This window comes from Pleurodeles waltl, chromosome 2_2, assembly GCF_031143425.1.
Source record: "Pleurodeles waltl isolate 20211129_DDA chromosome 2_2, aPleWal1.hap1.20221129, whole genome shotgun sequence".
In the NCBI taxonomy this organism is placed as follows: Eukaryota; Metazoa; Chordata; class Amphibia; order Caudata; family Salamandridae; genus Pleurodeles; species Pleurodeles waltl.
In genome coordinates this window covers 926,594,100-926,816,708 of record NC_090439.1, presented here as the reverse complement: position 1 = coordinate 926,816,708, position 222,609 = coordinate 926,594,100, and the positions used below count along the sequence as shown (strand labels likewise).

Genomic DNA, 222,609 nt, shown 5'->3' with positions numbered 1-222,609 from the left:
ACCAACGCACAAGGTAAGTTGATCGTCCGTGAGGGGAGGGGGTGGGGGGGTGTTGTGTGATGTGGGCGTGCATGGGGGTGTGCGTGTGAGTGTGTAGAGGGGGTGTGTGAGTGCGTGTATGCGGGCGGGGGGTGCTGCTGTGTCTATGGGTAATGTGTGCTGTTCGGCAGGTGCGCATGTCGGCATGTATGTGTGCGGGTATGTGTCCCTGTTGTGTATGTGTGTGTAGGGGGTGTGTATATGTGCATGTTGGGGGTGTGTGCATGTCGGGGTACATGTATGTGCATGTCGGGGTGGGGGTGGGGAGGGGGTTCGTACCACCTCTGGGGGGTGGCAGGGGGGTGGAGGGTGTGGGGGGAGGACTCGGGTGGGTAGTGGGGGGTGGGGGAGACCCCTATCAGTGCCAGGGAAGGAATTCCCTGGCCCCGATAGTGCTTACCGCCATGGTTCGCACGGCGGTTCCCGCCCGCAAGAAACCGCGGCGGTAGGCAGGGTCATAATACCCTTGGCGGTCTTGGGACGACCGCCGGGCCGGAGTGCGCAAACTCCAGCCCCGCGGTCATGACCGCCGCGGCGGCCGGAGTGGAGAAGTAGCGGTCGGTCGCGGCGGGGACCGCCGCGGTCAGAATGCCATTTTTAATACCGCCGGTCTGTTCGCGGTCCGACCGCCGTCTCTCCGCCGACCGCCAGGGTCAGAATGAGGGCCTATATGTGTTAACTACAACTGGTGTTTGTGTAATATAACGTGTGAGAAAGAGTAATCATTTTATTTATGTCTGATTCAGACATGTTCATTTGGAATTGCCAATAATTGAGCATGGTCACATTGGCTGTTGGTATAGAAGGTTTCTTTAAGTCCTTCATTCCTTATTAATTTCCTTCCTAAGTCCAGAGCTGGTGCAGCTCCATGCTTCATTTTATACTTGCTGAAGTACATCAGGGAGGATTGCAAATGAAGGCATACCATGTGTACTGGTATAGTGCATGAAAATATGCTTCCCAGGGTGTCGCATTTCCCTATGGGAAGCACCATTCCAAGAGGGAGACACATAGTCAGTATTCTGTGTTTATCCTTGTGGGTAGTGTATGGATACACTGCTTCTAACTGATTGGTCTTACAAGCAATCCAGATAGCCATTTCATCATGCTTTGTAGGTGTTTTTCCCATGACAGCTTTAATAGTCTGTGGACGTATAGTTTGTATTTGTGCAGGAGCTGCAGGTCTGCAGCTCAAAGTGCATTGTACAAATTGTACCAGCCTCCTGTATAGGGTGATTGTGTATTTTAACACATCCACCACTTCAGCCTGTTGTAAAGTGCCAGGGTGAGGAACAGGTGTGTAGCAAGCCAAAACTGCCCACGTAGTTCCTTCAATACACAAAGGTCCTAAACCAATATTTTTGTTCATATATGGTAATTGACCACATAACCCATTGCTGGTATGCTTGGTAAGTTAAAGGGTTTTTCAAATCATGGTAAGCCCTGTAATGTACAGCGGATCTACCACTATGTACTCCTGAGGCAGCATTAATAGACTCATATTCCCACCTATGAGTAAAACGTCTCAAAGGAAGACCTGGATGTGCAGCATTAAAAAAGTAACGGCCCCATCCCCAGTGGGGACACCTCAAGCTTTGAGATGCTGAGTGACTGCTTCCCTGTAATTGACACCTGTCACAATAGTTGCTGCCATAATGAAGGGATTCAATTGAAAATTGGAATCTAACAATTAGAAAACCCACAGAGTGGGAAATAACCTTTAATGAGTCACTCTTGACAAACCTATGGAAATAAGTGCTCCCTTATCCCCTGGTAGGAAGTAAGCATGATTACTACAGAGTACAGACTTCTCCTTACTAATGGTTGACAACATGTGTGTAAATAGTGAAAAACTATTCAAGGTGTAATCGTAAGATACTTGGTTCTATGCTAGGCACCAACTGTTCCATAAGTTACAACTTCAGCATAACTGAACAAGGTGTGCTTTCCTGCCCACAGATAACACAGATGTACTAGGTTCAATACACCAGTGATGAATGTGAAAGACAGGTTTTTGTAGCTCTACAAGACACTATTCAATGTGTAATTGACAGAAATATTGCTCTTGGGTTACTAACAATCCGGTAAAAGGATCAGGGACACAGTGATACCAGTCACAAACCTCATTTTGTTATTCACATTGTCTCATACACAAACACACACACTATACTAAGAAGAATTTTAAGTAAAAAGTATTTATTACTACAAGAGTAATCTGCTTCTCAGTGCATCTAAAACAACTACACAGAAAACAGCAAGCAGACACGTTATAAATAACAAGAATAAAATGAACTTTTCTAGCATGTTTTAAATGTCATCTAAAACCTAACGTCTACTTCTATGGCGACACTAAGAGAGCATAGAAGGCAGTGCAACTGGCAACCTAGAGTTTCTTAGGAAGAAGAAATGTACTGCATACCTATTAGCAGAGGTGTTAAGAAGTGAGAGGCAACCAGGCACGGTGGGATCAGTCAGTCAATCTTCCTCTGGGACTCCGCTTTATCAGCTTCAAACAATCAATCAATGAGCGGATTTGTATAGCGCACTTATCACATGACGGTATCCAGGCTTTTGATGATGCTGAGCTCTAGTCAAGCATGCAGATCCTGAGTCCCTTCCTGAAGTTCCGGAGGAATGAGGTGTTCTCAGGTGGTTATGGAGGCTGTTTCAGGCTTTGGCTGTGATGAAGAAGGCGCATCCTCTAGGAGCTGCAACAGATGTGGTGGGTGTGAGTGAGGGCGAATGCAGCGAAGCGGAGGTGTCTGAAGAGTTGGTGGAATTCCAGTCAGTGGTTAAGGCAGGTGGGTCCCAGATTGAGCAGGGCCTTGTACACGTCAATAAGGATTTTGAATTATCAGTAGCTGTGTATAGTCAGCCAGTATAGGTTCCTTAGATGGGAGAGATGTGGGTTTGTCTAGGAAGGTCTAGGATAGGTCTGTCTGTTTAATTCTGGATGACTTGGAAACGGTTTGTGAGGTGTAATGAGATTCCTGCTGAAAGTGCATTGCTGTAGTCCAGGCAGCTTGTGATGAGCGCCTGCATGACTGTTGCTTCAGGCATGATGTAGCATCTACAAAGTGCGAAGTGTGCAAGCAGTAGGAGAGACCGTCTCTGGTAGAATCTTGGGCAATAAACTGGGTGAAGGACCTCTCCTGACAAGTGGTCAAGTGGTAGCACTTATATTCTAAATCTTACCACAAATTGGAATTTCTGACAAATTTAGGAATGTCTGACATAGATTATGTGCATCAAGTTGTTCATCCATGATGTTCCCTTATGAACATATGAGGCAAAAGGCAGTCACTTCAGACCACGCTATTTTGATTATATGTCTGTATGTGTTCTTATTTAACCTTGACATGTTGAAGAATAGACATTTGACCCAGACAAATGTTGCATCAAGTGTTGCATTGATGTCATTAATCGAATGGTTTGACGCTTTCACAGTTCTGAAAAAGATACGGTCTGGTGACATTTGCGTCTAAGGGCAGACATGATACTGATTCTGTATAAATCGGGAAAGATTGCGACTTCCATGGTTTAAGAATAAGTATATGGTGACCTCCATTAGCCAAGTTGGAGTTGGGCCTGTATAAGATGGAGTTGTTATGGACTTTATCTCAAGGTTAAATTAGGTATGTGAGGTGGGGTTTCTAATTGCTGGATGTCTAGAGGTTTCACTTGCCCAGATAGAGTACCTATAGCAGGAACGGTAGCAAGGAGAGGATGAGGAGGAGAGGTAGGAAGGCAGTATAAGTTTACACAGGCTAATTTTACCATTTTTATCCTGTGGGAAACAATAGCGCAGATGCAAGCAACACAATCTACAGTTTTGCCAATGGAATGCATGGATTTTAGCGTTTTCTAGCAAGATAACATTTTGGCTTGGCCATAGAGGCAATGTAATACCTGTGATGGCAGCATAAGCCCAGTCTCAAAAGCCAACAGTTGTTTCTGTTAGCTCCCAAAGGAATCACCACTCATGTACCACTGCAGACATCCAACACTAGACAAAAATGGCTGTCTTGTTTGTGTATATGTTTGGGCCTTGCCAAGAGTGTCTTATATCACCAGTGGCAACACCTATAGTTACAAGCAAGGAAAGTGATTGTCTAATCACATTGATTACAAAGAAGGAAGTAGGAAATGGACAAACAACCTAGTATGTGCCCAGAAGGTTGATCAAATGCAGATTGATGTCTTCTGGTACAATTGTAAACATCACTTTGTAGCACCAAATGAATTATTAGTCACCCTGAGGAAATCAGTATCTCATTGTATTTGTCCTACATCTGAAGCACATCCCCTTCCTATATATGCAACCCATTGAGCAAACATACTGCTCGTCCTTCGAAATCCAAGAATACAAGTGATATTCTTGTTGCCCATGTTAGCAGTCCCACTTTTGAGCCAGACATGTTTGTCTACTGACATATTTTAATTAATTCATATGGAATTGTAAAAGATTGATTTACTCAAACTGACCACAATTTGCTCTTCAAAAATCATCAGCATGTTTCTTACAAAAATATCCCAAATTCAGCCTGAATCAATGGTCAACCAGCAGCCTCATTACGAGCTATAGTAAATAAACTGTACCCAAATTTCCACCAAATAGGTATTTGGATCACCCAAAGATCAAACACATTCCACTGTAGTACAATTAAGGGATTGATGGGTAGTTTCTATAAAGGAAGGAGATGAAGGAAAAAGTCCAGGATCACCATGGAGGCAATTTACTGTGGAACCTGGCCCTCTTTTAAGTTACTGTTTGTATGCTGCAAAAATACTTTACACATTGCCTCTAAGCTATGCCTAGCTGCTTTTGTGCCAAGCTGCCAGAGGGTTAGGTACATGTTAATTTAATGCTTTTTGTGGCTTACTCCGAGAAGGATTGTGGCTGTTGCTTGAGTAGGGTTTTACCCCTTCAACCAACAACCCTATTTCTCACAATTCCCTACTGCTGAAAAGCAGGATGTGTCCAACCAGGTAACCAACAAGCAAATTGCCTGGCTGAAGGTTACATTTCTACTAGAAGATGTCTCCAGGCCGTAACATTTACAAAATGAATGGATAGTGGCCCATGCAACTGCCATACAAATTTCTTCAATGGAACCCGGCCATTGTAATGCCTAGTCTCTACTTTTGTTCTGGTATAATGAACAGTACGTTTCTTGGAAATCTGAACTCTCTGAAATGTTGTTTTGAAATGCATGAGACAGCAGTAGCTTTCATTTTTATAATTGCTTGATTAATGTGATAGAATAATAATTAATATGCTTAAACTTGCATTATCCAGTATTCACCACAAGGTCTGCTCTTTTCAAAATAATCAGAAAAGTGATTTTAATCATGGTCTAGACATATGTTAGACGGAGAGGAATCTTCAACTTCCTGGGAGATTGGTTCTTGTGAGCTCAGCTGCAAACATTCCTAGCATCGGCCAGTAGCTCCTCCGGACCAGAGCGAGCTTCTTTAGGTTTTGAGGCTACCCAAACAAAAAACCTGTATAGCTAAGCAATTGGGGCCTTGAGGCCAACTAAAGAAACTCAGGAGGGCACTTGTAGTGCTAATAAAGCTTATTTAAGTGTTATAAAGGAGGTATTGGTTACCAAAGACTTGACTTATGATGAAGCAGAAAAAGAAAGACTAACAAACATTCATATATCATGTAACAAAATTGTATAGAAAATTGTGATTTTAGCAAAGAAAAGTAATGTATGTAGAAAATGTGCCCACGAAGTATGTCGCCATTATTATAAACGAGCTTAATTAATCATAAAAACTGATCAATGTATCAATGTGTCATGATTGCAGATATATTCTATGATTTTCTCGTTAGAACTGTTATATGCTTAGCTTAAATTTAGCAGAGACTTTGGCCTAGTTGCCTGGTCTCAATTTTAACTGCATAGTTTTCACTTGTATAACAAATACGTGTTTTAAACCTTTAAAGCTGTATTTTTCCAGTAGAATGACTAATACACTTATCTCAAAAGTTGCATGCTTGGCAAGTTTCATCCCCTTTGAAGCAAGGTCAGTTTCTGCAGGTGCAGACAATAAAGACAGTGATGCAGAATTAATTGGCAACTTTGTTGCTACTTGCGTTCCAAAACTCCAATGACACCTTATGCGTAGATGAGTATTAAGAGAAAAGACACTATTCATTGGTTAAAGAGAAATCACCCCATGGACCCTCCAATGGAAGACCCTGAAGAATTTGGAACGTTTCTTATTTAATCCCACCGGACGGAGAGAAGTCAGCCATTTTTCTTTGATGCCATCTTGAAGCCATTTTGATGACCCTTTGATGCTTTTTCTCTATCCCAGAAAGAGAGAGACTTTAAAGAATTCTCACCCTAGAGACTTTAATTTTAGCTTTACTTTGCCTTGCCCATTCCATAACTTTTGTTCCCCCATTTTCCTTGCTGCTGCAAGGAAAACTTGCCTTAAAACTTTGCCCCTTGAAGTTTGCCCCATGCTGATCGAACCGGTACCTGAAGGACGAAGACTTTCCTTGAATGCTGATTGTATTTGGTAATTATAAAAGGATAAATGTATTATTCATTGTATTTTCCTTCTTAGGTACCAACTGCTTATTTTTGACAGAGCCGAAGCTAGAAGTTTTCTAAATTTATGTGGATTAAATTCATTTTGCATGGAGCCCCACATGCCAATGCTAATCAGAGGTTAGTTGAGGTATTCATTTGATGCACCGTGCTGAATTGAAATCTTGTTATGCTGACCGATGTATGCAATTAGTCAAATTCAGTTACTCTTATTATTGATTTGCATTGCTATAACTGAGTGCATTATAATCCAAATTTTGTGTAGATTGCATTTCTTCCGTCGTTATGGACAGCTAGTAATGTTCGTATATGTGTATCATTTGATTTTAAGACTTACTTACATTGTGTTAGCTTTGTTAATATAGGGAAATAAACTCATTAACTTTTAATGAACAGGTGTGGTTATTCATGACTGAAAGGTCATGGTGTGTCTAATTACTGTTTTTCTGTGTAACTAATTTGTTGATTGATTACTAATCGAGTATTAGTTATTGATTATAAATGATTATTGATTATTGATTTGAGGATTCGACAATTCTTTGGATGAGGAGAACTCAACCCGGTCAAAAGGTTCACCGCCCTCCGGCGTGTCCAAGTATAGGTAATTTATAAGGACTGGACGTGCAATCACTTATCACTTCATGAAAGTAATTATTAAAATACCATCCCAATGTTGCAATTCCATTTGATATTTTGCTTATCAATAGCTTTTATTGCCACTGTTGCATTTATCGATATAGTTACATCTATACACATATGAATTAGGTTAGGACATACATTTTAAAAAAAAGAAATTAAATATATAGGATGGATTCTTGTGTGTGTGTTCATCCATGGTGAAAGGAGTCTCAGAACTCACTAAAGCTAACAAATAATCCTGCAGCCTTACAGGACTGATCGTTACCCAGGTTGTTCGTGGTTTATAATATGCCGGATTCTCTGCCTCAGGTCACTAATTTGTCTCAGCCTGCACTTTGTCAGAAGGTTTAGGGTTTCTAAAACTGTGTTGTATTTTGCAAAAGTGCAAACAACTTACTAAAGCCTGTACCCAGTAGACATTTCCTGTCTCTTCTAGTCTCCCTAATGGGTAGCTGACTTAAATACATTAACCAAAGTGGACCCATAGCATCTACATTATACTGAACACCTGTAGTAAAATGAGTTTGTTAAATGGTGGGGTACAACCTATAATAATGCCACTCCACTATTGACAGGTCCAATAAGTTTTGTCACAGTAAACCTGTTCATCCTGGTTTGCTGTGACACTAAAGCAGCCCAGCTTACCAACAGTAACATAAGTAAAGCATTTACCAAAACGACAACAACTCAACACCGTAAAGGAGAAAGCACAATAAAAGGATGACAACAATTTATATTTTTAGACACCTTTAACTTAAAGTAATTGGATGGTTCAGTAGTTGCAGAATTTAGAACATTTAGAATATGTTTGGATGCAATTAAAGGATTTGAGTTATCTGGTCGCATAGAGTCTCACTGTCACTGGAAGAAACTGGTACCCCGCTGAGCATGGCCATTGCATACACTTTTCAGCTACAACAAAAGGCGAGGGCCAGTCGGGGGACCTGACAAAGTGGTCCCAGTCAGTTGCCTTGAATGAAATGTTTATTCAGGACCAAGTCCTGTATCTTTTTGGTTGTGTGGTACTAGAGTGGTCCTGATGCTATAGTGAGAAGCAGGACTAGTGAGGGTTGTGACCGTTATTGCTGAGGATGCCTGGGGAGTTTTCCAGTGCCCACTCCTCTCGATGTGCAGGTGGGTCCTGGGCAATGAGTCCCAACATTCCTCGGTGTTCTCAACTATGTCTGGCTGGAGACCAGTTCCAACTGGTCTTATGGTGCTGGTGGCATTTGTTTTATGTACCTAGAGGAAACCCTCCTCTCTGTCTGCTTTTTAGGGTTGGTGCAAGTAGGACAAAGTGTGACCCTCTTTATGGGTCAGGACTACATCTCAGTTGATGGTCATGTGCAAGTGAGTCCACTGAACCTGTTGTAGGCCTGTGGTTCGGACAGGGAGCTAGGATTACTTGCCATTGGGAGACTCATTCCCAGGTTTACTTGTCTTGGCAATTCTGGGAATGCACCAAAATACATGTGTGGATGCGTGGGAGCAGCTGCTCTCCAGCCATGTAATGCCAACCCAGGGTAGAATAACACTAGTCAGTGATGTGTGTTACTCCAGATTTACCACCAAGCCGCGCAATGCCATGCAAGGTGGGCTTGCATGGCTTGGTAAATCTGACTTAAAAATTGCATTGCTCTTGTGTCACCCTGCGTGATGCAAGGACAACACAATATTTTGATAAATCTGGGCCTAAGTTTCTATCATCCCATTTTTTAAGTGGAGGGGGAAATGTCTGCTGTAGTTTCATTCAATTTATACAATTCTGTTGCACATGTGACTATTTTAGTTTCAGCAGTATTTGGAGGGCTGTGGTATTTTCAATATAATCTAATGCATCCCCCATAATATCTCCCAACTGCCTTGGGTTCTTCATCCATGAGACAGTTATGGGTTCAGTCCGAGACCCTTTTTTGGTTATAAATGTTATTTTTCATTTAGTTTTTTAAATCTCTCTAATGGTTTTTAAAACAAAGGTCTCTATCCAAAGTGAGGAAATCACAAATAAGTTCATTTACTAGGACATTCTCTGCATTGTCTATCTCCTTGTACTGGGTCACAATGTTCTTTGCTTCTGTTATATTCTTTCTCACTGTAGGTACTTTCTTTCTACGATCACGTATCTTTCTACAATCACATCATTTTGTATTGAAATGGTACTCCTTCAGTACAACACCTGCACTTGATATCACTATAGTGCAAGCATGTGTGTTTTGGGGAGAGAGAAAGTGTGCCCTCTCATAGTAGAAATGGCATGGGTATGCTCCTTTCCTTTCATGCAATACAGCACAACAACTTTGGTTTATTCTTCCAGGCCTCTATTCCAGACTACTGAATGGGAGTTTCTTTGCTTCCATCAATTAATCCATCTAACAAACCCTCTGAGGGTTCTTTATCTTTTAGTCCACTATGGAATGTTAGCTGGTCCCATCTGCCATTCATTCCAATGTTACTATGAAATTCCTTTACAGCGGCTATAACATTGCCTTTTTTTCTGTTCACATCACGTCAATCTCACTGATACGGTTTCTTCACAGAATATCAGAGTGAAAATGATTTAAATTTCTAAGCGCTCCTTTCATCATCTCGTTATATGATGGTCATATTCAGGATCTTAAACGCTCCTCTTTTCAACAAACACATTATTTAGGTCCTTTTCTGAGTGAGGAGCAACAGATTGTAAGAGCATATTAAGAACCTCTCTATCCTCCTCATAGTTAATCATAAGTATTTCTAAAAGAGATACATTGATTCCAGAATTGTTTTTATTGAGGTTGACATCGATGACCCCAGAACTGGATCAATTAACTGCTGAGTATTTTCATGCCTCACCAGGGTACCCCCTCTAAATCAGATATTAATGACAATATATTCTCCACATGTGTGATAGATGTACACAAGTTTGCTAAATTGGGTCAATGTAGCGAAAACCGACAGTTAGGATTAATATAATTCTCCTTTTTAAAATCCCTGCAAGCTATCTTAAGGAGCATGCTATTTTGAAAATAGTCAAGTTGAGCTGACCACACGGAGCATAATAGCATATCTTTGTAGTCCTTTACATGTGTGACCACATCCAGGAAAAAGCCATCTATCGTGAGAAAATCCAGTTTCACCCTTTTAACTCAATTGAGTTGTCCTTTTGATGGTTCATTAACCAGAATTTGGAGGACTCTTCTGACCATTCACCACCAGTTCTTCTCACGCGTATAAGTTTTACATGTTGCTAATAGATTTTTGTGGTCACTAATATTTTTTATCTACCTTTGAAGATTCTATGTGATTATAGCCTTGAATCTGAGTCACTTTAGCTTCATGTTTACAATAATCTATTTGTTGATATCAGACAATGACGATGTCCTTTGCACTTCTCTGTAAATAAGTATTATTTTAAACCTTTAAATTTTTTACACCTGACAATGATGCTAGAGCTATGGGGATGTAAGGGTTTGGTTAGTTACAATTAGGACAGCCCTACTCCTGCTTTTAAAAGCACATAATAGCTGTTTTTGTGTTAGTACAGGACCTTGGTTTAGTTGCTCATGCTGTTCATTCATCATTCCAGTGTGGATTAATATATTTTGTGACATTATATTTAAGTGTGTATATAAGGAGTATTTTGAAGGCATTCATTCACTAATGCTCAACTTCAGGGATATAAAGACAGTATCATTCTTTATGACCCCATGCATACTCTAAGGCCCATATTTATACTTTTTTAGCGCTGCAATTGCGGCGTTTTTTGACGCACAATCGGCACACACTTACAAAATACAGTTGTATTCTGTATGTTTACACCACTTTCGTGTCAAAAAGCGGCGCAAATGCAGCGCTAAAAAAGTATAAATACGGGCCTAAGTATCTATCCTTTTCTCAGTTAGAGCTTTCATCTAGATTAGGAGCAAGCCTGAACTGGCTTCAATAAATTGGTGAGATGTGGTCTTCCGCTATCTTCTCTAGACATAGACTAGAGCTATTAAGTTACTAGATTACAGAAACTTCCCAATTTTTATAAACTCAATAGACTATTGTTTTCCAGGAATATTCATGGGCTTTCTTTGTTAGAGGGACAGCAGGCACATAGGGCCAGATTTGAAACGGATGCACTGTATTTACTAGAATACAGCACACCCCTGTGTTCCCACTGCGCCAGCGCTTAATTTGCTGCTGTGCGCCAACGCAGCAACCCTTGCACCATAGTGCAAGGATGGCTGTGTTGAGGGGGAGATTGTTTTTGTGCAGGAAGTATCACCTTACCGTTTGTCACCACTGCTGTCCTCGCCTGCCGCCCTGCTCATCCTCCCTTCCTGTTCTGGTGTCCCAGCTTTTGCTGGGACACCAGAAGAGGCTCCCCAGCAATCCTGGCGCTGCTTACATGCTAAACATAGCATGTAAGCAACGTCAGGGTTAGAGTGAGCTGCAGTGACTGCCGCTCCGACATAACCCTGGGGCCTGTTCAGTTTCTCCAGTCCGGGCTGGGGAAACCTTAGTTCGCATCTGTGTTTCAACAGCTGTCTTAGGCCATCCAAACACACTTGTGCACTTAGTGCACACAATTCCTCATTCTCCCTCCCACCTCCCGTGGCCCAACCCCACCCTTCCCTGCACCTGCTAGCTCAGCCAGCAACAGAAAAATAAAACGATATTCAAATAGCGTTTTATTTTTCTGCTGATGGCTCTTAGCCAGTGGGGTGACGCTCCTCCGCCATTGCAGTGGAGCCGCTCCTGACTTTTCTTTTTTGTAACATATGGTACCTAACATGCTGGCATTGGGAACAAATATCTCTTAGCAAGAGATGCAGAATACATTTGCCACAAGTGCATTTCTGAAAGCCAGGCAGGGACAGGGCAGAGTCAAAACATGCCAGAAATTAACTCTGCTGTGGCAACATACCAGGATGGCCTTCGGCGGGGCATCTGAAGAATTAAGTAATAATTTTTCACACCCCAAGATCCCCTACGAAATCCTGATGAGCTGGATAAAGGCAGCTCTGTGCCAGAATTTCCTCTATAATGTTGATAGGGTTGGTTCAGACTCAGTAACGTAACATAATCAGACCTTTGACTCTCGAAGAATAACAAAGTCTGAAGCACAATACCACAGTGGAAAAGTATCAGTCAAATGTCAGTCTTTCCTGTTTCTGATAGGACAGTAGAGATCAGGCAGTCACTCTCATGCCAGGCGCCAGAACAGTTGATTGATTCTTCTGTAACACTGCTGTGCATTACGTGCTGAAACTTAAGTATGCAATGATTTTTTAAAATTAAAATACTCATGCTATGACTTTCATAAAAGTGCACTTTCCTCCTTCTCTAAAACCACAAGGTGGAGTGAGGATGTTGTATGACTAGCCTCCTCATTATGTTGTTAATCTGTAAGATATAATAGTTATTTGTTGATTTCTTATTTACTTTCCCTCCCACCCCCTCTCTCGTTGACCCACTCTTCCAGATCCCCCTGTATTAAAACATTGACAAGAGGGAGATATTTAGTCAGAAAGGGGGCAGGTTTTAGCTGCACGTGTTGAGCAGAAATTACTTTCAAGCCATATCAGAAAATAAATGAGAAGTGATGAATTCTAGAAGAACTCTATGCTCTACAAGATCTCTCAAATGATCACACTTTATCCATCGAGTTTCTATAGCTCTGCATTTCTCACATTCTAGCTTTACCATATCTAGACAACATACTTCTGTTGCCTCCTTCCTACCTTCCACTTTCAGTGCTTCTCTTTCTCTCCCTTTTCCGAGCCCTAGCCATCCTGGTCATGTGAGAGAGAGTAAAGATATCAGTATGACTGAGGGGACAGGTCTTTAAGGTGTCATATCACGTCATTTTACTGAACTCCTACTGATTTCTGGATTTCCTTGAGATGTAGTGAACATACTGTTTTGCTCAGGAGACTTGTCAGTGTTGTTCTATTAAAACACATAGGGGCATATTTATACTCCGTCTGCGCTGAATGTGTGTCAAAATTTTTGACGCACATTCAGCGCAAACGTTGCCCCGTATTTAAACTTTGACGCCCGAGCCCGCGGACGACAAAATTCCGCTGTGTGCGTCAATTTTTGGATGCAGCAACCCGCCTTGCGTTAATGGTAGGTAGGCAAGGTAGGCGTTCCCATCCAAAAAATGACTTAAACAGCCGTGCGCCGTATTTATGCTTTCGGGCAAAAATGACGCACGACCGGGAGGCGCAGCCAGAAAATGACGCACAGCCCGATTTGCATCAAAATTTAACGCCTGGGTCAGTGCAGGCGTTCAAATGGGGCAAACACACCTGTATTTAATCAGAACACACAGAAGCAACATCAGAGCAGCAGAGCAGCAAAAGGGAGACATGGAGGTGATTCTTATCCAGCGTGCACGCAGACGCAGAGCCCAGCAGCAACAACAGCAGCTACAACAACTCCAGCAGGGACCCCAAAGGCAGCGCAGAAGGCAGGAGAGGATATTCCACCCCAGAACAACCCTTCATGGCCTCAGGGAACACAACATCATCCAGAGGTACAGGTTGAACTGGCAGGCCATTCAGCAGCTGCTGCGCAACATTGAGCCGCAGTTGGCACCCACTTTGCTGACACCCCGCACCATCCCAACAGAAACCAAGCTGCTTGCCGTACTTTACATGCTGGCAAGTGGCTCTTTTCAAACAACTGGTGCCCTGGTTGCCGGAATACCACAACCATCATTCTCTGCCTTTTTGCCCAAAGTACTGGATGCCATCATTGGAATTACACCCCGCCACATCTGCTTCCCAAACACAATGCAGAAGCAGCAGGAAAACAGGGGTTCTTCCCTATTAGTGGCTTCCCACACGTCCTTGGTGCAATCAACTGCACACATGTACGCCATGTGCCACCTGCTGCAACTGAACACCTCTACCGCAACAGGAAGCACACACATTCCATCAATGTGCAGCCCATTGTCGATCACCAGGGATTGATCACCAACATCATGGCTAAATATCCTGGGAGTGTCCATGACTCCTTCATCTTCCGTCACTGCACCATCAATGAACACTTCCAGGATGGACGGTATGGCAATGGACTACTTGTTGGTAAGTACAAAAATCTACTTATATATACACTGCACAGCAACCCTCTAGGACACACAACACATACACCACAACACCAACATGTGAACAGGAACACACTGAGGTCGTGACATCGCTAGCCATGTTTCATAGGTCTGCAGTGAACCTGTCACACATCTGAAATTAGTGTACAGTCTAATGTTAAGATGTCAATGATTACAACGTGTGGAGTGGGTTGCCTAAATGTCACCTTGCAAATTGTAAGTGTCCCAATGACGTTTACATTAATCCATTGCATAAGTCTTAAGGTATGGGATGTCCAGGGTACATTGATATGAACGTGTTAACAACACTGTCAATTTTAACCTGTGTATGGAACTATCATCTCACCCCCAGTGAAGACACACGGACACCTGTATCACAAGTCACAATGCTAGGGAGGGCACACTGTACTGCAAATCCCAAAACATACTGCTGACAAACGGTCAGCAGACAAACACTCGTTCAGCCAAGGAAACAACACAATGCAGATGGTACATCCTAGAAGCCTAGGATGCGACATTATAACACAAAAGAGTCACAGACAACACAAGACAACTACTGCCCTGAAAGGTCATTTCAAAAGGGCCAGCTACATCAACATGATCCCATTCATTTTCTCTTGCAGCTGATCAGGGGTATGGCATCCAGCCATGGATAATGGCACCTATTGGCAACCCGAGTACTGCTGCAGAGCGTGCCTACAACGACGCACATAGGAGGACACGCACCATAGTCGAGAGGACCTTCGGCATCCTCAAGTCAAGGTTCCGGTGCCTCAACATCACTGGTAGTAGCCTCCTATATTCCCCGGAGATGGTCTGTAAGATCATCCTAACATGGGGAACTATAGAACACGGCCACTGGTATACGCAGGCGGCAACATATTGTCAACAATTTCTTTTAAATATAATCACCATCACCACTTTAATGAACTAATTTAAATAAACACCTATAATAATCACCATATCAGGGTCTGGCTAATCATTTTTGCACACCTTCATCTCTATTTATCAGAATAAGAGTGTTGCCTCATGGAGCATTGCTGATATACTGATTAGAACACTGAAAATCCCAGAGCTAAAATGATGCGTAACATACAATGGTCACATACACACACACTGTAAATGACATATATCATGTACATTTCTCCTTTGAAGGCCAATAACAGAGGACCACACCTATTTCACACATACATGTTGAAATCAAGGTTCAACGCAGCATATGGCACACAACTAAGACACCATCACTCAATAAGGGGAAAACAAGCCTCATACATGAGGCAGTCGATGTGCTTTTGCATCAGTAACAGGAATGTCTGACCAGACCCTTGACAGCAGTAAGTCCAACTGCAACCAATATTGCAAGGACTATCTGTAACCAGAGTTCCATAGAAGCAGAACATAGACAGCACAAGTGCCACTCATATGAGCAGCATTGCGCACATGACATTCCATGTACATGTCAGCCCATTTCCTAACTCCTGACACACCCATGCACCTGATCACAGCCCACCTGACTGAAGAGGTCCCTGGAATACTAAGATGTGTACCCTGATATTCCCTCCTCTACACACACAGACTAACAATAGCAATCCAGTGTGCTACACCCTTTCCTATGGTATGCCATTGTCATAGAACATCTGACTGCATGGACGTCAGGTCAATTAATACACTGGCTTCTAGTTTCTCAGCCCTGTTAGCAACTGTAGATTGCTTCCCGTGTGAAAAAGTCTGTTGGCCGTTAGAATGCAAATCTCACCTACAGGATTTGTGAGAAACAGATGCAGCCCACACCTGTGATCACCTCCATGCACACCACCCATTTCAACAAGCACTGCCCCTGCTGATGCCTGGAACAGCATAGGAGTTGCCATTATGTCAAATACACCGTTAAGCATTGATACTAATTAAGCCGTGTAACACAGCCCTTGGGTTCATTTGTCACCTTCAAAAACACAGGACATACACAGTTTGACATGTCAACTGTCTAGTTCGTCCTTCAAACAGTCTGAGTCAGACCACTGATTATGTAACTTGTCAAATTGCTGGATCCTGAATCACCCTGCACTCTGTCAGCCTGACTGGCATCTGTCTGTGCGTCACACTAAAGTATCCCTGTGTCTACATATGTACCACACTTGCGTTAGCAAACCTCTCATTCATCAGGGGGTATTGGGCATGGGCTTCTTCAATGCATACCCAAATACATTGTATAGCATCATCTGCCTTTTAACTGTACCATTTGAGTTAAATCCTCTGTGAAAAGCAAAATTCATGGCCCATCCCTTGTCTAGGTCTCATTTATGCATGAATGACAAAGTGTGACAGTGTCCCAGGGCTGTATGCAGGGATTGGGTATGGGGCCGTCAGCAGAACCAGCAACCTCCGATAATGTCCATGAAAAATCCACACGTCAGGACCCTGACAGTTCACACACAGAATCACAGTGCTCACAACATATTGATGGGCCGTGTGTGGTTAATAGCTGCGAGAATAATCAGCACAGAGGCTATGATGTTCCCAGATGCAGTGGGAATTGCAGAGGCTAACCTGTGTACAAATGTTGTAATGACACCTGCCGGAACATGACACCTGAGACATTATCTCACTCAGCACACCAAGGTTGCCCTGTTGACTGTCTCATTAAACGTCTTTAGTGACAGGGTGGGACCATCCCCATGTAGGTTCTCATGTCCTCATCCACTTTACTCACATTCATCAACCAAGGATACTCAGTAGATACAGGAATAGCTGCCGCTGACTCATGATGAGTCCTGGACCGAACTGTGACAAATTACACCCCAAACAATATACAGGATCATCATTGGGCCACACACATGAACAAGACTCCTATGTGCAATTGATCACTGTAAATATGTGAACACGTGCTGCCTCGTCTGCTGGTCCACTTGAGAGTTGTGGCTCACTTCTATGACCTCAACTGTGGTGTCATCATACATTTGTGATTCACCTTTGTCCGTCTGGGCAAACAACATGGTACCCACTTCCTCAATGCATGTGTATGACTCACTGTGGGATTCACCAACTAGTGCCTAGGAAACTGTTACCAAAACTCTAGGACATAGGATGTTGAAAATGTGGACCATTGACATGAACAAGCGCCTGCCATCTATCTGGTGCATGCTTTGTCACATGTGGTGTCTACGTTACCCTAAATCTTGGAAGTCCACATTACGGATGTTGCTACATGTATGACTAACACATGTCCTCTCTCAGTTCCACAATGACTTGCATCTAAGGATTTGACACATGGACGTCACATTCATACAAACATATGTGCAATAATGCTTCATGTGATACACACACACTTGGTCAACAAATACATTAGTTGCCAAAGCACACACATTGAGCCAAAGGCATTTAGGTATTTGTGATGCTATTAATTGTGTTTGACTAATGACTTTGTGTTTCACCACTGCGCATATTAGTTGCTCAATGTTCACCAGTAGCACATTATGGCCAATATTTATAGTTTTTTAGTGCCGCATTTGCGCCGCTTTATGGCGCACAAGCGGGCCAAACTTACAAAATACAATTGGATTTTGTAAGTTTGCAACGCTTTTGCGTTAAAAAGCGGCGCAAATGCGGCGCTAAAAAACTATAAATATGGGCCTATGTTTTGTTCAGTGTAGCTGCCTATTGGCTTTAACATGGAGTTAGCCGTTACATTCTGTATTCAGTTTAGCCGCCTATTGGCTTTGGCATGGCATTAGCCATTACATTCTGTATTCAGCTTAGCTGCCTATTGGCTTTGAAATGACATTAGACATTACATTTGATATTTAGGTTAGCTGCCTATTGGCTTTAACATGGGGTTAGACATTGCAGATGAGCTGTGTTTTTCCAAGCTGTGTTTTTCCACAAGATGGACCAAGCTGTTTTCTTCACACCAGACCTTAGAGCACGTAGATTTTGTGTTTACCTCGCAATCCAGTCTGAGAGCGAGTGAGCTCAGGAGAATTGGCCTCTCTCCACGGTTCCTCGGCTCTCACACTGAGGCCCATATTTATACTTTTTTAGCACCACATTTGCGCCGCTTTTTGATGCACAAACGGCGCAAACTTACAAAATACAATTGTATTATGCAAGTTTGCGCCGTTTCTGCGTCAAAAAATGATGCAAATACGGCGCTAAAAAAGTATAAATATGGGCCTGAGTTTGCTTTTAAGGATGACTCTGGGCTACAGAGAGGTAGATTGAATTTGCTTGACTTCAGACAGGAACTAGACGTCAGTTGCCTGTCTCCCGTTTGGGTAGAGAATCTCTTTCTCGCAGTTGACCGGAGTCATCAACTTGCAGACCCCAGAAAGATGAAGCTGAATATAGGCCCTACCTCCTAGCCCATACGGCGATGAATTTTGACTTTTATGCTTTGCTTTGAAGTTATGCTATGATATAATCACCTATATTTGCTGTGTACATTGCAACTGAGAAGTACTTTGATATATTTAGCTTTCATTGCTGCGACTACTTTTGAACGTGTGCTTCCAATCTACTAATTTTGTCTCTCAGGAACTTGTGGGTGGGGAATTAATAACAATAAATGTCTTCTTTAAACTCAGAAGTGCATTCCAGAGAGGTTCTGTAAGCTCGGTTATGAGATAAGAGGGAAAGCAGGACAGTATTGTACATATGTGCGTCACATTTCTATCCTCTCCTTATGCTAAACATCCCCAATTTGTGCAACACATATATGTAGGACACACATATGACCATCTATTGCGTCAGCCAACCCTAAAAATACTGTGAAGGAAGTAGCGGATCATGGTCCGCTGCAATACGATGTCACACATGTGAACATACACCATCAACACCATAGTGGGTGCAATCAGCCTATCTCTGATGTGTTCCAAATGTAACATAACATAAAAACAGAAAAAATGCCCAAAACCAGTTCATGCACTGAAATTTTGACGTTCCTAGCGTTATGCGTAATTTTTTGCCCACCAATACTGTATTTGCGTCATTTTTTTTGACGCACAGGAGTGAACATTAGGCCGCATCCAGATATTTGTACAGGCCATGTACTATTATTTGGATGCGGGCTAATTTTCACGCCTGTGCGTAAAAAAAAATGACGCAAATACAGTATTGGTGGACAAAAAATTACGCATAACGCGAAAAAGGGCAGACATTTCATACAGGATGTGATGTAATAGGATATCCTGTTTACAGATCATGTACAGTGGGTGTACTTTCACTTTGCAGTCTATGATTCTTCTAGACTGTGTGGCTGTGTAGAGAGTGGTGTCCTAAGATTTTGTGCTTTTTTGTCCTGTGTGCTGTCTCTATTGTCAATTTGTGAAATAAATATTGCTGGTGTATACTGTCCTACTGTGTTTTGTGTACATTTGTCCATTTACCTAGTGTTTTTGTTGTTTGTGGGAGTCTGTTGTGGGTAGTGGTAGTTTGGGGATAGTTGGGCTCTTTTAGTGGTTAAGTTTACTTTTCTTCTGTATTTGTACCCCTACTTTCCCCCATTTCCCCTTTCTATTTCTTTAACCCCTATTCCCTTTCACATTTCTACTATGTCTGGTAGACCACCTGGGAATCGTGATTGGTGGCCCTGTTGGTGAGTACTAATCATGTAAATGTGCACGATTAAATGCTCTGTAGTGACATCAGATGATTTGTACTATGTCTGCCAGCTAACTTGCTGACTGTGTGTAATGCTGGGGAAACATACAGGGATAATTGATGCACTATGGTAAGGATCACAATTGCTAGCTGTCAGGTAGCACGTGCTCAGCAAACTTACAGGATACTTTTCCATGAAGTAAATTGGTGCGGCCTTTGTGTCAGACAACCAAACAAAATAGGAGACAATCATCTCTATATAGGGCACTTTTGCCAGAGAAGTAAAGATGTACCAACATATTGGCTAACTTTGTTGACGCAATAGCTAGACTGACTTTAGAATCACTACATGATGCAGAAAATGAGTGCTGGCTTCACGTCAATTGATTATAGCAAAGTGGCTCAGACATATGTCCCATGTGAGTCTGGTGAGTGTGGAAGGAAAGCGTTCACGGAAGTACTATGAATGTTTGGGATTATGGTGGTCCTTTATCTTTTTGGATACATGTCAGATCTGGATTTGGAAACATCGTGAAAAGGTGTAAGGTGCCCTCAGCTAACATCTCAGACAGAATGTTTGTTGGAGTTAGTTGTGCCACATTCCAAATAGGGATGGCAGTCCAAAGGTATGCACATGGGTTCACATCTCCATGGTTGGTGCAAATCACCATAGCTGGGCCACATCAATTGAATAAACTGTAACAACAGGAGGGCTTACAAAAGTCCCTGCCCCTCCCTCTGTACATTGTACCTATGTGTCATAAATGTGTCATGGCCACATAGCATGTTTGACTGGTAATGCAGTCCTCAAGTAACCAGGCTTTGGATGTCTCTCTTGGATGCACATGATGAGACGATTACACTCCATATTTTTTTCAGGTCACCAATGACGGGGCATGTTTGCCACCACATGATAGTTAGGGCAAATGCATGTGTGCAGATATGTGTGTAACTGTCACAGGAGACCCATGCTATGTACAAGTTGGCTGTGATATATCAGATGCAGTATCATCATGTCTGAATGGCTGCCATTTCCTTATTCAGCCTACTCATTGTATATGTTAATGAAATTGTTGCTCTGTGAACAGATTTTGAGCACATTTCTTCCTTCCATGCCTTACAGGTGGACCGGCACCCTACACTGTGGGAGAGGTGGCGACATTTGAGGACCCCGACCACTCCAGTAAGTGTTGATATGTCAGTTATGTGTTGTGTTTGCTGGTTATGGACTCGTGTGTGTTGAACGCATAGCAAGGTGTGATGCGTTGGGCAATCATTTCTCTTGTTACATGAGTGGGATTTCAGTTTCTCAAATGTTTTGAGTTGACCAATGCGTATCCTATGGTATTATCTAGGGATTGTAGGCCATTCCTGTAGGCCCCACAGTGAGTACTGGGGTGAGTCATGTGGATGACACTTGTATCAACAAGAGTCGCACTGAAAGTCAGCTCAGATTTAGTCAGCCTGTCAGACCCACATTCTCCAAGATTGGTACAGCAAATTGCTTTCCAATAGACTTCTGCTTCCCTATTTACCAAGGTACTTATTGAACTGTAGGTAGAACCTCCTAGCAGCATGTACTTCCACATGTAGTGCTACAAGTATGTGGAACTTGAGTGCAATGGCCTAGGTGTGCATGCTAATCATGATCATGGGTGTTCTTGCAACTCTGTGTCTGATGTAAGTCAGGCCTTACTGGAAGTATATGTTGTGTACCAAGTTCTGCATTTCCTGACATGTGTGGCCCAATGATTGGTCCAGGGTTTGCTGACTCCTAATTGTTGATAGACCTTACCTGTGGTGTGTGTGTAGAGCCAAACACGTGTGGAGTTTTCTATACACTCCTCGGTGTACATGTTGTTGGAAATTGATAGTTGTTTATCCACTCCCCCAACCTCAAACACAGGCATGGGTTTGTGAATGGGTTACCTAGTACTGATGCTACCAGTATGTTAAACATACATGTGAATAAGTGACTGTTTGGTTGGAACCTAGTATACACACTCAGGTTTGACACTTGGTACTATACTGGCAAGTCCTGTTACAACTTGCAGACCATGTGGCTTTAGTTTTGCATTCCGTACACTGACATTTGTAGCCCAGGTCTTGGCGGAGGATATGCAGCATGATTGTTAGCTGATAACTGGCAGAACTCAGATGGCTAGTCAAAGCCAGTTGATACCCATCTTGTAGGTTATGGATGTGCTATGTGTGATGTGACCTTTGTAGGCTGGCCTGCCATGTACTTCCTCAGGGACATTCAATGATCTGTATTGTGATATGAGCTGTTACAAGTACAGTAGATGTATTGTCTGATTAACTTCTTGTGCCATTTCACACAATGCAGTTACTAATGTAGAATATTTGCATTTGTCTTCACAGCTGCAAACATGACTCCAGGCCAGGTCTGTGAATTCCAGCGCCGGGCCATGAGATACCAGCACATCCTGCTGGTGGAGTCGGGGTTCAGGAGGATGGCCCGTCGACATCGCCATGAATGGGCCTCCGGGGCATGGAGGGCTTTCCCACAGGGTGGCCCTACTTTGCCCAACACAGCCACCACCAGCACAACCACCACTTCAAGCCAGGTGGCCCCACCCACAGCTGGGACTGTTGTGCCTACATCTGCTGGACTTCCAGGTCCCAGCATTGGTACAGGTGCAGGACAGCCCACTGGCCTTGGCTCCACACACACACAGACCTCCTCCACCGGTACCCATACTGCCCCAGTTCCATCTGTTGACCCTGCAGCCTTCCACAACATGGAACGGAAGATGGACCGTGTGCTGCGCAAGTTAAGCCACCTGAGCCGGGATGTGCGCCACATTAACCGGCGTGTGAAGTCAATCAAGAGGACCCTCTGCAGGGCCAACCTCTAGACTGTTTTTGAAATGGACATGATTCCCTCCCCTCCCTCCTCTTTCCTTGTTCTTATAGTTAGTGGGCTTAGAGGGCTTAGGGTTAGGTTAGTATAGGCTGTTAGTTTAGTTAGTGTTAGTGGGTGGGGGGGTCCTCATTCTTTCTATTTTTACTTATTAAGTGTGTGGGTGGGTGGGGGGCTATGTTGGGGTTCTTGTGTGTTTAATAAAAAGAAAAACCAAAAAATATTTTAAAAAATATTTAAAAAATACTAAAAAATATATATTTGTTTAGGATAGTATAGTATGTGTTTAGGTTAGTATGTGTTGTCCTCCATGTGTCCCGTCTCATAAGGGGGGCGGGGGTGGATGTTTAGAACGTTTCGTTACATGTGATAAGTAAGTGTAGCTTAGGCTAGTTAGGGACAGTTATGGGTAATGAGTAGTCAGGGTAGATTAGGGTAAGAATTTTCCCTCAGTTTCCTCTTCTGTGATTAGCATTTAATAAATATTTGGTTAATCCTTAACAGTATGTGTTAAATGGTACTTGATCCTGGGTTTGGAATCAGTGTACATGAATTTTGTACTATTACATTTGGGTCCAATGCTACAAACAAATCCCAACTGAGCCGTACGATTGGCAGCTACCCCAGAGCTACCTTGCAAAGTTTCCACCGTTCGTTGCAACCACCAATCACAGTTAATATGGATGACAATGTGTTTCTGTTGATAAGTGTGTTTTCTACGTCACAAACAGTGCTTCCAGACTTGGTATTGGGGGAACAGTTTTAGGTCTGACTGCAGTATGATGATCAAGTACACCCTTATAATATGAGTTCTCGTAGGCACTCCTGTATTCTTGTCTTCATGACTCTCATACGTCATTTGTGACACAGTTCAGCATGATTACCTATTTGTATGTAAACTCAGACACCTTCATTTATGCAGTTTTTGAAGTGTTTGCTTAGATTAGTGTGCACTGTTATATGTGTTAGTATTGCATGGTGACAACATTTTGCGGCCACTATTTGATGACTTAGATATCCCTTGAGGAAGCATTCTTCTGTCCAACACAGCATGATGGTGTATGGTTTCTCACTTCATTAGATATGTCCCTCAGGATGGGCAGAGTATGATGTAATCATGGGCACTGTGCAGCTTTATCTGACTACTTAATACCAGGACAGTTGTATTGACAAGCTACGTAATTTGACAGTAGGCACATTTCAGTTATCTACTGCACAGTTGATATATCACATTACACAGAGACAAAGTGGTTGTGGAAGTGCTATTTATTGAAAAGTGCTGTAGTGCTATCTGTACATTGCCCATGATTGAGAGTCCATTATAGTGACATCTTACATTGTGATCGTACACAAGGGGTTAGGGAAATGCTTTTGACATGCTGGGGTTGATGTTTCAGACAGTGCAGAGATACAGGATTTACCAATGAGTAGGAGAGAGACAATCACTGGGCAGGCTGACAAGATATACAGTGGTAAGCAGAACAGTCATTAAGTAGAGTTGTTGCAAGACTGGCATGTTACAAAGCGCAGGACCTTGGTAATAGTTGGCCATGTGGCAGGGACTAGTGCTTCCAGGTACTTTTCCTTGTGAATGTGATCTGTTCCATGTCTTCTTCTTCTGATGTGTGTTGCCTCCTCTGTCCTTGTTGTTGGTGGTAGTGAAGGGGCAAAACACACTTCAGTGTTAGAAGATGTGGAGTCAGACATCCCGGCGCTGCTCCCTGTGAAGGTCTTAAGGGCAGTACTGCAGCAAGGAGGATCTGCTGGTTTTTGAGAATAGCAGCCACATCACGATGGTAGTCAGCCAGGTCGGCCCTGAGGGGTTCAATGTTGCATTCGTGCACAAGTTGACAAGATTGCTGTTGTAGGTGTTGGGTCAACTGTATTACAGCTGTGCGGATTTCCTTCTGTTTTTTTTGCTGTTCCTGCAAGATAGATGTTAGGGCTTGCATAGCTGCTGCCTGATCTGCAGATGTCATCATGCACGAATGCACCCCCTCTAGGCTGGCTGCCATAGTTTTCATCCCCACCCGCACCTCCTTGGCCAGCTCCCGCTGTGCTCCAACTACAGTTCTCTCAAAGCTGGTGCCAGTGTCGTCAGAGTCCTCAGCTGTATTGGAGCTGGCAGGTCTTACAATGGGGGTGGTGGGTGGATCCTCTGCGATGGCTGCTTGTTCTGTGCTCCTCCTTGTGACTGAAGGTGGGGTCTGGAGGGTTTCAAGGACCTTTTGGATAGTCTCCTGGGGAATGTTTATCGGCTCGTCATCCATGTCATCAGGGTAATCTGGGACAGGCATATCCGCAGGAGATCCATCTTCCTCTGCAATGACACAGGGTACAATTAGTGTGTCTGTGTTGTGGCATGAGTGATGTGACATGCCTGCCTTGTGATAAATTCACATTGTGATCTTGTTTCGTGTTCATTGCTCCAGTCCTTCAGATGGGCATTCTCCCAGGCCTATGGCCCACCTGCATGTCACATGTATGTTATTGAGTTATTAGACTTGTTGGCATAATCTCTTCTAGGTGTTGGTTTTGGCCAAATAGAGAATTGCCACCTTCTTGTCCTACTCAACCCTGCGTCTACATCCATTCTCATGGTGAGACCTTTCACTGGCTGTGGGTGCTCTGATGGCACTGGCAGCACACTTAACAATCTGGACCTGCCCCAATCTCTGATCTTTCACATCCACTTAAATGTATTTGACATGTGGCATATCCTATGCATAGCAATGTTATGACACGATATGGATGTTGGCATTGGTAATGTGTAATGCTGATATTGGGGAATGTGTGGTACATTAGATTGCCCTGATAGTCGTAGCAGTGTCCTATTTCCTATTCTGACTGTGCAGGTGTATTTCAGTGACCAGTTACATGTGCCCCCCCCCCCCCCAATGCTGTTGTCTGAGCAGTATGACATTTGGGATGTTACATTGTGACCCAGGCACAGGATGGACCCTGACATATGCAGCATGGGTTTGTCCTTAGTGCTGTGTAGCTCCTATTGTTGTTTACATTGGCTGCTGTTTGCAACAACTATGTGCATTGACATTTGACAGTACTGGGGCCTTTGTCTTGTTTCAGGGGATTGTTGAAGTTGTCATCCTCAACCCCCTAATTTAGGTGTGTATGATCCATGGGGAGGTTACTGCCATTGGCTACTTGAGCTGCACACAGAGCGGAAGTGGTAGTGGCAACAGTTGTCGCAGTTACATTCCAGTTGTCGGTATGGCTAGAGGTTGCTAAGAGGGCCCTAGTTAATGTAGGGGGTATGGTGGCTGACGTGTGCCGGGTTGTCAGTTTGACGTTGTGCCCTTCCCTCCTGGCGTGGATTTCCCTTTGCTCCATCGTTGGCATGGCAGCATGCCCCCATGGGACTGTTGTTGGTGTAGTGTAATGGTGTGCCCCAGCTTCTGTTTGTGCAGGCCATGCCCCCATGCCATCCCCCTTTACCCATGCCACTCCATGTATATGATGACTTCCATGCATTTTGTGGTCCGTATCCCCCCCCTGCTTACGGTTAACAGTGCATTTTAATTCCCCATGTGACTTATCCTGCATGTGCGTTGTCTCCTGGTAGTCTGCGCTGTCCTGTCCTTGAATCCCTGTTACGATCTCCTCAGGGATGACGGCTGTGACCATCTCCTCCATGTGGTCCAGGGCCTCTTGGTGTGCTGGACTCGCACCTCCAGTCTGCAGTGCTGCCTTCCTGTTCCTGGCCATCTTTTCCTTGGTCCTGCGCTTGCAGTCATGCCAGCGTTTCTTGCACTTGATGACTGTTCTACGTACTTCAGCCACACTGTTAACCTTGTAAACAATTTGTTGCCATATAGCCTCTCTCCTACTGATTGGCAACTTTGAGGTGACAAACAATTGGTGCTGGTGTTCCGTCACCTCTTTCACCAGAATTTCCTGCTCCTCTGCACTGAAGCGACACTTTCTTTTCTTCTTATAAGTGTCCTGGTTCTTGTGTGGGTCCTCCTGGCTGGTTCCTGGATTGTTGTAATCTTCCTGGGGTCTGTAGTGGCATCTGGGATCCATTTTGGCTCTCCTCTGGTGAAATGGCAGTGTTCGCTGGGTTTTTTGACGCTATTGCGTCAAAAAACTGCGCATATCCGGTTTGTGGGGTCGTAAATCGACCCACAGTCATTTCCGCCGCGTTACCATCGTTTTGCTTTACGACTTGACGATGCGGTGTGCGTCAAAAATAATGACTTCCACCTGTGGTTTGCGCCGCCGTGCGTCAAAGTATAAATTTGACGCCTGCACGGCGCACCAAAATGGCATTAGCCGGCGATAATATTTTTTACGCATAACTGCGCCGGCGCAGTTTTGCGTCAAAAAGTATAAATATGGCCCTTAATAGTGCTTGAACATTTGAGTCAACTGTAGCATTTCTGTAACTGATTTGAAGAATTACTGAATTAACACCATACAACTAATCTCACATTAAATTGAAGTAATCTTTACAGTTGCTGAGGTTTCCTTGTCATAGTCATTTTTTCACTAGACTGCTGTAGTGAGAAATGTGATATATTTCTTTTCCCTTACATCACCTGGATACTGGACAACACATGACGAGCCCTCCACAAAGCACGTCCTCATTACAAACCACTGCCGCACACGGAGAAAAACAGCAACACTGCTCAGGACGTCCAACGCAGACCTAACAGTCATCTTCAAGAACTTCTTGCAGACCAAAAGCGTCCACAACCTCATCATGGCTACTGATTCCTACTACACTGCTTGCTTTCAAGTATCTGCTTTGCTCATATCTGCTGGTACCTACAATAAAACAGTACCTTTGTTGATTGCTTCCCAGATGCAACTTCGGAGATCCCATTAATCAATTACAATCTCTGTATGCTGTCTGACCTTAATAAGTAGTTTGATAGCTTGGACCCTCCCCAAATATATCCCTCAACACAAATCTAGGGACTCTCTTCCACTTCTCACAATTTGTGTCTTGATCTACACATATAGCGGGCCACTACGTGGATACAATTTTGTCTCCACCTTTGTCCAATTACAATAGCAGGAAACCTCCTTGTCATCACCAGTGACCTTCAGCTCATATATTTTCTGGTCAACTATGCAACTTGAGCAACCACCCTCAGACAAAGGAACAAACTCAATAGCTTGGCACTCTAAGCACACCTCTGGTCTTTCTCACCTCCAAACTAAATAATAGAGGGGTACAGCTCTTGGCTTTGCCAAGGCATTGACTAAAACATTCCATTCAAGACATTCATACATCCAAAACACTGACCTAGGATTCTGTGGCTCAAAAAAGAGATAAAACAGTTAAATCCAAAAAACACTGCATTTCATTGTAAATGGAAGAAGTCTAATGATCAACATGACAAAACAAGCCTCAAACTGGTGGATCCAAAAATCGTCCATCAAGAAGGTAAAATGCAAAAACACCCCAATATTCCCAATAGATTTCTAGCAATAAGCTACCTACCAATGACTTCATAGGTGTTAGAAATTGAGTTTCTGGCTGGCAGAAGTATGCACCTTGTCCAAGCAAAACCTTAGTCCTAGTAAGTCAGATACACACCCTAAATTAACCTGTGCTCACCATCTGATAGCTGGCATACAGCAGTAAGGTTTAACTTAAGGGGTGTCATAAGGCCCATCTATGGACTCACTATAGTTATGCCTCATTTCTTAGCACTCTAGTAATTATGATGTTTCTGCTCCGCACAGTCGAACATTGCTCATTTTTCTTTTGTGTCATTGTTTTAAAACACACTGTAATGTCACTTGTTGTGCAGCCACTTTCCAGAGATTCTGTCTGTACATTCTTCACCTGCTCAGGGGGCTCAACAAAGTCCAAGTGCTTTTTTCTGTCGATCCAGCAATCGTTGCCAGGTTCCTATAGACATAACCCAGTAGTTTTTCACTGTATCAAGCTAATGTTATAAAACAAGCCCCGTAGTGTTTAGCTTTAGAGAGGAGGATTCTAGCAGAGCAGACCCATCTGTGGAACAGATGCCCTCCGGGGCAGCAGCCTGTGTAAAGTGGGTTTACATTTCCCTATGAGGACCACTTGACTACCAGAGGTATGGGGTTTGCTGCTCCCAGAGATCTCTAATAATAACAATAATAGTCTTCCTGCACACAACATAACAGGATAGCCTTAGGCCACTAGATTTGCATTATGGTGGCACTATTTGTATTATTCGGTTTTCTAACTGCTATTCAGATTTTTATAAATATTGGCAGTATTGTAATGGCATGCAATTTGCTTCATAATAGGCTACCTTAGTTGCAATAAATATATTGTGTACTTTCACTGTTACTTTTTACTGTTGCTATGGATATGTATAACTGAGATAATGTATGAAAAGGACCGACCTGTTTCTCCACAGTTTCCATGAGAGGGGGCTAGAGTGTCGTCCTTTTTGGGTTGCAAAATTGCTTGCCACTCTGTGACGTTAGGAGTGCAAGTAAGGCACTATGAGTTTGTTGGAATTTTGGTATGACAGTACAGATTTGCCGTAGGAGGCACGCCCCTGCATACTGACGTTCTGTTGTCCCATGACACAGTTCTGCAATTGCAGAATCCCTGCGACATGGCACTACCAACGATGTGTCTGGTACTTATATAATGGGTCACTGGTGTAGAACTCCTCAGTATTCATAGTGCCCTCACACCCTCAATGGAGAAATCTGTGGTGTGTGGAATTTATCCTCCATGGTATTATTTTTTTTAAAACAGGTGGTTGTTTGAGCTCAGCTTACCCATTTTTTTAATTTTATCGTTTTGTTACCACTTCTGTTTTTAAGATGTATATCAACATGACACGTTTCAATGCCTCACTAATGAGGGCGCACACAATCGACCGGTTGATGATGTCTGCATCTGCTGGAATCAAGGAGAAACCAGAGCCTTCCGGATGGATCCCACACATCGGGGACCTTGTGAGAGAGAAGGTCATGGTGAAGGAGGAGTTTGGTCCTGTATACTGTTCTCCTGTGCCAGTCCTTGGCACACAAGGTACAAGAACTGTAATTTTGCCCCTCCTTGCTAGTTCCAAAGACAATCTCAATTGAACATGCCAAATTACATCATGTGGCGGATACGGACCAGTAGGCCTCAATAAGTCTTTGGTAGTTCCCTAACTCCCCTCACTACCATACAGGAAATTCCTCTATAGCATGTGAGCACCACGGACACTGTTTATTCCCAGCTGCGTGGGGGGTGGAGGGTGTGGGGGGTCTGGGGTGATGCTCCCAGAATCACATTTATTACTTCCAATTTCCTCTGCAAATACCAGCCACAATACAGTCATGAATACTGTACTTCCTGCAACATCCTTTGGTGGTAATTTGGTTTCTACAGACCCACCCCTCTGTGACTCTACCAGTTCTCTGATACCATCAGTAGCTCCTAATTTTCAACAGACTACTTCTGGTTACTTTGTGGGTACGGACGATTTTTCATGACACTCTTTTGACTCTTCCACCATCTCAGACACTCCACCTATGAAAGTTTGTGTTTTCTTTTCATGGCTAAAACGTAAGTATTTGGTTCCAAATTGGATATATGTTTGGATGATCCCAGCCTCAATTTTTTTTTCTTTCGATTGGACTTGTGACTGTCTTTTTTTTGTTAATCAATGGCCACTATCGCCCAGAAAGTTCAGCTGCAGAACTGGTCAAGGAGGTGCTGACGCCCCATTCTTCTTTCCATAGACTGACAAGAGACTTGTTATGTTCGAATATTTCAGCTGTGCAGCTAACAGATGGAATTGTTTGTGATAAAGTTGCCTTCGATGTCTTTGGCCCCACCGAGATTCTGCAGATTCCATATGTGTTCAAAATAGCCATGGGTGATGTCACTGTCCCTGGGTTACATTCTGATGATTGGGATATTGATACTGTTAATGCAATGTTGTCCGAGCTAGGATACTATACTGTCTTCCAAGATGAGGATCTTCTAAAATCAGCCATTAAGGACATCACTATTTCCAGAGAGCCAACATTAAGCGTACAGTTTTTAACTATACACAGTCAGAACATTATCCAACCCCCCAACAGGGCAGTTCTAAAAAATACAAAGCTAAATTTGCAAATGTTTCCACTTGCAATATAACTGACCCGACTTCCTTCTATTTTAAGTTAGTCCCCACAACAGCAAAGAAATACATATTGATACAACATATGAAATCTATTTGGGGAACCAAACCTTGGCAGATTCAGGGAACATAAACTTTGTTTAGAGCCTGTTTAATCCCTACACAAATTATTTTTTCAGAATAATACAGTTCAAAAGACTACATGTTTGGGATTCACAAAAATTAAGGACATGACTGGCCCCAATAGTCTCTCTATTGCCCATTTTGACAACTGGCAGAATATATTAAATTACACTGAAGAACAGCTCAATGAAATAGTCCAAAATGGTACATTTAACTCTACAATTGCAAGTCCCCACGGGTGGTTATTGTGGCCAGAGGACACAAATGGTTGACATACTCGTTATTTGAATTCCTCACAGGGGTTCAAGGTAAGCAGACCAGACCCTCGTTATTCCCCATCTCAACACTTAGACATAGCTTGCCCACTGAATATGCAGCGACTATGTCAACAATGGTTACAGCATTCCATGCTGACTGCAGTAAAACAACGTCTTTCTCTCCTATCGCAGGACATGGATCTCTCAGATTTCTGGTTGGGTCCTAGATCTCCAAGTTAAAAAAATATGTATTTAAGCAACCTATAATGAAATTTGAAAATTGATGCAAATAGAATCCGCTGCACATTTAACACAAATTGATCAAGATAATTTGGATAAAGTACTTGCTGTTGTTGATATTAGCATTAACACACTGTCTTCTCAAATTTACAGTTTGAATAACATTGTATCATTTTTTATTAATATTATGCACAATGATATGTCTGTACTGTACCATGGGCAAAGTCAGCTTAGGTCTATAATGCAGTTTAGCGGGACATTACAAGTACTTAAAATGGCAGAGTACTTTAGCAATACAAGCCACCTATTTATGCTATTTAATCTGACCCGTAAACAACAACTCATGGCTCAGAAAGACGCCAAATGCATAATATTACATATCGAGAAGTTGGACAAGCTACCCTTTACCATTTCAGAAACACCGTTTGCAGTTTGACTAATACATGGAGCAATATCCCTTCCTATTTCAACATTTCAGTTCACTTTCTGCATGAAACATTTCCCCATGGGTAGAGACGAAGCCCTAGGTGGGAGCTTCTTTCACGAAATATGGTCATTCCACTTCTTTCACAAGATATGGTCATTCCACTTTGAATTTCATTGTGAATGGCTAGGTCGGGAGGTGTTCCTTACTGGAAAGGTGTGTGAATCCTCTGTAGCCACTCACTTGTGTGCAACAGTTCCTGTAATGTGTCTGTTCCAAATTTGGCCTTTTTTTTAATCTTTTTTTTTTTTTAAAGGAATTTCAGTTTCTGCAATTTGATCCCCTATATTCTTTTGGTTTCCCAAATAGTAAAATATTGTAATAATGTCCTTTTCCCTCCTACACATGCGGTTCTTGATAACTCGTTATGGCCTTCATTCCAACTTTAAAGGCAGATTTCAATAAGCTAAGCAGGCTCAAAGCCTTATTGTTTCAAAAAGAAGTAGTGTTAACGTTTGAACTTCAAGTCGCAAGGACGTCTAGTGAAATACAGTAATTCTTATCTACAAACCTCCCATTATATTTTGGCGAGTTAGTAAAATGCATCTTTAATGCGTCTAATGCTGTCAGCAAAGCACATTTCTTTAAAACTATAGGCACTGGCTTGGGCAGTACCTTCCAGAATATTTCTGAAATTATACCAGTTTTCATTCATTCATTCATTATTTTCCTATATTTTGGGAGGCATTCCCTTGGTGTTATTCCTCATCTGGGGCATTTTGGTCCTATTTTTGTTACTCCATAATGGATGTGTCTGCCCAAAGCCTGCTAATACTGGACCTGCCAACAATCCAGCTGTGCCGTATGCGCATGATCTAGTGGCTTGGAGCCCCATTACTCCAGGAACTAGAATTTGACTGGTCACTGTCATTCTAACTGGCCTGGTTTAACTGTGTTCAACCTGTGCTCTGCAGCCTATGGTGTCCCCTTGAATGGGCACCAGATATCTGCCTTGCTCTGCAACCTCCTGTTCCTATGGACATAAATTGGTTGATTAGTCCAATTAAAACCCATTTCCGGAGTTGCCTGGGATTCACAATAATTAAGGACATGAAAGGCCCCAATATTCTCTCTATCGCCCATTTCAAGAACTGGCAGAATATATTAAATTACACTGAAGAACAGCTCAATGAAATGGTTGCTTGCTTGCTTCAAGATGCTTGGTATGGCTTTCTTCCCACTGGGGAGACGGGTGCATAAGCATCATAATTACTCACCTCTGACTTAGATAACACGGAGGTAGCACAACCGGCATTTCCTCAGCATTGGCTGATAATGAGGATCATATCTGTTCTCTTGAGATATGGACTGGGGGTGTTCAATAATCATCTGCAGAGTTAGAATCTGTCCTGGATTTAGTAACCATTGACGTGGTGGAAGAGTTCTTGGGTGCCTCCAACCCTAACTAATTTGGCCTGTTTTTCGAAATTCTCACCAGCCCTTATATAAATATTTTTTGTATATTATGCATTCTAGTATTGGATTGAGTTTGCTTGGCTTTTCATTTTATTTGTTTGCTATATTGCTGTCCCGTTCATGGGAAAGGGGTGGGGAGTCATGAGGCTCATTCATGGACTTATTATATTTATGCCTCATTTCTTAGCACTCCAGGAATTTTGATGTTTCTGCACTGTCGTACATTGCACATTTTTCTTTTGTGTCATTGTTTTGAAACATAATGTAATGTCACTTGTTGTGCAGCCACTTTCCTTGGATTCTGTCTGTACATTCTCCAACTGCTCAGCAGGCATAAGTGCCAGGTGTTGTTTTCTGTCCATCCGACAATCATTCCCAGGCTCCTATACACATAACACAGTAGTTTTTCACTGTAACAGCTAATGTTATAAATCAGGTCCCGTAGTGTTTAGCTTTAGAGAGAAGGATTTTAGCTGAACTGACCCATCTGTGGAACCATGATCCTTGCAGTAGAGGGGATGCATCAATGTGATGCACCAGTTCCAATCGCCACTGCAGTGTTGATGCGCAGGTTCTGGATTTTGCAGCATTTTATACCCACTTCCAAGGGCTCAGCACAAGATTTGCACCACTTGGCAGGTCAAGACTTGTTGCAAACAAGCAGAGTCCAGGGTGTGTTGCAGGATGAAGAGATGTATTTCATGTCCCTAAGACTTTAGAACAGAAAGCAAGCCAGTGGAGTCACTTTGGTTATGGGTTGGAGAGATTCAGGTCCAGTCCTTCTCACTACCAGGCAAGGAGGGCAGCAGGCCACCACGGCAGAGCAGGAGCCCAGCAGAGTGACAGTCCTTTCAGCAGCACAGCAGTCTTCCTTCCTCGCAGAGTATCCAGTTACGGAAGTGCACTGACTTGGTGGTGTCTGAGCCTCAGTTCTTATACCCAGTTGTGCCTGTGAAGTGGGAGAGACTTCAGAGAAAGGCCTTCAAAGTGCACAGAGTCCCTGATATTCCTGCCCTGTCTCCAGACTACTATAGAAGGTTATGCAGCAATTTGTTTGGGACTAGGTTTTGTGTGGGATCAGAACACGGCCCATTCAGGGGTCAGCTCCTCCCCCCCAATCCTGCCTAGGATGGCCCATCAGGCTGTGAATAGTTCATTAGTCACACTTAAGCTCCCTTTGTGTGTGGCTGTCTGGAAGAAATGCACAACGGCCCAACTATATCCCACCCGGACGTATATTTAAAGACAGGCTGAAGGCACCAGATGGTTAAAGTAAGAAAATGGCAACTTTCTAAAAGTGACATATTCAGAATTGCAATTTAAAATCCAACTTCACTTTCAAATGTGATTTTAAATTGTGACTCCAAAGACACCAAACTTGGGGGTCCCATCCCTTTCCATTGAAAACTACACTTACAAAGAACTTATCACTACTAGGACATGTAAAACTTTAAGGTACACTTACTACTTGTTTTAATACACTGCACCTCGCCCTTGGACTGTCTAAAGCCTACTTTAGGGGTGAAATATGTATTACAAAGGAAAGGTTGGGTCTGGCAAGAGAGTTAACTTGCCAGGTCGACATGGCAGTTTAAAACTGCACACACAGGCGCTACAATAGTAGGCCTGAGTCATTTCGTAAGGACTGCTGTAGTGGGTGGCACAATCAGTGCTGCAGGCCCACCAGTAGCATTTAATTTACAGGCCATTCTGACAGATGTTATCTCTTAACTATGACCTGCAACACCAGAGTATAGAACTAAAGGGAACCCCCATGTTAACCTATCAGAGGGATAGGCCTTGCAACATTGAAAACCGAATTTGGCAGTATTTCACTGTTAGGACATGTCAAAAACATCAGTACATGTCCCATCATTAGCATACACTGTACCCTGCCCTTGGGGCTACCTAGGGCCTGCCGTAGGGGTGCCTTACATGTATAAAAAGGGAAGGTTAAAACTGCCCACACAGATGCTGCAGTGGCAGGTCTGTGTCATCTTTATAGGGCTACTAATGTGGGTGGCACAACCAGTGCGTCAGGCCTAATAATAGCATTTGATTTACAGACACTGGGCACCTCTAGTGCACTTTACTAGGGACTTACTAGAAATAAAATATGCCAGTCATGGAAAAGCCAATTACACATACACTTTACACAGGAGCACTTGCACTTTAGCCCTGGTCAGCAGTGGCAAATTCCCCAGAGTACAAAAACAGCTAAAACAGAGTCCAGCACACAGTCAAAACATGGGAAGCAGAGGCAAAAAGACTGGAGAGAGCACGCCAAGGATGCAAGGTCTATCACTAATACATCATTAAATATACATGTTTATCCATGTGACTGTGCTGTGCTTTGCCTCACCTAAAGACATTGCCACTAACGCACTGCTCCCACAAATTCCCTAGTTCCTTCCATGTACTTTTTCATCGCTGCCCAAGCAGCTCCCTGGGCAGAGTCACACTAGCTGCTTTTGTGTTCCACAGCAAGGCTCTTCTCTTCATTTTGTGAGGGGGCACTTACTTTTCCCTGTGACCGAGAACAGGGTCTCAACTATCTGCCCTGCTCTAGTTGTTTCTGAAGATTTATACACATTTGTTATCAAATCATTGTTCTGAAGGTTAACTCCTGGCTCTTACCGCCACACAACATTTCAGTTCAGTCTGTAGAGATACTATTTCCATGAAGGATCAACCACGGGATGCACAGCATCCCACAAATGTGCAGCACTAACCATTTGTAGGAAAAGAGTATCTCATTGTTCTGCATAGAGCGCCGGCACATGCAGCACCACATATGTATATTGCAACCAGATTAATCACATATGTAATTGCATGAGTAACAATAATAATATATTGCTTTTAAGGAGCGCTCAACAACACACCTATTTCTAAGCCTTGTAAAATACAGGTGTTAATAGTGCTACTAGCCAGTCTGATGGTACTTAATGCACAGACTTTCGAACACAGATTGAGTTAGCATCGGTGGGATTCATACTTATGCCACAAATCACAGCGGTTATCTCTGTTCTCACTTAACTCGGTCACCAAGAAGGCTGTGAGATAAGTGCTCACTGCTTACACGTGTTGTGATCAGACTTGTACTCTCAAACTGTCTGTAAGCTGAAAGCTTTTAGGTTAGATAATAATTGTGATTTATAGCTCCTGGAAATAACAGAAGTGTTCATAAAGCACTATAAAATAGGTGTTAATCTCATGAGTCAGTAGATCAGAGAGCCTTGTACCTGGACCCTGTCTAGCGCAGTACTCATGTGAAGGCGCCATTACATGGACGCATGCTGCAGCACCACCTTAATGCTGACATGACCATCACACCAATCATTGTCCACTAAACAGAAACACATAAGTTGCCAAAAAGCAATGGTCGTTTAGGGCTGAAATCACACAATCATTGTGTTGTCAAAGGCGTCAAATATCAGACAAAAAAAACAGGGTGACACCGAACCGAGTCCGCACAGGGGAGCAGGTGCAACTGTAAGGGAGATACTGCAAGATACCATGCACAAGACAGACGAGAGAGCTGAAACTGGTTCATGAAGGTGAGCAGCGGCGAGAGCAGAAGGAAGGAAGACAGAAAAGCCATATGAAGACGGGGAGAAAAGGAGCAAAGTTCGAGCAGTTTGAGAAACAGCAGAATAAAGGACGAGAGGCCAAGGGAAGAACGGAAGAAGAACAAAGAAGTACGCGGTTCTCACAAATGTCCAGGCGTGAGTCCAGTCCGGGTTTCCTTTTTTTGTATCTGGGACGTGTAGGCATGATTTGTAGAGAGCAACAGGATGCACGCAAAAATGGGCCTAGAGACACCTGAAAATAAAATGTACAGGTGGAGAAGACGCGGTCAAATACTTGCTGCGACACTAGTACATAGGCACACGCTGGTCTGAGTGCAGCCGTGATGGTTCATCCGTCCGGTCCCACTCTGGGTTGGCTGCTTAGCCAAGGATGGTGGGGAGATCTCCCTGCTGTGCGCCAATTCAGATTGTGGAAAATGTGTTGATCTGCTAGACATGAGGAAAACGTTGTTGCAGTCATCTTCCTGCGGCTGTGCACACTGGACTTGCTCTAATTTCTCATGTGCATTGCATCCCAAATCTACATCTACAATAGAGAGAGGGTCCTGCAGAGCCACGCTGGGTGCAGGTCCTGCTCTGTGCCATACCCATGACGACTTAAGCAGCATCTGCCCTGACTAGGCCTCTCACCCGAGCCTCTCCTGATGTTCTCCTCAAACTTAATGATTGTCTAGTTGTGGTTCGTGAGGATTGCGTTACGTTCTGACCTAATGAAAGAACTATATGCGGCTGGACGAGAGAATTTAAAAAAAAAAAAAAAAAAAAGCAATACATTAAACCACAAAACTTGTGATTGTTATTTAAGGGGGTGTAAGCTTGCCCTGCTTGATACCACTTCCCCTCTATGTATCTAATAATTCCTATCACAATGCAATATATAACTACACCGCGCAAGCCGCTGCGTTACATTATATTTATTTACTAAGTCATGCAATGTGTCCTTGTGTAATGTAATTGGTGCTCATGTAAAGCATTCAAATACCATCAGGTCAAGTCAGGCTATATAAAACTGCAAATCAAAGACAAAATTATAGACTTGATCTATGTGCCCCCAATTCAGCTAAGACACCATTTTTTTCAAGCATCTCTAGACCGCTGAAAGAATTTTGTTGCATCTGATTTGTTATCTGGAGCATAGCTGCGGATCCCATACTAGACAGAATGACTTGCGACTGATAATGACAAAGCCATCGTGAAAGATGTTATCTCTTAGTATGGCCCACAACACCAGAGGCACATCTCCAACCCTAGCGCTAAAGAGTCTAAATATGGGTCTTGTGCCCATGGTTCTTGTTAATGGATTGATTATTTGCTGCCGTGAATGCTGTCATGCAAATCCTTTAAAAATGTGGAATATTAGAGGGAAGGATCTCAGACCATGCAACAGTAACTTTGAAGTTAGGTCTCGGCCTTGCGGCTCCGAGCTCCAAAGAAATGAGTATCTTGAGATGTAACATACCCGCAGGAAAGGAAATATTGAGACCTGCAGTCAGAGAAACCAACAAAGCTTGAACGTCGTACGAATTCACCAGAAGGCCAGGGTTGGTGGAAGTGACATCAGACACTATTTGACCTTAATGTTCACTCACACACATACTTGCACATACACAAAGAATCACACACACACTCTCTCTCTCTCTCTCACAAACACAGGGTCTCACCTGAACGCATGTATACAACATACATTTAAAAGCAATCCCAACTTACCTCTACTGCCAGGGAGGGTTCATATTCTAGCTAATTGTACTGAATTATTATTCACTGTTACTGTAATTAAAAATAACAAAAATAAGGAGATTAGAGCCCTAACCAATGTCTACAAGGACAAGCTACTCGTGTTCCTGGCACTGATTTTGCTACCTCTGAGGCCAGAGGTCGCAAATGCAGTGTCCGGCGTTGCAAAGGGAAAATCAGGGGCCACAGCTGCGACCCTGGAGACTCCTGAATGATGTCCATGCAGCAAAGGTTCCATCTTTTGACACAGATCCTTTGGCTATGATGATATATGGCTACACTATAGGTCAATGTAAATGGACAGAAGAATCATCCTGATCACAAAGAAATAGTTTTTACTGAAATGAGAAAAGCATGATGTATGAAACGTGACCACATTGTTAGTTGTACTGTAAACACGAAACCTTTTCGATTCCGGGTACACATTCAAAGCAGAATCTACCCAGACCCAAATAAAACTTGCTATGAACAGAGCATGAAAATGGGGTGCCTACTGGCCGCCCAACTAAAATGCAGAATCGACGATCGCAATACTAGCTACCCGCGATGGGAACAGCTCCCTCCTTATCCTTCCGGTCAGTTTCATTAATGTGCTGGTGGCATTCTTTCGGAGGCTGTATACAATGGAATGCCCAGGCTACATAGCAGCTGAAGAGTCAATCTTGGAAGATGCTAATATGCCAGCATTAATAAAGCAAGGCAGAACTAATTCCAATTAATGTAATTATTTTTAATAACATTTCTTGTTACATTATTTTTGCAATTCAAAATAAGTTTTTAAAATGGTATCAATAAATAATATATGTTTAACATTAATTTATATTTTTCATTATTTCAATTAATTTAATTAAAGCTAGCATTATTTTGTAAGGAACATAATGTTAATGATCCTATTAAGTACATTCCTCCATTATTTTCTATGGGAGGGTGTTGCAGCATCAGGGGTTGGCCAAAAGCATGTGCATAATTCTAATTATGCCAGAGTAATTCGGTCATTCCGCGTTGCTCTTGTGAGGTGGAATTACAGATTCTAACGCCTTGAGCAAAACCGATTCTACTGTTCAGGGAATATCGGACCACAAGAAGCACTGAACAATGCGAAAGCACAAATGCTCGCATTCGTCTTTTGGCGTACATGATCAGAACGTTCAACGGTCATGCGAGCGGCAGGGCTTTAATGTTGTCAGGCAGAATTTAGAGTAGATTTTGTTTTTTTACCACTGCACACACGCAACAACCCGATCGCTGCAACAAAGTTCACAGATCTCTTCACAGTGGCCTTCCTCTGGCATACAGGGGCCACAGACTTTAACCTGCACACGGGCAAAGACCAGATTGGTGCAGCCATCTCCCGACAGTGATTCAATCGCCAGGACACCCAACTTTGACCTTGCTCCCTCCATCGTCATCCTCTTCCTCACATGGAACACTGGTCTTGGCAAGAAGGCAGGCACTGTGCTCCAGGCTCACTGGCAAGTGATCTTTAGTTTCCTGGGTGATGTCCCCCACATAGCTGGGAGACTGGCAGGCTGTGGTCACAGTCTTGGTCACAGGCAGAAGTTTTGCAGAGCTTCTTCGCCTCCCAAAACCTAACAGGGTGCTTGGAAGTTGACAATTTTGTTTGGGGGGGGAGGAGAAGCTGGGAGCTCCTCTTCTTAAGGTCCATTTCCAGACACCAAATGTGATTTAGAGTCTGAGATTGGGATCTGCTTCCTTTTGAAGTGCCATCTCCTTCCTCCAGAAAGCAATCTGTCACAGCAGGAGGGACTCCAAATCACAGCACAGGTCATGGGAGTGACTAGAGGTTGACCTTACACCCCAAACATGTTTTTAACAAGGACGCACTAATTAGCACTGCACATCACTCCAATGTAGGCTAAGGGAGATTTAAGCACACAGCAGCTGAGTTTTCAAAGATTGAGCCTGTAAGCTTCACTCCAGTGACACAGGTAAAAATTTGGTTATCCCTACTAATCACTACACAGTATGGTGCCACAATCAATTTTTCCCTATTTTAAATTCTTAAGTAAATGTATGAGCTGTCAAGACACCACACAAACATAACACAACTATAAGTACCTATTACTAATCTACTAACTATTACCTCTAACCTTGGGTTCCAGAGGAGCATGCAGGTCATCACAAACGCCTCGTCAGGGTGGATTGTGATACATAATGAAAATATCACTTACCCAGTGTACATCTGTTCGTGGCATCAGTCGCAGTAGATTCGCATGTTTTGCAATAGCTCGCCATCTGGTGTTGGGCCGGAGTGTTACAAGTTGTTTTTCTTCGAAGAAGTCTTTCGAGTCACGGGACTGAGTGACTCCTCCTTTTGTCTCCATTGCGCATGGGCGTCGACTCCATCTTCGATTGTTTTTCCCCGCAGAGGGTGAGGTAGGAGTTGAATTGTAGTAATAGTGCCCATGCAATGGAGTGACTAAGTATGCACCTATTTAAGGTTTAGATGATACATATATAAATAATTGAAGGTAACTTCCAAACTGCTACAGGCTCCCGGGGAGGCGGGTGGGCACATGCGAATCTACTGCGACTGATGCCACGAACAGATGTACACTGGGTAAGTGACATTTTCAGTTCGATGGCATCTGTCGCTGTAGATACGCATGTTTTGCATAGACTAGTAAGCAGTTATCTCCCCAAAAGCGGTGGATCAGCCTGTAGGAGTGGAAGTAGTCTGAAATAATGTTCTTAATACGGCTTGACCTACTGTGGCTTGTTGTGCGGATAACACGTCTACACAGTAGTGCTTGGTGAATGTGTGAGGCGTAGACCATGTGGCTGCCTTACATATTTCTTGCATTGGGATGTTTCCTAGAAAGGCCATGGTAGCACCCTTCTTTCTGGTTGAGTGTGCCCTTGGTGTAATGGGCAGCTGTCGTTTAGCTTTAAGGTAGCAGATTTGGATGCATTTAACTATCCATCTGGCTCTACCTTGTTTTGATATTGGGTTTCCTGCATGAGGTTTTTGAAATGCAATAAATAGTTGTTTAGTCTTTCTGATGTTTTTTGTTCTGTCAATGTAATACATCAATGCTCTTTTGACATCTAATGTATGTAGTGCCCTTTCAGCTACGGTATCTCGCTGTGGAAAGAACACTGGAAGTTCCAGTTTGATTTAGATGGAACGGTGAAATAACCTTTGGCAAAAATTTAGGATTGGTCCTTAGGACGACCTTATTCTTGTGTAGTTGTATAAAAGGTTCCTGTATTGTAAACGCCTGAATCTCGCTTACTCTTCTTAGGGAAGTAATGGCGATGAGAAATGCCACCTTCCAGGTTAGAAACTGTATGTCGCAGGAGTGCATGGGTTCAAAAGGTGGACCCATAAGTCTAGTTAGGACAACATTTAGGTTCCATGAAGGAACAGGTGGTGTTCTTGGTGGTATAATTCTCCTAAGGCCCTCCATGAATGCTTTAATGACTGGTATCTTATATAGGGAAGTTGAATAGGTAGTCTGCAGGTATGCAGATATTGCTGCAAGGTGTATTTTAATGGAAGAGAAAGCCAGGTTAGATTTTTGTAAGTGAAGCAAGTAACCCACTACATGTTCTGGAGTTGTGTGTAATGGTTGTATTTGATTAATATGGCAGTAGCAAACAAACCTCTTCCATTTACTTGCATAGCAGTGCCTGGTGGATGGCCTTCTGGCTTGTTTTATGACTTCCATACATTCTTGGGTAAGTTGTAAGTGCCCGAATTCTAGGATTTCAGGAGCCAGATTGCTAGATTCAGCGATGCTGGATCTGGGTGTCTGATCTTTTGGTTGTGCTGTGTCAACAGATCTGGCCTGTTGGGCAATTTGATGCAGGGTACTACTGATAGGTCTAGCAGCGTTGTGTACCAGGGTTGCCTTGCCCAAGTTGGTGCTATCAATATGAGTTTGAGTTTGTTTTGACTGAGTTTGTTTACCAGGTAAGGAAGGAGAGGGAGAGGAGGAAAAGCGTAAGCAAATATCCCTGACCAGTTCATCCATAGGGCATTGCCTTGGGACTGTTTGTGTGGGTATCTGGATGCGAAGTTTTGGCATTTTGCGTTCTCCCTTGTCGCAAACAAGTCTATCTGAGGTGTTCCCCAGAGTTTGAAATAAGTGTTCAGAATTTGGGGGTGAATTTCCCATTCGTGGACCTGTTGGTGATCTCGAGAGAGATTGTCTGCGAGTTGATTTTGGATCCCTGGTATAAATTGTGCTATTAGGCGAATTTGGTTGTGAATTGCCCAACGCCAAATCTTTTGTGCTAGCAGGCTTAACTGCATGGAGTGCGTCCCCCCTTGCTTGTTTAGATAATACATTGTTGTCATGTTGTCTGTTTTGACGAGAATGTATTTGTGAACTATTATTGGTTGGAAAGCTTTTAGTGCTTGAAAAACTGCTAGAAGTTCTAGGTGATTTATATGCAGTTTTGTTTGATGTATGTTCCATTGTCCTTGTATGCTGTGTTGATCGAGGTGTGCTCCCCACCCTGTCATGGAAGCATCTGTTGTTATTACGTATTGTGGCACTGGGTCTTGGAAAGGCCGCCCTTTGTTTAAATTTATGTTGTTCCACCATAGAAGCGAGAGGTAAGTTTGGCGGTCTATTAACACCAGATCTAGAAGGTGACCCTGTGCTTGTGACCATTGTGATGCTAGGCACTGTTGTAAGGGCCTCATGTGCAGTCTTGCGTTTGGGACAATGGCTATGCATGAAGACATCATGCCTAGGAGTTGTAGTACCATCTTTGCGTGTATCCTTTGTGTTGGATACATGCGTTGTATGATGGTGTTGAAATTTCGAATTCTTTGTGGACTTGGAGTGGCTACTCCTTTTGATGTGTCTATTATGGCTCCCAGGTATTGTTGTACCTTGCGCAGCAGAATTTTGGATTTTGTGAAATTGACGGTGAACCCTAGTTTGAAGAGGGTTTGTATGATATGATTTGTGTGATTTGAGCACTGTATTAACGAATGGGCCTTGATTAGCCAGTCGTCTAGATATGGAAACACATGTATTTGCTGCCTTCTTTTGTGTGCAGCGACTACTGCTAGACATTTGGTAAAGACTCTTGGTGCGGTTGTTAATCCGAAAGGCAGTACCTTGAATTGGTAATGTATTCCCTTGAATACAAACCTTAGGTATTTCCTGTGCGATGGGTGTATTGGTATATGGAAATAAGCATCCTTGAGGTCTAAAGTTGCCATGTAGTCGTGTAGTTTTAGCAATGGCAATACTTCTTGTAGTGTGACCATGTGAAAGTGGTCTGATTTGATGAAAGTGTTCACTACTCTGAGGTCTAGGATTGGTCTCAGCGTTTTGTCCTTCTTTGGTATCAGAAAGTACAGTGAGTAAACTCCTGTGTTTATTTGTGTGTTTGGCACTAATTCGATTGCATTCTTTTGCAATAGTGCCTGCACTTCTATCTCCAGGAGATTGGAATGGTGTGTTGTCAAATTTTGTGCTTTTGGTGGTATGTTTGGAGGGAATTGTAGAAATTCTATGCAATAACCATGTTGGATAATTGCTAGAACCCAAGTGTCTGTAGTGATTTCCTCCCATGCTTTGTAATAATGACTTATTCTTACCCCCACTGGTGTTGTGTGGAGGGGGTGAGTGACATGTGAGTCACTGTTTAGTAGTAGGGGTTTTGGGGCTCTGAAATCTTCCTCTATTTCTAGGGAATTGCCCTCCTCTATATTGTCCCCTAAAACCTCCTCTATACTGTCCCTGGTAACTGGACGGTGTTGCTTGTGAGGTGCTGGCTTGTGTGCTCTGACCCCGAAACCCCCCTCGAAAGGGTGTTTTACGGAATGTGCTGTAATTCCCTCTGCTCTGCGGGGAGTAGAGTGCGCCCATGGCTTTGGCAGTGTCCGTATCTTTTTTGAGTTTCTCAATCGCTGTGTCCACTTCTGGACCGAACAGTTCTTTTTCATTAAAAGGCATATTGAGAACTGCTTGCTGAATCTCTGGTTTAAATCCAGACGTTCGGAGCCATGCATGCCTTCTGATAGTTACAGATGTATTAATTGTCCGTGCAGCTGTATCTGCAGCGTCCATGGAGGAGCGGATCTGGTTGTTGGAAATGGTCTGTCCCTCCTCAACCACTTGTTTTGCCCTATTTTGTAAGTCCTTGGGCAGATGTTCAATGAGATGTTGCATCTCGTCCCAGTGGGCTCTGTCATAGCGCGCAAGTAGTGCCTGGGAGTTCGCGATGCGCCACTGGTTTGCAGCTTGTGCTGCGACTCTTTTACCAGCTGCATCGAACTTGCGGCTTTCTTTATCTGGGGGTGGTGCATCTCCAGATGTGTGAGAGTTGGCCCTTTTCCTAGCTGCTCCTACAACGACAGAGTCTGGTGGCAGCTGTGTAGTGATGAAAACCGGGTCTGTAGGAGGCGCCTTGTACTTTTTTTCCACCCTTGGTGTGATTGCCCTACTTTTGACCGGCTCCTTAAAGATTTCTTTCGCATGCCGGAGCATACCAGGGAGCATAGGCAGGCTTTGGTATGAGCTGTGGGTGGAGGAGAGTGTGTTGAATAAAAAATCATCCTCGACCTGTTCTGAGTGGAGGCTTACGTTGTGAAATTGTGCTGCTCTAGCCACCACTTGAGAATACGCGGTGCTGTCTTCTGGTGGAGATGGCTTCGTAGGGTATGCCTCCGGACTGTTATCTGACACTGGGGCGTCGTATAGGTCTCATGCGTCTTGATCTTGGTCACCCTGGCTTATGGTGGTATGAGCTGGGGAGTGTGATGGAGTTCGTGCTGGTGAGACGTTAATCACGGGCGGAGGAGAGGGTGGTGGGGTAACTCTTTTCACCACTTTTGGTTGTGGTGTCTGTTCAGTTTGGAACTCCAACCTTCTCTTTCTTCTAATGGGGGGAAGGGTGCTTATTTTTCCTGTCCCCTGCTGTATGAAGATACGCTTTTGCGTATGGTCCACATCAGTTGATTGTAGCTCTTCCTCAAACCTATGCTTTTGCATTTGGGAGGTTAGCGAGTGCTCTTCTGTATAAGAGCCTGAAGCTGGGTCGCTTGCAGTTTGTTTTGGCACCGAAACCCTGTCTGCGTGTTTTTTCGGCTCCGAGGTGACTTTTTTCTTTTTCGGGGCCGAAACCTCTCAGCGTCGATCTTCTTCGGTGCCGCTGTCTCGGCGTCGAGCCGTGTCCACACCGGCATCTCGGTGTCGAGGCTTGTCTCCAGCACTTTCTCGGTCCCGAGAAGGCTGCGTGCCGGTGTCTCGACCGGAGTCGGACGATCTCGGCACTGTTTGGGCCTTTTTCGGTGCCGACGGTCGGTCACCGAATTTATGGGTGGAGCCATGGCCTGATGGCAGTGGCGTCCCCTGGGCCTTGTAAATTTTCCTCTGTGTGGTTTTCGACGTCTTACTCACGGTTTGTGTATCGTCGAATCCTTCGGAGTCCGAATCTTGGATCGAGAAGGTACCTTCCTCTTCTTGTTCCTCGAACTCTCGGTGGGCTGTCGGCGCGGACGCCATCTGAAGTCTTCTGGCTCGACGGTCTCGGAGTGTCTTTCGGGACCGGAACGCACGACAGGCCTCACAGGTGTCTTCACTGTGCTCAGGTGACAGGCACAGGTTACAGACCAAGTGTTGGTCTGTATAGGGGTATTTATTGTGGCATTTGGGGCAGAAACGGAACGGGGTCCGTTCCATCGGCGTTCTTCAGCACGCGGTCGGGCCGACCAGGCCCCGACAGGGGATCGAAAAACTACCCCGAAGGGCACCGGAGCTCTTCGATCTTCGATGCGGTGTTGAATCTAAGTACGCCGATCCCGAACGCAACAATACCGACGAAAATCTTCCGAAATTAGCTAATTTTCCGTTCCGAAACTCAGAGCGACAGGAACACGTCCGAACCCCATGGCGGAAAAAAAACAATCGAAGATGGAGTCGACGCCCATGCGCAATGGAGACAAAAGGAGGAGTCACTCGGTCCCGTGACTCGAAAGACTTCTTCGAAGAAAAACAACTTGTAACACTCCGGCCCAACACCAGATGGCGAGCTATTGCAAAACATGCGTATCTACAGCGACAGATGCCATCGAACATACAATTTACAATTACAATGTAAATGTAAGTATACGCATATTTATCTGGAGAGGTATGAGGCAAGGCTGACTTATACGTAAAATCTTTGGCATCACTGTTACACAGGAAACCCAATATCCTAGCATTATTTGCTGATGACTTGGTAGAAGTGCGTTCAGATTTTGGTGCTGCTACTGGAGTGATTAAAACTTTAGAGAACTTTGAAACATTTGGGAGATATAAAGTCATGTTACCAAAAATGAACAAACTTTGGCAAAAAATAATAATAAATCAATTTACTGAATCATAGCGGTTTTATTTATTTTTACTTTCAGAAGTGCTGCACAGCAGTGGCATAGCTGGACAACATGACTAAAAAACATAAGCGAGACCTACTAGCTTTGTCAATGCTTATTTTGCACTTGGGCTGCTCTTCCTGTACTCGTATAGGAAATGAGTCATTATAAACAATGACCAATCGTAACCCAGGGTTTAGACTCCAGCTAAGTCCACTCTCTACAAACAGCATCACATACTAACTACAGCTACCAGTGCTACACAATCCTGGTACTCAGCAGCGCTGCCACCAAAAAGTCTTGAATCTTTATTTCGTCGACCTCGGAAGGACGAACAAATGAGTAGGCCTTGACGGTAATGACATACATGACCTACAAGTTATGCACTGCTAGATGTATCCAGCGGCTGCATTAATCCATTGTGGGATGTTAGCGGGAATTAGAGCTCCTTTGCTCCTATAAATCCCTTTACACACACGACCTATAGGCTGAAGACAGACAGTTCTTCCCACTTTTAATTTTCTTTAACAAAAAACCCTACTTTCATGCTAGTCTGAAAATGACTAGTACTTCTTGCTAAGATACACCTTTTGCTGCACAGGGCGCGGGTCACTAATGGGATATAACTCCTTATAAAAATGCAACAAAAAGCCTATTTAACTCAGCTGAGCTCCTCGCAGTTTCTATCTTCCTCCGTATCCCTTTAGGTCACGCTCCGGAAGTTTTCACTTCCTAAGAGATAGAAAGCTTAGTGGGTTAATGCACCTGCTGCCTGTGTTCTGCGTTTAATAACAAGGTAGAGTCCAGGAAAAAGGACTGGCCGGGGTCTGAGCGAGGGATAGAGGGTGGAGAGAGACCTGGTCAATAATGTGTATGGCTTCTGTGTGAATGTCTACTTTTTGATTTGCATAAGGGGGCGGAGGGGGTGAGAAGGGCTCTAGGAGAGAGGGTCTGGGGGAAGCGAAAGCAGCCTCAACCCATACGCAGCGTGCAAAGCAGGTGCTCACTGATAGCAACCACGACCGATGACAGGAGAAGGAAGGGGGGGCAGGAGGGAGCAAGCGACGCCATCGCAGCAGGAGGGGGAGACGGCAAAAAATGGCGGGGAAACGTCCTGCAACCACATGCTCTCTTATGGAATAGCTAGCAGCAAAGCAAAAAAAAAAAAAAAAAACACAAAAAAGTACCTCCAGAAGCACATTGCCAGAGGACGGACCCTGGCCAAGGACTGGAGGCTGCCTTTGGTCCATGCTACGTGGCATGGATAGACGCATGAAGATAACGTGAAACTAGGAAGTGCCCGAGAGGTGCTGAAGAATGAGAAGCTAAGTGAGTTAACCAATGTTAAAGGACGGATGGGCTCTAAGCCCATTTCAATGTAATTTTTAAGAACAGACTTGCAAGCAACAGCGCATGCACAGCCTCCGGCGAGACTATGATAAAGTGAGCAGAAGTTTCATAACGAAAAGCTGTCCGTATCATTAGTGGAAAATCTCTTGCACTCTATCGTTTTTAGCAACTCACATTATATGCTGCTCAAAGCTACTTTGACAAGAGAGATTTATTTGAAACAATAAATCTCGAAGAACAGCTGGAACACATTACTCCATAGAATAAATGAAGCAGGATGAGTGTGCCCCGAATTTTCTAAAATATTATTGGGCAGCTAGATTGCAAGGCATGCAAAACTTATTATCACCAGAGGTGTGAGAATTCAGGCCTAGATTTATAGTTTTTGGTGAAAGAACTGCACTAGCGCAGTTTTGTGTGAAAAACTTTCCCACTGGCTTGCCTCATTCTCAGATGCATGCCGGGCGTCATAATGGTGTAAGCAGACGGTAAGGCCTGCCTAGCGTCCTGAAAAACAACGATAGCCAGGTAGGGGTGGCAGTAGGGAAGGAGGAGGTTGTGCCTCAAAAAACGACGCTAGCCTGTTTAGAGGGAAAAAAAATGCCTCTAACCAGACTAGCACCATTTCCTGTCTCACAACCACCAAAAACATGACTCCTGTCGTAGGAAATACAGAAGTCATGACCACCACCCCAATGGCCAGCACAGGGGACAAGTGTCCCCTGGGCATGGTCATTGCACCCTGTACCATGCTGGGGACCCCAAGTGAGGGCCCCCGATTGGCACTGTAAAAAATAATTAAAGCATACTTACCTATACTTCCCCTACTTACCTGGGATGGGGTCCCTCCATCTGTGGTGTCCCTCTGGTGTGGGTGGGGGTGTTCCTGGGGCAGGCACCTGTGGACCCATTCCATGGTGTCTGACCATGGAAATGTTTCCACAGGTCCCCCAATGCCTGGTCAGACCCAGGCATTAAATAATGGTGCAACATTTTAGCACGAGGGGGATGAATATGGAGCTATGGGGATAGCACCATTTTTTGGATGGGATCACCTACCTTGCATCTCATTGACGCAAGGTAGGTTCATGCATCCAAAAAATGGTGCAAACTGCTATATTTTGGCACTGGACTTGTCTAACGTCAAAATATGGAGTTAAGTTTACGCTGAATATGCGTAAAAAAATAATGCAAATTTGGTGCAGAGTATAAATATGCCCGTAGTGTTTAAATATTTACACAAGCTGTATTAATACAGCCAAACATCAAGATTTCGAATTAATTATACCCCTCCGAAATACTTCAAGAAAATCGGATTAAAAACCATTTAAGGCACTGTTCATATATGCCAGGTTATACAGAAAAATATAAAATACTAATCACACAGTACTACAGGACAATGACCATTTTCCAGCTTTAATAAATTCTAACTATTCTTACTAAAAAATCAAATCTATAATCCATGCATAAAGGATGTACTGCACTGACAAAGAGAACTGAATAAAGTTGGTGTATTGAAAGAAGAAAGAAATTCTAAAATGTCCCAGCTACAATGCCTACAAATTAGACAGATTTTGTAAGAAAATTGATTATTATTTGGGGTGGACGACTGCCCACATCAAGAAATAATTACAACTCTGACAACAGTCAGAGTGAACCCTCAAAGTCACAAAATTAACCTAAGCTCAACCCCTGAGAGCTATTGTACAGCGTAGACGGGATTAATTTAGTGCAATTGTATGCAGTACCATAACACTAATAAAGTGAACACACAAAGCAATAAAAATCCAAACTGAATAAGAAAAGTAAGAGTAACATATAATAAACAAAATTAAAGCAAAACAACAAACTCCCAATAAGCAGAACCAGGTGTGAATTTTGTAAGTTTTAAGTAGAAATAGCATCAAAAGCCACCAACGATAGTCCAGGAAAGTGGTAGACCAGGACCAAGGTGCAACTTGAGGAAGACCATGACGGAGCCCTGGTGGGATAAAGTGGTCCCTGTGAAAGTCTGGAAGTCAAAAAGTTCAAAAGTATTTCTAAGTTTCAATGCAGAAAGGGCTTTGCCATTTTCCTGAAGAATAACATTGACATGTCTTCTACGTTCCAAATAACCACAGGAGTAGGAGTACACTTATAAGGCCCCAGGACCTCCGGGTAAAGCCCTTACAGACTCTCAAGGTATTAGACAGAGAACAGCAGCAAATCGGGTCGCCAATGGTCAGCTGGGCACTTTAGGAAAAAGGCCTCTTGAAGCTTGTTTTGTCCCTGTAGCCATATAAGGGGTCAGCTAACTAATCCTTAAAGTCAATTTTATTGTCCTAGGTATAAGGGGGTGCAAGTCCAATCCTTCAGGGCTCCTCTCAGGCCACAGGCAGAATGTCCTCTTCTCTTCATTTGCAGGTCTAGAAAATATTCTGTGGATGGTACCTTTGAGTGCCACATTTATGGTTGTGGCCAGCTACTGGGTGGAGGTAACTTTAGGTGGACAAACATACAGCATTATTATTTTAATCTGTATTCTGGTTTTCTACATACGACATATAGGCCTGTCACAGTGAGAATAGCTTTTTGTGCCTTTGTCACTGTAGGCAAATGGTAATATCAGTTTTCTACATGGCTCACTTTTAAGTACCATGCACCCTGCCTTTTAGGATAAAAGGTCTAAACAGTGGTGACATACTAAAGTTTAAAAGGGAGATTTCGGTCAAAAAGGGATACTGTAATAGGTCACACTGCAGGTTCTATACTGCAGCAGTCTGACTACACACGCCGTCACAGCAGTTCCAGTCAATGCATCATAAGTTTAACGGACGGCTCCGTAAAAAAGACAGAGCCATACTAAAAACTTACAATTGTTTTTTTTCAAAAAGAAAATCACAAAGCAGGATTTTCTTCTTGAAAATAATAAACAAATAAAACAATGAAATAGTGAAATCTCCAATTGTGTAGACAAAGGTAGCACAGTGCAAATCAAAAAGTCAGATTTAGGGGCAGGTTTGGGACTGTCTAGCATGGGTCTACCAGTACAGGTCTGAACAAGCTCACATGTAAACACTTGTGGATAATCCCATACCTCTAGATTGTAGTTTCCCTCTCTATAAACCAACTCTATTTTACTACTGTCCTGCCAATTGTAGGAGCAACTGTGATTCTTAGGTGGAATAATTTATTTGTGGTAAACCCTAAAAGGTGTTAAATGATCAGATGTACATGTTCTATTTTTGGATGTGGAATATTCTGCATGCTTAAATGATACACAAAGAAATTAAAAATGCCATAGATTTCCTAAAGTACTTGAGGGAATACTTTGAAAATCCCAAGACAGTTGAAAATGTGCTCCCTACAAAGTTAGATATTCAAACATAACCCTTTGTAATACTCGTGAAAATGTAACTGTCTTTAAGCAAAAATATAAAACATTTTGGAAAACTGAAAGGAAAGTACACTTTATAGAAAACACTCATTTCCAATGCAGTACAAAACATTTGAGATAAACTGGACATCAATGTTGCTTCTTAGAACACAACTTGTTCCTAAAATTATATCATACTGAAATGGGCAGTGGTTAACAGGTTTGTGTGTTTGGTGTGGTGGCGAAATGTTTGATGGACTGAACAAAGAACAAAACAACTAGTCAAGCCTTTTTTGATAAACCAGGAACCCAGTTAAAATTACAGTGGTCAACCACCTACTAAAATTTAAAGCCATCCAATTACTTTTTATTTTGTGTTTAAGTTTTTAGGCAAGATAGAAGCAAGATTACTTTTTTTGTCTTTATTTAAGTATTCCACTTATTTCTGGAAAGCATAATAGACAGAACAGTAGATTTCCACCAAATAAATATTTACATCCACATCGTTTATGAGTTCCAAATACTATTCTGCAGAGCTAATTAGCCATAACAGCAGTCTCTGTAGTAGTCTTTTTTTGTAACATGGCGGGAGAGGATAAAACCGGAACGCCGTCCTAGAATATGATTTCAGAAAGTCTCATAATCCCAGCTATCACTTTTCCAAGATATTTTCAGAGATATCTCTGGATGTGTATGCAACCTGAGGCTCAATGTTCTAAAAACACTTTTCAATCAATACAAAATGATGCTTTTTCTTTTTGAAGTAAAATTGTGTCCTCCTCTGAGTGACTAAGTTGCAGCAGTGCAGTTCATGTTACGATAGTTTCACACCAATTTTGCTCTGATCTTTTTTCATTAACCTCTGGGCTTCTTTTTCCATTTTCTTTCTTTGTTGCTCTGCTGTTCGCTTTTCTCGCTCAGCTATTTTCTGCTGGCTAAAATTCAGAACACATGAAATGTGTATTCAGTATGTACTCATAATAAAACAAGTAACTGCAACAGTTCAAAAATACAACAGGAAATATGTAAGTGAAAATCACAAGGAACACTTCTTGTAAACTACAAACTCAAGGATGACCTAAAGAAAAGCTGTCTCACATTTACAAAAAAGTGTAATGATCATGTAGAATAAAGCAGATTTTTCTTTATTTATGGGCTATTTTAAGAGTTATTGCATAGTATAGCCTCTTACTTTGTATACACCTCCTTCATTTGAAACCTGTAGGTCTCCATGAAAACAGTCCTGCTTAATTTATAATGTGGCTGTAGCAGGATGATTTATTTTTTCCAGAAATATTCCAACTACACCTTCTTACCGTGAATTATTTAAATCAGATTGTCTAGAAGCTCTCTATAAAGCAGATACTACTGAACAAACAAAAAATTGAATATGGCCTAATTTAAGCATGGTTCATATTTAGTTATGATATTGACTGTGGCATGCAGATCATAAAGTAAATAGAGATAGTAATGAATGCAGTATGTGAATAGGAAAGAGCACTGGCGTCTGTACTCAGAGTGCATGTCAAAAGGCCTTAACACTAATCATAGCAAACTGGACTTCCACATAAATTAAGAAATTAAAACTACCCGACAGAGATTTGTTTGATATTCCAAAGAGGCTGGAATGTACATGCACATATAAGTTCAGGGCAGCAAAGTTCAGAATTTCTGGAAGGATGTATATTCGAAAATAAAATTGGTTATTGGAAATAAAATCAAGGAAAAAGAGAAATTACTCTGAATAGATTACAAGAAGGCAGAGACACTCAAAGTCACATGATGCATTATTCTACAGAAATGGAAAAGTAAATCATCCTAAACTACCTGAATGGATTATTAAAATGTCTAAACTTGCAACACTGTAACCGTCATGTTGATGACCAGAAATAGGCTGCATTTCCACAATCAAGTGAGTTAAAAAATTATCCTGGAAAACGCATTAACTGGAGAACACAGCTGCACAATGAGTGATATTTTTCCCTTACTCTAAAGGCCCTTTAACAATTTTGACTTTGATATGTACATAGATACCTCCGAAAGGGTAATGTGACATAAGAATTAGGTAAAAATATCACTCAATTTGCTTTGTTTTAATCTTAAAATACCAATTCAGCAGTTATACTTAACTAGCTAGCTAAGTACAACTTGCACCTTCGCCAAACATTGCTTATGACCTCAAATATTACATCACCCATTCATTACATGTTCAACGACATTACTGATGACATCTCAAACGAGTGAATGGCAGGGTCGCAAGTTATAGTTATCTCAGTTAACTGTAACTGCTGAATTTCACATATTTTCTTAAGTTTAAAAGAAAGCAAAGTGAGTAGTATTTTACCCCACTAGAACATCACTTCAACCTTTAGCATTTTTCAGTGGATTTCCAAGTTGTTTTTTTATAATTGTGAGTTACATATTTTTTTCCTTTACCTTCCCATAATGCCCCTTTAAACTTTGGTTTTCAGTTTATCGTGAAATCTAGCATTATGTTGAAAGTTAATAATTTATTTTAATTTAACAATTTTCAACCTATTTACAATACTACTGGAAAGTAATGAACAAATTACTCACCTTTGGTAACGCATTACCTGGTAGAGACCCTATCTAGCTGCAGATTCCTAACCTTTGATTTTTCCCAGGTGTCAGACTGGATCCGTATAATTTGCCTGAGCAATATCCCTGCATGTGCCATCAGGTGGCTCCATTCAGCTCTGTGTGGCGGCGGAGCGGGGAGTGACGCTGTGGTCACCTATATAGGCACCACTCAGGCATGCAGGCATCAGTTACTTTAATCACAATTTTGCACACCTCTTTTTAGGTCCAAACTTTGAAGTTCCTACTCTTCCTTATGTGGAAGCGGGGGAGCAAAGAAGGTGGGCAGAGTGACAGTTTGACGCAGGCGAAATGGGGTCACCACTTTTGGAAGGAAAGAGGCACGGCTGCGCAGCAATACCATGTCTGGAATTAGCGTGAGATATGGTGTCCTGGATGACAAGGCCTATATCTCACTCACCTTCCAAGCAAATGTTATTGCCACTAAGAAGGCTGTCTTGATGGTAAGCAGCAAGAGGGGACAATTGTGCAGTGGCTCGAAGGGAGCACACATAAGGTGAGTGAGAACTAGATTAAGATACCACTGAGGCACGATGAAGGACGTAGTGGGAAACATATGTACAAGCCCTCTCAGAAACCTATTTACAATAGAGGACTTAAAGAGAGAGGGTTCATCACGCAGCCACAGAAAGTAGACTGAGCAGAGCCATTCAGAGTGACCAGGGCAGAACCCTGGTGGGCAAGAGAAAGAAGGAAAAGAAGAATGTCAGGTCTGGGTGGAGAACCCTCGCTTGCTGCTGCAACAGAAGATCCTCCCAAAACGGCAGCCTCACTGGAGGATCGATGCTCCATTTCAGAAGCTTGGGACACCAGACCTTCCTTTCCCAGTCTGGAGCCACAAGTATTACGTGGCCCCAGTGTAGGAAGTTGGCTCTGTATATACTATTTCAAAGTAAGAAATAGTGTGCACACAGTCCAAGGGTTCCCCTTAGAGGTAAGATAGCGGAAAAATTAGATAATTCCAATGCTCTATTTTGTGGTAGTGTGGTCGAGCAGTAGGCTTATCAGAGGGTAATGTTAAGCATTTGTTGTACACACACAAGCAATAAATGAGGAACACACACTCAAAGACTTACTCCAGGCCAATAGGTTTTTATATTGAAAAATATCTCTTCTTAGTTTATTTTAAGAACCACAGGTTCAAGATTTGCAGTAAACACTTTAAATGCATTGTACTTCACTTAGATACTTTAGGAACTTTGAATAAAAGCAATATCATATACAGTCTTTGTAAAAATGGCAACAAGCTATTTTCAAAGTGGACATAGTGCAAAAATCAACAGTTCCAGGGGGAGGTAAGTAAAGGTTAGATTAGGAGGTAAGTAAAACACTTACAAGTCTCAGTCCTGGGGCATAGGCAGCCCACCGTTGGGGGTTCAGGGCAACCCCAAAGTTACCACACCAGCAGCTCAGGGCCGGTCAGGTGCAGAAGTCAAAGAGGTGCCCAAAACACATAGGCGCCTATGGAGAACAGGGGTGCTCCGGTTCCAGTCTGCCAGCCGGTAAGTACCCGCGTCCTCGGGGGGCAAACCAGGGGGGTTTTGTAGAGCACTGGGGGGGGACACACACAAGTAGGCACACAAAACACACCCTCAGCGGCACAGGGGCGGCCGGGTGCAGTGTGCAAAGCAGGCATCAGGTTTTGTATTGGTTTTAATGGAGGGACCCGGGGGTCACTCTAGTGGTGCAGGCAGGCACAGGGGGTGCTTCTCGGGACAGCCACCACCTGGGCCGGGCAGAGGGTCGCCTGGAGGTAACTCCTAGCTGAGGTTCGGTTCCTTCAGGTCCTGGGGGCTGCGGGTGCAGTGCTGGTTCCAGGTGTCGGGTCCCTTGTTATAGGCAGTTGCAGTCAGGGGGAGCCTCTGGATTCTCTCTGCAGGCGTCGCTGTGGGAGTTCAGGGGGGTCGTCTCCGACTACTCACAGGCTCGCAGTCGCCAGGGAGTCCTCCCTGTGGTGTTTGTTCTCTGGATCTCGAGCTGGGGGCGGCGGGTGCAGAGTGAAGTCTCACGCTTCCGGCGGGAAACGTGCAGTCCTTGAAAGTTGCTTCTTTGTTGCAAAGAAGTAGCTGGTTTTGAGCAGGGTCGCTGCTCACAGGAGTTTCTTGGTCCTTTAGTCCAGGGCAGTTCTCTGAGGCTTCAGAGGTCGCTGGTCCCTGTCGGCTGCATCGCTGGTTGCAGGTTTTCAAAGTTGGAGACAGGCCGGTAGGGCTGGGGCCAAAGCAGTTGTTGTCTTCCTCCTCCTCTGCAGGCTTGTAGGTCAGCAGTTCTCCTTGTTTCTTCAGGTTGCAGGAATCTGATTTCCTAGGGTCTGGGGTGCCCCTAAATACTGAATTTAGGGGTGTGTTTAGGTCTGGGAGGGCAGTAGCCAATGGCTACTGTCCTTGAGGGTGGCTACACCCTCTTTGTGCCTCCTCCTTGTGGGGAGGGGGGCACATCCCTAATCCTATTGGGGGAATCCTCCCAACTCGAGATGGAGGATTTCTAAAGGCAGGGGTCACCTCAGCTCAGGACACCTTAGGGGCTGTCCTGACTGGTGGGTGACTCCTCCTTGTTTTTTTCATTATCTCCTCCAGCCTTGCCGCCAAAAGTGGGGGCAGTGGCCTAAGGGGCGGGCATCTCCACTAGCTGGGATGCCCTGGGGCGCTGTAACAAAAGGGGTGAGCCTTTTGAGGCTCACCACCAGGTGTTACAGTTCCTGCAGGGGGAGGTGAGAAGCACCTCCACCCAGTACAGGCTTTGTTCCTGGCCACAGAGTGACAAAGGCACTCTCCCTATGTGGCCAGCAACATGTCTGGTGGGTGGCAGGTTGGCAGAAACTGGTCAGCCTACACTAGAAGTCGGATTGGTATTCAGGGGGCATCTCTAAGATGCCCTCTTGGTGTATGTTACAATACATTGCACACTGGCATCAGTGTGCATTTATTGTGCTGAGAAGTTTGATACCAAACTTCCCAGTTTTTAGTGCAGCCATTATGGAACTGTGGAGTTCGTGTTTGACAAACTTCCAGACCATATACTCTTATGGCTACCCTGCACTTACAATGTCTAAGGTTTCGCTTAGACACTGTAGGGGTATAGTGCTCTTGCACATATGCCCTCACCTGTGGTATACTGCACCCTGCCTTAGGGCTGTAAGGCCTGTTAGAGGGGTGACTTACCTATGCCACAGGTAGTGTGAGGTTGGCATGGCACTCTGAGGGGAGTGCCATGTCGACTTAGTCTTTTTCTCCCCACCAGCACACACAATTTGTGAGGCAGTGTGCATGTGGTGAGTGAGGGATCCCCAGGGTGGCATAAGACATGCTGCAGCCCCTAGAGACCTTCCCTGGCATCAGGGCCCTTGGTACCAGGGGTACCAGTTACAAGGGACTTATCTGAGTGCCAGGGTTGTGCCAATTGTGGAGACAAAGGTACAGTTTAGGGAAAGGACACTGGTGCTGGGACCTGGTTAGCAGGGTCCCAGCACACTTTCAATCAAAACTTAGCATCAGCAAAGGCAAAACGTTAGGGGGTAACCATGCCAAGGAGGCATTTCCTTACACCCAGTCGCTCCTGATCTTCTTGAGAACTCTGTCAGGAGTGATATGAGCGGTTTGGAGTGCAGGAGGCCTGAGCTTCACCTGTGACTAAAAGCGTTGGCGAGCAATCACTGCCTTGGAAACCCCAATGGGCAATACTGCTGACATTGCGCGTTCTCTTCAGATGCGAATAACCAAGGCTCTCCCCACTGCTTAAAGAGACCTTGCACCACCTTCGAATGGCAATGCCATTCATGATCCACTAGACATCGACGGCTGAGTTTGTCCTGGTGTTAATAGAACCTGCCAAGTGTTGAACCCACCAGGGTTATGCCCTGCTGTTTCAGCCATGTCCAGAGACGCAGGGCCTCTTGACAAAGGGTCAGCGACCCCACCCGCCCTGCTTGTTGCAGTACCAAATGGTGGTGGTGTTGTTCATAACCACCGGCACCAACTTCCCCTTGACAGAGGGATGAAATGCCTTCAATGCTAGTCAGATCGCCCAGAGTTCCAACATGTTTATGAGTCTGGATTCCGCTGGAGACCAGAATCCTCTGATCTCCACCTCTCCTGGATGGCTGCCCCATCCCAGAAGTGATGCATCAGTCACTTCTGTAAGGTCTGGTTGGTGAAGAGGAGCCTGCCTCTGACCCAACTGCAGTTCGTAATCCACCATTGTAGGCCTTTCGCAGTTCCCTCTGAGATCTGGACCATGTCAGAGAGATTTTCCTGATGCTGCACCCACTGGAACTTCAGATCCCACTGCAGAGCCCCCATATGCCATCTGGCATGTTTTATCAGAAGGAAGCAGGAGACCATGAGGCCCAGCAGCCTCAGTCAGTCTTACCGAAACATCGGTATCACTGCCTGAATATCCTGGACTTGCTGCTTGGGAAGCTAAGCGCGAAACTGCACTGTGTCCAGAACAGCTCCTATAAAAGAGATCGTCTGAGAGGGAGTCAGGTGTGACTTCGTCATGTTTTAGTTAACAACAGCGAATGCAGGAGATTTGCCGTAGTCTGGAGGTGGGAGAGGACAGCCTGGAGTGAGTCTGCCTTCAACAGCCAGTCAACAAGGTAGGGTAAGACTGTTTGGGGGAGTATGACCGAGGTGTTCCCTGACTTCAGTGCCAGGCTGGTGGAATAAAACATCTTCTTCCTAAGATGGTCCAGCCTCTTGGATTGCCTGTCCGGGGGAGCGGGAGGGAATGCACCATGAGAAGTGGAGGTTTGGACTACCAAGCTCTCAGGGGTGGGGTGTAGACTGAAAAAGCTACGGTCACGTGGCGCAGGGCAATGGCGGTCGTCCTGGTTACAGGAGCCTCTGTGCTGGGCTTGGACCAAGTCCCCAGCAGGACATCTGTAAGTGCTTCGTTAAAGAGCAGAAGGGGTTCATGTGTAAAAGCCCCAGGCTGAAGCATTTTTGCCAAGATGCTCGTCTTGACTGCCAATGAGGGCAGTTTGAGGTCAAGGACCTCCACTGCCCTACGCACCACCACTGCATGGGAAGCTCCCTCATTTGTAGCCATGTTTTGGTGGGGGGTGGGGAGTAGGGGAGCCAGTATCTGGAGAGGTGTCCCGACCACTGGTCTATCCTACCTCCTCATACGAGACCAAACTACTCTCCAACTGGTGTTCCAAAGGGTCCGGAGACCCCTCCCACTCTTCTATGTCTGGCTGTGTAAAAAAAGGCACCTGTGGGCATTCCGGCTCTGGATCATTGGGAATCAGAATGGGGCTGGAGCTGCCGGTAGTACATCAAGACTACTGAAAAATGAAAAAAAGTTGTGTTTACTATTGAATAACAATTTGTAATTAACTTTATAAGTGCAGAGATCTTCTTCCTAGGTCACATTTTGAAGATCCCTTAAGTGTTTTTTGTATAACTTGTTTTTTCTTCAGTTTAGTGCTCTCTCCGTACTACTGCCATACCATCATAACCAATGTAAAGGCTCTGCAGCAATGCACAGATGCTGGCACGTTGTATTCTGGGCCTCTCTGTATGCTGCGAGACCATAGTAAAATTATAAATACTATGTATAGTATAAATACAGTAATTTATTTTTAACTTTGAGACTAGAAACTTTGTAAATATGATGCGTCAAACTATGAGTACCCTTAGTGTGCTTTGATATTAAAAACACTGTTTCTGTGTTTTGCAGTCTTGGGCGGTATTGTGGCAGTCTCGAGGAGGACTGCAAGACCAGTGGCACAGACATGAAAACCTTTTTGGTTGAAATCACTGTCTTCCTTTCTATCTACAAAGACGACACATTTTGAAACTGATTTGAGAGTAGCAGATTGCTCGGAAGAATTGCTGTGAAACACTCTTCGAAAGTTTCTTGGACCTTTCCACTTTTATTCTGGGTCATCTGAAATCGGAAATGCCATCAGGAGCACAGATGCCAGAAGAGATAGCGGAGGAAGAGCAGAGTCCCATACCAGGGGAGAAGTCATTAGTATGGGAATTTTTTGTTTACCATACCATCAGTTAACAAAACTAGAATAAAAAAAAAAAAGGTTAATACAAAAATTGCCACCTTTGACATCTGCCATCAACAATTCAGCAGGGGCAATGGAAAGAGTTACTCTTTAGGCACGTCTGGGATGCGAAAACATATGCACTTTCATACATTCCCGGAATTTTTCCCAAACCAAGCGTCTATGTCTGGAAGAGGAGGAGGCCTTAGCGTCAGGCACAGGTCCGTCAGCTGCAGACAGTGCATCATCAAATGTGCTTCAGCAAAACAGGGGCTAAATACCAGCCTGTCAGCACATGGTCACATAAAGCAGCCAGTGCTCTAAAGTAGTGGTGAAGGGAGAAAAAAGCATTGCAGCAAGACATATGCTCGTCATCAGCCACCAGTGAAAGTAAAAGTAGTAGTTTCTTTCTGTCACAACTCGAAGTTCAGAAGCCCATGCTTTGGTTTTCAGTTCAAACCCCAAAAATCTATAAAAATCTATAACAAACTAAAAATTGTTCAAAAAAATGTTTCTTATTAACGCTGCCTTCCTAGGTTTAAACGTTAAAAACCTTATGCTTGTCAAATCTGTGTGTGTATGAGCTTTTATGTGTGTTTGCATGAGTGTGTCTGTGGATGTTGTGTGTGTGTGTATATATATATCTGTGTGGGTGCCATTATGGTGTATGAATGTTCTTTGTGTGTTGTGTTGGTGGTGTGTCGGTGTGTGTAGGTGTCAGTTTGTGTGAAGCTAACAGTTTGTGTGAAATTTTCCAGGAAGGAGCTGGGGTGGATAGTATATGGTGGATGCTGGCACACCACTGAAAAAACACAAAGGTTAAAGACATGTTATAGTTAGGTGAAAATGTCAGTTAAAGCCTACTGTTTTAAACAAACAAGACCACGGAAGTTTACAAGGTATAGTTATATCAAGTAACTATAGTTATACCCTAAAGTAAATAACTTGGGCACCTGCCCATGAGCAGTGCATGGCGATAGCGCATGTGGATCTACATGCTACAAACAGATGCTTACAGGGTAAGTAACATTTTCCATTCCTAGCATGTGTTGCTGAAGGTACACATGCTCTGCATACACTGTGAAGCAGTACCCTCCAACAAGCGGTGGCTAGCGTGTGGATGAAGCAGATGTCGGAAACAAGGACCTTAGATTGCTAACCATAGCATGTTGTCTAGCAAGGGCATCCACACAGTAATGTGTGAGGGGTTGACCAGGTGGCTGCTTTACATATGTCTGCTAGGTGAATGTTCACTAGGAAGGAAATCATTGCAGCCTTCTTCAGTGAGCTCTTGGTGTAACCAGCTTTGTGATAACAGATTTGAATACACTTACCTACCCCTCTAGCAGCATGTGCAATATAGCCTGGCCATGGTGAGGCTTGGTGAAGGACACAAAGAGTTGGTCTGATTTACTTAGGCTTAATCCTATCAATCTAATATACAAGAGCATGTGTAAAGTCAACCGTGTGTAGTACCCTCTCTGCTACTGAGCCTGGCTGGGGGGGAAAAAAAGATTACGATTTCTAGTGTCTGGTTAAGGTGGAAAGGAGATACAACCTTGGGCAGGAACTTAGGGTTAGTTCTCAGTACTACCCTGGTCTAATGGACTTGAATGAAAGGTTACTGCAGTGTGAGTGCTTGCAATTCTCTGTCTGAAAAAAGTAACTGTCACTGAAAAAAGCCAATTTTCATGAAAGGTGATGGAAAGATCAAGAGTGGAGGGGCTTGAAAGGGGTGCTCATTCATCTGGTAGGGCTACATTGAGATTCTGCCATGAACAGACGGGAACTCAGGAAGGCAACGACCCTGTTGAGATCTGATTTAAAGACTTTACTCACCGGTATGAGAAAGATGGAGGACTGCTCTCTATTTTGCATGTACGCAGCTATGGCAGCTAAGTGAAGGCATAAGTAAGTTTGCACTAGGCCTGATTTCTGGAGTAAATAGCACGTTATTTTGGACAGCAGAATTCCGGGGTTCCAGGTCCCTAGAAATGCAGTAGTGGACAAATCAGTTTGACTTGGCTGAGTAACAACCTTGTGTAGTTGGTCTATGGGCCTCAAACAAGATGTCCATACACTCTTGTGGGAGACTTAGCCGAACTCTAGCACTTCAGGTACCAGAGTTCCAAATTAAGGTGCTTGGGGTCTACATGCCTGACCTGGTTTTGGTTCGTGATGAGAAGATAAGTCTATCAGGAACCTTCTTGTGGGGACTGTTGAACATTGTGAGGTGTACCAAGGCTGGCTGTCCCAGTAGAGGGATAAGAGGATGAGGATCTTAGATGTCTGCACATTCTTTTGAAGTATGAACAGTATGAACAGGAGTAGAGGGTGAGGAAGAAAAGCATAATAAAAAATAACCTTCAACCATTCATACATAGTGTGTTGCCCAGGGACCACGTATGGTCCCTGGGCAACATAGATCTATTTGTGGGGTGTCCCAGCAGTGGAAGTAGCTGTGGAGGACTTGTGGGTGAAGTTTCCACTTGTGGATTTATTAGTGCGTCCTGCTGAGCAAGTCCTTAAGGTTGTTCGCTAAGTCCACCATCAGATGAATGCGGTGGTGGAGTGCCCTTTGCCAAATGTTCTGAGCTTGCAAGGAGATGAAAATAACACAAGTGTTGCCTTGTTTCTGTAGGTAGTACATGGTGGTCATAATGTCTGTCCTAATACAACTTTGCCCTAAATGAGAGGAAGGAAGGCTGTAAGAGCCAGCAGGATTGCTAGCAATTTTAGGTACATAATGTGGCACCCATGTTGATGTGAGGTCCACACTATCTGTAGTATAGTGAAAATCAAATGTGCTCCCCAGCCAGCTTGGCAGGCTTCTGTGGTGATGGCGATTTCAGGAATAGGGTCTCAATAAGATCTGCCTTCCAACAGATTGTTGCTGTTCGACAAACGCAGATAGTAATATATGCTGGCCTTCACCAAGCCTTGCTCCTTTAATAGACCCTCCGTTTATGACCATTGGTGCCAAGAGGCACTGTTGCAACAGACAGATGTACAGCCAGGGGTGAGGCACAATGGTAATGCATGAGGCTATATTGCTGAGGAGGCGCATAACAGTTGTAACTGTAAAATAAAGATTTGGCTAAAGAAAACATTCAAGCTGGTGAAAGGCTGAAACCCTTTGCTGGCTCTGATACTTTGTGACTGATTTTAGTGTTGACCCCAGGAAAGGTTGTATTTGGAGGGGCAACAAATAGGGCTTGATGGTGAACCAGAGCAGGTGTAGGCGAGAGATGGTAGCCTGGGTGTGTGATACAGACTGTGGCTTGCTGCACTTTTGATCAGAAAATCATCAAGGTAGGGGAAGACGTGGATGCCTCCTCTCCTTAGATGTGTGTCGACCACTGCCAGGCTATTGGTTAAGACCCCTGGAGCAGTGGTGACGCCAAACAGTAACACTTTGAACTGGTAATGACTGGCCCTTACCACGAAGCACAGGTAGCGTAGGTGGGCAGGATAGAAGGGAACACAGAAGTAGGCGTCCTTAAGGTCTAACACCATAATAAAGTCGCCTTGATACAGAAGAGGAATGACATCCTGTAAAGTTACCACATGGAAGTGTTCGGACAGGATGTACTGACTGAGGGGCCTGTGGTCCAGGATGTGCCTGAAGGAGCAGTCCTTTTGGATGAGAAATTAGAGAGAGTAAACCCCTTTTCCTAGTAGGTGGGGAGGGACTGGTTCCCTAGCCCATTGTTTCAGGGAAATACTGGAGTTTCCCCCTCGAACAGAAGTTGTGCGATTGTGGGAGATGGAGGGAGTCAATGTTTGGTGGCGGATGGTCCTTTGCAAGAGACCCCTTTTTCTTTACCTCTGCTGTTATTGCAGCTGTAGGCATTCCTATTGTAACCCTGTGATGTGTAATGCTGGTTAGCCTACTGCTGTCGTCTTCGATATGAAGAGGTAGGCTCAGGAGAAGAGATTTTGGAGTCTGACTTGCACTAATGCCTCCAAAAGGAGCCTGAAGGGTTTGACAGCACCCACAGACTTGGACGTGACAGTGTCTAAACACTCCATTAACATGGGGCCTGAAGAGATGTCCTAGGTCAAAGGGCAGGGTGCACATATGCTGCAGAACTTCATGCTTAAAGCTGTAAATGTGGAGCCAGGTGTGGCGCCAAATCAAGGATCTTTTATTGACCCTCTCCAGAAACACTCCTCGACTTGCTGCACTGAAGTATAAATCCCTTTAATTGCTTGTCCTTCTGCTTGCTCACGATACATTCAAACCAATGCTTTTTTTTTTTTGCTGGATTAACATCGGTTTGAATACATATCGGTTTGAATGCCTCGTGAGCAAGCAGAAGGACAAGCAATTAAAGTGACTTATACTTCAGTGTAGCAATTCGAGGAGCGTTTCTCTACTCGAATCGTGATACTCCTGCTTTGGTGGTAAGCCATTCATAAAAGGGCAGTTCCTTCTGACCAGTTGAGTTTTGGTGATCTGTGCCCTGAAGAGAACCCTTGAATCCAGTGGGTTCGAAACGCGTCAACAATAGGGAGCAGCAGTGAGCACTTTAAAAGAAGGTATGGCCTTCAGGGAGAATTCAAAGCATTGTCTTGTATTGCACATCATTCCTGTTTGAGCTACCACAAAGACTTATAATTAGCACCTCTGCGCCCTTCTGCTCTTTAAGGAGGAGCCTTAAAAATTTTGCGAATGAGAGGCTCTGAGTTTCCTCTATTTCAAATTGGTGCAGAGCCTGAATTTTAGGTTGATTTTTTTGTGTTGGTTTGTGTTTTTCAATTTGTATATTATTATATGTTTTCGATGTATGTAATGTGTGTGCAATGCCAAAAAACTTTTTTTATGTGAGGTAACTGCTCACTTTTGTATTTGTTCTTTGGTGTGTGATAAATATTATTCAATTACAATTGTTCTGGATAAATGTCATGAATTAATTGGTTTTACATTCTCATTGAAATAATTATTTCCAAGTCAATTACAGTGTTGGCTCTTGTTTCTTTTGTGTGGTTTGATTGGCCTAGCCTCTCTGTTTTATAGGCCATACCCATTTTCTATTACAGTAACTTTCTAAAAGTGGCATTTTCAGAATTGCAGTTTAAAATCCAACTTCAGTTTTGAAAGCACGTCCTTTCCATCATCTTGTGTACATTTTTGTTGAGAAGGTCATCAAGGACCAGGGTGCGAGTCCCCTGCAAGGTCCAAAGACGTGTGGAGTGGATGCCGATCAGTCTCCAGAAGACTTACATTTTGTGCAATGCAATGTCTCTTATTTACATGTTGTCTTCAAATGGAAGAAAACATGCCCAAAACATATCTGAAGCAAATGCAGCTTGCTGTAAAATATATGTTTTTTGGTTAGACACAGTATAAAGTTTATCAGTTCCCCCTGATAGAAAATTAAGGTAAAATATTTACTGGTTAGACGCAGTACATACTATGCTACCTGTTAGAAATGGAGTCTTTGGTTGGCAGTCAGATTACCCCTTGTCCAAGCAAGGACCCTCACTCTAGTCAGGGTAAAGGAGATTCACCCTCAGTTAACCCCCGCTCACCCCCTTGGTAGCTTGGCACGAGCAGGCAGACTCAACTTCAGAAGCAATGTGTAAAGTATTTGTACCAACACACACAACCAGTTTAGAAAACTAGTTAATATTTATCTAAATCAAACAAGACCAGAACAACAAATATCCAACACACAAGTCAAGATATAAATTTTAGAAAGAATAAGTCTTAATCCTTAGAAAACAGCGAGAATACTGTTGTTACACAAAGTACCAAGTTATCGTCAAAAATCAAGCCGAACTGGCGAGAGTGGTTCAGAAAAGGCCAGCGATGCGTCGATTTCTCACTCACAAACAAACCGTGCGTCGTTCCTTCTCCGGTCGAGGTGGCGTGCATCGTTTCTTCTCTCCCGCAAGAGATCGATGTGTCTATTCCCAGACGGGCACCTCGGGTCCGGGCAGACTTTGCGTTGATTTTTCACGCCCAGCAATTTTGGGCTTGAAATCCGGTCACACGGTGTCTGGAAACCGTGCTGCGTGGGGCTTGCGTCATTATCAGCAGCCGGTTAGTGGGTGTTGGGCGATGTTTCTTCAGCCGTGATGCGTCTATCTCCCAGCCGCGATACAATTGGAGCATCGATATTAGCCACAAGGCGGCGCGTCGTTTATCAGCCGCGTTGCGGATGGTGCATCAAAAATTTCCCTGCACTGCAGTCTTTGCCAGAATTTCTGTCCTTTTCCACCAGCTTCACCTTCAACGGCCCAGAGACAGGTTAGGGCACCACTTGGCAGGGCAGATGTCTCAGCAGAGAGTCCAGGTGCTGGCAGAGAGAAGTCTTTGATGTCCCTGAGACTTCAACAGGGGGCAAGCTCAGTTCAAGCCCTTGGAGATTCTTCACTTGTGGAAAGTGACACAAAAGTCAGTCTTTGTCATCTCTCAGGCAGAAGCAGCTACTGCAGGCCAGCCCAGCAAAGCACAGACACAGGCAAATGGGCAGTACTCCTCATCAAGCTCTTCTCCTTGGCAGGGGTTCCTCTTGGTTCCAGAAGTAATCTGATTTTCAGGGGTTTTGGGTCCAATATTTATACCCCTTTCTGCCTTTGAAGTAGGGCTACTTCAAAGAAAGGTCTCTGTTGTATGTAAGATCCTGCCTTACCCAGGCCTCACCCGACACCCCCCAGGGGGTTGGTGACTGCATTATGTGAGGGCAGGCACAGCCCATTCAGGTGTAAATGACCACTCCTCCCTTCCCCTCCCACCCAGATGGCTCATCAGGATATGCAGGCTACACTCCAGCTCCCTTTGTGTCACTGTCTAGAGGAGATTCACAAACAGCCCAACTGTCAAACCGACCAAGACAGGCAATCCACAAACAAGCAGAGTCATAGAAAGGTTTAAGCAAGAAAATGTCCACTTTCTAAAAGTGGCATTTTCAAACTAACAATCTAAAAAACAATTTCACTAAAAGATGTCTTTTTAAATTGTGAGTTCAGAGACCCTAAACTCCATATTTCTATCTGCTCCTAAAGGGAATCTACGTTTTAATAATATTTGAAGGCAGCCCCCCTGTTAACCTATGAGAGAGATAGGCCTTGCAACAGTGAAGACTGAATTTAGCAGTATTTCACTGTTAGAACATGTAACACATCAGTACATGTCCCACCTTTAACATACACTGTACCCTGCCCAGGGGGCTACCTAGGGCCTAAAGTAAGGGGGCCTTGCATGTAGAAAAAAGGGAAGCTTTTAGGCCTTGCAAGTGGGTACACTTGCCAGGTCGAATTGGCAGTTTAAAACTGAACACGCAGACACTGCAGTGGCAGGTCTGAGCCATGTTTACAGGGCTACTCATGTGGGTGGCACAACCAGTGCTGCAGGCCCACTAGTAGCATTTGATTTACAGGCCCTGGGCACTTCTAGTGCACTTTAATAGGGACTCACCAGTAAATCAAATATGCCAATTATGGAAAGCCAATTACACATATAATTTACACAGGGAACACTTACACTTTAGCACTGGTCAGCAGTGGTATAGTGTCCAGAGCAAACAAAACAGCAAAAACAGAGTCCAACACACAGAAACAACTTGGGAAGGAGAGGCAAAAAGTTAGGGGAGACCATGCCAAGGATGCCAAGTCTAACACTACACATGTAGAATAAACAGTCTACTAAATGTTGAAATTCCTCTTGGCTATGGATTCTATAAAACAAAGTATAAAAGCAAACTTCCAACTCACATATGCATGCACATATTTAATATTCCATGTGCTGCACATTTTTAAAACAAACATCTTATGATGATTGGGAAACTTTGCTTGCAGGTGTCTGAACTACAAATGGAGAGTGCCAGAATTGGTGTAGCATATTTTTTTCAGCACGGAGACGGTCACTACAGCACTATACTATCTTCATTTTCAAAATCTATTGTGTTTGTAAACAGATAACACCTCCACCTGCCTCTATGAACCCTTTGCAACAAGGCAGGAGGGCCTCATGTGACATCTGATCCTTTTAGCATGAGGCAATCAGAACATCCATTCACACTTTTCCCTCCTATCTGCTGCTTTGCTTACTAAACCACCTTCAAGATCAAGAGAAAGCTATTTCTAGTTAGTCACGGGGTATCTTTTTTTGTTTAAAAAACAGCATCTCAAATGTGTAAAGATGAAGCAGGGATTTGATCACTGCAGCATTTGAACATTTATTTAGGCAACAAGTGTTACTTATCGATTTGTAAGGCGCTGAACTTCACCTATGCTACTACAGAACATTGGCAGAGAAATATGAAATAAGTCAGTTCAGGAAAACTTGAATGCAGCCACAAGGCCTGTGTGAACATTTCAGGTTTCAGAAGCTTCATGAACTGGAGGTAACCAGCTTCTGTCTCCAATTGAGAGATGAGGCTGTTACAGTCTCAGTCCCTAGGCTCCCAATGATCTCCCACCATACTTCAGTCTCTTGAAGGAACCTTGTTGGCTCGGATGGGCCGAACAGGAGTGCATGCTCTGGGCCAAACTTAAGTTTCTGCCACTTTTTGAAGGAAGAAAGGATCATTTGCCCTCTTATGCCTTGTGCTGAATGCACAGTGGTTTACATTTTATCCAGAACTCAACTGGGAGCCAGTGGAGAGCGCTCAGGGCAGGCTGAATATATTTCACTGTGACCCTCCAAAATATGAATGCACCATAATGCACAATAAGGCAAAGTTCAAGTAGGCTTGTAAAGATTATGTCATTACAGACACCTGAATAAAGAAACAATTTCACCAATAAACCCCTACAGAGGAAAGTGGTTAAGGAGCGATACCATTTCGAGATTTGTTTAAAAGAAACATTTAAATGAAGGTATTAAAGAGACAGGGTAAGATTCAGCATAAAGGATAAATGTTATGGTTGCAGTCAGGAGAAGAAAAATACAACTCCGCACCTGGATCTAGATGTTAATTTAAGATTGGCGCTTTTGCTAATAAGCTCACTGACTGACTCCAGGAGAAATAGATCCATTCTGTGCAACACAAATTCAATTTCCCTGTCAGCCTGCTCTTGCGTGCTAAAAACTTATAACAAATGCCTCACACCTATATATCACACAAACTGCTTTGTGCAACAAATACATTGCGCACAGTCACAGGAAAATGTATTTCAGTCAACCAAACCTCCATCACAACAGAAAATAAACAACATTCTGTAGTGTGGTTGGTTTTACATATCCTTTGCGCGTTAGCTTCAGGCTTTAGGCCTTTGTGCACTTTGCCCTGGATGTATTTTATTCATTTGCTGGCAGCTTAGAGCCTCTGTGCACTTTGCTCTAAATGCTCTTTATTAGGCTTCGTACTGTTATTTTTCAAATAGCCAGTTCTACGGTTTTGTTTTTTATTCATATCACACTGTTTTGCCTACTTCAGCACTGGAGTTCTCCATAACACATTCACTCTGTGCTTCAGTCAAGGATACAGTCTGGTACATTGCCGATAGACGTGGTAGGAGTTTAGACTTGGCATTTCTGCGTAGGGACATTTTGTGATCACGCTGACATGTTAGTTATAAAATCAATTCCTTGTCCCAATACACGGAAGAGGGAGATTCCGACCAGGGAACCACAACTAGACGCTGACTGCCTCGTTGCAGATGCTGAACCAAGATCACAGGCCTTTGCTCAGGTATGAGGGCTGATGTCTCCCCAGTGATACAGACAGGCAAGCTAGAAGCTTAACATGCTGTGCTCGAAATAGAACAAGCAGAGGGAGAGTAGAAACTATTATACACGATGATCGCTTTGTTCTTATGTTTTACTCTCCTGGTAACTATTTCAACCCTACTGTGTTGTATGGTTCTGGTTATTGCGGCTCATGCCTCATTATCTAAAATACAGTAGTTTTATTAAATCATTATATAAAACTTATACTGTCTTTGTCATTTGTATATGAGATCATATTGTAAATGAGAGAGTTGGTTTGGATCTGAGTGACCACGACTTCCCTGAGAAGTTCCAAAGATGTCATGCGCTCTGCTGCCCAATCATCTCTTCCCCGTGGGAGAAATGAGGCACTGCTAGTTAGCCGGAGCAAAAAACGGATTTAGGGTGACAGAGTTCCTTACACGTGGGTCAAACTCAGTCCCCCACAACGTTATCGATCCTGCTGCCTAGAAATCCAGTAGTCTCATTTAGGATAGTGAGAGCCCACGCGACAATTCAATACCTTATTCACCAAGATCCACTCTGTACCAATGGTTACAAAAATTACAAACGTGATCACACTCATGCTAGAACACCAGAATATTATTACAACACAAACTTATACATCACAGGACAAAATCCATACAATCACTTGCACAATGCACAGATTTTATTAATACTAACAGTAAGAAGGCTTGCTTATCTTGAGAAACACACACCAGACAAGGTCTCTATATTCTACATTGGACACAGAAGCACTTAAACAAACTGCAGGACTACAAACTACAAGCCTTGCAAGCATTGTAGCTTCAAAATGACTGACATACTCAAGTTGCACTAGACTTTCCGAATTGACTGGGCACACTGTACCCCAGTCCACGTCACACTACACTTCTCTGGTTGATTAGTGGACCTTTATCCCAAGTACCAACACTAACCATTACAAACAAGACAACATCATGCCTACACCATGAGCCCTTCAAGACTTGCAGGCCATCCACAACTTCTATTGACCTAGCTAAACAAAATGGTTCAGTGCTCCATATTACAGGCTAATATTACAACACAACAAACATCAGCGAACAACTCACTCGCGTACAACTGTAAGGCTGTATGCTCCCCAGAACTTTAGGTGGATCACACACAGACTTGCAAGCCATAGATCAAAAACACTGACCGATAATATGAAGACAACTCACATATCAAGCCTATCAAGAAACCTAAAACATTGCTCAACAATGTCACAACTAAAACAGATAAAACACCATGCAAGCTTTCATTGCACCTATTCTTCAAATGACATAGACCAGGACAGTAATTGAAAACTGAGAACCAAATACAAAAAATGCAGAGCAAAATGCCACGTCATTTCTTAAGAAGAGCACTGCAGGTTCAGCACCTACGTCTAGTGATTTACAGCCGTACCAAACAACAAGGTAAATATTTTCAATAATGCTAACAAAGAAGAATACACATTCAACATCCATTTATTATCCGTAACCTGGATGACTAAAGCAGTACACCAACATGTGAGCAGTAAAATCTGAAATTGTCAACACATTCCTTATAAAGCTGCTTTGGGGCGTTCCCAGTATGGCACTGGAGCTCACATCACCACCACTGCACCATCCAATAATAGACACTGGAAGTAGGGGTGCTGCAGCACCCTCAAAATAAACTTGCTTGCGCTCTGAAGGTAAATGAGCAATAAAGATACCTTTAAATTTTGCTTTTATCTTGTTACATTAACTATGCGTTTAAAGACAGATCAAATGTCAAGCTATGTCTTCTGACAAAGTGCAGCCTATTCTGTTAACATGAAGAGTGCGGTTTACTTTTCTTTCTCTGACTGCAAAGTCAGAGGATTTTTTAAAGCAAACTATCTTACAATCTTGCTGGGCCATAGGAAGTTCATATATGTCAGTTTTGTTTAATAACCTTTATAACACAACACTCAAATACTAGTAAAAGAAATATACAAATATTTCAAAACGTAGCAGTTAGAAAAGCACAAATGTAATTCTGTAATTTTTGGAATTCTGGAGTATGATGAAAAGAAAAATGTAATATGATCAAAGCAAACCAAGACACTTGGTGTTGTGCAAACAATAAATAGTTGCTGAAACGTGATCTCCACACATTATCATTTGTGTGCTATATAGGTTTATCAGTAAAACTTCAAGTCAATGTGGATGTGGTTGCCATTTCAATAGAAAAGGTGCTTTTTGTAAAAGGCAATGTGCTACCACACCATGCTTTAGTAATATATTTGTGACAGTATGCTCTAAAATGCACCATTAGCTACATACCACACCTTTACCACTGCCCTACGTAACTGGTGTTGCTCATTTGATATACTTGTTCTTTGTGCGATGCTTGAATTTTTAACAATCCATACGATGTTCGTGATGTAACATTGATGCCAACACCCTCACTCTGAAAACTGTTTCAGCACCACTGCATCCAGGGGGGTGGTTGGGAAGGCATGTAGTACTTGAAGACCTGAGCTAAATGGGCAGTACTATGAGGAAAGCCAGAGCTCACATTGGATACAACAAGGGCTTAATTTGTGAAAGAAGGCACTGGTGACTAACTCTGTTCAAAAGTCTGTGGCCTGCGTAATGAAAAATTGGCGCATGGAATAACAAGGCAGGTCATTTTTAAACCACCTCTTACTTCTTTAATCCACTATAAGACAACCCCCTTATCTCCCTCATACAGGTTCCTGCTTTCTCCATTTGGGAAGGTTTTGCATTCTTTCTCTTGCTGTCTTTCCGATCTGGTCAATTTCCCCCTCTTACGCTCGGTAAATAAGTGATGCGGAAAATTAAGCGCTGGTGCCGCCACCTGCTTAAATAAGCACTGCATACAACATCTTGTGGAAAGTATATCCTTCATTATTAGACTCAGGAGGAGGTTGGGATAAAAAATATTCACACCAGCTTTTTAATGTTTGTGTTAAATCCTTAGAATTGTTTTGAGATCTAGAGAAATATTTAATAAAAACATACCGAAAAACTTCCTCAGTTTGTAAAGCATCATCTTCTTCCTCCCAAGCATTTGTGTTTTCCTGCCAGGTTTCCAAGTCCCCTAACTCGGGCTGTAGATAAGAACAGAACAATATTTTTTGGAAAGATGCAACAAAGCAGATTAAATAGTTTATAGTGATCCGAACTATACACACCAACAGAAGTAAACATGTGCGTTTGGCATGCTTCTAGTCAAAGTAGAGAATATTAGTATATTTTGAATTACTTCTCTTTCCAGAAGAGTTTCACATGCTACCATAATGATTCCGCCTCTCTTAGCCTACCTCAAGACTCTTTACACTTCAGCATGTTAACTGTATTATTACTGAGCCCACCTAGCATTAATATGTTAAATAAGTGTGTGATTGCTAGACATCCAGGCCTGGGGTTGTTTGACGAAGTAAAGTTGACAATACTTTTTGTTTCCTATGGTTCCCTGAGATTCAAATTTAGAAAGAACTGACACTTTAAAAAAAAAAAAAAAAAAACTATTTCATAAGAAACTGAAACGTCTCCAGCTTTTATGTCATTTTACCTGACATTAAAGCTAGAAAGCTAATAATGTGTAAGCACAATGACACTATTTACACAATGCTCTTCAACCTGACAGAAGGAAGCAGAGTCTATGCACGTACTGAGCAATCTGAAACTCTCTTTCGTGCTTTAACTCAAAAGCGTGAGACATGTTGGCAAACCTCAGAGACACTCCCTGAGATGGCTAAAATGATGGGCTTGAAGTCCCCGTTGGTTCTGGCTAGATTTCTGAACCCCTTGGCAGTCTTTCATTTATGCAGGGTGATGAACAATAATCAGTGAATATCCATCAGACATGCTTTAGTAGGTGGTGAATCATACAGGTACTTATGGAGGGAACATATGGGGCCAATTCTTGTAAAGAACAGGTTCATATCACAGAATAGGGTTGTAGTAGGTCAGGCACTGTGGAAAAAGATGTGGTCTGGGCAAAAGATGGTGATGCAAATGAAGTGCCTGGAGCTCATTGTTGGATCGTTCAACATCAGGTGCATGGAAAGAGGTAGAATGCAGCAATGTATTCTACTGCACATGGACAACATGTAGGTCATGTTGGTCAAATACATCCACCACCTGCACGGCACAAAGCCAAGGATGTTGGAGAACGTAGCCAGAGTGTCCTGGATGTGTCAACTGGACTGGAAGATGGAAACATGATCACTAGTTTCTCAACATTTGCATAATTCCCTTCGTAAGTACACAGACCACACAGCTAGAAGCAGTGCAGCACCTTTCATAGCCTTTCTCCATTTTTTTATTTTAGGGTTTCAATAACAGGTGGAATATTACTAACGAAAATGCGTCAGTCTGTCGCAACAAACCTATCAACAAACATTAACAGAAACACCATAGTAATCAACAGTAACAGATGGACAAAAAAAATAAGCAAAAAGGAAAAACATTATTATTTGGAAAACAGGAAGGGCATGGAGAATTTCAGGGCAAGATGGGCCAGCTCATGACTTTGGGGAAGCAAAAGCTTGCTTCTATGAGTCCTTGACTTCATCCAGATTTAAATTACCTAAATCAGCTTGGCAGAATAGGGCTAACTATTATGGGCAATGATGCCTGGATTCTAGTGGTTTAACTCTTTCACTACCAGGCCTTTTTTCCCCCCAGTGCTAAGCCTTTTTTTGGCTATTTGGGGTAGTTCGCGCTTTAGACACCTATAATATTTTATCCATGCCAAATTTGCATCCTTTTTTTCTTAACATCATGGGGAATTTAAAGGTGGGGATTCTAAGGATACCAAGGGTATCGAGGTATTATCCAAATTACACCTAAGTATTGTTTGGGGGGGGGGGGGTGGGGGGGAGGGAAATGGGAAAAAGTGCTTAAAAAGAAAGCGTCTTTTTCCCCCTGTAAATGGCATCAACAAAGGGGTTGCAGTGCTAAAATCACCATCCTTCCAGCTTTCACAAACAGGTAGTTTTTAATCAGAAAACCAATATTTTCAACACAGTTTTGGCATTTTACTCAGACACAGCCCATTTTTCCTATTTTTGTGCTTTCAACCTCATTCAAGTTAGTGGTAGAAATGGGTGTGAAACCAATAGTGGATACCGGAAAGCTATACATTTCTGAAAAGTAGACAAAATTCGGAATTCAGCTTGAGCTAGACCTCGCAATGGCTTTTCATTGTGTATGGGGTATACAGTAATTCATTTGGTAAAATATAAAGAGTGAAAAATAGGCTATTTCCGAATTGGAACCAAAATATGGATTTTAGAAGCAGTGGTTATTTGCATATCTCTGAATTTGGGGTTACTCATACTAGCATGTGAGTTAGAGGGCATTTCTCAAAATGACTTTGTACACACTGTCCTACATTTGGTAGGTGCAAATGCAGAGAAAGACAATTGATGATAACACTTGTTCCCCTATTCTGTGCTCCCCCAAGTCTCCTGGAACCTCACTTGTGTGGATAGGCCTACTGCTCACAACAGGAAATGGCCCAAAACTCAACATGGATACATCAAATTCTCCAAAGCAAAATTGACCAGTCTTTTGCAAAAAAGGTAGCTCAGGTTTTAGGGCCCTACCTTAGCTGGCACCTAGGGAAACCAAGCAAACCCTTTTGAAAACTAGACACCTAGGGAATCTAGGGTGGGGTGACTTGTGTGGCTTTCATCAGGTTGTTTTACCCAGAATCCCTTGCAAACCTCAAACTTAGACTAAAATACACATTCTCCTCACATTTGTGATGGAAAGTTCTGGAATCTGAACAGAGCCACAACTCCCTTCCACTCAGCATTAACCCAAGGTCTTCTGATGAAAATGGTACCTCACTTACGTGGATAGGCCTAGCGCCCGCAACAGGAAACTGCACAAAACGCAACATGGATACATCAAATTTTTCCACGTAAACTGACTCGTTTTTTGCAAAGTGGGTAGCTGTGGTTTTTGGCCCATACCTCATCTGGCACCAAGGGAAACCTAGCAAGCCAGTCGGAGGGACAGAAAGACTGTTGTTGCTCCCTTCAGTTGGGGGGCATAACCATACCCACCCTCTCGATTGTTAAAAATAAATGCTTCCCTGGTCCCTATTGGACATCCTTCCCGCCCTGGGGGGCAGATTGGAGTAAATATTCCCCATATGCCCCAAGGGGGAAGAAAGATTGTGCCCACATTTTTTTTTCTTTGGGGGGGGGGGGGCATGCTATGCCCATTGTGAGGAGCCCCTACCCCTACACTACCAAATAAAATCCCTGGTGCCTATTGGGCTTTGTGCTCCCCCGCCCCTCAGGGGGGCTTGGGGGGGAGTTCAGATGGGTGTCTATTGCCCTCATCTCATTAAAAAAAAAAAAAACAGGGGGAGCAAAAGCCCTTGCCCAAGGAGCCTCTCCTCATTCCTGGTGATTGATGGCTGGATCCCTGCTTGGATATTGCCCTCCTGCAGTGATCCCAAAGCAGGGATCCACTAGGGAGGTGTACCATTGGAAAGGGGAGATTCTCCCCTTTCCAATTATACCTCTTCCATCTGCCTTGGTGCTGGGGGGCTGAGACACCCTCCTGACCACCGAGGCAGTGAAAGTCAAATGAGACAAACGGCTCATTTCAGTTTCAGTGAAATGACATCAGTGCGCTGCACGCATTGATCATCATTTCAATGAAACAAAGAAACAGCCCTGGATGATGAGGAAGTTCTCACGCATCTCCCGAGGCTATTTCTTTCTAAAGGAAATCCCTCCGGTGCCCACACCAGATGGGTTTCAAGTATCATGTGGGTGGATAGACAGAAGCCATCTGAAGCACATGAGCACTTTAGCGTGGACGGCTCCCGGATGTCCGACACACCCATGTGGTTAAATGTAGTGGAGTCCTTGAACTTGTACTCAAAGATGAGTGGGAGGAAACAGATTGGTGAATGTTTTCTGTGTACTGACAGTATGGTGGATAGTGCTTCACTGGTGGAAGCATGACTGTCTACAGGTGGTAGAAACTGCTCAAACATGCAATACCTCAATGTAGATATATTTGTGGGATGTGAATTTGATTCCTTCATGTTCAGCATGTGGCCAGACAATGAAGATCATAATCAAAGTTGTACGAAAGAGTACTGGAATTGTGGTGTGGGGGTACCGTCCCCAAGCTCCCCAGCCCAAACACAATAAAATGTTTTTTTATAATTGTAACAGGGTGGGAAATTATGCCATAGGGTCCTATCTAAGTTTTTATAACGACTTATGTGTTGTGCACTGCATGAGAGTACATCAGGAACAAACAAGAGACTTCAGGGAGAACTTGTTTGGTAATTGTGAGAAAGGGCCTCTTTTGACATGTTAGCCTCCCACTTTTTGCCTAGAACTTGATGTGGTTTCTAAGTGCCCTGGGCCCCTCCTAAATATGTTCCCAAGGCCAGATCTCTTTCCCCCAAACTGTACTGGGATTGGCAACTTCAACCACCCTTGTAAGTCCCTAGGAAGTGTTACCGCTGGTACATAAGGCATGGGTACTGAAGAGGGGCCCCCAGAGCTGCAACACCAATTGTGCCACTCTGAGAGGCCCCACACCAGCCTTAAGCAGACTACAATTGCTGGTTGCATGACAAGGTCTCACTAAAACTGCAAACTCGCCAAGGCACTCAGCCTGAGAGCCATGCCTCCTAACACTGCATGCAATATAGTAAAGTCACCCCTCTAGCAGTCCTTACAGCCCTAAAGAAGGGTGCAATATATTACATGTGAGGGTAAAGGTGCAAGTCAAATATGCCCCTACTTTGTCTTTGTCAATTCTCAGACATAATAAGTGACCCCTCCATTTCATTTTCCTCCATCTTGGATGGAAGGAAAAATAACCAATTAGGATCATGGGTGTGCCCCCCTCCAAAAGGAGGTGGCCACACAGCTGGGTGTAGCTAGTCTACGATAGGAAGCCCATTAGCTACTACCAGGTACTCCCCTGAAATACAGTATTAGATGGCATCCCCTGACCAGAACCTTAGATTCAAAATGTCCTAAGAAGAGCCTGACACCTCAGAAGTCGCACCAGCAGAGAAGACTGCAGACACCAACTGAAATGGCCCCAACCCTATCTGCCTAGCTGTAGCCCTTGAAGACCTTGCACCAAAAGACTACTTGTCTTGCAGCCCAGCAACCTCCAAAGAATTGGGAGGACTGCCTGCCTTCGATAAAGACCAAGATCTCCGGTGGACAGCAAACCTGTCCAAAATAAATCAACTTCAAAGAATAGGAAGTCTGCCAGAGGAACTGCGAAAATGCCTCTGGAACCACCTCTGCACCCAACACCCACGGCCCGCGCCCAAGTGGCCCACCAGTCCTGTGAAGGTTCCCCAGCGCTTCTGAGCAAGAGTCCAATGTGGGCTGACCCCTGCCAGATTCCACAGTGACGCCTGCAGCCTCAATCTGAAGACTCCCCCTGACCGCGACCTACCCAGTAAATTGTTTCTGAAACCAAAAGACACCCCTGCACCCAGAGCCCCTGGACCTTGGGGAGCTGGACCATTGGTGTCCCAACGACCACTGGCATCTCTACTTTACTGGGCAGCTGTGGGTTGTCCTGGCCTCCTGGCCAGAGCCTGCAGCCTGTTTCTGAAACTGATCTCCTCCATTGAATAATATTGGGCACCCAACACTGTGTTGGCACACTGCACCCGGCTGCCCCTGTGCCACTACGGGTCTAAGCTGGGGACTGCCTTGTGAGCCCGTTGTACTTACCTCAACTCCAGGAGATCGACCCCTGACCCTGCTCTACCCACCTGGGAGCAACACATCTTTAGTTACCCCGTCTCTATTGGTTAACATTGGGCGCCAGACGCTGTGTTGGCACTGTGCACCCAGCTGACCCTGTGTCGCTGAGGGTGTTTGAGTTGATTTATTTGTAAAGCGTCTTGGCACTGCCTCAAGTGTCTAAAATAAGAAAGCAGAACTTAGAAATGGTCTAAAACATCAGTAAGAAATGAGTGTGAAGAAATAGAAAAGGTGCCTAGGGAAGCATAAATAACTAAGTTTTATGAAATGTCCTAAACATAAGCAGATTTAGCTGACTTCTCAGGTAGACTGGAAGAGAATTCCAGAGATAGGAGGTGTAGGTGGAAAAACATCTACCCTCCCAGGAAGATTTTAAAATTCTTAGAGTGGTAATCATTTTAGTGGTGGAAGATCTAAGGTTACACCCTGGTACATACCATGCAATCCTATTTTTTACAGGGACTGGGCCAGATTGATAGAGAGTTTTATGCACAATGTAGAGAGCTTTAAACGCAATTGTTTTATCGGTTGTTAGCCAGTGGAGCTCTTCTCTGGCCTTTGAGACTGATTCGTGTTTTTTCACTTTATTTAATAAGAACACTGCTGAATTCTGGATTCTCTGTAGTTTCCTTAGGATCCCAATTTGGGCTTCAGCACAAAGGGCATTACAGTGAACAGTGGACCAGTTAAGTGACCTCCGTTTTATGAAGTTCCAGAGGGAGGAAGGGGAGAATCTTTTTTACTAACTTCAGAGTGAAAAAACATCAAGAAGTTAACTGGTCAGTATGGTCTGCAAGGACAAGCCTGGAATCCATCACAAGACCAAGATTCCTGACTTTTCTTACTGGTACAGGAGGCGGGCCAAGACCATGAGGCCACCAGCCGGGTTTCCAGTGGACTCCTCCAAGCCAAAAAGGAGAACTTCGATTTTGCTGGAGTTTAGCTTCAAAGAATGAGCACTCACACAGTTAACAATTGCTGACTGACATACAGCTCTTAAAGAGGCCGACAGTCTCAATAATGTTATTCGTAAAGGGGACCACAATTTGAGAGTCATCCGCATATGAGACTGTTTTGAAACCAAAATTCCTAATTAGATTGAGAAAAGGGCCAAAGTAAATGTTAAACAAGGTGACACTCAGGGAAGATCTCTGTGGTACTCCACACAGGAGAGTAAAAGGATTAGAGATAAAGTCTCCATTGCAAATGATTGTACCGTCATTCAGAAATGAGCATGACAGTTTTAAAGCTGCGCCCTGAAGACCAATAACAGCCAGATCTTGTTTTAAAATTGAGTGATTGACAGTGTTGAAGGCAGCTGATAGGTCCAATAAGTCCAATACTGCCTTCCCGCCTTTGCCAAAAATGTCTCTGACTTCTTCAGTCACGGTGATAAGAGCAGTTTCAGTGCTGTGGCCTTTCCTGTAACCAAACTGTGCGTGGTCTACAATATCACATTGCTCCAGATATTCTGTTAATGAGACATTTAAATGTCTTTCAAGGACCTTGGCCAAGAAAGGTAAACGTGAGATAGGGCGATAATTTTTGTTCTCCAGGGGATCAAGAGTGCTCTTTTTAGAAGATTAAACATAGACGCTTTTTTCCAATCATACAGAAAAATACCTGCAGACAAAATGCTGTTAAGGAGATCAGCCAGTGGGTGGACAATAACAATCTCAAGTTTATGAAAGAACTTGGCAAGACATGGGTCTCTGGAAGGTCCAGATTTTATAAGATGCAAGAGCTATGTAGTCCAAGCAGGGGAAATGGCTGGTAACTCAGTTCAAGGAGGAGGGTCAAGGATCGATACCCCCCATCTTTCATAGAGGAAACAGAGTCAGTAACATTAGTAAATCAATATAGACCGTTTCCACTTTGTCTTAAAGAAAGAGGTTAGGCTGTTTCAGCGATCCTGGAGGGGGGAGTGGGCAAATGGGCTGTAGGTAAGGTGGACAAATGCGGTTGAAAGAGCTCTCTGGCTGAGTTTTTAGCTGCTCAGATTTTGCCAGTGAAGTGTATCTTTTTTGCGACTTGATCAGATTTTTATACTCGAGAATCAGCTGCCTGTATTTAACGCTCCTCTGGTGAGTAAGAAGCTCTCCACAGCCTTTCTTTCTTCTGCACTTTTTTCATATATGAGTTTAGTTGAGAACCAGGGAGCCATAAGCCAGGTTCTCTTTGACTTTTGCCTATTTAGGGGGACCCATTTGTCTATGGCCATGTGAAGCCAATCAGCACACCTGGCAGTGGCTGCGCTGACTTCACCTGAAAGAGAGGGGATGGAGGTCACAAGATTAGTTTTCAGATCAGGGAGACTGGCTTTACCCCATGCTAGTGCTACTTTGGTTTGGGTCTAATAGGTCCTGCATGCTCTGCGGACCTCAAGGGAAAATGAAAGTGCAGGACCCTGTGGTCGGACCAGATGACCTCCTGACAGTCATCCAGTTCGAGGCCACCGATATTGGAAAAAATACTGTCCAGGGTGTGCCCAGCAGCATGAGTTGGAACATTTACCAACTGTTTAAAGAACAAAATCCTGGATGGTTTCATATAATGCAGAGGTATCAATGTTACTGGCATCCTCAAGGTGTAAATTAAAATCTCCTAGTACCGTAAGGTTACCAAGGGAGACACTGCGTTCTAAGAAATTAGCAAACGATTAAAAAAAACTGACTTTGGAACTAGGGGCCTATAGAGCAGTGGTATGTAAAGTGTGGAATGGTGGTTAGCTTTACAACAAATAAAGAGCGTCACATTCAGAAAGGACTATAGGTTGGGTGGTAAAGGTAAGGTAGTCCTTAAAGAATACTGCTGCGCATCCACCACGATTACCAGCCTTATCCAGTCTGGTAATGGAGTGACCAGGAAGAAGGTCTTTGGCTAGATCAGGGTCAGAGGATTCATTGGCCCAGGTCTCCGTTATGAAGACAATAGCTGACTTAGATGAATCTAAGTAGATTTAAAAAAATCTTACTTATGCTTGATAAGTGATTGTGCATTTAACGACAAGCAGTCAAATCTCTAAGAGTACGATAGAGAGCAAGACAACTGAACTCTATCGGGATGCTTACACGGGCATTGTATCTCAGACTGAGACGGACATTGAAAGTTACATCGTTTACATGTATGCCAGGATAAGGTTGTGCTGCAATCAAAGTAAGTGTCACATAGAGCCTTCCCTTGATTTTTGAAACAATGAAGATATTCACTGGAATACTTGAGATGATGCAGTCCGGGCACAGAAAGGCTTGCTTTAGGCCCGCCTTTGCTGCACCGGCGGCGCAGACACGCTCTCATGGCCCTGAAATAGACTACTGGGGCAAAGAGGGCCATCTGAGGGTATGACCCAGAGCCCTCTGATGCTGCATGTAACACTGGCAGAAACGAGGGGTAAAACAAAATTCAAAACTGGGATCCAGCCCCCCTCGGGACCCTGAGAGTTCCCTCCCAGGTAGCCCAATACTAGAAATGAAACCGTAAGTGAAAAAAGCAATAAAAAGGGTCCAAGACCCATTCCAAGATGGCACCCAGTCACCTAACCAGAGCCAGGTACCTCTGAAAAACAATGACACAGCGTGCCTACAAGGAAATGAATCTGACTGGCACACCTGGTGCACTGAGGGTGTAAGTCTTGTGCTGCCTTGTGCCCCCCGTGCCTACCTCAACCCCCAGAGACAAACTGACAACACTTGTACTTATCTGTGAGCAGTGCATCTTCGTTCTCCTCCAGTCTCCACTGGTTAACACTGGCCACCAGACTCCCAATTCGACCTCTGCACCCGGCCGCCTCTGTGCTGCTGGGGGTGCAGTCTTGGTGCTGAATTGAACCTTGCCTAGTATTGACCTAAAACCCCAAAGACTGGATCTGTAAGTCTTGTACTTACCTGCAAAACTGCATTCTTGTTTTCCTCTCATAGATTAACTAAAGATTCTGAAAATTGCACTGTCGATTTTTTAAACTGAAAAGTATTTTTAATTTAAAAATGGCCTACCTAGTGAGGAAGTTCTTGGTCTAAAAAAATATATAAAAATTCATGTTATTTTTGTAAATTGGACTGGAGTTATTCTTTTGAGTGCGTCTTCATTGATTGATACTGTGAGTGTGAAATGTTTAGCACATCTCCTAGATAAGCTCACCCACACTACCACAAAAATAGTGCATTGGGTTGTCTATTTTTGCCTCTGGATACCAAGGTGGGGTTGCCGGGACTCTGCACAGTGCACGTCATTATCGTTGACTATATAGAGAGCCAGCCTCCTACATTTGGTGGATCAGTGGTGGGATCTAAGATTTTGCAGTTGCTGATACCACTTTGCCAATAAGTGATCACAGGAATAACTCTAAAAACTGTCTTTAGTCTAATTACATTTTTTTTTTTCAATTGGACTATTTTTCAAAAAATTATCAAAAAAATTGCTAGGGCCCTGGTTAGGTCCATGAAATAGTAACTAGAAATGGAAAAGACTTAGAAAAAGTTTTTAACAGCTGTTAAGTAGGTCCCAACTTTAGTAACAAAATGGCTGATTTAGAGAACCAGGATCAGAAGCTCGACCAGACCCCCTACATGGAATCTAACTATACCAAGCTAAGGCTCTCTGTAAAGCTTACCAAATTTACACTGGAGCTCATGCTACCACTGAGAAACTTAGAAAACTTGTGGCAGCCTATGAGAAAGAACATCCAGTCAAAGAAGAATCCAGAAACCACAAATGAGGGTGAGGAGGAGATTACCTCTTCTACCTCAGAAACAGGAGCCCCCCCTCAGAGGAGGACCTGGCTCTAGAAAGAATGTCCAAAAGGTTGTCTCCAAAGGGTCAACTTTTAGAAAAAGAAATAAAAAAAAAAAAGAGTTGGATTTAGGACCCAGCTCTGGTGGCAGCATACAAACAAGTCTCACCAAAGGAGTTTTCCCCCCTTACACAGAAGGTGATTACATCATCAAATGGTTTTCTGCCTATGAGAGAGCTTGTATAGCCAGGGAAGTAGAAAGGAAAAGTTGGGGCTCTCTATTGCGGGAACTGTTCTCAGGAAAATGCAGCGGTAGACTCCTGACATTGAATGAGGCACTTACTAAGTCCAATGACCTCATGAAAGGTACCCTGATTGAGGGCTTTGGGCCTACCACCGAAGAGTATAGAATAAAAGTTAGGGAGATTCGAAAAACCCAGAGTCAGTCCTGGGTAGAATTTGTAGACTTTTCAGTAAAAATGCTGGGTGGCTGGTTAGAAGGTAACAAGGTACAACACTATAATGGGCTTTACAATTTAATCATGAAAAAGCATCTACTGAGTAATCGCTACAATGAGAAACTACATCAGTTCCTTGTAGACCTAGGCCCACTTTCTCCTATAGAGTTAGGGAAGAAGGCAGACCACTGGGTCAAAACAAGGGTGACCAAGATTACCATTGGTGGGGAGACCAAAAGAAAGAGGCCACAAAAAGCCCCCCATGGGAAATATGAGAACCAATATAAAAACAGAGTCTTCCATCAGGCCCCCAAAAACCTGTTTAGGAGGGTGGGCCCAGAGACTCCACACAGTCCAAGGGTGGGTATCATGGGAAGCACTTTGATCCCAAAAAGATTGGTGCAATGATTGTAAAGCAACAGGACACGAACTGGAGACCCTAGCTGTAAACAGAAAGAATGCCTCTAGTCCACGTGCAGCGAACACAGTTACTAATGGATCTCAGTTGTGGCCTGACCATGTCAGTGAACCCACTGAAGCAACATTAGTCACAGAGGGAGGAGTAGATTTATCCTGTGCTGTCTGGCCGACTAATATGTGAAAATTCAGACAGCACTCCTCAATTAATGGAACTAGAGTAGAGGCCTTGAGATACACTGGTGCTAGCGTCAACACGGTGACCCAGCAACTGGTTCACTCAGATCAGTACATGACTAGAAGGACCTATCTGTAGGAGGCTGGCCCTCTATGTAGTGTGCAAAACTAGGCACACTGTGCGATGGGGGTCAGGCAACCACAAGTTGGTTTACAGAGGTAAAAACTAAACCACCTAATGCTCTAATTTTTATGATAGCTTGGTCAAGCAGTTAGGCTAATCTTGGAGAAGTGCGAAGCATTTGTTGTACTCACAGTATCAATAAATGAGCCCACACACTCAAAACCAATTTACAAAAATACTTTTAAGGATCAAGATCATCAAAAACGAGTAAGTATTTATTAAGTTAAATTTTTTTTAAGTTTTAGTAAAAATAGTATTTTTGTGCGTATATACGCACTATAGGAATCGGGAGAAAATACTTTGAAAAAGCTTATGAAGTCAGGCAATCCGTTTACCAATGTCTCCTTGTGCAGGTATGTCGAGGTCGTCGGTGGGCACTATGGACCAGATAAGGAAGTTCCAGCTGCTTCCGGTTTCGGCAGGAGCAGCTGCGGAAAGCTGTTGGAGTTGGTGCCAGACCTCCGTGGGGGACCACTTGGAAAAGCACTGCACAGGTGGATTTAAAGGCAAGCCCAGTGGGTCTTCTTGGACTGTCTAGGTCGCAAGGGGTGGGGGCCCCGTAGGGCACAGCTGGATCTCCATGCAGGGCACAGGGCACCTGAGTGTAGAGCGAATTAGTGAGCCAGGAGCTGTGCGCAAAGATGCCCCTGAAAGCAGGAGGTAGGTCTCTTTGTAGGTCGTTTGCAGGTCAGCAGGGGCGCTCTGGTGGGAGGTCCTGGTGATTTCTGAAGTCCTGCAACTGGGGCTTCCTCCAAGTTTTTTTTTTTTTTTTTTACAGTCCGGATTAGACTGTCCTTCTTGGTGTCCAATGTGATGTGACCAGTACCTGGGCTATTGCACGGTTTGGCTACTGGAGGGAACAGTGCCACCAAACTTGGCACACTTGCCCTCACGGTCCGTCGGGAGGAGTTCAGACTGGCTGTGGCGTCCGGTTCCTTGGTCAGAGCCGGTAAGTGAAGTGGCCTTCACTGGGTCTTTGGTATGGGGTTGTAGGACAGTGATGCCTTCACTCTGGAGGGAGATTTTTGGTGTTCTGTGAAGAATGGAGGTCCTCAGAATCTCAAAATGTCCTTGGAATCTAATTTATTGGTCTAGGGATGCCCCTAAACTGTATTTAGTGGGCGTTTAGGGGAGCACCTAGTAGTGACCAACAGGTCATTTACCTTAGTGTGGCTACACCCACTAAGTGACCACTTTCTGTGAGCAGAGGTCACTTCCCTACACCAAACTGGCTATTTTCCTTCAATGCAAGATGGGGGACAATGAAATGGAGAGGTCATCTCACATGCAACACTTTAGGGTTGGTGTAAGCTGGGGATGATCACTCCTCTTATCCTTTGTGTGGTTTCCCACTGTTGCTCAGCCACGTGGGGGGTTTGAAATGGAGGTGGCTACCTGACCTTGGCAGTTGCAAGAACCGCAGGAGGATTATTGATGTCAACCGCCTGAAGTCCTATTTTGATAGAGTTGTTGTGACCATGCTCATGGTCACAGATGAGGGACAGGAAGAAAATAGTAAACCTCTCCCTGATCTCCTCTCCAGCAACCCAAAAAATGGTTCTGTTGATGGAGTGGTCTTGTCAGATACTCTCACAGAACAGCAGACTGACTGACTGCAGATAAGTCCTCAACCAGTATGTTGAACTCTTCTCTCTGACACCTGTCGGACCAGGTGTCGTAACCATGATGTGGACACTGGAGACAGCCTGCAGCTGCAGATTCCTTATCTTAGAATTCCCTGGCATCAGCTTCGAATACGGAAATTGTCTGCTGAGCAGTACCCTGCGTGTGCCGTTGGATGGCATTTTTCAGATCCACGTGCGTCGTCCGGCTCTGTGTGGCGTTGTCAGTGTCATTGGAGCAGTCTGTGACGTCACGCTCTTCTATATAGGCACCACCCAGCGCACATACGTCAGTTCTTTTCCACAACTTGCCACGCCAGAAGCGCGGGAGTCATGGAAGAACCAACAATTATTTACTTTTCTTTCTTGATTGCTTGAGTCCAAAACAATGCCCTTGAGAAAGGGAAAGTCATGAAACACAATGTATAGATCCGCAGAGCGGGGAGGCCTGGGTGGGTGTAAGGAATCTGCAGCTATATAGAGTCTCTACCAGATAATTTGTTACTGAAAGTAAGTAACTTGTTCATCTGATAGAGACTTCTAGCTGCAGATGCCTTACTTTAGAATAGATACCCAAGCTGTAACTCCTGGTGGTGGGTTGCAAGAATATATTTTACACCAGGAAGTCCTGTAAGACCGAGCGGGCAAAATGCCCCTCTCTTCCAACCTGGCAATCCAGACAGCAGTGTCTTACAAACGTGTTCAAGGAAGCCCACATTGCTGCTTGGCAAATATCAAGCACCGACACGCCTCGAGCCAACACAGTGGTAGCAGCTTTCCCTCTAATAGAGTGAGCTCTCAAGCCCTCTGGAGGCTGCTTTTTAACCAAAGTGCAGCAAATGTTTATACAGAGAACAACCCAGCGCGAAATGGTTTGTTTCTGGACTGCCTGACCCTTCTTTGCACCAACGTACCCCACAAAGAGTTGGTCATCCACCTGGAACTCTTTTGTGCGGTCAAGGTAGAACGATAACGCTCTTTTTGGGTCCTGCGATGGAGACACTCCTCTTCCTTAGAGGGATGCAGTGGAGCAAAGAAGGTAGGCAGGGTGATATTTTGACCCAGATGGAAAGGGATCACCACCTTTGGGAGGAAAGAGGCATGAGTTCTGAGGACTACTTTATCAGGATATATCGTGAGACACAGCGGTTTCCATAATAAAGCCTGCATCTCACTCACTCTCCTGGCAGATGTGATCGCCACCAATGAGGCTGTTTTGATAGTGGGCAGCGGGATAGGACAGTTATGTAAAGGCTCAAAAGGAGCACCCATTAGAAAAGTGAGTACTAGATTAAGGTCCCACTGGGGCATACCAAATAGTGCAGGAGGAAACATATGCACAAGCCAATTTAAGACTCTCAGTACAATGGGAGACTTAAACAAAGATGGTTGATCGGGCAATTGAAGAAAAGCCGATAAGGCAGAAAGATAGCCCTTAAGACTCCCTAAGGAGGAACCCTGTTGGGCGAGTGATAAAATGATCAAAAGGACATTAGATAGAGAAGAAGAAAGAGGATCAATAGACCTCTCTGTACAATATGAAACAAAACGTTTCCACTGGCAGGCATAAATCGACTTAGTAGAGGGACGCCTGGCTGCCAGAATGACATCAGAGACTTTGGGAGGGAGGTAATAAACCATCAACAGTCTCCACTCAACCTCCACGCATGAAGCCGCAAAGTTGCCAGGTTCGGATGGAGAACCTTCTTCTGCTGCTGCGACAGAAGATCCTCCCGAAGAGACAACCTGATTGGAGGAGTGATGCTCATTTTGAGAAGCTCTGGATACCAGACTCTTTGTGCCCAATCCAGAGCCACTAGGATTACTTTGGCCCGGTTGCTCTCGACTTTCTTGAGAACTCTGGGCAGAAGCGGTATGGGTGGAAGGGTATACAGGAGGCCTGAGCTCCACTCGGGACAAAAAGCGTCGCCTAGCGATAGCCCCCTTGGAAACTCCAACACGCAAAACTGCTGACGTTGCACGTTCTCTGCGGAGGCAAACAGATCTAACCAATGCTCTCCCCACTGCTGAAAGAGTCCTTGAGCCACCTCCGGATGAAGACACCATTCGTGATCCGCTAAGCGTCGCCGGCTGAGTTTGTCCGCCCTGACGTTCAGAGAACCTGCCAGGTGTTGAAAGACCAGGGTTATGCCCTGCTGTTCCAGCAATGTCCAGAGACGCAGGGCCTCTTGACAAAGGGCCCATGACCCTACACAGCCCTGTCTGTTGCAGTACCACATTGCGGTAGTGTTGTTTGTGAACACCTGCACTACCTTCCCTTTCACAACAGGAAGAAATGCTTTTAATGCTAGTCGGATCACCCGAAGCTCCAACAAGTTGATATGGAGTCCGAATTCTGCCAGAGACCACTGATCTCCACCTCTCCCAGATGGCCGCCCCATTCCAGAAGTGATGCGTCCGTCACTACTGGGAGATCTGGTTGGAGAAGGGAGAGGAGTCTGCCTTTGACCCAATCGCAGTTTACTAACCACTGCAGATCCTTTGCAGTTTCCTCTGAGATCTGAACCACATCGGTAAGATTTCCCTGATGCTGTGCCCATTGGAACTTCAGGTCCCACTGCAGAGTCCTCATATGCCATCTGGCATGTTTGACTACTAGGATGCAGGATGCCATGAGTCCCAACACCCTCAGTGTCTGTCTCACCGAAATCCAGGACAGAGGCTGAAACATCGGTATCATAACCTGAATATCCTGAACTCGCTGCTCGGGAGGATAGGCCCGATACTGCACTGTGTCTAGAACAGCTCAGATGAAAGTGACCTTATGAGAGGAGTCAGGTGTGACTTCGGCACATTTATAGTGACCCCCAGCGAATGCAGGAGGTTCGCCGTCGACTGGAGGTGGGTGACAAGAGCCTGAGGCATCGGAGCCTCCAACAGCCAATCGTCTAGGTAGGAGACCAAAAGGGAGCACGGTAAGCTGAAAATGCTCGTGCCCACCTTGAACCGCAAGTAACACCTGTGGGCAGGCAGGATGGGGATATGAAAATACACATCCTGCAAGCTCAACGCTACCATCCAGTCCCCTTGGTCTAGGGCAGACAAGACCTGAGCAAGAGTTAGCATCTTGAATTCCTCCTTCTTGAGGAAGAGATTGACATCCCTTAAATCCAAGCTAGGGCGAAGGCCCTTGTTCTTTTTGGGAATCAGAAAGTAGCGGGAATAACAACCACTGCCTACTTCTGACATCGGGACCCTTTCTATAGCTCCCTTGGCCAAGAGAGACGTAACTTCCTCGCGGAGCAAAACCAAATGATCCTCCATCAGCTGTTCTTTTATCGGAGGGAAAGACTGGAAAGGGAGGGAATATCCCTTACGTTGGATCTGCAACATCCATTTGTCCGAATTGATGGATTGCCAGTGAGGGAGATGAAATTGAATCCTCCCTCCAACTGGACAGACATGGTCTTGGAGGGCTTGGGCGCAGTGGAGGGGGGCTGTGTGGTGGCCGAACTCTGGCCAGACCCTCTGGGTCTGACAGTACTACAACCACATCCTCGCACAGGATGTTGTGAAGCCAGAGGACGGTGGCTAAGCGGCTGGTGTGGTACCGCGCCCCTTCCGAAGGCTCAAAAAGGACGGAAAACAGACTGCTGGCAAGCTGGCGCTGAGAGGCTCGAGGGTCTGGCCGCTGCTTGAGAATTCTCGAACCTCTCAAGCGCGGAGTCTGCCTTCTCACCAAAAAGGCGAGAGCCATCATAAAGGCATGTCTATCAAACTTGACTGGACATCCCCTGAAAAGCCAATAGAATGTAGCCAGGCATGGCGACATAGGGCCAATGTCGACGCAAACGCTCTACCCAGCGAGTCGGTTATATCCAAGCCACACCTGATTGTAAACTTGGATGCATCCCTCCCATCCTTGACAGCCTGGGTGAGAGTGTCCCGTACACCCTCTGGGACCTGGGGCAGCACCTGTGCCCCCGTATCCCATAAAGTATGGGGTTAACGGCCCAATAGGCAAGAGGTGTTTACTGACCTCAATGCCAGGCTGGAGGAGAAAAAAAACCTTCTTTCCAAGTTGGTCCAGCCTCTTGGATTCCCTGTCCGAAGGAGCGGAAGGGAAGGCACCACGGGAAGTGGAAGCTTGGACCACCAAGCTCTCCAAGGGTGGGGTGTTGTGTGAGAAAACTAGGGTCATTTGGAGCAGGTCTATGGCGGCAGCATGGGACTCACTGAAGGGCAACATCGGCTCCGATGTAGTCACCCCCGGCCGAAGCACCTCTGTCAGGAGATTCGTCCTGACTGGCACCGTGGACAAGTCCAGGTCCAAGACCTCAGCTGCCCTATGCACCACCATAGCATAAGAGGCCCCCTCCTCTGTATCCAAATTGGGTGGAAAAATCATGCCAGTATCTGGAGAAGTATCCAGTCCACTGGTTTCTCCTAGATCCTCATACCAGTCCTGTCCTTGCTCCAGTTCACACTCTAAAGGGTCCTCTGACCCCTCCCACTCCTCTCCTGTCCCTGGCTGTTAAAAATAAGGCTCAGGCAATGATCTGGGTCTAATCGGCACCGTCGAAGTCTGAATCGGCATCAACTGACGTCGCTCCGGATCATCCACCAGTGGGTGCCGGTGGAGGAGGAAGCGTTGACGTCGGTCCCGGCGCTGGAGGAGATCGACTGTGTGGGATCAGTGCCTGTTTGGATCTGCTATCGGATCCTGGGGTCCCCAACGGCACTGAGGCCGAAGCAGGCAACTTTGAAGCCTTTGGGGCCCCTGCTGACCCCGTGGGGCCCGAAGACCCACCCGAGGGTGCAGCCTGCTAAAAAAACAAGGTGCATAGCCTCATAAAATTCTTTAATTTGAGCGGGGTCGCTCCGGTCCCTGGAAAGGGGGGGAAGATGCGGAGTCGGCCCTGGCGACAGCTCCTCGGAACGTCGACATTCCCTAGACACCTCGTCGGCCAACGGGTGTGGAGAAGTCGAAGTCCGCTTGGACTTCTTCTTCTATTTGTGCCGCTTACCTGAGTTCCCCGATGACCTCAAAAGCGAGCAAGAGGACTTGGGGCTCCGGAAGCGGTGCCGCAACCTCCTCCTACTGCGGGACTTTGACCTCCTCTGAGTCGCGGACGACCGAAGGCGGCTGTCGGTCTGCCAGAAGTTTGAGGGATCTCTCCCTCAAGGCCTTCGGAGCCATGGCCCGATAGTCGGGACACAATGTCGAATTGTGGTCCTTTTCAAGACACCAAAGACACACACTGTGCGGATCTGTAACCGACATAGTGCGATGACCATTCTGTGAAGATCCTGGGAGCGGTGGTGACCCCGAAAGGTAAGATCATAAACTGGTAATGTTTCTCCACAATTATGAATCTGAGATATTTGAGGTGTCCTGGGTGAATGGGAGTATGGAAGTAAGTGTCATTTAGATCTAAAGCTATCATAAAGTGGCTTTGCTTTAACAGTGGAATGACATCTTGGAGAGTTACCATATGGAAATGCTCTAAGAGAATGTAGAAATCTAGTGGTCAGATCTAGAACTGGCCAGTGCCCCGTCATTCTTTGGTATAAGAAAGTATAAGGAGTATACTCCTGACCCTTGCTGTGAGAAGGGGACTGGTTCTATAGCCCCTTTAAGAAGAAGGGATTGTACCTCTTCTTTGAGAAGAGTAAGATGTTCTTGTGAGAATTTGTGAGTGCAAGGGGGGATGTTTATTCGAGTGAAGGGAGCACCAGACAATAACTATGTTGGATAATTGAGAGAACCCAATGGTCTGTGGGGATAGCGGACCATTGTGGACATAAGTTTTTGAATCTTCTCCCTACTAGAGAGGTATGAAGTGGTGGAAGGCGTAAGCAGTCACTGGCTGCAGTGGAGGCAGACTCTCTGGAAGGGGATGTCTTCCCTCTGCCTTTGTTGTTTGAACCTCTGTAGGATCCCCAAAAGGGACCTCTATTGTAGAAATGGGAGCCTTGTTTGTTCGGAGAGGTGGAAGGCTTGATTTGAAGCTTCCCCTTAATTGTGGGCTACACGAATCACCAGTGTTCTCTGTCAAATGGCATGTTGAACACTGCCTGCTGTTTTTCTGACTTGAACACCTAAGCCAGGCATGCCCGGGTATAATGATACTGGTATTAATACCGCGTGCTGCAGTATCTCCAATGGAATTATTGGAGATAGTTTGTCCATCTGATACTATCTTTTGCGATGCTTCTCTGGGAAGTACCGAGGGAGATCCTCCATTTCGGCCCAGTGGGCATTGTCGTAGTGTGCCAAAAGTGTCTGTGAAACGGCGATATGCCAATGATTGGCAGCCTGTGCAGCTACTCTTTGCCCTGCTGCATCTAATTTTTTACTTTCCTTGTCAGGAGGGGCGAATCTTCTGTGGATTGACTATAAACACATTTTCATGCTGAACTGACCACTGTTGAGTCTGGAGGGATTTGAGCCTGTATAAAGAGAGGGTCTGTAAGTGCTGCTTTGTATTTCGTATCCACACTCGGGTGATAACCCGAGACCTGACAGGTTCTTTACAAATATCATTACCGTGTCTAAGCATGCCGGATAACATAGGGAGAAACTGATTCTGTGTGGTAGTCAGGGTGTCAAAGAGGAAATCCTCTTCAATAGGGTCAGTGTGCAGCTGGACATTGTGGTATGCGGCTGCTGTTGCCATGACCTGCTGATAAGATGGTGTGCCTTCAGGAGGTGATGGCCGTACTAGATATAAATCTGGGTCATTTGGCAGGATAGGATCTGGATTATATGAATTTCATGGGTCTATGTCATGTGATATGTCACCCAAATCATCTCCTTGAGGTGGTGGTGAACCCTATGGTCAAAACTGTGGTTCAATAAGTGGTGTAGGAGGTTGAAGAGGTGGTAGAGGGGTAAAAGGAAGCCCTGGTGCGTGTGGTGTTGAAGGCTGAGGTCTGACTGGAGCCTTGTCCTTGGAGACCTTCTTAGGTGGAGGAGCAGTGTTCAAGGCCTCTTCAAAGGTGAGCTTCCTTTTAATTGGCACGGGGGGAAGCTATTATTCTCCCTGTTCCTTTTTGAATATGGAGCTGGTGTTGACGAGTATCCATTATCTCTAAAATAGGCTCCACTGGGGAAGCTGCTTCGGAGGAATGACTGAAGTCTCTACAAGTCACAGTCTTATGTTCTGAAATTTTGGGAGTCGAAGTCTTGGGTCGGGTTGAAGCTGTCGGCTCTGAAGTGGTTGTGAAACCTTTTTTTGCTCAGCGGCGTAGTGCCTGGTTTGATGGATCTGCTCGATCCCGAAGGTGCCTGTGATGTTGCTGAGCTGTGGGTCGATGTCGAAGACGTCTTGGGTGTTTTTGGTGCCAAACCGGAAGGTATCTTGTTTTCGGATCTGATCATGGCCCGAAGGCAATGGTGGTCCATCGATCTGCTTCTGGGGTTTCTTTAGAGTCGTTGCATGGGGAGTTGGGGCTGTTCTACTCACGGGTTGCGCAAAGGTGACAAGTTGGCTCTCAATATTGGTTTGGACGTCTGACTCAGTCTTCGATGGAGAAGGCCTCCTCCTGTTGTGGCTCCTGCTGCTCGTGCTTTCCCCCAAAGATATCTGGTGTTTTGGACGCCATCTCCAACCGATGAGCTCTTTGATGCTGGAGTGTCCTCTGGGATCGAACGGCAGGCATCACAACTTAGTTGTGGTCTGGGGAGAGACACAAATTACACACCAGATGTTGATTGGTGTGTGGGAATTTAGAGTGGCATTCAGGGCAGAACCGAAATGGAGTGAGTTCCATTAGCCCTGCATAGTCCGGCACACGTGGAGGTGGAGGTCTGAGATGGGCGGGGATGCCCTAAAGGGAGGTAAACGGTCTCCCAGTGTGGAAATTCTGACCAAATACAAAATATATAGAAAACCAGTTTGAAATACAATATTGTTGCTGAAAGAAAGACAGAAGAGAAGACTTTGGGATAGATCGAGCAAGGGAAAGCTGGAGCAAGAGGAACACACTTCTGGACCAGACGGCAGAGAGAAAACAATCTAACAAAGGACTCGATGACCATGCTCAATATGACCGAGAGGAGGAGTCACTCAATCCTGTGACTCCAAAAGATTCTTCAAACAAAAACAACTTGTAACAGTCCCGACCCAACACTAGATGGCAGACTTATGCAAAGCATGTGTGTCTACAGCCACACATGCCATCGAACATGAGGTTCTGTGTGGGCTATAGGGGCCTCAATGCAATGACTAAGATAGATGCGCACCCAATTCCTAAGGTAGACAAGCTTATTGACAGGTGAGGGGCAGCCAAATATCGGAGTACCTTTGATCTCCTATCAGGGTTCTGGCAGATAGACCTGACTCCTGGAGAAAGAGGAAAGTCGGTATTCTCCACTCCAAGTGGGCACTACCAGTTTACTGTGATGCCTTTTTGATTGAGAATGCCCCTACCACCTACCAGAGGTTGGTGAACAAAGTCCTGGTTGGGCTGGAATCCTTTAGTGCAGCTTTTAGTGCAGCGTTGCTGTCTGACGCTCCACCTGGCAGGATCACCTGATCCATCTTAGGAGGGTCCTTGAGGCTCTGCAGAAGACGTGCCTCACTATTAAAGCAAGCAGGTGCCAGACAGGGCAGGAAAAGGTTGTATACTTGGGCCACCTGGTAGGCAGAGGCCAACTTCAACCACAATAGCCCAAAATCCAGACAATCCTTGCTTGGGAAGCTCCAACCACCCAGACTGAAGTCAAGGCATTCCTTGGCTTGACTGGGTACTATAGGAGGTTCGTGAAGGATTATGGAACTATAGTGGCCCCCCACAGAGCTCACCTCCAAAAAGATGCCCAAAAAGGTGAACTGGACAGTGAGCTGTCAAAAGGCTTTTGACACTCTGAAGGATTCAATGTGCTCTGCCCCAGTCCTGAAATCTCCAGACTACTCCAGGCAGCTTCTTGTCCAAAAATATGCTTCAGAGAATGGGGCAGGAGCAGTCCTAGCCCAAACCCATGATGAGGGACACAACCAGCCTGTTGCTTTCATAAGCAGAAGACTACTCCCCAGAGAACAGAAATGGAGTGCCGTAGAGAGGGAAGCATTTGCTGTGGTCTGAGCCCTGAAGAAGTTGAAGCCATATTTATTTGGCTCTCACTTCATAGTTCAGACAGACCACATGTTTCTCAGATGGCTACAACAAATAAAAGGTGAAAATCCGAAACTGCTTAGGTGGTCCATATCCCAACAGGGAATGGACTTTAGAGTGGAACACAGAACTGGGACTGCCCATGCCATTGCAGATGGCCTTTCCAGGTTCTTCCACTTAGAAGATGATGACTCCCCAGAGGAAAGGTATTTTCATACCCTTTTGATTGGGGTGGGGGTAGTGTGAGAAAGTGTCTCTTTTGACATGGTTAACACCCCACTTTTTGCCTGGAACATGATGTGGTTCCGAACTGTAAGCACCATGGGCCCCTGCTAAGCAGGTTGCCAGAGCCAGATCGCTTCCCCAAAACTGTACTGTGATTGGCAACTTCAGCCACCCTTGTAAGTCCCTAGTAAATGGCACCCCTGGTACTTAGGGCATGGATACTGAAGAGGGCCCGCCAGGGCTGTGGCACCAATTGTGCAAGTCTGAGAGGCCCCACACCAGCCTTATGCAGAATGCCATTGCATGTTACATGAAAAGGTGTCTCCAAAATTGCAAACTCATTATGGCACTCAGCCTGAGTGCCATGCCCCTCAACACTGCATGCAGTATAGTTAAGTCACCCTTCTAGTAGGCCCTACAGCCCAAAGGCAGGGTGCACTATATTACATGAGGGCATATGAGCAAATATGCCCCTACTGTGTCTTTGCCTATGTTTAGACATGGTAGGTGTACAGGGAAGCCATAATAAGTGCATGTGCTGGTCACTGAGTTCCCCAGCTACATGATGGCCTCTCTGAACCTAGGTTGTTTGGTATCAAACAACTCAGCATAATAAATCCTCATTTGTGCTAGTGTTGGATTTATTATAAAATGTACCCAGAGGGCACTTTTGAGGTGCCTCTTAAAAGCCTAACAGCCCTGGCATGGTTGCCAACTAGTCTTAGCCAGTCTGCCACCACCAGACATGATTCTGGACTACTGGGCTCACGCCTTTGCTCTATGGAGCCAGAAGACAAAGTCTTTCCTGTGCAGAAGTGTCAGACCTCCTCCCAGAGGCAGGCACCCTGCTCAGGCTGGAAGCTTCAAAAGGTATACTGCCTTTGAAATGAGACTCCCAGCATTTGCTTCAAACAGCAGAATGCAACCCTCTGGTTCAGCCCCTGCTTTAGGTGGGAAAACTGTAAAGTATAGGAGGAGTGGCCACCTTCAGCCAGCACCAACCCTCAGGTGTGGCAGGCGAGGTGACCCCTCCATTTCATTTTTCTCCATCTCGCATGGAAGGAAAAATAACCAATTAGGGTCAGGGTTGTGTCCCCCTCCCAAAGGAGATGGCCACATAGTGGGTATAGACACCCTATATTAGGTAGCCCATTGGCTACTATCAGGAACCCCCCCTAACATCCCTTAAATACAGTATTTTGGTGGCATCCCCCGACTAGGACTTTATATTCCTGATTACAAAAGAACAGCCGGACACCACAGAAGTAACATCAACAGAGAAGGCTGCAGACACCAACTAACTTTGCCTTAACCCTACCGGCCTGTCGGCAGCCCTTAAAAAACCTGCACCAAAAGACTACTTATCCTGCAGGCCAGCGACCTCCAAAGCCTTGGGAGGGCTGCCTATCTTCGATAAAGACCAAGATCTCCTGTGGACAGCGGACCGGTCCAAAAGAAACCAACTTCAAAGTAGTCTGCCTGAGGAACCGCAAAACCACCTCTGGGACCTCCTCTGCACCCAGTGCCCACAGCTGGAGTCCAAGCGGCCCACCTATACTGTGAAGGTTCCCCAGCGCTTCTGAGCAAGAGTCCATCATGGGCTGACCCCTGCCAGACACCACAGCAATGCCTGTAGCCTCAATCCGAAGACTCACCCTCACCACGACCTGCCCGGTAAGCTGTTTCCGACGCCATAATCTTGTTCTTATGTCACATTTGCTCTGTGTTCACAAACACAGGTCAAAAGTCAGTTTTTCTTACAATGCATTTTCCTTCGGACTGCAGAGTTCCCGGACTTTGTAAGGTGGACTGTGACCTGCTGCTTAGAATGTAAAATAAAAGGATAGATGGTGTCCGGGTTTTCCACTGTGTAAACATTTCAAAATATATTTCAGAAGATGTAAAAGCCATTTTTTACATTTCTGTATGATACAAAAAAAATATTTTAATAGGATGAAAACAAATCAGAACACTTTACATGTTGATGTGCAAAGGATATGTTTTCTGAAAACCAATTTTCACAGATTGATAACACACTATATAGTTTTATCTGTAAAGCTGCAAGTTAGTGGTGAGGTGTTTAGACATTTCTTGAAAGTTACTGTGTGTAGATGGTTTAGTAATATATTTATTAAAATTGAGTGTTTAAACAAATGGAAAAACACTTCAGCCCTGATGGCAATGTTGTTAGTAAACTAAAAGAAGTCCTAGGTTATGTGGGCTGGACCTCATAGGTATGTGGGCAAGATTCTTGTGATGCATGCAGCAAACTTTATTCTTCTTCCTCAAACAAAAGAGGTTTTTTTGTTCTGCAGAAATGCTGAGCTCACATATTGAAGGGGCAATTGGGTCAAGCACATTACAGTTAGGTCGAGTAGATTATGACCTGCAGATCTAGTAACATTTTTATGATTTTTCGAGCCCTGTAGAGCACTCAGCTGCTGCAAGTAGGTATACAACCGCTGCAAGGACTCTCGGAAACTACTAACATTAACAGGTTAGGATGAGGGAAACAAACACATTTTTAAAGGCTTTCAAAAATGCAGCTTATTACTAATACTTACTGGCACCTTGATCCAAGCTTGCACAGCTAAAAAAAAAAGAAAGGAAGCAACCTCCTCTCCTGCAATACATAAACCTCCGTATCACAGTCAGAACAGTTTGAAAAGAATAGTGTGTTCTAGGTGGATAATAACGCACAAGCCTCCCAGACAGGTGTTTAGGACCAAAGGAGTAGAAAGCTCTGTGTGCCAATACAAGGGATTTAAAAATAATCCTCTTCTTGACCGGCAACCATTGATGGTCCTTGTAGTGATGCAAGAGGGACCCAGGATGGGGAATCTTGAAGCTGGGGAGCGCAGTTGCATTCTACACTATCTCCAGATGGTTAACCAAATCCACTGTGAAATCCAAATAAATAATATTGATATAGGGCAGTCTTGATTTAACTAGTGCGTGAACAACTGTCTTCCGATCTAACAAGGAAATAGAAACAAACTTTTTTTTAAAGAAACTGAAGCAAAGAAAAACAAGTACCCATCATGGAAGAAACCTGGGGCTAGAGGTAAGGCTTGTTTTGTTAGGCTATGTCATGTTGATTTGTAGAGAGCGACTAATCACAAGTGAGTGCACCCAGGCACTTGAGCAGGTGAGTGACTGTATGGTCCCTGTAGAGTTATTCAAAGAGACAGGTCTTCAGCTTCTTGAGGAACTCAAGCAGTGAGGAGGAGGCTCCAATGTGCTGGTGGAGGTGGTGCAATGTTCTGTGCGATGCAGGAAAACAAGCGTCCTCCTGTTATGTTTTGTGAATGTGGGTGTGTGCGAGAGTAATCTAGAGTGTAGGTGTCTGGTCAACTGGTGAAAGTGTATTAGGCTGCTGAGGTATGTTGTCTCAATATTTTGTACGCATTTGTATGTGTGAGTGAGGAGTTTGAATTTGCTGGTTTGTCAGTGGGAAGCCACTGGAGCTCCTTGAGGTGCTGGGTGATAAGGAACCAAGCTTGGATGCGATAAATGCTGCAGCCACAGTATCACATAAATCCTCTAGCCCTCACCATTGTCCATTTGTTTTTAATCACCAATATATTCATGAAAGGTAACAAAATCTAACATGATAGCAACATTTGCAAGAAAATAGATATTTTTAATCTAACTCTCCCAAAATAAACATGTACTATTAAAAAGTAAATAGCGTGTTACATGTGTACTTAAGTCCTACATCAAGGTTCTGTTGACGTTTACAAAACACTGCATTCGGCCTCCTAGTTTATGATCTCACCAGATGGCAATATTATATCATATTACATTATATATATATGTGGAAAATGTCACTTACCCAGTGTACATCTGTTCGTGGCATGTACCGCTGCAGATTCACATGCTGTGCATATACTTCTGCCATCTAGTGTTGGGCTTGGAGTGTTACAAGTTGTTTTTCTTCAAAGAAGTGTTTTCGAGTCACGAGATCGAGTGACTCCTCCTCTTCGGCTCCATTGCACATGGGCATTGACTCCATGTTAGATTGTTTCCCCGCAGAGGGTAAGATAGGAGTGATAGAGTATAAAGAAAAGAGCTGTTCATGCTAATGGAATGTTAAATATATATATCTACATATGTACAAATGTTGTTTGGGTACCGGGGAGGTGGGAGGGTGCATGTGAATCTGCAGCAGAACATGCCACAAACAGATGTACACTGGGTAAGTGACAGTTTCCGTTCAATGGCATGTGTAGCTGCAGATACACATGCTGTGCATAGACTACAAAGCAGTTAGTCCTCCCATTAAAGCGGTGGTTAGCCTGTAGGAGTTGAAGTTGTTTGAAATAGTGTTCTTAGTACAGCTTGTCCTACTGTGGCTTGCTGTGTTGTTAATACATCTACACAGTAATGCTTGGTAAATGTATGCAGTGTTGACCAAGTGGCTGCTTTACAAATTTCAGCCATTGGTATGTTTCCTAAGAAAGCCATTGTAGCCCCTTTTTTCCGTGTGGAATGTGCCTTAGGTGTAACTAAGAGCTTCCTTTTAGCTTTAAGGTAACATGTTTGGTTGCATTTTACTATCCATCTTGTTAACCCTTATTTTGAAATAGGGTTACCAGTATGTGGTTTCTGGAACGCCACAAATAACTGTTTGGTTTCCCTAAATGATTTCATCCTATCTATGTAATACATTAAGGCTCTTTTAATATCTAATGTATGCAGGGCTCTTTATGCTACAGAGTATGGCTGGGGGAAGAAGACTGGTAGTTCCACTGTTTGATTGATATGAATCGGTGTTATAACTTTTGGGAGAAATGTTGGGTCGAAGTACAACTTTATGTTTGTGTACTTGTATGAACAGTTCTTGAATTGTGAAAGCTTGGATTTCACTAACTCTTCTTAATGAAGTAATTGCGACTAGGAAGGCAACTTTCCATGTTGAGTATTGAATCTGGCATGAGTGCATAGGTTCAAATGGTGGACCCATAAGACGTGTGAGCACTATGTTTAGATTCCACAAAGGTACTGGAGGTGTTCTAGGTGGAATGATGCGTTTTAATCCTTCCATGTAGGCTTTGATAACAGGAACTCTAAATAAAGAGCTGTGTTGTATATTTTGCAAGTACGCAGAGATTGCAGTGAGATGTATTTTTATTGATGAAAAAGCTAAATTTGCTTTTTGCAAATGAAGCAAATAACATACTATGTCCTGTATTGATGCTGAAAGAGGGGTAATTTGTTTAGATTGACAGTAATACACAAATCTTTTCCATTTGTTTGCATATCACTGCCTGGTAGTGGGTTTTCTTGCTTGCTTGTTTATTTACTTCCATACATTCAGTTGGTAATTGTAGATACCCAAACTCTATGACTTCAGGAGCCAAATCGCTAGATTGAGTATGTTGGGATTTGGATGCCTGATCAGTTGTTTGTTTCGTGTTAACAGATCTGGTCGGTTTGAGAGTTTGATATGTGGTACTACTGACAGGTCTAATAGCGATGTGTACCAGGGTTGACGTGCCCACGTTGACGCTATGAGTTTGAGTTTGTTTTGACGTAGTTTGTTGGATAGAAATGGAATGAACGGGAGAGGGGGAAAAGCGTAAGCAAATATTCCTGACCAATTCATCCATAGAGCATTGCCCTTGGATAGGGGATGTGGGTACCTGGATGTGAAGTTTTGGCATTTTGCGTTTTTGCTGGTGGCGAGTAGATCTATGTCTGGTGTTCCCCAGTGGTGAAAGTATAGCTGAAGCACTTGGGGATGAATCTCCCTCTCATGTGTTTGTTGATGATCTCGCTGAGAACATCTGCCAATTGGTTGTGTATCCCTGAAATGTACTGTGCTACCAGGTGAATGTTGTTGTGGATTGCCCATTGCCAAATCTTTTGGGTTAGGAGGGAGAGTTGGGATGAATGGGTCCCTCCTTGTTTGTTTAGGTAATAATACATTGTTGTCATGTTGTCTGTTTTGATAAGGATGTTCTTGTGAGTGAGGAGAGGCTGAAAAGCTTTGAGTGCTAGGAATACAGCTAGCAATTCTAGGTGATTATGTGAAACTGTTTGTGTTTGGCGCCCCATTGTCCTTGAATGTTGTGATTGTTGAGGTGTGCCCCACAGCCAATCATTGATGCATCTGTTGCAAGTATGGTCTGAGGCACAGGGTCTTGAAAAGGCCGCCCTTTGTTTAGGTTTGTTGAATTGCATGTTTGGCGGTCTATCAACACTAGATCGTGAAGTTGACCCTGTGCCTGTGATCATTGCTGTGCAAGGCACTGTTGTAAAGGCCGCATGTTTAGTCTTGCATTTGGGACAATGGCGATACAGGATGCCATCATGCCCAACAGTTTCATGACGAATTTGACAGTGAGCTGTTGGGCTGACTGTATTGGTGTCAATATATTACGAAATGCTTGTATTCTTTGTGGACCTGGGCTTGCAAGAGCTGTTTGGGTATTTAGTGTGGCTCCTAAATACTGCTGAATTTGCGCAGGTTGTAGGTGCCATTTTTGGTAGTTTATGGATAACCCTAGGGTGTGTAGGATTTGTATTACATAATGTGTATGTTTTTGACACTGTGTCTGACTGTTGGATTTTATTAGCCAATCGTCGAGATATGGGAAGACATGAATGTGTTGTCTTCTTAGGTAGGCTGCCACTACCACTAGGCATTTTGTGAATACTCTGGGAGCAATTGTTATTCCGAAGGTTAACACTTTGAACTGATAATGTTTTCCCTGAATTACAAACCTGAGATATTTTCTGTCAGCTGGATGGATGGGTATGTGAAAATACGCATCCTTGAGGTCTAATGTTGCCATGAAATCATGCTGCTGGAGAAGTGGGACCACATCCTGTAGTGTTACCTTGTGAAAGTGTTCTGACAGGATGTAAAGATTGAGGGTTCTGAGATCTAATATTGGCCTAAAGGTTCCTTCCTTTTTGGGGATGAGGAAATACAGTGAGTAAACTCCTGTTCCTATTTGATTTGATCTTGTGGCACTAGCTCTATTGCTTGTTTGTAATAGAGATTTTACTTCCTCTTGCAACATGGTGATATGTTGTGTGGAGAGGTTGTGTGGTTTTGGTGTAATATTTGGGGGAATTTGTCCCAATTCTATGCAATAGCCATTGCGGATAATAGATAATACCCAGTTGTCTGTTGTAATGGGTAGCCAATTGGTGTGGAACCTTTGCAGTCTTCCCCTTACAGGTGAGGTGTGAGTTGGGAAGGGATGGATTAAGTCACTGCTTTGGCTGTTGTGAAGCTTTTTTGTTTGATTGATATTTTCCCCTGCCTCTGGGGTACTGGCCTCTGTAAGTGCTTTTGAACCCACCTCTGATATTGAGGTTGGTAGGCCGACTTTGTGAGGTGGATGCCTCAGGTGTTTGGGTTCTAAATCCACCTCTGTATTGGGGCTTACGACAGGACCCCCTGTATTGCGTTGTATACAAAGCACCCATGGCTTTAGCGGAGTCTGAATCTTTTTTCATTTTCTCAATAGCCCTGTCTACCTCGGGGCCAAAAAGCTGTTTTGGTTAAACAGCATATTGAGGACCGCCTGTTGAATTTCAGGCTTAAATCCTGAAGACCTAAGCCATGAGTGTCTTCGTATAGTGACAGCAGTGTTGATTGTTCTAGTTGCTGCGTCTGCAGGGACTAGGGCTGACCTGATTTGGTTGTTTGTAATAGCCTGCCCTTCCTTAACAATTTATTGCGCCCTTTTCTGTTGGTTTTTGGGGAGATGTTGTATTATATCCTTCATCTCATCCCAGTGGGCCCTATCATATCTAGCCAACACTGCTTGGGAGTTGGCTATCCTCCACTGGTTGGCTGCCTGCGATGCAACCCTTTTGCCCGCAGCATCAAACTTTCTGCTCTCCTTGTCTGGTGGGGGTGCATCCCCTGATGACTGCGAGTTTGCTCTTTTCCTGGCCGGGCTTACGACTACAGAGTCGGGAGGCAATTGTTGTGTAATAAAGGCAGGATCAGAGGGAGGTGGCTTATACTTTTTCTCCACTCTAGGAGTAATTATCCTAGCCTTCACTGGCTCTTGGAATATTTGGTGTGCATGCTTTGACATGCCTGGGAGCATGGGAAGCGACTGATAGGTGGTGTGTGTAGAGGATAGTGTGTTAAATAGGAAGTCATCCTCTAAGGGCTCAGTGTGCATGGCGACATTGTGATATGATGTCGCCCTAGCTATGACCTGAGTATAGCCTGTACTATCCTCTGGTGATGATGGCTTAATGGGATAGCAGTCTGGGTTGTTATCTGGAAAGGGACCTGGATCATACAGATCCCATGGATCCACATTGTCTTGCTGTGAATCAAATGAATGTACAGGAGATTGCACAGGTGTGGGAGTAGTAGGGGGAGAGATAAGCAAGTGAGGAGGAGAAAATTGAGGAGGTGGAGATTTCTGTTAAGATTTTGGCACTTTAGCCAGTGGCTGAGCAGTGTCCAATTGTTCTTGAAAGGCCAATTTCCTCTTAGGCTTTAGAGGAGGTGCTGTTATAATTGTGTCAGTGCACTTGTGGCTGTGAATCCTGGCTTGCCTTTCATCTATATCCTCCATTTGTGAATGTTCCTCAGTGATTCTATGGCTTTCTTTGATTGCTTGTGAAAATCCATGTTCCTCCGTATAAATTGGCATTTTCCGCTCCGAAGCTGCTTTTTTCGGTATCGAAAGGCTGGGAGTGGATGATGGTCTCGGCTCCGAAAGCAATTTTCGAGGTTTTGACTCGAAGGATCGATGTTTGATAGTCTTGGAGACAGAGCTTCGGCTCGAGTCCGAAGGCTTAGGTGGCATGGCCTTTTTCGGTGCGAAGTTGTTGGTTGGTCACCGAAGGTCTTTCTACGGGTCGAGCCATGGCCTTCCAGCAGTGGCGTTCCCAAGGCCTAATGTTTTGGCTTGGCTGGGGCAGGGGCAGGCATGCTCACGTGCTGTCCTGCCGTGACCGGTCAGTCCTCCTCGGACTCTTGTTCGGAGTCGGACCCTCGGATGGAGACTGCTGTGTGCATGATCTCCTCCTCCTCCTCCTCCTCCTCGACGTCGAGACGTTCGGTGCTCTTGGACGCCATCTCGAGTCTCCATGCTCTTCTGTCTCGGAGAGTTTTCTTCGAATGGAAGGATCTGCAGGCCTCGCAATTCTCTTCCCGATGGTCTGGGGAGAGACAGAGATTACAGACGAGATGTTGGTCTGTGTAGGGAAATTCTGTGTGGCACCGAGGACAAAAGCGGAATGGGGTCCGGTCCATGAGGCTTCCACGCGGTTGGCCCGACTAGGCCCGAGTTGGGCGCGGGCGCCCCGAAGGGCGAGTAAAGATGTTTGACCCGATGGTACCGAAGTGTTGATGGAAGATGGAACGCGATCGAAACAATACAGACAAGAGAGTTTTAGAACCTTTCCGGCTCGAACTATCGGAGCGAAAAGAAACCCGTCCGAACCCGATGGCGGAAAGAAAACAATCTAACATGGAGTCGATGCCCATGTGCAATGGAGCCGAAGAGGCTACACATGCCATCGAACATATATATACACACACACACAGTTTTCTTAAAGTGTACTCAACGTGGAAAGCACTGGAATTCTGAGACAGATTTCATAATATGAAATGAAAATGTCACTTACCCAGTGTACATCTGTTCGTGGCATCAGTCGCTGGAGATTCACATGTTCTGCATAGCTCGCCATCTGGTGTTGGGTCGGAGTGTTACAAGTTGTTTTTCTTCGAAGAAGTCTTTCGAGTCACGGGACCGAGTGACTCCTCCTTCTGTCTCCATTGTGCATGGGCGTCGACTCCATCTTCGATTGTTTTCCCCGCAGAGGGTGAGGTAGGAGTTGTGTTGTAGTAATTGTGCCCATGCAATGGAGTGACTAAGTATGTACCTATTTAAGGCTAAAATAATATATATATAAATATACAAAGTTGAAGCTAACTTCCGAATTGCTACAGGCTCCCGGGGAGGTGGGTGGGCACATGTGAATCTCCAGCGACTGATGCCACGAACAGATGTACACTGGGTAAGTGACATTTTCAGTTCGATGTCATCTGTCGCTGTAGATACACATGTTCTGCATAGACTAGTAAGCAGTTATCTCCCCAAAAGCGGTGGTTCAGCCTGTAGGAATGGAAGTGGTTTGAAATAACGTTCTTAACACGGCTTGACCTACTGTGGCTTGCTGTGCGGATAGCACTTCTACACAGTAGTGCTTGGTGAACGTGTGTGGCGTAGACCATGTGGCTGCCTTACATATTTCTTGCATTGGGATGTTTCCTAGAAAGGCCATGGTAGCACCTTTTATTCTGGTTGAGTGTGCCCTTGGTGTAATGGGCAGTTGTCGTTTTGCTTTAAGGTAGCAGATTTGGATGCATTTAACTATCCATCTGGCTATACCTTGTTTTGATATTGGGTTTCCTGCATGAGGTTTTTGGAATGCAATAAATAGTTGTTTAGTCTTTCTGATGTTTTTCGTTCTGTCAATGTAGTACATTAATGCTCTTTTGACATCTAATGTATGTAGTGCCCTCTCAGCTACGGAATCTGGCTGTGGGAAGAACACTGGTAGTTCCACTGTTTGATTTAGGTGGAACGGTGAAATAACCTTTGGTAAAAATTTAGGATTAGTCCTTAGGACGACTTTATTTTTGTGTAGTTGTATAAAAGGTTCTTGTATTGTAAACGCCTGAATTTCGCTTACTCTTCTTAGAGATGTAATGGCGATGAGAAATGCAACCTTCCAGGTTAGGAACTGTATTTCGCAAGAGTGCATGGGTTCAAAAGGTGGACCCATGAGTCTTGTTAAGACAACATTTAAGTTCCATGAAGGAACAGGTGGTGTTCTTGGTGGTATAATTCTTTTAAGCCCTTCCATGAATGCTTTAATGACTGGTATCCTATATAGGGAAGTTGAATAGGTAGTCTGCAGGTATGCAGATATTGCCGCAAGGTGTATTTTAATGGAAGAGAAGGCTAGGCTAGATTTTTCTAAGTGAAGCAACTAACCCACTACATCCTTTGGAGTTGCGTGTATAGGTTGGATCTGATTATGATGGCAGTAGCAGACAAACCTCTTCCATTTACTTGCATAGCAGTGCCTAGTGGACGGCCTTCTGGCTTGCTTTATGACTTCCATACATTCTTGGGTAAGTTGTAAGTGTCCAAATTCTAGGATTTCAGGAGCCAGATTGCTAGATTCAGCGATGCTGGATCTGGATGTCTGATCTGTTGGTTGAGTTGTGTTAACAGATCCGGCCTGTTGGGCAATTTGATGTGGGGTACTACTGATAGGTCTAGCAGTGTTGTGTACCAGGGTTGCCTTGCCCAAGTTGGTGCTATTAAAATGAGTTTGAGTTTGTTTTGACTCAATTTGTTTACCAGATAAGGAAGGAGAGGGAGAGGAGGAAAAGCGTAGGCAAATATCCCTGACCAGTTCATCCATAGGGCATTGCCTTGGGACTGCCTGTGCGGGTATCTGGATGCGAAGTTTTGGCATTTTGCGTTCTCTCTTGTTGCAAACAAGTCTATTTGAGGTGTTCCCCAGAGTCTGAAGTAAGTGTTTAGAACTTGGGGGTGAATTTCCCATTCGTGGACTTGTTGGTGATCGAGAGAGATTATCTGCAAGTTGATTCTGGATCCCTGGAATAAACTGCGCTATTAGGCGAATGTGGTTGTGAATTGCCCATCGCCATATTTTCTGTTCTAGAAGACTCAACTGCGTTGAGTGTGTCCCCCCCTGTTTGTTTAGATAATACATAGTTGTCATGTTGTCTGTTTTGACAAGAATGTATTTGTGAGTTATAATTGGTTGGAAAGCCCGTAATGCGTGAAAAACTGCTAGCATTTCTAGGTGATTTATATGCAGTTTTGTTTGATGTACGTTCCATTGTCCTTGTATGCTGTGTTGATCGAGGTGTGCTCCCCACCCTGTCATGGAAGCATCTGTTGTTATTACGTATTGGGGCACTGGGTCTTGGAATGGCCGCCCTTTGTTTAAATTTATACTGTTCCACCATAGAAGCGAGAGGTACGTTTGGCGGTCTATCAACACCAGATCTAGAAGGTGACCCTGTGCTTGTGACCATTGTGATGGTAGGCACTGTTGTAAGGGCCTCATGTGTAGTCTTGCGTTCGGGACAATGGCTATGCATGAAGACATCATGCCTAGGAGTTGTAATATCATCTTTGCTTGTATTGTTTGTGTTGGATACATGCGTTGTATGATCTTGTTGAAATTTTGAATTCTTTGTGGACTTGGAGTGGCTACTCCTTTTGTTGTGTCTATTATGGCTCCCAGGTATTGTTGTACTTTGCACTGCAAAATGTTGGATTTTGCAAAGTTGACGGTGAAACCTAGTTTGTAGAGGGTTTGTATGATTTGATTTGTGTGTTGTAAGCACTTTGTTAGTGAATTGGTTTTGATTAGCCAATAGTCTAGATACGGGAATACATGTATTTGCTGCCTTCTGATGTGTGCAGCCACTACTGCTAGACATTTTGTAAAGACTCTTGGTGCGGTTGTTAAACCAAAAGGCAATACTTTGAATTGGTAATGTATTCCTTTGAATACGAACCGTAGGTATTTTCTGTGAGATGGATGTATTGGTATATGGAAATACGCATCTTTGAGGTCTAAGGTTGTCATGTAGTCCTGTAGTTTTAGCAATGGTAACACCTCTTGTAGCGTGACCATGTGAAAGTGGTCTGATTTGATGTAGGTGTTTAGTATTCTGAGGTCTAGGATTGGTCTCAGTGTTTTGTCCTTTTTTGGTATTAAGAAGTACAGTGAATAGACTCCTGTGTTTGTTTGTGTGTTTGGTACTAATTCGATTGCATTCTTTTGCAATAGTGCTTGAACTTCTATTTCCAGAAGGTCGGAATGTTGTTTTGACAATTTCTGTGCTTTTGGTGGTATGTTTGGAGGGAACTGTAGGAATTCTATGCAATAACCATGTTGGATAATTGCTAAGACCCAAGTGTCTGTAGTTATTTCCCCCCATGCTTTGTAATAATGACCTATTCTTCCCCCCACTGGTGTTGTGTGGAGGGGGTGAGTGACATCTGAGTCACTGCTTGGTTGTAGGGGTTTTGGGGCTTTGAAATTTTCCTCTATTCCTAGGGAATTGCCCTCCTCTGTATTGGCCCCGAAAGCCTCCCCTGTACTGTCCCTGGTAGCTGGACGGTGTTGCCTGCGAGGTGCTGGTTGTGTGGCCTGACCCCGAAACCCCCCTCTAAAGGGTGTCTTGCGGAAGGTGCTGTAGGTTCCTCTGCTCTGCGGGGAGTAGAGTGCGCCCATGGCTTTAGCAGTGTCAGTGTCTTTTTTAAGTTTTTCGATTGCCGTGTCCACTTCTGGTCCGAACAGTTGTTTTTCGTTGAATGGCATATTGAGCACTGCCTGCTGTATCTCTGGTTTGAACCCAGACGTTCTTAGCCATGCGTGCCTTCTAATGGTCACAGATGTATTAATTGTTCTTGCAGCTGTGTCTGCTGCGTCCATAGAAGATCGTATCTGGTTATTTGATATGTTCTCTCCTTCCTCAACCACCTGCTTTGCCCTTTTTTGAAGTTCCTTGGGTAGATGCTCGATGAGGTGTTGCATCTCATCCCAATGGGCTCTGTCATAGCGCGCAAGTAGTGCTTGAGAGTTAGCGATGCGCCACTGGTTTGCAGCTTGTACTGCGACTTTTCCCAGCTGCATCGAACTTGCGGCTCTCTTTATCTGGGGGTGGTGCGTCCCCAGATGTGTGGGAGTTGGCTCTTTTCCGAGCTGCTCCCACTACGACGGAATCTGGTGGCAGCTGTGTGGTGATGAAAACAGGGTCTGTAGGAGGTGCTTTATATTTCTTTTCCACCCTTGGCGTTATTGCCCTACTTTTGACCGGCTCCTTGAAGATTTCCTTTGCGTGCCGAAGCATACCTGGCAGCATAGGCAGGCTTTGGTAGGAGCTGTGGGTGGAGGAGAGGGTGTTGAATAAAAAGTCATCCTCGACTTGTTCTGAGTGGAGGTTTACGTTGTGGAATTGTGCTGCTCTAGCCACCACTTGAGAATATGCTGTGCTGTCTTCAGGTGGTGAGGGCTTTGTTGGATATGCCTCCGGACTGTTGTCCGACACTGGGGCGTCATATAAGTCCCAAGCGTCTTGATCCTGGTCACCTTGGCTCATGGTGGTGTGAGCCGGGGAATGTGACGGAGTTTGCGTCGGTGAGACGTTAATTACAGGTGGAGGAGAGGGTGGCGGAGTCACCTTTTTCACCATCTTTGTTTGTGGCGCCTGGTCTGTTTGAAACTCCAGTCTCCTTTTTCTCCTAATAGGGGGAAGGGTACTTATTTTTCCTGTTCCCTGCTGTATGAAAATACGTTTTTGCGTATGGTCCACTTCGGTGGATTGCAGCTCTTCCTCAAACCTATGCTTTCGCATCTGAGAGGACAGTGATTGCTCCTCTGTATAAGAGCCTGGACCTGGGTCGGTTACGGGTTGTTTCGGCACCGAAACCCTGCCTGTATCTTTTTTCGGCTCCGAGGTGGCTTTTTTCTTTTTTAGAGTCGAAACCTCTCAGCGTCGATCTTCGCCGGTGCCGCTGTCTCGGCGTCGAGCCGTTTCTACACCGCTATCTCGGTGTCGTTGCTTCTCTCCAGCACTTTCTCGATCCCGAGAAGGCTGCGTGCCGGTGTCTCGACCGGAGTCGGACGATCTCGGCACTGTTTGGGCCTTTTTCGGTGCCGATGGTCGGTCACCGAATTTATGGGTGGAGCCATGGCCTGGTGGCAGTGGCGTCCCCTGGGCCTTGTCACTTTTCTTATGTGTTGTTTTCGACGTCTTACTCACGGTTCTTTGATCGTCGAATTCCTCGGAGTCCGATTCGTGGATCGAAAAGGTTTCTTCTTCCTCTTGTTCCTCGAACTCTCGGTGCGCTGTCGGCGTGGACGTCATCTGAAGTCTCCTGGCTCGACGGTCATGGAGTGTCTTTCGGGACCGGAACGCGCGATAGGCTTCGCAAGTCTCCTCACTGTGCTCAGGTGACAGGCACAGGTTACAGACCAAATGTTGGTCTGTATACGGGTATTTGTTGTGGCATTTGGGACAAAAACGGAACGGGGTCCGTTCCATCGGCGGTGTTGGACACGCCGTCGGGCCGACCAGGCCCCGACGGGGGATTGAAAAGTACCCCGAAGGGCACCGGAGCGCGTCGATCTTCGATGCGGTGTTGAATCTAACTACGCCGATCCCGAACGCAACAATACCGACGAAAATCTTCAGAAATCTACTAACTTTCCGTTCCGAAACTCGGAGCGACAGGAACACGTCCGAACCCGATGGCGGAAAGAAAACAATCGAAGATGGAGTCGACGCCCATGCGCAATGGAGACAGAAGGAGGAGTCACTCGGTCCCGTGACTCGAAAGACTTCTTCGAAGAAAAACAACTTGTAACACTCCGACCCAACACCAGATGGCGAGCTATGCAGAACATGTGTATCTACAGCGACAGATGCCATAGAACATTATATTTCTGTGTCGAAGTCCACTACTCCATCTCAATAAGGACACCAGGGAGCTATTCCAAGGAGCAGAAGGAACTGAAGTATGAGTATCTGTGACTGGGAGGACATTCCAAGCTTTAAATAAAGTTAAATTCCTATTACACTTTTCCATTATTTATTTCATCCTTTTAGCTAGACCTTAAGTTCTTCAGTTTCTGAAAAGCCATGAAGTATCCTTCTTCATCTCGTTAAGGGTTTCAGCTTTCACATTGGCCAGGTTTCCCAGTGCTGACACATAGATGCTATAAGGGCGCTCGGTTTAGGTTTGTCAGTGAATAGTTATGACATGGTGCAGAGGAAAAGGAGTATAATGCAAAAAAGCCTTAATTTCTTGTCCATCACCAAGGCCCCAAAAGGACCAATAGACTAAATTATATTGTTTATTGTCAGAAAAGCAGCAATATTTCACATTAAGACCATGGAAAATCAAGGGTGCTTAAACTAACACTATGCAATGCTTGCAGCCAAATAAAACTAAATTCTGCTGAAATTAAGTGTCTTAGTTAAACAGTGGGTCTACCCCATAGGTTGACCCCTGCCTTTCCTGGACTAACTTCTTACAGCATATACCATGGCTGATTGCATGCTGCACATTCCTAGTGACTGCTCTTTTTGCAACAGGGTGAACTCTAGACCACATACTATGTCAGCAAAAGTTTGCACTTAACATCGGTATCACCTTCAACGCCAGATCCTTTCTAAGCTTCACACTCAATTTGGTTTGAACTGTATGCTATAACCCACAATACAGATGGTAAGTATGCACATGCATGACATACTATTCACACACTTCTCTCCTAAACTCATGCATGTGTATGTTTGTTACAATACAATCTGAACGATTCCTGCAAACATAATTCACTCTGCACTCTCACATTTTCTACTCATCAATGCATTTGCATCTTAAGTACAAGTGTCTACCTGCAGATTCCCCACCTTTAAATAGAATATCAACCAATACTCATCGTAGAAGTTGGATCTGAAGGAAACTGTCCTGTAAATCTGAGTATGCAATGTGGCCATCCCACCTCACCTCCAAATCCAAACAATAGTGGGGGTTTTTTAAAAGTGTGGAGGAAAGTCCATGTTGCTGCTTTGCAGATATCTATCACTGGTACACCTCTAGTTAGGGTTGGTTTGGAAAACTTTGCCCTGGTGGAATGGGCCCGGACCCTCAGGCCACAGTTTTTTCTCAAGTGTGTAACAACTATAATCTAGCAGGAAAGAGTTCTGTTTTGGACTGTTTTACCTTTCTTGATGCTGCGCATTGGACAAAGCGTTGGTTGTCAGACCTTCTCTGATATGTGCAACTGACATAAAAGCTTAGTCCATGTTTGGGGTCCAACCTATGTAACTGCTCCTCCTCCTTGGTAGGGTGGGGGCAGTGAATAAATAGTTTGCAAGGTGACAGACTGCTTGAGATTGAAAGTGGACACTACCTTCGATAGACAAGCTGCTTTAGTTCCCAGTACGAGCTTATCTTGGAAAAAGAACATGAAAGGTAGACAAACACAATGTAGTTCGCCAACTCTATGGGAGGAGGTCATCGTAACCAATAAGAATAGTCTTTAACCTAAGGAGTCTCAACTGGCTACTATGTAGGGGCTCAAATGGAGTACCCATTAAAAATAGGAACAATAAATTCAGGTCCCTTTGCTTGATGCCAAAAAAGATTTTCGGAAATTGAATACAAAAAAACTGAATGGTCTGGGAGATTTAGAAGAAAAAAAAAAAAAACGACAACACCAAAATGAACCTCATGACAAACAGTGCAACCTTGTACAGCCGAGGATAACGCAAATTCAGAAGATGTTAGCTAAAGTCACTTTCAACTGGTCAATATATCTGCCTGCACAACTGCCTCCCAGAATAAACTGACTTAGTCGAGGAACAACAGGATGACACGACAACCTTGGCCACCTCTGGTGGAAGTTGAATTCAGAATGTCCTGCTCAATCTCAATTTAAGAAGGTATAACGCTTGGAAACTGGAGTGCGGAAACTGACCAGGGAGATGAAGGGGAACACACACGGAGAGGTTCAGCAGGTCTGCATACTACATCCTTCTCGATCAGTCTCAGAAGATGAGTTTCTTGGGCCAGATCATGCTCAATTTCCCTCAGAAACCAAGCAATCAATGGTGTGTGGGGAAAAGCGAACTGTAGGAGAAGCTTCCACGTCAACTAAACTAAAGTGCACCCTTTACAGCTCCTTACAACGGATACTGAAGGGCACAGTATACTGGGAAATGGTCCATTGTACTGGGAACAGATCCACCCAAGACATGCATCACAGGGCCAAGATGTCCAGAACCACCTCTGCATTGAAATTCTCTTCATGGGCAGCAAGATGACACTGACTGGTCGGCTCGGACGCTGAGTGAATCTGCCAGATGGTTAGTTGCAAGCCGGAACATGGTTTGATACTCCAAAGTGCAGAGTCTGATTGCTTCTTGATAGAGAAGGTGAGGGCTCACTTTTCACTTATTCTGGATGTACTGCATCACAGTTATGCTGTCCCTTAAGATCTGGATGGGTCAACCACGAAGGGACAGGAGAAAAGCCTTGCGATCCAGTCAGAATGGCTGGGGTTATAGCAGAATGATGTGTAAACTCTCCTCTTTTGGTGACCAAAGAACCCTGATCTCCAGGCTCCCCAGAAACACACATCAGTCACCACCATGGCCACAGTAATTTGGGAACTGAAGGACCTTTCTCAACACAAGCCAGAAATACCTGTTAAAGACAAAACTGGAAAGACTGTCATGGTTAACAAGGGCCAACAACAAAGATGGGTGGAGCACTTTGAAGAACTGTCCTCTTTGTCAACTTCATAGACTAAGAGGAGGCATTCAACTGTGTGGACAAAGAGACCCTTTGGAAACTTCTCTGCCTGTATGGTGTGCCAAATAAACTCATGAGAATCATCAGGAAATCTTACGAGGGAATGACCTGCAAGGTAATCAAGTAATCCATGGAGGACTACTCACAGTAGCCTTCCGAATGAGGACCGGAGTCCATCAGGGTTGTTATGGAGACAGACACAGCAAGAAGCCGACATGGACTCCAGTGAACACCTTAGATGCAACTCTACGACTTGGACTTTGCAGACGAGCTGGCCCTAACAACCCATACCAATCTGCAAGAGAAGATCAACAATGTGGCTAGCCACATCAGCACAACTTGTCCCCAATATCCACAGAGGAAAAAACAAGATCCTGAAGGATAACGCAGCCAGCACAACTGCAGTCACTCTTGCAGGCGATGCACTGGAAGAGGTTGAGACTTCACCCACCTAGTCAGTGTCAGACAAGCAGGGCAGTGCATACACCGATGTTGAGGGAATAATCGGCACACCAAGGGCGGTCCTTCTTTAGCTAAATATGATCTGGAGCTCCAAGGACTTTATGCTGCAAACCAAGATCAGACTTTTTAACACCAACGTAAAATCTGTCTTTCTGTATGAAGCAAAAACTTAGAGGGCAACAGTGATCACCTCTAACAAAGTCCAAACCTTCATCAACACCTGTCTGAGAGAAAATCCTCCAAATCTGCTGGACAAACACAATCAGCAACAACAACGTATGGCAGCAGACTTTCCAACTCCCTGCTTAAGAACAAACCATGTAAAGACGCTGGGGCTGGATAGGTCATACCCTCTGCAAGCCCACATCTAACACCACAAGTTAAGCCCTGACATGGAATCCTCAAAGGAAAAGGAAGAGAGGAAGGCCAGGAAACACCTGACGTTGAGGCCTCGAGGCTGACTGCAAGGAGATAGGTTACACCTGGAGTCAGACTGAAAGAAAGCCCAGGGCAGAGATGGCTGGAGAGTCCTGATTGATTGACTTACAGCCCAGTATGGGTAGTACGCATAAGTAGGTAAGAAAATAAGTCTCAAGACAAGTTCTCCTCCGATTGACATCAACTAAAAACCACTGAGGCATCCCTGGAGATCATAATGGAATCTGCCATATTTCCAGGATGCTGGAACCAATGCCGTGACCACTACAATCACGTTGGAAAAGCCTTAACGTGCCGAAGTTAGCCTGAAGGAAAGATCTGCAAATTGGTAATAAGTAGATCCCACTACAATGTGAAGATACTTCCTAGGTGATCTTACGCACGGTACATGAAAATAGATGTCCTGAAGATCGAGGGACACCATCCAATCTTCTGTATCTCGAGCTAGCAAAACCTGAGCAAGCGACACCCATGCTGAACACCTCCTTGTGCAGGTACCAGCTCAGGATTCTGAGATCTAAGATCAGACAAAAACCACTGGTCTTCATGGGAACCAGGAAGCACTGAGTAAATGTCAATTTTCCTGCTCTGGCACCAACATCACAGTCCCCCTTCTCCAGCAGGCCGTAACCTCTTGCTGAAATATCTGAAGATGGTAACTTGGAGGAAATTAATTATGGGAAAAACTGGAGGGGGTTGCTTGTGGAAGGGTAGGGCATATCCCTTTTTTATCATTTTTAGAACCATTGGCCCGAAGTTAAAGCCTGTCATGCATGTAGAAACCCACCCTCCCATCTGCTTGGTATGCTCTTTCACATAAGAACTAGAGACTTCCCTGGCGGGGAAGGGTAGAGGAGGAAGAAGGTGGTTGTGCATGTACTGATGGACAATAGAGTTCCACTGCTGTTGATTGGGCAGGGCAGATTGGCCCAAATGTACTGAAAGTCTCCACTAAAGGCCCTGGGTCTTACAGAGGAGCGAAGATCCTAAGAGGTCGATTGAAGTCGCAGAGAGCTCACTGTGGCTCGCTCTTTCTCAAATTGTTCAAGCACTACGCCCTCTTCAGACAAAAAAGCCCTCCCCGTCGAACAATATTTCCATTAAGGTGTTTTGCACATCCATCGAGAAGCCTGTACAGTGCAGTCAGGTGTGCCTTCTCAATCTTACAGATGAGCTCATGGTCCTTCTAACAGTCCACAGTGTTCAGGCCCACACTGATGATGGCTAGAGCAGGCTTCTCCAATGAGTAGCTCGTGAGCTACTGAAAGATTTCGAGCTACCTAGAAGTAGCTGTCCTCTGTGCATCCCAGCCTAACAAAGAAGAAGCTTTTTCTTGGTTGAATTAATATACGTATACCAAAATAAAAAATCGCGCATTTGAGATGTAAATGTGTTTATTTTTAAAACACATAAGGGGTCATTCACAGTTTGGCGAACGGAAAAGGGCGTCTGCCAAACTCCCGCGGTCAGGTTACTAACGCCAGTGCGGTCCTCTTCCCACGGTCCCATTACGAGTTTCCTGCTGGGTCAGCAGCACAGCAGGAAACAGCCCACAACATTGATGTGGCTTACAATTGAGCAATGTTGTTGTGCAAAGGGTGCACCAGTACCTGTTGCGCTTTTCACTGTCTCCTAAGCAGACAGTGAAAAGCGCGACAGGGCTGGCCATGGGCAGTGCAGGGGCCCCCATGGGCCTTTACATGGCGGGCAACAGCCATGTAAACGCGGCGGAAAGGGGGAGTTCGTAATCCACACGGCGGCACTGCCCTGGCATATTGGGAATGCCAACACCGCCAGGCAGCCGAAAAGTGGTGGTGCTGGCGGTCCGACCGTGGCGCAACCGCCACGGTCATAATATGGCTGCCAGACTGCCACATTGGCAGCGATCCGACCGCCACCGCAGCCCTGGCAGTCTGAAAAACAGCAAGGCGACAGATGGAATTCTTGAATCAATCTCAGCCATTGGTGATCGCGGAGGCCGCATGCCAATCCATCGTTTTTTGCCCACCATGCCACCTCAGTTTGGACCGAGCCATATGCAAATCAGTCTTGACCCTGCTCCTCATGGGAACAGTCCTGCCCAAAAGGCCAACCCATGTCCTCCCGCAACTGAAACACAAGCAACCTAGGACTGGTTTCACCCTAGTTATAGCTCTTCAGCCAGATATAGCGTGGTTTCAATGGTACAGTGATCCTGCCACCCACATCTCGGCATACCCGGCACACTTAAGGAAGTGAATGCAAAAACTAGGTGAGGAAGGAATGCTTGAAATAATCTCAGCCACTGGTGATGGCTCAGCCGTATCACAATCCATTGTTTTTTTCCCCCAGCAGGTCACCTCAGTTTGGACTCAGCCATAAGCAAATCTGTCTGGACCCTGCTCCTCATGGGAACAGTCAAGCCTGATCTGTCGCTCTAAGTGGGATGGGTATGCCAAGACATGGGTCCCGTGCACACTGTGTCACTGGAATCACGCTATACCCGGCTGATGAGCCCATAACCAGGGCAAAACAGGTTCTGGGTTGCTTTTTTTCCAGTTCAGGGAGGACTTGGCTTGGGAGTTCAGGCTAGACTGTTTCCATAAGAGCAGGATCAAATCTAATTTGCATATAGCCGGGTCCAAACCGAGGCGGTACGGTGTGCAAAATAAAGATGGATTGGGATGCAGCCCAGAGTGATTACAAGTGGCTGAGATTAATTCAAGTGCTGATGCCAGGTAAGGCGGCACCAGTGAAACCGGAGGAGACACCACTACTGATTCCGACTCTAGAGAGGAAGATGCCACTTACCCTTTGGATTTTTAGTTTTTGCGCAAAGAAGAGTGTTTCTTCTTCTTTATATTGTGCCTCCTCTTTCCCTTGAAGATTTAGATGAAGAGGAAGAATGAGGTGACTTGGATTCTGGCTCTAGACCTTTACTCTGACCGTTTTCAACCTTTAGGGCCATCTCTAGTACGAGTCCATCTCTAGTACGAGTCATTAAAAGCTTGGCTTTGATCTCTTTGTTTGCTTTGGAGTTCATGCGAAGACAGAGGACACATAAGGAAAAGTTGTATATGGAGACGAGACACCATAAAAAGTCCTCGGTAGGGAAGGGCTTAAACCTCCACTTTTTTAGGTGGGGCATGTTTCTAGAGCTTTCCCAAAAACAATTAGGAGAGCAAAATCTTTTCACCAAAGAGTTGAGAGAAGCAATGGACCTGCATCGAAAGGCATAGAAAAAAGTAACTCATGTCAGGGAGCCGGGGTGGGCGCTATATGGTTCCAGTGACATCAGTATGACCCAGTCCCTAGTGATTATTTGAAGCCAGCGCATGCTATCGGTGCTGGGCAACTATATCACACGTTTCAGAATCAAGACTGGCATCTGAGATATTCAAAGGTGAGGAATCTGCAGGTAGACCTATACATCAGAAATAGAGCTTTCTATCAATTCAATTACAATGCAACATTACACAATACAATATAGTGCATGCAAATGTATCAATTTGGGGACTTAAGTACAATAAAAACAATGGTTAAAAGAAACAGAATACTAGCTACTTACAGACTGATTCATGAATGGAATATCTAGAGTGGGTGCTGCAAGCCTGCTGGAGAACAATGTGTTCCCATCTGGGACTGCAAAATTTAGGGGTTCTCTTTTCTTAATAACAATCTACAAATGGAGGAAAGAAGATTCTTGTAACATAGTACTTTAATACAACTACACAGTTTACAGCAGGCGCAATATACATGTCTGTTAAGAAAGAGTAGTTATTCTAACCGTAGAGAAGGAGGACCCCACAAAGAGTCAATAAATATTTCTAGAATGTTTCTAATATTATTTTAGACAACACACAGTAATAGACCGGTTTCAGAGGTGAATGGACTAACCAGTAATTGATAACTGTCTTACATAAGATGGAGCTATTAATTTAAACTGAGTCTTGGGCATGGTGAAGAAAAAATTACCTTCATTAAATGAATAAACAATGAATAACTCTACTCCTGTGAGGGATACCGAAACACACAAAAAAAAGGAAAGGAAAGGTTCTCCAATTTAAAGCAAACAATGCCGATATAGATACAACGCTTGGTTTCTGTATAAAATTTTCGCATGAGAGATATCAAACGCTGGTTTAAGACAGCTGCTCCACTATCCAAAAAGATGCTCCCTTTCTCCTTTGCAAAGTGAAAAAAGCACTGGTAAAGCCAATTGGTCGGGCCTTTGGGAACTATTGGCTTTGCCAAAGGTTATATCCATGCTACACAGCGTCCGTGATGACGTGCAGCATGACATTTAAAAAGAAAAAAACAGTCAAACCTGGCCGGCCAAATCATTTTGTAGGTGCGCACATCAAGCATGGTCACGCCTATATAATGATGCGAGTGCTTTGTTTTGTCCGCTGATCAGAGTTGGATTGGTATACAAAAAAAAAAAAACATAGCATTAGGGAGGTGGGAGCAGTGGGGGAGGGGGCAAAGAGGGGTCAGCAACAGAGGGGAAAGCAACAGGAGGGGGTGCGCAATGTATAACATAGGGCGCAGAGAAGAATTGATGGGGGAGCAAAGGAGAGAGAGAGAGAGCACAACCCAGAGGTACGGAGAAGCACATGGATGAAAATGCAATGCACGAGTGTTGGATAAGCACACAAGGACGGGGGAAGCACATGGCCAGCAAATACAGCAGAGGGGGAGATGTACTCAAAAGAGACAACAGAAATACACATACACATAAATAAAATGAGTCTTTAAGCCCAAAAAAAAAGTAGCACCTGAAAACGGAGAGGTGGAAGGACAGGTAAGAAAGGGGGGATTACGGAGACCTATGCAATTTGTTTTTGACTCAGGCGAACCCTAAGATTCCAAATTTCAATACTATTCACAAAATCCACAAAGGGATAACCTGTCCCTGGAAGACCAATAGTGTCTGGCATTGGCTCTGGGTAGGAACAACTGTCTCAGGATTGTTACCATCATCTGCGCCCCCTGGTTGTCAAAATGGCATCATAACTTAAGGACACCAAGCAAGTGTTAAGCCTCTTGGATTCTCTTACATTTGATGATGAATCTGAGATACTGATCCCTTTCAACATTGAATCGCTAAACACAAGTACACCTCAATAGTAGACCCAGGGAGTAAAAGAGGACTTAACAAGTAAAGAGAAGGGGAGCTACCTGATTCATCAAGAGTTCCTTATCTCTTTGGCTAGGATAGCTCTCACCATGAATTATTTTGAATTCAATAGGACCTGTTACAAACACATCCACAGTAGTTCATTAGGAAGCACTTTCGCTGCAAGCTTAGCTTGTTTGGCTTGTTTATACGTCCAACACTTTGAGGAGGAGCACATCTACTCACCAGGCAACCCATACAGAGATAGAATGAAGGTTTTGAAGATATATATTGATGACAGTTCCTAATTTGGTATGGAACAAAGGTAGAGGCAACAGAATTCACAGCATGATTGAACTCTTGTAATCGGTCTTGAGAATTACATCTACCATGGCCAAAGCAGATCTTCATTTTTTGAACCTGGTAATTATACCCCAGGCGGGTAAACTCAGCACATGAGTATTTCATAAACCAACTGATAGGAATACCCTCCTTCTGTTCACCAGTTCTCACCCAATGGCATTGAGGGAAAACCTTTTGATTGGACAATTTCTAAGAGTATGCCATAATTGTACATCACTAGATGATTATGATGAGGAAGCACTGGCCCCATCCAGAAACTCGAGGAATTGGGGTCACCCTACACAGGTTGTGACCAAGGCAAGCAAAAGGGCATGCAGCAACAATGGAGAGCCCTTCTTGAAGATAGAGGCAGGACAATGAAAAATTGATCTGTGTCACAACATACAGTGCAGCATCAAATCAAGTTAAAAAACAATTGTGAATAAACACAGGACGATTTTAAACAGCAAAGGATTACGTCTTGCACCATCAGGGTTTTCTTTCAAGAGGAGTAAGAGTTTAATCGATTAATTGGTTCAACACGACCTAGAATGAAAAAAGACAGAACCCATAAAAACACTATGCAGTACTGATCCAGTAATAGGGTACTTCCCTTGTGGAACGGGTAGTGTCTGCAGATTTACCACAGTAACTAAAGAAATAGACTTAGACTTAACACCATAGCAGTTTTGTTCCCACACCAACTGTCAACCTGTTGGAGTTATTTATTGTATCACGTGCCCCTAAGGGTTGTGGTATATAGGCATGAGAAAGGTGAATTCCAGGATTAGTAAACATTGGAGCTCTATTAAATGTGTCCATATATCCACAAAACTTAAGAACCATTTTTTGGAAGCACACCACTCAGAGAATGACATTCAGTGGATAGTTATAGATAAACCTATGCTTAACGGCGGAGTGACTGAACAAATAATATTTTTATTAAGACGGAAACAACACTTGATGTACCGAGTGAGAACAACTTTGGAGGGACAGAATGTAGCCTTTTGGCACCAGTTGACCTATCTTTAAGCTTCTTTTAGGGGTGCATGTTGGAAAATACAATAATGACATCAGAAGCATAAGACATTTTTGTATGGTTCCAGAGAAACAGATGGACACTCTGGATAGTGATCACTGCTCAACAGAGAAATCATGTGCCTGGAAAGCCAGAAACCAACAGCTACATGCGCCGCCTAACCGCCTTAAAACATGACTATGCCATAAGGGTTACATGATGACATTCCATCCCTTCAATGACACAGCATACACTTAATAGTAAAAGTTAACTTTGTTAAACTACAACATTAAAGTACCACATTATAATATACACACTTTAGTGAAAGGACAGCAGTCCCATGCGAAAAAGCACCATACGATTACTATTCCATATATGAGGTGGACTTTTTTCTATAAACAGACTTATATTTTTTGTTTTTGACTTTATGGATGATAAGTAAATACAAATTGATGACGGACTAATCGCCTAAGACTTAACAAATGCTGTAAGGCATTGCCTTGTGGTTATTAGGCTTTGCGGGCGCCGTGGGTACCTTCAGGTTTTAGATGCAAATTTCCTACCAGGAAGATGGGCGCCACAAGTTTTGGCTGCTTGCAGCGTTCTACACCTAATGATGCTTCACGTAGTCACATATGCGGTCATACCGGCAATAAAAAGGAGACAAATAGAGTTGAGAGTCATGGGCAGAGGGCACACCACAGCAATTTGGCAGAGGCGGGACCCTGGAGTAGTGAGTGATAATGTTCCTGTCTATTTCCTGACATTTGTTCGTTCGCAATAGACACTGATATAATTGGTCTTTTGGGACTTTGAATTTTACGTAAGGAGCATTCTTTTATGTTTTTGGAGGTGTTTCTGTTGGATATGACGGGCTTTCCATGTGCTCTTTCGGACAGCACTTGAGTAAATTATTCTACATACTATAACTACAGGGGAGCAGGGTACAGGAATACATCACTTCAATCAAAATAACTTTATTTTGGCCACAAGGGCCATAAACGCACATAGCAGCAACATATAAATACACAGTAAAAATATAAAATAAGTACAGTACATATACATAAATAAAACAAAAATAATAAAACCTAGGTGCTCTTCCAGAGCGATTTTGATATATTGTTACTAAAACCGTCATACTGGTAAAAAATGTTCTCTAAGAATCCAACTTGCCCCAGAGAACTTGGCAACAGCGATCACCAGAGTCGAACGAGCGTCTGATCTAAGAATTCGAAGGGCTGTACTGGACCTGCAGACACCCAGCAATCTACAAGCAGGGGCCAACCATTTCCTAAGAGAGGCAGCATAGGCAGGGCAGACAAATAAAAACAGGAGAGAGATTTTCAATAGGTGCTTTACAAGCTGGGCAAGTAATTGACCCCTGAGGTGCCCAGCGACAGGTAAGTGATCTTAGTGGCAAAATACCTATGTGAAACTGGAAGTACAATTTCCTTTCTCTAGGCACCGTGATTATGTCCCAGAAGACCTCACATTTGTAGATCTCTTTTAGGTCGGCAAAGTCACATGATAGTGTAGAGTGAAGTGCAACCCCAAGTTCCTCAGAGTCTACCTTCTTCCAATACTGTTTTTTTTAGGTTGATTTTTGAAGGGAACGATGGAATAGTTGGAGAATCCCAGAGTTCACTGAGCCCAAGCTAATAAAATATCTCTTTGATGTGTCTGAGTCAGGGGATACTATGAGTGTGGTCAGTTTCTAAAATGACCTGCAGGGCTGGGGTATAGAAGGCAAGCTCTGGGTGGTCCATAGACTCATCCAATGCAAGAGAGGACGTAGGCGAGCCTTGTAGCCTATGCGCTTCATACCTAGGACCTTAAAAAGGGGAAACAGCAGAGTTCTATTCGGGATGGGCACAAGATTTCTTAAGACATTGTTCTCAGAAATGGTTAATTCTTGAGCTTTGGCATGACCCCGTGGTTCAGCCCCATAAAGGGCCGAGCTCACAGCTTTAGCTTTGTAAATCTGGAGTGCAGGGCGTATTGGTTTAGTGTATGAGAGATTAAAATCCTTTATTAAAACCCCTGTAGTTTGGTTTAGTTTTAATGCCTGCTTTGCAAAATGTGACTTCCATGACATTTTCTCTGTAAACATTGAGCCCAGGTACCTGAATGTGTTCACCTTTTCGACCATAAACTTTCCTTTAAAGGATTTGTGATTATTGAGTGTCATTCATTTAATTTTGGAAGCACTGATTTCAAGATCCCGCATGGAACAAAATTCCTCAAAGCACATGAGTTTTCGTAATCCGCTTGGGGTCTTAGATATCAGATGTGTGTCATCTACAAATAGCAGGACCGGAATTTTGTGTGTGCCTTATGATGGTGCATCAGGCTCCACTCCGAGTAAGAAGGAAGCAATATCATTAATATATAAAGAAAACAAGGTGGGGGCAAGGACACACCCTTGACGTACTCCCCTTGACACCTGGATTCTGTCAGTTAGCTGCCCCTTGTCATCCCACCTAACACCTGCATAATTATCCTCGTGAAGCTATATTAATAATGCAAGAATATGCTCAGGATTGCCATCAATGAAAGAACTTCACACAGCTTATTATGAGGCACTAAATCAAATGCAGATTTCAAGTCCACAAAGGTGACATACAAATTCCCTTTGCCAATGAAAACTGTCTTCCAACACAGGAGCAAGAACCTGAAGGCTTGTTCAATAGTAAATATTTTTTTTCGAAACCCAACCTGTAGTAGACTAAGAATATCATGTTCGGCCATCCAATCTTGAATCTTACCCAGAAGGCAGTGACAAAACATTTTTTGCACACAGTCTAGTAGTCTAATTGGCCTATAATTACAGGGAGAGGGCCCTATCGCCCTTTTTAAAAAACACGACTACAATTGCACCCTTCCAAGGCTCAGGGATTGGTGCCCCAGTGGCTACTGCATTTGATATGATAGTAATATATCTTGCCCAAACTTCATCATAAGTTAAGAATAGGTCTGCCAGAACACCTCTTACATACCAAACAGCCTGAACAGCTGGCAGTACACACCATCTAGTAGGTCAACATTAGATGAGGATACATAGTGAAGTGGATGGTAACATTGATAAGGATCACAAGCCCTTTAAGACAAACTGAATAGGTCGATGCAAATACTCACTACAGCATTTGGAGTAAAGAGCAGTTTTATAAATTCCCACAGTGTGTGACTATAGGGCAATGCTCCTTTGGGTTCCCCGGGTTAATAAAGGCTTCTACAACAGTTGGGTACGATTGAACTACATGTAAGCATGAACGAAGACACAGGTTTTGCATGAGGTGTCACCAACAGCAGGACAATGTTCATTCACTTGGGATACTGATAATCTCATAATTCAGCATTAAAGGTGGTCTCACCTGTGTTATAATGGTGGCTATGATTAGTAGAATGATACCTGGTCGTACATTTTTATGTTCAGAGTTTCTGCTATGTTTTTGTATGTATATTTGTGTGACTGACGTCTATGTCTCATTATTATTGTTGTCCATTTGTTTTTCTTGCAGAATAATGATCACCGGAACACACTAAGGTGAGAACAAATTGTTGTGCACATTTACGATTGAAATTTATATTGGATATGGACATAGGGATATATGCCACAAATATTTATCCCCATTAGCACAGAATGCTGAAAAAGGTTAGCCTTTAATAAGGTACTACAATTTAAACCAGACTCCTTTTTCTGTAGTTTCACAAGGAAGTGGTGTGTATTCATTTCATGAAAACACTCTTTGCAAAAAACTGTTGTAAAAGGTAAGTAACTATTTATTGTCTACCAAGTATAAACACTGAACTGCATACAAGCTTCATGACAAAACTTCCCATCATGCACTCATCCTGACTTCAACACAGGTCACTAGAGACATCTTCAATGACTCTATAGATAACACTACTCTCAACATTGTATGTTTTTAATACAAACAAATGGCCATACAAACAAAACAAAAAAAACAACTGATCAAAAACAGAATATAAAGCATACAAATGTGACCAAAAAAAGTAACACAAAAATAAATGAATCCATGACATGTTTAAAAAAAGCACCAACTGCTTTTGCAATGTCGGTTTATTCCATACCTCATGAAAAAAACACTAAAGCGTTTGCAGGTGTCCAGATACAGCTGTAAGCAAGCAGCAGCACAATCTACTGAACTACAGGCCTGGAAATCATGGACAAAAAGATAGCAAGTGGCAAAGTACACCTACAAAAAAATCCAGGTTCTTAGTTTTTTTTTTTTTTTTTTAAATCAAAATTACCATTCGCCCGATGTGTATACGTGGTTCAGGACTAAACCCATTCTGGCCACCAACTGCAAGCGATGCACTGACTGATAATAACACTTTGCAATACGGTTTTGTATTAAATTCACTGCAAATGGGTATTTCTTTATTTGTATTTTTACAACTAAAGTTAAATAAAACAACAGTGTTGTGAAATAATTCTAATGTGCAGCTGATCAAAGTTGAAGCATAAAGGACAAAACAATGTCGTATCTTAGAATTGTCCAATTCAAATCAGTCCCAAAAGTGTTCTAAGACACAGACAAGCTATTGAAAGAGAATACTCTCTAGGTGAATGAGAAATTTCAACCAGAGGCTTTTGCCTTACATCAAAAGCCTCTGGGGCCTACTTTCAATCTTAAAACCTCAAACTAGCAAACATAGGTAAATCTTTTCTCATACATATCCCTTTAAATTTCCCAATATCAGGGATGCAATTGAAGAGGAGTGTTCCACAACCATGCAGGGCATCTGAGGTATTTTTGGTGTCCATGCCTTAACAAGTGGTTTTTCTGAATAAACACCACAGAAATGAGTTTGTCTCTTAACAAGGATGAGGTATATCCTAATGAAAAATTTCCCTTCTGACTAACAGTGAGATAACCAACATTGGTAAAACGATTAACAAATTGCCAAATAGTGATTCTCAAAAAATGGCTATCGCTATTACCAATGTACAAAAGTGATATCTGGCCTATTAGCAATTCATAGTGGGTTGCAAATAGAACTACCTCATAAATATTAATGGGGTGAGTCGCTTTCTGTGACCCACTATGATTCACTGGCATCACAGGGATGGTGGCCTGCTGTGTTCAGCAGACAACCATGTCTATGCTTGCTTTTAAATAAAACAATCTTTGTTTTAAATGCAGCCTGTTTTCCTTAAAGGAAAATGGGATGCGTTAAAAAATAAAACATGAAAAGCTTTGTTTTTATTTTTTAAGAGCAGGCCTTTTTTGAACCATTCTTAAAAGGGAAGGGGTGTCAATGCGATCCTTTTTCCATTTGCGAATGGGTTACAATCTGCTTTGAGTTGGCAGTAAAATGTAAATGTTTGCAACCGCATTCCAATGCAAATCAGTATTTGGAAGGGATGCCTCAAACATGCACCTTCCAAGTATCGATCCGAAAACCCATATTGGGATTTGACAATAGGTTACTGGTCACAATTTGGGCTTTGTACATAAAAAAAGATATGTTTAGGTTAAGCATAGCAGCACGCAAGCACTGCTTTTCCGACGTCTTGGTATCTATGTGGCCTTTTAATCACAGCCACCTCACGCCCATCACTATCGCTCATTCCTGGGCTTGCCTTTCAAAAATCCGTTATCATCATTGGTAAATGTTTTACATTTGTCCCTCCTTGGGGCGGTTTTGTTACCTTCGGGACCAACCCTGTTACATGGATAATTACAAGTTTGCCAATATATTTGAATGAGCGCAAACTTCTTTTTTTCGTTTTGTGTCTCTCCTTCGTGCTCACGCTCATGGTGCTTTGAATCGGCTCGCTTATGTCAACTGTTTTACTTTCTATTTTCAATTTATGTGGCAAGAAAAGTCCAGTTAGGAAATTACAATGCTAATAGCTCTAACTCAAACACGAGACCCACTGCATTGCAAATTCTTGTTGTGTTTGCAAATGGCCCAATTCTGCAAATCGGGCCATTTGCAAACACAAAAATGGCCCGTACATCTAGCCCTTTGTCTTTTGTTTTCCCTGGAGGAATTGTCTCGTCTGTGCTGCAGGCAGGATTCAATGAAGGAGTGCTGCTTGGCGCTAGTCCCAGCGGAATCCTCCACATTGAGACTAAGAAATTCTTCTGTAAGTATAGCTGCTGCTATATCCTTCTTCTATTGGTCGGAGTTCTGGGGGGCACAGCCCTAAGGTGTGTTGAGGGAAATGAGGACCTACAACCACAAAATCAGTTCTGGGGCGGGTTTTCAGCCAGTGGGATTGGTGCCACTCCAGCTACATCAACAATCATCTGCATGTGACAGGGGCTGACCCTTTGAAGCTTCTCAAATTGGTGGCCACATCCCCCAGGCATTCCTGTCAGGAGGAGGCCACATCTCCTCCCAGCCAAGGACCTTTTGTTCCCTTTACTGAGAGCAACTAACACATACCAGCATGCTGCGAGGTGATAGTTGAAGATTAACTGAGAAAGGGATGCCAGAGGCTTTAGGCAGGGAAATGCCAACTTTCAAAAAGTGGCAATTTCGAAATAGTAATTTCAAGTCCAAAATTACCATCAAATTGGTTTTTACATTTCTATTAGTTTGAGTCCCTGAATCATGGCTCTAGCTATTCGTAAACTGAAGTTATAGTTTATAAGTAGTATAATGAAACCCAGTGCTTTTCTATGCGAGAGCCAGCCTTGCAACAGGGGAAAAACGACATGTGAAACTTTTTTTAAAATACCATGCACCCTGCCCTATGGACACTTAGGGCCTACATTAGGGGCATCTTATCAGTATTAAAAAGAAAGGTTTAGGCCTGGAAAAGAGCAAATTTTGCTAAGTCAAATTTGCTGTTTAAATGCTGCACTGCTGGGCTTTGGTGTCAGGCTAAGAGTTATGTTTTCACTTGTCACTTTAGTGGTGGCACAATAAGTACTGCTGGTGACATTTAACTTACAGCCCCTGGTTGCAAAGAGTACTATATACTAGGGACTTAAAGCTAAGTTAAATATGCCAATCAGAGATTACCCAATTGTAAATGTTTTGGGAGTCAGAGCACATACATTGGACACCAACAGTCTGCACCTCAGTGTTCAGAGTCACTAAATCTAGCAAAAGATGGGAGGAAAAAGTGGGGGGTAATCATGCAAAAAGGGCCTTTCCTCACAACAATATTGTCTTTGCTGATCACACACAGTTTTAACTTTTGTACACACTCATCCTTCAAACTTCATAGGCCTATATAGCATCCTTTACAAACTTTTTCCACTGGTTCATTGACGCTAACACCGATTGGGCATTACTTTCGGCTGCCTTGGTTACTCCCTCGTGTATGTCACCTTTAGGTCACAATATATTTAGACTTTGCTAGCTCACAGCTAATATTAACATTAACGTGTCATGTTTTGTGAAACTTTATGATTTGTTTACATCTACCGTGAAACACTGTCCATGTCTCAAAAGGTGGAAAATACAACAAAAAGTGCCCAAACCATGTAATCTTCCTTTACCCCCATTATCTATAAAAACTCATTTAAACTGTGGCTCTATCTGGTGCACAATACATGTAAAGTTCAACCATTATGCTTTTGTCAGTTTCCAACCAGCGTGTCCATGATCTGTTCCAGTGAATCATAAAATTACAAATCCAACATGAATAAATTTAATTTTAGAGAAAAAGGGGAACAACCAAATGTTCAGCAATCACATGGCTGCAGACACGTGAAATGCATTGCCTGAGAGTTGCTAGAGTTTCGCTCTCTGGCAGAGCAGGATCACCCTAGGGCAATAAAGATAAAGTGATGTTTTTAACTCTATACACAGAGTAATGCCCATTTGCCTAATCTCCTTCAGGATACAGTTGAGTTTGAAGCATTTGTTTTTGTCAACTTTTAAGTAGATTTGCTGAAAATGTAGTTAGAACTGGCAGAGATAGTGAGTATTTGTGAATGTAAATAAAGATACCATGGTGGAAAAATATATGGTCTTAACAGCCATCCTGATAAATTCATTGATTTCTGCCCTGGATGTGCATTTGTCCATTTGAACAGTCACGCAGGTCTGATGGAGAGTTAGGTTCCATGGAGGAAAAATATAAGAAAGTTGTCAGCAAAATAGCCATCATTGCCATTGATGGCTGCTTTATTTCCGAGACAGATTGGTGGAAATAGAAGCAAATGTATGTACATAATCAGTAACAATTAATTAGCGAAGCATCTCTCAATGTTCTAAGTGTCTGAGGTATAGCTACATCTCCTGTTATCTAGTTATGAAGACACTCTTAAAAGGTCTGACCTAGAACTTATTTACTTCACAGTCATGAATTGTATAATTCTCAGCTTGTAGAGTCTATTCAGTTGCTGCTTGTTCCGGGACCATGCTCTGCAAGTGTCTTTATATTTATCACTCTTGTTTTTGTCACAGTTTTACCTTTGAAGAGAGGTGAAGGGAGCTTGTTTCATCAAGTAGTACTTAATAGTTATGATGTTCATCCTGATCACCAGTCCCATGCCATGCAAATGACTGTGGGTAGTTTGAAGTGCTAGTCCTACCTGCCTGAGACGTAACAGGCATATATAGACTTGAAGCATACTGGCTCCTCTTCCCATATATATTTAAGTCAATTCTGTGTTTTCCCCACGCTAAGTGATGGATTGTTACTGTCACCCAAGGAATGATGTATCAGATGAGTTTTCCATTTCACAAATATTTGGATGCCCACCAATACAGGCTGCTGGGGAAACTTTCACAGTGATGACACAGTGATTCTCCACTAGATTCTTACAGTGGTAACATATGATGCCAACTGAATGCAGGATGTTCTCTCTAATTTCTACTTTTCCCATGTTTCTGAGGCTGACATCTGGTACGGAAGGTTTCTCTGTAATGTCATAAATGTATGTAATAGGGGAGGTTAGGGCCTGCAAAACCTGCACTGTATCTAGAGATTTACTTCACAGGACTGTTTTGAATTGACTGTGGCATGGGATAAGTTTCTTTGAGTTCACTATGAAGTGGCACTGGGACAACGGTTACATTGTTGTCTGTGCCCTCCCGACGTTGTTGAAAACAATTCCTCTTCATTGAGGATCGAGCCATCTAGGTAGCTTGTCTAGATAATTAAAATAGACAGGATCCCTGAGCAAGTGAGCTTGAACAACTGTAAAACATACAATACTGGGGAGAAAATTTGATGATCAGTTGAAACACTGAAACCTGGTAATATTTTTCACCCACCAAAAACCTTAATACCTTTTTCTGCTTTGGTATGGTTTATACTGATGGCCATTACATAGTTACATTTTACAACAATGAAAATGATTAGAATGTCATCATTGAGGTTGTTCTAGTAAAATGGTTGAAGGATCGGAAAGGAGCTTAGGTTAGTGTTGTATCTTTATGTGAAATCAGAAGTGGAGCATATGTCAGAAAGCTGGGCAGGAGATATAGCTTACTGATTGGAACTTGGTGAGATTGGTGACATCAATACTCCAAGCCCACTTGTGCTGATCTTACTTCAGAGATGGGTAGGCTGGCAGCATCGGTGCTGTCTGCACATGAGCAGAAAATGCACTACGAAATAGCATTTTGGCAATGAACTACATTTTTCACTGGGTATTAACTCTCACCAAGTGCCATCTTGGATAGGTGTTTCTTTCCTCACGGCCTATGAGGGGTGTCTTGCTAGGCACTTGTGATACCATGTTGCTGCAGCCAATGCCTACCTACCCAGATCTTAAACTTTCTTTGCCATTAACCATTTGCCTTCCTTTGTTATTTGTTTTGAAGGGCTTTTGGAATTTAGAGATGTATTCCTGAAAGTTGTGTTGAAGGGAAAAACATTTGAAACTATTTCTAAACAATTAAATGAACTCAAAGACTGTGGGTTTGTTACATTTTACTAAGAGTTAACTTGGAGGAAGCATTTGTTAACATGGACTAACCTCTTATGATATGTATGAACGTCAAAGCATAAGGCATAAGAGTTTCAGTATATTTGCACAAAAGGCTAAATGAGGGAACAGCAGAATATATGTTATTAAGAGACAAGCAGAAACTGTAACTCATCGTCCACAAGAAAGTGCACAGTGAAGAAGCTTGAGGTAGTTAGTCACATCATAGAGATATGTGCTGGCAAACATATTTAAGGCACTCAATATCTGTATGTTTAGCTTTCTGATCGAAGCCTAGAAAGAGTGAGTTACACAGAGATATTGCTATAAGGAAAATGAAACTTACCCAGTAAGCATCTGTTTGAGGTATGTAGTCCTGTAGTTTCACATGCTATGTATACTTCTTGCATCTAGTGTTGAGCTCGGAAGTTTGCAAGTTGTTTTTCTTTGAAAAATCTTTTGAGTCACGAGGTCTAGTGACGACTCCTCTTGCTGGTAGTGCGCATGGTCATCGACTCCCTTGTTAGGTTGTTTTCCCGCAGGCGGGTGTGAATGGAGTGCTGGGTAAGAGTAAATAAAGAGATGTCCATGCAAATGCAAATGTACATGTAAGGGAAATAAGCTGCAACGGCCACTGGTGCTCGGGGAGGAGGGCAGGCGCATGGGTATCTACATCACTAAATTGCCACAAACAGATAATTACTGGATAAGTAACATTTTCCATTTGATGGCATGTGTGGCTGTAGATACACATGTTCTGCACAGACTGTAAAGCAGTGCCCTCCAAAGGCGGTGACTAGCCGGTGGGTGTTGCAGCTGCCTGGAAAGGCGTAGGTAGTACTGCCTGTCCTATATTAGCTTGTTGGCATACTAAGACATCCGCACAATTATGCTTGGTGAAGGTCTGTGGTGGGGACCATGTAGCTGCCTTACATATGTCAGCTACGGGAATTTTTCCTAAGAAGGTCATGGTTGCTTTTTATTTATTTTTTTACAAGCGGTGTGTGCTCTAGGAGGAATAGGTAATGGTCTTTAGGCCTTTGCATAGAAAGTTTGGATACATTTTACAATCCATCTGGCTACATCAAAATTAGATATAAGGTTGCCTTTGTGTGGTTGTTAAAAGGCAACAAAAACTTGTTTAGCTTTTCTAAAAGTGTCAGTTCTATCAATGTAGAAGAAAAGTGCTCTCTTAACATCTAGTGTGTGAAGAGGTCTCTTTCTGCAACAGACTGTTTGAGGGAAGAAGACTGGCAATTTAATGGATTGGTTGAGGTGGAATTGAGATACCACTTTTGGTAGGAATTTAGGGTTGATGCAAATAAACATCTTTTATTTGAAAAAATGGTTCTTGTAAGGTTAAAGCCTGGGGCTCACTAACACGTCTAAGTGAAGTGAAAGCAGCTAAGAATGCTACTTTCCATGTTATGAACTGAAGAGAACATGAATGTAGAGGCTTAAATGACAGACCCTTGAGTCTTGTAATTACTATATTAAGATACCAAGAAGGCACTGGTGCAGTCCTTGGTGGAATCATTTGTTTAAGCCCTCCCATGAAGGCTTTGACAACTGGAATGTTGAAAAGTGAAAGATGATGCCTGTTCTGAAGGTAAGCGGCTACTGCAGCAAGATACAATCTTATGGAAGTGTACGCCAAGTTTGCTTTCTGCAAATGAAGAAGGTAGAAAAGAATGCCCTGCGCTGTGACTTAGAACAGGTCCACTTGTTTTGAACGGCAATAGCAAACAAAGCGTTCCCATTTTGCTGTGTAGCATGCTCTAGTGGTAGGTTTCAATGCTTCTTTAAGACTGTCCATGCATTCTTAAGGCAAGTTAAGGTATCTAAATTATATGACTTTAGGAGCCATATCGCAAGATTTAGTTCCTTGAGATTTGAGTGCCTGATCTGTCCATGTTCAGAGTGAGAAGGTCCTGCTAGAGAGAAAGCTTCTCGTAAGGAACTACTGATAGTTCTAGGAGGATGGTGTACCATGGCTATCGAGCCCCTGCAGGAGCAACTAGTATTAGTGTGGGGAATGAATGCCTGAGCTTCCAAACCAGAAATGGAAGGAGAGAGAGAGGCGGAAAAGCGTAGGCAAATATTTCTGACTAGCTCATCCTTAGAACATTGCCCTTGGATTCAGGGTGAGGAAACCTGGGGGAAGAGCTTTGGTGTTTTGAGTTTTCTGCTGTCGCGAACAGGTCTATGTACGAAAACGCCCACTTTTAGAAGAAGGGGAGCAGGACTTGAAATTCCCACTCGTGGGCTTGTTGCCGCATCCTGCTGAGGAGGTCGGCAAAACTGTTGTCTCTCCCAGGGATATGTTCCGCTAGAAGGTGGATGTTGTGACAAATATTCCAACGACAGATTGTCTGAGATAGATGATAGCTGTGGAGAGTGTCTCCCCCCCCCCCCTCTTTTGCAAATTATTCCTGGTTGTCATGTTGTCTGTGAGGATCAGGACAACCTTGCCGATTAGGTGATCAGTAAACGCTTTCAGCGCTAGTCGAACAACTATAGGGTCTAGGAAGTTATTGTGTAGACTGCAGTGTTTGGTATCCCAGAGACTCTGGAACGTGAAATCCTGAAGATGAGCACCTCACTCCGTCTGTGATGCATCTGTTGCCAATATGGTCTGAGGAACAGGGTTGAAGAAAAGCCACCCTTTTAACAGGTTGTTTTTGTTCCACCACTGCAGAGAGCAATGGGTACGGCTATCTACGAACACTAGATCCTCTGGCTGACCCTGTGACTGTGACCACTGTCATGCCAGACATTCTTGCAAATGACGCTTGTGTAGTCGTGCGTTCTGCACTATGGTGATGCAAGAGGCCATCATACCTAGCAGTCTCATGACAGATCTGACTGTGATCTGCTATTCAGGGTGGAAACAAGCTACATGCGTTTGGAAATTCTGTATTCGTGCTGCGTTGAGATCAGCTAATATCAGCTGTGTGTTTATAACAGCTCTGAGATAGGGTTGAATCTGCAGAGGCTGAAGATGAGATTTTTGAAAATTTATGGTAAAGGCTAGTTGGTGTAGCAAGTCTATGGTAGTTTGGGTTTGATGGAGACAAAGTGAGAGACTGCAGGTTTTGATGAGCAAGTTGTCCAGATATGGGAAGACATTAATGTTTTGTCTGCACAAATGTGTTGCTACTACCGCTAGACAATTTGTGAATATACAAGGTGCAGTAGTTACACCGAATGGGAGAACCTTGAACTGATAGTGGCTGTCTAGTGCGGAAAGGAAATCGCCTTATTAAAGAAGTGGATGACGTTCTGGAGGATGACCATGTGCAAATGGTCTGACAGGATGTAATGATTTAATGACAGTAGATCTAGTATTGGTCATATAGATCTGTCCTTTTTGGAGATTAATATATATAGAGTATACTCCCGAACCTTAATGTTGTGTAGGGACAGGTTCTATAGCTCCTTTCAATAAAATCCCTCTTTGAGGAGGGTTAGCTGTTCTATGGAGGGTTTGCGAATGTGAGGTGGAATGTTTGGAGGTGTGGAAATAAGATCCAGACAGTAACCATGTTGAATAATTTTCAACACCCACTGATACGATGTTATATTTTGTTCGATAAGGAGGAATTGTTGTAATTGTCTCCTGACAGGTGTGGAGTAGTCAGGGGGAAGGAGAAGGGAGTCACTGTTTTGTGGCAGATGCTGTTCCGTGTGGTGGAGCATTTTGCCCTTACCTTTCTTATTATTTCCCCTGTATGGGCCTCTGTTGAAACCTCTAAGGGAGGACTGATGACTTTGTCCTCTGTGATAAGATGACGTGGCGTCTCTTGATTTTGGCTTGGAGCCTGTCTTGTAAGACGGACGTCAAAAGGAACCACAGGTACTAAGGTTTGCAGGGCACACATGGACTTTGCTACATTTATGCCCTTTTCATCTTTTCAAGTGCCTGATCAACTTGAGACCGAAAAAGTGTGCTTTATCAAAAAGAACATTCAAGATGATTTGCTGCACCTCCAGCTTAAAGCTTGATATGTGGATCCACACGTAATGACGTAGCAGGACACTTATATTGATTCCTCTACCAGTTATGTCCGCGGAATCTAAGGCACATCTGATAGAATTGTTAGAGATGCGCTTCCCCTCATTAACTATCTCCTGGACTCTCTTCCAATGCTCCTCTGGGAGGTATTGGAGGAGTTCCTCCATCCCGTCCCAGTGGGTAGGGTCATACCTAGCTAACTACTCCATAGTGTTGGCTATACACCAGTGATTGGCAGACTGAGCTGCAACACGCTTGCCAGAGTTAACTATGAGCTTGCTCTCCATGTCAGGAGGTGGAGCATCGCTGGCAGCTTGGGAATTCGCCTCTTACAGGCACTGGATGCCTCTAAAGAACAGGGTGGTATATGCCCTCTCATAAAAATAGGGTCAGAGGATGAGGTATTCACATTTTCTCCACCTTTGGTGTGATAATGCATGCCCTAGCAGGACCTTTGAAAGTATCATCCAAGTGCCTCAACATCCCTTTTAGCATAGGGAGGATCTGTGCTGCCTGTGTGCAGTTGAGAGGGTCTTGAATAAGAAGTCCTCCTCTAGGGGCTCTTTATATAAGGGTGCCTGGTTGCAAGTGGTTGCCCTACCAATAAGCTACTGGAAAGAGGTAGTATTGTCTGGAGGAGGCAGCTTACGGGGTTATTGATATGGGTCAGTGCCAGGGTTGCGCATCAACATCATAAGTTGACCACAGGTCAGGGGGTTGTGGTAAGTCAAAGGTGTTGTCCCTTGTCCCCGATCCACATTGAAAGACTGCAGGGACCCCTGAGGGATGAAGTCAAGCGAGTCACCCTGTGAATAAGGGGGAGAGGGGTGGTGTTGGGGGTGGAGTAGAGGCTGGTAGATGAAAATGTTAATTGGCAGACTCTTTATCAGTTCTCTTCTTCTTAGTAGCCACACTGCCAAATCGATGGCCCCTTTAAATTAAAGTTCTCAAAGTTTTTTCCGCAGGACGGGGATATGTGTACTTACAGTATGGTGCACCAGTGGAACATCCTGCATTTCTAAGGTCTACCTCTACATCAGATTTGGAATCCTCGATCAAAAAGGCCTCTTCCTCAGCTGCAGTCCTCCTCTCTGTGGTCAGGAGACAAACAGAGATTTGCGGACCTGATGTTGGTGGGTCCGCAGGAACTGTGGTTGGCACTTTAGACATAAACGGAAAGGAGTCAGTTCCATTAGGAAGTCAAATCAAGAACATGGTGTCCTGAGGGACTTAGACCAGAGGGCCTTTGATAAGAGAGCATGTAGGAAGCTAGGTCTTTACATAGTATATCAAAATGAGATATACTGTGCAAAGAGCCCAGGAAATCCGTTACCAGTGTACAGGGGCTTGCTGTAGCAATCCGAAGGTGCTAGCTTAAGGGGTAGTGTGGTTGAGAAGTTTTAGGCTTATCAGAGAGGCGTATTAGACATTTACCACAGACACACATTCAAAAAATGAGACACAGCTCAATAAGGACACCCACATCAATTTACAAAAAAAAAAAACAAGTGTCTTTATATATATAGAATCAATACATCAGGTAAATACGTTTTGCAATAGAAATTATTACAGTTTTGAAAAGTCGACGGTGCAGTTTTCTGAAGCTGCAATGTTATCCTATGGAGGAAAAACAAGATACTCAACAGGTGTCTTACAGGACCAATATTCCAAACTTAAGGTTTGAATGGGGCAGGGTCCTAGGCCACATCAAAAGGTCATCACGGGCAACACTGGGCGGCTGGGTGCAGAGGTGTAGTTCAGCGTTGGGTGCACTGTTGTTGTCAATGGGGATCGGTCTGATCAGAAAGGTGCTGTAGGCAGAGACTGCAGGTCCCGTCTGGGTGAACCAGCAAGTGGGTTAAAATCTTGAAATGGGGACACCTTTGGTCCTCTTCTCTTGGGGCCAGGACGGCTAAGTGGAGGGGTTTCCTTAAGCATCGGGTTTCTGTCACCGGAGCGGTCCCCGTAGAGGGGGTCTGCAGAAGGAGGCTGCAGGCATGTATGGGGGTCCAGTCGGATCAAGTCAGCAAGTGGGCTCAGGTCTCACGAGGCGGGAAGATGTGGGGACACGTTTGGTTTTCTTCTCCTCGGTATAGGGTGGACTGGGTGCAGAGGTGTCCTGAAGCGTCGGGTCTTTGCCTCCAGGTCACTTGCGGTAGAGGGGGGTCCTGCACATAGAGGTTGCAGGTGTCGGTGTGAAGGTCGCAGAGGGGAAATCCACGATCATCAATCAATTGAATGGTATTTCCTAAGCACAGCTTGTCACCCCAGGGGTATGCAGGCTCTGGCTACGGTGAGTCTCAGTCGAAGAGCCAGGATCTGAGCCCCTTTCTGAAATCGGCGAGTGAAGGGGAGTTGAGGAGTTGTAGAGGGAGTTTGCTTCAGGACTTAGCGGCGAGGCAGGATTAAGAGCAGCCTCCACTGCAGATTTGTCGGATGCGGGGAACGTGTGCAAGGGAGGCAGATTTGAGATGTCTGGTCTGTTGGTGGAAGGTCAGGATGTGGTTGATATAGGATGGGCCAGTGTTATGGAAGGCCTTGTAGGCAAGGGTCAGCAGCTTGATCTGGGATCAGTTCGGGATGGGGAGACAGTGGAGGTTATACAGGTGGGGGGGGTGATGCTGGTCTGTTTGAGGAATTCAAGGATGAGCCTGGCTGCGGTGTTCTGAACGGTCTCTGACCGTTTGAGGAGACGGGTGGCGGATCCAGTGTACAGTGCATTTCTGTAGTCTAGGCGGCTGCCGACAAGGGTTTGGGTTACTGTTTTCCTGGTGTTGGTTGGGATCCACCTGAAGACCTTGTGAAACATGCGGAGTGTGTGGAAGTAGGTGTTGGTTGGGATCCACCTGAGGATCTTGTGAAGCATGTGGAGAGTGTGGAAGCAGGAAGAGGCGACTGTGTTTACCTGGTGCTTCATGTCCACTGTCCAAGATGAGGCCAAGGTTGCGGGCGTGGTTGTTGGGACTAGGTGATGGTCCGAGTGCCAGGGGCCACCAGGCTGTCATCCCATGGGGAGGAATTGTTTCCAAAGATAAAAACTTTGGTCTTGTCTGTGTTTAGTTTCTGGCAGCTGGATCTCATCCAGTCGGCGACGTTGGTCATGGCATTCTGGAAGTTGCATCTGGTGGTGGCGGTGTCCTCCGTGAGGGAGAGGATGAGTTGTGTGTGATCTGCGTATGAGATGATGTTGATTCTGTGGGTGCGGACGATGCCGGCCAATAAGGTCAGGTAGGCATTAAAGAGGGTGGGGCTGAAGGATGATCCTGGGGGACTCTGCAGATTATGTTTTTGGGCTCGAAAGTGAATGGGGGGGTGGAAGGTGCATTCTTTGGGTGCATTCTGTGAGGAAGAAGGAGACCCACTTGAAGGCTTTTTCTCTGATGACAATGTGGTGGAGTCTGGCATTCAGGGTGTGGTGGGATACAGTGTTGAAGGCCGCTGAGAGGTCGAGGAGGATCAGGGCAGCTGACTTGGCAGAGACTGAGGTCCTCATCTTCGGCTCCACCCCCTCTGCATGGGATGACTCCTGGTGGCCTGCCACGCTCAGATCCGCTTCGACTCCCACCGACCACGCACGCAACCTGGAATTCATCCTGGACTCCTCACTATCCATGACCCAGCAAGTCAATGGCCTCTACTCATCCTGCTTTAACATCCTCTGCATGCTCCGAAAAGATCTACAAATGGATTCCCACGGAAACCAGTAGAACAGTCACCCAAGCCCTCGTAAGCAGCAAACTGGACTACGGCAATGCCCTCTATGCAGGAACCACTGCCAAACTCCAGAAAAGGCTGCAACGCTTCCAGAACGCCTCTGCACGCCTTATCCTGGACATCCCCTGCCACTGCCACATTACAGGCCACCTGAGAGACCTGCACTGGCTCCCCATCAACAAGAGAATCACTTGCAAACTCCTCACCCACGCTCACAAAGCACTGCACAACACCGGACCAGAATACCTCAACAGACGGCTCTCCTACACCCCGACCCGACCGCTCCGCTCCACCGACCTCGTCCTCCCAACCGTCCCACGCATCCACAGAACTACAACCCGCGGCAGATCATTTTTGCACCTCCCCGCCAAGATGCGGAACACACTTCCCACCCACCTGCGTCATACCAAGGACCTCCTTACCTTCAGGAGACTTCTCAAGACCTGGCTGTTCGAGCAGTAGCAGCACCCCACCCCCTCCCCCTCAGCACCGTGAGACCCTCACAGGGGAGTAGTGCGCTTTACAATTTCCTTGATTGATGGATTGACTTGCTGCAGTTGAGGATGGCTTTGATGTTGTCGGTTGCGGCTATCAAGGCGGTCTCAGTGCTGTGATTGGAGTGGAAGCCTGTGACTGGGTGGGTCGCGTAGGTTGTTTCTTTCCAGGTGATCTATTAGCTGGCAGTTGATGGATTTCTCCAGGACCCTGGCCGGTAAAGGGAGCAATGAGATAGGGTGGTAGTTCTTGAGCTCGCTGGGGTTGGCAGAGGGCTTATTCAGGATGGGTTTCAGCTCTGTGTGTTTCAAGCCATTGTGGAACATGGCAGTGGTGATGGAGGCGTTGAGGATGGTGGTTAGTGTGGTGCGGATTTCCTTCTGTCCCAGTGTGTAGATGTGGTGGGGGCATTGGTCTGTCAGTGCTCCAGATTGAATGGAGGTCATGATTGCCAGGGGGAAGGATGTGGTGAGTGGGGTCCATTCGGTGAGTGTGTGCCAGGAAGTTGCTGTGGTCAGATGGCTGCTGGTCGAAGTTGCTGTAGATGTCTGCTACTTTGTTGTGGAATTAGTCCGTCCAGGAACCGCAGAGGGCTTGCGAGGGGCGGATCGAGGTCTCGGTGACAGAATGGCAAGAGAATCCTCAGACAATGCTGATGAGTTCTTTCGTGTGATTAGTGCTTGCCTCAGTGTGGCTGGACAGGGTGTCTTTTTTTTGGCTTCTTTGAGCTGGCGGTATTTACTGAGGGCTGCTTTGTAGGTGGTGAGGTCAGAAGTTTTCTTGCTGGAAAGCCATAGTCTTTCCAGTAGTTTGCATTCATGTTTAAAGGCACAGAGTTCTGGGGTGTTCCAGTTGTCATGTTTGGTGAATCTTCTGGCACTAGCCTTTTTCATGGGGACGACAGTGTTGGCGCAGTTGAAGATCCAGTCAGAGAAGTCTTGGACGGCTGTCTCGAGTTTTTTGGTGATGCAAGGTGGTGAGGGCGGCAGTCCAATTGGGCTTGGTGACTTTCTTTCAGCTGCAGCATGCAGGTGTAAGTGGGAGCGGTGCTGTGTCATGCGTCGATTTGGGGGTTGAGGTGTTGCATGGTTGATGAAATGTCGTCTTCAGTGGTGGTGCAATGGAAGGTCTCCTTATGGATTATGGCAATGCCTCCACCGTGTTTGTTGTTGTGATCCCTGTGTAACATCTTGTAGCCGTGAGGTGTTGGGGTCGCGATGTCGGTGGGCGGGGGAGTAGGGTTTGAGAACGGTGTAAGCCAGGACACTGTGGTGAACAGCACGTCAAGTGTGGAAGTGGTGATGGTGCCCCAGATTTCTGTGGTGTGCTTGCAAAGGGATCTGGCATTGAGCAGCATGCAGTGGAGCTGTTCCGTCTAGTTGGCGGTTGGCTGTGTAGTTGTGGTGGGGGTGTCGGTTCCGCAGGTGAACTGGCAGTCATGGAAGGCAAAGGGTTGTGCAGTGTGCTTGGCGGAGGAGATGCAGTAGTTGTTGGGGCCACTGGGGGCAAGGGCGAGAAGCTCGATGGCAGTGTAATGACAGATGGCTGGAGAACCAGTGTTCTTGGTGCCGAGCACGGTCCAGGCATGGGCGGGCACATGCGGGCTTGCCTTGACTTTGTCTATGGAGAGGCTGGGGACCACGCTGGCACAGCTTGGCCACTTCAACTTGGGATAAGGGGCAAGGGTGCCCGGCAGGATGCAGAGAAGCAGTTCCACTACTCCACATGAGTTTCTTGTGCTGAGGTGAAGGCTGGCAATCTTCCCAGGCTTTTGGAAGTTTCAGCAGCTGAAGGACGTAGTGCATTTCTCGTGATTGTCAAAGTGAGCAGGCAGGCTGGCAGGGTCGGCATCAAGTCAGCCACTGGTCTTTAGTTCTTGCCTTTTGCATCTTTGGAGTGTCCTTCTTCAGGTCAGCAGGATCTGATTTCCTGGTGCAAGGGGCTCCCCCAAATACTGGATTTAGGGGCATATAGGGAGTGTAGGGTAGTAGCCAATGGGCTACTTACTCTTGAAGTCACTATGCCCCTTATATGACCACTTCATGAGGGAAGTGGACATAAACCTGTCTTAGAGTTCCTAATTCTGCCATCACCAAGATGGTAGATTTCTAAATGTTGTGCACACATCAGGCAGCTCACCTTAGGGGTGGGACTGACCTGAGGAGTGGACACACCTCTCTAACTACTAATTTTCCCACCTCTCCAGATGCCAAATGGGCCCTGTGGCGCGGGTCAGCATCTCCCTTCAACGTGAAGCCAGATCTGCATACCAAGTGTGGTGGGCTCCTTTGAAGCCCCCTGCCCTGGAATGCAGATGTGCAGGTCATCCTGTTGGGAGGGGTGTGCTAGCACCCCTGCCAGAGCCGGCTTTGCTCCTGGCCACCTGAGAGCAGAGGCTCTCACCGCTGGGGGTCAGAAACCTGTTTGTTGGTGCCAGGCTTGTTAAAACTGGTCAGCCAGCACACGGGTAAATGGTAGGCTTTTCAGAGGTGCCCTCTGTATGCATGTATTAATAAATTACTAACTGGCATCAGTGAGGGTTTATTAATATGAGATGTTTGATACCAAACATCCCTATTTTCAGTGAAACCATCATGTAGCTGGTGAACTCGTATGGACCAGTGTCCAGCACATGTACTTAAAATGGCTCCCCTATCCACTCACTATGTCTGAGAATCAACAAAGATCTAGCAGGGGCATATCTGCTCTCGCAGATATGTCCTCACGTGTAATATAATGCACCCTGCCAAAGGCCTGCTGTAGGAGTGATTCACATGTATTGCATGCAGTCTTAGGGGACATAGCACACAGGCACCAAGACACGCATTCTGCAATGGCAGTCTGCATATGCTAGGTGAGGGGTCTCTGTGGGCGGCACAACACATGCTGCAGTCCTTGGGGACCCTCTTTGGTGCCCCAGCCCTATGGAACCTGGGGTAGTATTTACTAGACTTACAGGCAGTGTCATAGATATTGCCAAGTGGGAAACAATTGTACAGTTTCAGGAAAAGAGGTATGGCCTTGGGGACCTGGTTTGCAAGAATCCACTGCACTTTAAGTTAAAATTGAATCAAATACCAGGAAAAATGTGGGGGTGACCATGTTAAAAAGGGGCACTTTCCTACAGCGCGTCAATCCCATGGCCGATGTTTTCTTGGCCTCAAAATGCTAAAGATGTAGGTAAATGTATTTGACAACAAAACCGGCGAATATGGGTGGATCCCGAACAGAAACAGTCAGAAAACATGGTCTCGACCCGAAGCTCAGTGAAACACAACCAGACCAGTCAAAGGAAGAAAGCAATCTAATCAATCAATCAGTGATTTCTAAAGCATGGCTAATTACCAGTAAGGTCTTAAGGCACTGTTTGGGGGTGTGCTGCTCAGTCGAACAGCCAGATCTTGAGGTCCTTCCTGAACTGCTTCAGTGATGCGGTCTGCCCAAGTTTGAGAGGTAGCGTGTTCCTTGTCCGGGCTGCGAAGTAGGAGAAAGATCTTCCTCCCGCTGTTCTTTTACGAATCTTGGGAACAGCTGCGAGCTGGGAAGAAGAGTTGTCTGTTGGGTACGTAGAAGCCGAGGCGGTGGCTGAGGTATGCTGGTCCTATGTTCTGAAGTGCCTTGTAAGTGTGGATCAGGAGTTTGTATGTGGTGTGTTTGTTGGCTGGGAGCCAGTGTAGGTCTCTAAGGTGGGACCACGTGTATTACCAGCAAGAGGAGAAGTCATTAGACTTCGTGACTCGAAAGACTTTTAGAAGAAAAACATCTTGCAAACTTCTGGACCAAACACTAGATGGCAGAAATATGCAAAGCATGTGTATCTACAGCCACACATGCCATCAAACATTCACTATTACAGTTAAACGCAGAACCCTTTATGGCAAGTTAGTAAAGAAATCTCTTTGCCTGTAGAGAGTCACTACATCCTGTAGATATCACTGACCAGCACAAGTGACAAGTCAGAGTAGTGGAGTCCAGGTTCTCAATCTTCTCTCTTATACCGTTCCCGAGACCTCATTTCTACAACTAGCCCTCATATTTCTTAGTGTGTAGTCACTGGTGGAACCTGTGAGCGACTAAAGAATGTTTAGATTCCCTTGAATACCAGGCACAAGATTGGAACATCCTAACACAATATTTCTTGATGCTTCTCCCTTATGATGTACATATCACAATAGCAAACAATTCATCTGCAAGCAATTGGCCTGAGGTAGCCTTCTGAGAAACTGTTAGTGTCAATGAACTATTGAATAAATACGATTACTTCTATTTTAGCTGGACTTATTAATTCTGCAAAGATAATTACCTTGCTAGAGATGTCGCTTTAAGATTTGCAGGAAACAGCTTCTTAAGTCATTACCCCTTGATCATTTAGACTCATGCATTCAGCCAAGACAATAAGAGTTTGCTATGCAGGTTTAACATTAGTTCGATTGTCTCATTTATGTGTACATAGACTCAAAAGCTTGTCATGAGCTGGAACTGACTTTGTTAATTCTGTGCTGTTTAATCTTTGAGAGCAAGGTGCACAATAGCAGTCAAATCTATGTTCCTGGTTTTCTCACGGTGTGACTTTCATCTCATTGTCTCTGAGCTTTAGTTGCAGCTGTTGTGGGATGCTTAACCTGGATCACCTGAGGCAGACTGTGGATTCATGTACATGCTCCGAGCCTCAGCTGCTACTGGACACATTAGTCAAACTGCCTGATAGGGGCTTAGAACGCCACAAGAAGTGGAGTTCTGCAGCATCTTTGGTGGGGAGCACATTTCTTCCTCAGGTGCTTTTCATCATTACAGCAGTTCCTGCTCCACAAATGAAATCCTCTTCCACCTGGAGTATACATTTATGAGAAGTGTGCTCCTCTGGCTATGACTGCCCTGCCCTCTGTTTAATTCAAATTGCACTACGTTTTTCTTCCTCCTACAAGTGACATGGGTGGAAATTAATTCTTTTGAAGCAAAATAGCTGTACTTGTAGTAAAGAATAAGGAACTTTTCTTTTAGTGAATCTGTTGTTTTCCAGTATATTAGTGTTTGTATTTCTCACAATGATTAATCTAGACTGAAGTAATACATACATTACATATGATTATAAAGTTATTTTGTTTTTGTCTGCTATTTTTGCTAATGCGTTCTAGACCTCTTCCTTCCCGAATAAAATAGTGGAGCCTTTTTTGTATTGGAAACAATGAATACAATTATTCAAGTTATATTTATCTATATAGGAGTGGAAATGTTTAGTAAGCAGGGAAGTGTATGTAAGTTTACCTGAACCTGTAAATACCAGGGAAGAGGTACACAAATCGTTTCGAATAACATTTAGAGAGATAGAGTAGGTATATGATGAAAAGCACACTAACCTTTGGTAATGCTCATTCTGGCGCACAGTCTGTATAAGGAGAGATTTCCCAGCTTAAGAATAACCACAGGAGCCTGACTGGAACCAGATATTTTTGTAGCAGTGCAGGTTCCTTGTGCAATGAGTCTGCAAGGCAGTATAGTCCCACATTTAACTGGCCAAGGACGAATGGTTGTTGACACGTTTTGGTCTTAGTACAAGAGAACATATGACTGGCATTTGATGTGAAGGGCATTAATTGGCAAGGAATGCACTACTTATTAAACCCAACTACTTTAAACAGAATATATTTATCCTGCAGAGATAATTACCTCGTAATTCCCCTCCCAGTGCCCCAGTAATGTACACATTCTCTTGTTTGTGAGCAGAGATACATTTCTGAGACTTGGAAGGATTTTTGTTTTTCCTCAAGTGGGTGAATGTTTCTACCAAGAAACGTGTTGCTCCTTCTACTATCTAAATATTATCTAAATCAGCTGCGCTTTGTATAACGCGTTGTGGCTAATTATGTAATAAAGAGGCAATAACAATTGGATAATCTATATTTTGCCAATGCTCTGTAGAAATGCAATTCACAGTCATGTGGAATAACTTCTGGATTCTCACATTTTAACTCACGAATATGATGATATTTTACATCAGATGTGTCTGGCTGTGGAATAAATCAGTGGTTCCCAACCTGTGGTCCGGGGACCCCTGGGGGTCCGCGAAGCCTTCTCAGGGGGTCCGCGAGAGCCTAGAAAATTAAAAAATATGAACAAATATTGACAAATTAGGTCCCCAGATTCCAGTAATGATTCAGGCGGGGGTCCCCGGATTCCCATTATGATTCAGTGGGGGTCCCTGGGTTCCATTAATGTTAAAGTGGGGGTCCTTAGAAATCAAAATGTTGGGAACCACTGGAATAAATGATAAATGGAGTTGAGCACATGGGTGCCTAGACATAAGCGACTGCCACCAAAGAAGTGCCTGCATATCCGTGTGAATAGTAGCATGAATGAAAATAGGTGTATTTACCTTCTTTGTTCTTGCATTTAAAAGCTCACATGAATATAAACAATGTAAAACAAATTTGTAATATTGGAGGTAATTCTTGGTAGAAGACTTAAAAAGACAGTTACCGAAGATGCATGAGGGCAAACAACGCCGAGCCTACAGGCAATCAAAACCTAACAGGGAGCTCTAGAAATAAACACAAGGATGCCAGTGGGGACCAAGATGTTCACCTCCCACAGAAAACAGTTCACAAAATAAACGAGCAAGTGGTAGAGCATCATAAAAAGTATCCCGATTCAAACTGTTCAGAGAAGAGGACAGGGTCTTGAAAGCCAATAGGCTAGGCCAGTGGTGTGTTGAGGTGGAGCTAAAGCTGTGCCCTGTCTTTACATTTGGCAGCATCACTGCCACACTTTATTCATATTTGGGATTTTCTAAGAAGACGTGGGGTGCCAGGGAAAAGGTAAAAAGGAAGTTGATGGGAAGTACTTTGGGGATGGAACATGGGGGCACAGAATAGGGAGGAGGACATAGATGTAGAGAGGAGGACATGGATGTGGGACAAACTCTGTCACCTACTTCCCTTAATGTACGCTCTAATACCCATATACACTGACTGCATTTAGAAAAATTTCTTCGGCCACAGGCCTCTGGTCCCTGTGCTTATCCTATTAAAAAGCAAACAATCTGTATTGCTAATTATTTTGCAAGTATAATAAAGGTGTCTACAGGGGACAGTGACATATGAGTACAGATAGCCTAAAAGAGGTGAAAACTTTCATCTGGAGAAGAGACTCTTCATCTTGTGTTCAAGACTTCTTAGTGTCCATTTTTAAAGAGTACATAAGGATACAATTAAAGTCCAGGTCCAGTTAAACAACTGAGGTGACTTATTTCTGTTGGTCTATGGCATAATTAGTGTGCACTGAATGCAAATGCCTTGCTAGCAAGAATGCAGGCACCTACTTTCTGAGTTTTCCGTATTGTTGGCATCATATCCCTGAAATAATCTGGCTCGTCTTCATCCATTTGTGACAGTGCATTGCCGTTCCCACCTTCCACTTTCACACTCGTCGGTCCATCCTCATCCCAGGAGCTCCAATCTTCGACTTCCGCCTTAAAATAAGTGAAACATAACTAGGTTAATGCAATCTAAAATAATTAAGCATGGAGTCTGCTTTCAAGGACATATGCAGATGCAGTGTAATACGACAGATCACAGGAAGAGCCATAAAGCACTCAACACCACAAACAGCTTTCTTTCCAAAGAATACTGAGACATTATAGTGGTTGCTAGGTTTCCACTTTCCAATTTCACGATCACAACTAATTTAATTGGGGGTTGTCACCATTTCAGTAAACGGAGAATAAATACCCAGCTTTATTTATCAACACTGCAGTGGCACATGGTCAGCAAGCTGCTGTTGGAGCGAGTAAGAACTGTTTCTTTAAAATGCATAAAAGTCTCCAGATGTTTGGCTATTGATCAACTGGAATATGCATTCCCTTCAAAACAGTTCTTGCTGCCTATGTATGTATGTTGGAGCGGTATCTGTATAGTATCTTCTGTGCCCGTCAGAAGGGTGGCATCCCCGACTGCACAGGTGATAAATCCATAGTTTGCAACATCTAGCAAACAAAGGTCCTGTCAAAGATAGCTATGAGGCAGGAAGTAGTTAACGTTCAATTATGGGTTAATGATGTATAATGGAAAGGTTCTGCGTCTTCACAGTAAGCGCATACAAAGCTTCAATATGCTTTTTTTTTTTTTTACCATTCTTCCACAAGAAGCCACTGAAAATAATATAAATCTTACAAATATGTAGTTGGATACTGAACCAAGGGGCAAAATCCATGACATCAAATATTACAAATAAAACACCGCTCCGCGATGTAAATATCTATGTACAAATGGAGTCAGACCGAAGTTGCCCCTATTTTGGGCCTCTGATACTTCGATCTCTACTGTGGGTCTCATAAACTGAGTCTCCTCTAATGTAAGCATCTGGTAAAATTATATATAACAGCCCCCCTCCCTCTAAAATAAGTTAGCAATGCTTCCTACCTGGGATAAGAGGCTCTGCGATGTTACATGTACACTCACACGTACAAGCTGAGCTAATGCCTGACAGCCTATCTGCGTACAGGTAGCCTGTTGTAGATGGGACTCTTAATAAATTGGTTATGCCTGTGCGGACTTTGTTGTTTAACTGTGTATCAAAAATGGACCCCAAAGTCTCTTTAACTAAATTGACTGTAGTGCTTTACTGCATTTGCTATTTGGGAGAAAACTGCGCAAATTATTTCTGGATTGGTTCAACTTAGATAAATGATTAACACCACTTTCCTTGTGTTTAAGTCTTGAGTGTGTATATATTAAGTTGTCCTTATTTATGAAAATCTGGGTTTGAACTACCCTGCTGGGCAATGTTAATTTCCCTGCTGACCAGCTGGAAGATCAAAGCCAACCCTTGACAAAAGGCCCACTAGTATTAGATTAGTATTGTGAGAAAGGCAGAGCTTGGAGTCGACCAATATGGCCGCTCCCTGCTAGAGCTCAAGATAGTGCCTCCCTAACTCACCCGTGCCTGCCTGCTTAGTTGGCCCACTAGCACCAACACACATATGGGGCTACCTGTCCGCGACCTCTGGTCTGTTCTGGGAGATCAAGAGAGGGATCAGTGCATGTTACATGATACACCAGCGCTGTCACGTGGCCCTCCCCATGTTCACAACCGCGGACTATAGCGGCCACCACTGCGGAGGCCCAACGACTCAGGGGAGCACATGTGCAGCATTCACTCTACCCTCCTGTGCATCCAGTGCAGGAGTTAACCCCACCTTCCTACGCAACCCGGCACTGCAGACACAAAACAAGTTCAGGCTTCACTACGCTGCCACCCCCACCTTGCTCCCAGCACCTGCGATGGGCAGTGTCAGCCGGATGTCCACCCTCTGACACTGAGGCACAACTGAGGACTCACCCATTTGCAGGGGCGCCGCTGGGAGTGAGTGACACTCTGCATGTGCAATGGGAGCCGCCCCCACCGCACCATCCTGCCTGGGCTGCGGCTATGAGGACCCCACTGTGGCCCCCACAACCGCAATCAAGCCCCCCCGCCTTCAACCCTGAGGGACTCATTGCCCTCAGCACACCCACTGTGAGGACCGTCTGTCTGGCTGCCCCTGGCCAATTCCGCAACTGCAAGGGATCCCTGTTAGCCAGGCTACAGTGCCCCTTGCCCCAAAGTCATGCGCAACTTTAGGCCACTTGCTGGGCCTGCAAAACACAAAGACCTCCTCCTCCCTCTCTCTCAACCAAATGGGCCAGGAAGGCCTGCTGTAGTCCTCAAAGGGGAGGCCTTTGGAACACTCGCCCATTTTTAACATCTCGGGATGGTCCTCACTTCCCCTCACCTGCTTTCCATTCGGGGACAAGGAGACAACCATCAACAGAGGGCCGGCTTGGCAACCCCTGCCCATCAGCTGTGCCGACCGAGAGAAGCCTGCCTGTCAACTCCTATTCTTTGAAGCGGTGTGCTGTGCACAGCTACCCTTGAAGCCTCCTCTGGAGGTGTTCTCCCTTCACACCTGCTTGGACACGGTGGGCCTCAGAATGGATGATGTGGAGAGCGGCTACTATCGTCTGCCAGACTGGGGGTGGGACACTGACTTCTTGCTTCACAAAATGATGGATTTGGAAGACCAGGCCAAGAGAGAGAACTTCAGCATAGACAGCGTAGCTGAGGGGGTCAGAGAAAGCTGACAAGATTGGCTATCTCAAGAGGCTGCTGCCAAACCTGCTACACCTCCAACTGCAGGAACCCTTGGAATTACAGCAGGGGCACAGGGTTCGCTCCCGCCATACCTCGTAGCCCAACTCTCTCATGGAACCTAAACGGATGATGCTGATAATTAATGAAACCACAAGAGCCTTAACGTATCCCAGAGATCTTCATCTGTTCTTGTACTCACTGGACGACACTGCTACACACACGGGTGCAGTGTGTGTAGGCTCCCATTACACAAGAAAACAGCCTTCCTCCATGGAAACTTAAGTACAAATGCAATCACATCTGCACTGGAGGATCACTACAGAGGGAGCCTGACTAAGAGGGCCTTCATAAAATTGTGGTGGTGCTCCACAAGGTCAAGATAGAAACAAGTCCGCTGAAGCAGGGGGAAGACAACCATCGATGCTAACAGAGAAACTCAAGCATATCTTTTGTTCTGTGATGAGACCCCTCACTTTCTGTCTCATGCTGTTGTCACTTACTCTCTTCCTCCACCTCTCTTTTCCATCTATCGCTCCTGCTGTCCCCTGCAACCCCCCACTCCCACTCCCAATAGTGGACCTCGTACTATCTCTCCAGACATCTTTCCAGATGGGAGACCATGGCCTCATGCTCCCCTTTCCGGGTAGTCTTCCTCAGGAGGACCTACTTGCACTTTCACAGGAGGACGTACTAGCACGCCCTAGCTTCTTCCCGGATACTGATTGATCCATGCACTCCCTACCCCTCTAACACTGAATAACTCACCATGTCACCCTCACTACAACCTGTTTCCCACCTTGGGGGCATCCAATGACATTAACAGGGGTGGGAACATCTCCCATGCACACTCTTCCCTGCTACAGCCATGGTGTCGCAGACGAGGGTGTCCAGTGGGTGACACCAGCACAGCCCCAAGTCCACCTCCAAAGTAGAGACTTCCCATCATCCTAAGACCGGCATAGGGCCGATTCTATCCAAGCTGAACTCCCTTCCTACATCCATCACCTGTCCTGCCCATCTAGTGCAATGGGTCGTACAACCCAGACCCCCTCAAAGCACATCACTGAGTGTCCCCACCCGAGCCATACCTGTTGTGCTCTGCAGGACTACTCTTGCCCCGGGGAGCATGGAATCCCTCTTGCCACTGAATGATGACACCTACACCTCTCACTGTGATATCCATGAACATTAATGGCATGCCGTACCAGATCCAACACAAAAAGATCTTGCACTACCTACACACCAAATGTGTGGACATAGCATTACTCCAGGAGACTCACTTGTCCCATGCCGAATCCACTAAACTCAAACAGGAATGGGTGGGTACGGTCCTTAGCAGCAGTAGATCGGTCGATGATAATGGCACGGCCTCTCCCCTGAGTGATAATTCTAAAAAACTGTGTGGTGGCCATCCCCAAAAAGAAAGCCTTACCCTGTACAGTGCTTAAGACCTGGACGGACAAGGGAGGCTGTTGGGTACTGGCAAAATTATGGTTCCTTGAAAGAGTTGTAATGGTTGGATAAATCTATGCCCCCACCGCCAGTAAAACCAATTTCTGATCTCAACTATCCAGACTCCTATCCTCCATCGACAGAACACTGGTGCTGATGGGTGGCAACTGGAATCTAATGTTGAACCCAATCCTGGATAGGACAGACCAGGATGATGCACACAATAGCTGGGACAGTGCACTTTTTGGAGACATGGTGACTGACCATGCACAGGTGGATGCAGGGGGTTACTGCACCCGGAGGACTTGGAATACACATTGCTCTCCTGAAGACACAGGATCCAATCCTGGACTGTTTACACTGTGATGCATGCCCAGAGACTTCCTCACGTCACCTCTTTTGACATCCTGGAGGCAAGATTCCCGACCACATTCCAGTGCTGCTTGTCCTTAACATAGGACACGCTTAAAATTCCCTCATCACTGGCATGTGAAAGCTTTCGCCTATCATGCACCAGCCTGAGGGGAAAGCCCAATTGCGCAGCCATATACAGTCCTACTTCTCAGACAGCACGGTGCCTTCCCATAGACTGTGTCCAGCCGCTAAAGAGACGTTCCAGGTCTCCATGATGGCAGACACTGCGGCTGCCAACCGTAAGGTAAGCCTGGGCCAGGGCCCTCCTTGACAGAGTGATACACACCCTTACGGCTCAATACACTACCTCCTCCACTCAGTCTCTGTTTAAACAGCTGGAACCCACTAACATCCGAATGAATTCCGGTTTCACGAAAGATGCAGAAAAAGCGCTGGTCAAACTATACTGGTTCAGGAGAAAAGGAGAGTAGGTTTCTAACCACCAAATTTAATAAAAAAGAATCTCAACTCAATTACTGGTAATACAGGCTCAAAAGGAATCAATCCTTATACACCTATGTGACATTGCCTCCCTTCGTTCTAAGCCTCCTTCTACAGACCAAGGAGCCACAATACAAGAGATGACCGCCTTTCTGGTCTCCCTATACCTGCCTGTGCTATCTAATTAGAGCTGTGAGATATTGTTTCCCGAAGATGAGGTAGCACACGCTATTGTGGCCCTCTCAACGTGGAAATCCCCTGGGGAAGATGTGTTACAGAGTCAATATTACAAAACAGGGAACGACCCATTGGTCACCTGAAGAGGGCATTCCAGAAGGCCAAAGAGACGGGCTTACTGAGGGCTCTCTCCAATAAAGCCACTATCTCCCTCCTCCTCAATGCAGGTAAAGACCCTCTGCACTGCGCTAGCCTCCACCCAATATCACTCCTCAATTTTGACACAGATTCTGGCCAAAGTGTTGGCCACACGCTTGAGCAAAGTAATACCCCTCCAGATCCATGCATCCCAGGTGGGCTTCATCCCAGGTTGCAGCTCCTGAGATCACCTGCTACTGCTGTCGCATCTGCTGTGGCAGGCGAAGGACGACCCTTCCAAATTCCTAGCGCTTTTCTTGGACACTGAGAAGGCGTTCTATTGAGTGCACAAGCAATATCTTTTCCATTTAATGTCTCACAAGGGGCTTGGAGAGGGGCTCATTTGCAAGGCATGCCTCCTCTACGAAAACCTAGAGGCTGAGGTGCCTTGTTGTCAACTCCTGTCAGGTCAATTTCTGGTTGAATGCGAAACCTGTCAGGGTGCCCCTTCTCCCTCTCCTGTTCCTCATTGCTCTGGATCCCCTACCATGTGTGCACTGCCAATCTTTGGTGGGGACAGGCAATCCCTACCACATTAGGAGAAGGTGGGTGATTGTCTACTACTTCTGTCCCGCGGTAGAAACCTTGATAGAGGCTTCAATGTTGCTTATCAATCACGTTTCCTATCTTTTGTGGTACAAAATCAAATGGACTAAGAGGGAGGCCCTCCCTATGTCCCACTCAACCTCTGCAGTTTGTATTCACAACTATCCCATATGCTGGGTCCTGACAGAACTCGCCTCCTTGGTTGTCAAGATCAACAGAGGCCTTGCTCGTATGGTGGAGGAAAACCTGCTCCCGCTGATGGATCTCACAAAACAGGATTTTCAGAGGTGGTCCTTTCTGCATCTCTCCCTCTAGGGGAGAGTGGAGACCACTGGGATGACAGTAGCCCACCACTTCAGCTAGCTATTTGGAATGCCACCCTACAAAAACCTTACTTGCAAACATGGATGTGAATATTTGTGTCTATGTAGGGAGCGAATGCAAGCCCAGGCTCCGGGCGACCCATTTTTGGGCAGACACAGAAGAAGGTGGACTACGACTGCCCCAGATGAAATCTTATTACCTGGCACTCTCGCAAGTAGCAGCACTATTTAATCAGTGTACCATCCTCTCCCACGCCATCGTACCCGACTCTCTACCACAGTGCAATGACCTCTAACCCAGTTCTGGCACTGACGGCAGAGGCCTGGAGGGAAGCGCATGGATTAATAAGCGTGCCCCCACTGTTACACCTGAAGACACCGCTGTGGCACAATTGCGCCTTGCACATTGGGGGCGCACATTCTATTGGGATCCTGAAACACAAGGGGACTGTGCTCTGTGGACAGAACATCTGATGGTAACATATTCAAAACTTTCCCAGCACTCCGAATGGAATTCGGACTCCAGCCCCCAGTCCACTGGCACCACCACATGCTGACACATTGCCAACAGGCTGCCCTAGAGGCCACGCCAACAGAACATCCCATATCACCTGTCCTACAAAACCTTTGTGCCCTGGGCTGTTAACCAGGGAGTGGTTTTAGGCCTCTATGGGTTCCTCATTAAATCATTCCACTGTGGCCCCTCGAGCACTATAACCCGGTTATCGTGCCGGTCAGCACTCGGCATAGCCTACTCGCTGGAAGCCTGGGCGTTCGTACTGGCTGGGCACGACAAAGCCCTCTGGGAATCTGGACACAAATTCCTGTACTTCAAAATACTACATGAATGGTACTGGTCACTGTGGACAAGTAAGCGGGCTGAGCTGCTTCACCATGACCAATCCTGGAGATGCGACACTGACTGCTGTGATCTGTTCCACATACTCTGGTTGTGGCAGAAACTTGAGACTTACTGGGTGAATACATAGTCCTTGCTTCGTCATCAATGCCTCTTCCAAATTTTCCTCACCACTATTCTTGCCCTCCTACACAACACCTCTGAACTCCTGGACCCAACATTCATGAACATATGTGAGTTGCGACTGCCCCTGCTGTGGCAAAGCTGAACATCGTTCAGCATTGGAGGCAACCCACGGCACCCCTCTTCAATGCATAGAGCACAGAACTCCACAGAGTAGCCACTCAACCTCAACCGGGACACCTTCAAGGTGACCTGGGGCTCCTTCCTCACTGTTGATGAAACAATGTCACCTTGTATGAAATCCACCAGGCCACACGCGATGTCCCACCCACCACTGCCACACCCTGTCCCACTCCTACTATGGTTGGGTGCTCCTACCCATGCCCAACATCCCCCTCAATCATGGGCTTCCCCTCCTCCCTCACAGCCCCCACAATACCCTCCCATAGGGCATTGGGCCCACTGTTGCTCACCCCTGCCAGATTCCCATTGCTTGATACCATGTCTACTTGACTCATCATGATGTGATGGGGTTGGCCCCTATGCACCAGCCTCCACTTTTCAGTACACCATGTGTGGGCTGTCTCACTACCCTGGAGCTTTATATATGAACAGCAGCTCCCCAGAACGTTGCTTTTGTTGTACAGCACTTGTATGATGTTCATTTTGTTTGAGCTCTGAAAACCACAGTAAACAAATGTTGCAAAAAAAGAAAAGGTTAGCCTTCCCTTAGTAGAGGAGGGGGGAATCTTCATAAGATGATTAACTGACACGCCTAGGTATGTATTTCTCACAGAGACAAAAGGGGGAAAACACAGAACTCTCACACCAGTCACACCAGATTTTGGAGAGAAGGAACCAGTTTTCAGTGTCAGTTGGGGCAGAGCTAAGGCACACAGATAATCTAAAGGCCTCAGCTCGATTCTGAAGTTTTTAAAATACTAAAGATACTGTGCAGAAAATCGGGCTAGCTTGTTTGCTGCTCACATGAAGTGTCTGTCAGCGGGGAGAGGTGATGGAGCAACTCAGGAATTGGCATAGACACTGCAGAACACTACACTTCGACTTTTAAAACCATACAAAAGAGAGAGAATTAAGGAAGGGGGATCTACAGAAGAAGGAGAGACCCTTTGTGTAGAAACCCCTGGATCGTGAGGAATCCAAGCTTCTACTTTCTGGGACTGTCTTGATGGTCAGTGTAACTAGCCTCCATACACCTTCTGGGGGATAGTTGAGTGTGTTCTTGTTGTTACTATGAAGGAGAGAACTACCTTGAACTTCAATGAACCTCTTCAGCCTGTAGGTTTCCTTGAAGGGGTATCTCAGGCAACTGCAAGACACATCGGTGCCCTTTAAGTGGCCGGGAGAAAATGGGACTTTGGGAGGGAAGGCAGGTAGTGCAGCCTGCCTTGAAGGACATCTGTGTGGTGCTGCTGGAAGACCCTGGGCCAGACGACTACTAGAAGTTGAAGGGGCAGGAGGCATGGTCAAAGAGGCTCTCCCTCAGTGGAAAGAGCAGTCTACATTTTGATGATGTTTCTGAAGGCAGGTAGGTATGATGATGGTGCACACAATCAGTACTGAAACACATCAAACACTTTTTAAATCAGCCCATCAGGTCCTCAAAAAGAAGCATCTGATCAGCCCCTTTGTGTGTGGGCTGCACGAAACATCGAGGGCAGTCTACCCAAGAAAAGTGATATTGTGTTCAACGATTACATAAATATGCCCCCAAGAAAAGCCAGTGCTTCGTGGGGAGAGAGCCCAGGCAGGGAGCATGTTGTTGTCAAGTACCACCTTATGTTAATATGTCCCAGAGAGGTTTAGTTCTCTGGGGGACTCACAGCTGCAAAGCACTTTTATTCTACTTTTGGGAAGTTCCCTAGAGGTAGGGGATGCGTGGAGGTACTAGTAGCCCTTCCACCTGTCTACTGTAGTCCTCCCACGGGCCCAACACAGTTAGGGTGTGTGGCTCTCAAATCCTTCCCTGTGCTGAGGAGTGAAGCAAGGGGGAAGAGAAGAAGGTGTTGAGGAGAACAGCCAGCTCAGGCCGCCTTCACCTGGAGGCATTATGCCAGCTGGGTGGGCAACCTCCCTGACACCGCGGGGCTGGCGGTCTAATGAGGTCACAGGAGCCAGGATGTGGATGCCCACAGAGGAGAGACAGTGGTAACAACCTGAATGAGAACACACACCAGCCGGCGATTAAAAGGAAACAAAGGAAAAGTAAAGTTATGTTAGGCCAATGCATGGGCACATCTTTCATGTTAGGTCCTCTGGCTGCTTGATAACCCTTGATTAGAGTAAAGATAAGACCAACACTAAAATGCTAAACATTAACTAAATTACTGACATGAACATATGAAAGTTGAAATAGCCGTACATTGTTAATGTCAATGAAAGTGAAATACAGTGTGCAATTTGTGGTATCATTGTTAAACATTTTCAATGTTGAAATGCATACTGGTCAAAGGGCTTATTGTTTTACTTTTTGATTATTATGTTGACACCCTGACAAAGCCAACAAGTTCCACAATCTGTTAATCCACTTCTCTTGCTGGACAGGGTTTTTAGAGGTTAGGGCAAACTGGCATGGAGACAGTGAGAGATGACTCTAGCGTAAGTGGTTCAGGGTACATTTAGTGGATTACCTGAGCTGTGAGAACGTTCCTTATCATGTACCCTCTGTAGGTCTTGAGGGCCTCTATAGGGTCTCACCATACATATTTCCAACTGCCACTCTGTATTTATTTGTTAACATGGGCAGAATGTAATAAAGTATTTTTACTTTTTTTAATAAAAAAACAAAGCACTGACTAGGTAGTGATTTACTAAGTGCTATATGTGCGTTGCTGAGTTGAGTCTTTAGCTTATAGTACCTCCCTGAATCAATCAATCAATCAAAAAAATGTATAGAGTGCGCTACTCACCCGTGAGGGTCTCAAGGCGCTAGTAGGGGGTAGGTGAGGGGGGGGTTACAGTTTGAACAGCCATGTCTTGAGGTTTTTTCTGAAGAGTAGGAGGTCTTTGGTTTTGCGGAGGTTGGTGGGGAGGGAGTTCCTGGTTGTGGGGATGAGGTAGGAGAAGGCCCTGCCTCCTGTGGTGGTTCGATGGATGTGGGGTACTGTAGCAAGTGCGAGGTCGGCTGATCGGAGGTTGCGGGTGGGAGTGTGGAAGTTCACTCTTTCGTTGGGGTAGGTCGGGCCGGTGTTGTGGAGGGATTTGTTTGCGTGGATGAGGATCTTGAAAGTGATTCTCTTACCTATGGGGAGCCAGTGAAGAGATTTGAGGTGTGGTGAGATTCGTTTGTGGCAGGGGAGGCCAAGGACGAGGCGTGCGGCTGTGTTCTGGATTCTCTGGAGTTTGCGTTTGAGTTTGAGTGTGAGTGTGGTGCCGGCGTAGAGGGCGTTACCATAGTCAAGGCTTCTGCTGATGAGTGCATGGGTGACTGTCTTCCTGGTCTCTGGGGGAATCCATTTGAAGGATTTTTGTTAGAGTGCGGAGTGTGTGGAAGCAGGAGGAGGTTAGTGCATTGATTTGTTGTGTCATGGAGAGGGAGGGGTCCAGGATGATGCTGAGGTTGCGTGCGTGGTTTGTGGGGCCTAGGGCGGTGGGCTACCAGGAGTCGTCCCATATGGTTTTGTTGGGGGCCGAAGATGATGATCTCAGTTTTGTTGGAGTTAAGCTTGAGGTGGTTAGTTGTCATCCAGATGGCGGTGTAGAGGAGAGCAGCGTGTAGGTTGGTTTTGGCAGTGGTGGGGTTGCGGGTGAGGGAGAGGATGAGTTGGGTGTCATCTGCGTAGGAGAGGATAATGATTCCGTGTGGTCGGAGGATGTTGGCTAGGGGGATCATGTAAATGTTGAAGAGTGTGGGGCTGAGGGAGGACCCTTGTGGGACTTCGCAGATGATCTTGGGAGTGGTGGAGTGGAAAGGTGGAAGGCGGACTCTCTGGGTCCGGTCGGTGAGGAAGGAGGTGAGCCATTCTAAGGCTTTGTGGTGAATTCCTATGTTGTGGAGGCGTGGGCAGAGTGTGTGGTGGCAGACAGTGTCAAAGGCTGCGGAGAGGTCTAGGAGGATGAGTGCGACAGTCTCGCCTTTGTCAACTTTGGTCCTGATGTCGTCAGTGCATGCGATGAGTGCGGATTTCCGTGCTGTGGTTCTTGCGGAACCCGGATTGTGAGGGGTCAAGAGTGTTGTTTTCTTCAAGGAAGTGGGATAGGCGGGCGTTGATTAGTTTCTCAGCAACCTTGCCGGGGAAAGGGAGGAGGGAGATGGGGCGATAGTTGTAGAGAATCTCCGGGTCGGCTTTGTTTGTTTTTTAGGAAAGCGGTGATTTCCGCGTGCTTCCAGGGGTCTGGGTAGGTGGCGGAGTCGAAAGAGGAGTTGATTATGTCGCGGAGTATGGGGGCGATGGTTGGGCTGGATTTGTTGTAGATGCGATGTGGACAGGGGTCGGAGGGGGATCCGGAGTGGATGGCGTTCATGGTTTTTTTGGTTTCTTCGTGTGTGGTGGGGGCCCTGGTGGTGAGTGTGGTGGGGGGGTCGTGATTGGGGGTTGAGTTGGGTGAGTGAGGGGTGTGTGGTAAGAAACTGTTGTGGATGTGTTGGCCTGCTCTGTCTTGCTACCCTTAGTGTCAAGTATCAATGAGGGATATCTGGCTTCCAATATGGGTGGCTGGGCTAAGGAGGGCCCAGGACATTAGAGGCAAAAGGCTTTAGTTACAATTGGGGGGTCCAGTACATTCTGACTGACCTGGAAATCTCCGACTCGGATCTGTCACACTACTCAATCACAACTATACACTGCACAAGCTGCCTTGGTTATAAAGCTCACCATGACTTATGAAAATCAATAATTCTGGTTTGATTTGCAGCTCAATATCTAATCTCCTCTCACTTAGCCATTTATCCCTCCAAGGGTTGATGCATGAATTCACTTAATCTCACATATCTCCTACTAATTATCATATCCAACTCCTACTAATTACATTTACCACTAACAAATTCGAGTGAATGCATGGAATGGTTTCTTAATTGCACCAGACTACTCTCAATTATAAATAATAACCAACAATAACCATCGGATTAACAACTAACCTTGCGTTCCTGAGAAGCGTGACAACCAGCAAGAAGTTTTTCAAAGCCTCTTCAGGAGGAGTAAGCGCTATATAATGAAAATGTCACTTACCCAGTGTACATCTGTTCGTGGCATCAGTCGCAGTAGATTCGCATGTTTTGCAATAGCTCGCCATCTGGTGTTGGGCCGGAGTGTTACAAGTTGTTTTTCTTCGAAGAAGTCTTTCGAGTCACGGGACTGAGTGACTCCTCCTTTTGTCTCCATTGCGCATGGGCGTCGACTCCATCTTCGATTGTTTTTCCCCGCAGAGGGTGAGGTAGGAGTTGAATTGTAGTAATAGTGCCCATGCAATGGAGTGACTAAGTATGCACCTATTTAAGGTTGAGATGATAAATATATAAGTAATTGAAGGTAACTTCCAAACTGCTACAGGCTCCCGGGGAGGCGGGTGGGCACATGCGAATCTACTGCGACTGATGCCACGAACAGATGTACACTGGGTAAGTGACATTTTCAGTTCGATGGCATCTGTCGCTGTAGATACGCATGTTTTGCATAGACTAGTAAGCAGTTATCTCCCCAAAAGCGGTGGATCAGCCTGTAGGAGTGGAAGTAGTCTGAAATAATGTTCTTAATACGGCTTGACCTACTGTGGCTTGTTGTGCGGATAACACGTCTACACAGTAGTGCTTGGTGAATGTGTGAGGCGTAGACCATGTGGCTGCCTTACATATTTCTTGCATTGGGATGTTTCCTAGAAAGGCCATGGTAGCACCTTTCTTTCTGGTTGAGTGTGCCCTTGGTGTAATGGGCAGCTGTCGTTTAGCTTTAAGGTAGCAGATTTGGATGCATTTAACTATCCATCTGGCTATACCTTGTTTTGATATTGGGTTTCCTGCATGAGGTTTTTGAAATGCAATAAATAGTTGTTTAGTCTTTCTGATGTTTTTTGTTCTGTCAATGTAATACATCAATGCTCTTTTGACATCTAATGTATGTAGTGCCCTTTCAGCTACGGTATCTGGCTGTGGAAAGAACACTGGAAGTTCCACTGTTTGATTTAGATGGAACGGTGAAATAACCTTTGGCAAAAATGTAGGATTGGTCCTTAGGACGACCTTATTCTTGTGTAGTTGTATAAAAGGTTCCTGTATTGTAAACGCCTGAATCTCGCTTACTCTTCTTAGGGAAGTAATGGCGATGAGAAATGCCACCTTCCAGGTTAGGAACTGTATGTCGCAGGAGTGCATGGGTTCAAAAGGTGGACCCATAAGTCTAGTTAGGACAACATTTAGGTTCCATGAAGGAACAGGTGGTGTTCTTGGTGGTATAATTCTCCTAAGGCCCTCCATGAATGCTTTAATGACTGGTATCTTATATAGGGAAGTTGAATAGGTAGTCTGCAGGTATGCAGATATTGCTGCAAGGTGTATTTTAATGGAAGAGAAAGCCAGGTTAGATTTTTGTAAGTGAAGCAAGTAACCCACTACATGTTCTGGAGTTGTGTGTAATGGTTGTATTTGATTAATATGGCAGTAGCAAACAAACCTCTTCCATTTACTTGCATAGCAGTGCCTGGTGGATGGCCTTCTGGCTTGTTTTATGACTTCCATACATTCTTGGGTAAGTTGTAAGTGCCCGAATTCTAGGATTTCAGGAGCCAGATTGCTAGATTCAGCGATGCTGGATCTGGGTGTCTGATCTTTTGGTTGTGCTGTGTCAACAGATCTGGCCTGTTGGGCAATTTGATGCAGGGTACTACTGATAGGTCTAGCAGCGTTGTGTACCAGGGTTGCCTTGCCCAAGTTGGTGCTATCAATATGAGTTTGAGTTTGCTTTGACTGAGTTTGTTTACCAGGTAAGGAAGGAGAGGGAGAGGAGGAAAAGCGTAAGCAAATATCCCTGACCAGTTCATCCATAGGGCATTGCCTTGGGATTGTTGGTGTGGGTATCTGGATGCGAAGTTTTGGCATTTTGCGTTCTCCCTTGTCGCAAACAAGTCTATCTGAGGTGTTCCCCAGAGTTTGAAATAAGTGTTCAGAATTTGGGGGTGAATTTCCCATTCGTGGACCTGTTGGTGATCTCGAGAGAGATTGTCTGCGAGTTGATTTTGGATCCCTGGTATAAATTGTGCTATTAGGCGAATTTGGTTGTGAATTGCCCAACGCCAAATCTTTTGTGCTAGCAGGCTTAACTGCGTGGAGTGCGTCCCCCCCTGCTTGTTTAGATAATACATTGTTGTCATGTTGTCTGTTTTGACGAGAATGTATTTGTGAACTATTATTGGTTGGAAAGCTTTTAGTGCTTGAAAAACTGCTAGAAGTTCTAGGTGATTTATATGCAGTTTTGTTTGATGTACGTTCCATTGTCCTTGTATGCTGTGTTGATCGAGGTGTGCTCCCCACCCTGTCATGGAAGCATCTGTTGTTATTACGTATTGTGGCACTGGGTCTTGGAAAGGCCGCCCTTTGTTTAAATTTATGTTGTTCCACCATAGAAGCGAGAGGTAAGTTTGGCGGTCTATTAACACCAGATCTAGAAGGTGACCCTGTGCTTGTGACCATTGTGATGCTAGGCACTGTTGTAAGGGCCTCGTGTGCAGTCTTGCGTTTGGGACAATGGCTATGCATGAAGACATCATGCCTAGGAGTTGTAGTACCATCTTTGCGTGTATCCTTTGTGTTGGATACATGCGTTGTATGATGGTGTTGAAATTTCGAATTCTTTGTGGACTTGGAGTGGCTACTCCTTTTGATGTGTCTATTATGGCTCCCAGGTATTGTTGTACCTTGCGCGGCAGAATTTTGGATTTTGTGAAATTGACGGTGAACCCTAGTTTGAAGAGGGTTTGTATGATATGATTTGTGTGATTTGAGCACTGTATTAACGAATGGGCCTTGATTAGCCAGTCGTCTAGATATGGGAACACATGTATTTGCTGCCTTCTTATGTGTGCAGCGACTACCGCTAGGCATTTGGTAAAGACTCTTGGTGCGGTTGTTAATCCGAAAGGCAGTACCTTGAATTGGTAATGTATTCCTTTGAATACAAACCTTAGGTATTTCCTGTGCGATGGGTGTATTGGTATATGGAAATAAGCATCCTTGAGGTCTAAAGTTGCCATGTAGTCGTGTAGTTTTAGCAATGGCAATACTTCTTGTAGTGTGACCATGTGAAAGTGGTCTGATTTGATGAAAGTGTTCACTACTCTGAGGTCTAGGATTGGTCTCAGCGTTTTGTCCTTCTTTGGTATCAGAAAGTACAGTGAGTAAACTCCTGTGTTTATTTGTGTGTTTGGCACTAATTCGATTGCATTCTTTTGCAATAGTGCCTGCACTTCTATCTCCAGGAGATTGGAATGGTGTGTTGTCAAATTTTGTGCTTTTGGTGGTATGTTTGGAGGGAATTGTAGAAATTCTATGCAATAACCATGTTGGATAATTGCTAGAACCCAAGTGTCTGTAGTGATTTCCTCCCATGCTTTGTAATAATGACTTATTCTTCCCCCCACTGGTGTTGTGTGGAGGGGGTGAGTGACATGTGAGTCACTGTTTAGTAGTAGGGGTTTTGGGGCTCTGAAATCTTCCTCTATTTCTAGGGAATTGCCCTCCTCTATATTGTCCCCGAAAACCTCCTCTATACTGTCCCTGGTAACTGGACGGTGTTGCTTGTGAGGTGCTGGCTTGTGTGCTCTGACCCCGAAACCCCCCTCGAAAGGGCGTTTTACGGAATGTGCTGTAATTCCCTCTGCTCTGCGGGGAGTAGAGTGCGCCCATGGCTTTGGCAGTGTCCGTATCTTTTTTGAGTTTCTCAATCGCTGTGTCCACTTCTGGACCGAACAGTTCTTTTTCATTAAAAGGCATATTGAGAACTGCTTGTTGAATCTCTGGTTTAAATCCAGACGTTCGGAGCCATGCATGCCTTCTGATAGTTACAGATGTATTAATTGTCCGTGCAGCTGTATCTGCAGCGTCCATGGAGGAGCGGATCTGGTTGTTGGAAATGGTCTGTCCCTCCTCAACCACTTGTTTTGCCCTATTTTGTAAGTCCTTGGGCAGATGTTCAATGAGATGTTGCATCTCGTCCCAGTGGGCTCTGTCATAGCGCGCAAGTAGTGCCTGGGAGTTCGCGATGCGCCACTGGTTTGCAGCTTGTGCTGCGACTCTTTTACCAGCTGCATCGAACTTGCGGCTTTCTTTATCTGGGGGTGGTGCATCTCCAGATGTGTGAGAGTTGACCCTTTTCCTAGCTGCTCCTACAACGACAGAGTCTGATGGCAGCTGTGTAGTGATGAAAACCGGGTCTGTAGGAGGCGCCTTATACTTTTTTTCCACCCTTGGTGCGATTGCCCTACTTTTGACCGGCTCCTTAAAGATTTCTTTCGCGTGCCGGAGCATACCAGGGAGCATAGGCAGGCTTTGGTATGAGCTGTGGGTGGAGGAGAGTGTGTTGAATAAAAAATCATCCTCGACCTGTTCTGAGTGGAGGCTTACGTTGTGAAATTGTGCTGCTCTAGCCACCACTTGAGAATACGCGGTGCTGTCTTCTGGTGGAGATGGCTTCGTAGGGTATGCCTCCGGACTGTTATCTGACACTGGGGCGTCGTACAGGTCCCATGCGTCTTGATCTTGGTCACCCTGGCTTATGGTGGTGTGAGCTGGGGAGTGTGATGGAGTTCGTGCTGGTGAGACGTTAATCACGGGCGGAGGAGAGGGTGGTGGGGTAACTCTTTTCACCACTTTTGGTTGTGGTGTCTGTTCAGTCTGGAACTCCAACCTTCTCTTTCTCCTAATGGAGGGAAGGGTGCTTATTTTTCCTGTCCCCTGCTGTATGAAGATACGCTTTTGCGTATGGTCCACATCAGTTGCTTGTAGCTCTTCCTCAAACCTATGCTTTTGCATTTGGGAGGTTAGCGAGTGCTCTTCTGTATAAGAGCCTGAAGCTGGGTCGCTTGCAGTTTGTTTCGGCATCGAAACCCTGTCTGCGTGTTTTTTCGGCTCCGAGGTGACTTTTTTCTTTTTCAGGGCCGAAACCTCTCGGCGTCGATCTTCTTCGGTGCCGCTGTCTCGGCGTCGAGCCGTGTCCACACCGGCATCTCGGTGTCGAGGCTTGTCTCCAGCACTTTCTCGGTCCCGAGAAGGCTGCATGCCGGTGTCTCGACCGGAGTCGGACGACCTCGGCACTGTTTGGGCCTTTTTCGGTGCCGACGGTCGGTCACCGAATTTATGGGTGGAGCCATGGCCGGATGGCAGTGGCGTCCCCTGGGCCTTGTAAATCTTTCTCTGTGTGGTTTTCGACGTCTTACTCACGGTTTGTGTATCGTCGAATCCTTCGGAGTCCGATTCTTGGATCGAGAAGGTACCTTCCTCTTCCTGCTCCTCGAACTCTCGGTGGGTTGTCGGCGCGGACGCCATCTGAAGTCTTCTGGCTCGACGGTCTCGGAGTGTCTTTCGGGACAGAAACGCACGACAGGCCTCACAGGTGTCTTCACTGTGCTCAGGTGACAGGCACAAGTTACAGACCAAGTGTTGGTCTGTATAGGGGTATTTATTGTGGCATTTGGGGCAGAAACGGAACGGGGTCCGTTCCATCGGCGTTCTTCAGCACGCGGTCGGGCCGACCAGGCCCCGACGGGGGATCGAAAAACTACCCCGAAGGGCACCAGAGCTCTTCGATCTGGTGTGGACTCTAAGTACGCCGATCCCGAACGCAACAATACCGACGAAAATCTTCCGAAATTAGCTAATTTTCCGTTCCGAAACTCGGAGCGACAGGAACACGTCCGAACCCGATGGCGGAAAAAAAACAATCGAAGATGGAGTCGACGCCCATGCGCAATGGAGACAAAAGGAGGAGTCACTCGGTCCCGTGACTCGAAAGACTTCTTCGAAGAAAAACAACTTGTAACAATCCGGCCCAACACCAGATGGCGAGCTATTGCAAAACATGCGTATCTACAGCGACAGATGCCATCGAACATACACTTCCAATTTAATACAATGTGCATGAATAGATCTGAGCCAACACGCAGGAGAAGTGGGGGAAATGCTAATGATGTTCTCCTTCCATGTTTTGGGATCAAATGAAAAGAAGATACCAGTGCATGAGACTGGACAAAGCAGAACGTTTTTTCTTCTTGAGAAATGTTTTGAGCTTCTCTTACAGTTCTCCAGTTCTGCTGGCCGGTTTCAGCTCATGATGCTGACCGTTGCTCACAGTTCACACCAGGTCCCAGCCCATGATACTGCCCTCCAAAGAGGTCCCAAACTGCTGTCAGCTTGACAGTGCTTCACAATACCGAACCCATACTGCTCTGACTACTGCTCACCATCATCCACTTCTCACACTGCCCACAAGTGCCAGCTCATCACACTTGCCATCTTCATTGGCTGTGCACATCTCCCATCAGAAAGATCTTGACTACCATCAAGTGCCCAGGGGGGCAGATCCTCACACTACCCACTAGTGCAAAATCCTCAAGCTGCCTGCCAGGATCTGCTGTTCATGCCACTCCCCATTTTCCCCTCCTCAAAGTAGCCTCATGTGCGCACCAAAAGTGCCCCTTACACGGATGGCACAGTTTTAAGCTTCCTGGCTAGTCAAGGCTCAACACCACTGCTGAAGTAGTCAGTATGCCATCTGTGACATTGCTTTTCGCACTCTGTTGAAGCAACGGAATGGATACACTCAAGACATGACGTTGTGGCCTATAAAGCAGGGATATTAAGGATATTGTTGTGACTGTGAAAGGAGCCCTACAATTAGAAGGCAGGTGCAGCTGCAAAATGTGGGGAGGTCAGACAGGAACAAATGCACCATTACTGCAACATTTATCGGTCAACCCCTTTGGAGTAAAAGAAATGGACAAAACAATGGGACCGCTATAAAATATGCTGGCTGCCTCTCGTAAGTTATTGTGACTGCCTTCTGAAAAACAAGAGACACACTGAACAAGATACAAACATGTGGGAATACTCCTCAACCAAGAGAATGGATTAAGCTGGCATAGATTTTGAGGGTTGGAAAGAAAGCTAGAGAAAGAGACAAGAGGGAGAAAGAAATAGGTCATCACAACTCAAGACACGTGACTGACAGCTCTATCTGTCTTCATTTCCTCAAAGAAGGTCAATATCTATTTATTGTATGTAAACCCTACCGCCCGCATTCCTACAGCCAGGTACCTGGAACAAAGAACCAATGATCAATAGCTCTAGGCGACAGAGTCAAAAATCTAAAGCACAGGGTGTTGGGCTCACTAGAACCAATGAGTGAGCAAAGAGCATGGAACAGTTACTGGGCCTCGGGGTGAATTCTAACAGTAGCACCAAACAAAAGAGAAGGCAACAATAGAACAGGACTACTGGTGCCAGATCAAACCATCCAGTATGTAATAATACAAAATTAGCTACCAATTTGGTAGGTGGGTTATCTCCCAGTTCAAAAGCACCAGAGGAAAAAATGACATAACTCCAGTCACCAAACTACAAATAGTCAAATATGCACTTATTTAGATGATATGAAAAGCCTCTCCCTCAAGCCGGCGTAACAGAAGTCCATAGAGATCAGGTCATAAATAAAAGGGAAGCACTATCCTACTTGAGTAAGTTGGATAGTTGCAAGACCTACTACACCTTTACCATCAAATGCCTCAAAGACAACCCACACGATATTCCAGATTCCTCAGATTAAGCAGGCAGACTACTAGTCGTAGTCCTCCATCACCCCCCCCCAAATAGGTGCTATTTCCCACCACCTTTTGGATGCACCCTGAAAGTGGAGGCTCTAAATTGTTCTTCCCAACCCATTAGTTTCAAAAGTATACTGACCACTCTTGAACACCCTCTGAAAATGCCCTTGATGTTGGAAGCATACTGATATCTTTTGGGATACCTATCTGTCGTCAGGAGAGCAGGCTTCAACCTCTCTGTGTAAACTAGATGTGGAAAAACTTGTGAAGATAGGAGCAACTTTATGTTTACTTGAGTTTTGGATATTCGCAAACACTATAACGTTCTTTTTATTAACGGATACCAATTACTGTAACTTGAGCATTCTGTAAATGCCTTGCAAACAGTACCAGTGAACCTGTCTGCATGGTTATCCTTCACCACTTGCAAAATCCTTTGTGAGACTGTTGGTTGCAAAATGAACGCTATCCATAGAGGCTGCAGTTCTTACTCTGCTACTGTCTTTTCCAAGACTGTCAGGAAAGAATACACCAGGTGATAGAGCAGACCCCTGGAAAAGTGATTATGGTCACCTGATGTAAGCTGTGACCACTGTACTGCATTCTGGTGAGAGAACCGTTCCAGACTCCTCCCAGAAAAAAAGAAAACTGTGTGCCTCATCTGAATGGCACCGGGGCTTGCCCATCTACTTGAACTTGGAAATTTAAGATGAATCTTACATTCAACTTGTTGAACACCTTTTAGACCTACATGGTTCTTGCTGCTGTTGGTGCTTCCAGAATATGGTGCCAAGTTTGGCCCGTTTACTCCTTGCTATGAGCAAGCCTGAAAGTCTGTTGAAGTCCTGGTGAGCAGCGTAGAAGCCCTCAGTCAGCCCAACATGACAAACAAGCGCATCGCTATAAATTCCACATGGTCTATAACCTGGGACTAGATGAGGACTACACAAAAAAGCTGTAGTCACTGAGGACCGGTTCTGACATCTTATTTTTTATGATCTTTGTTGACCTTGCAGCTGTTGCAGCATCCAGTTAGATTAACCAGTTGGGTAGCCTGTGAGAACCCCTTTGTAACTTGAGGTACTTCAATCCTTTCTTCTGGGTCAGACAGTGGCCTATAACCCATGTTCATCAATCAAGTCTTTCTCCAAGTGTGGTGTCTGGGCCTTTAGAGCTCAACTGTCTGTGATATGCTCCATTTCAGAGACCAACACCATTAATGCATGCTTCCTTTCCTTCAGCCAATAAATGCTGCATTCAAACTTTGTGACAAAGTGCTGTTGCTTTTCAAGTTACCAGACATGCTGTCAATCTTTGGCTGCAGCTTTTGCTTTGCTCTGCTCTGTATCGTTTTAAATGTTATCAAACAGCAGGGTCACAAACAATTACCATTAATGACTCATAACAAGTAACTACATTTTGACACAAGGATTTGAAGTCCTTCCATTTTGTAGTGAGCTATTCGCAGGCAGCTAGTGACTGTAATCATACCGAAGCAATCCTTGCTTAATCCTTTCAAAACTTCCATCTCTGCAATGATTTGTATCAAAAAGTGGCAGCAAACTTTACAGAAGGAACATAGGCAAGAGACATTGAATTACTACTATGTTGAGCAGTGCATAGTTGACCTTCAATCCTCCAAATGAAAAGGTATTCATATCTTCAGGAAGTAAAATTAAAATATACCCCCTCCCCCCCTCACTCTGGCACAACATCTCTACTGCACCCATAATAACTGTATTGCAGTATACCTAAACTCACTCTATACTCTATACTCACTCCCTTGGTGCTGATTACCTATCCATTTGTACCTGGACAGTCGCTGTGGTCTAGGGAGGTTAACTATCTGTCGAACACTCTCATTTGTAAAATAAAAAAAATAAAAAAATAAACTTGGTGGCCCCTTCAAATTTCTGCCCCCAAAGCCAAAGCCTGGCCATAATGCAGCGCTAAATATCAAATGGCTGGTCATGTAGCCACGATGTGCACAATACTAGCCAAAAGCAGTCTGAAGGTCCCATACAGGAAAAGCTCTTTCTGTTCAAATGGTAGCCCTGTACTCGCTTTCTGTCCATGCACAATTAAGTGTCAAAATGATGTCAAACACTTATCTACATATTGATTTCAAGCACCTACAGGGGTAGAGGGCAGAAGGCCTGCTGAATTAAGAGGGGTGGAGGGCAAAAGGCCTGCCATAAGGCCCCCGCGAATGCGTAAACTGCCTCTTTTAATAGTCCATTCTTTAAATGTTTATCACTTCTGTAGTAAAGTGGCAATAGAAAACTGTTTATCATCATAGATGCGTAACTCTGCTAGTAAGCCCAGTCTGGCGTGCACCCACATGCAGATCAGACATGCAGTAGCAAATGGCTAGACCCTTTTTGCGCTCATATCTCAGAGTTATAAGGGGGCTTGAAGCACCAGAGCTTCATTTGCCTCCCCATCACCTTCACAATGATGCACACTCCGATTCTGCTTAAATGCATGTGCACAGAAAGGCTCATATGGCAGCACATGCCTATTAATGTGGTAACACATGAGAAAACGCTATAATGAAGTAGGTGCAAAGTGTCTGAGAGTCAGGTCTACCAACATACACCTGTTAGAAGTAGCAGGGATCCCATCTGGCATTATTCAAACTGTAAATTAAGTCACTTGTTACCAGTCAAAGGATTTCTTGAACAGATTGGATTATAGGCCAGCTGTAAAAGGAAGAATGATGTGGCTGTGTCCTGAGGGTTTGGAAGGAGGCGGTTCCAGAGCCTAGTGACCAGTATGTTCAGGAAAGTGCATATATACTTTAGGAGGGTAAAATTCACAGGTATGCGGGCGTCACAAAAGAAACCAATGCAGATGACTCATCTCTATTATGTACTTTTCCAACAGCAGCAAATCAAGTGATTTAAGGAACCACACTCGCTCCTCTAATGAAATTAAGGGAACGCATTCTAACCCTTATCCTAACATACTTTCTGAAAACTGAAAACAGAAATTAAAATAACAAGTGGATGAACAAGACAAGCAAAATCATGTTACTGCTCTTGTGCGTCGTAAAATACAAATTATAAATCCATGGATGCATTTTCATTTACCATTAACTTAAAAAAAATAAGAAAACACCAAATTGGTACACAAAATATATTTCTCAGGAAAAACTTAAGCACATCCAACCACCACCTACCTGTTTAGGAACAGAGGAGTAATCTACAGTGGTTGGCAGAGTTATTTGGTCTCCACTGAGCTTCCTTCCTCTTCCCGTCCTGAAAATTGAGGGAACATGTTTTTCAATTTAAAAGTTTACAAAATAGTTTTAAATGCTTCTTAAAAACAAAAAGATTTGCCAAATAACTGTCATTTAAAAAATAGGATCAAGTTTATGAGCATTTGTAAGTAAAGTGAAGCAAAGTAGCAAGGGGATACAGTAAGTACAACAATTGGATTCTCACACTGTACCCATGGACGACCCTTTAAAGTAAATATGCAGATAACATTATATCTAGAAAGATGTAACTTTTGTTTCAGGTCACCTGCAGGCTTAGAGAACTAGACAATACTAAGCGCATTAATAATGTTAGGAAAGTTTTAGCAAAAGTATTCGTTTTTCAGTACTTTGCCCGCGTTAACCAACGTATTTCAAAATCACACTGGGTAAAAAATAAACATAGCTTTGACTGGACCACTGGTCAATTTCCATGACAGTGCTGACCTAGGCCTGGCCCCCTTCCATCCTACATGACTAATTGTATGGCAACATTTTAAACAGCTGCATCAATGCATGTACATCTCAGACATACTCACATGTGTTCGTTTGTATAAAACACAACTCTGAGCTGAACAAATGGAGTCACCACATCACCCACAATTAAAAAACATGTGTATGTGCTGTCTGCACTGTAGCTTAAGCTTAATTTGGTTAATTTATTTAACAGCTAAAATTGAAAAAACCGACACCTGACTACTTGAAGGAAAATAAAATGCTCAAAGAGGAACACTATTAAAAACAAAGAATGATTGCCTTTGACAATTTCTAGGAACTTGCAACAAACTAAACAAATATGTTTATATAATTAGCATTTTACTTAGAGATCCAAGAAATAAGTCATTTTACATTTTTACTTGCTAATTCACATTATGCCATTCACAGATTTATTCTCTGGACATGGGACAATCCTATGGTCAGGCTACAAACAGTTGCAGTTGTCTGAAAAACAGTTCACGTTCTTTAAAAAAAATATAATACCCCAAATACAGAGAGAGAGTGGGGATCGAGTCATCACCCTCCAGGCATTAGCTTGTATGTATTCTTCTTTGTCTGTCATTGCTTGAATAGGCTGTTCATTAAGGGCATGTCATTTTCTGGATGGTTACTTTGTCTCATTTAGCTCCCATTGGCTACTGGTGATGGTGCATCAAGTAGTCATTTAACTGCAGAGGTGAAATGACGTGTAGCTTGTAACTGAAACCAGTGTATGTTATTTATATCTAATATATATACTATTACTGACGTCTTTCTTTCTTTCAAAAACAGGAACCTGTATAATATCCAGTTGATGACATTCAAAGATATAGAAAATGAAGAAAAGATAGTATACTTAGATACGACTGAAATAGTGAATGGGACAATTGAGCCGTATATTCGTCAAAAACACACTGCTTCAAATCCTAGCCTTTACGCAACCAACAAAGACTCAAAAAATATTAATTGAGAGAATCCCCTTTGGTGAATTTCTGATGGGAAAGAAACTGTAGCTCTAAACTCAAATTTTGGAAGAAACACAACAAATGATGCAAAGGCTCATTAAACGAAGATGTTAAAAATATAAACAATTAGAAGGTACTTTGAATCGAGCAAACTCTTTGAATACAGAGAAAGTGCTCTTTAAATATTCAGTTAAATCTTGGTATCCAGACCAGAATGATATACACTAAATACTGCAATATAATGCTGAACAACAGAACCATAATGGCTTACGATAAAACATTAGGTGTCCTCAATCACCCATCTATAACGTACAGAATGTTACCTAATTTGAATAAACTCTGTTAGAATTAATTTGAATAATTGACTCCAATAGGAAGAACATGGCTCCTCCCTTACCTAAAGGTGTTTAAGGTTGTGGACACTGCAAATTTTGTAATAAGCTCTATAAAACGTTTTGGTGGCAGCAAAAATAAGTCATAAAAATATGAAATTATTTACTAACAGTGTAGAAATTTGAAAACCAGCATTATACAGAACACATTGAAGCCACTGAAAATAAAGATCTTAGTTATACCCCAGCAGAAAACATTTTTGGAAACACGTGCAGGTAAAGTTGAGGGACTGAAATTCTTTGGACCTGACAGAGTACTGACAAATATCAGGAGTAGTGTTTGAGCTTTCTTTACGATAAAGAGAAGCAAGGTGGATTTACAAGTTAAATCTCAAATTGAACAAAAACTTGAATAATGATTAGGGTCAATTACCATTTTTGTGACCGATTGGAATAAGAAAGAATAATGAAGATATCTGTTGGCTTGAACTTTGCTAATTTCTTCTGTTCAATAAAGTTTGCATGATTTTTTAACATTGAAGAACGTTCGAAACTTAGTCCCATAGATGGTGATAGACACTTTGTATCTCATAAATGCGAATTATAACAGGAAGATCATACGGCTCTTTCAAATTGTCATTTAAAAAAAAAAAAAAATATGTGACAAAATGTGCAAGATAAAGGGAAGCAAAATAAGAGGAATGACGAAAAACTTGGTTTAAAAATTTGAAATTTGAACAATAATTGGACTGTTAATCATGTAGAACGATGAATAACCGTAAGATCTAAGGAGAGTTTAGCCAAAGGTCTAAATATGCATCAGCTGGGGGATGTTATTTTATATTGACCCGGCTAGATGCATTTTCAGCAATATGATATTTTAATGAAGTAGAGGTTTGGAATAAAGATGTACGGAACTACCCTGGCATTTGAACAGCCGTTGCACTCTGCACACAGTGCAGTACAAGCAATTTTGGAGTCAGATGACTTTTTAGGTGAAAGCAGGATTGGAGGTTTTTGACACCGTTCGTGGAGGCTGACACCAGAGAGAAATGCTAAACAGGTAATAATGGAAGGTAATAGTTGAACAGATATTCTGAAGCATCTTTCTTCAAGGAGTCTCTGTCCATCCGAATAACTAGAAGGAGAGTGCTTCTTTAGAAATTCCAAGATCACTACCAACTGTAATAAACAGATTCTGCACACGTAGCTATGCGATCAGATATGACGTTAATCCGTGTATTACATGAGCAGATTTGCACTGGTAGCCTCCTGCCTAGGACCATTAGACACAAGCCCAGCTCTATTCTGGTTATCGTCATCGAGCTGTGTCCCTGAACATTTTTCTGATCCTCTCTTTGTCAAAAATCGTGTCCATTCTCTTTGCTACCTAATCAGTGCCATGCTCCATGATGGTCATCACCAATATGATCCCAGGTCCTCCCCCCATAAAACAATGATGGGCATGTGGAAAAACAGAGAAGCATTTGGGGGGAAGCAAATAGAGAAGGGGAGTTGGCAGGGAAGGGGTAAGGAGCGCAGAAGGGGAGCAAAGCGGGGAAGAAGCACATAAGGGAGAACTGGAGAATACATATACTCTCATGGAGTATTTAAGCTAAAAGAAAAAAGTTATTACATAAAAGTGAGCAGTGGAAGAATAAAAGGCAAATAATCAGAGATATGGTAAAGATGCTAAGCTCCACTGAAGGATAAACACAAATGGACAAGCTGGTACAAGGAAAGTAACTGAATAAGTGAAAGTGATAATAATGCCAACAAATAGAAAGCAATGGACAGCCTGCAAGGCCTTGAAAGCTCTTGGTAAGCCTATAATAAAATCTTTTGAAACCCGACAGCATGTGCTGCCTGGTAAGGTATGCTTGAGCACTCCCACGGGATCAGAAATAGCCGCTAGTGGAGGCCTTCAACTGGCTCTTTAACAGTGGACACCATGATGTTTCAGAGATTTCAGTAATGTTGTAGCTCTATTGTATTATAATTGCATTTATACAGTGTCTACTTGCCCTGACGAAGAGCTGAAGAGCTTGATGCCATGCACCACGTCGCTACAGAACCCAAGGTTAATGGTTAACCAGCAATGTTGGTTACTGGGATTATTATTCTTGTGCGTTCAAGCACACCATTTCGTGCTTCTGCTCCAGTTCCTTTGTGGTAGATTAAATGTGTGTTTGTAATGATCATTAGCAGGGAGAGGTGCATGTGAGTTATTGCAAATGGTTGCTGAGTTAATAAATGAGTGAAAAAAGATCAGGTATTGTTAGTATGCAGGAGCATTACTTTCAAAGGAGAGGTGATATAATTGAAATGCGATGGGGTCCATTTTCAGAAATACATTAATAAGAATAATGCAAACATGCACGTGACTAAGAGTAGGTTGGGCTCATAAAGAGGAGGCATGCTGAAGATGGAAGGGCAGGAGAGAGACAATGAAATAAAAAAAGGAGAGGAGACAATCAGAAGCTTTATGTAAAAAACACTTTCGTGCACGTATTTAGGATAACAAGATGATGCTTTTTGCGATAGCATGGAGTTTCGGGATTCAAGACTGTAGAAATAACTGTATTATACGCATGTGTGATAGTATTACATCAGGATATTCTAGTGCTTCTGGTATGACATGGTGCAAGATGGAGAGTGAGGACGGCTTCCCCATACAGTGGATGTGTGACACCTACATCTCAGTGAATGGAGTGTGGCGATCCAGATACTGAGGTGAGGAGGATGATGAGAGGGGCCCTGTTAGAAATTCAGTAAAGACATTGTTTGTGCTGTTGTTTCTGATTAGAGTGCCTGAAGCACTGCCCTTCGGTACATGTTGGCGGTGAGGTCTGGCACTGCAGATTCTATTGTGCAAAATGAAAGGGACCATTAGGTGACAGTCAGGATTTTATGTTTCCCTGGTTACACTTTCAATTTGGCTGAGGACAGTCAAGTGCAGAAACCTCACACCTTTTTGTGTCCCTGTGGTGGGAGCTCCAGGCCAGAGACTAACCTGGTGTGAGGGACAGGAGTCTACACAAAGGCTGTGCATAGAGTAGTCTGACAGGTCATTTTAAAGGAGGCCCGCCACAAACAGGTTCTGCAGCATGAGACAGTGCTGCACTTGCAACACAAATCTAATTAAAAATCAGTTGTTTTTTTATTATCAACACTTATCTGTCACTCAAACAAATAGTGGTCTACAAAAGGTGTGGTTCAATCAAGAGCATGGTGCAGCAGAGGCGTTATAATTTAATCATACTTCAAATCTGATGAAAAGTCACGATGTCACCATCATGCAAAGCACTGCTGTTCATAATATGTAGCTGGCAGTCAGGCAAGGTCACCCTGGAATCAACGCTTTAGCAGAAGCTGCTTTTATCATATATGCTGCATTCAAACAAAATAGGCTATGTTTTTGTGGCTGTACAGTTGCAGCAGGTACCTAATCCCACTGAGCTGTTAACTAGCTAATGCTGCCATTGCTTCACCCACACTCCATCAAAATGGCACAATGAGTGTGCAGCATTGTGGACCAAAGTGGCAATGAGGTTTTGTACTAGGCTTGTTCTTTATATGGTATACCAAAAATGTGATACTGTGCAACGAGTCCAGGTATTTCCTTATACAAGGCAGGGGCTTGCTCTAGCAATCTCAAGGTGCTCTTCTAGGGGACAGTTTTGTCGAGTAGCTTTAACAGAGAGGAGTGATAATATTAGAAAAAGGGATCTTACCCCATGACCCAGGGTCCTGGGCGTAGTATAGATTAAAGACACAGATGGTCCCCACAAGGGAAGTGTAGCCCTTGGCTTCCACGGCAACAGTTTTTTTTCCAGAACAACCCTTCTCATAATTAGGGATTATGCATATTTATTACGGCAAAAGCATTCTCAAATTTAAAGTAGCAACAACTATTTCTTAAAGGTGCTCCTATTCAGTGATGGTGCAGTGCAAAAAGTGAGAAGGTGAATAAATAGTGTACTGGTGCTATATACAATACTATATACATGTGACTGAAAGGGATAGTATGATGTTTATAAAGACATCATACTATCCCTTTCACATTCCCATAAAAAAACAGTCCACATCTGCAAATTGTAGACGTTTTGACCCACAATGCCAAGTTAATCAGAAATGGGCCATCATCGGGACAGCAGATTAGAAGGAGACACCAGAGGATAATATGGCAGTAGTCCCATATCCTACAGGGTATTCCACTCAGAGCTTGCGTCAGAGGGAAAAGTGTCTGAGAGAACGAAGTCAAGAATCCATTATTATTCCCAGGAGGGGTGTCTGTAAATTTCCTAGACAGCCAGTGATCTCTACGACTGCTGACTAAGTCCGAATAACTGCTGTGTCAGAGCCAAACCAAATGGCGGTTGGCACTTGAAGTTGTGGGGGTCCTGCACAACAAGACTGCAGGGGTCGTCTAGAAGTCCACTGTTGGCAAACCTCTGAATGGCCAGGGGAGCACACTGGAAACATTGTCCCACTTCAACTCGGGCTGTCCGATAATGGGTTTTAGTGTTCCCGAGTCCTCGCAGTTTTTCTTGGGGTGCTGCAAGATGTAGAGGAGCAGCTCCGCTACTCCACAGGAGTTCCTGGGTCTTGAGTGAAGGCTGGCGGTCCTCCCAGGCTTTTTGGAGGCACAAGCAGCTGCAGGACGAGGCTTCTTTTGCGCAACTGTCGAGGACAGTAGGTAGGCTGGCAGTATTGGCACCAAGTCAGTTGCTTCGTCTTCTGTTCTTGTGTGGGAGTCTCTGTAGTTTCCTTCTTCTTCCAGGTTGGCAGGATCCGAATTTCTGGTGCCAGAGTCTCCCCTTAATACTATCTTTAGGGTTGTTGGTAGAGTGTAGGGTAGTAGCCAATGGGCTTCGTACCCCTGGGGCACTATGCCCCATATATGACCACTTCCTGTTGGAAGTGGGTATAGCCCTGTAGCCCTGTCCCAGAATTCCTAATTTTACTATCACCAAGATGGCAGACCCAAATTTCGTGTCCATATCAGGTAGCTCACCTTAGGGATCAATGTGGCCTGAAGGTGGGCACGCCTCGATGACTACTAACTAAATGGGCCATGGTCAGTGGGAGGGGTGGCATCACCTCACCTAACCTCTGAGGGATGCCAGATCCGCATACCAAAGGCGGTGGAATCTTTGAAGCCCTCTGCCTTGGAATGCTAATTTGCAGGTCATCATTTCGGAAGGGGTGTGTAACACCCCTTCCAGAGCAGAATTTGTTCCTGACTGCCCAAGAGCAGAGGCTTTCATCCCTGGGAGTCAGAAACTTGTCTGTGGTGGCAGGGTGGTTAAGAGCAGTTTGTCAGCACACTAGTTGTTGGTGGGCTTCCAGCACATGTATTTAAAATGGCTTCTCTGATTACTTAGTATGCCTTAGAATCGACAGACATAGTAGGAGAATATCTGCTCTTGGAGGTATGTCCACACATGTAATATAATGCCCCCTGCCTTAGGGCTGGAAGACCTGCTGTACGGGTTACTTAAATATACTTATGCAGTGTCAGTGGGCATGGCACACAGGCCTGTGTGCCATGTGTTTTCACTTTAACCTGCACCAAGATACGCAGCCTGCAATGGCAGTCTTCATGTAGTAGGTGCAGGGTCCCTTATGTGCCACAATACATGCTGCAGCCCTTACGAACCTTCTTTGGTATCTATGCCCTAGGTACCTGGGGTACCATTTATTAGGGGCTGACAGGGGTGCCAAAGGTTTTGCCAATTGGGGGAACACTTGTACAGTTTAGGGAATGAGATCTGGCACTGGGGTGCTGGATGGCAGAAACCCAGTGCACTTTCTGTCAAAATTGCACTGAAAGCAGGCAAAAAGTGGGGGTGACTATGTAAAAAAGGGGAACTTTCTCACAGGTTTGCTTGTTAGTTCACCCACATACAGGGTTCTTTTGTCGGTTATGCTGTACTTCCAGTTAAGAGAGATTTATTTTGTGAAAGTATAAACTTGTATGCTTAGACCTATGTCTGTTCAATATGCTTGCCAATATCTCCCCACTCCTACGCCACATAAAAATCTGGCATTCGGAACTTGTAAGAAACACAGGTTCTGCAGTGGGGCATGTAGCACAATGGCCTGAAATATATGTCCTCTAAGCGCTTACTGCAAGAAAAGGAGGATATGAGGACTAGCAGGGATCTCTTCCTATCACTCTGTATCACAGCAGAGCAGGGAGTTACAGCACTGAAGTGCCATATGTTGCACACTCATTTTCCAATTCAGAGGCTGCTGTTTTACATCTCATTTTTATACAGGCATTCTCAGTGTGGTCCTCAAGAGCCTCCAGGAATCTCTCCACTAAACCGTTGCTCATGTGTACTTCGTTATTTAACAGCAGCTAAAAAAGAGGGTATGGAGAAAATGTTCAGCTCTGTGACCATATATAAACTGTTTGGGCTCTTAAAGCAGAGACTCACATATGTTTTTAAACCACAACTCGAACCACCACCCACTCTTATTTCATTGTGTTGAAAGGAGCTATAACCACTCTACAAGATACTCATCTCTAGGCACTTAGTTGAATCTTGTCATTTAGGGCCAAGCTACAGCCCCTTCAGACTTGCTGCTAACCAGCAAATCCTCTGAATCCAATTTTCCTCTGAAAATAAAGGCAAATCATTATGATGGGGATCAGAGAGATGAAGTGTTCACCATGGACATTAAAAGAACTAAATGCAATGGTCCATGATCACACACAACTGGACTTTGTAATACATAGGTTGTCGTCAAGTCTGCACTCAATTGATTAGAAATTTTAAAATGTTCTACGTAAGATGAGAGGCATTTGCTTAGTCCATTTTAAGACGTTGACGAAGAGGCTTATGTGACTTATGTTGAATTATGGACATTAACTACCAAATTACAAATGTCAGCAAACAGTAGCTTAAAGAGTGGCAAGGCAGGTAAAGAAAACTGCTACTAGAACATCTGGAATTAAATATATAATACAGACGTGGTGTGCACTCTGGGCAAGACATAAGTGTTGCGCTTGAGCTAATACCCCAGCGACCTTGAATTTGGATGACAGACCATGCCACAAAACTGTCTCCTTCCACATAACTGGTGCTAAGGGCTTTGGTCTAAAACTCTTCTCTCATACCTATCAAACCAATCATTCTCAGTAGCATGGGTATCCAATTGATTCTACCAACCTCTCTACCAGTTGGGACCTCACAAAGGTCCCTCCTCCCGATGTGCACTATCTCTCCTGGAGCCATCACCTCACCTTTTGGCTCCTTCTACCACTTTATGTTGATGGCCCACAAATATTGTCTGTGCTACCCTCTGCCCCTACCTGTGATCACACATCTGACTGTCTCAATGCATTTTAACATTGGATGGCCCTCAAGTCTATCATCATGAACTCCTCCAAAACTGAAATAATTTAGTATCACTCCTTCTCTGCACCCATCCCTCCACCTGCTTCTTATGTTTCTCTGGATTATTTGACTTTGTTTCACAGCTGGAAACCTCAGTGTAATTTTCACTCTATCCTTTGCATCAAACTGTTTATCATTACCACCGGCACCACTGTATGGTACTAAGTGCTAAACATAAAAAAATATGCATGACTAGTATTTTGTAATGCTAAGGTAGTACCTTGTGTTGCACTTGCAAATACCTAGAGAAAATATCTTAAATAACAAAGTTATATTATATGTGATAAACCTGGTGTCCAATAGGAGGCATGGCCAGTAGAGAAGCAGGGTGGCTGCATCGTGAGGCACTCTGGCCAACCACCCATTTTACCCACTCGCACCCGTCAGACCCAGATGTAGGCTCAGAGTCTTGCCATTTGCCAGGGCAGCGGAGATACACATTTGCACTGAGGGGTCCCCTCTGTTCTGTTCCCACTTCTACAGTGGAGTCCCCACTCTCTGGCACTGGGACCAAGCACCGATTTCAGCGGCCGTCCCTCCCCTTCTTCTATGTTGAAGTAAGCTCGGCCGCCGAAGACTGCCTAGGGGAGGTTGAGCCCTACTGGGACTGTACATCCCCTGGACTGTTGGTGAGAAGGTCTCACTCTTTCACGCTGATTGGAGGGAGGCAGAATCACTAACCTATAGCAGCAGGGCTGCCGTTCTCACCCACACCTGTGCAGGGGAGATTCATTTGTGCCCCTAAGCACTGTATTTATCTCAGCTTCTGGGGCCATAATGGTAATGCAAGGGCTAAATCAGGGGAGACTTGGACTTTGCTTGGCTCCTGTGCCTGAGTGGGGTTTGTCGGACCACTGGGATCCTGGGGCGCTGCATCACCAGGTCCACCTGGGTGGCTGCATGGGAGCGGCCTTTACCCGGTCTTCCACTAGTGAGTGCTGATGCTCCCACTTCATTGAGGCATCCTGCAGACTCCTATTTGCTATGTACAGTGTTGTCGCCGTCAGAGCCACAGACGGACGGCACAGCTGCCCCATGTTCTCCACAAAATGGGGGGGGCACAACACTACTGAAAAGTCTGACTGCGTGTAGCCGCCCTGAGGCTGAAAGTACCCCTTCTCACTGAGCTGATGTCACCGCCATGGCTATGCCTGCCACCACACAACAAAGTGACAATGACTTTCTGTGTCACTGACCCAAAACCTAGAAGCCATCAACAACTCATGTGAAGTTTTGGAACACAAAATTGGTAAGGTGGCCTTTGACCTTGGACAGCTCCAAGAAGACCATCGCAAGCTGTTCAACAAAGTCGGAAAATCCATGAGGACACACTCAGTGATATTAAGCCAGCAAGAACCATGTTGCAGAGGTAGCTGATGGACCTTATGCACAAGGTGGACATACTGGATCAATGCGCTGAAGACGCTGAGAGCTGCAGCCACAGGACAGAACTCAGATTGTGGGCTTGCCTGAAGGACTGGAGGGTGCAGATATGATCATCTTTCTTGAGATATGACTGACGAGCGAGGTGGCACCAGAGGGCTTGTCTAAAATAACTGCTCTAGAAAGAACGCACAGAGTGCCTGCAAGGCCCCTCAGAGACACAGCCTAGATCAGCAGTGGCATGCCTGTTATATTATAGGAACAGAGACTGTATAATCCAACGTTACTGTGCGGTGGGCCGCTTCTGAATGGACCATGCCACTGTCTTCATCTTCCCCGATTATACTCTGGAGATGGAGCACTACTTGGGCTCCTTCCTTGACGTTAAGAAAGCACTACACAAAGCAGAACTGAAGTAAAGGCTTGTTGTTTCCTGTCAAGCTTAAAATCAAAACAAACAACTGGATCCTGTTCTTTGACAACCTGGACAGTGACTGGTACTCGCCTGAAAACACCGAACTGGACTACATGAGGTAAATACATCCTCACCCACATCTGGCCTTGTGCATTGACACACCATCTGCCTAAGTGACCTGGGATCTTGCACCAACTGGGGGCGGGCTCAAGACAAGACTATCCATGAATAACTACACCTTTGTCACCTGGAATATGTGAAAGATGGGCTCCATGAGGAAGTAACACAATACTGCAATACTTGCAGTGCAAGGGGAGAAAATGGACATTACATTCCTTTAAGAGACACACCTAATGGGAGAGGAGACTTCAAAGCTGATGGAAAGGACAGGTACTTGCCACTGGGTTTTCTTCTTATGCACGAGGAATGATAATACGGGTGGAACCGAGCACGCCAACTGAACCCATCACTGTGACAGTACACAGGGAGGGTAGATATGTCCTCCTCAAGGCACATCTTAATTGATACTGCTGGGCAGCATATATGCCCTGAATGTTGGGCAAACTCCATTCCTAGACAGGCTCACACCACTGCTGTTGGCTGAGGCGAGTTTTCCTATGTTACTGAGAGGGGACTATAATAGCACGGAAGACATATACCTTAACAGATCAGTACCACTGCTGACTGGTGGGCCAATGGTAAAACTGACAACAGGATCTAGAGAATGGCCAGGGGACTTGTATTTGGTAGTTGGTTGGAAACTGAAACACTGAGTAAGTTCAGAATACTCTTTCTACTTGCCGCCCCATGTTTTACACATCTGGCTGGACAAAATCATGTGCACAACCGACCTAGTGAACGCCGTCATGCATACGGAATACCTAGCCCTCACCATGTCAGACCACATTCCCTTGCTCTTATGGGTGGCTTGGGGCTGGATCATGGCCCCTACTCCCACATACAGAGTTTGTCCTGCCAATTTAGAGGAGCTGACCCTCTGTGCAACACCATTAGGAGCCATTTTCAAACTAACAATAGCACAGTCTGACATCCCAACCCTGACTGGGCGGCGTTTAAAGTCATCATATGAGGATTCAGTCAGGAGGGGGTGCAGAAAGTTCTAAAATAAATATTGAGTTCTATTTGAAAGTTGGACCAGACAATCAGCGCAGACCCTTTAGCTCGTCCCTGAATTGCAGCTGAGTGAGGGAAGCATGCAACGACCCTAGAATGACTGCATGTGTTACAGACTCAAGACTACATACCTGTCAATCATATGGAGGGTGGCAGTGCAGGCTGACTGTTGGCATGGCTTAACCATCCTGCAGACTGTCCCTCCCCCCCCCCCAATTACTTGTATCAAAAACGTTTCAGGATAGGTAGTCATTTTCCACAGTGACATTCACTGGGTCTTTGTCGATCACTACTGAGAACTCTATATTGTACAGTTGTGGGTACATGAGGAAGACATGTTGTCTTTCCTGGATAAAGTACTGCTGCTTCGGTTAGGGACTTCAGAGGGTGAGGTACTGGGAGGACCCGCCATGCAGCAAGAAATCAGGAAGGCCATAGCAGATTTGGCATATGGTAGAACCCCTGGAGCAGATGGCCTGCCTGATGAATTACATTACAGCTACTCAGCGGTTCTCACGCTCAATTTAGCTTCATTGATTTAAGTGTATGTCAGAGCTCTAGACAGTGGCTCTTTACCAGACACTACTAGGGAATCACTTATGGTGTCGATCCCAAAGCCTAAGGGAGACTGCCTTAAGGTTATCAGCCTACAGGCAGCTCTCTGTGCTAAGTTGGAAAACAAAATTCTCAGCAGAGCATTAGACACCCAGTTGCTGCCCCACCTCAATGCATTATCCTGCCCTGACAAGAATGGCTTAATTCCTCAGCTTAGTACCTCCATCAACATCCAACACCTGGATGATTCTCTGCCACAACGTTAATAGTATCCATTGACATTCACAGTGCATTTGACACACTAGACTGGAGAGTGGTCACTTGCTGCATAAACCTTGGACCAGCGTGGGACAATTGGGTTGCTCTATTGTACAAATGTGCGCAAGCGCAGGTCCGGATGGGTCGGTACATTTAGAAGGCATTCGATATGCACAAAGGGACACATCAGGGATGCTTCCTATCACCGATGATTTTTTGCTTTGGCAACTGAACTACTTGCTCTAGTGATAAAAACAGAGGGCAGCTGTAGAAGGATTCCACTGCGGGATGTAGAGCATGTTTGTTTCTCTTTATGTGGATGACATGCTGCTATACCTCTGTGACGCTACTACTAGAGTCCTAGGACAACTAACCAACTGGAATAAGTATGGTGCCTTACGGCATACCAAGAATCTCAGGACCCACTGTGGCTCGAGCCACGATACAGTGTTGAACGGACCCCTCAAGTCCTCTCTTATTTAGGGTGTCAAGGTGAATCATTCCAAAGTAGATATGAGGGAAGGAAACCTGGGTGAGGCACTACGAGCCCTGAGGGGCTGCATGAGTTTTTGGCACCCTCATAAGTTAGCCATTATGGCCAGACTTGCGTGGTCTAGGATGGTCATCTCACCCAGAATCCTGTACTTTGTTGTGAACCTCCTCTTATGGACAAGGCAGAGCTGGGTCAGGGAGCTAAATACCCTGCTACATGACTTGGTATGGGATGGGGGCAGTCACCGGGTCTCACTGGAAGTGCTGAGACACCAGACAGATACAGGAGGATTAGGGGCTGGACTTTGAGTTGTACTTCTTGTCTGCCCAACTGTAATGACCGACAAGATGACTAGCCGGATGCCGTGTGACAAAGCTGGAGACATGCTGCAGGAGTGCCACTGTGGTTCTGACATAGGGAATGCGCTTAGGGCAGTCCAGCGCCCTGAGCCATTTAACCTAGGTCTCCGCTGCTGGAATTCAGTAGTCTAAAAGACACAACACCACCCGAAGTATGTGCCCGCGCTTCCTATAGTTGGCATACTCACACTTGTGGGAGGCTCTTTTACAGTTCGTCGGCTACAGGAGTGGATGACAGTGGGTCTTGAACTGTTGGACGACTGCTACGGGAGGGCAGGGCTTGCAACCTTGACTATCTAGTCAGAGATGAGGGCCTGCCACCGACAGAATTCCTGACATATGCAACACAATTGAGGTCAACAGGCTATATCTGGACAACAGGTCCCACACATGACTTGCTACAGATCTTACTGACCTTTGGTGGGGACCGCAGGGTCATGTCTTAAAGCAATCGGACAACCTTGTCCATGATCACAAACACCTTGCCTGAATTACAAAAAATGCTAGGAAAACAACCTGGGAAGACCATCCTAGGGAAAGCAATGGGAGTGCCATGCAGAGGGTACACAGAGTGTCACAAAACACATTATCAATACACTCAATTCAACTTTTTACACCGTACCTACCTCACTCCACACAGGCGGAACATTATGAAACAATTCAACACCATATGCTGCTATCACTGTGCCCAGATGGATGCCAACTACATGAACTTAGGGCCAAGGTATTTGAGTCACATCTTACACTGCATTTTCATGATTTACACACTTTAGAGATTTGTATTCTGGGCATTTACACTCACCAAAGGATAAATAAGTGGGTAACAGGTTTCTGTACCTGTCCCTGGTTATAGCTCTTAGGGACGTAGCACGACCCTGCTGGTATCCAGGTGGGCTTCCCCACAGTAGATGGAAGGCTGAGGTGTCTGCCATATGAGCTGAGGAACTGAGGGGGATCCACAGGAAACCCATAGGTGAGGTGCGGATGAAAGTCCTCAATACCTTCATGGAGCCAGACCACTAAATATCCTTATAAGTCTTTCTACAGCCACCATAAAAGAACACCTGGTCTGAACCCAGCTGGGGATCAAATATCACCATCATAACCCCCACCCGACCCTCCCTGTCAGATTACCATTCAGGTGATAATGACGCATAGTACTAGACTTGGCGCTGCAGGTGAATGGTTAACTGTTGATAACACCTAGACTGTAACAAATGGGCAATGAAGTGTTCTGATGCAACAACATGTAGTTAGAATAAGATTATTTTCAAACATAAGATACATGCATGTTACATTTGCATGACCCATTAATGCTCTGTATTCGAATGTGGCACACATGAATGTGTGTGTCTCACTACTGGGTACTCCCAACACGTTATTGCTTGTTCATCTTATAAAATGAAACTTTAATAAAAATATTTTTTTAAACTGCTGGCCAATAAACGAATAAAAAGGAGCAGAAAAAGTGACACCCACTAACTATTTAGCACAAAAATAACAGATTATGCTTACAAGAAATGAAACAAGCATTGGTAAAGCCAATAGGTCTCACCTTTTCTAAACATACAATGGCATAGTCATTGGATCTTTCTCTTTTATTAGAAAATGGGTTTGATAAATGTTGCACAAATTTCGCCACCACTTGTCCTTAACAGAAAATGCCATAATGAAGCTACCTCTTGGAATACAGCAATATGGAAACTAGGAGTAAGGTCCTTTGCTGAACAGAATGCAATAGCAGGTGTAAGATGTACCTTCAGAAAAGATAGTGTTATGAATAGAAATCAGAAGATGACGTAATTCTATAGTAGATACTTTTGACAATGGGTCAGTATTTTGGTGCAATTGTATACATTACAAAATCTTAAATTAAAGGCAAAATGATATACCTAATTTAGGTCTACAAATCTAATAGAAAAATTAATTAACTTAAAACAACTCACCTGCATATTAACCTCTTAAAAAAAGAGCAGAGCGATGCTATACAAGTGCAAATTTTAAAAAGACGGAACTGTGCAATAGCCATGATGAGTAGTTACACCTAAAATAAACAAAAACATATTAAATTAATCACTAGCAAAGCTAAAAACACCATCCCTCTATGTATTTATTTGTAGGATGAAGCAGTACTTATGTAAACATTTGTAACCATGCTAATTGAGTCACGCAGATGGAAAAACTGAAGATATTAGCTATTCGCAGTCCTAGCAGTCACCAGCAGGAAAGCACTGGTGCCCATCCTAAAGAAAAAAGTGCCAAGCAATTTTGTGCATCAAGCAAACAGCTTCTCTGGGCATCACACTCTTCCATGAGTGGCATATGATAGGATTTTATTCAACAAATGTCGGAATGCTGGTGCTTCCTTCGAATTCTTATTTTGTGTAATGACTGATTAAAATGTTAAAGTAGTGATGTAGATCGGGTACTCTTTACTTGAGGAAAAATAGCTTAACATAGCACTGCAGTCCCCACTGATGGTTTGTTCATAATCCCCAGAGTTGTAAGAGATAATTAAAGATTCTTCTTGGAAGCTGCTCTAATTTCGGGCATGATAAAAACATGTGATATCAATCTCTCTTTCTTCCACCAAAGTAGCAAGCAAAGGCATCCATTATCTGCAAATAAAATATACTGTTTCTGGGGTTGGGGTCAGGCAGGCTGTTCGAGGATCTGTGGCACAGCACGCACTCTCTGCAGGATTGCTGGCACGGACGTAAGTGCTTGACACGTCACGGAGCCAGGGGTGCAGAATGGTCCAGTGCCAATGCTCACTCAACCACTACCGAGCCTAATTTCTTCAAAACGGTCAGCCTTCCACCACTTCTGGCAGCTCAATAAAGATGGTGATTTTGCCTCATGAACATGGCTTCAACCCAGATGGCACCACCCAAGAATTGACGCTGTATACAAGGGGGAAGAGGATGATGACTACTGCCCAGATCAGAGGCTCCACCCACTCAGGACACTAACACTGGGGTTGGAGCATCTCCACGTCACGGTGTTGGTGTTGCAGGAGATTGTGCCTGGGAGTAAACAGAGCATCAGGCAGAGACAGGTAAATGCTGTGAATGCCCTTTACAGCTGTCCTGCCCTTTGATGACATTTAACTACAGACTTGAGGAGTCAGAGATCAAAAACCACTGAGCGTTTAGGAACCTTGTGGAAGTGCAGCCCCCACCAGCTCAAGATAACACCAAAATAAGTCAACACTAAAAGCAGCCAGAATAAAGGGGAGACACTCATGCCCAGGACAAGAAGGGCTGACAGTGAAGTGGAGGAGTCCTGTACTACCTGCTTAACTAGTTGTGAGACACAGCTTTATGACTTCTTGTAGGACATCATCTCCTATGCCGATGACACAGCTCATCCTCTCGCTCACAAAAGACCCCTCCAACACCAAAGCCAACTTCCGCAACATCATGACCGACATAGCCAATTGGATGAGAGACAGCTGCCTTAAACTGAACTCCGACAAAACCGAGGTTCTGATCTTTGGACAGAACACCTCCGCTTGGGACCACAGCTGGTGGCCAGAAGAACTTGGACCCACTCCCACACTGACTGACCACGCTGGCAACCTCTGCATAATCTTGGACAGCCAACTGGCCATGAAACAAGTCAATTCAGTCACCTCCGCATGCTCCGCAAGATCTTCAGATGGATCCCAGTAACACCAAAAAGGCTGTTGCACAGGCCCTCCTCACCAGCCGCCTCGACTACAGCAACACACTCTATACGGGTATCCCCCTCCCAGCTCCTTAGAATTCTTCAGACAATACAGAAAGAGGCAGCCAGACTCGTCCTGGACCTCCCAAAGTGTACCCACAGCACTCATCACCTCAGGAAACTCCACTGTCTCCCTGTCCAGGAAAGATGCCAGTTCAAGACACTCACAGATGCCTACAAAGCCCTCCACAATTGGACTGTCCTACATCAACCATAGGCTGAACCCGTGAGACACCTGTGTTCCTCTTCACTCTCCCTTGCATTGCACCCGCAGTGGCCTAGCATTCTTCTACGTCGCCGCCAAAGCCTGGAATAACCCCACCTCCACATCCGAATAGCACCCTCCCTGGCAGACTTCAGAAAACACCTCAAGACTCGGCTTTCCAATGCAAACGCAGCAACCTCAGCACCCAGATACCCCTAGCGGTGATAGTGTTGCGCTTTACAAATGATGATTGATTGATTGACATAAGAGTACTACTGGTAGCACTGGCAGAAAGTTCTCTGACTGAAAAAGGTATTGAGGAGTTCAGAGTTGAAGCTGGTCAAACTACGTTGAAAAGTGGGTGGACTTGAAGAGCGACTCAGAGGCTAGGAGGATGCTGCATGGCCAAGCAGGAGCAATTACACAGCATAAGAAATAAGGAGAGTTCTATCGCAGCACTTGTGCAGCATTTGTGAGAGATAGAGAAGCCAAGGCCTCTCAATTGAAGATCCTGCGTATTCCACAGCTGCAGCAGTGAGATATGAAGGATGTGATTACCTGGCGCTTATGAACAGATGTAAAGGGATCCAAGTGTGCTACTCCTACAAGTTGTGTAAAGCATTCTTTTTGCCAACATGAGCTCTGTGAAAAAAGCAACTGGAAGTTTTGACCAGGTTTCCCCGCATAGGAGAATTCAGTATGTTTGATGACAGACAAAATAATATAAATTGAATTAGTTTATTCTTCTCTTCTCCCTGTTTTTTAAGGTGTAGTCTAAGATACTTAGTGAAAAGGTTCTGACCAGAACTTTAATGCCCTATGTTTTTTGTCTGATTACGGGTAATATTTATATTTTTGGTTACACCTATGTAATGGTGCCTAGTTGACTTTTATGCTCAATAAAACATTCAAACCTAATTTGTTTCGGAGTATGCTACTGCTGCCACACACTAAAATATTCTTAAGCATTCCCTAAATGCGACCACCAGTGAATGAGGAATAACCCCTACACATTACGAAGAGCAGGTGAGAGAGATTTGCTAGAGAAATACTGGAGTCCTGACCTCAATGGGAATTGTGTTACTATGTATATATGTTATCATATTGTTTTGAATTTGTAGAGTTAGAAATAAAATACTTCTTTTTACTATAAAAATAAATATTTGATTGGGCATTGATTGGGCATTGATTCATTGATACTGCTGTGTGCTCTTTGAGCTATGAGTTGTCTTCACTGACCTGTATTTAAACCTACCCCTCAGGGAACCATGGGCTGCTTAGCCATAGCTACCACTAAGAGTCACATGCAGAAGGGGTACTTGGCCCAATTGCTCAGGGTCCTTAGTAGGTGGCGCCCCAAGACATAAGGAGTAAAAGGCCTCCACAGTTGGGCAGAGTAACCCCTACGTGGGCCCTCTGAAAGGAGTTCTGGCAGTAACCAGTTCTCTTTCTACGAGTCTGCAAATTTTAGAAGGAGTAACAACTTCTCTTTCAGTGTTCTGTACAACATCAGTATCAGGAGTGTTGCACAGACAGAGATGAATTAATTTCTCTGTGTATCGACTGAAGTATTATAAATGACTATACCCTAGTGCTAAATCTAAATATCTGACTAAGATTACACATTGCTTGTATCAAGGGAAAAATATGAAAGAAATCTGGGAGTCAATCGAAAATGTATTCAATTACATCTTATCATTTTTTTTTAGATCTGACCTAGAGACAAACTGTGATGTCTCGCCGCCTCACGTAATAAAAAATGTTAATCTAAAAAATACATGCATATTAAGAGAGGCTATGGGTCGGTCCACTTCATCCACTGGCCTGTTCAATTGCATTCACATTTTTCTTCAACCTACCTCAGTATACAGTGTGGGGGAAATGGTGCAGCCCAATTAAGCCACTGGCAGTCTTGCACTAACTGAATTTTGCCTGAGCACTTGCATCTAAAAACAAACAAAAAAAAGTGCACAACAGTGCTACGGCTAATAGGCCAAAACCTTTTGTTGCAAACGTTTTTTTTCTCTCCATTCCTTATGCTTTGTACGTTTTTATAAGTCGTCCATGTGTGTTTGAACTAGTTCCTCAGATTACAGAAATTCAAACCTAAAAATACGTAATCTTTGCACCAATAATATATTTAACTTGTTATGCACATTAAAACTAAAAAGGGTTTCTAAGCCTGTTCTAAGCAAACCTGCCTTCTAAGAAGCAACCATAGTCTTCTATTAAAATGACATGCAATGGTTATTTATTTTAATTTTAACGTCTTATGTTAGGCATGTGATCATCCCGTAAATGTTCTTTTTATTTTTGTGGCATATGCCTGAAAAGGTAAAAAACAAAAGATAACATATTGCAACCACTTGCCAAGGTCAAACGATTTGGCTTTGTCAATGGTTATTTCTATTTTTCATTAACCCAAAAAATAATTTACCAAATTCCCAGTTCTAAGACTACACTCATTGTGACAGACATCTTTAAAGTACCGAAAATAAAATTCTAAAACGTCACGCCCTCTTTCATCTTTGACAATGTCATTTGATTTCACACATCAATTAGATATAATGAAATATCAAGGCAGTGGGAAGAGGGAGGAAAGGGAATAAAGGGTGTAAGGAATAGGGAGAGTCAAAGAAAGGTGTGCTAGGTGCAGCTGGGCTTCAGAGTAAGGAGTAGGACATGCACTCCCATGGAGTGCTCAGTCACACATTTGTTGTTAAAAAAATGTAGCTCCTTGTCGTCAGCAGTGGAAGGATTAAAATGAAGTAATCAAAATTCAAGAAGAAAGCAAAATGCTCCAGGGGCAAGACAAATCGAAGAATAGGGTTGAAGGCTGATGAATCAAGAGAAGGAAAGTCCTTGAAATAGACAGGAAAGGCATAATCATGAGCAAGGGGCAGGTGCAAAGCCCACTCTAAGCAGTACTGTTTACAATGCTGTCGACAGCAAATCTACGAAAAACAGAATAGTATAGTGAAAGGGAGACAAGCGTCCACATTAGAAACAGTAGCCCTATTTTGCAAGGGTTGTAGAGTATGAAGTATTACATCGTGGCATACAAGCAGAAGGAAATAAGATTTATGGAACTTGGGAGAGATGGAAAGAATTAACTTGCTTTTATACAACATACAACTCTTGATTCACCAGCTTTTGCTACACTGTTAATAATACACATAGTTATAACTAAAATAAATAGTACTTAATGAAAGATTGAACATGTCTTGTTGCCATTCAAACTCATGACCTGCAAGTCCAAGCATGTGTTAGCAGTGAGCACTGATCCTACTGAGCCAGCTCACTGACAATAAAACAGAATATGGAAAATCCCTGGAAACAAACTGACATGGAATATCAGAGACTATAATGAAACGGGTTAAAAAAGTAATGTATATGTAGGGCCCCATTTCTGCAGGACAGAGAAACATTTAGCATATAGATAAGAGCAAGACTGGAGGTGGATTTTCCTGCACATAAATACAGCGTTTTGCGGTGTAAAACCTACCATCAGAGTTGGAGATGAATACAAGGTAGGATAAATTAGGTTGATTGCGCAGCTTCAGCAAAAGGTTGGGTGTGGGCGATCAAGAACATTCAGTGATTCAGATTACAGAGAAAGTAGCTAGGAATGACACAAAACTGGAGAGCCAAGAGAATGGCAGGTACATGAGGGTGCTAGTTAGGGCCAAGCAGATCCAGACAGCATCCTAAGTGGTCAAGTGTATGCTCAGATGTGGCTCCCTTGATCACTGTGCCACTGTAATCAAGTTCAAAGTCTCCAATCAAGATGAAACCAGTCTTGGGTTGCTGGTATTCTGGTTCAGTGAAAACCTGACATGGCAGTTTGGGCTGGAGTGTTAATAATGGAGGAGGGTCAATAAGGAAGGGTCAAGACTGATTTGCATATGGCTGGGTCCAAACTAAGATTGCATGGTGAACAAAAAAATGATGGGTTGAAGTGCTACCCTGAGTGATTACCAGTGATTAGACATTTCACAAACATCCTCCCACCATCTTTTGTGTGTTTGATGACCTTTTCTGTATGCCATTAGTGAATGCATTAAGAGTCAGCTATGATGAGATGCTGTAAAAAAAACTGGTCTCTTTGCAGATTCGCCCCACTTCTTGCCCCTATTTGAACTACTAGATGCTGATAGTTTTTACTTTGTTAGTGCACTGGAGCCTGCTGAGTAAACCCAATTGCTCGTGCACTCTCCCATAACGGATTTGTCGACTTGATAATTCTCAAATTGGATAGGACTTTACCTCTTTATAAGTCCTTAGTATATGCTACGTGTGGTACTCAGGGCATAGGTGGTAAAGGGGTCCCCAGGGCTGCAGCACGAGTTTGTGCCACCTTGAGTAACCCAAGCAAACTACTGATAACAGGCCTGCCATTGCAGACTGCCGGAGCAGAGCAAACTGCTCGACCTTGACTGTGTCCTCACCATGTGTGGCACAGTCCCATGCACTGCCTTTAATATATGTCAGACATCCCTAAAGAAGGCCTCTTCGTCCCAGGAGGCAGGGTGCAGTATATGTGAAGTGTAGGCATGTAAGCATGAGCTAATACGTCTCTATAGTGTCTTTCCCATTAAAGTACCTGATAAGTTATAGCCAGTCCATAGGATAACATGGGACTTGCACCTGGGCAGACCCGGGTTGTTAGCGCCATTATGTAACTGCCTAGCTGAGTCGAGTTTGGTGTCAAAGAAAGTGCCTTCTCTCCCCTGACCTCAATCTGGTGTCGCGGGATGGCTGGTATATACCCAGGTGTCACCATAGAGGCTACCCAACCGGTTGTCCAAACTTCTTTGAGCTCTGGATGGTCAGACTGTGCTTTCTTGTGCCTGCTGCCGCCAAGACAGGATACTGACCTACTGCCACATAGTGCTGAACACCCCGAGGAGTCAGAGACAAAGGCTGAGGCAGGAAGGAGGTCACACCTCCCGCCCTCAGCCAGGCTAGTAAATTGGAACTTCTGGGTGGTAACCTTCGAAGGCTTCACCACCTCTGATAGCCTTCTGGGATGTCCCCTGCGAAGGAAACAGCTCTCCCCCTGCCCCAGGCACATCTGCATTTTAGGAGTGGCAGAATAGAGGGTCCTGGGTAGCAAAAGGTAACCCACTCCACTGGATGTGGTCATCTTGGGGGCAGATTAGCTGCAGAAGCTAGCTGCCTATTGGCCACTAGCTTCCACACCCTCAACTCTCCTAAATCTAGGATTTAAGGGACACCCCTGACACCAAAAACCCAGATCTGTTCAACCAACTTCGGAAAAGGACTCAGAAGAGACATGTGCTGCCGAAAACAAGACTTTGCTCACTGCATCAAAGCAAAAGAGGGATACTCTGTCTCTTTGGCAACAGACTATGAACTGCATGAACAACTCTCAACCTTGCCTCAAACTCGGCACTCCTGAGCAGAAGCACCCTCAGTTTCCCTTGGACTAGTGGCACTAGTCCCCTGCAAACTACAGGTAAAAAGGCTCACAGAATCCAAAGATTCACCGGCCTTCGGGCCCTCCATGGGATCATCCAAATCCAGCTCATCAAATGTTCTCTAGGAGTTGTAGTCTCACCTGCCCCAAAGTTTCAGGCTGCTACCTCGCTCCTCAGGACCCCGTAAAGCACCCAAAGCTTTTTGTTGTGCTTACCTCTGACAAGGCTTGCTGGTTACCAGTCCAGTAATTGACCCTCACAAGTAAAACTGAACTGACTGTCGTGACTTGGTCCTAGGGCCCGTACCATCAAAACCCTGTAGGGGTTCCATTTAACTCGACCTGAAAGTGACCGATTGTTGAGAGTGTTTTTTCCCATTGACCACAAGGTTAAATTTACAATGTGCATTTTTGCTGAACTTTAATTTCACTTCCAAAATGGTGATTCTCAGAGGTTTTACTGTATAAAGAATCAGGATTTTCTTAAAGACAAGGAGGCTAGCATTATGCACAATCCTTTTATTCACCACTTCTGCAAAGCTCCTTTAAAGACAGACTTATAGAACCAAGGGCCAGATGTAGCAAAACGCCAATTTGCGACTTGCAAATTGCGAGTCCCTGCGACTCGCAATTTGCAACTCGCAAATTGGTATGCAGTACGGTGTCTCAGACACCGACTGCGACTCGCTATGGGGTCGCAATGACCCACCTCATTAATATTCATGAGGTGGGTCGCTAATTGCGGCCCCATAGCGAGTCTAGGCACTCGCAAACATGGAGGCCTGCTGTCGTGAGCAGACCTCCATGTTCGTGACTGCTTTAAATAAAGCAGTTTTTTTTTTTTTTTAAGGGTAGCCCGTTTTCCTTAAAGGAACGAGCTGCACTTAAAAAAAAAAACGAAACCTTTAGTTTCGGTATTTTTTCAGGGCAGGGAGTGGTCCCTTGCAATTTGCGAGTGGGTTACCATACACTTCAAGTGGATGGTAACTGCGACTCCATTTGCGACCGCATGGAATTGCATTCCACTCCGAATCGCAAATAGGAAGGGAACACCCCTTCCTATTTGCAATTCTGAAATGCATATTGCGAGTCGGTCCCGACTCGCAATATGCATTTCTGAATAGCAAGGAGGCTTTTGCGCCTCGCAAACGGCGATTTCCGCCGTTTGCGAGGCGCAAACCCTTTGCTACATCTGGCCCCAAATGAAGTCACATTAACAAAGAATCATAACAGCCCATATAACTCCATAACAACAGTCCTCTTCCTCTTTTGTTTCTTTGATATCTTCAACCTCCTTCTTCATCTCCTTCAAATTCCCCTCGCTTGAAGGATAAGCCTTCTAACTTCTCATATATCTAGAAAAATATTAAAAACAATCTTAAAACAAACTCAACATAAAAGTTCTAACCTGAAACCAAAAAGTTAACACTTCTCATATTATTGTATTATTCTCCAATATTTCAATTCACGCGAATCCTTACAATCTCCCATGGGTGGAATGGGAGGGATAATGCTAGCCTCCTTGTCTTTAATAAAATCCTGATTGTCTAAACAGTAAAACCTCTGAGAGTCACCATTTTATGTCAAGACAGGAGGCTTGCATTATGCATGTTTAAAGCTTAAACTGCTACGTGTTCAATTGGTTTGAACAAGACTTTCCTAAACATATCCTCACTAGACCAATGAGCTGCTTTCATAATTTCCTCCAACTTTCCACCTCTCAAGAAAGTTTATGAAGCCATAGCTCCCCTTACAGAATGTGCTGTCAACAGTTTCAAATTTATACCAGCCTCATCCATTACATTCTTCACCCATCTAGCAATCATAGCTGCAGATACCGCCCTGTATGGTCTCACATACGAAATCAAAAGTTGATTTGTTCCTTCCCATCTAAACTCACACATCCTATTCTCATACTCTTTTATACACCTTACTGCACACAAATCTGGATGTTCATCAAACCTTGAATAAAATATATACTCTGTCATTGTTTTTGTTCTATTTCTTACCACATATAAAACTCCTTTCATTGATAAAATCTACGCGATATCTCTAGGGCTTTTACATCTGAAGCTCTTTTAAAAGAACACAATAAAGTTGCAACTTTTCGTGTCAACTGTTTGTTTGTCAAATATTTATTAGATGGCCATTTTCTAAACAAATCAAGTATCAGCCTAACATCCCATAAAGTAGTATATCTATTTTTTGGTGGTCTTTGCAATCTCATTCCTTTCATAATTCTACATATCAATGTTCTTCTCCCTGTGGAAGAACCATCAACCAAAGAATGTCCTGCTGCAATTGCAGATCTATAATAATTTATTGTTCTATTACCTAAGCCCTTCTTGACCAATTCTGCTAAGACATTAGCTATCATAACTTCATCAGCCTCCACGGGATCCAAATTCCTCTCAGTGCACCAACAAACCCATACCTTCCATGAACTCCTATACCTTCTCATTGTTCCAGGAGCCCATGACTAATATAATAACTCTGAAGCCTCTCCAGACAGTTCTCTGAAACGCTCATCTCTCCTGAAATCTTCCCAACTAAAAGGTTGAGCATCCCCGATTCTACCAAAAGATGTTCTTGATCGGTTACATCCTTCAAAAGACCTTTGCATGCTTCTATTAAAATTGGGTGCTCTACTGCCAGCTCCATTACCAAAGGAAACCACACCTGAGTTGGCCAAAATGGACTCACTAACACCAAATGACATTTCTGTCTCCTCACCTGCATGACTAGTCTTTGAATCATACAGAAAGGACGAAAAGCATAACCTAGAAACTTGCTCCAATCCAGACTGAATGCATCCACTGCTTTTGCCCCCGGATCTGGACGCCAACTCACAGAACTCTCCAATTGATTTGTTAACCGAGAAGCAAAGAGATCTATTTCTAGTGGCCCCCAGATCCTGTCTATCTCTTGAAAGACTTGAGGCATGATCTTCCATTCCCTGTATTCCCATATATAGCGGGAACCCCAGTCTGCTCTTGTATTCACTTCCCCTGGTAAATACTGTGCTGTCACCTGTATCTTTTGCTTCATGCAAAACTCCCCAAAATCCTTTGCCATTTCCGAGAGTCTTTTTGACCTGCTGCCACCTAACTTGTTTATGTAGGTTACCGCTGAAATGTTGTCCATTTTCAGAAGAATTGAACATACTCTCAATTGATCCCTGAAACTGCGAATTGCACTCTCTCCCGCTTTCGGTACCAAACAATTTATGTGATCCTCCCTTTCTTTGACGTTCCATTTTCCTCCCTTCAAGTGCCTTCCCATTACCGCAACCCAACCTAATGTACTTCCATCTGTTTCTAGAACAAAATCTGGCATCAAACCAAATATTGCTCTCCCATTCCATGTATGCAGATCTTCCATCCACCATTTTAATTCCCTCACTGCATCCTCAGAAACATTTATCACATCCCCATACCATAAACCTTGTGCTAATGCAAGATGCTTGACTCTTTGGAGTTCTCTGTAAGTCAATGGCCCTGGGAAAACTGCCTGAATTGAAGATTAAAGTAAACCAATTGTCCTTGCCAATTCCCTCAAAGTAATGGTTTTCCGCTTCAAAACATTCTTTATCTCCCTTTTTATTAGAGAAATCTTTCTCTCTGGAAATTGTAATTGAGCTTTCTCTGTATCTACCACAAACCCAAAAATTCCATCCTTCGAGCCGGTGTAAGAACTGACTTCTGGTTTATTATAAAATCCAGATTGTCTAGAACACCCAAACTCATCTTCAAATGTTCCAATAGTAATGAATTCTCCTGACTCAATCAAAATGTCGTCCAAATAGATAATCAATCTCACTCCCCTTTCAAAAAACCTACTACCGATCTCATCACCTTTGTAAAACACCAAGGTGCCGAAAAAAGACCAAAAGGAAGACAAGTGAATTGGAATAGCTGTCCTCCCCACCTGAACTGTAAAAACTTCTGACTCTGTCTTTCCATGGGAATCATACAATACGCATCCTTCAGATCTATTTTCGCTAACCAGTCCTGTTCCTGAAGAATATTCCTCAGAAGATGTATGCCTTCCATGTTGAAATGTCTGTACACCACATACCTGTTTAAACTTCTCAAGTTTATCACCGGTCTCCAACTTTTGTCCTTTTTCCCCACAACAAAGTACTCCCAAACACTTTTTCTGTTTCTCCAATTTTTACAATTGCACCTTTTTCCAACATACCATAAATTTCCTTTCTCACAACCTCTCTTACCTAACAACCTCTCTTACCTTTGGAAACATATTTCCCTTGGTTCTAAGTCCTGATGTGGAGTCTCCTGAAACTCTATTGTAAAACCTTTCACTGTCTCTGGAACCCAACCATCTTTTGTTATTTTCGTCGAATTGTCTAAAAAACATTTTTAATCTTCCTGCAACTCTTCCCAGGGAAGAACCAATTCCAATCCTCATACTCACCCTGTCCTGAATGAGATCCTGAGTTGGTAATTTGACTGCGTTCATGATCTGCCCTGCCTCTACCTCCTCTTCCTTTTTGCGGGTAGAATGAATTTGATGAAAAACTACCCCAATAAGTTCCTCGCCCAAAACTGCTTGGGCCCTTGTAGAATGTACGGCCGAAAGATTGGCCCCTTCTTCCGGCCATGCCATATAAATTCCTGTCTCCAAACACTTTCCTCACTGACGAATGAGCCTTATCTAAGGCTGTAAAAGTATGTACATACTTGCTCAAAGCCTTTATCATTCCTTTTCCGAAAAGCAGTCCTTCTGTCTCCTCAGATGATTCTTTCCTTGCCAATTCTTCAAATTTTGGGCTTATTTCTAACAATATCGCCCTTCTTCCCACAACGATGAGCCCTGCATTAGCATTTCCCAAAAAACAAATAGCTCTTTGGCTCCATACCCTCAAAAAATGTATATCTAGATCTGTTCCTCTCACAGAAGACTCATCTACCATATAAAAAATCCTGGCTAATGGCCCCAACACATTTAGTAATCTATCTTCACATTGCTTTAATGATCTTTCCAAACCCTTCCTTGGATCTCAGCCGAATTTAAATAAGTATGTAATCAAATCCGGATCCAGGTTTGGAGTCATAGAAACTTTCTCCCCAATAACTGGGCGTGAGCATTCAGCTCTCATAACATTTCTCTAATTCCTCTCCAAAAGCTTTCTTATTTTCTGCTTCATGTATTCTGCAACATAACTCATCCATTCCATTATCATTACTCATATCCAGAATGTACTCATCCAACTCATCTGAATATTCCTTATCATCCCAGCCAGATTTACCAGCCATTTCCTTTGCAGGGTTGTCCTGCCTTTTCATTGTGCCACTTAGGACACCCGAAACCAACTTCTTTTTAAATTCCAGACATTCCCCTTCATGTTCCTCTTCATGTGCCTGGAGTGGTAAATGGCTTTTGTCATTTTACAGCTCGGCAAAGTTAAAACTGTGCCAAATCTATGCTTAAAGACTTTGCTGTACAAATGGCAAAAGACTTTGTCCCGATCTAGCTCGGCATGGATAGCACTGTGCTGATCCTATGCTTAAAACCTTTTCTAGATGAACAGATATTTGAGGTGAGCAAATCTAGAGTGTCGCCGGTGTTGCAGGGTGCTCCTGAGCTGCTCTCCACCTAAACTTGGGAACTACCTAGAGTTCTCTCTTATTTTTTTGCATAATTTATCCGTCACTCTAACCCTGAAAGGGATTTGTTTTGTGTATATATAATTCCCTTCCTATTTTCCAGAAACGAGCACTTCTCCTTCATAACCAAAATGTTTTTGTTGCCTCACATGGCCTTTCTCTTATGTTTGCAGGCCATTGCTGAGCAACCATCCTAATGTGACGGCCTAGCGTCACCCGTTTACCAAATGTGCCCAATTTCCTTAAAAAATAGACTCAAAAGAGTCTATTAAATGTACGCGCCAGTACACGTGCAATTCAGCGTATGGCACGCTCCGGCCTGCCGCTAGCTGCAGTTATACAAGTGAAATGTGCACGTAGCGTTTTAACATCCGAACGCGCGGACGCTTGCGAGCAGCTCGCGCTAATGAAAAACGAACGGTTACCGTTTACCTTCACATCTACGAAGGTAAAAAAACTCCAAACTACTGTTTTATTTTTTATATTTTCATCCTAAGCAGTTTCCATTTAAATAATACATACGTATAAAGCCTGCTACATTTCTAAATACCCCACTATAATTAGTAAGATATTAATGAATAATAAAACACTACATTTACCAAAAAATTGGGTATAATCTTTAAAAAAAAAAACTACCAATTACCACTCAATTACAACACAAGTCAAATATCAAAATATTCATAGATAAAAAAGAATTCTTATCTGCACAGAAGTAGCAAACAAAAAAAAGAGGACCGTTGTTATGCAGTTATATGGGCTGTTAGGGTTCTTTGTTATTTTGACTTCATTTGGTTCTATAAGTCTTTAAAGGAGCTGCAAAGAAGTGATGAATAAAAGAATTATGCATAGTGCTAGCCTCCTGTCTTGACATAAAATCTACAACTCCGGTTGTACCAATCCAATTCAGTTCAGTTTGTTTTGGTGTCTAAATTAAAGTAAAAAAAATAAGCTCTATTTTTATGAATTGGTGTCAGATTTCTTTTGAGTTGTGTCAACTACTTATCATTCATGGTGGTGCTCTGAAATGCGTAACACTTGTTCGTTTAGTAAAGTCTGTCTGCTCTTTGCCACTCTACCAGGACTGAGCTACGTATTTATTAGTGTGAATCCAAGAATCATTGTTGGGGTATTGTGAGACTATTACATGGTGAGGACTAACCCCCACACCACAGAATACTTGACTTTCCTACAGATGCTCACAGTGAAAAGACCTTAAAAAGTATTGCTCGTTATCGATATCTCAGTAATTTGTCTAAAATTCCTGTGCAAGATATTTCTTTAAATGCCCAGCTTTTAGAAATGTGCTTTATTAACTGCCTGATATATGGGTTCTCCCTTAAAAAAACAATGTTCAGGATCTCCAAAACTTCAAATAATTTATATGAGTATATTTCAGTTCAATGACCTGGGATTTCATTAACAAGGCAGAAAAAGGGTAATCTATTTGAATCAGTTGTTTCAGCAGATGCAAAGAAGTTTGCAATTATATCAGGGAGATTAGAAAATGAAAATATAGAAAAGATGCGATTGGATGGTAGCTATGTCAGCATAGCTGCCCCGTAGGACACTCAGGGATGGGTGAAAAGTGGCCACTGATTATTTTGTTCTCGGTTGATATAGACAATTTCCAGCAATGTTTCTGCCACCTACTGAGGTACGGTATTAAAACTGTCAGGCAAGCCACACAAAAAGGGAAAGGGACCAAAGCATGAGTGCAAGAGATGTGAGGGATCAGAGAAAGGGAGTGACAGAGAGAGCTGGCAATCGAAAGAGGAGGGTCAGTGAAAGAAAGACACTGAGAAAGAGCAAGGGCCATAGAGAGAGAAAGCGCGAGAGAAAGGGGGCATGAAGGAAAGCGGCAAAGAAAGCTAGGCATGACGGGGGTGCGGGAGAGTGGTAGACAGGAAGTAAGAGCAAGATACCACACAGATAGCAAGAAAAGCTGATGTCCATAAAGAAATAAGTTGGTGTACAGAGAAAGAGGGTGATCTAGAGAAGGAGGGAGGGCAAAATATAGACAGAGAAAAGGAGAAGGAAAAACCTTGAAAGAGTGAGAGACAAAGCTCTCGTGGATCACTGGGTTGAAACAAAGTCAAAGATTATGATGTACTGCTTTCTTGCTGTAAAAGAAAACATTTCACAATAATCATGTATTTTCAAATCAATTATCTTAAAAAGGACCACTCTACTGTTAAATGTTTCTTTGGGCGTGATAGCAGAATTTGGAGCTTAATATGACCAGCTCACCGCACCCTTACTTAATATTCCTTGTACAAAACAAAATTTCTCTTCGATAGGCATTTCCAAACTGAATCTTTTAACTGCTAATTTGGTCAATGACTTCCACTTCAGCTTTCTAGGTCAACAGCTCTTGTAATGGCGTACATCTACAACCAATATTTGCTTTGACAGCACTTGCCTCCCTCTTTCCTTTTATTTACTGTACTTGCTGTCACTTCATCTTTCGAACCCCAATATTTCGCTATGACCTTATTGCAAATCTCTCTAAATTACTTCTCATTTAATCTACAATATGGGTTCTTCAATTATCTGTCCCTGTATACACTGCCCCATCTTCTGGATACTATGCATGCCTGCCTACTGTTCCACAAATATTTTGGTAGCTATAAAGGTTTCCCTGTTTCTTTGTGCATTGAAGACTTTACTCTTTCATTTGCAATTTACTCCATATCTCCTTTGCAGTGTTTGGTAACTACAGTAAACTGCAAAAATTAATTTTACATTATAACGCTAAAGAATAGCTTACTGTGTATTCAAACACTTCGCCAGTTGCACAAACAAAAGATACATTAACACCTTTCAGCACGCACGCTTTAGTAGCATAGTTTTAGAAAAATGAAGCCCCTGTGAAATAACTGTTTAACATATTGAACTAGTTACCACACAGATTTTCACTAACTTTACAAATATGAAATTATTTCTTACTCTGGCTTGGACTGCTTGGTATCTTCAATAAGAACATTAGAGGCACCCTAGATCAGATAGTCCCTTTGAAGAGAATAAAGAAAAAAACAGTTAGAAGAAAATTCACCAACAGCTGGTTTACATGTGGCACTTGAGAGATTATGGAGAACTGACAAGACCTAGCAAAGCCAGCTGGTCTGGTGTTAACTGGCAGTCTTTTGGCTTGGTCAGTTTGTCATGGCTTTTGTAAAATTTTATTGTTTGGGAGCTGCAAGGCGTTCACCAATATTTAAAAAAACAGTCTAAAAGCAAATATGTATTTTTCATTTCCAAAACCCCACACTGTATTAGGAGTCCCGGGCACTAAAAATTACTTGATGCACAGATGTTTTCCTTGTGAAATAGCACAATGCAGTCAGTCACTCACAGTAAAGTGAGTAAAATGGCGAATGTGGGATGAGTCATTGCCCATGCTGTAAACGGCTGAAGAAAAATCTGGAGGACAGCAACAAACTGGATTAAGAGGGCTGGCTGAAAGCCCGTATATGTTAGTATATTTTATATATTAGCTTATTAAGATCTAAAGGTCTTGACTAACACCAGACCTAAAAACACAAACTTGATTTATGTAGTGTTTCAGAAAGCACTTAAGCAGCAAATAACAGACATAATAAATGAGGTAAACTGGCATGTGAAGGCATGCTTAAGTATGCAGAAAAAAGTGAATGCTAGTTACACGTAAATATCTGACAAACAACTGATTCTACAATTCTCCTATCAGCTCACCTTTTTTTAAACTTGAAGAAGCACAATAACTACATTTGAACCCTGAATGACATCTGTATACCTCAGACTACCGTTATAGGGCTCCGTCTTATTACATAATATGCATAACAAACTATTGTCACAATGAAGGGCAATCCAGCAGGTTTCCTCAAACATTAAAAATACAGTTTAAGGTCAAAAAAGTCTTTACCAAGGTAATAAAACTTTAGTGAATTGAAACATGTTCCTAAATCAGGCTGCAGTACTCTAAAAAAATGTTATTCTTAGACTAAGATAGAATGATGCAGGGACTTTGGCAGTTGGAGGTGGTAGAGAGCAGAGAGCAAAAGTGTTGCCTGCTCCTGTTGCATAGGTTAATAAACCTGTGCCTATATACTTACTTGGTGCCATTTGGAGGTTTCAAGTGACATAATGTAGTGGTGACAAGCAGGTATGTAAAAGAAGGATACCGGCTTCTGAACTAAGTCACTGTGAAGCCACTGGGATGAAATCAACACAAGGGGGCATTGCATCACAGGTGGACTGCACTAGGATCGCTGATGTTTATGGCAATTTGATTTGGTAAAGGAAACGCTTGAGCAGCTGACCGACCATCAGGCAGTGCTTCACGGGTCAGCACGTGAGTGTGCAAACAAAACTGATTTAGACCATATTTAAAAATTATATGACTCATGGTGGCCATCTTAAGAGCACTTATTGAGCACATGAACTGCAAGTTGATGGCCATCTTAAAGTGTATTTCATTTGGACTATTCAATTGCTGTTTGGTGGACCTGGCCCTTTTTGAAGGCTCATTACCAAATCTTCTGCCTCCTTCCTTCTGTTTTTTCTGACCTGTTTTTGTTGGTGTTAGGACTCTGAGTACTATACCACTGCTGTCCAGTGCTAAAGTGCTAGTGTTCTCTGTCTAAATTGTATTGGTGATTGGTTTATCCATGATTGGCATATCTGAATAACTATCAAGTCCCTAGTAGGTAAAGGGCACTATGTGTGCCCAGGGACTATACATCAAATGCTACTAGGGGGCCTGCAGCACTGATTGTGCCACAAACATGTCTCGGACCGGTCACTGCAGTGTCTGTGTGGGCAGTTTCAAACTGCCAGTTCAACCTGGCAAGTGCATCCACTTGCCAGGCCCAAACCTTTCCTTTTACAACATGTATGTCACCCCTAAGGTAGGCCCAAAGCAGCCCCATGGGCAGGGTGCAGTGTATTTAAAAGGTGGGACATGCACTGGTGTGTTTTACATGTCACCATAGTGAAATATTGCTAAATTCGGGTTTCACTATTGTAAGTCCTAACCCTCCCATAGATTAACATGGGGATTAGCTTGAAATATATTTGAAGTGTAATTTCCCATTGGGAGCAGATAGATATTGGAGTTTGGGGTTTCTGAACCTACAATTTAAAAATACATCATTTGGTGAAGTTGGTTTTTAGATCGTAAGTTTGAAAATACCACTTTTAGAAGGTGGGCATTTTCTTGCTAAACTATTCTGTGCCTCTGCCTGGCTCCTGAATACATGTTTGGGTCAGACTGACAGTTGGACTGTTTGTGGATTCACCCTAGACAGTCACACAAAGTAAGCTGAGGTGGCTTCTGCGTATCCTGATAGGTCTTCCTGGGCTAGAGTGGTAGGAGAAGCTGACACCTACACTGAATAGGGCTGTGCCTGTCCTCACACAAAGCAGTCTCCAACCCCCTAGAGTGTGTCTGGGGCCAGGACAAGGAGAGGCAGGGTCTTTAGCACTATAAAGACTTTCCTTTGAAGTGTGCCTACTTCAAAGACAGAAATGAGTATAAGTATTGGCCTGCTAACCCCACAACTTCAGAACACTTCGGGACTGAGGACATTCTACCAGGAAAAAGAGCTGGATGCTGTAGGAAGAACTGCCACTCTGCCTGTTGCTCTGCTGTGCTGGCCTACTGCTTCTGTCCTGGGAGTGGACTTTGCTTTCGACATCCTGCTTTTCAAGGTTCTCCAAGGGCTTAAACGGAGGCTGCGTCCTGTTGTGAAGTCTCAGGGACATAAAAGACTTCATCTGCCAGTGCCTGGGCTTTTCTGCTGAGAGCCCTGACTTGCTAAGTAGTGCCAAATCCAGTCCCTGGGCCCTTGGAAGAGGAAGCTGGTGGCCTGAATTAAAATCCATGCACTGAGGCCACTGCGGCAGAAAAATCTACACCGCGCCTGTCTCGTGGCTGAAAAATCGACGCACTGCCTGCTTCAGTACCGATCCATTGATGCAGTGCATCTGGATTTTCACACATCATCCCATTTTCTTCATTGACTGCAACGCAGTAAGGAATCAACACATCACCAGTACAGTGGGAAAAGAATCCATGCATCGCCTGTCCAGCGGGAGAAGAATCAACGCATCCCAAACCCAGCAGGAAAATAATCCATGCATTATCCATCCAGCAGGGAAATAATCAACGCATCAATTGCTTTTCCGACGCATCACCTCCTTTGGGGCCTGCATCATCTTTGTTTTTGACGCATCCAAGGTACTGTGCGTTATAAAGATACAACTACTGATTTTTCAGGATTAAGACTTTTTAACCTTTAAAAAGTGATATCTTTATTTGTGTATGTTGGGTTTTTGTCATTTTGGTCTTGTTTTACTCAGATGTGTGTGTGTGTGTGTATACACATACACAAACACAAATACTTTGCACATTGCTTCTGAGATAAGTCTGACTGCTTGTGTCAAGCTACCAATGGGGTGAGCAGAGGTTATCTGAGCTGTGTATCTCCCTTACCCTGATGGGAGTGAGGGTACCTACTTGTACAGGGTGTAAACTGACTTCCAACTACAGACCCCATTTCTAACACTGTTCATATTATAACAGTAATAGTGCAGCACAAACTCCATGTTTTGAATAAAAAAGTTAAATAAAAAAGGGGAATTATTCTTGGGAATTGGTCGGAGACAAGAACCATTTACAATATAACAAAAAAAATCCTGTCACAGTGATTTTTTTTTCTTTAATTTATCAAAACATGCGTCACCAAAATGGCAAGTATAGAAATCCCACTATTCTTTTTGCAAACAAGTGATGATACCCCAATACAATGGGGATTATGGTATCCTGTTTTTTGGCATATGTTGAAGTATAAGAGGTTAAGATCATCCTCCACAAAGGAAATTATCAATGGTCAAGCATGTATTGGGGGAGGGGAGGGAAGTAGGTTTAAAAGAGTTGAACAATCTTCCAAATTAAAAAAATCCAGGTAAAACTGATGTTTCAGAATGTGCTGTTAGACATATGAACATATGCTACAGAAGCAAAATAAATACAGTGATGAAAAAATATTAATTTAATTCAAGGAATCAGAAGGCAGAAGAGTGTATTGAGGAATATGTATCAGCTTAAATATTTTTGCCAGTAATGTGATTCTGAGGCTATAACATATGACCGAGTTTCAAAAGATCAGGTCACAGTGAATTCAAGAAAATCCAAGAAAGGTAATGTCGCTGAGAGCCAGAATCACCACTGCCAAGGCTATTGAGCAATGCTAAATGCTTGTTCAAGAAATTAGAAAGCAACCTGAAACCAATAATCTACATAAGACAGACAGCTCTCTGGTGGTCAATGTGGTGACAAACAATAAAAAAAAAGTACACTGGAAGAGTACAGGAGAAGGACTGAAGGAGAGATGGCAAACTAATGTCAAGATTGCATTATAGATGTGGCAGTTTTTATCATATGGGACATTTTAAAGAGGGTCCTGCTTTATACAAAATGTGTAATATATTTAAAGAAAAAGTGTATGTAAAGCTGCATCTGAACCTGAGGTTAATAGTGTAAGGTTGATGAGGATGATACATTGAATTCTAAAACAGTTTTGAGCACCAGACCCTAAGAACTAAAAATGTTGCAAGGTGTTTTACAAGTGCATGGATAAGCATCTAAAAAACGTTTAGTGAAGGAAATTTATGGGTATATTGACACTACAATCTCCAAATGCAAGCCCATATGTGGGTTACAAAAATCAATTTATGTGGCTGCTTCTGATCCAGTCTGGAATTAACAGGAAGAAAATGTTAGTGGCAAGATTTATGAGGCTCAGAAGGATAATCTCATTTTGGGCTAGTCACATCAATAAGAATTGGGAATACACTTACATCCAAATGCCAATCCACCACTGTCCATTGTGGAAAGCAATGAGAACAGCATATTTGTAGGCAATTTAATGGCAAAGTTGGCAAATTTCTTTAAGCAAGAACTAAAGAAATTTGTTGGATATAAACACAGAATTAGGTCAAAGGATCAAACGATATTGGTCAGGCTAAAGTTCACAATGCTCTTATTTGATATAGAGAAACACTTAAATGTTAAGGGACCTTAGTGTCAAGGGGGTAATCAATTCAATTGAGTCTTCTCTTTGGGTTTTCCCTATAGAGTTGTGACTCAAGAGAACCAGGGATTCAAGATTATGTGTGGATTTCTGCATCTTAAATAAACAAATATGAGAGGTTACCCATTCACTACCAAATCTGTAGATGTTGCGTCTACTCTTGCAGGGACTAGAGTATTGTCACCTTTAAACTTGGCTAGTGCATGCACCAGGTGGAATTAGAGAAAGAGTCTAAACACCTAACAGTCTTCAGTACACCTGAAGGGATGCTTCAATATCACAAAAAAACATTCGGCTTTCCAAGTGCCACACCAGTATTTCAATATTGAATGAAGGAAACACTTATCAGATGCAGTATCTTTAAGGACGGCATTCTGGTATATGGTAGAAATAGCTTAGAGGTACCAAGGCACACCAAAGGTAGGTAGTCCATAGGATCTTCATCCGAGTGGAAATAGTAAAAACTAAGTCCAAAAGCACGATATCGAAATTGAAGAAAGTTTATTCTTGTTGAAGAAATTATAAATCAAAAAAGGTACAGCCGACACGTGTTTCATCACATAGACTTTATCAAGGCTGCAAATTAAATTGACAAAAAAAGAAGAAACAAAATAAACATAAAAGATGGTAACAGGGAATTCTGTTCTTATTAGTGTCATGCATTAGAAAAAGAAAAAGAATGAAACAGGAAAGGTCTACAGAGTGATACAGACATCTAGAGTGATGACCGAAGTGTCCATAACTGGTGCGAGAGTGATAAATTAACAAAAATGTGACAAAAATACTCACAGAAGAGAGTGATTGGCATGCAAAGTCCGTGTATCGTGGAAAAGGAATAATCCAAAACTTGGATTAGGACTGAGTAGTTTGAGCTAGTAGCCAAACCAATTAGTAATAAAGAAAAGTAGTGAGGGCACGACAGAACCTGGTAAACATACCCATAGGTTTAATGTAGATGTAGGAGTCCAGTATTCATGGTCGGAGTAGGTGTCAATCAAGCACCAAAATAAACCAGTGTTGCATCAAATCTCAAAATTATAATGTTCCAAAATCGAACCTTTTAACAAGGTGACTTATCAGGGAATGTCACTAGTTGCAAAGACCATGATACGACTAGAAGAATAAGCAGTAATAGAAAGTAAAACAATATCCCAAGCAATACAAATAGAAAATTAAAAGGGTCAAAAGGAGGAAAAATGGAAGAATGTGTTACTAAAACAAATAAAAAACAGGGGGTATATCAAATAAATAATCAAAAAACAAAAAAAAGAAAGTATAAAAGGGCACTGCTCCATATGTTATGGGCAAGATAAGTTAACATGGGTAGCCCTCATAGGGTGATCAAAATAGAGTAAGATGAGTAGAAGTCACCGAACGGTATCAGTAATCTTCACAGGTAACACTCAACAGAAACTGTTGTGCCCCGTAGTGTGTTATTAAAAAAATAATATATGCAAGAGCGACGCCGATCACAGGAAATGTCGGTTTATGAGAAGGTAACTAACTAATCAACGGTAGGCATATGGCAACAGTAAGCGTTGCCCTCAAAGACAACGGCGCGCATGCTTAAAAACAAAAGAAAATAACACGCGTGAAGGCAGCGGCTGAAATGCTGGAGCCGCCTGCCTCGTCCTATTTCTCCTTGGGCACAAAGGAGAACAGAGCAAAAAATTAACTAAAGTAAGCAAGCCACGAAGGTCTGGAAAAAAGCCCCGAGCTAAAAATCAGCACAGTTGGCTAGTATTGCAAGGCGTACGGGAAAAAAATATAAACCCACGATGGTCACATTATGCTAAATTGGGCTCACCTGATCAGCATGAAATCGTCGGAAAGTCATGTCTGAAACCACATGTGCACCAGAATAGATCTTATAACGTGGTACTAAGAAACAGAAAAGGGACTGGCCAGTCCAGGGATAAAAGAAAACAGATGGGCGCCATCTTGTAATGAACTCTGTAAACATGTTGGTGAAGAAAGCATATTATAAACAAGAGAGTCTGTGGCATGAAGTGGAAAAAGCATGCAATATCATGAGATATGAAAGACACAGACTACCAGGTTGAGTAAATTAAGCACTGCACTAAAAATCATGACAGACACAAAGAAAGGGCCAAAGTACAGGCAAGCCAAATCTATATGTGGAGGCCATCTTGTAGTGTGCATGTCAAATGGCAGGTGAAGTCAACACAAGGTGTGGATTACCATACAACATAGAGCATAATAATGTAACAGTCAAGAAAATGACAATCAAGAAAGTATTATTCAAAAGAGGCAAGCATTAAGCTAATATATTGATGTATGTGCAGTACTAAATTGTACATAATGAGAAATAGGAAAAATAACCGAGCTGACATGTCATAATGAGAATGAAGGTTGACAAAAAAATGGTAAACATATGTACATCTAGATCACATGAACAACGTAATACTAATAAACGGGCCAAGCATTAGTGGTAAATGTGCATGGAGAGCATGTTGGAAAGTGGATACATGAAACAGTGGACATAAAAACGGGGAGTGGATCCCTGTAATCTCTAACCTACTGCGTTGACAGGTGTACAGTTTGAAACATGGAGGCGAGAGAGAAGAAGGGAAAGGGAGAAATGTCATATTAAAAGGAATACATGTAGATCTTTATCAATATTCAAACCTTCCTCCACTGCACTAAGTTTGATAATCCAGTTGCTTTCAAGTCGTCTAAGGGCCAATGTTCTATTACCACCTCGTGGCAAGGCACTAACAGTATCAACCCCATAGTGATTCCTAGTATTTCTTGTTGGCCATGGGCAGTGCACAATAAAGGGGTAGTGAATATTGTTAGTGCGGATGGCCTTAATGTGTTCCTGGATTCTCTACTTTAACGGTCTGATGGTGCTCCCAACATAGATAAGGTTACATGTGCAAATAAGACAATATACTACAAATTAGGTGTTGCAGTTAATAAAATTGCGGATTTTGTATGCAGTCTTGGTGTTATATTGAAAACTGTATAACTTGTCCTTGATGAAGCAACAAATATTACAGTGCCCACCACATTTGAAGGAACCAGTGGGTGGTTTAGGTAACCATGTATTCATAGGGTCGGGTGATAGGAAACTGTGACACAAGGAGTCTCGTAGTGTGCGGCCTCTATAGTAGGCAATGCTCGGTCTGTTGGTGAGACCCTTTTTGAGAGTATTGTCAGCTAGCAAGAAGGGCCAATGTTTATGTAAGATTTTGATTTTTAAATGTTGTGGGCTGAGTGATAAGAGATAGTTTTCTATGTGTCTTAACCTTTTTTGATGCAGTCAGTAAGTCAAAATGTTTTGTTTTTAATTCTATTGCTGGCTTTGCATAAAATGCGTGAGGGGTAGCCCCTCTGTGTAAATAGATGTTTCAAATGATCAAACTCTCTTTGGAAGATACTATCTTCACTGCAATTGCGTTGGATCCTAGTCATCTCTCCAAAAGGGATGGCATTTATTTGTGACAAGGGATGAGAGCTTTTGACATGTAGTATAGCATTGCAAGCTGTTGGTTTTCTGTAAAGCTTGGATCACATTTTATTGTGCTCAATGTAAAAGGTGAGATCAAGAAAATGTATTAGTGTTGTACTAGGTTCACTGGTGAAATTAATGTTGTATGTGTTGGTGTTGAGATGTTGGAGAAAGAGGACAAGATGGTCAGTATCACCCGAACAGAAGAGAAGAATGTCATCTATGTACCTACCCCAGTATAGGATATGTTGTGTCAGTTCCGGTGGACAGTTTTGCCAGATATGTATATTTTCAAAGAAACCCATTTAAAGCTTTGCAAAGGATGGTGAAAATTTTGCCCCCATTGCTATTCTCTGTATTTGGCTAAACCAAGTGCCATTATGCATGAAGACATTATTGTCCAGAACGGTTTCAATAAAATCTACCAACATATGGGAGTGTTCAAAGAAGGTAGCATCTCGTGTATCTAAGAAATGTTGAATGGCAGCCATACCTTTGTTTCTGGGAATACTGGTATAGAGTGACGTGACGTCTAAGGTCACTAGTAGGTGTCCTTCTGTCCAGTCAAAGTCACTTATCTTACATAGTAAGTCCTTAGTATCCCTGATGTATGAAGGTAAGTTGTTAACAAAGGGCTGTAAGAAAATATCTATGTACTCTGATAGTTTTTCTGTGGGAGATCCTATACCAGAGATAATGGGTATGCCTGCCAGATACCAGATTTGTGTATTTTGGGAAGTGTATAAAAACATGTTGAAGAAGGTGCTGGATTGTACATGTAGCGGAACTCCATATCTGTAATGAGACATCTGTCCCTCCAAAGACTAAGTCTGTGATGTATAAGATCATTAGTCTCCCTAAGGGGGTTGTGTGTTAGTTTCTGGTATGCTAGGATGTCAGATATGGTATATGGTAGAACCAAGTGGGAACATGATGCCAATTTCATAGCAATGTTGAATAAGTTAGAAATGGATTAACAGTGACATTTACAAAATGTAATTGCAGGTGTGAGAGAGTACCGGGTGCATTAAATTACTGAAGATGGCATCAAACCCAAGTAGATCCACATGTACGCTATTAAATGATGTACCAGTTCCTCAGAACAAGGTTCAATTACTGTAATTTTTGGCCATGATCAGATTTTATACAAAGTTTTTAGATAAGTATGCTACGAACGTTTGATGAAAAAAAATAATTTGTGTGGGAGAAGATAAGAGAAAAGCATTTCATACTGAAACAATCAACTGTAACTGCTCCATTTTCAAGTCCTTTGAACAAGGTAAAGAGTGTGCAATAGCAGTGGATGTTAGTAACTGCAGGCTGGCACCCTTGCTTTTGCACAGAGGCGGAGGTAATTAATTAGCAGTACTGTATGATTCGAGGATGCCAAAAGAATCTGAACAGAAGCATTCTGTTACTGAAAGAGAATTACTGGGGTGCTTGTGGGCAGCCGTGCACTTTAAGCAGTTCTTGTGGGGTACACGTTTTGTGCTCGGAACTGATCACAAATCTCTGGTTAATATGATGTCTCCAGGAGGTGGAAGATCACTCACTGCTTGATTGGCAAGATTGCCACTCAAATTGCAAGCATAGCAATTTAAAAGACAGTATGTTCCTGTCTGGTCAAAAGTACATTCTTGTTGCAGGTCTTATCTTTCTATGGATTGTGGAAAGGGAATTCATGATGATGATGAAGACTGTGAGGTGCCATTTACTACTGAGGATGTGAATGCAGATGTGTTGAAAGATCGCACTGAGCAAGCCAGCTCGCAAGAGTTGTGGAGAAAGAAAAGAGATGATATTGCTGAAGCCACAAACAACTATGCCTTTGCTTTCCAATAAGGTATTGTTTTTAAATGCAGGCTGTTTTCCTTAAACGAAAACAGGATGTGTTGAAAAAAATAAAAATTGAACGTTTATGTTTCATTTTTTAAAAGAAGGCAGTGGTCCTTTGGATCACTGCTGGCTGTTTAAAACATATTTATTTTAACCTTCTCAAAGGGATCCCATGGGACCCCGTCCTATTTGCGAATGGGTTACTACCCCCTTTGAGGTGTCTATAAAATATTCATGTTCTGTGACCAGATTTCAGTTGCAAAACATTAATGTATCCCATTCAGATCTGGTAGGAACGCCCTAAACACACCCCTTCCAAATAACGAAACTGTACATAGTTGCAATTCCAAATTGCGATTTGGTATAGTGTTACTGAATCTCAAGTTGGGATTCATACTTACCAAAATGCTTTTTTGCATTTGCAAACAGGCTGATTGTGCGATTCGGCTTGTTTGCGACCTCAAATAATTATGTATATCTTGCCCGTTGTTATGGCTAATGGGCTTCCATTTTTAAATAAGGAGTGCAAAAGTATTCTAGTTATATGTGGAACCATGCACGACTGGCAAATTTCTGTCCTCATTCAAATAGTCATATAGAAAGGTTTCATAAAGTGGTATGGAAAGCTAATTAGTTTGCTGTGAAGAATGCATTATCATGAAGGAAAGCTATATAGGCCACTTTATTGACATACCATAGTTCCTCAAATTATGTAACTGGATTTTCTGGTTTTGAACTACTCAGAAGAAGGAATCCTGGGTCAAAGTTAATTCCTAGACAGAGTGCTGGCTCTACGAATCAGTGAATTGAGGTAAAGAGACTTTCAAGTGGCCTGATCCCGTTAATGTTATGGGAGTGGTTAGTAAAGCAGTAAGAGGGTAGGTAGATAAAGTTTGGAAATTGAGAAGAGAGTCAAGATGCATGCATCAAAAGCCTAAAGTAAGTATGGCTAAGAGTGGTGAGGGTAGGAGTAAACTTGAGAATGATGGTAACATCTTTTTGATGTTCATGGAAACAGTAATGATGATTTATCTGGAATTAGCAATGGATGATGTGGAAAATGCTGTTCCTGAAAGAGAAGACGGAAGTGAGCGGGCCAACAATGATTCACAGATGACTGCAATGCACGATACAGTGGAGATAAGGAGTAGTATTATGTGAAAAAGATTCCAGGTAAAAACTGTGAACTTCATTAGAGGCTGCAAGCATTATATATGATTTATTTTAACTGGCTGTGAACATGTGTAATGTTCCTTACGCTTGAGATTAATTGAAAATATTGTGTGTAATAGTTTTATGTTTTGTTATTTATTTGTGTTCAGATTCTTAATAGTCGTATTAAATAGTTTGTAGCGGTTTTCTTTTGTGTATCCGGTTGTACAATTTTCATATATTTTAGTTATGGGGGGGGGGGGAGACGTGTAGTATTCTAAGAATGTTATTCTTATAATGAGATAGCATGACGTGGGGACTTGGGGTGGTTGGAAGTAGCTGAGAGAAGTGTCCCCTGTTCCTGCTGTATAGATTTTAAAATCTGTTCCTATGCACTTACCTGGTGTTGTTTGGAGACTAAGTGACAACAAGGACCAACCAGGACGGTGGTTCATTTTAAATCCTCTTTGCACCAAAATACTATCGGTCTTAGTAAAGTGTGGCACAGTCTCTCAACAAGCAACTTACAGAATGGGTAAATGCTCTGCATAGAGGTGAATGTGCACTGTTGCTGTATGTTTTTGTTTTACAAAGTTGCAGGGCAGAGACGCTTTCCTTGCAGGCAGTGGCGTACCAGAATGGCAAACCAAAGATAATGTGAACTCTCCCCAAATATATGCTTAGTGCATTCTTATAGACGTTATGCTGTTTTTTTGCCTGGCGTCTTAGATGCAGATCACAAGGAACAGCAGTGGGCATGTTGTAAAGACCAAAGAGCAGAAATATAATCTGAAGCGCTACAAAATGTGTTGTGGCACATGCCACATATATAACACACAACAGCCTCCCCAAAAACACCAGGAGATGGATGAATATTGAGGGGGCAAAGGAGCAAAACCAGATGCCACAATTTGCCAATCTCTGTCGGCTCGCTTGAAGGGGGCAACTGTAGCCCTCTACAATGGGGAGTAGGTACACTAGCAGACAGGATAGCCTGATGAGCTACCACTTACTGATGGCAATTTCTCTGATCTGTCAGTGAAGAGTTTCTATTCTGGTAAGGCCAACTTAGGCTCCATCATTCCAATTAGGTAGAGTAGCAGTGAATTTGTGGATTGGCAGCAGGGATCAGAAAAACACTGAATGCCTTCATTGGATGCCTTATCAAGTTGGTGGGAGTATCACAGGTCAGGAAACGTTTACATCAGCAAAGAGCCCATCCTGTATTGTCATGCGATGAAAACTTTTGGATGAGGTATTTCTGACTTGACTTTGCCAATTTTCTATATGTCTCACCTTCTGTCTACATCATCAACAGTTTCCAACGTGGCTTTAATGGAGTGATCAGTTATTCTTACATTTAAGAGACTAAACATCAGCCAAAAACGTGTTTGATTATTTAGCTGCTAGTGGCAGAGTGCATCAAATTCAAGGACTTGGCTATTTCATATAAAACACTATTGTGGGAAATGTCCAACTTACTCCCATAGGGTGTTCCCAAGTTGTAAGAATACAGATATGCAAGCAGGGGCGGATCCTCCGCTAAGGCGAAGGAGCGTCGCCCCGCTGGAGTTTCCACAAAATAAAAATAAAATGATAATAACGTACTCTAGGTTATTATCATGTAATTTTTCCTTGTAGTGAGGGGCGGGTGGGGATGGAGGGAGGGGGCAGGAGGAAAACTATGCACCACAATAAGTGCACGTCTGCTTGGCCGGCCGTCTTGGGCCAGCCAAACAGACATGCGCACTTTGCATGTTCTCTACCTGGCTGTACTGCACAGCCGAGTGGAGAACATGCCTAAGCTCCCATTACCAGTCTGAGCCACGAATCAGGCTGCTCAGACCAATCACGACACCGCTGTCATGCTGGTGACAGCAGCGACATGAATGGCTAGGAGCCTGTGCAGCCGGGAACAGAACGTAGGGGAGACTAACATGCCTCCCCTAAAAGGTAAGTGTTTTTGTTTTAATTTTTTTTTTTTAACCCATCCCGTTGAGCCCTGTCCCGCCCAGCCACCCCTGTTCAGTGGCTACCACCACTGTATGCAAGTCAGACAACCAAATTTTAAAAATGTATGTCAGAGGGCCAAACACCAGCAGCTCAAACGAAAAAAAACCTTCAGTGACAGTTTACTTGAAGACAAACATAAAAAAGCACTGTTTAATAGATGACTACATTACCACGGTGTATACATAGGTTCCAGACTTGTGATTTCTCATTGATAGGACACATATCTCAAACAACCCTTTGGACGCATCCTAGTGGTGTTTGTAACATGATGAAGTCATAATAGTGACTGGTAGGTTTGATTACCCTAGCTTCCTACATCTCACTCTCCAACAGTAATCCATTTGTTACCTCAAAAAGTGTAAAATATGACAATATACCACACAAGAGAAGTAATATTGTGGGGTTATGAAACACCAACATGAGAATTATTTTGCTGGCTATAGACATTACATTAAATTCTAAGCCTTGTTAATAATAAACAAATGTTTAGCAGATTTAGCAGTGGAATCCATACAAAGGCAACAATGTGTTGTCTGGTCTCTTCACTAGACTCAGGTGATAAGTAAATAGGTTTTGTCAGTGACAGTATGCATATACATTTCTAGAAATTCTGCAGGCCTTTGATTAGACAGCCCCTGCTGAGCTGGATCCGCCCTCTTCCAACATGACTGATTGTCGTGTGCAGATATTGAATCGAATTAGTCCACAGACCACAGAATAAAACATGTTCTTGTTTGCATACAATTTTAGTAATCCCTGCATTTACGAATGTAAATACCTGTCAATTGTCTTGCTAATATAAATAACTGGATTGTATTCCACATGACTTTCTCTCACTATCATACCTCACAAAAACAGAAATGGCCAAGGAGCTGCCAGTCAAAGATCTGCCCCATGTCATGAGTGATACCTGCAGCCAGTTCTAGTTAATGTGCTACCTGACTACACCTGCACGTATCACCAGGTTAGCTTACACAAGAACTCAAGAGACATCACGGCGATCATCACGTCCAGAAGACTGATTTGATTCTGACATGCCATTTGGCTTGAACTTTACCTCTGCTGTATTCTAGAAAATAATATACAATCTTTTTAAAGGGATGGAAGGCGTGCACACGTTCTAAGGTGATGTATTGATTTATTCCACCACTGAAAAGGAACATTTTACCAAGTTGTGCAAAATGCTGTGATGAATACGGGATAGTGGCTTAAAGCTCAGAAGAGTGAAACAGAAAATCTTGTAAACCAGTACTGAATATTTGGGACACGACATCAGTATGGATGATACTGATTCTAAGCCATTTTTTATATCTACAAACATAAAGTAACCTCGAACAAGCAACAAGGAGAAACTCACATCCATCCTTGGATGGTGAAAGTTTTATTCAAGATTCATACACAATTATGCAGAAAAAGATAGACCTGTTGAAGAAACAGACCAAGTAGGACACAGACTTTGAATAGGGAAGAGGACTAGGAAAGGAAGGTGCAAGATTTGAAGATGAGATTGCAAGAAGCACCGTCTTTGAAACCCTTTGATGAGACCCAAGGTCTGTGGTAATTCTTGAGGCAAGCTGGTATTGGTGCTGTAATAATCGACCCTGAGACAAAATACTCTGTAAATTAATGAGAACTTTTAGCACTTGTGTGGGCAGTGGCCAAGGTCAAACGTTTCTTGTGGAGTAAACGTTTACATTTCAGAACTGGTCACAAGCCACTAGTGCGTATGTTGGAGAATGGTGGTTCAGAGAAGCTATTCATACAGCTAAATGAATGTGATAATTGCACTAGTATGTCTTCACATTGGACTAGATTCCAGGAATAACTAATGTCACTTTCTAGGAAGCATTCCTTGTGACTCAAAATGTGTTATATCGAGTGATCCGGAGTATGATGAGGTGTTAAAATCCTTTTGAGCGAGCCGCTCATGGGTCAAGCCAGAGGACTGACTAAGTCAAGTCGAGATCTTCTTGGACCTTCAAACGCAAAACGAGTGGCTTCAGCCTGCCACCATGCTCTAACCTATGATTTTTAAATGATGTCTGTTGCATGATACTCGTGTCAACTATTTTTAGGGCTCGGTTCGAGCACAGGCTCTTAGGGTCAATCCACAGCCTTCGTTAGGCCCTCCCTCGCTCAACTCTGGTTATGAGTTGTCATTGTTTCCTACAAAGCTTCCTAATTGTCGAGGAGATAAACAAATGGAACCACATGAGAAACAAAGAATAAAGTACGTGGCCCCCAGACACGTAAGCACGTGATGGCTGGAGAATACGTTAGCTTGATATGGTAGGTTTGCTAAAGTCAGTATTAAAAGCGGAGGAAAAATAAAAGCCTAGTGTAAGGGACAGAGTGAGCGGCACCAATATGAGCAATTTGGCCGGTAAGTGATCCCACTACAATATGAGGGATCAGTGACACCAGTATGGGGAGGTGTGCACCCGCTGCACAGGACTAGGTGATACAATGGATTATCGAGCAGTCCAGTGCATCTCAGGCACGTCCTCACCTATCTTCCGCCTCTCTTCGTCCGCTGCTCCCCGTGCCGGGCCCCAGCAGCCTCCTAACCTAGGGCGCCACGGCAGCCGCAGCTCGGGCAAGCCATAGCAGAGTGAACAGTGTATGAACAGCGCAGGCCCGGATGGGGAACACCCGGAAGCACAAGGGGCAGTGCGGCGTCAACCCGGGCGCCATATTAGAACGGAGTAATTTTCGTGCATGGTAAGGAGCGGGCGGGGAGCAGACTACCTGGACATTTAAAAATCAGCATGGAAGAATATTACTCTAAATAATTTTGTATGTATCCCCCCCTCTCGGGTCTATTTGGGGCACACTGGCTCTTCGAAATTAACGCCACTTTGCCATTATGCCAGTTACGGGTATAACTGTCCGTTCGTGGAGCAGTGGTTAACGGGAACAGAATAAAGCAGCAGGCCGCTAAACTAACAACGGTAGGTAATGCCAGTATGGCGTACCTTGTCTCCCCATACAAGTCAAGAGCATTCCCGCGGTAGAAGTGCATAAAGAAAAGTACGGGAACAAGGATCCCGAGTCCAATTCAGTGGGAACAGCAAGCGAAGGGGCGGGAATGATCAAAGGCGTGGCTAAAAAGAGCACAAATATTATGTACCTTATTTTGTTAGTCTTTCACTTTCAAGTAACTGCCTGTAAAACAAGCATTGGTAAAGCCAATAGCTTTCACATGTACGAAGTCGAATGGCTTTGTCAGTGATTTTGAGACAGTAATGTTTTTTGTGGCAGGTGGGAGAGTTAAAGTAGTTAAGGGCGGATATGCAGTTTGACAATCTTTGGGCACACTGATAGCGTGTGCAGCTTAACTCACTTTGTAGACAATGTGGGGAATTTGTGGCTAAACAGTGTAAGTTGTTTACTACACGTAGACAAAGTGAGTAGTGTGAGGCACATAAACAATGTGAGGAAGTTGGGCACATGCATCATGTGGGATTGGGCTTGCTGAAGCGCCAATAAATCCTAGCTATTACTGCAGACTAAATAGTGGATTTTGCCCTAGATGCCAATGGATCAACACAACATAGATTTGAGGATATGTCAATAATGAATGATATAATCATTAACAATAGCCATCATATTCAAAGAACTGCACATCAGTCAATAACCACACCAATTTATTAAGAAGATTTATGAATTTATTTCTCTATATTAACAATGCCAATGTCACGAAAATAACTCTCAAACACAAATGATAAGTGTATAGAATCAATAATGGCTGATTAGAACGTCTTATATATGTGACTTTAATCAAAACAATCAAGCAAATAATCTCCAATATCAAAACATTGATTAATAACACCGAGATTGGCAACAAAGGTAAAGTATACATCAGATCAAAATATGTCAATATGAATCATGAGCATGGGAAGGTAAATTCCCCCACTAACCGCAAATTAGCATTAACGTGTTGGACTTCATGTAAAAAGAATTTAGAGACACAAATATAGAAAAATCACACTAACTTGGGTTATTATAAAATACATGATTATTATGCAGCAATTAAACAATAAATTGAAGCTGGTACCTGCAAGCAAAAGAGACACATATATCAATGCCATTTCATACATAGAACAACAACAGGCAGTCAACTTCAGCAAGGGGACATCATCAGGTAAGTCTTCAGAGAATCGGGCCTATCGACAGCTAAGCCCACATCGCTAAAATGACTCGAACCACCATTTAGATGAGTAAGAACAAGAATGACCTCAAGAGAGTCCTACCCAGATTGTTATACTAAACTTCAAAAAGTTTATGATTGGTCAGTACATGGGGTGGTTTACAATTCAACCAATAGTTATTTCATTTGATAGCCTAAAATACAGTGACAACAACATTAGCCATGGCACGATCATAACAGTAACTTTTCCTCTTCAGTCTCATCTGTAACTCCATTGTTCCATCTCTTCCAAACTTCTTTTCTCAGGAAGAAACTTTTCAGCTCGTAACATTTACTTCCATCCTCGAGCAAGAAACCATGTATTAGTGACAATTTCAACCAATAGAACATTCAAACTCATTTAATGACTTAATAAATCTGACCTTGTAAGACATAACACAGCAACCGGCTAGGGGTAGCTGTTTACACATTTATAAGCTAATAATCACACTCTTTTATATAAGCATTGAGCAACGCAAAATAACTACGATTATAACTAAAATTTTGCTTAAACAGAGAAGAAAAATTAATTATGGTGACCTTTTACAAAAGTCACCAGTTTTCACATGTTAATTCACCAAAGATTAGTACATTAGAAATAATTTGGAAAATATTAGAAAATTTTACATTCTAGCAGGCTCTTGGATAGACATTATGAGGACCTTTGGACACAGAAAGAAAGTGTGCAGATATGTTGACAGTGCTAGCAGCTTGAGGCATGGCACTTAAAGTCGACATCCAGTGCAGTGTTGAAGCACAAAGACAAAGAATTAGGAGCCTGAGACGCATAGACAGTGTACCCTGGACGAGGTGCCCACAACAGAATGCTAGGGACTTGAGAGTCACAGAGTGTGAGGAGCTTCAGATACATGGACAGCCAGTATAAGATTGCCACTTTATCAAGGGAAAAATACCCTTAGCCATTTGTTCTTGTTTTAAGAGCCTGCGGTGACTTGGACATGATGCTAAATAGAGCTTTAAAGAACATTGCATGTATTCATCTGCAGCTTCACTTATTTGCCTTTGTTTACTTTAATAATTAGTAAGGGATGGTTAACACAGTACAAGAACCCTTTTAAAAACACTTTCTATTTATATTTGCTGTTTGAAATGTACCAATAAGGGCTAAAAAGTCCAGCTTTAGGTGATTTTGCTTATTTTTGCACAGTCTGGAACATTAAAATACCGGTGGTGCTGGTAGAAAACTGGCTAGGTGGCAATCCTAAGGTAAGAAGGTGAGGCTCTGAAAGTGTATAAAGCTTGATGCACATGCATAGTGCTTTGAGTTTAGTGGTCGGTGACCATGAAGAGATTTTTAGGCGCATTGGTTCTGGAGTAGCGTGCTACTCTCTGTAAAGTGCTTCAGTGCCTCATCTGGGGTGGTAAGCGCCTTGTAAATGCAATGTAAGACAAGTTTAATAGTGGGTAAGGTGCCCATTGACAAAGTGTGAAGGACATGAGGCTTGTAGACAGAGTATGGAGAGCTTCAAGCACAGTGACAGCCAGTGTAAAGCGCTTAGAACACCAGCAAATGGCGGGAAGCGATAAGCGCATTAAGACTTTGTGGAGCGTGAAGCTCATTGGCAGAAATTGTGGGGATCTCAGCCTGCCAAGGAGTACTTTTTATCACCAGAGCCCTCAATCCCTCTCGTAACACAGGCACCAAAGCACTGTGCAGGCAAAACCTAAAAACACACCTCAAATGAAAAATAATTGCAAGTAAAACTTATCAGTGAACAAGTCACTATTTCACTTTATGAAACTTCTTTTGGTTAATACAATCACTGCTGATATCTGTGTGTGTAACCAGGGTGTCACAAAACTGAATTCAGGTTGGTGAAGTAGGGATTAGTGACTTGTGTGTTTTTAGTATAACGAGGTTCCAGCCTGTGGCAGAAAGCACCTTGAATATGCACATCATTATTTTAAATTTGCATTACACACAGTGTAAGATAGGCTGACACAAAGTGCACTAAAAGATTTATCTTTAAGATGAAAATAAGTGCTTCCAAAATACAGATATAAGTAATGTGCAGACTATATCTGGTGCAAACATTTTTTATAACTGTATTTTTTATAACTGTGTATTAAAAATGCACACCCCACAGCTCATCAGGTCGCCTTACAATACCTCCCAAAAAGAATACTCTTCAAGTAACTTCATCAATTAAAGCTAATACCAGCTTCCAAGCAGTCGTTTTATATACAGATTAACTAAATAGTCACATTTACATTTCTTTCAGCCAGCTGGTGGCCTGGTAAGAAGGTCTGTTTCTTCTTCAGCTGCTCTCAGCTTCACAGTCAAGAAAACTCCATCCATTCCACTTCAGCTGAGGCATCTAAAATGATGGAATTAACTTTACCGGACTGGTTTCCTTTCAACAAACAGCAGCGGAGCTGCTTTTGTAAAAAAAAAAAAATATTGGCGCTTCGTACCTCTCAGATCCCGTCCACTTGGATCTCTGCAGCATACATATAAACAGTCCCGATACAGGGAGGAGGCTCCTGATTTTTTAAAAACCTAATAAAGGCTTTATTTCAGCTCTTTCCTACCTTATATCTCTAGCTTCAATGTAAGTCAGCGGGGTTAATAAATTCCCATAGCTGCCAAGTTTCCCAGGTTCTTGCATGATGTGCTGCTTAAGTTGAACTATGGGACATATAGTCCTGTCTTATAATAGAATTAATAAGTCGTCAATTCCAGAATGCTAAGTAAACACCTGGAATGAAGCAGCTCATCACGCATGAGCCTGGAAAACTTGGCAGAGCTCTACTCCTCAGACTTTCTTTTTCCAAACTCTCCCTCGTTCCAGGTACAAAATGTTGGCATGCATGCAAAAGACCAGATTCAGGCAGGAC

At 44.0% G+C, this 222,609-nt stretch overlaps 1 protein-coding gene across 2 annotated transcripts; it reads right to left on the bottom strand.

Moving 5' to 3' along the window:
- Positions 1-52,194: 52,194 nt before the first annotated feature.
- On the bottom strand, positions 52,195-218,195 carry EBAG9 (estrogen receptor binding site associated antigen 9). Of its 2 annotated transcripts, XM_069220632.1 has the most exons (8): positions 218,071-218,195; positions 201,960-202,022; positions 185,959-186,056; positions 170,155-170,233; positions 146,866-147,015; positions 118,547-118,657; positions 73,077-73,165; positions 52,195-52,722 (listed from the first exon to the last, which is right to left on the bottom strand). In XM_069220632.1, exons 3-8 carry the CDS (start codon positions 186,039-186,041, stop codon positions 52,602-52,604), a joined length of 633 nt encoding a protein of 210 aa, XP_069076733.1. In that variant the 5' UTR covers positions 186,042-186,056; positions 201,960-202,022; positions 218,071-218,195; the 3' UTR covers positions 52,195-52,601. The 2 variants fall into 2 exon arrangements, with proteins under 2 accessions (XP_069076733.1, XP_069076734.1); XM_069220633.1 differs by lacking the exon at positions 201,960-202,022 and having other exon boundaries at positions 218,071-218,181.
- Between the last annotated feature and the right edge of the window lie 4,414 nt (positions 218,196-222,609).

Excerpts from the sequence above, each read along its gene's own strand:
- EBAG9 (XM_069220632.1), bottom strand. The coding sequence starts at position 186,041 with ATGGCTATTGCACAGTTCCGTCTTTTTAAAATTTGCACTTGTATAGCA. Across the intron at positions 170,234-185,958 it reads TTTAAGAGGTTAATATGCAG|GACGGGAAGAGGAAGGAAGC; the intron begins GTGAGTTGTTTT and ends CTCAATTTTCAG. Across the intron at positions 52,723-73,076 it reads CAAACTGAGGAAGTTTTTCG|CCAGCAGAAAATAGCTGAGC; the intron begins GTATGTTTTTAT and ends TCTGAATTTTAG.